The sequence below is a fragment of the Phyllostomus hastatus genome, unplaced genomic scaffold (assembly GCF_019186645.2).
Source record: "Phyllostomus hastatus isolate PE091 unplaced genomic scaffold, TTU_PhHast_1.1 phas_contig_34, whole genome shotgun sequence".
In the NCBI taxonomy this organism is placed as follows: Eukaryota; Metazoa; Chordata; class Mammalia; order Chiroptera; family Phyllostomidae; genus Phyllostomus; species Phyllostomus hastatus.
The window spans coordinates 44232146-44443565 of record NW_025333857.1 but is presented as its reverse complement, the minus strand read 5'-3'; the positions used below and the strand labels follow the sequence as shown (position 1 = coordinate 44443565).

Genomic DNA, 211420 nt, shown 5'->3' with positions numbered 1-211420 from the left:
AGACCAGATACAGATTATTATAAATCACGGTCTCACAAGTATCTCTTTTTATAGTGAATGGCTTGTTGTTGTTGTTGTTTTTTTTTGCTGTTGTTTAAAAACATCAATAGAATATATAAAACATCTACTGGAAATCTATTTGAGAAAAGTTCTTTCAAGTTTCTAAACAGTCCAGCTTAGATGAAGGTGAAGATTTAGTCTCTTCAGACTAAAGCCGATGCAAGAAAAACTTCCCTCGTTTGATTTTGGCGTGGAGTCAAGCTGTTGCCAGGCATGGAGCCTGGAACAGAGGAGGCAGTTGGTTCTTATTCATTGAAGGAAAGACACCAGTAAATAGGATTTTAAGAAATGAGAACTTCTGACTCATGCCCCAGTGCTGGTCACTGGACTTCTGCATCAAAGGCTGCATTCCACAGCCCACGCGGGAGTCTTTCTCACGGGTCCTCGCCCAGCCCCTATGAGAACATCCTAGCAGGCTGTCCAGCCTGAAGTTCCTCAGGTGCTTGAATGAAAGTCCGAGGGACTCTTCTGAGGAATGAAAGGGAGTCTTATTCTGATATGATATGCAAATCAGAACTGAGGGTGAAAGGGCCTAAGCCTGGGACCTCAGGGGTGGCCTGAGTGAGGGCCGGCCTTCCAGACTCGGAGACCTGAAGTAACCGCGTAGGGTGCTCTCACATTAAAACTAACTAAAAGCAGGTCATGGGCAGTTGTGTCCTTAGGCTCGAGTCTTCCCTGACAAAAGCCAATCTTTACCCTAACAGCCTACCTATTGCCTCTTTGCATCTATGACAACACACCTTTGCAATGTCAGATTTCTTTTTTCTGGACCCTCAAAGCACAGGCACCACACCAGGGGGAGACCACAAACCTCCTCATTGTTATTGTTGTTGTTGTGCTAACTGTAGACTGTTAACTGTCCTGTACCCACCCAGGTAAAAGATGTGTCTCTTATTATTTTACTTTTTATCCAATCCCAGAGGTTTGCTTTCTCCCACCTCCCTGATCTATCACCAGTGGGTTTCCTGTAACCCACTTTTATCTTCTCCTGATTCTCATGTATAAAATAAGGTACAAAACTGCCATTTCTCCAGAATATTTTCTCAATCTGTTGAGGTTTGGCTTCCCAGCAATTGTGATTAGTTTGGCTCAAATAAACTCATAAAAAATTCTTACAGGTTTGGACATTTCTTAAGTTGACAGAACATACAAAGCCTTTAGCATGAACCACAGACACACTCTAAGGTGGGAAGAATGAGGCAAGGGTTTTAAAAGTGAGAGTCAAGGGGCTGAATTGCTAGGTTAACAAGCCCATAAACTTCTATCATTCATTTTTTGATTGGTGAGGCAATTGGTGAGTCCAGTTGGACTCTCCAGTTCTGCTGTCTCAGCGGTGTCAGCAGGTGGGCTTGTGAAATACGAATAATGGGCTGTTTCAGCTGACTCGTGGCCAGCAGATGAAGTCCCAGGAGATAGTCAACAGTTGGAGTCGGTCATAAGACATGGTCAGCAGGGGAGGGGCCACAAGGCATGGGCTGATGCCTTAGTTTCCCTTGGAGTCCGTAAAGTAAACTGGTAAAACAAGTGCTGTGGTGAAATGGAAAATGCAGGGAATGCGGTTGGTCGGGTGGGCAGAGTTCAAGTTTAAACTGCAAAATGGCCTAGTTACTCAAGAAAGGTCAGAGACAGATTGCAAAAGGACCTAGCTGTTTGGTTGCAAAATAACGACATTAGAATGGTCGGGTGGTTTATTATAGAACCCATTCTACAACCACAGATTTTGTTATCTCTGTGGTCCCCACCAGCACTGACCTTGGGATAGCTTCACCTGAGATGAAAAGTTGCCCTCAAGCCAATGCCTGCTTGTACGGCAAGCTCAGTAAACTCTGATTCATGCCCTTACAACTGATAGTACTTGAATTTAAAAAGCAAACAAACCATCAGCATGTCCTCGAGTGCGTCCTGTGGAGCACAGGCGCTGTGCGGTGCTCTAAAGAAGGCATTCCGTGGTCAGTCAGGGTTCTGCTCGTGGGCTGCCAGCTCCGAGTGATTTACAGCACACACTGTCACGGTGTCATTGCATCAGTTCTGTGGTAACGAGACCCATTTCAGCCAGTGGTTCCCAAATGTGCTGACCTTGGAACCCTTGTACTCATGGGGCATCGTCCACATCCTACAGAAGCACAGTAGAGGTGGAGGTATCCAGCCCTGACGCCGACTGGACAACAAGGACCAGATTGGCGCATTGATTTCAGGATCATACCCAGTAACTCTTATCATTGTATGTAATAAAACTATGCATTTCACTTCAACAAATCTGTATTTAATATGTAGGCCTCAGATCTTGGGGTGCAAATTATTAGAACTGTTAAAAATATTAGGTATAATTGTATAATCCTTGTTCATGATAATTTGACTGCCTGAGTGAACGAAAACGACTTGGGTATTAAATTCTATTTGTAGTCATGATGTTTAACGACAACTAGAAGGCAGCCAGTGAACCTTAGTTGCTATTTTCAAGAAGTTAACTCTGCGTTGCCCCTACATAGCCCTGCAGGGTACCCACACTGTCCTAACGTAACCCTGACAGGGGAACTGTGCCAAAATAAGGTTCTTCATTTAAGTGACTAGGAAACTCCCAATATTTTTACTGTTATTCTCTGGAGCATTCAGGGAGATCTTGCTCCCTGGCATACATTGTCAGTTTGGCTCAAATGAACTCGTAAAAATTCTCTACAGGTTTGGGCATTTCTTTAGTCAATACAGGAGGAGAAGTAGTCAGACTTACGGGGACAGGAAGTAGAACGGCGGTTACCAGTAGGACGGCTGGGAGTGAGAGAGAGGCATGCAGAGTTACAGTTTCACGAGTGTAGAGTTTCGGTTTGGGAAGATGACAAGTTCTGAACATGGACAGTGGTGGTGGTCGCACCACAATGTGAGTGAACTTAATGCCACTGAACTGTGTACTTAAAAATGGTTAAAGTAGACTTTTTATGTTACGTACATATTACCACAGTAAAAAAAAATATGCTTCTGATTGTGGCTGTAGGTTTATCAATTTAATCCTAAGTAGAAACTAGTTTACAAATTCTTGTGAACCTTGAGTCTATTTTTATCCAAAGAATTCAAACTGTACATAGAAAAATGTGACATGGGACTTCTAGCCAAGATGGAGGTGAAAGTAGATACACTTTGCCTCCTCGAACAACCAAAATAAGAACAACAAATTTAAAAACAAAAAACAACCAGAACTGTCAGAAAATCAAACTGTATGGAAGTTTGACAACCAAGGAGTTAAAGAAGACACATTCATCCAGACTGGTAGGCGGGGTGGAGAGGACACTCAGCAAGGTGGTGGCTGACAGAGCGGGGGTCCCACATCTTTGTGAGGATAAACTGGGAAGAACAATTGGGAGCGAGACAGACCCTGAAACCCAGGACTCCAGGGCAGGAAATAAAGCCTCAAAACCTCTGACTATAAAAATCAGTGGGGGTTGTGGTGGCGGGAGAAACTATCAGCCTCACGGGAGAGTTCATTGGAGAGACCCGTGGGGTCCTAGAACGTACACAAATCCACCAACCTGGGAATCAGCACCAGAAGGGCCCAATTTGCTTGTGGGTAGTGGGGAAAATGACTGAAAGCTGGCAAAGAGCTGAGCAAGTGACCTTTGTTCCCTCTCGGACCCCTCCTCCACATACAGCATCACAACGCAGTGACGTGGTTTGCCCTACCCTGGTGAATACCTAAAGCTCGGACCCTTACAATATAACAGGCACACCCAGACAAAAAAATATGGCCCAAATGAAAAAACAGATCAAAGCTCCAAAAACAGAACTAAGTGATGAAGAGACAGCCAACCTATCAGATGCAGAGTTCAAAACACTGGTAGTCAGGATGCTCACAGAAATGGTTGAGTATTGTCACAAAACAGGAAAATGAAGGCTGTGCAAAGTGAAATAGAGAGAAATGTACAGGGAACCAACAGTGAAGGGAAGGAAACTGGGACTCAAATCAACAATTTGGAGCAGAAGGAAGAAATAAACATTCAATCAGAACAGAATGAAGAAACAAGAATTCAGAAAAATGAGGAGAGGCTTAGGAACCTCCAGGACAACTTTAAACATTCCAACATCGAATTATAGGAGTGCCAGGAGGAGAAGAGGAAGACCAAGAAATTGAAAACGTATTTGAACAAACAATGAAAGAGAACTTCCCCAATCTGGCAAAGGAAATAAACTTCCAGGAAGTCCAGGAGGCTCAGAGAGTCCCAAAGAAGTTGGACCCAAGGAAGCACACCCAAGGCACATCGTAATTGCATTAGCCAAGATTAAAGATAAGGGGAGAATCTTAAAAGCAGCAAGAGAGAAGGAGACAGTTACCTACAAAGGAGTTCCTATAAGACTATCAGCTGATTTCTCAAAGGAAACCTTGCAGGCAAGAAAAAATAAAAAACAGAAAAAAAAAGAAAAGGTGATGTGGGAAGGAACATGAGATAATGATATTTTTTTTCCTAAAAGATATTTTCAACAATGAATTTTTTTATGTCATAAAAGAGAAAAACCATACGACCTTTCTGGTGAATTTTTAATTATATACATTAATATATTTTCTCCATTTAAAATATTTTCACAAACTCATTTAAATCCTGACATTAAATGTAAATTAAAGTAAAAATCACTGAAGTAAAAGTCATTAAAGGAAATTTCTTAAATGAAATATCAAGAAAAGCATATTAAGGAAGACAATAGGCCCTAACCTACAGCTGGGAGGTAAAAGCAGTTGCTACTTTCTTCCTTGTCTCCTCCTTTCATTAAATCAAATTCTTCTGCCGGTTTGAAAAGGCTTGAGGAGGCAGAGGAACCCTGGCTTGGGAAGGCAGGAAAGGGTCGTTACAAAATGCCTGGCCTGCGCTGCTCCATGTGGCACAGTTGGTTGGGCATCCTCCGCAAAGTTCCGGGTCAGGGCACATGCCTGGCTTGCAGGCCAGGTCCCTGGCTGGGGGTATGTGGGAGAGGCAACCAGTGTTTCTTTCACACAGATGTTTCCCTTCCTCTTTCTCCCTCCTTTCCCCTCTCTCTAAAAATAAATAAAATCTTTAAAAAACCTAGAAAACAAAATGCAATGCCTTCACCAGAGAACCCACCTACTGCCTCCCCTTTCCTTCCAAGGTTTTAGGCCAGTGTGTTGGGTATTGCCATTCCATTCCAGATCCTTCCAAAACCCAGCTGCACCCATTCTGAAACAAGGCTAAGGCACCTGCCTGTGGGCTCTGCCTTCTTCCATCTCAGCGGATCTGTAATGTAGACTAAACAGGGACCAGATTAGTGCAGTCTTCAACCCTCGGCGAGATTTTAACCAAAAAAACTGCAGGACTGAAGGACACGCAGGGTTAAGGTGAAAATCCACTTGGAGCTGATCAGGATCCCAGCGAGACGCTGCACTCCTCCTCAGCGCGGTCCCTGTGCCCTAAGCGTGGCTTACTCCACCTCCATCCGCCTCCTCTCAGCCTGGGACAAAATTCAGGTGAGCCCAGTCAGGCGCCTGGAACCCCAGCGCCTGAAGGCGGCTCTGGCAGGCCGTGTGGGAGCCGGGCCAGAAGGCCCGAATTCCCAGGGCCTTAAATCCGCGGCCTGGGGTCGCAGCGCAGCCTGGAAGAGCCCTGGACCTGCCTGTGCTGACTCTGCCCACCGCAGGCGAGCGCCCGGAAACTGACGCTGCTGGGCCAGCCGGGGAACCAGCCTCGCGGCTGGAGGGTGCCGGGGTTTCAGGAGGCCCGGTCCCTTGTCCCTGGCCTGGCGGACAGGGAAGCCTGACCTCTGCCTCCCTGACCTCTGCCCGCTGGGCTGCGGAGCGAACGCTCCTTGCACTCCTGGAAGCGGTGGCACGTGGGGAGGGCGGGGAGCAGGCGGCACTGCCCAGGCCCCGCCTGGTCCGCCGGGCTCCTGTTGTCCGGTGTCAAACGTGTGAGATGGTGGTGACGAAGAATGACTTGATTGAGAATAAGATATCCAGAGGAGGAATTTTATCTTAAAACGGACCACATTTTACCGCATGGGATGAAACACTTGAACCTTGAGCTCCAGGTTGTGAATTGAATTCTGTGACGTTTTGCACTGGTAAAATGTTACCACTTATTTAATTACTGCTGTAAACAGCTTTGTGTGGTTGACTTGCCTAGTAACTTTGAAACTCTATGTTTTAAAAGTACGTATAAAGTTTTACCTTTTAAAATACAACAATTCTATATGCCACAGGTGGCAAATACAAGGCCTGTGGGCCGAGTCAGGCCCTCCACCTTGTTTTATCCCGCCTGGCACCCAGCAGCAGCGCTCAGCTCTCATTTAACTGTTAAGGAGTACTTACATTTATACAGTCCTGATATTACAATCGGCCCTTTGAAGGTAACCTCGAGGCTGATGTGGCCCCCAGTGAAAATGAGTTTGACACCCCTGCTATGTGCAGAGGTGGGGTTCTTTCCATAACTCCGTGTGAAGAAGAACATTTTTGTCCACACTTCTTCCATTTCCCCCTATAATTTTGGCTCAGTTTGAGGATATAAGATGGGGTGCACCTTCTCTAAAGCCATTAGTGTTCCAGATTTAATGATGAGGTTCAGCCCTGATTATGAAACTGGCCAGTGTTTCTAAAGTTCGGCTTCTCTGACAGTTCATGTTGTCACCCCTAGAGGGAGCCATGTCTCTCCTGCAGTGGGTAAGGCCACTGACCCACTGTTACAGGGACGGGGAGGGAAGGGTTGCGCGCGCGCGCGCGCGCGTGTGTGTGTGTGTGTGTGTGTGTGTGTGTGTGTGTAAGAGAGAGAGACTGAATTTTTATAAATCTCATTGGGTACGACGATTATACCCCATGAGTCTTCCATCTAAACTGAACCATCAAGTGGTGTATGGGCTCCCCCTGGAGGAAGAGATTTTATCTGCTTCTCAGCCCTACCACTCAGAAGTAGTATCTCCATCTTTTTACCGGTCAGTTTTCCACTTGTGGAAGAATCTAGAAGTAGATTTGTGATAAAACACAGCTTAGGATGGCTGGCTTATTAGGAAATATTACCACGTGCAGCAGTGCCCTCCAGCCGGTGCTTGGAGAGACGTGGTCCAGGGGCTCAGTGAGGGAAGGTTCTCTCCACTGAACGGGCCGCTCCCCTGCTGCCCTCAGCACAGACACAGCGGCCTCGTGGGGAGGCTGCTCCTCTCGTTCTCTCGGCTCCCTCGGTTCAGGGCTGCCTTCTTGGCCCGAACCCTCCATCGTCTATGTCAAGGTCCCTCCTTAGCCAGGGCCCCCGGGCTTCTTCAAAAGGGCTGCTAGGAGGTAAACACTGCTCTTTCTTACAGCCCACGGGCCCTAGTTCTTTAGAATCTCTCTGGGGTCCCATCATCTCAGAGGATGCTGGGTTCTGACCAGCATGGGGAAAATCTCCCACATGTGTTCCCTCCTCCCTGGAGCTGATGTCCCTGCTCTCTCAGGTCCTGTGAGTCTGTGGTCCTGCGACTGAGAGAAAGTCCACTCGGGGGCCTGCAAGTCTCAAGAAAGTAACAAATGCAGGACAGATATGAGATGTTCAAACCTGTAGGAAATTTTTATAAAAGTTTATTTGAGCCAAACAGAGGATACACCTGGAAACAAGATCTCAACAGACTGAGAAAAATGCTTCCTATGACAATTTTTTCTGCTATGTTTGAATTAGAAAGGGAACTTAAGGAAGATTAAAGTAGGAGAAAGCAAGGTGAGGATTGGAATACAGGACAGTTAACAAAACCCTCTAAGAAAGAGGATTCCTTTGGTGTTTCGAGGTGTGTTAACCTAGATGCACAAGAGCAGTATGCAGGCTGGCTCAGGAACCTTCTACTAGAGAAGTTCGAGGCCTGGGGTGTCATCACTCACCATGACCAGCCCATTTAGGATTTATGCCCAGATCACCCTGTGTGGTTACTTTCTGCAGAACCCCTTTCGTGTCTGCAGACGCATGTGTTTTCTGGACATCGATGTGTCAAATGTAGCTCTATCATTCAGGATATTCTGCAGTTGTCACTGTAACCCCCTCTCTTCAAGACCACCAGAATTCCGAGAGTTCTGATTTACCTATGAATGTGCGGAATTCAGATTTCATAACGAATCAGAACTCCCAGAAATGCCCTCCAGCTCATGACACAGAGGCTCAGGGTCCCCGGGATGCTGCTGTCCACACGGAGACCTCGGGTACACAGGGCAGCCCAAAGTGGGACTTTGTACCTAAGGGTGGCCACAGTGCAGAGGGGATGAGAAACATGTCACCCAAGCACATCTCATAGCAACTCTAAGAAAAAGCGGCCCATGAAAGGCTTTTATTTCTGGCTCCTAAGAAACTTACACATTTTGATTCTCCTTGCGGCTGTTAATGGGAGAAACCTGGCTCACCTTGCAGAAGCAGTAAAGAATTACAGCACAGCAAGTCTATTAGCGTGCAAACAGGTGTATCAGTGGCAGTTCTAATGGAAGAGACTGGGCCTTGCGAAGGTGCAGGAGAAAGGCAAGAGCAGGGGTGGCAAAAGCAAACATGGCAACACCAAGATGGCCAGAGTCCAGGTTGGCCAGAGGCCAGGTGGCATGATGCATCAGCCCCTTCGTTCTGAGGACTTACATAGTTGGCAGGATGGGGTGAGGGAGTTTCATACTGATTGGTGGGTAAAGGTGGTGCCAGCTTACCCTGGGGAAATGTGACTACCCAAACATAGGTTTGTGTGGGGATTCCTTCCCGGAGAGTGGAAATGGTACATAGAAGTCCAAGGACTCCCCTCCCGCTTTCTAGGCCTTGGGATGTTCAGGACCCCTGGCAGCCTTTGTAAGACTGTTACAGAAGCCCAATCTCAAGGACTCTCCCCTCCCCCATCTCATCTGTTTTGCTTCTGTTGTTTGGAATGCCTGGCAGTCTTATGGGATCAGGCTCACGACTTCTGGGTCAACAGGTGAGACATGTCTCCATCTTCCTCCCTGCCTTGGTTTACTATCTGTCCTCCTTAAGTGCTAAAAGGCATCACCCGGCAACCAGGATGCTGGATGCTGGCCAGCAATAGCAGCGCAGCCTCAGGGTTCTTCCTGTGCTATCTCCTGCCGCATGGCCACAGGAGGTGTGGTCTGGTATCTTCCCTCCTTCCGGAGTCTTTGCCAGACAGTTTTAGTCTGACCGGACTTCATGGCCTCCTGAAGTGCCTCCCACATGGCATTTCCCAGGATGGGTCAGTGAACTCAGTGGTCTGTACCCTCTTCTAATTTGGGTTGTAATGATTCCTAAGATGGCTTCAACATGGCCCAGGTGCCCCCATTACCTTATCAACAGGTGCCCGACCCAGCACCCGCATGAAACAAAAGTAGGAAGGCTAGTACAGTTCTTTGCAATTATTTGCTTAGCATTTTCCCTCTGCCCCTTCCCCTGTTAACACAACACCTTTCATTGGGGAAAAATGGTCCTTTCCCAGCATCCACCCAGGGCCCCAGGGACGAGGCCAATCACGTAACTCTGTATCCCCAACCATGTTTTGCAGAGGAATGGCCCAGTGAAGCAAGCTGGACCAGTCAGAATCCTTCCCTGGGGCTTCACATACAGATGCTCCCAGAAGCAAACCTCTCACCTCTGGTTCTAACTGCTCGGTGCTATGTCCCTGAGTTGTAAAGTGCTCTCAAAGTAAGAGGGCGTGAAGTTGGCATTCAGGAGGGCGTTGACACAAGAAAAGGGGGCTCTATACTCCTAAGGCAACCAGTTTCAAGTTGTGCCATTCTTTCTAGGCATGTCTGTGTGGAGCTTTTCACTTAATTCTGTTAATCTTTTTTTTTCTCATTTATAAAAGTAAATCATGTTTATTGTGGACCATTTGGGCAAAACAGAAATGAGTTGCATTCCCATCAACACAGAGAAAATCATTGTTAATTATTTTAATCTTTTTCCTTCCAGTGGAAAAAAAAAGATGTTATTTATTTTTAGAGCGGGGAAGGAAAGGAGAAAAGGAGGGAGAGGAAACATCGATGTGAGAGAGAAACATGGATTGGTTGCCTCTAGTACATGTCCTGTCATTGGAACCTGCCACCCAGGCATGTGCCCTGACTGGGAATCGAACCAGCAACCCTTCAATTTGCAGGACTGGTCTTCTTCCTTCCAATCATTTTTTTTGCCCATTTTTAAAAAAGCAGTCCTGAGGTTTTACTAAATATAGGTTTTGTCACTTAGAGCTTTTGTGTCTTACCATGCAAGTCAAACGTAGAGTTTCTGTCTGCTCCATCTTTAAAGAAGGGCAGGAAGTGACATGTCTTTGGCAGCAGGTTCCCCCTGCTCCTGCAGGGCGGCGCCCTTCCCTCCACCTTCGCCTCGGAAACAGGAGACTCCCTGTTTCCCCGTGGCTGGGACTAAAGGATTCCATTTGTCTCTTTGGTTCACCCAGGGGAAAATGAAGGAACTGCTTTTTGTTCAAGTGAGAATAAATGTGAAAATCATCTGGGCTCCTTTTTCTTCCCCAAACCATTCCCAATTTGAGTTATATTTAAGCACCCAAATAAACCGGGTGGTGTTTCATACCCGGGAGTTTAGGTTCAGGGAGTTTCTGGATTCCCCACCGTCAGAGTGGTCTGCCCCACCATGCGTAGTGTGGTGAGGAAAGACAAAGCAAAAAACACAAAAAACAAAAATGAAGAATTCCTTTTGAATTAAAGACCAAGAAACTAATGCAACAAGCAATATAGTTTATTTTTTTAAAAAAGGAAAAAAAAACAACAAAAGAAAAGAAAAACAAATGACTTTTTAACTACATTTTATAGATTAAGTAAAAATACTTGTATTAATATATATGTATATACATACTGCATATATATATATACATATGATATAATATTAAAATTACATGCTTCTCAGGACAGAAGAATTAGGACATGTTCCCTCATTTGAGTGTAAAACTCTGTCACAATTTAAAATCACTGCAAGAAAACTTGCTTCCTTTATTTTCTTGTTTAGACTTCAAGTACAGGAAGTGATCAAACAGGATCTCAACGTGGGACACCATCTGCTATGCACGAATGACAACGGACTGCCACGGCTCATGAGTCACGGGCTTTGAACTCGCACACGGGTCTTCAGAGCCCTGCGGCTGTGTCGGTCTTCTACCTGAGATGGAGGGACTGAGGAAGCGTGACGGTCTGTCGTCTCCCGGTGGACGGACGTTCGTTCACACTGACGTTTAAACAAAGGCTAACGAACACGTGTCTCGTCGCAGCAACAACACTGGCCATGAAATCGCTCTAGAGGAGGATTCCTTTCTCCCCTTTCCTTGCCAAATAAAACACAAAATTGCCGGTCGGGGGGACACACCTCAGGGTGAAGCACCTCTGGCGATGATCAGCATACAGCAAGGGACAGAGAGGGAGCGTTTCCTTCGTGACAGCTCCTGGCTGACTTGGATGATCTCAAACACACCCTCGTCTGCAAAAGGCACTCACATATTGTCTATTTATAAATCATACAGTGGGAGTCCATACATGAGGGGTTTTCCTATAAATATAAAAAAGATAAGCTGAGGACATGATATATAACCAAAGAAAAGACTTTAAGAAATGCACATTTTGGATAAGTGTGCGCTTTTTATTTAAAGGGCAATTGATCTAATAGTTAAAAAATTTTCACTGAAAAGTAAGGAGTTCCAATAAAATTATCAGTAAGAAGCAAGGTACTAGAGGCTGAAAGGCGGAGTCCAGAACACGGAGAGGAGGGACGCTAGCTTTTCAAATGGCCAAAGGAAGAGAGATGGTCAGCTCTTAAGCTAGGAAGACCATTCACTCACGATGGAATGTGTGAGAGGGAGGGAGGGAGTAGCAGAGAAACAGGCGCAGTGGGAGGGAGGGGCGTGTCCTCCAGTACGTGGGCACAGGAAGGGACGCACCCGGAATCTCTGGTGGGAAATATGGGGGCTACATCCCCCTTGCTTCTGTAGTCTGAAGACACCCTGCCCAAGCCAAAGCTGCCCTCACCTGGACACGACCGAGCTAATGGAATTATAAGATGTGCCACTGTTGCAGCTTGAGGCATAGGCCTCCTGGCCATTGCCATCGAGGTTGATTTTGAACACAGAGGACGCCTTCAGTAGAAAGTCCGCCGCATCCCGGCGCCCCAGCTCCCGCAGTTTGGACATAAGGATGCCAACTGTGCTATCGGGGTAGGAGGTCCATTCCCGAAGCAGGGCATGGACTGGGCTGGGGAGGAACTCCTTGGGAGTCCCATTATTGGTGTTGTACTTTGCCACAAGGTCAGGGAGGCCCAAGTTCATGGCGAGAAGGCACCAGTCCTTCCCCATAGGATCGGGCGGGTCCAGCAGCCGACTAAGTTTCCTCCGGGTCAGGAGGTTCAGATCTGATGCATGGATATCCATGCCTAGGCTGGCCTGTGAGTAGATGTCGTGACACCCGAAGCACATGATGCTGCTGAAGCTTTCCTTGTACCCACCCATGGTGTTAGTCAGTGAGGTCTCCTTCAGGGTCTGCGCCCGGAAGAAGTCACGTGGCTGGTAGATCATGATGGGCTCATGGTGCTCCCTCAGCTGCTGGGGGCTCAGGTAGTGCTTCACAGTCAACAGTCCTGGCAGTGTGGTGGCCATGACATTCTCGATGGTGCTGCACACTGAGTCTAGCAGGAGGCAGCACTTGATCTTTTCCGTCTCCAGCCCACGGACCTGGACCTCGATGCCCTGGCCGTGGTTGACCAGCAGCACCAGCAGCTCGGCCCCGCGGTTGGCTATCTTGCAGCCGCTCACCCACAGGCGAATGTCTGCGTCTCCCTCAGTGCTCTGTTGGTGGATCCACCGGCACAGGTTCACCTGGACCTTGTGAAAGATGCCACATGGGAAGGGGGTGAGGTGTTCCACGGGCACAATGCGAACACCGCCGTACACCATCACCTCGTCCTCCTCATCCGTCCAGGAGCGGTGGAGATTGTCTGTCTTGATCAGGGCGGGGATGTCCACCATGGTCCCATTGCTCAGGTCCCGGGCGCAGATGTCCATGGCATCCAGAATCTGCAGCAGCTCTTCCACATCACTGTCGGGCACCAGGCGCTGGATGTCCTCCACGGTGTAGCGGCCCCGGTAATGGTGCAGGGCCCGTGGGGTCTCCACGGACAGCAGCTTCCCAAGGACGCCAGTGCAGAGCCAGCGGGGGTCCAGGAGCAGCACGTCCTGGACTGTTTCACTCTGCATGATGTTGATCTGCCAGAGGGGACAATGAGAGGTCACACACAGAAACCTAAGTGAACAGAGGCACAAGCCACTCAGAGTACAGAAGGGCCCGTGCGGTGACAGAGTCTGAGCAGACGCAGTGAGGAGCAACTCTGAGCACTCCTGTGGATGGGTCTCAACCATCAACAACCATGCCGAAACACCAGCTTGAGAAGGTCATGAGAGAAATTTTGGAAAGACCACAGACGTTTAAACATGGTCAGCATAGCCCTGGCCAGTTATTCAGTGGGTGGGAGTGTCATTCTGATAGGCTAGGATTCAGGTTCATTCCCCAGTCGGGGCGCAGTGCAGGGGTCAGCCAGTGAGGGCCTGGGTGGGTGGGACAGCTAATGGGTGGTTCTCTCCCCCTCTCTCCAAAGTCAATCAAAACAAACAATTAAAAAAACAACAACCCCTCCCCAGCTCAGAAGAAGCAGGTCAAAAAATGCAGAAGCAGGTAAAAATACCCCCAAAAAACAAAAAACAAAAAGACCCTGTGAGGTTCTACTGGAGTAAATTAAGAGGGGTGGGGGTGGGGAAAGGTCAGTGCATGAAAAAATAAAAGAAAACAAAAAAAAGGTGAGAAATGGCAGCTAGCCGAACAGAATGAATGATTTTTGACTGGATTCTATCCCAAAAAATACACAGGTAAGTAAAAAGAGCTATATAAAGATTATTGGCATAAGTGGCAAACATCTGAATAAGGACTATATATGCAGTAATAGTATTGTATCAATACTATGTGTCCAGAGTGTGATAGTTAATTATAGTGAGGTTATGTGGGAAAATGTCCTCTCTTTGGGCGATACAGGCTAAATTATTTAGGGGTGAAATGTCATGATGTTTGCAAAGTAAGTAAGAAAATAAACAGAAGAGAGAGGGATAAAAAGCAAATGTAGCAAAATGTAGACAACTGGTTAATTTAAGTGCAGAGTATATGAGGATTTGTTGTACTATTCTCTCAACTCTTCTGAAGGCTTGCAATTTTCAAAAAAAGATTTAGAATATTATACTATGCTGTAAATTTTTAACAGTATACAGAATATACATACTATACATACATATGAAAATTCTGGAAAGACATGCCACCACGACAGTGATTAGCCCTAGCATGGGGGAGCGAGGAATGAGACCAGAGGTGATGGTCAGAGAGGACCGTGGCTTTACCAGTCATATTTGTTTCTTCAAAAAGCAAAAGTTGGTGCCCTGGCTGGTGTGTCTCAGTAGACTGAGCGCCGGCCTGCAAATCAAAGGGTCGCTTGTTCGATTCCCACTCAGGGCACATGCCTGGGTTGTGGGCCAGGTCCCCAGTAGGGGGCACCTGAGTGGCAACCCCACATTGAGGTTTCTCTCCCTCTCTTTTTCTCTCCTTCCCCTCTCTCGAAAAATAAAGAAATAAATAAAATCTTGAAAAAAAAAGAAATAATGGCTGGTTAATAAAAAGAAAAAATCCACCCTCCCCCCTGCAAAAAAAATAAAATAAAATAAATAAAAATAAAAGAGAAATAATGGCTGAAAACTTCACCAACCTGGTGAAGGAAACAGACATCCAACTCCAGGAAACACAGAGAGTCCCAAACAAGATGAATGCTAATAGGCCCACACCAAGTCACATGAAAATTAAAAATACTGAAAGTTGAAGATAAGGAGAGAATCTTAAAAGCTGTTAGTAACGTACGAGGGATCTTCCATAAGACTATCAGCTGATTTTTTATCAGCAACTCTGCAGGCTAGAAGGGACTGGCATGATACACTCAACATGATACAAGGGAAAGCCTACAGTGAAGAGAACTTCACCCAGCAAGGTTATCCCTCAGAACTGAAGGAGAGAGTTTCCCAGACACGCAAAAGTTAGAGGAGCTCATTGCCACTAGACCAGCATTACAAGAAATTTAAAAGGGGGAAAAAGGCCAACACTAAAAATAAGAAATTCCAGGGAAGGAAAAGGAAAATCTCACTGATTAAGGCAACTATCTAGTAAACGTAGTGAGTCAACTAATTCTAAAGCCGGTATAAAGGGCAAAAGACAAAAGTAGAAGGAGCATGTGTAACCATAGTAACAAATTAAGGAACATACACACATAAGATGTAAAATATGTGAAAGACATAACTGGGGTGGGTGAGTAACAAATGTAATGCTTTTATAATGTGTTCAAACTTCAATGCCCATCAGCTTAAAAGAGAGCACCCTGGCTGGTGTGGCGCAGTGGGTTGTGGTTCGATGCCGGTGGGGCACATGCCTGTGTTGCGGTTGGTCCCTGGCTGGGGGCGTGCGGGAGGCAACTGATCAGTGTTTCTCTCACACATCAATGTTTATCTCCCTCTCTTTCTCCCTTCCTTCCCCTTTCTCTAAAAAAATAAAATAAATAAAGTTGAAAAAAAGAAAAGAAAACAAGAGGAGAAGAAACAGAGAACTACAAAAACAACCAGAAAACAATTAATAAAATAGCAATAAATACATACCTATCCATAATTACCTTAAATGTAAATGCACTAAATGCTCTAATCAAAAAATATAGGGTGGCTGAATAGATAAAAAACAAGACTTGTGCATATTCTGCCTACAGGAGACTGACTTCAGATCAAAAGATGCACAAAGAATGAAAATGAATGGGTGGAAAGAGATATTTCATGCAAAGGGAAATGAAAAAAAAAAGCTGGGGTAGCAATACTTATATCGAACAAAATGGGCTTTGAAACAAAGACTGGGACAAGAGATGAAGATGGGCATTACATAATAATAACGGGATCAATCCAACAAGAGAATGGTAACATCTGTGACCATCTAGGCACCGAACATAGGAGAATCCAAATACATAAAACAAATCTTAACAGACTTAAAGGGAGAGATCAACAGCGTGACAATACTAGTAGGGGAACTGTAACAACCCACTTATCTCAATGCAGAGGTCACCCAGAAAGAAATCAACAAAGAAAGAGTGGCCTTAAATGACACATTAGATAATATGGGTTAGCCCAAATCAGCAGAATACATATTCTTTTCAAGTGCACACGGAACATTTTCCAGGCAGATCACATGTTGGGCCAAGAAACAAGTCCTGGTAAATTTAGGACTGAAATCACATCAAACATATTCTCTGATCACAACCATATAAAACTAAAAATTGATTACAAGAAGAAAACTAGAGTAAAATACAAATACGTGGAGGCAAAACAACAGGTTACTAAATAATCAATGGGTTAAAGAAGAAACCAAGGAGGAAATAAAAAATATATTGAACCAAATGAAAATGGAAACAATAATCTAAAATCTGGGACACAGCAAAAGTAGTTCTAAGAGGGAAATTCATAGTAATAAAAGCCTACCTCCAGAAACAAGAGAAGTCTCAAGTAAACAATCTGAACTTACACCTAAAGAAACTAGAAACAAACAAAAAAAGCCCAAAGTGGATAGAAGGAAGGAAATAATAAAGATCAGAACAGAAGCAAATGAAGTAGAGACACCCCCCCGACAAAAGCAAAAACAAAAACAAGACAATAGAAAAGATCAGTGAAACTAAGAGCTGGTTCTGTGAAGAGATAAACAGAATAGATAAACTGTTAGCCAGATTCATTAAGAAAAACAAGAGAAAGAGCAAAAACAAGACAAAGAGCCCAAATTAATAAAACCAGAAAGAAAAGGGAAGAGACAACTCCCACAACAGAAGTAAAAAGGATTGTTAAGAGAACAGTATGAGCAATTATACACCAACAAATCTGACAACCTAAAAGAAATGGATATATTTCTAGAAACACAATCTTCCAAAACTGAATTTTGTTTCTAGTAGTCAGTCTGTTCAGATTTTCTGTGTCTTCCTGATTCAATCAGTAATCAAAAAAAAAAAACCTCCCAATGAATAAAATTCCAAGATTAGAAGGTTTCACAGGTAAATTCTACCTAGCATTCAAAGAAGAATGAATACCCATCCTTCTCACACTATTCCAAAACGCTGAAGAGGGAAAGCTCTCAAACTTGTCTGTGAGGGCCAGCCTCATGGGATGCCCCAGGACTCCTGCTGGGGCTCGTGGGTCGGGGGGAGGACTTACCTCGCCTGCACTGTGGAGCTGCTGGGCTATGCACCTGAGGTCCTCCTCGCTGGCCAGGGGGTTCAGCTGGTCCTGCACATCATACACAAACTGCTGTAGCGACATCAGCTGGTTGGGCCCGTTGAGCTTCCTCCAGGAAGGCAGCGTGGAGATGATTTTCTCGCACAGGTGAGTCATCGGAGGGCAGACCTAGGACGTGCAGGGAGGGACAGGTCAATTTACAGCTGTGGGGACTCCGGGGGAGGCTGGATGTTCAAGGGGACTGTTGTTGAAATACTATTTCCTTTTGGACAAATTCTTGGTAATTGGCTTAAAGTGAGTTAATCTTTTAACTCAGTTAAGTAAATTAGTCTATGCTACAGACTCTTCGACTCAACCACACCTTTCTAATTAAAAACCACACTGCACTGCATCATTCATTCGGCAGTCCACTCGTGGATCATAGCTTTTAGGTCAGCAAAATCCCACTCAAAAGACAAAAGACAACAACAAAAAACAACCCCCCAAAACAACACAAAACAAAAAACAACAAAAAACAAGAGCAAAATTCCCAGGGATAAAGGCAGTCCCAACTGCCCGGCCTCAGGAGCTGAGGGTGTGTGTGTGAAGCAGGCATCATGTCACACCCCAGGTCACGGACGTCCTGTAGTCTGGTGCGCATGGGCCCTGATCCCACCTGGTGGGGAGGCACAGGGAACCCTTCACAGCCCGCTGTTCCCTGTCATTACCCAATGGCTTCTGGGACCAGGCTTCTCTGAGACGCCGCCAGACTACTCCCCGCCTGCTGAATGGGCCTCGGTGGGGCCCCAGCACAAAGACAGGGCCGGGCTTTGTGCGGGCTTCACGTGAAGAGAGGGACCCGGAAAATTGCGGAAGCATGCCTGAAGGGGGAGCCTGGCATTGGGAAAGCGGCAGGTCCGGTCAGGGAGGCAGTGAGCTCTCACTGCAGGAGGCGGCAGTCTGGCCAGCGTGGGAGAGGCACAGGCTCCCGGTACCGGCAGCAGAAGCTCTCCAGGGGCACGTTTGCCCTTTTCACGCCAATTCCAGAGAACTTTGTGAATATGATAGATACTAACCTTGGATGTGTCAAACCCATCGAGAATATAATTCCCCGGTCTATCTCACCTTGTGATTTTGTTTATAGAATTTGTGTGCCAGAAAAGAAACACTTAGCTTTTATGTTGTCAAATAGGTATATTTTCTTTGACAACTTCTGGGGTTTTCTATCTTCATTTGAAAGGATTACCAAAGCAGTCCCAAATTATTTTAAATTCTATTCTCTTACATTTCCATTAAAGATAGTGCTTTACTTTACACTTAAAAGCTTTAATCTGCCTAGAATTTATTTTTGGGATATGCAGTGATTAGGAGTTAACCTTATTTCTTTCTAGGCTTATATCCAGTTGTGATAGCTCCTTTTTGAAATTTAAGATTAAAAACACAGCCCTCTCAATCCCTTTCAGATGCTACCTGGAGCTGTAACAATGTATATAATTTGGGAAAGTGAGATGTTTACTAAGATTGTGCCATCCAAGAACAGTCTCATTCCATTTTGTCCATCCACTACTTTATGCCTTTCAATAAATGGTGGTGACTTTTTTAGACTCTTCTGCATTTTCTAATTATTTCACGTCACTTTTTTGTATCATCTTTTTTTTTAAATCAAAATTTTATTTTTTAGAGAGAGGGGACAGGAGGGAGGAAGACAGTGAGAGAAACATCTATCGGCTACCTCTCACATGCTCCTCACCTGAGGAATCAGCCTGAAACCCAGGCATGTGCCCTGACTGGGAATTGAACTGGTGACCTTTTGGTTTCCAGGCCAGTGCTCAACCCACTGAGCCACACCAGCCAGGGCCGTATCACTGTATTTTTTAAAAATGTATTACGTTCATTGGGGTGACTATGGTTAATAACATTACATAAGCTTCAAGCATTCAATTCTGTATCATCTGCGTATTGCATCATGTGCTCAGCCCCCAAAGTCGAGTCTTCCCCGTTGCCACAGGTTCGACCCTGTTTACCCTCCTCCTCCTCCCCCAGCTCCCGTCGCCTCTGGTAACCACTCCTGTTGTGTCTATGACTCTGTCTCTTCGTTTTGTTTGATTGTTTGTTGCTTTCTTTTCATATCCCACATATAGGTGAAACCATACGGTCCTTCACAAGTCACTCTTGAATTGCTTTTGTAATCTGTCAAAAGCAATTTTACCTTTAAACAAACCACTAAAACTGTCACAACTTCCTACACTCTCTGGTGGTCTACTTCGTCCATCCCAACCCCTTAACCTCATAGCCATCTCCTTTCTCTGTCCATGTCCATGCAGCTGACTTGCACTGCGTCCCCAGAAAACTGAACCAAACCAGAGGGCAGGACAAAGATACCCTCCTCGAGGGGTCCCGGAGGGGCTGGGCACAGGTAGGGTTCCTGCCCTTCCCAGGTATACTCACCGAAACAATCTGGCTCCGTATTTCCTGCAGGTGATTTCGAAGTACTTTCATGTCCTTAGACCCAGAAGCCCCCGCATCCAGAACAAACAGCTTGTTCGAAATGTGCAGATCGTTCCCAAACCTAAGGGAAGAGCGGCAGCCTCGTCAGGGGCGTTTCCACGGCAGGGCCGGGAAGGCTGGGAAGGGCCAGGAAGTTCTGGCGACCTTGCAGAGGTCCCCTCCCTGCAGCCTGCTGGGCTCTGTGATGTGACACTGGGGCAGAGGCTGGAGACACCCACGTGCTTCCAGTCACGCAGACAAGCACCTCGGGGCTCATACAACGGCAGGGACACAGGTGGGAAGTTGTCGGCTGCCCTGAAGCAGGTGAGGTGAGGCCTGATGTGGTCACCTTACAAGTTAAGAGATGCTGCTGCAGTTGACAGAGTAGGAGTAGAGGGATGAGTATGGAAGTTACAACTTAGGTCTAAAGACAGGAGCAGAAGCCGTATTTTTCACTTCAGGAAGGTAACGGGTTGCCATCTTCCGTGGAGGAGAACCAAAGCTGCTGGCACAGGACGCCGAGCTGCAGGTTTAAACTTTCTGCTGGCAGACGCCGCGTAGGAATACGGGGCGGGGCAGACGAGGCTTACGGTTGTGAGGATGCAAAACAGGTTTCATCCTCATAGCATTATTTGCTAATTATGGTATTATTGGAGAATGATACCATATGAACAACGGTAAGTCTACGTTTGCCCCACGCTGTATGTATTTTTTTGCAGGGCGGCTGTGTGCACATCCGTATCTGTCAGTGAAACACAAGTTTTATCGCGCTGCCTGACGGGGAACAGACTGCGATATCCTCCACCGCACTCCGCTCCATCCCACTCCAGAGAGTCGGTCGGGACCCTCGCAGCGAATCTCATGACGCCGTATCGTGAGAAATGTCGATCAGTGGCACCGCGATAATCCTCCAAAACACTGAAAGCTGAAAGGACTGCAAGAACCATGCATCTAAGGTGACCACGGTGACCACGGTTGCTAACACTGTCTTTTACAGTTAGAATTTGCTGAGAGTAGAGCTTCGTATCCGAGAGAGAGAGAGAAATATGAATGATGGATGTTTTAATTGACTAGATGGGGCGAATCCTCTCACATTGTGAACATACATCAGATCACCACAGTGTATACTTTAGATATCTTACAATTGTATTTTCAATTATACCTCAATAAACTGAAAAAAAAATACACAAAACAACTACAAGAAGTTATCTCTAGGCAGCGGGACCAGGAGGTGATAAGAAAAGCTAGAAGACTGTTCTTTTTATCCCGTGCTATTTACTATTGTTTGATTGGTTATTATGTGCATTCATTGCTTTGATAAAAATGAAAAATACAACAAAAAGGCAACCACAGAAAAGAGGCCTTTACTTTCTCTGAGTCCTTTCAGGAGCTCACAGGACTCGGGCCGTGTTACTGCCGGCGGCCTTGCAAAGACCCTCACCTGTTTCTGAGCTCTTTCAACAGGGTTGTGTCTTTGTCATATCCGAACTCGCCGCCGGCCGGGCGGGGCACGTTCATGATGTCGGCGTGCGTGGCCACCAGGACAACTCGGAGTGGGTTCTTCAGCTTGCCGCCGAAGGCTGGGGGCAGAGAGAGAACTGGTCGGCAGCGGGTCCTCCTTCCCGGTCACCTTTCCTCCCCAGGTGAGTGGGGCTGAGCTGACCACAGGCCCCGGGGACCCTCCAGGTGGATGGGCAACCTGCCTGGAGGCTCGAGGCCCAGCGCCTGCTGTGCCCTGTGACCCCCGGGGCCCCAGGCCCTGCCATGAACAGAATGGGCCTGTTTTCTGGGTCCTGAGAAAAGCTGTTCAGGAATGGACCAGAACCGACCACAGAACACAAGGAAGCTTCTCAAGTCTATCTCCGAATGGCCCCTGCTTGCGGGGTGTGGGGGGATCTGACCTCTGACCAGAGGGTCGCCCTTTCCAAGCCCAAAGAAAGCCCTCTGAATGCAGAAATGCCACAGAAATGACTCAGAAGGGAAACTCCTGCAATCCACACAGACAACCTCCCACTTCTGGGAGTGTTTAAGACGAAACCATAAAAAAAGAGAGAGACAGAGAAAAAGAAATAAAGTGATGGCACTCTATGGGGAATTAGGCTCAATTTATTTAATTATGTATATGCTTTTCAAAGAAAAAATTGACTGCTGAGTTTTGTATTTCACCAGAGAAAGCTGCTGCTTTTGTTATAGGAAAAGAACAATGCTATTTTCTCCTCTAGGATAAAGTCAAGATAATGCATTCAGTCAATATGGTCTTCTTTCTTGCATTTTGATGGAACTACAGAATGCAGGAGAGCTCATTCTGCTTATGAATATGTACCCAAGAGGGAAAGGCACAGTAGCTATCAAAGGAGGTATTCCACCTTGCACCCAACAAAAGTGACCACAGCTCTAAAGTACAGGAAGAAAGAGAGAACTGGCCCTTAAGGAGTAATAGCCCAGATTTGGGTCTTTGTGGCAGAAATATGTGGTCATAAAATGACTCCCTGCAGAACAAAATGAACAGCTGAGCCTCAGGGAACTCCCAGAGCGGAAATCGTCCAGTAGGAGGGAGGAATGCAGGTGCCCACGGCTGTCGGCCACAAGCTATAGGAACCCAGCCCAGCGGGGGAGGGGGAGGCCAGCGGGAAGGGTGCTCACTCACCCAGGGGCGTCTCAGCTTACCTATGGGTTCTTCAACTGGCACAAGAGACTTCAGGAAACTGAGCCAGAAAACCACTTGATTCAGCTGGATCTCATAGGGCTCTTCTAGACTAAAAACGATGACATGGATTGATGTGGGATCGTTTGCAGCAAAATAGTCATAAGAGCAGAAGTACACAGGATTTCCAGAGAACTCCCACACACTGAAATCGCCAACTCCTACAGAGAAAAATGAGGCTTACTGTTGTGAAACACCACCCTCAAATTTTAGTCACAGTTTTCCTTAGCACTTTAGAGGTTACCAGCCCGGATGGTGTCATCCAGAGTGTCTGTTTGTCTCTGCATGTACCTAAGTACGGAGCTACTTTTGTAATATCTTTGTGATGTATGCCTGGGTCATTCTGGAAGATCCCCAGGGCTGTTCTAGAGCCTCCTCCTAGAGCACAGGCACTCCTGGGGCTCACGACCCTCAATGTCTGGCAGCTAAGTCCTTCGTGTGAAAAGTTCTGAAACACAGAAAGAGGCCCCCTGAGGACAGGGAGCTCTGGGAGCTCTGGGTGCCAGACTTGGGATGGGCAGGAGGCCTGTGGAGGAAGAGGGGCAGGGATGGTGGGTGCCGAGGACACGCTTCTCCTTTCTTTACGCTGCAGGGTCAGCTTGCTCGAAGAACATTTGACTTTTAAGAGAGCAAAAAGTGCACGACCTTTAATTCTGCTCCACTGGGGCGTATGGTTCTCAGAGTGGGGTTCTTGGACCAGCAGCAGCCTCACCTGGGAGCCCCCAGTCCTGCTGAACCAGAAGCTCTAGGGGAGAGGTGGGCAGTCTGTTTTCATGAGCCCTCCAGGGGATTCGGTGCTAGGAGGGGTTTAAGGACCTCCACATTAAGGCCTGGCTGGGGTGGCTCAGTGGATTAAGAACCTCCACTTTAGGTCACGCACACGGAGTCGCCTTCATCAAGCTGCCCCCACCTGCCTCCCTGCGCCAGCCAGTGTAGCAGGCCCTTTAAAAATATCAGCTCATAAAATCCTCACAGCTGAGGGAACTGAGTCTTGGAGAAATTGCTTTATCTTTTTCTAAATGGGGTGTCCACAAGGCAGGGGCTTGCTGTTCCAGGGACTTGGGCCCGGATGGGGGCCTGGAGCCCCGGGGTCACTGCAGGGAAGATGCAGTGGTTACGGGAGGAAGTAAACCCTCCCTGGCAACATTTAAAACTTCACCTCCTTGGAAATGTCTGAGAGCAAAGAATACACTTGAAATTTTGCTTATGAAAAAAAATTGCCTATGTCAGTATCAATGCATTAGCCATGATGTAGATGTATTTAAAAATAATTTTTCTATATTGGGTATATCAGCTTGCTAGAGAGATTTTATTTTATGAGATTTCCCATCCAAGTGGATGTTTAGCTATACTTTAAAAAACATATTAATTTACTCAACAGTAATTTATTAAGCACCTACTATGTGCCTGGTGCTTTGCTAGGTGCATTAACCAGTCCTGTTTCCGCCCTGGGACACTGCCAGTGTCACTGCACTGGCTCTTCGTTGGTTGTGGGGCTGGGATGCTGCCCATGGGGACAGACTCCCTATGTGGAATCACCTAAAGCCCTGGCAAGGGGATGCTTGAAGTCCCTCCCCTTTGCGGTGGGCGGGACGTACCATTCAAATAGGCGTTCTGGATATCGATGGCCTTCGTGGACTGGTCGTCGGTGGAGCAATGAGCATGGTGGGACGGGGCCACGAACACCTCCAGCATCCCCTTGGTGAGGCCCGGCTCGAACATCATGCTGCGGCTCCTCACGCTCACGTTCTCGCAGCCCGGGTACAGGTTGTTGATGCTCACGGAGACTGCGGGCAGACAGGAAGCCCGTGAGACCTGCACAGGGCAGCGTGCACGCTTGTCTCCCTCCCAGCCTTTGCCCCCGTGTGACGCTTTCCTGGGACACTCCCTGTCGCCACGCCACTCTTGCTTCAGGCGCGGTTGTGTACGATTCTTGGGCGTGTTGGCCTGATTCTTTTGGTTGGCGCCCCCTCCCGTGTCCGAGAGGCTGACCCCAGGGACGGCATCTCCCAGGCTTGCTTGCCATTTGCTGCTGGCGCAGATCAGCCAATGGGAGGCACTGGAGAGGCTGAGAGGAGAGAAAGGCTGCCTTCTGGTGGCTCAGCCTTGGGCCTCCAGAGTTTTCCAGCGACCGTAACACAAAGGGCCAATTTTCCTACGTCAGACAAGCTTCTGGCTATCTGAGAGACAATAATGTGGGCACCTCTCCCAGGAAAGGAAAAAGGCCTGACCATTCTAGCGAGGTCGTGGGTGTCCAGAGCGCTGGTCTGGGAGAGGGCAGAGCATGGCCCCCAGGCACCAATAGCAGTGCCGAGGTGATGATGCTGCTGTTTCTGAAAACAGACCTCCTTCCCTAGAGGCCACAGCCACCCAGTATGGCCTCCCCCCTCCCCCAACCCGGTCCCCCACGTGGCCCTCATGTCATATTTGTGCCACACTCTGCTTTTCCAAGGACATCGTAAATTCTGTTTTGTGAGGGCCAGGAAGTGACTGGTGAGCTGCCGGAGTACAGCTGGTGGCGGCCAGGCCCTGGGTGCTGCTGCCCCCTGCTGGCGGCTCCCTCAGCGCAGGCTGTGCCTGTCCCTTACGGAGCTGCAGGGGGCCTGCTACAGGGCCTGCAGGCAGGGCTCCTGGCTATTTCCAGGCCTCAGGCAGGTCTAGTTCTAACTAAAGATGAGTTTTGGGTCTTCCAGAGACTTTTGGATAGAAACTTGACCTCCCCCCCACACCCTCCTCCTTGGGGCAGACCAACCACCTGGTACCAAGCAACGCAGGCCTCCACGGGTTATGCATCTCTTCTGTATGCATCTCTCTTGCCTAGGCCCTCCAGGAGGCCACCTGGCTTTGGCCAGACAGATCTGGGGCTGAATTACACCTCTGACTGTGACTATGGGTGACCTTGGCCCAGGGGTCACACACGCCAATGCATTCCTGAGATATCATTACTATAAAAGGCAGAATTTCAGGCATGGGGTGGGGGAGTCTGTGTCTGAGCCCTCTCTCCTGACCTGTGGGACTCTTGGAGTTAGGGGGCTGGGTGGAGATGGGGCCGAATGCAGGGGATGTGCCCCTCTGTATGGGGCAGCCGCCCTCCCGCCCACTGACGGCACCGGGTGGGAATGTGACCCAGTGTGGCCAAAGCTTCCACTCTCCCACGAGAAGCAAAGTATTTTGCTTTTTAGATGAAAAATTTTGTTTTTTTCTTTTTAAAAATTTATTTAAAATTTATTTTAATTTTTATTGAATTTATTGTGACAGCATTAATAAAATTATATAGCTTTCGGGTGTACAGTTCTATAATATACCATCTGTATATTGTATTGTGTTCCCCACCCCCAGTCAAGTCTCCTCCCAACACCATTTATCCCCCTTTACTCTCTTCTACCTCCCCTGCTCCCTGTCTCTCTGGCAATCACCATACTATCGTCTGTACCTGTGAGTTTTCTTCTTTTTTTCGAAAAGATTTCATTTATTTATTTTTTAAATTTTATTTATTTATTTTTAGAGAGAGAAGGGAGGGAGAAAGAGGAACATCAATGTGTGAGAGATACATTAAATGGTTGCCTCTTGTACGCCCCCAAGTGGGGACCTGGCCCGCAACCCAGGCATGCACCCTGACTGGGAATTGAACTGGCAGCTCTTCAGTTTGTAGGCTGGCACTCAATCCACTGATCCACACCAGCCAGGGCAGAGTTTTCTTTTCTTTTTTTTCCCCCTTAACCTCTTCACCTTTTTCAATGTTGGCAGCTAATTGCATTTTTCTCTTTCCCCTCGCCCATACTACATCTTGTCAGGTGGCTGGGTGTCAGCCTCTGCCTCAGGCAGAAACACCTCGTGTCTGTAAGCCTCGAGTTCCTTTTCTTTGAAGTGGGTTTATGACACAAGTGTGCAAAATTAAGAGACTGCAATGAGACGAGGTGTGCGGCACCCGGAGCAGAGGTTGGCGCACACTACGTTCATCCCCCACGTGCCTGCCCCACTGTCTGGCTCCTCCCCAGGTTTTGTTGTCGTCTCCCCAAGAAGCAGCAACTCTGCCAGCTCAGCGATCGGTCGTTGGATGTCCCCTTCGCCTTGTCTCCTGTGTTTCCAGCATTTGTCACTTTGAGTGTTGCAGCCCCCTGGTGTGAACTTTCTCTCAGTCTCAGGACCACAGACAGCAGCGCTGTGCCTCCTGAGAGAGCAGGGACGTCAGCTCCCGGGAGAAGGGAACACATTTGGGAGATTTTCCCCATGCTGGTCAGAACCCAGCATCCTCTATGATGACGGGACCCCAGAGAGATTCTAAAGAACTAAGGCCCGTGGGCTGTAAGAAAGAGCAGTGTTTACCTCCTAGCAGCCCTTTTGAAGAAGCCTGGCGGCCCTGGCTGAGGAGGGACCTTGACATAGACTATGGAGGGTTCGGGCCAAGAAGGCAGCCCTGAACCGAGGGAGCCGAGAGAACGAGAGGAGCAGCCTCCCCACGAGGCCGCTGTGTCTGTGCTGAGGGCAGCAGGGACGGCCCGTTCAGTGGAGAGAACCTTCCCTCACTGAGCCCCTGGACCACGTCTCTCCAAGCACCAGCTGAAGGGCACTGCTGCACGTGTTGCGACTTACTGATAATCATCCTGAGTTGAGTTTTATCAAGAATCTACTTCCAGATTCTTCCAGATGTGGAAACTTGACCACAAGGAAGATGAATGGGGACATTACTTCTGAGTGTAGGGCTGAGCAGCCGAGGAAATCTGTTCCTCGAGGGGAAGCCACATACCACGTGCTGCGTGGCTGGTTCAGTTGAGCTCGTGGGGCCTGGGCCACCCACTTCACACGCAAGGAGGACTTATTAAAAATCCCAGACCATGGATTCACACAGATCTCTGTTTTTTGTCTCTCTGTTTTACACACACACACAAGGTCTCCACCCTCCCCGCCCTCAAACAGGGGTTCGGACCACAGTGACCTTAACCCACTGCAAAAGAGAGCTGGCTCCCTGTAGGGTGACACTGTAAGTGCCAGAGGCTGACCTTGGACTAGGAACACTGGCAAGATTATGATGCCAGTGGAAAAGGTGGGCACACAAACGCCCTTACTCAGAGGTTGTGTCACGAGCTAGCCCGGGCCCAGGAGCCAGACACTCCATGAGCTGCCGGCTGTGTGACCCCCGGCAGCCTACCTGACCCCTCATGGCTTCTGTAAAACACCCCATCATCCCGCCTCGTGGATGAAATGAGACTTCACATGTCCTCATTTTGCCCAGTTCCTGACACACAGTTAGTGCTGGGTAAGCATCAGCAATACGAGTTAGCAACTTCATAGTCAGTCTAGTTAAAAATGCATTTTGGTTATTTTTTTCTCTCCAGGTTTCTGCTGCACTCAGAGACGGCAGGTTGGAAGGGGCACATACATCTCAGCCACCTGTCTGCCCACACGAGTGCTCCCCGGACCTCCTTCCTCGTGCAGAGAAGAAGGACACAGGGCCACCAACTGTGAAACATTTGTTTTCAGCCTGGGGAACAGGTACGACCTTTGTGATACAATGTATGGAAGAGGAATTTGAGGCACATGGCCTCAAAACTGACACTACTTAGGAAACTCTCTGAAGGTCTCTATTCTTACTTAGCAAAACTTCAGTCCCTCGCTCTACAGTGGGGTTCAGGAGAAGTAACACCCGCGTTGCACACTTTCCTCGTGCTCACTGTGGTGTTTCTCCCCGGGGAAGGGCGGATAACCCTGAGGATGTGGGTGTGAAGCCACCAGTAATCGTGTCTGAGGAAGGCAGAGGAAGACGGCAAAGCCTGCTTCCCAGCAAGGGCCCATGTGAGCAGAGGGACCAACTGTGAAAACCGTTAAGGAGCCTTTCAAAACCACTGAGCAGACCTGAATGGTGATCCCATGTAAAACCAACTTTGTTGCTCTATGTCCTCAAATGTCTAGGTGTTCCTGCAGCCTTCCAGGAAGAAGGCATGGGGTGAGCACCCACCCTGGGGCCAAGATTCGATCTGTGCAGCCCGGGACCGTGTTCGTCTAAGCTCTCTGCGTCTTCGGGAGCAGAGGCCCTGAGTGGAGCTCAACACAATTCTGCTATTTGCACATCTGTGACTGTGAACTGTTGTGTCTGTGGCCGTGACTTCAGTGAGCCCCTTTCCTTACTATTCTGGGCAATAGGAGGGCTAGACCCCCCTGAAAGCCACTCAGGCGGTGGGATCTAGTCCGCCTGGGATCAAGTGACCATAACAAAGCCACCAGTCCCTGGTCATTTAGACCATGACCCAAGGGAGGGCAAAAAGCTACTGTAGAGGCAGGGGCTGGGTTGGAGGTGCCTACCTGCTGGCTTGGAAGCCAAGGGTGAAGGCGGAAACCTGGTGGAGTTGGTGGAGGAGAGCCTGGGCCGGCGGCGGCGGAAGAAGCTCCTCAGCAGCCCGCACTTGAGAGATTCCACCAGGGTGGTCTTCCCGGAGCCCGAGTGGCCAAACAGCTTCAGTTTGACTCTCGGCTGCAGGTTCTGTGTGGGCCGCAGCTGCTGGATGAAGAGTCCTCGATGTGTGTCCTGAACACAGATGAAAGAGGGCCTGTTAGTCCCTGATTTTCAGGGTTCTGACTCCTGGGCTAAATCCATCCTTCCTGGTCTGCGATTTTTACCCATTTTGAAGATTTTGTTTTATTTTTTTAGAGAGAGGGGAAGGGAAGAAGAAAGAGAGGGAGAGAAACATCAATGTGTGGTTTCTTCTCATGTGCCCCCTACTGGGGACCTGGCCGGCAACCCAGGCATGTGCCCTGACTGGGAATCGAACCAGCAACCCTTTATTCATAGTCCCACGCTCACTCCACTGAGTCACATCAGACAGGGCTGATCTGTACCCAGTTTGTTCTGTTCTCATCACACGTTAAAACAAATTCATGTAAAATGCACATAACACTCTCTCAAGAACTTTCAAATGTACCGTGCAGCAGTATTAACCACAGTCATCACATTTTACATTATATTCCCCACATCTAATTTATTAAAGACTTTACCTGGTTAAGAGTCTTTTTAAAAAGTTAAAAAAAAACAACTAAATGCACATGACGTACCATTCGTCACTTTTTAATCTGTGCCGTTCAGAGGCTGTCAGCACATTTACAGGGTTGGCGACCACCACTGCTATCTACTCCAGAGCATTTTTCCTCGGCCAGAGAAAGACTCTGTACCCGTTAGCGGTCACTTCCCACCGCCCTCTCTGTGCAGCCACCGTGCCCAATAATCTGCTCTGATGCTGAGGACTTGCAGTTTGATGCACAATGAGTGGGCGGGGCCTTCCTGTGAAACAGGGTCGGCCCTGAGAGAGAGGCCAGGGGCCGCTGCTCCTCTGCGGGTGGAGGGGTCTGGTTCCGGTCTGACCTGGTGACGGTAAGGTATGAGATGCAGAGAAGAAGGGCTTCACGAGGTAGAAAGCTAAACCATGGTGAGGGAGCCCCGAGACCTGGTAACCTTTCCACTTTTTTCTTTCTCAACTCTACAGGGAGAAGCAAGAGTCTCCCCAACACTGGCTAATTCACACATTCATTCATTCATTCATTCATCAATAAACATTTATGGAGGGCCTCCTGTGCGTTAAGCACAGGTCTGGGGATGCCTGGGCCTGTCCCGATCCGTGGGACCAGAGAGATACAGACATGTGAACACTGACATCTAATGGAAGACTACAGCTTCTGATGGGACGGCGCGGCGGGGTCCTCTGTGCCCCAGAGAATGCACCTCAAGGTCTACGTGGTGGGACGGCAGTCATGCCACACGGCTTCATCCGGTCGCAGGCGCCAGCCTCATGCCCACCACCCCAGCCTGGCTTCTGGCTCTGTGGCAAGCACCTGCGGGGGCTGCGACATGCAGCCTGCGGTGGACTCCTCCTCCCCCACCCCAGGCGGCCCCCTCTGCTCCAGCCTGGTAAGTTCCACGTGTCCCACGAGCCCTGTCTCGCTGTGCTGTCTCCCACCCTTTCCCTCCCCGGCAGCTCCAGGCCCACATAACCTCGTTTCTCCATCAGGACCCTGACAGACGGTAGGGCGACTGCATCAAACTCTCTCCCTGCAGACCAGGAGCCAGCCTGACAGGAGACGGTAACCCCAGCGCCTGGCTTGGGAAGGATGTTCAACAGAGAGGTGCGGCATAAATGACTTGACTCAGGGGTGACCCATGCAAGAACGTTTCAGAGGTAGGCGCCTTCCCTTCTGTCTCGGTGTGACCTCAGACCTGGCCAGACCGCTGCTTCCAGTTTGAAATCCTGAGAGGCACTGATTTACTGCTGAGCCACTGTTACTTTTCCCACTAATGACCAGGCAAGCTCCAGTGAGAACTCCCAACTCCCCTGAAGGGTCCAAAGTTCCTACCCCTACTTTCTGTTGGTAAATTGTGACCCCACTTTCTCAACGAGGCAACACTGCCCCCTAGTGGACATTTAAGACATCTGCAGGGACATTCTCAGTTTTCGCTGTTGGGGAATGCTGGTGGTGGTGGTCTGAGGTGCCCAGACCTGCACACAGAATGTCCTGGGAGTAGGGATTCTAAGTGTCTGCTGAGCATTTATATAGGAAATACACCTGTTCATAAGATCTGAGCTTAGGGCTTAACTGCATCATTTTACATATGACCCAGAAGATTTTTGGGGGGCAGTGGGGGGGAGAACATCATTTAATACATACTGAGTTCTTCAAAAATGCAACTGTTTTATAAATCATACACATATGTAATTTTCATTATATATAATTTTTATATATTGTATATCACATATGATATATAGTATGAATTATATGATTGCATAAATATTATGTATAATTATATATACGATATATAATTCTGATCTCTCCGAACATCCTGTGGCAGCCGCTGCCGTGTCAGAGTTACCATCCCAGCCCTGTGATGTCCATGGGCGTCTGTGGGTGTCGGGTTCAGTGGTTCTGTGGATGGGTCAGGGTACCTGCTGATTTCACCCCGCCCCCGCGTGCCCTGCGACCCGGCATTTACATGCTGAAACACTATATTCCACTGTAAATATTTTTCTTCCATGTCTTTGTTCCATTATAGTGAGGGCATTCTATGGATCTTTTAAAATTACCTGAGTAGGTACGTTGTTATCTGCGCATTTCCTTTCAGGAGGGTAGAGAAGCATCACTAAAGGTATGTCACACAGTGTGGGATTGGTGGCGGCTGGAAGCCACGGCCTGGACAGTGACATGGAACAGGAGGTTGTTCTTACTGATTTCTTCTCCTAACCTCAAAGGCAAAGCGCTGCAGAGGCCAGCTGGGGTATTTTGCCAGCAACTTCCTTGAATGCATGTCAGCACAGAAACTGAAAAGATTCTGTTCTGAGACAGTAACTTATCGGGGTGGTGCCCAGCAGGCTGGAAGAAATGGGGTGCTGGACACCTATCTCCTTGATGCTGTCTATTGTTGCAGATCAGCCCACGCCGCCCCTGAGGCAAATCTACCTTTCCTCTTTCTGATTTAACCTGCAAAAGCAGCCCTTCACCTTCCCTTCAAAGCAGCCGGCCCTGCTCATACCTTCACAGCAAGGGAGCAACTTGAACTGCAGTCAGTGTCCCGTGAGCGTCACCTCCTCTCCTGAGCAGCTCCCTGAGCAGACTGCTTCGTGACACGCAGCTTCGGAACGCACACAGATGCTCCGTGTGAAGTCAGGGCCTGCTACTCCCGAGACGGGGCCAAGGCAGAACACCTGCTCGGGCCTCAGCGCAGGCTCTGGGTCCTGGGCTCGCTGTGCGATGAATGAGCTGGAGGTTCTTTGTGGTCCATTCCCTGCCCTGTTGATCTTGACACTTCGGCCAGCACACCTGTTCCGTGGGAAGGAGTGAGGGCGTGTTCTTCCGCATCAGTTTCCTGGGCCCTTCCACTCTGATGAGACCTGAACCGTGGTACCCATCAGACAGTGCTGCCCTGACGTGCTTCCAGAAGCCTCTCTGAACCAGGGCTGGCTTGCTCCTGTGCAGCTGGGAGAAGTCCTGTCTGCCTTGCTTAGTGCTGCCTGCGACAGAGCTCTCACTCCTTTGACCTCCACGCTTCCACGGCAGTGCTGTTCGGAAGCAGTTGACTGTCTGTTTGCCTGTTTCCTGGGCCAGCCACAGACACGGAGGAGGCAAGAGGGAACTGGCAGCTGATGCCCAAGACTCTCTATTTGTCCTAATTCTAGGAGCCCTCTGAGTCCTCAAGGTCTTGACCTTGGGCTGTGTCCTTGGCCCGGTCAGTCCAATTTCAGCAAGAATTCTGTTGGATTAGTGTAGTGAGAATCCCTCCTTCCCTGCTGATATCTGATGAAAATGCTCACCCCTACATTTTAAATTTTTTTTACATTTAATCTCTATTATATATTTTTCCATTACCACTTAGTTCCATCACCCCCAGCTTTGCTATCTGATCACCCTGGACTGTCCTCAGCAAGAATCCCGTGGAGTCTTTAAAACCTCCTCTTTTCCTGCCGCCTCAGCATCCCTGTAAGGAGGTCCCCACAAGTTCCCCTTCCTACCCCCCAACTGGGACCCAGTGACATTCAAACACACCAGTGACATCGCCCGTGCCTTTTTTTGTGCGCCCCGCCCTGACAAGGTCCTTGCCACAGGTCCTCTCTCCCACTTGGTGGAGCCTGTGCCCTGTGACCCTCCTTTTGACCCCATCTCTGGAACTCATGAGTATAAGAAACTTTGTTTTCTCTCGAGTCTCCCTCTGCCTCCTGTTGTAGCCGCACCTGGCGGACCATCTCAACAGGAGAATCCAAAGCAGTCGGTCTAGCAAGAAGCCTCCTAGTCTGCTTCCTCTTAGCAACTTTCTGTCCACAGACCTCCACCCTGCCTCTTGGCTTGTCCTGGTTGGAGTCAGAGCTCAGCCGATCCCTCTCCTCTGCCACCAACTCCCACTGCAGTGCTCCCTGAACGCAGTCTGCCTTTCTGTCCTTAACAATGGCCATGGAATTACTTTTTCTTTAGCACCTGGAGGAGCGGAGACTGATGAATTTCCGGTCTGCGGCAGTAACATCCACATGTGTGACATCTTCCAGCTTACCCGCTGTCACGTACACTCCTTATTTAAACCTCAAGGAAACCTTTATGGTCAATGTGGTCGTGCTCCCTTCCAGAGGAGAAAACTGGGGCTCAGAGAGGCCACGGCGCTTCCCCAAGGCAAAGACGGGACTCTCCGCCAGGTCTTCTTTCTACCATGGGCTGCTGCTCAGGGCTGGGGGTGGGCTTCTCAGAAGCAGGGGGACAAAGATTTTCAACCTGAGGGCAAAATCTCGAAGCGGGGCGTGCCACAGTGAGTCACAGGTACTGACGACTGTCCAAGGAGGGCCATCTCCAGCCCGCCCCACTTGGAAGACGCTCCCCAGTTAGTGCAGCGTTACCCTGGGGGTATTTCAACGCAAAGTAGGACTTATGAGTCATCGCTACAAAAAGGCACATAGCATGAGATATGCTTCCCTGCGCTGGACTTTCACAAAGGGCACATCTCATTTTAGCACCTCTTTTCCTAAGCAGATGACTTGGGTTGCTGGCCTGAGTTAACATCTCCAAAGTCCTGGGGAGCTGTGGGGATGCGGGTGGGGTAAGGGGGCTTTAATGATCCGGAAGAGTGAGTCTCCATCTGGGGGTGCTGTGCTCTTCTCAGACTCAGTTAAAAGCTCACATGCTGTTTCCCAAATAATGACTGTCCTCAAGAAATCTTTTTCTCGAGTTGCCTCCTTTCTAAGGAAATCTAACCTCATTCTGCAGGACGATCCTTCCTCGTGCACACTAAAGTCCTGGAGAATCTGAACACAACCGAATTTGATAAAGGTGTGCAGGGCCAACAGAAGTTTCTGAAATCTCTGCCCACGCGGCGGGCGCCGCATTACCACTTTTCATCACTAGATGGTGCAGCAGGGGCGGGTCCTGACCAGTCTCCCCAGCGAGGCAGCTTCCATCAACCAGAGAGTGCTTGCCCTCCAGTGCAGGTTAAGGTTTTGATGCGGAGAGACTCTGAAGATGATGGACTACGGATGTCTTTGGAACTTCCATCCATGGTCTATGTTTAACAGGAGCCGCAAAACCTCTGCGTGCCTGGGCTGGCCGGAAAGCCCGGTCTGGTTAGGCCCTTACTGCAGTAACACCCTCAGGACAGTGGAGAGGTGAGACTATCCAACTTGCTCCATTGTGGCTCAAGACTTGAAATGTGTTGTTTGCGTCCCCGGTTGCACTCCCTGGGCTGGCAGGTGTGGCTGGCAGGCAGGCACTAGGCGTGGAGTGTCTGCGGCTGCGGGCCTCTTGCGCGCAGGGCTGCGGGGGCATCAGAATTCCGAACTAGAAGCGGCCTTCCGGGTGGGTGGTCGTTAGGGGTATTGTAAAGGGGGAGGTGGAACATCTGATGGCCCCCATGGGCACCTTCTGTCTGGTCTCTCCATCCCCGCAGTGAGAGGTAAATTCCTAAAGTCTAAGTCAGATCTTGGTCCCACCTACTTAATATACCCGAACCAAGCCCCGATCTCTTTCTCCAGGTCTGTAAAGCCTGCCGTGCCTCTCCGACCAGAAGGTCCCCAGAGTCATCCTCCGCCCAGACCTCAGTGCTCGCTCAGCTCTCCAGACAGCCCTTCAACCCTCCCCGCCGCCGCCGCCAGGGTGTGTTTCCTGGGACACGCCGAGCTCTTGACTGCCCGAGGCCCTTTGCGCTTGATATTCCCTGGGCCTTCCACCAACCCTTTCCCGCGGCCTTCTCTTCCTGGTCCTTCCAGTGCTGGCATAAATGTCGCCATCAGAAAGGGATTCCCTGACCCGGCAGTGCAAAGCAGCCGCCACCCCCACCCCCTATTTGAATCCCCTGCACTTACACCAGGGACGGCAAGCCTTTCTGTAAGGGGCCTGGTGGTCGCTGCTGGGATTCCCAAGTGGGCGGACGCCAGCCATAGACTGCAGTCAGTAAAGGGGTGCGGCTGCGTTCTCATACAACTTTATTTACAAAAACAGGTGGTGGGTCGGCTTGGGCTCATAGGCCACACTGCTCGCCAACCCCTAATTCCTCCTATCTTTCCTTTTTCTTATTTATTGGCTGAGTCTTGCCTCCTTTGTTTGCTGTGGTCTCTCTGGTGCCTGGAACAATTCTGGGCATAGAGCAGACACTGTGAATATCTTTTAAATGAACATCATTTGGTAACTGCTTTGCTCTTCGAAGCCCTGGAAAATATTGGTTTCTAGTGTCCTTTCTCCCAGCAACTCCACCCCCCCGCTCCCCCGCCCCTGGAAATTAGCTTTCTCTTTCCCCTCAGAAAAGATGACTAAACACCCTCTGATTGACAGGGAAGAGCCTCCTGCAATCTGGGAAAGCCAGATAAGAGCGGGATCGTGGCTCTCTGCACGTGGCAGGATGCAATTAGACCAGCACTGATGGAGCTGCAACTCTTAATTATGCAAATGCAGCTTCCTTGTGAATTTTGAATTCTGGGCAGATTCCCAACTTGGCCCTCTTTTCCAAAATATTCCTGGGCACCTTTCTCATGGTCTAGTCTCTGGGTTGAGGAAAAACAACTACTTTAAACATCAGCTTATGGATAATCTGATGAGAAGGACAAACAAAATAAAAATATGCCAACTCCCCAAATCTCCTGAAACTAATATTTTAAAATCAGATAAGAATGGGACTTGATTCGTAATGTTTGCTATTCCTGTGGTGTAAACACTGCCACCACAGCCCATTTCAAGCCCCCAGGGTGGCGGCACTGAACACGCAGGTTTGGGAAGAGAGGCGGATGGTGCGCCTTCGAGAAGCTCCGGCGCCGGCGCCGCACTGCCCGCAGAGGGCCTCGTGGCGCACGGGGGTCTGGGCGGAGCCTGCGCAGCTTAGGTCTGAGCCGTGTCCCTCCTTCCCCGATCAGACGACCAGACCGGCCTCCGCCACCTGCACCCTGCCCAGCCGCACTGGCTGAATGGTTCCATCTCCCCAAGGGCCAGCCCCCTGCGCTGCCTACACATGGAAACAGCCTCCCCCTCCTTGCCCCGCTCCTGCTGCCCCAAGCTGGTCAGTAAGATGACTTTGGTCCTACTTCAGGGTCAGTGAGCCCCAGGGCTTCCCTAGCAGACGTACATTTCTAGGCCTGTCAACTGAGTAGAGGCGAGAGCACGGGGAGGTGTTTTTTTGTTTGTTTGTTTGTTTTTTGCTAGTTTGGCTTATTTGCAAACCAAATGAAAAGGCAGGGCCCTTTAAGGCCGTGCCCCTGCAGTCCCAGATTCAGATTCCTCCCCAGGAATGTGATTAGCACCTCCGGGTGAGTCTGTAGAGGGTGGCACCACCAGGGGGTGTCAGAAAATGTGTGGAGGCGGTTGTTTGTTTGTTCTTGGTCTGCATAATGAATGGAGGAGGGGAGTTGTCACGGGGAAGCTGGGGGTCCTCGAACACTGCAAGGACAGGAAGCCCGCCCCGTGTGACCACACTGGAGTGTGGTTAAAAATGCTTGGCAGCCAAAGCCTCTCCTCCTGGCTCCTCAGGAATCGAGGTGCGGAGTCCCGTGAGGGAGTGACTGAGGTGGACACGCATGTGGGTGTCCCAGGGGCCCGTGTCTGGAACAGTATGTGGGGTGGGGGGGGCAGGGTTTCCCAGAGGAAGGTGGTCCTCGGGGAAGCCACACAGCCGGTGAGCCCAGGGTGGAGCAGGACCACCCCTGGCTGGGGAGGAAGCTCTGGGAAGAAGGCTTGCGCCCCCTGCAGGGCACCGACTGCAGACGTTTCTGCCTCAGGTGTGAGCCTGGGCTCTGCGCTTGGTAGCCTGTGGCTTCACCAACTTGAGTCTGTCTGGTTTCCCGTAGGAACAACTGAGTAAGGCGAGGAGAGTTTGTCCAGACTGGTCTGTTTCTGGAATTTCCAGAACAAAAGGCAGATAGAATCCCACAGCAGCCTGGGAGAGCTCAGTGTTCACTGGTCGCCCGCCCAGGCAGGACCTCTGCAGCCAGCCCACGGACTCCAAAGCACAAAGATGTGAAAATGGATTATTCTCTTCTCTATCCCCCAAAGTCAGCTCCAAGCACCGGGGAAAAAAATAGTCTCGTCTGTGTGTCCCCTGGCCTCCCCACCCCACCCCCCAGCAGGGACCACTATGAAAATGCAACTTTCAGTGGCTGAGAAAGTTAGACATTTTCACCCCTCCCTCGGGCACTTTTCGACATGTATATATGGCAGGAACTCTGTGGGACACCCAGGCTTGTTTTGGGCAATGCTTTTTCAATGAGCACTTAAATCGACTACCTTATTTTTTCCTTCCTATAAATTTTGTTTTTTAAAAAATTATCACAGGAGATTCGGAAAATCACAATAATGTTTAAAGAAGAAAATGTTAATCACCCGAACAAAATGCAAAAATACCACTGTTAACATGTTCTTTCCAGGTATTTTAGAAAAACATTGGTGGGATTATAATGTGCACGTAATTTATCTTCTGATTCGAGGCCTGGGAACACCCTAAGCATTCAACTACTGTTACTGAAAACCTCTCTTAAAATATTGCGATGACTGAGAGCCCCTCTGCCTCACGGCTGCGTGACAGTCTGCTGTACGCCACTGTCAGTCACTGGACGTTCTGGTTCTCATCACTGTATCATGACAACACTGCAGTCGGTGCCGTCAGTGTGTAGCTAGAAAAGGGAGCAGAGGGAATTAGACACTGAGCTTCATGAAACGGGGGAGCGTGAGCCTGCTCAGCCAGGAAGCTACAGCTTCACACCCCAGGGGACCACACCACTGCGCCCCCAAGGGGATTAGCACGCCTCCTCCCCCCACTCTGGTACCGAATCTTTGGGGGGTCCCGGGAGAGGTGGCTTGATCCTAGAGGCCTGTCAGTCTAACTAGGGGGTGTGAGCCTGTTCAAAGCCCACGAAAACCTGGGAAATTCATTGGTCATTTCAGAAAAGGTTTTTGTCTGTCCTAAACCTGAGATAGATAATCCCAGAGGAGCAAAGAAATTCTTTTTCTCTCCCTTTTGCTCCAGACCTGCACTTGTGCCGTGCACTCACACGTCCTCTCGCCACAGCCAGGCAGCCTAGCAGCCACGTGGGCTGTGGCTGTGGGCGTCCACCCTCAGGCTGCAGCAGGGAGGCAGTGGGCTGCAGCTGAAACACACGCTAAACTACCTGGACAGGGACTGAGAATGCTTAGCTGCACCTGTGGCTCCCAAGGGCTAAGCTTTAATGTGAAGCAAAAATTCTGGACACTGGCTGCTGTCTTGGCCTTGCGGAGGACACAGTTGGGCCTGTTCCACTGTGGGACAGAGGGAGATGGGACACTGGGAACCCAGGAGGCACCTTCCATTTCCACACGAATTATCTGTTATCTTCAGTGGAATAAGCCATCTTGCCACACCACAGTCTCCTGTGTGTGGGTCCTTGGAATGCTTTCCTTGCGATCCTGTGGAAGAGCCCGATTTCCACCTACCACAAAATTGACATCTTTGTGCGTAAACCATTTTTTCCCTTTGTTTCCTTAGGATAGAGTCCCAGACAGAGAGTTCCCAGCTTAAAGGGTCTGACTGTTTTGAAGTCTCTTAATACACATTGCCATGTGTGCTAGAAATTCTCACCTGCCTGTACTTATTTTTGTCATGTTTTCTTAAACCTCAGAGCAATGATGCGAAACAAACCAGAGCATATGGCACATCTTGGAGCTCAAAGCATTAAGAAGGAAAGAAACAGGGTCAGCGTTCTCAGTTCCCCCCACTTTATGGAGGCAGTTATCACGCAGAGGGCGGGAGGACGGAAGCTGGGCACGGCAATTGTAAAGAGGCTAAACGATCTCCAAGTCCAAATGCAGAAGAAACAGGACAGGTAGCTGAGACATTTATGCAAGTTGAAATGCAAACCACAGGGCAGGGACAGCTGCCTTTTCACACAGCCTGTGAGTCCAAAGCCTCCTTCTCAGAGTCTACAGGGGAAAAGACACTTTTCATGTAAAAACAGAATTTCAAACCGATAAACTGAATTTCTCACCTTCCGAAGTCTTGCAAGGAGACCTGCTACATGTTCATGCTGTTCCGATCTAGCGAGATCCTCCGCTGTCTTTCCATCCTGTCGGAGAAAAATGATTAGTTTCTTTCCTTTGCAACAGAGAGCTATGTGTTCCACACACCAGTCCCGCCACGGGAGGCAGGAGCAAGAACAGGGGTCAGAAACAAAGAAAGTGGACAAAAAGAGCGCATCCTGGCTTATTTCCCTTTCTGTGGAATCCTATTTCACTTGACTGCCCAGGAAAGGAGGAAAAGAAGTAGGAGGAAATTGTACGTTTTTTTTTTTTAGGTTTATTTATTTTTATTTTTAGAGAGGGGGAAGGGAGGGAGAAAGAGAGAGAGAAACATCAATGTGTGGTTGCCTCTCATGTGGCCCTTACTGGGGACCTGGCCTGCAACCCAGGCATGTGCCCTGACTAGGAATTGAACTGGTGACCCTTTGATTCACAGTCCATGCTCAATCCACTGAGCTACACCTGCCAGGGCTGCACTGGAATTTTTAAAAACATTTTTATTTATTGATTGATTTTAGAGAGGGGGAAGAGAGAGAGAGAGAGAGAGAGAGAGAGAGAGAGATTGGATTGTTGTTCCACTTATTTATGCATTCCTTGGTTGATTCTTGTATATACCCTGACTGGGGACCAAACCTGCAACCTTGGTGTATCAGACAATGTTCTAACCAACTGGGCTACCTGGCCAGGGCCTTGCATTGGTGTTTTGAGGTACAACATGAGATGTCTCAGGCCCCCAGGCTTTAATCAAACTCGGCACCTCGTTAGTGGTCAGGTGACTCAGTGAACTTTTCTCCAATTAGGCGGACGGTAAAGATGGTCATTAGATGCCGAATTCCCCTTACTGCCAGCTAACGTCTTAAAATACTCCGGACAACCCTCAGCACTGACATCGTGCTGTATACTAGTAATTACTGTGCATTCAAAGAAAAGAAAGGCTTAGTTTAGCAGACAATTTTATCTAATGAATTTCAGTGAACATAAAAGGAGGCCAAAAGGGGGCCACGTGCCAAACCTGGCAAGCTCAGGGGAGGCCTGACCAGCTCGGAGGCCTGAAGTGGCCACGTGGGACGGTCTGCAATTGAAAAGCCCTGACCGAAAGCGAGTCACGCGGGTCGTCGTGACCTAGGCCGGCACCGATGCCCACAAAGGCCAGCTGTCCCTTAACTGAGCCTGCCTGTCGTCTCTCTGCACCTGGGATGAGACACCTTTGGAACGCCGGGGGAATTTCTCCTTTCCAGGAACCCGAGCACAGACCTGAGAACCCCTTATTGTTATTGTTATTGCGTTAATTGTTAACTATCCTACACCTGCCGATGTAGACGGGTGTGTCTGTCCTGTGTGTCTGTCCGTTTTACTTTCTGTCCAATCTCAGAGGGTCCCCTGCTTTGCTTTCTCCTGCCTCCCTAATCTATCACCACTGGATTTCATGTAACCCCCTTACATCTTTCCCTTTGGTTCTAATGTATAAAATAAGGTGCAAAACTGCCATTCTCTGGAGCATTTTATCAATCCGTTGAGATTTTGCTTCCTGGCAACTCTCGTCAAGTTTGACTCAAATAAACTCATTAAAATTCTTATAGGTTTGGATGCTTCTTACGTCAACAAGGAAATAAAGGTCCATGGTAGTTTGTTGTTTGCTTTTTACTTAGAAAATTTCAGCCCTGGCTGGCGTGGCTCAGCAGTTTTAGTGCTGGACTGAAAACCAAACGGTCACGGTTTGATTCCCAGTCAGGGCACATGCCTGGGTTGTGGGCCAGGTGCCCAGTAGCAGGCATGGGAGAAGCGACCACACACTGATGTTTCTCTCACACATTGATGTTTCTCTCCCTCACTTTCTCCCTCCCTTCCCCTCTCTAAAAATAAATAAATAAAACCTTTAAAAATAAAAAAAATTTTTTTCTTCTAATCCTCACCCAAGAATGTTTTTGCATTGATATTAGAGAAAGAGGAAAAGGGGGAAGGAGGAGAAAGAGAGAGAGAAACACCGATGTGAGAGAGAAACATCAATCGATTGTATCCTGTACCCGCCCCACCAGGGATCGAACCCACAACCTAGGTACATGCCTTGACTGGGAATTGAACCTGCAAAATTTGGGTGTACGGAAGATGCTCCAAGCTACTGAGCCATCTGGCCAAGGGCAAAAAGCAATGTTTTTAAACAAGAAGAATAGGAAGACTTTTGGCGTATCTTTCAGTGGTTACCAGTAACAAAGTCCCATTTCCATGGAAGCTGAGAAATGCCTAAATCTGTTTAAGAGCCCGCCTTCCAACTTCTCAAGCAAGCCACTCTCTGAGCCACATGGGGGGGGTCCCATGAGACCAGCGTTTCGCAGCCTCGGTGCGGCTGACGCTGCAGATGGGGTCATTCTCTGCTCTGGGAGCTGCCCGTGCACTGCGAGATGTGTAGCAGCATCCCTGGCCTCTGTCACTAGATGCGAGCAGCATCCCCCTCCCCCCACTTGGGACACCCCATGCTGCCCCCAGCCGCTGCCCCATGTTCTCTGGGGGTGAAAGAGCCCTGGTGAGAACCAGCACCGTAGGCTGAAGCTGGTAGCTCAGAAGGGTGCCCCGGAGGAGGTGTGCTTTACAGCTGAATGCCATCTCTCTGCTCCCTTAGAGTCCCAAGAAGTGTCCAATGGACAGGCGGGGGCTTCCAGTTTGCTTTGGGGGGGGCCATTAGGTATCATGTCAGGCACCACATCCCCAACCAGAGATTCATACCAAACTGTCTAGATCCTTTACTGACGTGTCAAGAAAAAGATTCAGCCCAGCGATTCCCAAGCCCCACTGCCCACTGGGCTCACCAGGGTCTTTGAGAACTCCCACTGCCTGGCTCCCACTGGGCACTGTGCTTATGTCAGGCTGGGGCGAGACCAGGCAGTTGGGGTTCTGAGCATTCTCTGGTGGTTTTACTGTGCAGGACAGTTCGGGGACACTGTTTCAGAAATCTGAACCTCAACTTACATGTCCTTTCTTTTGGTATGCCTGGCCACAACCATTATCTCCATGGAAGACCTCAGCTCTGCCTACAAGACCGGCTGCGGATGTTCAGTGACAAACCTCACTTTCCACCAGTGAGCCTCTCAGCTGACAGAAAAACAGTCATGAACAACAGTCCTTATATTTGCACAGAACTTTACACTTTGCAAAACATATTACTCTAAAGGACATTCTTCAGGCTTCCAAGAGAAACGCCTGCCAATGCTGACCTGGAGCTAGAAGGACCCGGGTTAAGTCCTGACCGCACCTCACCAGCTGTGTGGGCAGTCACCTGGGCTCCCGGAGTCTGGGTTCCTTTATCTGCAAGATGGGGAGAGACAGCCACTCCGCACAGGTTCACAGCAGATTAGAGAAAACCAACTGGGAAGAGCTTGCTTTACCAGGCACGGGAAAAGCAAGCAGGGGTGATTATTAATAAAAGAGCTAGACATTCTTCTAAATTCCCTGGTTTCTGTCCAGGAGAGAAAAGGGTAGGAAGTGGATCTCTGCCCAGGGAGTTAGCACCCCTGAGCAAGGTGCTAACTCCCTGGGCTGTGGCCCAGCCGGCCCATGAGCAACCCTGACCTTCACTGCCCTCCTTGCTACACACAGCGGTCCTATCTGGGAAGGCTCCCACAGAAGGTGATACAGGAGTCAGAATCTGAATGAAGAGATGAGAGACCAAGCCATTTGCATGCCTGAAGGAGTTCTGCTCTTGCTGTGTGAACAACTGGCATGTCTGAAGATGTGGCTGACGAAGGAGGAGCAAGCAGAGGAGGAGGAGGAGGAGCAAGACATGGGGTCAGGGAGGCCCCTCTCCAGTAGTAAGGACCTGTGTCCTGATGGAGGGTCAGAGAGCCAGGATGTGATCGGACTCAGGTTTAAACAAGGGCACTCGAGCTGCTGTGAGAGGAACAGACTGTGGACAGGTGAGGGTGGAAGTGGGGAGACCAGGACAAATCACACATGATCACAGCCAAGGGTTCACAAATTGTGGGAGACCCAACACAGAGCAAGAATCAATTCCCGCAGAGCCCGAAACCAGGGCAGATCACACCCACTGCAGGGGGCTGAAGAACAGGAGGCTTCCGGGGCTCCGGTGGAATACAGAAAGATGAGAGGCATTTGTGTCCTGAAATCTTCCTGCCACCAGTATCATCCCCTACTGCGTGCCCAGGCTCCTGCTACTCCACCTAAAGTCTCGCACTTTGAAGGCAGAAGCGCACCACAGAGTGTGTGCTCGCGTGCACAAGAGGGCACTACGTGCAGGGGTGGAGGGGTGGGAACAGGCCATGCACAGGGGGTGAACAGCATGCGCCAATTTGATCAGGTGAGAGTGAGTGAGGGGCTTCCGAGGACCCAGGGCCTGAAGATAGTACCATTCCTGAGGGGGTACAGGGGTGAAGGGTGAAGCTGGGCAGTGGCTGTGGCCTGGCCTTGGGCTCACATTCTGAAGACCACAGAGCTCCAGAGTGACTTGAAAGCAGAGCGCATTGCAGATGGTCTTCCCCAGAACCATACATATGGTGGCAGGTCTATACGGTGACAGGATGGACCTGTCATTGTGGCCATGAGGCTACAGTCAAAGGTCCAGTTCTGAGGGTGAGCTGGTCTGAGGGGAAAAACACAACGATGAGGCCCTTAACCAGGTGGAGGCAGGCGGATGGAGAACTGTGAGTTCTGGAAGAATCCGGGTCATGGCCACCGGCATGATGCCAGGGAGGAGAGCTTCCACACTCCTGGACAGGCACCTGGATGCGTGTTAGAGCCCATCACAAAGGTCAGACACTGGGGGAGGAGAAGAGCAGTCCCGGAGGGAGGGGACAGTACATGGAGGCTGTGTCTCTCAGTGTGACACTTGCGGGGCGGGTGAGGCTAGAGACCCGGACGTGGGCCTGAGTCTCCAGGTGCAGCCCTGGAGTGGGAGGCGGCTGGCCAGCCAGGATGGAAGAGCTGCAGGAGGGCGTGGAGCGGGAGGGGGGCAAGCAGAGGCAGGAGAAGTGAGCAGGGCTGGCGGGTTTTCTCATCCAAGGCAGGAGAGTCTCAAGAGAGTGTGAAGTCCTGGAGAGGTAACTAGTGAAACAGGATTTAAATGAGCTGTTGGCACTTAGGTGAGAAGGACTATAAAGCAAGTAATTACTACAAAAGTCAGAGTGGGGGCTACTTCAGGGGCTGGGAGAGGTATACATAGCAAAAGGGCTCGCCATTCTAATTCTTGATCTGAATGGTGCTCCAAAGGTGTTTGTCTTACTCATCAAGCTTTACTTTTTTTTTTTTCTTCATATGTTTCTCTAAACGTATGTCTTATAGTAGAAGTTTTGAAGCAGGGAGTTACCAGGAGGCCACAGGGACCCTGCTGAGAGTCACAAGGAGTGGGGGGGAAACTGTGGAGGCTGGAGGAGGGGCAGAAGACAAGAACAAGGAGAGGACAGGCCTTCTGAGGACTTTTCCAAGCAATCCTGGCTGAGAACAGGTGGGAGAGGAACAGTAACACTAGAGGGCGCTGCAAGGTCACGGGCTTGGGGAAGGATGGGAAGAATGGCTCCTGCTCAGGCAGTGAGGAGAGGAGCCCGCAGAGGAAATGGCTTGCTCTGTGCTGTCCCCACACATGGCTGGCTACTCAGTGCTGGACTGGTGGCCAAGGTAAGATGTGCTTTGGGTGTAAAATGCACACAGAATTTTATTTTTGTATCTTAAAATTTTTTTTAATTGATTTTGGAGAGAGGGAAGAAGAAGGAGAGAGAGAGGGGGGGGGAGGGAGAGGGAGGGAGAGAGAACACCCCACTGATTTGTTGTTCCACTTATTTATGTATTCATTGGTTGATTTTTATATGTGCCCTGACTGGGGATTGAACCCCAAAATTTGGCATATTGGGTTGATGCTCTAACCTACAGAGCTACCCAGCTAGGGCACACACTGGATTTTAAATATAGCACAAACCAAAGAATATGAAATAATTTAAAAATACTGACTACAAGTTTAAATGATATTTTACATATCTTGTGCTAAATAAAATATATTACTAAAGTTGATTTCCTCTTTTCCCTTTTAGACGTGGCTACTGGAATAGTGAGGATGACATACACAGTGGGTGTCACTGTTCCGTTGGAGCTGTCTTCAAGGTGTCTCAAGGACCACACCACCTCCTGCTCGAAACCCTGGTGAAGCAGCAAGTGTTAGAAACTGTAGCAAGTTCCCCAACTGGGTGGCTCAGTCGGTTGGAGTGTCATTCTGTACACCAAAAGGCTGAGGGTCCGGTTCTCAGTTAGGGCACGTACCTAGGTGGTGGGCTCCCTCCTTGATAGGATGGGACACAAAGACTGATGTTTCTCTCTCACATTGATGTTTCCCTGTCTCTCTCTCTCTATCCCTTCCTCTCTCTCTAAAAGCCATAAAATCATGTCTTTGGGTGAGGATTAAAACAGAAAAGGCTGTATCAAGTGTTCCAGAAGACCTAGCTAGGACAATTAATGAAGGTGGCTCCCCTAAACAACAGATTTCTAGTGTAGGTGAAACAACTACCTTCTATGGGAAGCAGATGCCATCAGGGCTTCCCGAGTCCGAGAGAAGTCAATGTCTGGCTTCAAAGCTCCGAGGGCAGGCAGATTCCTTTGTTGGGGGCTAATGTAGTCGGTGACTTTAAGTTGACACCAATGCTCACTCACCATTCTGAAAGTCCTAGGGCCCTTTAGCATTACGGTGAGTCTACTGTGCCTGTGCTCTAAGGACAGAACTACAAAGCTCGGAAGGCAGCACATCTCTTTACAACCCAGTTTTAAGCCCACTGGGTGAGGCCTACAGCCTAGAGAAAAAGATTCCTTCCAAAATATGACTGCTCACTGACAATGCACCCGGTGCCCCAAGAGCTCTGATGGAGATGCACGAGATTCATGTTGTTTCATGCCTGCTACCTCAGCATTCGTTCTGCAGCCCATGGATCAAGCAGTAATTTTAATATTTAAGTCTTATTATTTAAGACATACATTTCAAAAGGGCATAGCTGCATAGATAGTGGTTCCTCCGATGGATCTGGGCAAAGCAAATTGAAAACCTTCTGGAAAGGATTCACCATTCTAGATGCCACTAAGAACATCTGTAATTCACAGGAAGACGTCAGAATACCAACAGGAGTTTGGAAGAAGTTGATTTCAACCCTCTTGCATGATTTGAGGGGTTCAAGAAGACGTCAGTGGAGGAAGTAGCCGCAGATGTGGTAGAAACAGCGAGGGAACTAGAATTAGAAGCGGGGCCTGAAGATGGGACTGAATTGCTGCCTTCTCGTGAGAAAACGAACGGATGAGGAGTTGCTTCTCATTGACGGTCAAAGAAACTGGTCTCGTGAGAGGAAATCTACTCCTGGTGAAGATGCGGTGAAGAGTGTTCGAACGACCACAAGGGATTTAGAATATCCCGTAGACTTAGCTGACAAAGCAGCACCAGGGTTTAAGAGGATTAGCTCCAATGTTGAAGGAGGTTCTCTTGCGGGTAAAACGCTATCAAGCGGCATCACACGCTACACAGAAATTGTAACAGGAAGAGTCAACCCACGCAGCCAACGTCACGGTTGTCTCACGTTAAGAAATTGCCACAGCGGACCCCAACCTTCAGTAGCCACCCCCCTCACTGGGCAGTAGCCACCAACCTCGAGGCAAGACCCTGCACCGGCCAAAAGGCTGCCAGCTCTCTGAAAGCTCCAATAATGGCGAGCGTGTTTTAGCAATAAAGGATTTTAATGAAACTACGTGCACTGTTGTTTTTTAGATGCAATGCCATTGCACACTTAGACTACAGTGTATTATAAACATAATTTTTATCTGCACTGGAAAGCCAAAAAGTTTGTGTGACTTGCTTTACTGTATTTGCTTTATTGCTGTGGTCTGGAACGGAACCTGCAACATCTCTGAGGCATGCCTGCGCCCCAGACCAGAGGTCAGCAAACACTTTCTGTAAAGGATCAGGCAGCAGATATTTTGGACTCTGTGGGCCATAGGGTCTCTGTTGCAACTGCTCACCTCTGCCCTTGTAGTGTGGAAGCAGCCACAGGCAATACACAAGTAGCATGGCTGTGTCCTGATAAAACCTCACTTACAGAACTGAACAGCAGCTGGATTTGGCCCGTGGACCAAAGTTTGTCAACCTCTTTATGATTCCAAGAAATGAGGCCCTCCTTCCAGCCTCAGTGCCCTGATTCCCTCCAGGCCAGTTGCCATATTTTATACCTCCGATGGATCTCCTTAGAAAAACATGTTATGTCAGCAAAGCACCAGTGGGTTTCAGGAATCTCCCACATAAGAGAATGGAGGCTCAGCCTGCTGTCGGGCCAGAAACAACTCAAATGATAATACACTGCAGTGAACGACGATAACCTTATCTCATTAGCTGACGTGGTTTCTGCTTTGGAATTTCATGAAATGGGAATTGAAGGGCTTCCTCGGCAGGGAGGTACCTGGCCTGGAATGAGGAGTGGGGAGTACGGGCAGGGCAACTGAAGAAATCTCACTTAAAAATAACTCGCAGGCCTAACAGCAAAGCTAGATTTTAAATAAGAGACAGAAGCTCTTATCAGCTTTTGCCCACATACCTGAGGCCTGCCCCCACCTCACTCCTCCTCCTCTTCCCCTCCCCCACTACCCCCCTCCAAGCCCACAGCACCTCCAGGCGCCAAGGGGGAGCATTTAGGAAAGAACACACACGCATCTAATAGAACAGGCAAGGCACAGTTGCATAACACGGGGAACAAAAGGCAAGGCCAGTGGGAGACAGCAGGCACTCCTGGCAGCGCGGGCCTGGGGAGGAGAGGAGGAGAAGCAGCAACAACGAGATAGTGCCCTGGGTCTGTGTGGGCGAATGTGCGTGGCGCTGCGGCGGAGGAGGAACGCAGCTGGCAACAGCGCGTTCCCCTTCGGCCTCAGACATTTTCAATCGCTTTCTCCCGCGAGGAGGCTACTCACCGAGGTCAGAGCCTCCACGTTGGCGCCTGTCAGGCAGAGGTAGCGGACCACGTCGAGAATCCCGTTGTTGGCTGCAAGGTGTAGAGGTGTTCGTCCATACTGGAGAAGACAAAAAAAGACCCAAGAGAGTCCTTCTCACGATCACGCCTGAGGATAACAGTTCTGGAGTCTACCCCACGGGCCAGCACTGGGTGGGGGATCTGGGAAAGAAAGAGGAGGCGTGGTCCGCCTTCTCTAGAACCTCACTGTCTCCTGAGGGAGGCAAGCCAAGCAGAATGTTTTCAAGTATTTTTCAGTTAAAAGAGTAACTTCAAAATAAAACTTCAAAAGATGCAAGAGTGGGAGGCTTATCATAAGGTAATTAAGTCTCTTGCTGTGCTGTCAGGAGGTTTGAGTGAGGGCTTATGGGCTGGCCCCAAGGTTCCAGAATGATCTGCACCACAGTTCACATTTAGACACAGCAACAGGAAGGAGGGATGGAAGGACAGCCATTGAAGACACTCCAAGGAGGTGAAACTCCAAGGCCACGCCCACCACTGTTTTTATGGTTCCCAAACTGTGTGCCACAGCAGCTCTGGGCACTGCAGGAAATTCATAGGGGCATGACAGGTATTTTAAATTTTTGATGAAACTGGCAGGTGTGGACGGACACCAGGTAAACTACTAGCTGCAGGTGGTCCCGAGTATCGACGTTAGATAGCACTGTCTTCCCCTCAAGGGCGGCATGTCTGCACAGCGGGGGTGTGGCGGTCGCTGGGGTGAGAAGCCAGCAACTTGAGAAAACTGAGGGAGAACAAGCAGCGCAGCTGCGTGTTCCGTCTGAGCCCAAGGTCTGCGGGGCCGTGAGGGGCCGGTGAGCACACGCCTCCCATGTCTACCTACTTGTGGTTATGTAAGGATGAAATTAAAGCATCAATTTCCTTCCAATTTATGTGGATCATTTATTGCAGCAGCTACTAGTTTGTTAGGTTATAAATACTCACTAAGTTGCTCAGACTGAGCTGCCTAATAAACAGAACTGTTAGTTATTTCTTTGGCCCTGAGGGAACCATGAAAAAATTACTCAGACATGACAGATGCTGGGAACCAAGAAAGTCTGGGTATCTGTCTTATGCTGTTTATTTGCAAATATAGGTGTTTTGTTATAAAGCTAACACAGGCTCACTTAAAATATCCAAATGACATAGAAGGATAAATGATAGAAAATAGAAGTCCTCTTCCCCTGCACCCCCGTCCCCCCAAGTTCTCCGACTCAGCTAGCCCTGCTTAACACCTTGGGGCATTTCTTTCCAAGCTTTTACCTATGAATCCATAAAAAGAGATGATGTGAAAACCCAAGATGTGATCATCCTCCACATTCTATTCTGTCATTTGTGTCACTCACCTAACAATAGATAGTGAACACTTTTCCATGCCTGTCACTAAATTGACTACATTTTTTGGATACCCGAGTAGTACCCACCTCGCGGGTCTGTCCTAGTTCCTCAGCCCGCCCGCCGAGGACGGCCACTTCGGGTGGTTCCATTTCCTGTCATTATAAATAATTCTGCAAGGAGTGTGCATAGTTATGTTTTGTCTACTGTTATCTTCCAGAGTGACTTAGAAAGCAGATATTAAGCTTTCAAATGCCCTGAACCACTTGTCATCTCTGGGGGCATCCGGACAGTCCCCAAACATTCACACATGCTTCCCTCGGCCTGCAATAGCTCCCCCTCCTCTCCATCTGTCAAAATCCCAATTATTTTAAACAGTTGTCTCTGAAGAGCTTTGCCTAGTTTCTTTAATGTCCAGATGTCAGTGTTTCCACAGCACCTGTGCGTCTGCGACATGAGATGCTATTCTGTGGAGAAGCAGCCTGAGGGCAAGACCCATCCACTCTGCTGTCCACAGGCTCCCTCCACAGGCTCCCTGCACAGGCCTGGCACGGTGCTGTCAGAGAGGGCTCGGAACCCTCTCTCCTGGCCTGGACGTACACCTGTGTGCATCTGGGGGTACATGTGTATGTGTGTACGTGTACTTGCGTCCAACACTCTTTCTTTCTCTATCTTCGCTGATGAGAAGAGTCAACACAAAGGGGACAAAGGGTGAAGGGCTGTGTGTTCTGCATCATCCATTTTTTCTCCTTTCAGGTGTCCCCTAACATGGCCAAGTACAATAGCCACTCTCCTGATTCTCATACGAGACAAAGGGAGACTGAGCAAGGTCTGTTATGCTGCAAAGAGTGGGAAAGATAGTGACAAGTTCATGTCACATCCGGTGACAGGGGTAGGATCTGAATGGCCACTTTCATCTCTGGGGGAATTGGACTCGGGAAGGAGAAAGCACACCACGGGCAGGAGGGACAGTCTGCCATGTGGGGTGCAGGCTGTCGCTGTGTGGGGCCCCTCTGACAGCCAGTTACTAGGGAGAGCCCAGGTAAACCCCACTGTGCTTTCTGGGGAAAGAATGTCTTTCTCTTTGCCATTCTGCACGCCTTTTAAATTCCTCTAGAACGTGTTATCTCTCTGAACGACAAGAAAAAAGATGACACCGGCTCTTCTGTGGAAGGTGAGAGCCCCATGGAGTTGCTGTGGGCTGGGCCTCTGAGCACTGAGGGCAACCTGGGGGGCTTGTCCGCAGGCCCGAGAACCCAGAGCTGCCGCTCATCCACTGCCTGCTGCTGCTCCAGGCGGGTTCTGAAGCATGGTCTCAACTCTGCTGCTGATTCCACGAGGCTGAAATTGTGAAACTAATGAGTTTTCCTCCAGCTGAGCTCAATTCAATGACAAAATTATCTCTTAAATGCCCTCTGCGTCGATGTATATGAACTACCGTGTCCATCTACAGTATGAAAAATGTCCAGGCTGCCTAATAAGTTCCATAATAATAAAAAAAAAGTCAAGGCCTTCCCATGAAATGAACCTGCTGTTTTTAAGCACAGGAGGCTAGGCCCGTGCTGCGGGGTGTTTCAGAGAGCATATTTAACAAGCACGCTTTCTCAGGCAGGCATGAGGCAAACACCCAGTCCCTTCCTCAGGTCAGGGCAAAGCAGCATGAGACATGGTGCCGCTCCACCTCAGCGGCCCGTACAATGGCCAAGCCCAAATGTATTCAACTGAGCGTGGTGACGTTCCTTAAAGCCGCTTTTTATTCATTTAAAGACTCCTAGATGGAAAGCCGAGCTCTTGATGCTTCTTAATACTACATTTGGCTTTCCCCTTAAGCCACTTACACAACTGACTTGGCAAGATTAGAACGGGATGAACTCAGGAAGCAACCAGCAGCTAATGGCTAAGACCAGGATGCTGCCTATTTACATTTCTAGAATGTGAAGATTACCAATTTCAATTTCCATTAGAACTAATCATGTAATACGCAACAGGAATAATTTTTCAGTAGCTGTAAAATTTTCCAGCTGCTTCAGATATTAATTCTTTTACCTCAAACAAATCATCACAAATTAAATTTTGCTGGGATCATGCCTGCCATTTATTATAAACTTTTCCCACAGTTACTAAAAATGATGTTGCTTGGACTTTGTTTTTAACGTAATCGTTATAGAATAGTGATTGCCTTTTGCACAGTTACAGGGTCAAGTCCACATGCACAGTCAACTGTTTCATCTGGTTTGGCCATGAACAGCTAGATGGTATTCAGGGAAAAGCCAGGTGTTAGCTAACTTGTAGAAGTCGACATAATGAGATTTAAAAAGAAAATCAACCTGGGAACATGGAATTATTTATTTTCATTTCATTTTTATTCCCCAAATAATAGGGTTTTCTTAGTCTTACAAAATGTACTTAGCACAAAAAAGGTGTAATAAACTTTGGACCATGAACCTCTCAGTGGGGGAGAGCTAAGAAGAGAAATCTGTTCCCGGGAATCTCAGTGAGATCATCACTCACTGGGTGTTTCCTGCAGACCTAGAGCTCCAGAGAGAGGCCCTGATTTGTACCAAGTTCTCTGATTCCTCTCCAGGTGGGCGGTGTCTGTCTGTCTGTCTGTCTGTCTGTTTCTCAATACCCATAAGCAGTAAACCAGGCTAGGCAGGAAGCACTTACTAATACCGTCATTGTCTGTCACAAAATTATTCAGAAGTCCTATAGAAGATAGGACTTAAAGTGGAGGGCCCGTACGAAAGAATGGGTCCACATGGGTGACACTGACTAAACAATGAAGAGGTGCAAAGAGAAACGTGGACAAATGCAGAGGCAGGTCAACAGCACCGGCCCTTCAGGGACCTTTCCCTCCAGCGTTACCTTGTTTGAGATGTCCAGATTGCACTTGGCCTCACAGAGGGCCACCACAATAGGCACATTGCCATCTTTGCAGGCCACATGGAGCGGGGTGTTGCCATGCCTGTCTTGGAAATCAACGAAGCACCCCTGGCCGATCAGAGTCTGGATGACCTCCATCTGACACCGTCTTACAGCAAGGTGAAGAGCGATGTGTCCGTCCTGCAACAACAGAACACCCGGGCATGAGCACGCTCACGTAGGCACCTGGCCTCGCCTTTCCAGCTGCCATCGGGCTAGGTTTAGTTGGCGCCAGGATCCCTAGCGCAAAGCCTGAAGGAGGATTGGAAACCACAAGCTTTGCTCCTGGGGGTGGTGGGGAGATGTCCCATGCACTCCACTCTGAACGGTCAGACTATGCTCACCATCGGCACGATTAGTCTAGGCTTGGCCAGCACATTGGAACAAAAGACTGGACACTTCTTTTTGTCTCTGAACATAAAGACTTAAGGAATTCTTGGTACTCCAATGGCCTGTTTTATCCAGCAGGTGAAAAATACTTTTCAAAACATTTGGTCAACAATCTTCACACCAGGAGAAACTGAGAAAGCGATGAGAAGTAATTTGCTGGAGGGCAGTCGTATATATGAAAAGTAAATTCAACCCATACTTAACCTCTGTAACTCACTAAAGACCAGCCTGAGAATTCCTTCTAGCTACTGCAGAATCCCTCGTGAGCAGATGGGTTGAGTTTCAGGAGCTGGGTAGGGGGTTTGGAAACATTTCTATAAGTTATCTGTTGCAGGGTTTCTTGATCTCAGCCTGTTGACATTTTGGTCCTGTCCTGTGGGTTTGTAGGATATAAGCAGCACCACTGGTCTTTACCTACTAGATGCCAATGGTAATGCCCACCCATGGAGTGACAACAAATAAATGTCCCCAGCCATTACCAAATGGCCACTGGGGGCAAGGCTGCCCCTAGTTGAGAACCGCTTCTCTGAACCAGGAAAATACTCCATAAATGGCAGTTTCTAAATTAACTAGAATGTCCAAATCTAACTGTATATGGCAACATCACAGCCTCATTTTAAGTACAAGTTAACAACAGATTATGTTGAATGTGTTTAACTAAAAAAGGGACACCTGGTCTAGAATAGAGAAATAGGAGCGGTTTATTGTCTTTCTACAAAATAGCAGGTGATGAAAACAAATAAAAACCACCTATTTTTTTATCTACAAAGTAATAGTGTATTGCCAATTTTAGTCCTAAATGAGGATTGTCTTGGGCTCAGCAATCATCATTGTACCTGTTCCAAGCTAAAAAGGCTAAAAATAAAGAAGTCCTGAGTAATCTGGTCACTTCATAATTTCTGTTACATGCCACAAATAAATATTCATTATTAAACAGAATCTAGGAAAGTTCACAGAATCTTTGGAACAGAGAAGAGAAAGGGCAATTACAACTTGCCAAGTTCAAGTTCATTTTAGACAAACTAACCGAGGAAGGCCTGGGGTGCCTCCAGCCCCCCAGCTCACTTCTCAGTGAGTCTGACTCCTTCACCCACACAGCACCTTGTCAGAGGCGTTCAGGTCGGCTCCGTGTTCAGCCAGACACTCGACGATGTCGTGGTAGCCTCTGGCGGAGGCTGTCAGCAGGGGCGTCTCTCCTTCTCTGTTCTTAACGTTCACATTGCAGCCGGCTTCACACAGGGCTTTGGCCACGGAGTAGTAGCCGTGCCAGGCGGCACAGTGCAGAGGGGTTTCTTCCTCCTGGTGGAGGAGACAAGTGCGCAGAGGAGATTGCAGTAATATGAAAGAAAGCCCAGGCATGGTGAGAGTCCCTGCTGAATTCAGCAGCAAAGTCAAGGCAACGGAGAGCATTCGCTAACAGCCGCTGGGGTGAGGCATTAACCCGAAATAATAGAGACGGGACTCTCCTTCATTAGTTTTTTTCCCTCAGTACTTGTGTGTCGGATGGATTTGGCATCCTCAGCATATGAGTGGCAACTGACTTTTGGGAACCCACTGGAACCAACAGCTCAGCTCTTTTGAACAATACAGGCCCAGGGTAGGTGAATTTTTAGCATCTTTCTTATGAAAGTGCCTACGTTTACTTTATCTGAGATTACTAACAGGAGAGCACTTCTTTAGACAAGAATTTTTCTAGCAATCTTGATTCCCCCTGGTTTCTGTCATGCATACAACACTAGGATGAGTCACATAAATGTGTTGTTGCTGTGGCAAACGGAACAACCACGCTTTAAAAGTCAAGCAAGGGCTTGCCATGAGGGCTATAGGGTTGCAGGGCTATGTGCTCATAGCCGACATCATTAGACACACATGTCTGTCTATGAGAGGCTGTTCTGGTGTACTGGTCACTGCCAGGGACTCTGGGACCAGACTGTGTGGTTTTGAACCCCAAACCCCAGCTTCACCACTTAGGAGCTGTATGAACTTGGGCAAGATACGGAACCTCTCCCCACCTCGGTTTCCTCTTCTGTAAAATGAGAATGATAGTAATAGTAACCTACCTCATGGGGTTGTCCAGAGGATTAAATAAATGAATGTTAATAGTGCTTCTATTTGAGACCCTGCCCTCTGGAATCTAAGAAGAAACTTGGATAAAACTCAGAGGACTGGGCCGTGTCACCGTCTGCCTGGACACCCATGCAGAGAGCAGAAGGAAGAGAGGACAGCAGCCACCAAGACGCACCTTGTCCTGGAAATTGGGATTGGAGCCGAAGCTGCACAGTAACTGAACCACGTCGGCGTGGCCATAGCGAGCTGCCACGTGAAGGGCCGTCTCTCCAGACTGCAAAAGAAACAGCAGGCTGTGGGGACCAGAACGCATTGGCTGGAGGCCCGCTCCACACATGCCTGGCTCCATGTCCTCCCCGTGGGAGGTACCCACCCCCTCAGTCCAGATGCCGCTCTGGGGACAGGGCCAGGGACCCTGGGGTGGAGTGCCCACCACGTGGCTAGAGGTAAACCCATACACCTGGCTCCTCCTGTTTGTCATAAAGCCCCAGGGGGAGCACTCGCCCTGGTCTGGGATGGCTGTTTTCATACTCCTTTATCTACTGGTGCTCTATGTGATTTCTTTAAACATGAAACTCCCTTTCTTAACAATAGGTTCATCACACAGCAGATACTTAAATGTATAGTTTTATTTACTAACACGTTTCAGATTTCATTGTCTACATTTAGATTCTCATTTCTTATATTCTCAGAGACTTTAAAACATCACGATTCAGCCCGTACAATAATTTTCAGTGCATTCGTAATAGAGGCAGCTTCCTTAAGATGTTTTCCTTATATCTGCCAAAAAACTGCCACAGTAAACTGATTAAAACAAAACAAAACAAGACACTTTATTGCCACCTGACAGAAAACTGCCTTAATAAATTCACGTGTCTTTGATACGCATGTCATTTTTAGACATGGTGCTGTGCACGATCCACACAACCGTGGGTGACAGCTCTGACCAAACATGACAGATTATTCTGCAGGTGTGAGAGGCGGAGAAGGGCCGCTCAGGAGAATCCGTAATGGACAGAGAGGCAGGACTCCGAGGTGCAGGTGCAGGGCTGTGGTACGGACTGAATGAAACATGAGTGTGAAAGCGAGGCATCTTGTGAAGTCAATCATTTTTATAACGTCTTTGCCCCCCAAAAGTCTTACTTTACATACATTGTCTCATTGATCCTTCTATTGTCGGTGACCGGAAGGGCAGTGTGGCCAGCCACTTCAACAATGAAGAGAATGGGAAAGGGACATGCACACGGTGAATCAGTGTGAGGGTCAAGAGTCAGGTCTCTTTCTAGTTGTCTTTCTGCTAGAACTTTCCGTTTTCACATTAGTCATGAAAGGCAATTCACTGCTTCCACATTATGGCAACTATCTGGCAGATTTCAGCTAAAAGCAGATTTTAATATTAGATCAAGCCAACGGGAAAAACACATTTCTAGATTAAATTCTCTGTAGGAAGGTTTTAGTCCTAAATCCTTCACCTCACTGGGTCCTGACGTGCATGGCAGGCCGATGCTCAAACGCAGCCTTTTATGACATCCCCCCGTCCCTGGGAAGAGACGTGACATGGCCTTACCTTGTCTTTAACGTCCAAAGGGCATCTGTTCTCATGGAGGAATTTCAAGGTATCGACGTGGCCGTGCCGAGAGGCCCAGTAGATGGCATTGGATCCGCCCTGTAGGAAACCAGCGTGCAGTCACATTTCCAGAGAGCTGACGGATCCGAACGTGTGTCACTCAGCCACACTCTGGTCCCCTTCCTATGCGATGGCAAACTCCCGAGAAGCAACTTCCATGAGGAGTAACACTGCCATTTCTTTTATTTTTGCATGGGGACTGAGGTGATGTGAGATGCTAATGTTCCAGGGAGCTGGGAGAAGGGGATAAGGGACCTCTGTATTATCTTGGCAGATTTTTTTTGGGGGGTGAATCTCAAATTATTTCAAAATAAGAAGTTTCTTTATTTTTTTCTTAAAACTTTTATTTGAACTTCTGGTTAGAATTCTCTGTATTGTCAAGGGCCAGCTCTAGTCCTTTGACAGTTCTGTTACAGTCTACGGAAGCTGATGACAGACCCATTGTAATGACTATCAGCTGTCAATCAATGTATCTATACTTTCAATGTGATTTCTACCTCAAAGCACATCCTCCTTCTCTGTGGCCCTAATAAATAAGCAGGCAAATACATTTCTGTTGAGATTAATTAGACCATTAAAACTTTTCCAGATGTGACATCTTATAACACTGTTGAGTAAATGTGATCAGTGAGGAGAAAAATCTAGGGTAGTACACATGCAAAGGCTGACATCCAAAAGCAGCCCAGAAAAACATCGATGTTTTCCCCTTTCTTTTTAACATATGTTACATTGGACCAGGCTATTTAAGCAGCTCATCTTCCTTCACAGGAAACCAAAGTGGAACATACATATTATTTTCTCTGTTACCTCTAGGATTAGAAACATTTGGGAATACTTAAAAATTAATTTATTTGCAATAAAACAGAGTTATGACCTTATCCTGGACATCGATTCTCGAGCCTCTTTTAATAAGCAGCTGCAGCATCTGAATATTTCCACAGCCAGCAGCAATAAGTAACGGAGGTGTCCCATGCTGGAATAGGCAAGAAAAAAGTATTATTTTTCAGGTTTGGCAGGAAAGAAAAGGCCCACACACCTTCCTATGTCTCAATAGGTACAGAAGGACTGCTGCACGACAGGGATGGAGGACAGTCAGAACAGGGCCCCTTTTCTCTTTTGGATTCACTATCAAAGGTGACATTTTCATTTGCAGGATGAGTAGATTTAAAACTTCATGGTTAGAGTTATAGCTGGTTCCTGAGGAATGGCCTTGCATGAAGAAAGACCCTGAATGCAAAAGGACCTTATTTCTAAGTTCGCTTCACTCTCTAAATAGAAGTGGTTTTTTTCCCACTGTATGGAGTTTGCAACCAGAAGGGAACACGAAGAACCAGATGGGGGTCTCCCCACCTTGGACTTGGAGGTGCACAGTCACCATGACCACCACCCTCTACCATCTTTGACAGAACAGCATCGGACCTTATTGGGTTGGTTAACATCATAGTTGGACAACGAGCCCAGGAGGTGCTGCAGGCCTGGGACGTTGTCATCATTGATGGCATGGATGATGGCTTTCATCACAAAGGAGTCTTCTTCATCCTTGAGAGAGACGGCAAAGAGATCATTACAACACGTCCTCACGATCGGCAGGTACGGAGAGGAATGAGCACTGAGGTCTAGGGGGAAGTCTTCCCTCCTGGAGTTCCTACCCCACCCTGGGTCCCTGCTCTACCTCCAACTTTTCTTGCGATAAATATAATGTCTCCCAACTGATTACTCAGGATGATTTTAATGGATAGTATTTAATCATTCTCATCATCTTACTTAGATTAATAGTTTTTATCTTTTCTTTGGTCCCACTGCCACCCTCACACAATTCCCAAATGCAGTCTCCCTCCTCTTCCTCTCCCTTCTTCTAATGTGCTTCCCTCCCACTTCTTTCTTTTTTCTTTTTTTCAAAGATTTTATTTATTTATTTTTAGAGAGGGAAGAGATGGAGAAAGAGAGAGAGAAACATCAATGTGCAGTTGCTGGGGGCCATGGCCTGCAACCCAGGCATGTGCCCTGACTGGGAATAGAACCTGCGATGCTTTGGTTCACAGCCCGTGCTCAATCCACTGAGCTACGCCAGCCAGGGCTTCTTTTTTTTCTTTTAAACATTTCCTGTCTCTCTTTACAAGACTAGAGCTCAAGCCTCAGGGAAACGACTGACTTCAGGGGGAAAATAAAGAGCTAGTATCTGCTGATGTGTGATTCTGCCCTTGGAATCCCTGGGTTCCACTCAGGAAACACCGACTATTCAGTTACAGGAGTAGCCTGGTTCCCAGAGAATCACCCTTTCTGCCTTCCCTGGAGTCCCCTTTACCTCCAGTGTTAACAAAGCCCTGTTGTCTGATTGTCAGAGGAAAGTCTTGTTGAATTCAAATATGTCTGGTCATATCTGAAGAGTTAATCCGTGATTAGGTTTCAGTTTGGATTAAGGAGGAAAAAATTATGGAGTCGTTCTCAAGGGCTTTAGATAGTCAATATAATGATAACACAGCAAGTGGGTTCAGCCTTCTGGTCTACCACCAACTGCACCAGCAAGCCCTACTTGCATTTTCCTTGATTTTCTGATGTGTATGTGTGTTCAGTGGGAGGATTGCCTGTCCCTTTTGTACTACTACAATCCAAAAGTCTCCCAGGTCAATGGCAACAGAAGGCTCTCGTTTCAGTTCATAAAAATTAAAATGAGCTCTTCCCTCTTCTACTGGCCTGCTTCTCTTCTATCAGATTGTGTGTGTGGGAGGAGGTGAGTGGTAGTGTCAGAGTTAGTGGGGTGGGAGTAGATATAATGCCAATTAAAACACAAAGAAAAAGGATGAAAGAAGGGTTAGAGTACATCAAATCAGCCACCCCAACTCCCTACCCTGAGCAGAGGAAGGATAGGCCTCACATTTACATGACTTTGGGTTTTCTGAGTTGTTGAACAAATCAAACAACCTAGACATTCTGAGTCCACAGTGCTAACAAAAAGCCACACCAAGGCCAACAAATCTGCTTACCAGAGTGTCATCGCTTCTGGCAACACTCATGTTACTTCTGGACAAGAACGACCTGGATAATCTTTGGCACAGTGATATCAAGCGAACGGATTGCTTTAAAGAAAAGAAAAAGAGGATGAATAAAGGCAGGGGGAGAGGAGGAGAGAGAGCTCAGGTAATAACACTCAAACTGGTGCAAATGACAGCCTTTGAGATGGCATTCACTGATGACAGCACGGAGTCCTCAGGGGCAGGCACGGTGGAGCATATTTGCTTAAAGGATAATTCTATAGGTGTTATAAACCAAGACAACAGAATTAAGTCTCCATCTGCATTTCATTATTAAACTACAGTACTGGATTTCCTACATCCCTTCCCTCTCGATATTTTGTTCTTTATTCTTTGGGGAATTAGATCTTACCCTAGCATGACCCCCCTTGGAGAAGCATGGTATGCAATGGTCTTGCCCTGTGTCCTTGGTCTCAGGTGAGCTGGTAATGGTAGATAATGTGACTATCAAAGCTCACACAATTGTTGGAAATGAACAGGAAACAGAATTTGTAAAGCCCCTCCATATCATAATCTTACTTTCCATTTTTTCCGGGCTGCGAACTTCTTGAATTTCTCCATGTTTACTGCTGATGCTTTTCTACTAAGTGCTTGTTGGGTATCTTTCGGCTAAAATGAAAGTCCAAGAAAAAAAAATTAGAGCTCTCAAATTACAGAAATGTGTCACATGACACCTTTTTGAAACCTATCCTTACTTGGGATGCTTGCTTACACATTCACCTTGCTGAAATATCAAAACAAATTGAGATAATACGCAAGATCTAGGAACCTAGTCTGCAGAGGCTAACTCTTGTGGTTTGATATAATCTATACAGATTTGATTCTGGGGAAAAGTTGAAAAGTTGAGCTTGGGCCAACCTGAATTACAACTTTCCATAAGACAGCTTGAGAATGGCAAGGTGCATGGTGAAGCCATCTTATGAGGCATTTGAACTTGAATATCATCAAGTAATTTAGAGCTGGGATGGACCTCAGAGGTCAGTGAATTCAGTCTGTTTGACGGCATTAGATTGTCTTCTACAGCATCTTTTTCAGGAAGCAGCTCTACCTCTGAGAGGAAGAGACGGGAGCCCAGGCAACTGCCAGGACCTCGAATAGACAGAACCTGCTTCTGCAGGGCAAGTCCCTGCATCACGGTCTGTCACTGGCTCCATGACTTTATTCTGTAACTGCCATGCTCTTCCACCCTTCGGCCTTTCTGTTCTAGCTGAAGGAACTTTAGGTCTTTTTTTTTTAATTTTATAAGAGTTTATTCGAACCAAATTGACGCTGGGGAGAAAGATTTCAAATGCTCTGGGGAATGAGAGATTCAGTTTCTTTTATGAAATTAAGGATGATTACATGATGATGAGCAAAAGCAAGGAGGGGATTAGATTACAGGAGAGCTAACAAGATATGTGCTCTCTTGAAGGTGGTTACCCCTTATGTCAAAGATGTGTTAACACAGATGCACAGCAACAGTGGACAGGGCTTGCTTAAGGTGAAGATAAACCTTGTCATAAAAAAGCTTTATGCCTGGCAACGGGCAGCTGGCAGCCTGTCCCAGGCTAATCCCCTGATGCTATCCCCAAGGCCCTCTTTTCTCTGACTTCCCAGTGAGCGAAGGCAGCCCAGCCCAGGCTCTCCTGTTGCTTCCTGTATGCTAAGCCCTTCCTTGTGTCACTGTCCCAACTTTAACAAACACATCCTCACAGTCACCTGCAGTCGTGTTGGGAAATATTTCCTACACAAAGTCAAGGACCCACACACCACGGGTTGGCCTTGGGCAGACCTACTCAGGGCCAGGCCCCCTGCCCAGTAACCATGTTTCTAGGATAAACCTCCCTCCACAGACGACAGTCTCATGAGATGATTACTTTAGATTCACCAGATACACTGGTTCTGCACCTTATTACAATATACGCCACCTTGTAGAAGTATGTCTTTGCCCTTTGTTTAAAAACATCTAGATGTGAATTTGCTTTCCAACACATTGGTTCTTTTTCTTCTGCTTCTATGTACCCACTAAAGCTATAATTTACAATATATAATATTTGATTAGTCAGCAAGTTGAAAGACTACTATTGACTAATCAATAGAATGTCCAGGTTCACTGAAAGAAGTAATGTATAAATACTTTCACATTTTGTTATTGCATATCTTCTAAGAATTAGCCATGCTAATAGATTTATTAAGCAATAAGTAAAAAAAAAGTTATATTCTGGGGGCGTGACTACCCACTATGACCTGTCCAGGTAGGAATTTGTGATTGGATCACCCAGTGAGGTTACTTTCCATAGGATCCCTTTTTTCTCATCCGTAGCAACTTCAGTTTCTTACTCTAAATGCTGACGGGCAGGTAATGTAAGGGTGTAACGTGCAAGGGGGTGGCCACGGGCCCCGGCACAAAGGCGGCTGTGCCAAGTTTCTGGTGGCCTCATGGAAGGAGGGCTCAGTTTTGGAAGATCTTCCAACTTTTCAAAAGAAGTTGGAAATCCAGATTTGATATATTTAAATGTTGGAAATTAATTTTAAATTAAAAAAAATATTGTTTGAGCCAACATCCCACAGGTCAAACCAAATATGGCTATTGAATAGACTTGACCTTCAGCTCCCTGTTTATAATCCTGAATTATGACAGCGTTCTCCTCTCCCCCTCTGTTATCATTAGCATACTTTCATCTGTTAGTTATGTTAAAATGCGGCACCAGCAGTAACACAGTACTGCAGAGGTGCCCTGTGGTTGGAACCCACAGTCACTAGGAATGTCCCAGAACAAATGGGTTTCAGGATGCCCTTTCATACCCAAGGCAATCACAATACGCAACTTACCTTGATCCAGGGATGCTGCAAACTATCTTGAATTGTCATTCTCTTCCTTTGTGGGGAGGGTGGAAAGTGAAAGAAAAAAGAACACTGTGACTATAGAAGCAACCACTCACAGTTGTTTCCATGCTGGCTGCGCCTACAAAACAGAAGTTCTAGAAAATGCATCTGGGGCCTGCTCCATGGAAGCAAGCCAGAAACAACGTCAGTCTTTGTGTGACCATTTTACTCTGCCTGCAGGACTGACTGAGCAGGCACAAAGGTCCCTGCCTGCATTTGCGGAGGCGTTTCACATGGCACACTTCCCTTTGCCAGGAGCCAACGACCAGGGTCTCAGCAACGTGGCCACATGCACAGAACAGAGACTAACCCTGGTCTGGCTGAGGCCATGGCTGAATGCCTTTCTGGGACAATGGACACTCACTTTGGATCCTTGACGAGAAGTCTTCTTATGAAATCTTTGGCTAGGGCACTGGTATTACTGAAGTATTCTTCCTCAAATTCATAGTTGACAGCAGATACATTTGCTAACGTTTCTTGCTTAGTGTCTCCGAGGAATGGTGAGGCCCCACTGAGGCTGTTAATAAAATGGGCACAGAACATAAGCAATTACCTCTCGTGTGGTCATTTCATCCCCATGATCGCTGATAAGGGGAGGGAGGAATAGACTGTAATCTGGCGCTTGGACAGTCACTGTAGAATTCTATTACATTTTATAGGGCCTTTTAATTGTCATGCCCCAAAGCTTCAGCTTAATGCAAAGGATGCATTCACAAAGTTAATTTGGGATGGCATCTAGTAGGTAAAGAGAAAACCCTCCCTGATTTTCTCAGTGATGGACAGACATGCTTTCTTCCAGTGATTATGCTGCAGTTTCTGATGGCTCATTTTGAATTAGGAGAAAATGTCTACTTAGTATAAACTGAACGTGTTCTGGGGGTGTAAAATGAATGTTTACATAAAAAGCATGCGTAAGCTGAAGAGATCAACATGGCTGATTAGTAAAACATACGGTCTCAAAGAAAGAGGGAAAGAATACAAGTTGTGGATTTTGGTACTTACAGAATGTAGGTGATTACCCCAATGCTCCTAGACACAAAACAGAAACAAAAACAAATGTCAGAAGAACAATATGATAAACCAGAAAAAGGACAACATCAAGGGCTCACTACTTACCACATGTCTGCCTCAAGACCGAGAGGCTCATAGTTGACTATCTCAGGAGCTAAGGGGAAATAAATGCACACTTAGTTTTTGAAGGCAGTGAACCAACAGGTAGTATCTACACATAGAAATCAGGAACACGTACCAGGGGAACGATGCTACAGCCGGGGAGATTCTGCCAACGTAATGTTTAGGAGAAACAAATGCCCACAGGAGCAAAGAAACTTACCCACAAATTCTGGCGTCCCAAATATGTTTTTGAATTCATTTCCAAAGTCAATCTTATGGGCCAACCCAAAGTCGATGATCTTGATCCGAGGTTTGGGAACATTTCTATCCAGAAGCATTATGTTCTCGGGCTTAAAGGAAAAGAAAAATGTTTGCCGCGATGTTCAGAGCAGCGATATTCACAGTGACGGACAGGTGGAAAGAACCCAGTGTCTATCAGACAAGATCGGGAGCATGTAGCGTGGTGTGGCTGCAGAGTCAGTATCTATCAACAGAGGAATGAATAGACAAAATGCGGTAGATACACACAAGGGAAGGTTACTCAGCCTTAGAAAGGAAGTGGATTCTGAAACATGACACAACATGGAAGAACCTCAGAGACATTATGCTAACTGAAATAAGTCAGATAAGAAAGGGTAAATATTCCCTGACTTCACTTGTGTGAAGTACTTGGAACAGGCAAGTTTGCAGAGACAGAAAGTGGAATGGTGGCTGCCAGGGGAGGGGGTGGGGGCAGGATGGGGAGCTCCCATGTCAGAGATACATGGCTTCAGTGTGGGAAGATCAGTAAGTTCCAGAAAGGGAGCTTCTAGAACTTACTGGTAATGGTTGCACAACCCTGTGAGTATACTGATGCCACTGAACTGCACACTTAAAAATGGTTAGAATGGTGAATTATGCTACCTTTATCTCACTACAATTTAAAAAAATAGCAGCCATGATATGCTCTGCTGAGGACAAGGTGGTTGGATAGTCCTTCCTCTCCCCTGAAACAAGAACTGGAAAATAGGTATGAAGGGCACATGCAAGAAAACACCAGGAACAATAAATGTGTTGGTTTAGGTTCTCCCAGTAGTAGACCTGTGATGGGGATTCAGGTGCAAGTTGCTTATGTGGGGGTCACTTGGTAGAGAAATGGGGGGACAAGCAATGGAAGGGAGCTGACACAAGGTGTCTTATCAAGGTGGGAGTGATGGAGTGTCATCCCTTTAGGAAACGGGAGAAAAAGTAGTGCTCAGAGCCTTCCAACTAAAGTAGGAGGGAGTTAGGGTGTTTACCCACCATCTCCGCATCCTCCACTGCTAAGAGCTGCCGCTGTGGGCATTTACTCTTGGGCATTTCCCACTCCCAAGGCAGTGAGCCGTGGGTATTTGCAACAACCGTCTGTGGGGTGTGTATAAGTGAGCACTGGGGGGATCCAGATGGGGTCCTGACAGCTTCACTACAATAAACATGAATGAAATCCTTCCTCCTCTAAAGTCCCATCCTAGCTCCAATGATCTGAATCATTCCCTTGGCCATTGATCACACACTACTTTTTGACAATCTTTTCACTGCCTTGGACTGTACTTTGAATCTTAACATAGTCCCTTCCTGTTGCTCATGGGTGCCTTACCTTCCCAAAGAGACCATAACCCCTGTGATGGCTGGGAGTATGACATTTTCTCTCATAATGCCCTCCCTCCAGCCAGGCATGACCCCATTTAGCCAGATTTGGAGTTTGGCTTGGTTGATTGCCGGTGACAGAGCCTGGCCCATCAGCCTTTGCATCAAGAGGAAGAGCAGAGATGAAGGCACCTTCTATCTTACATGCCCTGCAGCCACAGGGGGATAGAGGCCGGGAAGACAGCGGCCACTCCCGGCTGACAATGTCCCATCACCAACAGCAGCTCCTTTGCTTAAAGACCTCGTTGGTAAGACCCCCAGATGTTTCCCCAGGGATTCTTGAATGTGATTGTTAATTGTAAACCTCTATTCCACAAAAAAACTTAGGAGTCTCTGCAGGAGGCATGCATTATACACTTGCTAATTTACACGGATAATTCTGTGTGTTAAACCCACAGGCATGGCACAAGTATCTCTTTCAAATGCCTCAAACTGTCTTAGCAAACAAACGGCCAGTGCTGTGGTTTCTATCAGCTTCTATCCAGCTAACACTCAGCAACGTACCTTAAGATCAAAGTGGGCAATCTGAAGGGAGTGCAGGTAGTAAACACCATTAAGGATTTGTTTGAGAAATTCGGTTGCTTCCTCTTCCGTCAAAGATTCCTTTTCAGCTAAGAAGTCAAACAGCTCACCACCTGCAACACTGGAAAGCAAGAAGCCGAGGTTATTGATGACGATTCTGTTTCTGACTGATCTGTTCTCTTGTGGACTACTGGCACGTTCGAATTTCAGGCAAGAGAACAGCATTAGGCCGTGCTAAGCACGGAATCAGGACTCTCCGTGCTTCTCATCACTGGGCAAGAAATCTGCATTCAGGTACATTTGTGCTTGAAACCACCTGGGTACCATTTTCCTAACGGTGCTATGTTCACAAGTGAGGGGGGAAGCAGAGACGTGATGGGGGGGGGCTATCAATGTGTCCTTAAAACATTTTAATTAAACATATTTGGAGGTGAAGTCTTAAGTCACTGACTAAGAAACAAAACTACAAGCCAACTTTGTATAGAATGTATTAAAAATACATCTCCCTAGCTCAATCAGAAAGTACCTGGAAAGTTCATATTCTGTATGTTAGCCAATTTTTTAAGGGCTCAAGTCATAATATATAGCCTGATAAGGATTTTTCTTTTGTATTTGTTAATATGCAAATGCCTATATATTTATAAAAATCATAGTAATTAATTTAACAGATACCTTAAGGACTAAGAAAAAACTTACACAAAATTGAAATGCACAGCTCAGTCCCCTGGACAGACTGTGGGTGCCTGGAGGCCAGAGGTCGGCCCCCAGCCGCCCGCCACCTCCTCGCACAGCCTCAGCCACACGGCAAGAGCTCCAAACATTTTTATCAAGAGATAAATGAACAAACTCCCCTGATTAATGGCAAATAACAGGGAACTTTTAATAAGACTTTTTATAAGTTAATGTTTATCGTTTAACCATACATTTACAACATAATAATTAACTGCAATTATGCACATAACTGCTGTGTTCATTATCTTTCTTTCGGCAAGACAGCTCCATAAACATTATACCTACATCTACAACTGGCGCGCATGAGATTAAACAATAATGACAAAAAAAAGCTGTTTTCTTAAAGAAAAGTTTCAGATTCCTCCTCTTCACCCTCCAAGTGAGTGTCTTCCTTAGCCTGGTCCAGGGTCCAGGGGGTCAGGATTGCTTGGGCTGTTTTAACAGTGCAGATTCGGGGTCTCACTTCCAAACTGCTGCATGAGGATTTCTTAGAGTGGGAGCGAGGAAACACAGCATTTTCAAACAGACACCCCAGGTGACTGATAGCGCATTGACAACCGAGGACCCTTATTCAAAGTCTTAATTGCCAGCCTCTGCAGCAAGGCCTCCCTCTGATATTTAACTTTGGGATGGTTAGCCAGGGGGTCAGGGGACTCCTCCACCCCGGGGGCCCAAGCAGAGGGCTCCGGCAGACCCGCGATGTGCCCCGGCCAGGGCCAGCCAGGAAGGCCAGGAGCCCCGAGGGCAGCACAGGCCTGCGGTTGGCGACACTCCTGGGGCCATGGCCTGCCTGCCTGCCTGCAGCCTCGCAGCCTTGCTGCCCTCCCCTCCTCACCGTGCATGTGCCCCGCGCTGACTCCCACACAATCCCGTGAACCCTCGGCTTCTTGCTTTTCTATGTTCTTACCCCTCTCACCACCAACAATAACGAAGAGGGGAACCTCCAACTGTAGGAAACAAGAAGGAGGAAACGTGGGAGACTGTCATCCGACCAACGCCGAGACAGATGCTGCTGCGCCCATTTGCGTCTGTGCTCTCTGGCGCTGGTGGCCAGCGCTCAGGGTGACCAGGCTCCGCCGGCCCCCAGCTGGCACTCGGGCTCAAATCTTAATTCTGCAGCCAGAAGGTGAGTCCAGCTCTTGGAGCCTCATTTTTCTCACCACAGAGGAATAATAGGAGCGATTAGCTTCAAGGTTTTGAGGACTGAAGATAATATACACGGAGCAAGTGGCAGCAGGTCTGGCAGGAGGCTGAGGCCCAGCAGTGGAACTGGTGCTACAATGAAGGAAGGAAGGAAGCCGTCTTTCCTGCAGCGGGCCAGGCCCCTACCTGGGCGGCTCCAGTGTGAAAGTCCCGTCCTGCTTCTCCCGTCTCCGCACTCAAGTCCACCGGTGTGGCCAGACCACTGCACTCCCGGGAGGGGCTTCTCCTGTGACTATGCTGCCCAGTCCCAGCTTCACCTCTCCCCCACCCCCGCCCCCCGCCCCGCCGCCACCTCCAGGGTCTTCCACGTGCTCCCTCGCTCACAGAATGCTGGTTTCCTGACATGGAAAAACAACTGGGGTTTGGCTGCCTGGGTTTGGGGAGACTCTGAGGGCACCCAAACAGCTTGGTTCAGTGTGGAGGCCCAGGTCCTTCCTAGGAACTCCACAGCTGCCCCAGGCCAGGACTTTGCTCCTCTGTCTTGGCTGATGTGGCCACCTCTTGCTCCCCTTATTCAGTCTTCTTGTGCTGAGCAACCCGACTCCAACGGTGCTGTCTGGCCACAGAAGCGAGAACCAGGAACAGCCCTGGAGCCCCCAAGGGAGGGACCCGCCCACAGAGTGGCAGTGCCTGATACAGACTGAGAGAAAGAAGGCCCGGGGCATCTCTAGTTTTCTCCGTCTACCCTGCTCTCAAGTCCTGTTCAAATCTCATGTCACTCATGATGGGGTCCACACCATCTCTTGTCCAGGAAGCCAAATCACTCAGCCAGACGTCAGGAGGTTTAGGGGAGCCCCCGTCACTGGGCCCGGACCCATCACTGGGTTCCTGCTGCCCCGAATGCCCTAAGTACCCACACATCCTCCTGCACATCGAAACAAGAAAGCAGATGACTCAGCCAGGAACCTCTACTTACAAAGTCGTTAGACTCATTAATCAAAGTAATAGAAAGTAAGTGATTTTAACCAGGGTTTGGGGAGCACGACAAGCATCATTAGACAATTTATCCCTATTTAGTTGCCCCTCCATCTCAGAAGGTAGAAAGCTACTTGCAGGTTTTTCCACATCGGCACTTTCACACGCATGCTCAGAACCAGAACACAAACGCTTCAACGGCGCTGCTGCTGACGAGCCAAACAAAGTCAACAAGGGGATCGGGTGAACCGCGGCACTGCCTCTCCCTCTTTGTTCTGGATCTTACATTTTGTTGAAGAGAAGGAGGATTGACAGAGAGAGACAGAGATGAGCAATCTGTGCAGCAAATTTAGAAAGTAAGTCTAACCTCCTTTATTAGGTCTTTGAGTCAGAGTGTTTTAAATTATAGCATTATCATGGAAATTATGTGAAATGAATGCTAATAAGCATTGGTTGTTTTTGCCAAGAGAGCTGGAAAATATGAAGTTTCCCTCTCTTCCCATTCCTTTCCCTCCCACCAATGCCTCCCCTAAGAGCTAGCGTAACAGACTGTAATTAGGACACATTACAGCTTTAAAAACAAAGTGGGCCTTCAGAGTGACATAAGAGAAATTATCACGGGGTTCCAGTTTCTAAAATAAGACACTGTTTGGGGTTCCTAACTCTTGCTAGGAACTGTGCAAGATATAACGGGACCTGATTCTGAGCCGGGTCCGGTCATAATGGAAACTTCAAGAGCCTCTGGCCTACAGACCACACGTGACAAGCCATTTCAAGGCAGACGTGATACTTCGGGGTTGGGCTGACTTTCCCACTGGGTGTCACAGAATGAGCATGTGTGGTTGGTAAATTGGGGGCCAGTGGAACAATTCAGGAGCTCCCAGGGCACACCCATGTGAGGACGCTGGCCCGCCATGACACGGAACCCTGGGTGACATGGCAAGGAGACTGGATGGGCCTGTGCACACGGGCGTCGAACCCCAGCTCTGGCCTCAGGTTGTGGGTGACTGAAAAGAAGTTATGGATTGAATCACTGCCCTGGACTCTGCTATTTGTATAATGAAAGGGTTGAACAACTGGGTAAAGTGTCTTTCTAAATAACCTTAGTGTACATAACAATAATTGGGAGAATTTGGTAAAAATGCAATTTTTTTAGAACCCACTTACTGAGGTGCAGACTCAGTCCCAGGACCTGCATTTTAACCAGTCACTCAGGTGATCCTGACATTGATGGACCACACTGAGAAGCTGATCTCTCAGATTCATAAGCCCATGTGTGTACGTGACAGATCTAGTCCTACGCTCCCACCAAACTCACCTTTCCTTCCTGCATGCAGAGCTAATCTGCACATCCCAGCTCCCTGGAATCCAAAACTAGCTCTAGTCAGTGGAATGTGAACCAAGATGGCGTGTGCTGCTTCCAGGCCTGGCTCCTGAAACATCCCGCACGGTCCTCTCCCCTCTCTCTCCTCTCTCTCCGGTCACCCGAACACAGGTGACCCAGCAGAGACCCCAAGGGGCACCAGGGGAGAGCAGAGACGTTAGATTGAAGACTGTGGATCCCTGAGTCACTGTCTGAGGGACAGTCACCCGCCCTGTAACATCTGCATGGAACTCTGAGTAAATAAGAAATAGATGCCCTCATGTTAAGCCACTGAGATTTTTGTGGTTGTATTCCATCTGCTCTAAATACAAATTTAATCTGGAGTAATAATGCAATACATTTTCAAAATTAAAATTAAAGGAGAGCAACCAATGCAAAGCACAGGGTACACTAACTGTTCCAGTTTTCTATTGTTGTATAGCAGGTTTAGTAGCTTTAAACATGACATTTTTTTTTTGAGCCTCTTAAGGTTTCTGTGGATCAGGAATCCAGGAGGGGTCGGCTGGGCAGCTCTGGCTCAGCGTCTGTCATGGGAGTACCATCAGAGAGTGGCTGAATTTGAACCTACAGGACTGCTGGAGCATCTGGGAGTGGTCTGGGCATCTCTTTCCAGGTGGCACCTCCACGTGGTCTCCATTTGGACTAGGTGGGCTTCCTCCCAGCATGACCGACTCAAGACAAGGGGACTATTTACACAGCAGCCCACGGCGCCAAGGCAAGTGCTCCTGTAAGCGGGGCAGAAGCTGCCTTAGAAGTCACACAGCATCCCAAGTGAGTCCAAAACCCATCCAGATTCAAGGAAATTAGATTTAGGAATTTCCGGGGTTTAGACACACGTGAAGGCCCGGCAATGGTGCTGCAGCCACCTTTGGAAAATATGTCTTTCTACCTATGACAGGTGAACTGAAACTCTCCACCTCACTTTATCCCAAACATCTATTTTATAAGGGTTAGGTGCAGGTAGTTAGACTAGTCTGCTAGAGCTGCACTAGCAAACTAGGTGGCTTCAAACAACAAAGTCATTGTCTCTCGGTCCTGGACGCCTGCAATCCAGGTGTCAGCAGGATCACACTCCCTCTGAAACCTGGAGGGGAATCTTCCTTGCTTCTTCCTCACTTTTAGCAGGTGCTGGCAACCTCTGGCATTCCTTGGATGCAGACGCATCACTCCAAACCCCCGCCTCCATGCAGACTCATCTCTGTGTCTCTTTGCTTGGTCCTCCCTCTGTGCACATCTGTGTCTGTGCTCATTTCCCCTTTTTGCAAGGATGTCAGTTGGATGAATGAGGACCCACCCTGGCGGCCTCATTTTAATCTGATCACATCTGGTAAGACTGTTTTCAAACAAGGTCACACTCTGATGTACTGGGGTTAGGGCTTCAACTTATGATGTTTTTGGGGGGGGCGGGGCATAATTCAACCCATAACAGGTAGTAACTGCTCATAGGCTGCAAACCAAATGTTACAGGATGGCTAAAGCAACTCAGGAAGAGGAAACAAGGAAGGGGAAGGACAATTACAATCTGCTAGTGTTTTTGCTAGTTTTGCTTTCAGGTTCCCCTGTGAAGGAAGGGTTCATTCGTGCACTGTTTATAAGCTTTTAAATTCAGGTCACACAAATGTGGGTGACAAACGCATATCTATTCCAGTCCTGAAGTGATTCCCTCAGTCCTTTGAGATGATCCTTCTATTCATTCATGCATTCATTCATTATTTACTTTTAATCTTCACCTGAGGACTCTTTTTCATTGCTTTTAGAGACAAAGGAAAGGAGAGAGGAGGGGAGAAGGAGAAACATTGACGTGAGAGAGAAGCATCAATTGGTTGCCTCCCGTCTGGGCCCATGCACCTGGGAACCCCCTGCACCTGCCCTGGGTATCTCACGTGCCTGGTCTGGGGACTGAACCCACACCTGTGCCTGTGCCTTGCCTGGGAATAAACCCCACAACCTTTCGGTTACAGGACGACGCTCCAGCCAACTGAGCCGCACCGGCCAGGACAGTGATTCTTCTTTTAAACATAACTATCCTGGTGGCTGCAACCTGAGGTGTGAGCAGAAGGAAGTGCCCACAACTTCTCCAAATAAACCTGAACTTGAAACTCAGTGCTCCATTGTCCTCACTGTGTGTTGGCAATTCTATCCTGTTCATCTTGGGGAAGTCCTGAAGGCATTTTTTACATTCTCACCTCTCTCATTCAACTTAAATTCCTTGGGTAACTGAGGACTTGGCAGAGTGTAAAACTGAAGCTGGGGAAGCTAAAGGGAAAGATGAGGCCTGACTCCCTCCCTTCCACAGCTGTGACACTGACGTGACTGTAAGGCCCGGAAGTAGGCTGGGGGTTTGGCAACACGGGTCTTAGCTTATATACTGTGTTGTCCTCAAATTTCCCCCCAAACTTTCAAAGGAATCCCTAAGCTTAACATTCCTTTGAATCCAACATGCAAGATGTCTGTGAAAATATGTTTTCTATCTGTTTCACCTAAAATTCAAGTAACAACTTAAAAGGAGTTCTGGGGATTTGCATTGAAAAGAAAGCCTGGCACTCAAAGTTCATGGGAGAAGTGACCTTTCATTTTCATTTTCCCCAGTGAGGTTCTGGAAAAAGCAGGCAGGAGCCTTTTGAAGGTTTCTAGAACAAAATCCCTAAGGGAGGAACATCGCTCAAAGGTTAAAAGGCGTTGGAGGCAGGCATTGGGGTTTCAGTCTGGGCTCTGACTCAGGTAGGCAGGTGAAGTGACCTTCTGAGGCACAGCTGCTGTGTCTATAGAATGGGGGCATTAACACCTACTGTTCACTATTACTACTGGGGGGCGGAATGGGGATAGGGGCATAAATGGCACAAGGTCAGTGCCTTACCTTTTCTTCCCCACAGGCAACAGGGTGAGAAAAACCGTTGAAGCTACTCTCTGTCTTTCTCTCTCTCGTCCAGATGCTAGCTGCTGGTGTGAGATTCTGACGTGGCTGTCACGTTAACAGTGGAATGAGGCCACATGTGCCCGTGGTTATGTTACTGGCATGTGGCTGGCACAGGGGAGCAAAGGGAACTAGACATTGAGCCTAATAAACTGGGGAGCATGGTAAGCCTGCTTGCTAGTCAGAAAGCCACAGCTTTACACCCCAGGGGATGAGAGCTTTGCTTCGCCAAGGGGATTGACACGCCTCCCTCCCCACCTTCCATACCCGCTTGCTGGGGGTAGTGCTGCTGGATGCTCGCTAGAGGCCTGACAGTCTAACTAGGGGGTGAGGGGATGTAAACCCATCCAAAGTCCACAAAAACTTGGGAAGTTGATTGGTTACTTTGAGAAAGCACCGGGTCTGTCACAAACTCAAGCTCCTGGTTATAACCCCAGAATAACAAAGCAGCTCTCCTTTCTCTTGCTTATGATCCACACTCCCACGGTGCATGTACCTGTTCTCTCTATGGCTGCATGGCCCATGGCCTCCAGGAGGGAGCTTGAATACCGCAGCACAGCAGTTGGCTGCAGCTGGACACATACGCTAAGCCAGCCGGATGCCGGGCTGGACTGCACTTTACTATGGAGCACAAACTCTGGGCAGTGGCCTTCATCCAGGCCCCGTTAGACAAGACTGGACTTCTTCCATGGTGAGAGAGGCCGAGATGGGACATTGGGAAGTCAGGAGGGGAACCCCCTTAATTGTACATCATCAATAAACCACACCACAGAGCCCAATCCTCCCATGAGGGTCTCAGGAAATTCTTTTCCTTCGGACATGGCAAGAACCTGATGTCCACTGATAACAGTTAACAAACAATAGAGTTTTCCTGACATGCGTGAACATTCCTGGGGCCAAAAACCCCGGGGAAGAGGTGGGTACTTGGACTAGACACAGTTAAGTTAGAAGCTGGGCCGAGGCTCCATGGGAGAGAGAACACCTCTCTCTGAGCCCTCCCTTCAGTCTGGACCGAGAGGAATCTAGATGTGCCTCAGAGCTACAGGGAGGGTTGGGAGAAAGGTCACCCTGAGGGTGTGGGGGGAGGAGGGCTGGGGCTCAGCAGAAGGAAGTACCAGCCCCCGCCCTGCCCAACAGCACCCATTTAATGTGACTTTCGTTCCCTCCTGTTAGATAAAGATGTATCTAACTTGTCTCTGTCCAGCCTCAATTGTGTAATATGAAACTAAAGAAAAAAGTGGTTTCTAGCTTAGGCAACTGTTAAGGGAACACTGAGGCCTGTGTGGACAGAGGGGATTAGAGAGAGTCCGCAGGGAAGTTCAGTTTCATGGGCCCAAACGACCTGCACACCCGGGGGCTCCTTCCCCACACGCGGCCCCCAAGGGCCAGCCTAGAGGGCCGGGGCTTACCAGGGTGATGGACCATTCGCCTGCTCCACTCCGGTCGGGGAAAACTGAACTCTAATTTGGTCTCTTAAAAATATTACGCAAGAATTACATAAATATATTCTCTCAAAGAAAAACAAAAACATCCATATATAAAATGAAAGTCCCTTCTGACTAGCCCCCTCCTCCCCATTCCCAGCCCTCCCCCTCCCTACCTCCTCAAATGCATATCCCATTATGAACATGGTGTACATCCCTTCCAACGTTGTATGTGTGTTCTGTGAACTACAAGGCACCAGTTTACAGATGTTTTAAGGACATACATGGCATCAGACTATACGTGCTATTCTGCAATTTGCTCTTTCACCCCAGCAATGGTTGGTAAAGAGCTCTTGCGTCCTACTTTTCCCTGCTACCTGATGTTCATGGGGATGTCTAGATCGGAGTTTATCTGACCACTTATGTTTTCAATTTTTCGCTATCACAAGCAATGAGGCAATGATTTTTTGGTGTATCTGTGTCTGCGAAGGGTGTGAGATTTTTGCCTCAGCATGAAGATATATACCCCAGTACAGAATTTCTGGGTTGACAGTTGGGATGGTTTTTATGTATTTAAGGAATGTGCTGAGTCTCCAGAGCCTCTTGCTAGGTATTATCATTTTGGACTAATCCGAAGGGTAAAATAAACGAGTTACTGTTTTATCCTACATTTCCCTGCTCTGTAGCAAAATTTACACTGTTTCACAGGATTATGGGCCATCTGTACTTGAGTGAGTATAAACTGTCTGCCCACAGCCTTTGTCCATTTTTCTATTGGACCGTCACTGTTTTTAATTTTAATTGATTGATAGATGTTCCTTGCCTCCTCCTGATACTATAAGCCTTGATCTCTTCTGTATTCCAAATGTTTTCTCCCCATCTGTTACTTGCCTTTTAACTTTGCTTAAAGTGATGTTCTGTTGAACAGAACTTTTACACTTGGATGCAAACTTATCAATCTTTGTAGAAATCGAGATTTTCTAAACCAAACATGAGGACAATGAAATAGCAGGTGGAAATTAGCAGCTCCATGATTCATAGCCAGGTACTTAATCTTTCTGTGCTCATAGGTATTCGTAACGGCTGCCTGTGGGCCCAGACAGGCGAATGGAATTTCAAAGTGGTTTTTTCCAGCACTACTATTCCTTCCCAAATCCCTGTGCATCTCTAGATTGGGAGCCACCTGAGGCAGGTGATTACCCACTGGTGATCCCCTGAGCCTGCCGCGGAGCCAACTACCTGCATCTCTTCCCGACTCCGCCTCCAGTGACATGACGTCAGAACTGGAAATTAGCCGTGGTGGGATTTGTATCATAGGAACAGACAAACATTACAAAGCAGGGCTTTTCTTTTCTTTTTAAAAAGATTTTATTTATTTACTTTTAGAGAGAGGAGAAGGGAGGGAGAGAGGAAGGGAGAGAAACACTGATTGGTTGCCTCTTGTATGTACCCTGACCAGGGTCCAAACCCACAACCCAGGCACGTCCAGGAATTGAACTGGCGACGTTGTGCTTTGTGGAATGAAGCCCAACCAATTGATCCACGGCAATTCAGGGCCAAATCATGGCTGTTCTTGCCTGGAGAACCACTGTTACACATTTACCAGCACACCACTGACTTGCGGTATCCTAGGTACCACCATCTGCCCGCACAACCTTCATCCGAGGGCTGCTGTTCCCACTCAGGGACAACTATGGTGAGAAAATTGCTTCTTGTGTAGACTTGAAATCTAGCTCTGGTAACACAGGTCCTGAGCCTGCCTTCCAGGACAAACTTTATCTGTAACAGTATTTGTCTACCATGCAGTCTCTGTTGCAACTATTTGACCCTGCTACATATTCTTCTTGTTTTTTCCTTCAGCCACTTAAAAATGTGGAACTGTTTTTCCTCAAGATCTATGCAAAAATGGGCAGCAGGGTCTGGCCCACCGGCTGTAGTTTGCCAAGCCCTGCTCACGAACAATGTGAGTCACAGAATACTGGCCACTCTGTGACCTGCTTGGTCACCCTCCCCATCTCTGAAGATGGTTTTCAGATACCTTTCTGGGTCTTTTCTTCTCAAGCCTGGGATTCTGCCAGGGTTGTCTTAAAAGTCAATGCCAAACACAGCTGAAGCGATTGAGGACTGTTTCTAGAATCTGCTTCACTGGGTCCCAGTAGCTATGGTGAACACGCTGACATCACAGGCCCAGTTAAGGCAGGAAAAGGTATAGAAACCTGGGCTGAGGTCGGTCAGGTGCTCCGGCTGACTCAGGAACATCACAGGGTCTAGAAGCAGCAGAGCACAGGGGATCTGTGCACGTGCCAGCTGTGTGATCCGGGGCCCAGACAGTAGCCCGGCTGATGCTGAAGGGAACAGAGATGAGCCGGCCCAGCAGAGCCCTGCCAACACCTGATCAAAACAAATGACTGTTGCCATGGTAAGTCACTAAGCTATGAGGTTGTTATGCAGCAAAAGCTAACGAGATCAGGGATCAGAACCCTACCTCCTTGGGCTTTGGTGAAGATTAAATGTCTATAATGTGCTTAGCTCAGTGCTTGGCACATAAAAAATGTCCTCAGTGAATGGTAATTGTTATTCAGAAAAAATACAGCTGTTTGAATCCCCTTCTAGAGATAAGGGGGAATGTTTTACCTCCTTATCTTAGTGGGTTGGGTCCTCAGGCCGAGCTTCCTTTCTAAAGAGGCTGATGTTTTTTGTGTCTTCTTTATTAGATGAGATAAAATGAAAAGCACTGAGCGCAGAGTATGGCATATAGTAGTTGCTCAGGAAATGTCAAAAATCTTTCCACTTTGATGCCCAGAAATTCCCACTCCCAACCCACCCTCCAGCCCACCATGTAAACACTGCACCTGTCAGTTCTGCCTGACCCTTACACTCTCCAAGAGCTAACGACTTTATTTCAGCTCCTTTGCATCCAGGTGGACAAGGGGCCTCCATGATGCACAGAGGGCAGACTGTTGTAACTGACAAGGAAATTGAACAAATGGAGAGCTGGTCTACATACTTTTAGGGTTGTATGCTTTGTGCAGAAGGGACCAAACCTGTTAGGAATGCCAGCTACAATAAGAAAAGAAAGATTCTAGCCTCATGAAATGGCCCACATTTGGAGATAAGCTGGCATCCCCCAAAGGTCCCTTGCTTCAAAAATCTGGTCTCCTATTGTCATGAAGGACTGATGAATCTGTGAGGCTGGAATAAAGTACAGACTCCTTGGAAAAGAAGTGAAGATTTTAAAGCAATCACTTTCATTCACAGTGAAACAGCAGAATCACCACTTTCTTTGAGATGGAAACAGAATGCTGGATTGGTAATCAGAAAGTGCGTCATGACTTGTCAATACCAGCAGGCACTGCATGACGTGGGACCAGACCACACGGCTCAGTTGTTAGGAAGGAGGCAGTAGTCGTGGACAAAGCCTAGTAAGCGACAGTGTTCCAGTCCAAGTGGTCCCTCTGATAAGATTATCAACACCCCTTACTGAATGACTGCATGTTCAAACTCAAGGCCAAATGAGGGAGCTGAAGTTTGCTGAGGCAGATTTTCAAACAGGAGGCTGCAGTTCTCAGCTAGACATGACACTAAGGGAAAAAAAATCCCTTATTTTGTTTTAAATTGAAGGAGCTTTATGTGGAATATAATGAGGCATTTATGCAATAAGCCAACAAATCAAAAACAGTTTCATTTCCCTCTTTCTCTTTCAGGGAAGAGAATCTATTTGCCCTCTTCCCACTGACTGGATCAAAATGATTGCAAGTCTGGAAAATATGCTATTAGTTCAGAGCCGTGTTTTGATAGAGCCAACTCTCTGGAGAAGAAAACCCTGATGGTTGTTTTTTTGGGTGATCAAGGCCTGCTGCTCAGGCAGTTCGGTGACAGGTCACGCCTACGTGATGTCTTGTGTAGGTGGTCATCACACCTACAACGGATTAATGTGAGCAGCAGCCCTCCCACCCCCACCTTTAGGCATTTGCTCATTTTCTGATTCTCCACTTGCATTTGTTTCTGTATGGGATAGAGAGGGGGGGGGCATGGGAAAGAGAAATGGATGGGGGAGGTAACATAAAAATATTCCAATGGATAAAATCAGCTTAAGGATTCGAGAGCCCTGGCCGACGAGACTCAGTTGGTTGGATGTTTTTCCACAAAGCCAGGAGTCACTGGTTTGATTGAAAGTCAGGAGTGACTGGTCAGGGCACATGCCTGGGTTGTGGGTTCGGTTTCCAGTCGGGGCTCATGTGAGAGGTGGCCAGTCAACGTTTCTCTCTCACATTGATGCTTTTCTCCCATTTTTCTTCCTCCCTTCCCCTCTCTCTCTTAAAAATATCTTCCAGAAACCTCCCAGAAACAAAAGCAATGGAGTCCATCAATTCAGGAAGGGAAACAGGAGAAAAGTGTAAGACAGCAAGAATGACAACCTTTGCAAAGCAACGGCTCATTGTGTTTCCCGCAAAATTCCAGGAGACCAAAGGCTGCCCTTAGAAAGACATGATAGGGCGCAAGAAAGGCAGCCAACCATGGATGCTCGGAGACCCTGAGGTTTCTGGGGTAGAGTGCTGAGAAGCATGGATCAGGAGTCACCCAGGCCTCTGTTCTAATGGGGAACTCTAATGAGGTGGGGAAGAGGAAAAGAAGGGAAGAGAGGAAGAGCCAAAAGTATCCACTCCTGGAGAAATTATAAACTAATTCAGATGGGAAAAAAGCAGGTGCTAGTATGCTAGAAAGGGACCCAGGGGCAGAGTAGATCCTCAGCTACCTGTGTTAGGAATGCAGGTGGATTTCAAACCTGGGGCACGAAGTGGGTACCACATTAGTCAGGACTACAGACAGGCTTGGGCCCTTCATTTTAATAAAGATGTGGAGTCTGGAGAATGCTTAAGAAATGCCACACTGACTAGGAAGGTGTTGCAAGAGGCTGACCGTAAAGTCTGTCTTCTTTCTGGGAAGTTTTGGGAGGCCAGAAAATGCAGGAATGCTGGGTATAGGTGGGCCCAGAAGTGGAGCAATTCTTGGCTGGGCTGGTTCAGACAGCAAGCTCACTAGAGAGACCACACATGGCCTTCTGGGTATGGTGCCCTGAAGTTCAGTGGCTCAGCCTGCCAACTGGGTTACCAAAAATGGGGTACCGGTGTGCAGAAGTACAGGAGCCCTGGCCCTTAAGTGTCTGTACGAGGCTCAGAAGTGCCTGGCTGGACCTTGAAGGTGGTCCCCTCCAGCCCCAAATGGCCTCACCCACTTACTCCAGTGCTCTGAACAAATGACCATGTGCAATGAGCACGGCGTGATGTGGCAAAAGGGAAGACAGCACTGTTAGAGGCAACGGGTGGGCGAGTGTGTGCAGGTGAAGAAGGGGCTGAGGGACAGACTGTAGTTCCGCCTTCCTATCAGCCCACGTGGAGCTCTTGAACGAAAGAAGGTCCTCATACACAGGGAAAGAAGAAACCTAACAGCAAGACTGGCCACAGCATACGCTAAGCCTCTTTTTACTTTTAAGGCTTCAGTTCAAGTTTTGGAGACCCACAGAAATAACTAGGCCAATCAAAAGTGGGGCACACGGAAAAGCCAGGGCAGCCAGACATCTCTCCAGCCTGGGTCATTATAACTGGTGCTAGAACAAAGGCCGTGGGAAGTAAACCAAGCAGGGACAGCCAAAGATGCAGGTTTATTCCTAACTCAATCTGTCTTGTCTAGGTGGAAACAAGGGGAGGCTATTATCTGGGGAAGCACAGGAACCCACCCCTCCCACTGCTGACCGGCTTTATTCCCCCGTGCTCAAATGGCTCAGATAAAGGCTGCTGGTTGTTGTTAAGAACCAGGAAATCCTGGATGAAAGACCCCTGGCCCAACACATAGGGGTACCAGCCAACCTGAAGGATGGTGTTGCCCATTCTTTGGCTACCCCTGAACTGTGGAGCCTGTAATTTAAAAGAGGCATAGAGCAGAGTGGTCCTTCCCTTGAGTTTCGGATGAATTTAAGAAAGGCTGGGGGAGGAAGAGATGGAAAGGTGAGAGAGTAGGCATTCACTCAGCAGGTGCTGAGGCTCTGGGACCACTTCAGTTTCCCCTTTGGGCACTGGCAGAATATGCGGAATAGGGCAGAGAGGGGCCATGGAGCCGAGCACTTCCTAGGAGGAAGGGAAAAGGAGGGGAGGACACTCTGGAACTGGAAGAGGAGGCCAAGAGCAGGAGCCACCCTCACCAGAGGCCTCTAAGAAAGATGGAGATGAGACCGGATTTTTAAAAAAAATTTAAGATTCTATTTATTTTTAGAGAGAATGGAAGGGAGGGAGAAAGTGAGGGAGAGAAACACCGATGCGAGAGAGAAACATGCTATAATGAACACATTTCTAAAAGGTGACAAAAATACACAGAAGAAAGCAGTTAAATCTGTGAGAGCTGGGCTATGGCAAATGAGTAGCAATTCTCTAGGCAGACAAGGTATGGCATGTCAGGCGGAGGGTGCAGCATAAACAATGGGTTGGGGGTGCCTAAGAACATGGCAAATTCTGGTCAAGATGATTCTCTGTGGGTTGAGCATGAGGGGCAGAGAGGAGAAGTGGCTGAATATAAGGAAGGAGCTAGACATGGGTTCAAAGGCCCACCACCACTCCACGGATTGTGGGCCTCATTCTGTAGGCAGGAGGGCCACCAGAAATGCTCTCCAAAGCTTTATTAAGATGTAACTCACATACCATATAACTGACTCATTTAAAGTATGCAATTCAACAGTTTTTAGTATATTCACAGAGTTGTGCAACTATCACCACAGTTTAGTTTTAGAATATTTTCACCGTCCCCAAAGGAAACCTCGTGCCCGTTAGTAGCCACTCCCCATTATGCACCACCACCACCCTGCCTGCCCTGGGGCTGCTAATCTACTTCCTGTCTCTGCGGGGTTGTCCGTTCTGGACATTTCATATAAACCAGATTATAGGACGTGTGGTCTTTTGAGACTGGCTTCTTTCACTTAGCATAATGTTTTTAAGGTTCATCCATGTTGAAGTGTGTATTAATGCCTCATTCTTTTTTTTTTTTTTTTGCCAGTAACAGTCCGTTGTGTGGCTATACAACATTTTGTTGGTGGACATTTGGGTTGTTCCCACTTTTTGGCTAGTGTGAAAAATGCTGCTATAAACTTCTCGTATAAGTTTTTGTGTGGACATATATTTCCATTTCTCTGGGGCATAGTTTAATGAGTGGAAATGCTGAGTCATATGGTAACTCTATGGTGAATATTTTGAGGAATGGCCAAACTGTTTTCCACAGCAGCTGATCCATTTTATATTACATTACAGTAATTACATTGCAGTGTAATGTTCTGGAGAAATGTTCCAATTTCTCCAAAATCCCCACCAAAACTTAATACTGCTCCTCTTTTTTTATTAGGACCATCCTAGTGGATGTGAAGTGATCTCATTATGGCTTTGATTTGTAGCGATAGCTAATGATGAATGATATTGAGACTCTTTTCACATGATTATTCATCAGAGATATTTCAGCAAGAGAAGTGGCTATTTTGTAATAAATCTGGGGGTGAGTTGGACTGGAGAGAAACTAGAGGATGTTATTATCATTCAGGGAGGAGTTAATGAGATCCTGGACCGGGGAAAAATATGAGAATGATAATAAAGAGAGAGACTCAGGAATTCCTTCAGAGGCAGAACCCATAGGACCTAATGACAGACTGGCTGAGTGGCACAGCGGGGAGTCAGGCGAGGAGGAAGAGGCAAGGGTCTTGCCACGGCTTCCAGTGTGGGCCACCAGGAAGATGGTGGTGCCACAAATCAAGCTAGAGAAGGAGAAGGGAGAATCAGGCAGGGGAGGGGCGATTGGGAATTCAGTTCAGGACATAATAAGTTTGAGGTACCTGGGAGAGATCCACGTGGGTAGAGATGTTGAACAGGCAAGTGGAGAAGCAACTGTGGGGCTCCAGAGAAAGACCAAGAGATAGAGCTGTCAGGATACCAATATATTAGGAGGTGATAATTAGTTGAGTTGTGCATACATTAAGGAATTTTGCAAATTAGGAAGCTTCAGCAGAATCCTTTCAGTGGCAAGCAGAAGATTAAAAGGTAACTTAAAGTGATCTACTCCTATAGTGTGCATTAGACACATGGATGCCCAAGAGCACCGAGACAACTGCTAGCCCTTCAGAGAGGGACGCAGTGCCCACGGCTGGAAGAGGAGGATGAACTCAGCTTTCCTGCTGGGCAAGTTGCCCCGGAAGGAGAGAGCTCCCACCTGCAAAAGAACCAAGGCTCCTAGTCTTGGACAACGTCTGCACTTCCTCGTTCCAATGACATTTTTAAAGAAGTGAAAAATGAGGAAAACAAAGGTGTGGTGCTTAAAAAATGTATTCCCTTTTAAGAATCTGTGATGGGCATATGACCTTTGAGAAAAAAGAGCATGAGATAAAAAAGATCCTAACCATCTAGTGACAAACTATGTTCTTCAGTCCTGGAAAGAGTTCATGTGGGGCACCAGGACGTTGGGATTCCAACTACATAGCCACGGCGTCTGGGTTGAATGTCAAAAGGACAAGGGACTGGAGGTATTTTTTTTTAAATTATTTATTTTTAGAGAGGGGGAAGAAAGCAAGAAAGAGAGGGAAGGAAATATTGACTGGTTGCCTCTGGGGACTGAACCCACACATGCCCTGACCCCTGACTGGGAATTGAACTGGCAACCTTTCACTTTTCAGGGCCGTGCCTAACCAACTGAGCCACATGGGTCAGGATGAGGTATTCCATTTGCCTCTCTAGATCCATGCCCCACCCTTCTCCATCCAGTTCTGGGTCCAGGGAGGCTGCCCATAGAGACTGAATAAATAAGTTCCCTGTCAACTGGCTTCTAGCTTGGTCTGGCAACAGGCGGCACCAGCAAGGAAGGAGACTGAGGTCAGTCCCACCTCCTTGCTGTCAAACTTGCCAAGTCCCCCTACTGAGGGCTCAACCCAGGTTAGGTGGTTCTCTCCATGAAGTTACCCTTTCCGGGTTCCCCAAGCCACTCCCCTTCCTACCCTACAGGTCTAAGGGTGGTGGCAGCACCTTGCTATCACTAGTCCTAGGATGCTGCCACTTGTTTTCTTACTCCAGTGTTCAGGGTATCATTCGTTACCCTCTAGGACACTTAGTCAAGAGTTACCATCTAAAGCCCTGGGAGCACATTAGCTCATCACAAAGAACTCCCTGGCTCTTGAGCCACATGAGACACTTCCATCACACTACACTGTCTTGTTCTTCTCGCTCTGTCTGGACTGTCCACACATTCAGTGGGCTGGGCACAGTCTGAAGTGTTGTGGGTGCCAAAATAGGACACAGTTTTGCCCTCAAAGAAGCATGTTAAGTGGGCAAATATGCACATGCAGCTGTAACCAGAGCCCTCACCAAGCCATCCTGGACTCCATTACCACAGGACACTCGGGCATTCTCAGCCACCTCATAGCTTCATGGAAATGCTAAGAAATAAGGAGCAAGAACAACATGGCTGCTGAAAAAGCAGCTCTGGAGAGAGAATCAGAAAGGACCTCGAAGTCCAGCTTGCCTTTCAAAAGCTACTGGGTCGCTGCCTGGAAACTGAGGAGGACAAACGCAGCTCCAGAACCACAGGAACATGAGAAGCACTGCCCCAGGAGGCGGAGGTCAAGGTGACTGGCAGCCCTAGGTGAGGAGGGGAGTGAGTGGGGCAGGCTAGGAACGCCCTCCCTACCCGAAGGTGGTCTTTTTTGTTTATAAACTCACCCCTCCTGTCCCCCCCGAAAAGTTGACAACTTAGAATATGGGCTCAGCAGAATTTTAGGATTCAAACAACAACAACAAAATTCCCTCTCCAAAAAGCTACCGTCTGAGAACTAGAAACCCTGACCCTTACAGCAGGATGGGGTGGGCAGAGCCTTCTGGATCCAGACTGCTGCGCCCAAGGACTGAATGAGCCGATGTAAGGGAGGGGCCCCGCAGCACTGGCCCGAGAGCCAAATGAAGTGCAGCTCCCCTTTCTTCCCCAAGGAAAGGCTGTCCTGTCCTTTACCTACAACTTCTCGCTGGAGGCCGTCTGCGAAACTCACATGGAACTGAAGTGCCTGACAAGAAGTGAATGTTCCACCCTATGTTTCTGAAACAGCCAAGTCTACTTGGATTTCCCTATCATATATCGGGGGGAAGAAGTTACTGACACTCTGTCACCTGGGGAAGACCAGGTCCCTTAGCCTATGTCTCACTTATACCTGATTTCATTATGACAGCAGCGCTAATGCTGCACCATAGCTGTGACTAGGAGCTGCATTCGTGTAGAGCCCGGGAAGAAACTCACATTTCAGGACAGCACGAGCACAGACGTAGTGTTGTCCTGCTAGAGCCTGAGATTCCTCGGCGGCATGGTAGTAACTGTGGTCACATGGAAAATACCTTACACACATGGAAAAAGGTGGTTAAAGCTAAGATGGTGAGGTAATGCTCAGGTACTTGGAAATACAAATTAACACAAAAAAGCAATAGAAGGTTGTGTTTTGGAGGTATTTCCATTTGCTTTTTCAACAACGTTTTGCAGTGGTGACACGAGGCAGAAGGGGGGCTTTGAGGGGCTCAAGGACGGTCAGAAGAGATTGTTATTGACCTGCCCTGGACACTGGCCTGGTGAGGGAATCCTCCTACCCATGACCTGCATTCTGGTCTCCTTTCTGGAGCACCAGCTGTGGGGGAAGTCTCCCCAGCTTCCTGTATCCAAAGCTGACCTCAACCCCAGAATTCTGAAGGCAGCAGTGCCTAGATATGGGACCATGTGGCCAGCATGGAGGTGTGGGCTAAGCGTGGGCCACCAAACCAGCAGTGCTCAGCCTGGGAGGTACCTGGCTCTGGGTGTGGAGAGGCAGCCGAGTGGGGCAGGCAGCCTGTGACTGGGAGAGCCTCCACCACGCAGAGAAGAGACTGGGGCCAGCATGGAGAGGAGCAAAGCAAGAGGGGAAGCTGGAATGTTGGAGGGGCCCATTGAAGCCACAGTTCCACAGAGTTCCCTCCTGAGACCTCTTCTCAAAGCACTGGTTAGAGGAGTGGTTGGCCAAGACAGGAAGACAGAGAAGATTTGTGACCTGGCTGAGAGTTTCCAAGAGGAAGTGTGAACAGGTCTTAGGGATTTCGACTACACCAGAGAGTCACATGACAGAGTCTGTGGTCCCTGGGGAGGGGCCTAAGAATAGCCATGACCAGAGCCATGGAGGTCCCTGAGGGGGCCTGGCAGCCAGTAATGTTACCCCAGTTGACCAAACCTTAATGGTTATAGAGCTTTCTTGGAAACAAGCAAAAATACTTTCTATTTATAACCTATGTATACAGTGCAGAGAACATTAAGCCAAGTATTAAATTATGACTATATAATGAAAACTACAGACTATGAGCTCAGATACCACGTGTGGTTTGCTTGGATGATGTGCATTGTCCCAATTTTTCTAAAACCATCGGGCATCGAATAATCCACCTAAAGGAGCAAAAATGCCCATTCAATAAACATTAAGGAAATACTTTACAAGAGAACTGGCAAGAACTTCGGAGTGTGGGGGAAGGCGTACATAGAGGGTTCTGTTTCTCAAGAGAATGCCTGGATGGAAAATCACCTATTTTATGTGGTTTAGTTCTGTTGTGAAAGGCTGAGACTGTTGCCAAATGCACTTTCAGATCTCTGTTCTTGACGAATTGTAGCTATCTGAGGGGCCAGATGCCAAAAGTGTAACCCAGAACAGTTCTTGAAATTACCTCTGTGAATAAAAACAAAAGTTCAAAAAGTCAAAAGAGCTGGCTGGAGCTCAGGGAGGAGAGAACAAATGTAGCAGCAAGAAAAAAAAAAACATTTAAGAAATCTGAGCGTGCTTTGGTGCCTTGTGAGGACCGGGAGAGGAGCAGAGGACAGTGGAGGTGGGGCTCAGGCATCAGGTTCCCCTCATTTACCAGCATCACTTAAGTACCTGTGCCTGCATTCAGCTTACTCAACTCTGTCACTTATAAACCATCCCTTCAATCACTGCATTTGCCTCTTGAAAGGCTCTAGCAATTCTGGATGTGCTGACAGTGCAGCGTGAATTCATCCACATACATCTACTGTGTGGACAGAGAATGAAAAACTCACATTCTTACTAGTTTGCATCTTGGTTTGGTCACGACAGAGAGAGTGAGCCAACTTCACGATCTTGCACACAGTGGTCTAACGCTGCACAAAGGTTGCACTACGACTCGGCAGTCGTTTGCCACGGACAAACTGAATTCTACAAATTATTAACTCGAAGTCAAAAAGAGAGCTCAGAAGGGGAGCTGTTGTTCCTCAGGTGTAGGATTTCAGTTTTGCAAGTTGGAAAAGTTCTGGACATCTGTTGCACGAGGTGCCTATAACTAATGCCACTGTCCTGGACATTTAAAAATAAATAAGGTGGTCAATTTTATGTTGTGTCTTTTTTACCACAATAAAAATTTTACTTTGTAGGTAAAACAAAACAAACAAACAAAAGAATGCATTATTCATTCATTCCATGCCCTTGTACTTGGCTACAACCACAGCCTATTTCACTAATTAAACTGAATTTCCTGGAAACAGAGAGCAAATACATGCATGCTACCCACAAAGGGTTAATCTGCTTTAAATTCTAAGCAGAACAAATAAAGAAAAAAATGTTATGGCTGGAGAACTCAAAATGCCTAGATTTCTTTGAAACAATCCACTGTGCCAATACTTACATGGCAATTCTAGGATTGTTACTTTAAATCTTAACAGGGTAACCTTTCAGATGGGCGGTTCAGAGCTGTCTGGAGCCAGCAGGCTGAGTGGGGGTGACGTCCACTCCTGCCTTTGGGGAGACGCAGAACCACCCACCCCTCGCCAGTCCTCCTCTGCCCGGCCTTCTGCAGGGAGCCAGATTGACACATCACATCATTTCTCAGTTGCCTGATGGAACTGCCATGATTATGCATTTTATTTTAAACTAGGTTACAGAATTTCAGATTCTACTAGTGTTTCTGTATTGGTTTGCTAGGGCTGCTGTAACAACAGAAAGTTGTTTTCTTGTAGTTCTAGAGGCCAGAAGTCCTAAGTCAAGGTGTTGGCGGTCTTAGTCCCTCCTGAGGGACTAAGGGCTCCTGAGGGCTCAGAGGAAGTCTCACTCCAAGCTTCCATCTCTGAACGGCATTCTCCCGGGTCTGTCCTCACAAGGCCTCCCTTCTTCCGACAGAGCAGCAGTCAGACGGATTAGGGGCCACGTGACTCCAGGATGACCTCATCTTAACAAATTACCTCTGCAACAATCCTATTTCCAAATAAGGCCATATTTTGAGGTAAAGAGAGTTAGGACTTCCATATAGCATTTTTGCAGGAGTGGGGGAGACCAGCAACATTGGCTGGGAATTTGGTTAAAATACAAATTTGTGGGCACCACCCTAGACCCACTGAATCAGAAACTGAAAGTATAGGCAATTGATAATGTGTATTTTAACAAGCCTTTCAAGTGATTCTAATGCACTCGAAAGTTTGAGAACCACTATTTGAAATCATACTGCACATCTGAAAAATCATTCTGGAATGCTCAGTGTGTATCCTGCCCTTCTAGCATAATTACTAGCCCTTTGGGGCTGTCTGACTGAATTCATCCCATGTTGTTTCTCCTACACTTGTGAGCAACTAATACTTATTGCTTATATATACAAACACACACACACACACACACACACACACACAGATTCCTTTTGCAGGCTAGAATCTGGAGGTCTGTACGGTCCACATATGCCCTTTACATAGGTTTTATTTTGTCTGCCCATGAATACTGTGAACTAATTTCCAACATTAAAAACCTAGATTACAGAGTTTTCTTGGGAAAAAAAAAAACCCCGGCAAGATCTGGCAACCAATGAATCCAAAGTCCCACACAGCAACAATCAATGGATTGGTGGCTCTTTGAAGTGGGGCCTGAGGGCTCCAGGTAGCCCCAGTCCGCACCATTCCCTGCTGCCTGCCTGGCAGTGGGTCTTTGCACAGAGCAACCTCACTCATTCACATCACCTATATGGCTCCTCAACACATTTAGATCTAAACCATGCCAGAGAGAGGGAAGCTTGATGGAAAAACACATCACTATCCACAGCCTGACATACTTGGTTGTTTCTGGGCAGCAAGGTAAAGAAATAGAGTTTCGGAAGCCAGTGTCTCTGATTAGAACTCAAAACTCGGAACCAAGTTTTGAGTTCTGAGAGTTTTGCTTCACTTTTCACCAGGTAACAGGGCCAGTTATGAAATGACTTCAGCACCGAAGATCAAAGTTTTGAAGCGCCGTGCTGTGGGACAATGCGTGGGTGAGCTAGGACGCGGTGAGGAGCGGTTTTGTGTCGGCATGACTTCGGGAACAATGGGAGGTGCAGGCCCTGAGGCCGTGATGTGAGCCATCCTGTGGGCCTCCTTCGTGTCTCCGCTCTGCCGCGCTCCAGACAGCAGACCTGCTGTGAAGGCATTGTTGCCCAGGGAAGCAAGGGGGGCGTGGTCGTTCTTTTAAACTACTGTCAGGGCTTACACAAATTTGAAAGGGCAGATCCTGAACTAGGTTTGATTGACTGCCTTTAAGGCAGACACCAAATAGTTTCCGTACAAAGGGCAGAAAAGATACCATTTCTGTACCTCCCCCAGGATGCGGGGGGCAGTTCATGAAAAAGTGAGCAGACAGGTCAATTGGGGTCTCTGTCTCAGCGGTGAGGGTGGGCCTGGAGTTCCGAGGTGAGAGCGGTGGGGACGGGCACAAGTCTCCAACGAGGGCACGAGCTGCATTCGTGAGCACCAGGGAGCTGTACTTGCCATGAGGTTCATCCCCGAGCAGTAAATCAGAAAAACAGATCGGACAAATGACCACTATACGTCATAGGGTGATTCTACATTTTATTCTCTCGTTAACCACAACTGTATCCCGGCATTATTAAGAAAGAAAAGAGCAGACGGAATATGCACCGATGACTAAATCTTCCCTTAAAGCCGTTAGAACTTGGAACTGTGGGTGGAAATGGGTTCTGTGAAAAACAAACATCACAGGGCAATCCGAAAATAAGTTCCTAATTAGGCAGGTCATGGTGGGTAGTCATGTCCCAGACCCGTAACTTCTTCTTCTCTTTTAAAAATTTTTTTTCTTTATTTATTCTTAGAGAGAAAGGAAGGGAGGGAGAGAAACATCAGTTGTGAGAGAAACATCAATTGGTTGCTTCTTGAATGCACCCTGACCAGGGATTGGCCTGCAGCTGAGGAATGTGCCCTGACCGGGAATTGAACTGGAGACCTTTCACTTTGCGGGATGATACCCAACCAACTGAGCTACACTGGTCATGGCAGACACATAACTTCTTTAGTAAAAGGTTTATCTTTACCTTAAGCAAGTCCTGTCCATTGCTTTTATGCACCTAGGTTAACACACCTTTGAAATAAGTGTAACCACCCTCAAGAGAGCACATAATCTTCCTGCAGGGAAGGGGCCACTGCCTAAGGCCTCTCCTGCCCCTTCTAACAGCTGCTCAACTTTCGTTCAAGATCACTGCACAATGAACTAGGTAATGCTGGGAGCCAGGATGCACCTGCTAGGAAGGTTACAATAAAAAACAAGTACTGATAATACCGAGTGCTGGTGAAGGAACTGGAATGCTCATTTTTGGCTGGAAGGCCTGAGAAATGGGCAGCCACTCCAGAGAACAGTTTGGCTGTGTCTTACACGGTTACACACACTCTTACCACACAACCCAGCAGTCCCACTCACAGGGATTTACCCCAAGGCAATGAAAACTTGGATTCATACAAGCCCATGTGATTGTTTATAGCAGTTTTATTTTTAAAAAAATTTTCTAAGGATTTTATTTTGTTTAATTTTTGACAAAAGGGAGGGGAGGAAGAAAGAGAGGGAAACATCAATGTGTGGTTGCCTCTCACGTGCCCCCTACTGGGGACCTGGCTCACAACCCAGGCCTGTGTCCTGGCTGGGAAGCAGGCTGGCACTCATGCCACTGAGCCACACCAGCCAGGGTACAGCAGCTTTATTAATGGTCGCCCAGCGAGAAACAACCCAAATGCTCTTCAGTGGGTGAATGGATACACGAACATCATGCAGTGAAACAGAACTCATGTACCAATCTCAAAAGCATTATGCAGAGAGAACAAAGCCAGTCTCAAAAGACTGTATACTGTATAAATTGACTTATGTGACATTTCCCAAAGGACAAATGATGGAGAGTAGCTCAGTGTTTGCCTAGGGTGGGGGTGGGAGTGAGCATACAGGGATCACTACAAGGGAGTCAAGGGCTGAGAACCAAAGGGTCAATGGTTCGATTCCCAGTGAGGGCACATGCCTGGGTTGCAGTCCAGGTACCCAGTTGGGGGCGTGTGAGAGGTAACCACACACTGATGTTTCTCTCTCTTTCTCCCTCCTTTCCCCTTTCTCTAAAAATAAATAAATAAAATCTTTAAAAAAATCAAATTGGAAAGATAATTGTACGTCACCAATTTACGTATAGGACAAATGGACCTAATGGAAAATATCCCTGGAACGGAGTTGGTCCACAGGTGCACACCTGCACGTGGGAGCGCGGAGGGCAGTGACTCATGGGCATCGTGTGCACGGTTTGGCATGGAAAGAGGGTAGGTGACAGTCTTGAGTCACGAGGCACAACTAATAGTTCTCTGAAAAGGCAGAACGGTTGTGACCTGCAATGTTTCTTTGCCAACAGCCTGGGGCGAGGAAATCTAGGCTTAGAGATGGTAAGGGACTCACCCCGATTTTGATCTTGGTTCTGTCCAGTTCCCCAGTGGCCACATAAAGCCACAGTGTGGATTATATGTGGATTCCTCCCTTTTCTCTGCCGTACCTGGAGCAGTCCCCCAAATCCTCTGTGCTCCTGAAGTCTTGCTCTTACTTTAAGGCCACAGTTGGGGAGGAGGGGCTATTTTGCCCTCAAGAGACACATGGCAATGTTCGGAGACAGTTTTTGTTGTCAGAGCTGGAGGGAAAAACGCTACCAGAGATGCTGCTCGACATCCTCCAATGTATAGGATGGCCTCCTGAAGAAGTAATTATCCCCGCCCCCTGCAAAGTCACCAGTGCAGAGGGGGAGAACTTCCTGGCTTAAAGAAATGAAGAAAGGGGCCCTTGGCTGGCATAGCTCAGTGGACTGAGCGCGGGCTGCAAACCAAAGTATCGCAGGTTTGATTCCCAGCCAGGGTACATGCCTGGGTTACAGGCGACGGCCCCCAGCAACTGCACATTGATGTTTTTCTCTCTCTCCTTCTCCCTCCCTTCCCTCTCTATAAATAAATAAATAAATAAATAAATAAATAAATAAATAAATAAATAAATCTTAAAAAAAAGAAATGAAGAAAGTAAATATGTATTAAACATATTCACGAGCCAGATGCCATACTAGGTATTTTTAAATTCTTATCTCCTCAAGACCCTTTTGAGGTGGGTACTATCAACCCCAATTTACAGTTAAGAAGGTTGTTGCAGACACAGAAAGCAATGCATCCAAACTCCGGCGGTAAGACAAGAAGCTGTGGGTGCCCAGAATCCCTGCAATGTGGTATCAAGGGGTCAGCTGGATCCTCTGTTACCCTCCCTCACTTCCACCTCCTCTCATCTCAAAAATCACCTCTGACCCTACGTGACGTGACGTGCAGACAAGGGGAGCTGGTGGGCCGGTGGAGAACATCTGGATTCTAGAGGCTCTCAGGAAGTGAGGGGGCCTGTTGTCGCTGAGAACCACCCAGGCCGTGTTGTCACCAGTTTCCTCCGTGCCTCCGCCCCCAGGGCACTGATGCCTCTCCTCCCTCCAAACAGCCCAGAGACATTCCCAGGCAGTCACTCCAGGACAGCTTCCTCTCCTCTCCCGCCAGCCTGTGCTGCTGGACTGGTCACAAAGAGCGGGGTACTCAGACAGCCGCAGGGGACAGGGTGATCGTCACAGAACAACACGCGACCATCAGCTTCCCACAATAACATCCGAAGGGCAGGGTGTGCCTCAGACACCAAGCACATTGCTTTAAAAACAAGTTTCATAATCACCTCTGAATGATTCTGGTCCAATTTAGCCTCTCACATAACGAGCACTGACAGTTTCAACAGCTGAAAATGGGGTGTGTGTGTGTGTGTGTGTGTGTGTGTGTAAGATGAGGGAGGAGGGAGAGACAAGAGGAGAAGAGAGGAAGAAAGAGAACAGAGAAGGGAGTAGAGAAGGACATATGCTTAAAAGCTGAACATAAAACTCAGAAAACAGATGACCTCAAAATAAGAGAAGAACTCTAAGATGGAGGGAGCCTCCTGCAAATCAGACGCGAACACATGAGTGGTCTTTGAAATGACTCCAGACAACTGCAGCGAGGCCTCAGGGCAGGCAACACATCTTAGTTCTTGAACTTGGCAAAGCAGGGTCAGCTCCTGCCCAGGCGCCGGGGGCTGGCCTCTTCGCTAACCCACCTTCATCCCGCCCCCGCCCCCGCCCAGCCCCTCCCCAGCCTCGCAGACGACAGCACTCACAGTTCCAAAATCAGGATGACGTCCGTCTTGTTCTCGTACACCTCGTGCAGGGTGATGACGTTGGGGTGCTGGATCTCCTTCAGGATGCTGACCTCCCGCTCGATGTCCTCGCGGCTCACGCCCCGGCGGCTGGATTTTGTCCTCCGTTTCTTGATGAATTTGGCGGCATACTGCAGACCGGTGCTTTTCTCGCGGCATTTCTTCACGACTGCAAACTGCCCGCTGAAGAAAGAAGGGCACAGGTCATTTATACACTCTTTTATGTTTACTAAAAAACCCCCCACAAAATTTGAGCAAGGATGTGCCATGGGGGGAGGAGGAGCAATGGCACTGTGCCTAGAAAAGTCCAAATTATGGGCAATTAACACAGTAAATAGGAATATTTCTTATTACACTTCAGTTTCATTAATGCAGTTTTTTTAACATTTTGCAATTTTTATTTTTTATTGTTGTTTTATTACAATAGTCCCGATTTTCCCCCATGGCTCTCCCCTGCCCTGCTCCCCCTTTACCCCACAGTCAGTCCCCGCCCTGTTGTCCATGTGCCATTGACACTTGTTGTTTAACTGGGCCCTTCCCCTTCTTCCCTCGCTTATCAACCCCCTACCCCACCCCCGTCGACGTTAGTCTGTTCCTTGTTTCTGTACCTCTGGTGCTATTTTGCTCATTTGTTCGTTAGGTTCCTACTATAGGTGAGATCATATGGTATTTGTCTTCCACTGCCTGGCTCATTTCACTTCACATAATACTTTCCAGTTCCATCCATGCTGTCACGAAAGGTAGGAGTTCCTTCTTTCTTTCTAATGCAGTTTCTCTCTGAACACTGTTGCAAGGGATAAAACTTATTTTCTTGAATTATGTTTTGTTGAATGGGTGATAATGCCTGCACCTCTGTGCTGGCCCCCTTCCCTCCTGTTTCAGATTTGGGGACAGCAGGAAGGAGCTCCCAGATCAGACCTTGCTTCCAACAAACTCTTTTCTTCTGTGTTTAGGAAAATGAGAGGGAGACCAAGGAATTGGTAGAAAAATATAGAGAGCCCTGATTCTGATAACGCATTCCTAGGACCAATATTTATCAATTGAAACACCCCCCATACACAAAAAAACCCTATATATTTCTTCTGCTCTTTGGGAACTGAGAAGCCCTATGTACTAGACATCTGCCAGCTGCTTCTCTAGCATCACCACCCACCCTCCCCTTCCCTTTCCAAAACTGACTCTACCTACAACTATAGATAATGGATCATGCTACCTAGGCTAGGCCAATCAGTGTACCGTATCTTCCTGGCTCCAGTAAGAGGCACGTGACCCGAGTAAGACCTTCCAGAGAATGTTCAGACAAATCCTTTTTCTGAGATTCTTTGATCCCCCAAAGCTGCTGCCAGACACCTTGGGGCCATGTAGGGAGCCACTCTTGGTTTAAGGCAGTCACCACTGCAGAGACGGAGCCAGCAGAAGGAAAAACATGAGGCCCGCCCGTGGTGGCACTGTGGAGTGGTTGGACCAACCCTAGCCCGAAGCCAACTGCCTTTGGATTTTTCAGTTTGATTTGCATTTTCTGTTTGTTGCAGAGAAAAGCATCCTCTCCATCCTATGCCACAACAAATAACCAGAGTCTCCTATGCATATATAAAGGAATATAATACAATAACTTGACACAAAATGAAAGGTGAATACGAGTACACGAGTGGGTGAGGTATTGAGAGGTAAGTCGGCTACTCTGAACGTAAGGGAAACACAACAGAAAGATGCTGCCCGCATCGCCCCGTGTGTCCTCCCTCGTGCCCCAGGCAGGGCTGGTCTGCCCGTTTTCACAGGATCTGTGCCTTTCTTGGCACCTGCTGGAGGACTGCTATGCGGAGCATTATCACCATTATTTTTAGCTAGTTTTATTCTACTCACATGCAGACAAAAGCAGGGAGAGAAAATCAAATTAAGGGTAGTATTTTGATGCTAAAGAATGGATACTTTAAAATGTTACTCATTTACTTTAACAGCAGGAGGCCAGTGAAGAAAAAAGCATGGTGAAGGATTATTTTTATAGCAGTGTCAAATTTTTTGCATGACAGGTTGTTAATACCCTCTTTCCCCCTGCCGCAGGGTAGCAGAGAAGTTGAAGAATAAATCATACTGGAATGCTAGCACAGATTGCCTGTAAACTCGTGGCCTTAAAGAGCCACAGGATCTATTACGACTTTATTACAACCATTTGCTAATTTCTCTGGGGAGTGGAAGAACTGGGCTTTCTGTCTATTGAGGGGCAGGGAGTGGGCAGCAGAGATGGGGTCCATAGAGAAAACGAGGAACACAGCCCCACTCCCCACAAAGACAGTGTCGTGTCCCCACTGAGGGCTCTCTAGGGGCCCCAGGACAGAGAGGAGGCAGGGGGCCCTGCACCACACAGGACCTTCACACCACACAACCGTGCTTCCAGGGGCTGGGCCAGGATGCCTCTCACGGGTCACAGCCACAGCGACTTGTCTCAGGCGCTGGAAAGTGTCAAGGCAGACTCTGTGGTTGGAATCACGTTGCTTAAAACAACTGAACCAAAGCGTCAAGAAAAAGGGGAAGAGTCTGCAGGCGAACCACAAAGAATTTAAATGTAAGCCTAAATTTAAAGACTATCTGAGTGTGTTTTCATCACCAAATGTTTCATCGTTGACTGTTTCCCCCTTTTACTCACAGGAAGGCGAGGGCAGGAAGCCCCACCACCCTCAGGACTGGGTTAGAGCGATTTCAAAATGTGTGTGTTGAGGCTGAGGCCAGGGGTGGGTGCACAGGTCGAAGCTCACCATGAAGTCCAGGTTCACAGTGAAACATCTGGAAGGCCAATTTCTCACACTCTGGGGTTCCCACGAGGTGGGAACTGGCAAGAGAAGAGGGTCTGAGGGGCCAGCAGGTGGGAAAGGCCCTCACCCAGGAGAAATGGGATTCTAAGGCTGCATAACTACAAGCCCTTGCCCAGGCTAACCTTGGCTGCAGAGGATTCAAGGGGGGTTGGAATGATTATGAGGGACACTTTCTGGGCCCATCCCCATGCCATCCCTTCAATGACACCTTTTGCATTCATCTCTGACTCCCCCACAACCCGCCCCACCTCCTGGCTCCAGCCAGCACTCGGTCCCACACCCAGCCCCACAGAGCACCTCAGACCCTTCTGTGGCGCTTGCTTTTTTCTATTTCCTGGCCAGTTCCACCCCTCCCAATACTAATTCCTTGAGGAACGAGGGCTGCCAGAGGCATCTTTCTGTCCCCAGAGGCAGGGGGTGTGGAGCTCCACTGGGAGCTCGTGTAGGTGCTGCCCTTCAATCCTAAAACCAGGTGTTAAGTTGAAGGTGCTTCACTCTCATTCAATACCTGTAGGGCTGGGGGACAGACTGCCTGTGTTGGAGGCTTGGGTCCACTGCCTACTAGCCACGTGACTGTGGGCTTGCTGTTTAATGCTCAATGCCTCAGTTTCCTTATCTGCAAAGTAGGTGTAATCACAGTGCTGGCCTGGGAGGGCAGCCGGAGGGGAAGGGAAAAGTTTAAATGAGCAAAGATGCGTGAAGTGGTTAGAACAGGGCCTGGCTGTGGTCTCCAGTAACTGTGAACTTTGATGAATCTTTGACAACTAGAGTTACTGTCATTAGCTCATGGTTGCTTAAATCCCCAAGTGTTGCAGTATAACTCCCCAAATATCACCTCCCAAATATCACTGCCTGGGGAAAAGAACCCTAAAAGGAAAAACAAAGAAAGCTACACAGTTGAAGTGTGTAAAACTATTGCTACAGTTGGCTGCTGGCTCCCATCTTCAAACCCATCAACCGCCCCCTCCCTCTCCCCGGCCCCACTCAGAGGGCGTTCTGGGGCTGACTGCTGCTCACTGCAGCTGGGGCCTCCCGGCTGTCACCTGGGAACTCTGTCGCTGCCAGCCCAAGGGCAGGCAGGATACCCACGTGTGGCCCACGGGGGCCTTGCTGTGCACTCCGTAACCTGTGCAGGGAATGTTCACAGTGCAGTCTCCAGAGGCAACCGGCAAATGGAGGACAGGGACCTTGGAGGAGAAACTCTGCTCCGAGAACAGTAATTTTCTCTGGGAGGCCTAATTCGGGTTGGCCTGGTGGTTAATTGCTGCCCCCTTCCTTTCCTTCCTGGGCAGCTGGCCCAACCCCCTCCCCCGCCCCCCGACCACTGACAGCTGAAAAAGAACAACTTGTTCATTTTTTTTTTTTTTTGGCAAGGGCTTCTAAATCCTGAGTTCCCAGAGTAACACCCTGACACGGCTTCTAGGGCGAGCTGTGAGCAGGGACAAGTAAATGCACACAGAGAAGCAAGGCCACCTAGGCAGCTCACTTGGGGACGGCCTGTCATCCCAGCCACCCTCTCTGGTTACAAGACTTGAGGCTCCTCAGTGATTGACACCCAGCTGCAGCAATGATTCAGTGGCTGGGGGATGTAGCTTCCTTACTAGAAAATAGAAACTCACTGTATACTAGGACATTTAATTGACAAAACAAGGGTACAGGTGATCCTCGTCTTTTGCAGGATCCACATTTGGGAATTCACCTACTTGCTAAAATTTATTTGTAAACCTTACAGTCAATACTTGGAGTGCTTTTACAGTCAGTTGCAGATTTGAGGTGCCCGATGACGTTGATTGAGGCAACACTCGGCCTTCTTGTTCCAGCTGTCGTACTGTAAACAAGTGTCCTTTGGGTGGTCTGCTCGGGGCCACTTTTTTTTTGCACTTTGTGCGATTTATATTTATAACTGCCCCCAAGCACAGTGCTACAGGACTGTCCAGTGTTCCTAAGTACAGAGGTGTGATGCGTCTCACAGAGAAAATACTGTTTGCATGTTAGGTGAGCTTCATTTGGGTGTAGCGCTGTGGGCTGTGAGTTCAATGCTAATGAATTAACAATATACATTAAATAAGACGCCCTTAGACAAAACGCATAAAGCAGGGTTATGCACAGATCTGTTGTCGAAAAGGCTGTGATCAGAGGCCTGTGGGAACCGAACCCTGCATTTTCTCTAGGACCAATGGCTCAGTATTTGCTAAGTCCATGTTTGTGGTGAATTTACAGAATTTGACTACCCCAAATAATGAGAATCAGTTGTATGTGGTTATTTAAAAAATGCACTAACTCTCTGTCATCTAATAACCAAGAGAACAGGTCATTGCACTAGGTACAGACAGACAAATCCATTTGGACATAAAAGTTTTCAGTTAATTGTAATAAACATTTACTAACTACTTGTGGTCAGGTAAATACAAAGACAATGAGACATACCCCTGCTTTAATCAGTTTTATACTAAAAATATTAACTCAATCATAATCACAAAATGTATTATAAATATAAAAATTTTAGACCAAGGGTTTCTCCTAATTACATGGCTGGCTTCATAAACAACCGCCAGCCATGTAATTTCTTTGTCTGCCTTACTAACATATCTAATTTAATTAGTATACTTCTAGTCACTCAGTGAACTATAGCCAGGATTCTATGCAAGGCTCTTTACACATGTTAACTTGTGAGTTATCACAGCTCTGTAAGATTCATGGTCATTTCTTCTGTCAATGAAAAAACCAAGCCTCAGAGAGATGTTTTAAAAAGTGCCCTAAATCAGTTAGCAGGTAAGTTTGCATAACTGAGGAATGACTCCAAACAAGTATTTGCTCCCAAGCTTTATTCACTGAGCCAGACTGCTATGCTGGGCTTGTGTCCACTTTGTTGGAGATACAAACCACCCCGTTCCCGCTCCCTGAGGCTGCAGTGCATCATTCTACTGAAGAGCTTTCTGCAGGGAAGGCAAAGAGATGGGGATTGTGGTCAGATAGTTTGGGCAATGTAGCTGCCTAAACCCCACTGAAAGCTCACCAAGTGTTTAAATTAATGAAAGCCATTGCTTTAATAGCCTCGAAGATGCTCTGCAATAAAAAGTAAACCACGTTTATGGCTGTGTTAGGAAGTACAGACACGGACAATTACAAAGAACCACGGAGGAATTTGAAGGTCAGCGCACAAGGCTGGCAAGCAGGTTGTGAATGAAGCATCCACATTTTCACAGGTCCTATGTATTTCACGGTGCAGTAAAAACAAACCTGTCCAACTTTGTTCCACCCATTCAGTATCATTTTCAGATCCACTTCTTGGGAGCTCTGCTCTCACTTTGGGGAAGACGGGGTGGACAAGCCATGTCAAAGATACTGCATTCAGAATGCAGGAAGAGCAAGTTGGCTGGAAAGGACTATTTCTTCTCCTTTACGGGTTGGTGCCTAACCTCAGCTCCAACATTTTCATGGCTGACCTTGATCTGACACCACCCTGGAACAAGTTCCCATCCAGGGAGCACAGATTCAAAAAAAGTGACTAAGACAGCATATAATTTTTTCTTTGATTTTAAGTATGTATCTACCTAGCACATGTGACAGCTAAAAAATTATTTATTAACACAATAATTTTTACTTTTTAATTCATGAGATCTGTCTAGAAAGTATCCAGCCATGTACTATAAAAAAGAGACCTTTATCGACGAAGATACAAGATATAAGAAACATTGTACATAGGACAAGGATGCCTCAGTCCCCTTCAAAGTAGGTACCTTGGAACCTCACACAGTTCCATTTGCCATCAGCTACCCCATTATATTGTCCTGAATCTCACTGATGGTCTGAAATCTCTCTCCTTTCAAAGGTGATTTTAGTCTGGGGAAAAGCCAGAAGTTACAGGGCACCAAATCTGAGCTGTGGGAGCACTGAGTCACCTGGATGACTTGATGTTTCACCAAAAAACTCTGCATGAAATGTGATGCATGAGAGGGAGTGTTGTCGTGATGAAGCTGACAATCACCAGTTGCCCACAGCTGCAGCCTTCTGAATCATCTGAATAGTTCTGTGGAGGAATGTTCATGCTTAGTGCAAAATCTGATGTGGATTCGTTGCTCTACTCAGTCATTTTGAATGTGACAGCCACACAGTACACATGCTCACTCAAGGGCATCTACCACCCCCACTGACTAGTCCAGTGAAGTTGTCATTGTTCATGCATGTGCGTTCCAGTCTACCCTGCTTGGCTGCCAGGTTGCATTTGTGTCACGCAAACCATTCCTGTTCCATCCACACTGGCTGGACTTTTTCTAGACAGACCTCATATATCAAACCCACTGGCACAATTTCAGTCCTGCCTTAAGAGCCAACTATTTTTCTTCAAGAGCTCTGTTGAGAGAATGGTAGCAGTGTGAATCCTGCTAGAATACTGGAATTACGGGTCCTAAATAAGAGGCGAGGTGACAGAACTGAGTTGTCAAGGCCAAGTTAACATTTGCTAATAATTCACATTTGTAGCAGAGGGAAAGACCCTGAAGAGTTTATGGATTAATGAGAGGCACAAGCATGTGACACCATAATGCAGGAAGGGCCATAAAGAAGACTTGCCCACTCTGGGCCACTCGGGGGGAGAGTGAGGTCAGGAGAGCCAGGCTGTGTCTGGAAGGATGGATGTGAACCAAAAGATGAAGAAGGTGTGTGAGGAGGGGCGAGTTCCAGGAGGAAGCACAGATGAGATGGGGCAGGGAGCACAGAAAAGCCTGCCTAGTATTTCTGAGATGAGAGGGCTGGTGGGGGAGACTAAGGCCAGCTCCACAATCAGCGTCCTGCCCAGAACGAAGCAAGGCCAGCCCCAACTCTGCCAACAACGTGGGAAAGCAGGGACTCTCGGAGCCTCCGTTTCCCCATCCATGCAAGGACAGTGACGACACAAAAGGAGGCCCTGCACATGCGTGGAAGCTGGGTTCTCGGAGCACGTCGAGCACGTGGAAAGGATGGAAATCGGCAAGCTGCCTCAGCTTCGTGCTTCTCAAAGGAGTACAGAAGGTAATGTTTCAGCGGCTGAAAAGCAGCACCAATTTCTTCTTGGCATTTTCTACCCAACAACTTTGAAATCTATGTGTTAAGTCTCTATTTTTCTCCCATTAGGACTAACAAAGCTATTTTCATTTTGGATGGAGACCTGTTTGATTTGTCCCCTTTGGTCCCCCAAGGACCTTCCTTGTGACTTTGCTCGGATGCTGAAGTTTTAGCCTGTGGGAAGGTGAAGCTGGCGGCAGTGTGCAAAGATGGTCTTGGCCCTCTCTTCCATCTCACATGCTCTCCTGCAGGGTGCCCTTGCCTCTCCCATCATGAGGTGGACCCTCAGCCCGGTCCCCCGGAATCTGAGCCTTGCTTGACCAATAGAACGTGACAGAAGTGATTCTGGGGTTTTGTCTGGGCTTCTCGGAACATGGGAGCTCCCTCTTGGAGCCCAACCACCATGCTGGGAGAGGCTCTGCAGAGACTGCATGGAGGTGCCTCTGTCAACAGCTCCTGCTGAGTTGAAACCAGCTTTAAAAAACTGGCCAGGTGACTGACCATCTTGGATGTCTGGCCTGTGAAGTATTCAGATGGCTCCAGTCCCAGCCAATGTCTTAGTGCAACCATGTGAGACACCTGGGCGAGGACACTCAGGCAATCCACAGAAGAGCAGGAGACCGTAAGTTGTTGTTTGAAGCTACCGTGTTTTGGGGTGGTCTGTTACACAGCCATGGATGGGAGGAGCAGCCACTGAAATATTTTGGAGGGTGGGTTTAACGTAGGACCCAGGAAGCTGTATGGAGGAAGGATTCGACACAGGGGCTGAGGGGCCAGTAGGTGACCAATGCATGGATGGACCTACGGGGAGAGCATGGGAAGGAGCGAGGGTGCCCTGGGCATCTTGAACGCAGGTCCCCACGCTGGGCTCACACCACAAGCCCTTCCATTACATCAGTGCATGTGGGCTCACTTTCCAGGTTCTTCATGTCTCAGCTTGGCAGCAGGCCCCCATCTTTCCAGGAATGCGCTGCATCATTCAGGAGGGACCTCGTGCCAAGACCAAAAATCAACAACAACAAACCCCAAAGACTCTCACTGAAACGTCTTAACAGAATTCTGGTGGAGCTTGCTCATCTCTGGTTCACCTCTCACCACCTCCGTGGGGAAGCAGGCCCCTCCCCTCCGCAAACCACACAGAAACCAACAGCTCCCACAGGGCCCAGTCAACATACCGCTGCCTAATCTTGACTCTGACTGGTCCGAATGCCAGTCACATTCCCATAGTGACACCTTTACAGGACGCTTGTGAAAACCAAGTGCTTGTCCTTGTTCGGTAGGAACCTGGTCCATCCTAACCCACCAGCCGCACAGATTTCCACCGACGGTGAAGGCTAACTCCAGACGGGAACTGGGTACTTCAGCACCAAGTTCAGTTCCCTTGGAGTGTTCTCGTGGTGCAGCCCAAATTAGAAGCTTTTCTTTGTCTGGCCTTTGAGAAACTATGTGTGCCAAGAAGGCAACCCACTTTTTACAAAAACAAACAAACAAACAAACAAAAACCCTCAAAGCTGGTGATTTATTATTATTATTATTATTTTAAACACTCCAAAAATTAACCTGACTTGCTACCAGGGCTCCGTCAAAATGGCAATGGCCTGGAGAACAAGAGTTCCCCCACCAGCGAGAAAAGCAGTGGGGGTTGCCAGGGGGCCAACCGGGAAAGGGGATAAACAGCAGCAGGCCCCCAGGGAACCGAGCAACACATGTGACTCAGGAGTGAGATGCAGAATGGGAAGTGCTGGCCACGGGCAGGTTGGAGTAACATGCCTGGCAGAGGAGTGCGGGGCACAGAGGTGGACCCCATGGGGAGAGCACCCTTCCAGGAGGTCAGGACCACACAGAGAAGTCTGCCAAGCAGAACAGGGCAAAACCCGGGACCCAGAGCAAGAGCAGGTGATGGTCTGAATTTCCGGACCAGTGTAGTGCTGCCAGTGGGTCAAAGAAACCAAATACACAGTGTCAGGTGCCTGCAGCAGCCTCATTATAATTAAGAAATTGGCAAAGGAGAGCAGGCGAGGACTCGGAAATAAGAAATCAGAAAGACAGCTGTGAGGACCTTTGTTCATGCCCACCCCCGCCCCCACTCCCGTCTCCACGGGCCCTCTTAGAGGGGATGCCCGAGATACCACTGGAGCAGCATGTCCCATATAAGGACATGCCACAGTGAGAATGGGTTTCATGGCCAAGCAAGGCTAGGGGAAAAAGGGGTCACCAGAGTCACAACAGCTCTCTGTATGCGGGACTCAGCAGGCCCTGCCTTCTCTAAGAAAGGCTATAGCATTCAGTGTTTCAGAGGGTTTGGGGTTGTTCAATGTGATTTTTTTTTTTTTTTTTTTGTCATGAGGCATTTTGAAATCCAGTTTTCTCAGGCAAGTTTGCTTTGGTCCTCTCTCCCATTATGGCTGGCTTCTAAGCTCAGACTGGGCTCTCCCTGTAGTGTTTCCTTTTCATTCTCAGCACAGAGTTGCATTTTGAGGTTATTTCCTAGGGCCTGGGTGGAGCTGAGCCCAGAGCTTGGTGAGAGATGCCCATGAAGCCTATTTAGAAGGATAGGGACTAACTAAGTCAGGCCTGGGAGAGGAGGCCCCCCGTCCCCTGTCTCTGCCTCCTGGCTGCTGGTCAAGGAGAAGAGGAGACAGGAGAATGCAGGATGGTTTCAGCCCTGCTGGGAGCCTGGTACCACTTGAGACCAGCAGGGAATTTTGAAGTTTCTTTTCCCCTTTAGAGAGTCAGTTGTGTTTGGTTATCTTCGCTGGCCCTGAGAGCAGGCAGAGTGGGTGGAGAGACCGGAAGTTCCGAGGCAGGGTGTAGTGAAACGTGCTGGTGGATTTACAGGCGAAGTCTTGAGCCCTCAGGCCCGCCGCTGACACCTTGGACCGTGTGACCCACCCCGAGGAGAGTGAGGTGGGGACGGAAGGAGCCCGAGTGCATCCCGACAGGCCTCCCAGGCACTCGATTTACAGGAGCCTGAAGACAACACTGCCATCTTGTTCTGGGTGCAGATCCTCTGGCGTCTGTCACTCCTCGCCATACCTGACCTCGCCTGATTCAGATCTGGACTGTGTCTTCAGGAGTTCATGACTGGCAGGAATTAATGAGACAGTGCCTTTCACCAGCGAAGAGGGCGCTACGTGGAGGTGCACAGAGTGAGGGGGCGGAGCCTAACTCGGGGCTGGACACGGAACACAGGCTTGGTGCTTAATAACTGTTTGTTTTTGTTTTTAAAGCCAAGGGAAAAGGAAAGATGAAAACAAGTCTTGGAAAAGTGTCATTTGATGCCGTCTAAACAGGACCTCCAAGGGACCAGACAAGTAAAACAGACAACTCTCCACATATTTTCTCTGAATATACAAGCCTCGCGTCGGAATCAGGACTCCGCTGGGAGTCCAGTATTATGAAGAGTGAAGTGACCTCATACAGACAGGGTGTCACGCAGGGATCAGCCTTCCCATTTAATCAGTGGTGATCATATCAGATGACTGGGGTGGGGGGCGGTCAAGGCTTCTTGCCCCAAGACCATGCTCAAGCGGCAGGGGGTCCCTCCAGTTGCCACTGAGTCTCAGGGGGGTCAGTCCGGTGCCTGATCATTCCAACTTAATTCGGACTTCAGCGTGCTGTCTTTTGGGTCAGTCCTATTATTCGATCATCCAGACTTTGTCATGCAATCGCCTTTCAGCTGTTGGGCTAAAGTTAACTGGGCCATAAGGCACAATCTCCATTCAACTCAGCATGCTGGTCTCAGGGGGGAAAAGCTGAAAAAGGGAGCAGGAGGTTCATATAACTTCATGGCGAAAGAGAAGACAGACAAGGAGCTGAGGTGAAGTTCCTTATTCCAGAAACTTCAAAATGGGGACTTCAAAAGGGGAACTTATTCCCCTTCCCCCGCAAAAAAAGATCCATTCAAGATGCTAAGATTCAAGCTGAAGGTAAGGAGGAAGAAGTTGGGCAGTCTGATGGGCGCTGGGCGTGATTGTGTAGATACTACACTGGATTCTACAGGTTAAGGAAGTTCACAGGAACTCTGGGGCAATCCTCCCCCATATGTCCTCTGCCCAGTTCTGGAGCATGACAGCCAGAGCATAGAGATGTATGAGTAATTTCACGTCTTCCCTCCCAGCCTAGGTAGAAATACTATTTGCCTGTGTGTTTCCATGGGCAGGTTTGGGGCCCTCTGTCATGCTTTATCTTTGGAAGAACTAGCTCTGAAGAAGTCCGGTCTGTATTGGTGAAAAGTTCGGACTTGAGTGACTTGAAGAAATGCAAATATGCTCGGTGCTACTTGGCTTTTAGTGCACCCATGACCGATGCGCATTGGAGATGCTGTACAAGGGCCTGTCTGGCTCTGGAGACTGAATCCAACAGGGGGTAGCAGCTTCCTCTGGGTTTTTCTTCTCTGTGGTTTCAAGAGTCACAGGCCCAGGTCTCAGTGGGACAGCTTGTGGTTATCTGGCTGCCAGCCCAGCTGGGAGGAATCCTTTTCGCAGTGCTCTTGGCCAAGCCCTTTCCCATGATGTCTACAGATCTGTCACCCTGGCTATGAATCAGGTGGGGACTCACCTCACAGAGGAAGTCTAAGGAGAGGAGAGAACAGGCGGAGGACTGACTGAGGGGGGTCACTTCAGGCCAAGCAAAGCGAGGCTGGCAGGGAAATTCACTGCTGGAGTTACCTGAAGAGAGAGCCACGCAGATAATGCTGAAAGATGATAAGTTAGAGAGAAACCAGAGCTCCAGGGAAGTCTGAGTATTCCCTCAGTGGAAGCAGAGCTCCCTGGAAACCTGCCACGCGGGCTGACCTCACCCCTGCGACCAGACCAAGCAAACATGAAGCTTACTGTCAGAGGCAGGGGAAGGCTGTGACTGCCCCATCCGGGAGACCGAATGCCTGGACGATGGCACTTCTCTCAGGAAGGGAGGCTTCTAGGAGTGGGTGTCACCACCAGTCAGGTCATAGGGCACATGCTCAAGCAAATGAAAAATTGAAAAATAATTTGCATGCATGAGATATGAAAGTGACATCTCTTGAAGCTGGGATGGCAAAGCCAACAACTTATTCGTGGGGTGCTTCCTCAGGAAATGTAGAATCTGGAATCGTGGAGATTTGGGGTGATCATCCACAGGGGGCTTCAGAAGCATTATCTGATGGAAACATAACTTTCCAGCACGCAAGGGTGGGAGGCGCGCTGGTCCCATTCGGCCTGTGAGCTCCCACACTTCCTCACCTGCAGTGTCAAGGGCTGAGGGTCTCTACACCCCTCCCCACACTGATGGCACCTTTGACCCTGCCAGAACGCCTCCCCTGAGGGTCTACACTGTCTGGTCACTTGGATCAAGTGACATGGAAACACCTGGACCAGGCAGCCTACCGGGTGTAAAGAGCCACTCGACTTGGAGGCAGGTAAGGAGGCCCGAAGGAGATGGTGACAACTGACCTGGAAGGGGGGCAATCTAACAGGAAGACACACACTTGAAGTGCCCTATGCAGGCACACCAGCAGTTCCACACACCCCTCCGAGTCACTGATTTAGGCCTTCCCTGTAGGGTGCTGACTTCTTGATGAAAGTGACCCCGGAGGGAGGTGCTGGCTGAGAAGCTGCTGCAGCCCAGTGCACACGGTTTAGAACGTACTTTCCGCTAACAGGTAAGGGCACCGCACAAAAATGAAATCTATTTTCCAGCTACTTTGTGATTTGTGAGAGACATGTCACCAGTTACTATGTTTAGAACCACAAGGAATAACACTACAATTTATCGAGTTTGAATTTTAAGGCCCTTCATAGTGATCTACCAGTATATTAGCTTTTAAAAAAATTGTTTAGGTCACCCATGTACATAGGATTCTTTCTGCAAATTAACACCAGTATTGAGTCCCAAGAGTCCAACATGTTGCATTCAATAACATTTTAGAATTAATACATGTTTGACTCAATCACCTTCTGAGTCATGCTAAATTTACATGCTGGCCACCCATCTAATTAAGTTGTATCCACTGACCTTTCTGGACATGGAAAAGCAGTTGTTCCGGGATTTAAAAATATCACACAAGATGTCTCATCATTGGCTTCAAGATCATCCTGGCCCTGGGCAGCCCATGTGCACTTATTTTTCTCAAACACTCACTGGGCCCCAGCTCTGTGCTAACCTCAGCTGGTCCCCAGGGAACTGCCCACCTGCCTTAGAAGCTTGTCAAGGGGACAGTCAGTGTATCTGATCTCTCACATTCACTTGAAAAGCCAAGGTGATTACAGTCCTCTCACAGGCTACCAACACTTCAGGGGAATTCTCCCAGTCTCCTTGGGGCCAAGTGCTTTGCGTAAGTAGTTGCCTTGGCCATAACTTCAGGTAGCTGGGTAAATTCCCTAATTGGAGCACAACCTAAATATTTTTTAGAAAAGAATTTCTCACAGTCATTAAGCAATTTGAAGCTGACCCTTGAAAGGCCAGTGCCAGCTGCAAACTCCCTGAGGTCAGCTTTCTAAAGAACAGAAAACTGGAAGCCCAGACTCATTCATGCTCTTGGATAAATACAACAAAACAGCACAAATTATTCAAAAAAACTTAAATAAACTAAGATTTGGAAAAGGAAAACAACCCACACTTAAGTTCACTTCTGAGCAAGAAGATGGGTAGTAAAGGACTGAAAATGGCTGGTCAGAGTCTGTGATGCAGGAAACCAAATTCTTTTTAGCTTGTGTGTGTGTGTGTGTGTGTGTGTGTGTGTGTGTGTATGCACGCGTGCACGTGCGTGTGCCCCAGCGATGATCTTCACTGAGGGGAAAGTTGGAAAACACTTTTAAGGTGGAAATGAAGCTTGAGTTTTGAAAAGAGATAATAAAGGATTGTCTGGCTAGACATTGTAAAGAAATCCATACCTTCAGGTCTAAGAAAGTTAAACCTCAGTGTGGAAGAAGCAACCTCAGATCATTGCTGATAATCTTGGACAAAGGTTAAGAAGCGGTGCTGCATCGATGTTGAAAAGAAAACCCAACTGGACCCCTCTGTAAGATCCATTAGCTTGTCACTAGTTGTCAGCAAAAACTGAGACTCAGTCACTAGTCAGATGCATTAAAAACAGCAGGTGACCAGAGGCTGCACAACAGGAAGAACCTCCCCCTGCCCTGACTGGGTTATTAGACGAGCAGAAGTAGGAAATTATACAGACAAGAAAAGGAAATGTTTGCATTTCAGCAAGGCCCGTGACACGATTTTTCATGATATTTTTGCAGATGAAATGGTGAATCACCATGTGGTGGATTTGGCAGGCCATAAGGCTCCCGAGTTTCGCACTGTCCTAGACAAGACATTCTTCAGTATACCAGATGAAAGCACAATTCCCACATTTAAAAATAACTCATCTAAAAGGAATGGCTGAATTTACTGACAGAACCTAGAGTCTAAATTATCCCACAGGCTCAATAATAAAATGCATAAAAGAAATAAACAGAAATGCCTATAGTTAGGGGCAAAGAAATCAACCTAACACGACAGCAGTTCATATAGAAAATATCTGGTGGTTCTAGCTGACTACAAAGGACACAAATACAGTGTCACCACACTGTCATCCAGTGCTCAGGAAGAGCTGTGTCCCATGCTGGGCACTTGTACTTGGTAGGAAAGATGCTGACAGTGTAGGTGGCAGTCAGGGGGAGGAGAGGGATAATGCAAAGCTTTTGCCTCTGGTGACAACTGTTGCTATCTGAGAGGTTGTCAAGAGGGATCAGGCACCACCAGAAACAAGTGGGAGGTCGGACAATGGTCTCTTAGTTTCCTTCCCACCCTGAGATGCTTCGCTTCTAAGGGCTGCAGAAATCCAGACTCGGGCTTACTGTATACCCCACTTAAATAAAAGAAAACATATTGTCGAGTATGTGCAGTTGAAATCCTACAACAGACTTTTTTCCTCATGCATTTTCTGAAATTGTTACCCTAATGATTTTCCCAGATTGAAACTCAAAATAAAACCCATATTGCCATCAACTTGTCTAGACTCTATTTGGAAAGGCATAGTGGGGAGGGGAGTGTTCTAGGTCAGAAGACAGCAGCACTGGATGCTGACTCCACTCTCCCATCTACCACCAGCGGGAGCGCTGGGCCTTCAGAACCTTGTCTAAGCCTCAGCGTGGTCATTTGGGAAATTAAAACAACACAGCTGAGATCAATAATGCTTAGCTTGTAAGACTGCTGTAAGACTCAAAAGAGGTAGAAAGATGTGATTGTGTTTTATATACTCTATACCATAACACAAATATAATGTTAACATTTGAAAATATTTAGGTTATATCACAGCTGGGAATAAAACCCCTGGGTCAATGTCCCAAGACACTAATAGGTTCAGGTCACTATCTGATAGGAGATGACAAAGAAAGATAAAAGATTCTTTTAAGCAGGATTTAGAAACAGCCAATTCAAATCTTCCAAAAGTAAAACTTAAAATAAATACCTAGCCAGGTAAAATTAATCTTCTGCCTGATATTATGACTTAGGTTGAGGGCCTAGTTTCAAACCCTGGCTTTGCCACTTACTAGCTCTGTGCTCTTGGGCAAGGTACTCAACCTCTCTGTTGCTCAGGATCCTCATCAGTAAATCGAGTGTAATAATCATATCTACGTTAAAGAACTATTGTAAGCATTAAATGAGCTACAGATGTAATGCTCTTTCAATAGTGCCTGAGCCATAATATGAGCCATATGCTTGCTATTGTAATTAGAATTACTATTACTATACATGGTTGCTTAAAACCATCTGTATCTCTTAAGCACATGCCATGGCTCATACACTGTTCTATCAGAGAAAATAAGAGAAAAAGAAATCTATGCAAGTTCTCTGCCCTGTTCTGGAGAAGCATCTTGAACAGGGGCTGCTGAGTGGATCTCCATGAAGGCTGCTGGCTTCAGAACACCTTGGCACATGAGGGTGGTGCTAAACTGTTTGGATTTAGGAAATATTGAAATGTTCAGTGTGAAGACAAGGAAAGCACTAGTATAAAAATGGCTGATTTCCGGGTCTTGGGTCTTTGCTTAATATTATTCTGATATCTTCCTGGTCTCACACCTCAGGACTGCATGAATGGTCAAAATCTGTGGGGTGACCTCACCCTGGGACGATTAGACACTGCTGACCCACCTCTGGGGCAGCTCCAATGGAGAGACTCCAATCTGAGGCTGTATGAGGGGTTTCTAACGTAAGTTTGCACACGTCCAAAGAAGCCCCATATTTCTCAGGCTAATTTGGGACTCTGATCATGAAAGACCAACATTTATCATGCACAAGGAAAACACACTTAGCATTCACCTGAGACAAAGAAATGATCTGTACGGAAAAACCAAGTGCTAAAAGAAACATTTAAATAGGTGAAGAGAATAGAGAAAGATCGGGTCTTGTTTTTCTTCCATTATTATTAATATAAATGTGCGGGTACAAAGGCAGGGCATGTGGAGGAAAGCTGTGTGCCCAGGGTGACAAACACAGCAACCTGTGTCTAGAAATTCATGGAGCTTCCGTGGGAGGAAGGGGCGAGAGCTCTGACCACACTAGGGCTCACACCTTACCTCCCTCTTCCTCTTGGCAAGGGTTTGTTGAACGGGTGGATGAATTGATTTGTTCAGCGTTAGGCCCTGAAATTCCAAGTTTCTCTTGTTAATTTTTGACCCACTGGACCAATCATTAAACAGAATTAATTGTTTTACATCACTAGGTTCATAGAATAGCATAAAGACATGTACACAAGCTGAAGAAGGTGACTGTTAGGCTGTTAAACTACTTTCGCAATGCTGGGTGTCACGCCGCTGTATGACTAATTCAGAAGAGTTAATGTTAGTGATTTGGGGTAAGGCAAATAGAATTGAACATTGCACTGGTCCCAAAATTCTAACTTTCCTCAAACATATGTGCTTCCACAGAATAAAAATTCACAAAAGAAAAACTTTGAAAGCTTACAATCTGACTATGCTATGGTTGATCTGATTTACATTAATCTAAGTACTAATAATGACATTTATTCAGAAGATGTGTCCAACAATATTTACTATAAGAAGCAAATTATTCATAATTAGGACATTCACTTAAACTTAAGTTTTAAGCAACAAACATATATAAATTAAGAAAATGACTTCTTTTGGGCAGAGCTTTTCAAAAGAAATATAAGCCCCAAATGCAAACTCCAAAAGTAATTTAATATTTGTGAGTAGCCACATTGAGAAAACTACAAAGAAACAGGTAAAATTAACTTTAATAATATATTTTATGTATCCCAACATATCAAAACATTATAATTTCAACATACGAAGAATTAAAAATTGTGACATACTTTACCTTTTTTCTTTTTTGGTGCCGGGACCCCAGTGTATGTTTCCCTCCCACAGCACCCCTCAGTTTGGACTAGCTATACTTCAGGCACTCCCACCTAACTTTATAATTACAATATAAAACTGGGATGTAGCTTGATCATTTTGTTTATAGAAGAAAGGCAAAAAAGATACTTGTAAAGTCACTGGAGGTGAACCATCACTAATTTAGCACATTAATCACTGGAAGACAAAAGATACTATAGCTGACCTTATTAGAAGACTAACAGAGACCAAAAATTCTGTTAGAAATGCAGACTATGCATTTTTGGATATTTCTCTTAAAAATAAGTGGACACATTTTCACTTCCTCATTTACGTACACTGAGCTGGTTTTCTTTTGAAACATACTCCGCTCTTTGGACTGTGGAAGTCTAGTCGGACAACCAACGTGTTCCAACAAACCCTTCTGCACTTGAAGTCACTCACTGAGTCTCAAATCAGCCTTTCCTAGCAAATTCCTGTTCATGAGCTTCATGTAGATGAGCTTATGGCTCCAAAAAGGCAGACATCAAGATTTCTATGCAGCATACTGCATGAGGCTATAAAAACGTAACTGGCCCAGTGAGAAATACAAATAGAGATTATGATTCAGCTATTTCCAGAAGTCTGATCCTATATGGTAAATTGATGTTTTATATAATCTTATTTATTTCATAGTTAATCCCTCCTCCTGCCCTAAGACTAAAGTAGAGAAGGGAGAATGGTGATGGGTAGTGAAAAGGTGGTGGATGGACTGGAAGTTTCCAGTGAGGCCAAGAGAGGTTACGGTGGGAGGACTGGGCAAGTCAGTGGGGGCGGTGCCATGAGAATGGCTGCCTAGGAATGCAGATTTGGTTCGAGTTTCTGGTGGTGCGGTGGAGGAGAGGAAAAGGTTACTGGAAATGAGGAGGTTAAAGTGGCTGACAGGATGGCAGGGGAGAGGTGAGCGGGAAGTTTGCCAGCCCAGATTTTCACTGTTCACAGATATCTGCCCTTTATGTAAACACAGGGCTGATTCATTTCTTCTTCTCTGTGAGGGATCCTAGTGCTGGTATGCATTATTCCCGCTAGCTCGTGAAAGTCACAGGAATTAACAAGCCTGTCATGAGGGACTCACTACATCTGCCGCAGGCATTTTCACATAGAGTGCTCAGTGCTTCTGTCAAATAAATGGCAAGTTTAAACATGTGGAACAATGGGGGTCTCCCTACCTGAATTCCATGTGATTGTTGCTTGCATTCATTCATTCATTCATTCATTCTCTCACTCACTCACTCACTATATTTTTTTAATGAATAGTTTTTGAGCACTATGTGTCAGGCATAATATGATGAGTTTTGTCCCCCTAAAATATCCCCCAAAAGGGGAATCTATAACAATAAAACGCTATTCTTCCCTCTCTCGGCTGAGAATTACAACCTCTAAGAGTCTTTCTCCCTGTTTGCTATTCCTTGGCTTCCTTCCTTCTTCATATTAAAAACTAGAAAGATGAACATCATGCTCCTTTAAAAGTGGCCAACTGTATCTGCCGCTGACCTAGAGAAAAAACGTCCCAGATCCCAGATACCTCTTGACAGAACATGAACACACCACGCTGCTGCTGGCGCTGCTGTGGTTCTACCACCGACATCTCAGGGTCCTTTCTGGCACAGAGACCCCGTTAGAAGTGGGGGCTGTTGACAGAGTGTGACCGTGATAGGGAGAAAAGCTTCATGGTCACGGAGAACCATGGTGGAAGCCACCGAAGTGGGTGTCAGTCTCAAGAAACTTGCTACCCACTCCTGACCACATTTTTAAAGACTTGTCCATTCAACTGAAGTGCAGTGAAGACTGTCACCGCATGTCAACTGTTACTGGGCCCCAAGAGTCTAATGGTTGCTGCTTCCTTGCGGGAGTTTTGGTGACACATCCAACCTTTCAACTCCCTTCACCTTGTGATGAGCTAAATGTGTGCACCTTCCCTGTCCATCAGATGTTGAGGCCCCGCCCCCACTGCGATGGCATCTGAGGGTGGGGCCTTAGGGAAGTGATTATAGTTAGACAGGCCCTGACAGTAGAGCCCTCATGATGGGATTAGTGCTCTTAGTAGGACACCAGGAAGCTAGTCCTCTCAGGAGTCTGAGGACACAGTGAGAAGGCAGCCATCTGCAAGGCAAGGAAGAGGGCTCTCACCAGAAGCCAACCACGCTGCACCCTGCTCTTGGACTTCCAGCCTCCAGAATTGTGAGAAAATTACCTTCTGTGGTTTAAGTCACCCAGTCTGTGATATGACTAACACGCATCTCCAAGTTTACTTCGCTTTAGATCATTTGGAACAATCAAACGAGCTGTCAAGATTCTAGCAATTCTTTCAGTATTACTGTACTTTGCCGTGTAGAATGAGCACCCACGTTTTTGGCCCAAACTTTCATGGAAAAATATCTTTTGTTTAATTTCTTAATTCAATTTTTAATTTGTTTATATTTAGATAATTGTTTTTTGTAAGGGATTTTAGCATTTATTTTTGAACATATTATGATACAATAAATTTTATGTAACAAATAATTCCAAAACACAAGAACAGATACAAGAAGGTATTTCAGTACTGTCCATGCATAAGGTGCATCCTTATTTTTCCCTCAAAAATTTGGGCAGAAAGTGCTCATTATACATGGTAAAATATGGTACTTTATGTCCAATTAATTCAGATCTCGCTAGATATAGATAGCTCAGCTCACTACTAAAGGAAGTGGAGGAGAAGGACATACCTGGTGCAGGACCAGATTCCAGCAGAGCACAAAACCCATCTTTGTTGCAAACATAAAGCTGATTATTTTAAATAATACAGCTTCAAAGGCCTTCTACGTTTGTTTTCTTTTAGAGTTTAGTTAATTTTGTGTAGAGTACCAAACTCTGTACGTGAGGTCCTGTTCAAGTTAAGTTTCAGTTAAAATTTCTTATTATATTAAAGCCAAGAGTTTAAAATGAAAGAAAAGGAGAGGGAATGAACGTGTAGAAACACATGACCTCTGGGTGTGCGGTCTACTCTAGGTGAAGGGCAGGATGAATTGCTGGTTTGTTCCCTGACCACACACCCTCTCCTCTGCTCGCCAGGTGAAGTCTCTCCAAGCCGGTGCAGTCGGGCAGGTTTGAGGGCTGGCTCTGTTCTGCGGGCCAGTCATGCGAGCGCACCGCCTTTGCGCCACCACAGCTATGTTCCGTGTGGCCCAGAGGGAATTGGGGTGGTGAAGGAAGAGAATCAATTCTAGTTTACAACCAACCGAGCCACAGATATACGCAGAACACGTGGATTTCAAAACCGAAACAGGCTCAAATACCTGCGAAAACACAGGCTCTGGAGTCAGCTTTCCCTGTTACTGACAACAATAATATGCGATTTTAACTCCATTTTTATTTCAGAGTATTGTTGTTAGTGAAATTAAGTAAATTTTTCAAAGAGCCACAGCTTGACTGCACCATCGTGGCTTGTGCTCAGGCAAACCCGAGTCTATTTGCCTCCAGACAGAAGAGCTTCAAGATGCTCATCAGGATGCAGGAAGGACAGGCCGCCACTCCCTGATGCTCCCAGCTCCTCCCCTCAGAAGGAAACATGAAAACAAAAGCACAATGAAAACGTGCAGTTTGAGCAACACAGTTTGTGTCCAAGGAATAATAAACACATCCGTGCATCTCCAAAAGCTATTTTGTTTTTGGATGCTGGTCTGAACGGCAGAGGGAAACAGCCAGCATCACGGTGTTAGACAGTGAGTTTGGAAGTGGTTAAGGGGGCTAAAAACAGGTGCAGGGAAGCAATTCGGCTAAGTTATTTGGTTTCATCTACCTGGAGCACACGTTCGCTCTGCGTGACTCTGTAGTTAGGGGAAGGGGGTAGAGTGATCCCAGCATTCTATGTAGAGTCTACATAGAATTGTATAAAGGCCACATACCAAAATAATGATTAAGCTTTCATATTAAATGTCCCCACGTGCCGTCAGAACCACACTGAGCACTGCTTCTCCTTAAACCTTCAGAAAACCTCTTTATAAGCTTAACATCTCAGTGAGAAATCCAAGTATGTGCCACCTTCACAGGGGCGATCTCATCACAACTGGAATACCACGGAGGGCAGAAACAAAGGAAGTCTATGGCAGCTGGTGAGGTTACGTAAAGCAGTAGCAGGTGTCGATCTGCGTAGTCACTCTCATGCTAGCCTTGTATACAGAAAGCACTCAATAATATCCGATAAACTAAACTTTGGAGCAAGAGATTCCTCCAAACATAAAGGGATGAAGGGTAGGATTCATTCCTGTGTGATCTGCTCTGCAAATTATATTTTCCCAACCAAATCTAGGACATGTGGTCTAAAAACTGTATTTAGGAGAACGAAATACCAGACATTGCCTCTGCACTGGAACACCTGCTCCTGCTACTGCCATCTCTGTGAAGTCCCTTATACCATGGAAGGTCACTACATGCAGGTCCCGGGGATTCAGAGGACATCACTGGGGTCATTATCCAAGTCTCTCACACTCCCAAAATACAGACCTCCTTAGTTTACTTATGTTGAAAATTAGGAACGAAAAGGAATTGTCTGGAGGAAGGAGCCAACTGGCCAGTTCCATCTATAACCATGGTGTTCTCACCCACAGTTAGAGGTTTTCCCTGCCTGTCTCTTTGGTTGCTATTTACTTGCTATGAGCAACTGTCTCTGAATAAATAAGGCCTTATTATTGGCTAATTTTGTATTTGTTTGTCTTAACAAAAAAACCCCTGCATATGCAAGTAAGTCTACACCATGGGGCCTCTGGATACTTAGCACACACTCCTACATTGTACACTGTTTTTTGTGCTTTAGAAAACCATGGACCACACATGAGTGGTTGCTTTCTAATAGTAGGTGTTCAATAAATATTATTGGAAGGGTGGATGGATGGATGGATGGATGGGACAGAACACATCCAGCAGCCTTTGGGATAAAGATAAGACCATCAGTTCCTTCCTGCAGCATTTGTATTCAATTTCCCTGAGCTAAAAAGAGGACTCACTTTGCAAACAGAAGAGAATGTGTAGATCTGTGGCCTTAACCATGAGTTGTCCCTCCTGAGTTTCCCCACCTCCCAACTAATGTCAAATTCTTGGGAATTAACCAACAGCTGAGTCTCGGCTATTTTTCTTTGCAGATGCCCCTGAGGCTCTAAGTTTGAACTCAAGCTGGCAGGTAGATGTTCACACATCCAAAAGTGGAGCAGCCGGGACGCAGAGGTGCCCAGAGAAGCCTCCTAGATGAGAACAATGATGATCCACTATTTCTCCACTGTCCTTCTAGCAAGCAGGCTTTCCCAGGAGGGTCCTAAACCTCAAGACGGGTCATCTTGGCTTGATCTATATGGCTTAGTCATTGCGACAAGCTGAGATGGTTCCAAGGTGAGAAATGTGGACAGTGGCAATGTTCTTGACCTCTTCCTCTACTAAATAAGGCATGTTCCTTTTGTGAGTCTACAACTGCAAGTTATTCAGTGTGTCAGTTATATAGCATTTGTCAAGGAAGGCCAAGAAAACTGGATTCTCTGAAGTGCACTTCAGTGTGTGTGCAGTGGGGGTACAGTGTCACTTCCGTGCTAGATGACGTACACCTTGGCGGTCCAGAATGATACCTTTGACTGGAACTCCATGTATGCCTTTTGCTGCAAGATTCCACAGCAGTTATGAAGGGTCTCTTGCAGGCCTTGTGCTAAGTGTCCTCTTGGTAAGCACCGGTGGGCACAGAAGGAATGGGTTAAGAGGCACAAAGGCATTGAAGATGAAGCCCAGATGTGTTGAAGATAGAGCTACAGAGAGCAGAGCTGAGAATTCCAGATGGTCTCAAATCCCCAGATAAGATGAAAATCCCCCAACTAGAGCTGTCAGACACGAAAACATAAACACGATTCCAAAAGATGAATGAAAGGAAGACAAAGACACATGGCTGTGGAGGTCTGTGACCACATCCGCAGACAGCTGCCAGAGAGGACACAGCCGCTCGGCTCAGCAAAATGGCACGTCTTGTTTACAGGTTTGTTTGTCTTGTAGGATAGTAACCGACGTTACAAAAGTACAAGGAAGCAGGCGTGTTCTCTGAGAGTGGGAGTGAAATGACACAGCCCTTCGGGAAACAAATTTAGCACGCTGTAACAAGAACCTTTGGAGTGTTTATAACTTTTGGCTCAGTGATTCTACTTCTAGGAATCTATCCTAAGAAAGTAATCAAAAAAACAATCAAAGATTTATTTACAAGGATCTTTGAACTTATCATGGGGGGGAAAAGGAGTTAACCAGAGGGAAATGGCTGAGCCAGTTATGACAAATCTATATGAAGCAATCTAATGTTGGCTTTGAAATTCAAAGACTATCATGCAAAATTATTATAATATGATATTAGGTAAAAAAATCAAGATATGTAAAATCATTGCATGATCCTAACTGTGTATTTAAAAATGACATCTACATGAAAGACTAGAGGCTAACACAGCAAAGTATTAGCATTAACGGGATCTCTGGAGGAACAAGATAATGAGAGATTACTATTTTCTCTCTCAAAGTTTCCTAGGTTTTTTCCAAACTTTCTACGTGAGCAAGTGCTACATTTGAAACCAGAAGACTGCCATCCAAAGATAACAGCTGTAGGAATGAGGCAAAGACCATGGGAATTTTCTGGGTTCTGTGGGCCGCATTTTACCCAGTCCCCATGAGTGCCTCTGAGCTGATGTTAGAAGAGAATTCTTCCCCTAGTTCCAACTTCCCAACCCAAAGAGTCCATGGAGGAGGAGGAAGGAAGGAAAAAGAAGGAGAAAGAGAGAGGACAAGACAGGACTCTTCAGAGCAGAATTTTTCAATCCTGGGTGCACACTAGGATCACCTGTGGAGCTTAAAAAACACCCCCTCATGTTTAGGCTTCACCCCAGATTCACTGAATTGGAATCTCTGGTGTTGGTATTCTAACCCACCCCACCTCTCCAGGAAATTCTAAAGTCCAGCAAAGTCTGGGAACCAAGATGTAGAGACTAGAGGTTCCCGGACATTAGTACACATTCAAATCACCCAGAGATTGCTGGGCTCCCATCCCAGAGTTTTCAATGGATATGTCGGGCGGACTGAGAGTCTGCATTTCTTAACAAGTTCCTAGATGCGGTTGGTGCTGTGGACCGCACTTTGAAAACCACAGATGTAGAAGAAACAGCTTAGATTTGCCCCCATTGACCTTGAGTCCCACAGCAGTTCTCATAAAAATAATCTGGTGACAAGCCAGATTAATATTTCTTCCCCTAACCACTGACTGTCAGGTCTTCTTTCTTTAGAGAGGGCAAAGGGAAAAACCAAGTCACAGGAAACGTCCATTCACTGAGCAGCTGCAGGCAGCCAGGCACTGGGCTGGGCCCTGCCTGCCCTCTAGAGCTTCATGTCACCCTCCTGTGGGGACGGCACAGCCACTTCTGTCCTAGGAGAAAGAAAACTGAGGTCTAGGGAAATATGTAATTTGCCAGGGATAGGCAGCTAGTGAGGGGGGAGGCTGAGATGCAACCAGGGACAGTCAGATGCCCAAGTCTTGGCTTCTCTCCCTCAGAACAGACAGGCACTCAAGACAAAACCTTTCCTATATATGCAAACATCATGCTGCTTAAAGAGACATGACCTAGTTACTATGGGAAAAACGTAAGAGCACATACATGAGTTCGTTATGCTTCATTTTTTAAATTCTTACAACTATGAGTACACATAAAAAGGCAATGCAGTCAGAACAGGAAAACTTACTGCTCAGCCTGCCTTTAGCACAAATTCAAACATTTTTTTCATTGACTCTGGACAGTGTGTATGTGCATGTGTGTGAAGAACGAGCCCATCAAAATCCACTCAAAGTTGGAACGTGCTGACACTAACATTCAAGAGGACGGCACTAAAACAGACATCCCGCGCTCGTCAGAAAAAGCAAAACTTCGAACTGTGGAATGTTTCTGGGAAACTAAGATTTGGCAATTTCCGGTTTCACTGGATGATTCCCAGGCTCCCGGAGGTTGGCTGGGTCTGCCTGCGGGCCTCACAGCACACATCCCGCCCACACCTTCTGCTCTGCCCTAGATTCCCCCTGCCAGGGGACCTCCTCCGTGCCTGTGAGTGTGAAGGCTGTTTTGTTCAAGTTGGGGACGATTAGGTAGAAGAAAACTATTCTTATGCTTCCACCTGTCTCCAAACATTCTCTTCTAAAGGGAAAATGTTCTGTTTACTGTTAGGCGCAAAAAGGGGGAGGAGGGCAGGGGAGTGGAGAGCCTTCATCCCGCTGACCAGACAGAGTCTTCAGCAGTATAGGAGGTATCCTCTGGGAACAAGGTGGGGCATCCCAGAAAGGACACAGATTGGCCCCCACAGCCCTATCACTAGATCTAGAAACCTGTTTAATGATCAATGTTCAAATAATAGGGATGTCACTTCTCACATTGCTCCTTGGAAACCTCCATGAACACTGACTGGCAAGGTACCTCCAGCTCTAGGCCTTCTTTTTTACAAAATAAGGGTCTTAGGACCCACACACAGCCCATGATCCAGAGGCTGCATTATGTCCCAGAAAGCACCCAATCTGACTCAGAAACAAGCACTCCTTATGGTGCTGAGACTTGGTCCATTTTTCTGCAAGTGCTGTGGTTACTGTTGCTAATCTCTCGGGCTCCAAACATAGGCGAATATCCCCAGCAAGCTGAAGATGGCACTGGGGAACCATTATGAATCTGCAAGTCTTGCCTTCTGCCTTTAAGTTTTGATTGTCAGCAACTTTCTCCTTATATCTCCACTTCAAATCAGCCCTAACTAAATTATTAGATCATAATTAAGTGAATAAGATCTAAACTGAGTAGCTCTGGCTCCTCTTGGAGGAATGTTTAAGAGATCCAGCATGACCCCAAGCCTCCTGGGTTACAGGAAATGGCTCAGAAGCATCGATCTAAAACCTGTGGACCTACTCCAAACCCTACCTGGCTTGGGAAATGAACTTAAGACCCAGGTGTGGCAGGGATAGTTGTTTATCCCAGTATTTGATATTTCCTTTGTCTTAAGTCCTAGAATTGCCAATTTTTAGCTGGAAATCTGGCCACTTGATGTAAAGACCACATTTCCTAGCCTTTCTTACAGCCATGTAAATACCTAGCTTTGGCCAGGTAACTATGTTCTGGCCAACAGGATATAAATACTGAAGTATTGTATGCAACATCCAAGAAATGTCCTTCATGAGAAAGGGTATGCCCTTCCTCCTCCCTTCTTCCTTCTTGCTAGATAGAATGAAGATCTGATGGCTGGAGCACAGGTAACCATGTTGGACCCAAAAGTGGAAGTCATATCCTTAGCATGGCAGAGTTACATCACAAAAGGAGGTAAAGTCCTTGATACCACAGAGCTGCCACAGCAGCTCTGGGCTCCTTCTGCACAAGACAGAAATAAACTCCTGTTTTCTTTAAGCCATAGTGACTTTGGATTTTGGGCACAAGTAGCCAAAAGTAATCCTAACAAACATTCAATAATGAAAATAATTCTACAGAAACTTTCAAAACCCCAAATGATGAAGGATAAGCTTGGGTTAGAATCCTAGAGATCAGGGGCATGAATCCTGCAGGACCATTTCCTACAGCTTGTTGAGGTCCGTAGGGTGCTCAACGGGGGTTGGGAGCACTTCCAGAAGCCTGGGCCATCCTGGTCCGGGACAGGCCACGACAGTGCAGCCGTGTCAGGGGAAGCCCCCGGCTGTGCCGCCCTCCTCTGCAAACACCCCAGGCCTCTTCCAGAAACACATATCCCCATCACCCCACACCCACCCCTCTCTCCCCCTCTCCTCTTCCTCCTCCTGTCAACCAGAAGTTGCATTAATAAATAGCTGTGTGCAAAGGACAAAACTCGAGTTCTTTGGGGAGCAGTGTTTCCATCCTGGAGACACAGCCTTGGCCATAGTGCCACCTGGGAGAAATGTGCAGCATACCATGAGCCCACCAGGGAGGGCAGACTCGAGTGCACCTTTCCGCAGATGGTACCAGGCAACGTTAAGTCTCAGGTAGTGTGAGAAAGGAGCACAACCTGGGCCCCTGGAGTCTGGGTTCTCGCTGTGTAACCTTGTGCAGGTCGCAGATGCCCTCAGGGCCCCAGTCTGCTCTGGTCTGTGAAAGCAAGGCTGTGGTAGTAAGAATCAGCATCTCAGAGGTAGGTGGGAAGTTGTGAACTCCTCCAGGCGATCCCAAACATGGGCCAGGCCTGGCAATGTCTGACTCAGAAACTTGCCCCCCAGTACGTTCTGTGGACCTGCACACTCCCAGTGCCCACCCAGACCTGCCGAGTAGGTAATCTGCATGGCGACTTCCCAGGGGCTCCTGTGCACACGGAAGGTGGGAAAAAGCTAGTTTAGATCTAGGATGTCATGACTTCAAGGAGAACATAATATATTTAGCCATTGTCTTGGGACCCAATCTAAATACTTGCTTTCCATTTTGCTTAATTTTTAAAATCCTCACTTACTGTGAGGATTCTAAGTGATAATGCTTATAAGGAGCTTGGTACAATGTGAAAGGTCAGTAAATGCCTGCTTTGTCTCTGCTGCCCCTATTATTAGCTGCTATATTCTTTGGTCTAGATTTACCAAAACTAGAGAGAATGGCTGGGGTAATAGGAATTTCAAATTCTGAAGCAACTCTTTTTACTCGAAACACTGTATTCCCAACCCCTGGCAAGCTAACCTTCTCTCCCATGAACAAAGCACACTTGAAATCCTGGTCTTGACTGATACTCCAAAGGCAAAAAGAAATATAATGACTCGAGACTCCAGGTCATCAACCGAAGCACTGGCTGGAGCTGACAGCAAAGCCCATGCAGCAAAGCCGACTCCTGGACACTCTCAAGCAGTAAGAGGCTTTTACCCACTTTGTCACCATTCAAGGAGATTCAGTGACACCACATTGACATGACAGAAGAATCAAGGGACCATCTTTATGCACTTGCAATGCCGAATGCCCCCAAATTCTCACTCTCTCGTGCACCCATTGCCACAGACAACTCAACAGTGGGTAAATGCCTTAAAACAGAGTTAACCAAAGCTGAACTGCTGGTCAGCAGACTGGCGGCCACGTGACACAACCACAATTGTGTCACTGGGGTGCTTGCTAAGAGGCAGAGCGAGCAGGAGAAACAAGCGCCCTCCGCTCCCTCTTCAGTCTCCCTCTCTGCCTCATGTCTGGTCTTGGTTGGGAAGCCTAGGACCTAGACTTGAGGTCCCTTCCAAATTTGCCATGCCCCTCCCATCTGTCAGCACCAGGAGAAAGCAATCCGTGGGTTAGAGTCACACTCAGACACTTGCTTTGGGCTTCCCAGCAACACTGACTTTGCAAAGCACGAAGCAGGGCCAGCAGAAGCCTGGGGTCTCCCATCTTGTCCCCAGGTAGGAGCTTTTGTTCCCAGGGCACAATTAAGTCACTGTTTGCTTTTTTGGTGTGTGTACCGAACACACAATGCCTCCCATTCTCAGGGACGAAAGAAAACAGGCGTTGGCATGAGGTGTCCACATTTTCCTTAATGAACTGAACAGCCCAACCCGAAATTCAAGTGCTAAACTTTCAACAGCAAACAAAAGGCTCGTGTTCCAGTATGGTTTACTGAAACCAAGTGACTTTTATATCAGCCTCAAACCCTGGGAGCGTTTGCTTACTTATTCTTCTCTTATCAGCACGTTTAGGGGTCAGTTCCACATGTAAGCAAGGAAAACAAATTGAGCATATGAGACTTCGGATGAAAAAAAATCACTGAGATTCATACCCCAAACCCTGTGTCTTCTGAATGGTCCCTCTTCCTTTCCTGCCCTGAAATCTGGGGAATCTGGCATTTCAGATATAGAAACAGAAAATTCAGTCTTTAGAATAAAATCTCCTAACTGGCTGCCATAAATGATGACTCCCTCCCGTCAAGAAATGCATGAGATGTGGAGGTGTTAAGCAGGGTTTTTCTCCGTTGCACAAAAGTTCTCGGCCCAAAGGTGTCACATAAACTATACAGCTCTGCAGCATAAAGCCTATATATATTTATGCCTTGTGCAATTGGCTATTTATTTACATAACAAAATAACAAACAAACAAACAAACCAAAAAGGAAAAGAACATGACCCAACTGGAAGATAATATTCTCAGGGTTAAAGCGAAGTATTTGACAATATATAAAAAGACACTTACAAATAGATTTATATCAGAAGCCATTTGGAGATGTAATAAAATCAGTTCCCTAAACATAAGTTTTCTCCCCAGCCAACAACTTGTAGTATCTCCTCGTGTTAATAATTAGGCAAGGTTGGACTCAGGAGGGAAGTTTCTGGTAGACATTGGCCCAAACAGTCAGAATGAAGTGTGTCTCCTGTAAATACAGGAGGGAAAATGAGGTCAGGAGTTGTTACAGGCTGAGGTGATATCTGATCTGCATGCAGTATTTGTGCCTTCTCTCTCCTGTAGCTCACATAAATTCTTCTCTTATCACAAAGTAACACCAACAACAGCAACAACAAAAATATTAGCAGGTGATTCCGTTATGCAAAGCCCAATACTAAAAGTACAAAGCAAGCTTCGAGATAAGGGCCGTAAGAGTCAGAGGCGGGAAAAACAAACTGCTTTTGTTTCATAAGCTTTTGTAACCTGTTGGGACCTAGATACACAAATATGATATTGCCAGAAATCATGATATTCAGAGGTCTTGACATTGTATTTTACAGTGATTTCTTTAGTCAAAAGAGAATAGGTAAACTTTAATTTACCATACTGGGCAAAGCTGTTTTCTGGATTCTTAAAAGGAACCAAGCAAAGGAACAAATAGAAGAGCCCTCGGTCTTGCGCTGACAGTTGTCTGGCACCATTTCTACGAGCCACCGCCCCAGCACGAAGCAAGGACACAAGATCAATGGACTGGAAGACCTCTCGTTGGGAAAGCCCGAGTTTATCCAGAAAGCCACTGTTTCCTGCTGGCCTGGTCCAGTCCTCGCCTGCCCCCTTTGCAAAACTTAGCCTGCTGCGCCCACCCCACACCCCGGCAGCAAAGAATCAGGCAGGCACAGTCTTTGCAACTTAACTGATGTTCCTTTCAGAAAATCTATTATTTTCCCCTCAAGTGCTTGCCCAAAGTAGGACACTCGAGGGTTTCTATTTATTAATTGCAAACAGCATGTCTGTGTGTGGATTTGCATGTGGGCACCTACTCTGGGATGGAAAACAAAGCAAAACAAAACAAAACAAAAGGCGGCTCACACCCTAAGCCAAAGATCACCTGTGGCGAGGGCAGAGGCGGGGCCTTTAAAAATACAGATGCCAGGGGTAGGTCCCAGCAGTGGGCATTTTAATAAGCTCCCCAGGTGCTCTGATGCAGGGAAGTCAGGATAGCTGGGAAAATGTGCCGGGAGCTGTGGAAAATGCAGGTGCCTAGACAGACCCTGGACAAGTCAAATCCTACTCCCTGCACCTGGGCCCCATAGTGGTGGTTTTTTAAAGCTCCTGGGAGATTCCCTGAGGTGCCAGTGCTGACAACCACTGAGGCTCTAACACAGTTCCTCTATCAAGAGGATCCCCCTCTCCCCAAGTATCTTTTTAATCACTCCTGCTTGGTGGACCCTTCATTTCAGAAGCTGATTCATGTTTCCCTGAAACTCCTTTCTCAGTATTAAGTCCTCTGTCATCAGCCCACCAAACGACCCAGGACAAAACCGAGCCCTGTCCTGTGGAGGGCTGCTCCTTCACCCTTGGGCACAGACGATTAACATGTGCAACTTGCAAGAGGACCTGTTCTGCAACACCCCCGAAAGTATATGCTAAGGCTCACACAGCCCTTCCCCCCTTTTTCAAGGAGCAGGGCATAAGGGGATTAATGGACAAAAAAATACAGTAAAGATTAAATTAAAAAAAGAAAGAAAAGAAAAGCTTTTTTGAGGCTTCTGTGCATCTCCCAGGGTACATTTAGACAGCGTCCCTTCACTATCCAGAGGGACTGCCACCTCCTGTGGTCCAGGCCCCCATGCCACATTAGCTGCCAGGCAACACCATGCACACGCATCTCAGTTTCCCCCTCTCTTTGGCCAAGATTCATTGAAGCTGGGGACCCAGGGCAGGCACAAGAAGGTGCCACGGATGAAAAAAAATGTCCCCCATAGTCAGCAGTCATTAGAAACTAAATTGCTTTAACAAACTTTTAAAATACAAGTACCCTCCAAAAGAGCTAAGCCTCATTCACCAGGGAGCGCTACTTAAATCCAACGATTTTCAACCCCTTCCATCTCATGGCACACATAAACTAACCTGCAGCACACCAAAAGTGTTATCATTTTTGCCAATATGACAAAAATAGGTATAATTTTGATTCATTCTTACCAGATGGCTATTGTTGTATTGGCTGTTGTCATATTTAAAAAGATTTTATTAATTTATTTTTAGAGAGAGGGGAAGGGAGGGAGGGAGAGAAGAGGAGAAACATTAATGTGTGGTTGCCTCTCGGACACCCTCTACTGGGGACCCAGCCTGCAAACCAGGCATGTGCCCTGACTGGAAACCAAACCGTTGACCCTTCGGATCGGAGGCCAACACTCAATCCAATTTGACTTAAAATTTGACAGTCTGAGGAAAAAGAGGTCAGTGCCCCTGACTAAATAGTCAGGTATTGCATATTTCACCATGGCACACCAGTTGACAGCTTTAATCCATTGATCAAAACGGGATTATACACAATTTTTGTTTGCCACAGAGTGTTTCAAAAAGAACTCAATCCATTGTCAATATTTTAAAAGTCGAATTCTCAGCACTGCTTAGAAGAGATGGCAGCGCTGGCCCACATCCCCATGTACAACAGTCACGCAGTGAATAACGGCCACCCCTTTGGATGGCCCTGGGCTGGGCTCTCCAGCGGGACACAGGCCTCGCCACCCCCTATTGCTTGATGCCTGGTCTGCTTCACTCATGGCTGCTCCTTGCAGAGCCCCTGCAGGCATCGGAGTTTGCACACTGCCTCACTCTAAAGGGGCAGAAATTGTGGTGGGATGTGCAATCACGTTTTCGGTCCTCTACTCACTAGCCATGAGATCTTAGATGGTCATTCTCTCCTCCTTGGTGGAGCCTTAGTTACTTCAGCAATACTATCTCTGATTGCACGGTGATGACTTCTTAGGGTGTCTATGAGTATTAAAAGGAAATGAATGTGTATATGAAGGTGTTTGGAAACTGCAAAGCAGCGTGTACATGTAAATGACGGTTGTTCAGTCACTTCGAGACAGTTACTCAAAAAACTTAAGTCATGCTTATGAAGGGTGGGAAAGGTGGGACTGGGCTCATGGATGACTGGGAAGACAACCCAGGAGGTCTCCCTACGAGGTCAGAGACTGCAAAGCCAGCACCTGGAAGAGCACAAACCTGCCGACGGCTCCCACCACAGCAAGCCCGCCAGTAAACCTAAGAGGATGCAAGTTCCTGAGTTCCAATGAAGAGACTAGTTTGGGAGACAGCAAAACACATTCTCACAACTGAGCCTCCTCATTCCCTCACTCCAGTCTGACCTAGCCTCTCTGACTGAGCCCAGGGTCTCCTGGTCCACACCCAGTATTTCTCCAACAGAAAGAAACACGGGAGGGGAGGAAAGACACAGGGGGGGAAAGACACAGAGGGGCTGGGAAGACAGTCACTTGCTCCTCCTCCCATCCCCCACGGCCCTTATCTTTCCCTTTATTATCAGTTTAGTAGGTTATTTGTATTTTGGCAGGATTTCCCTTTTCCAGGCTTGTCAACCACGTCTGGAGGAGACGGCAGATGGCCTGCTACACGCTAATTTGAGTACATATTCAAGACAATAATCAGCTACAGACTGACTTGGCACCAGCAAACATGGGAAGAGACGCCAAGCATTTCTGAAGTCCGCCATGTCCCCTCAACTTTGCCTTCACTTGCTTTGCCAATAGAAAAAGTATATTTTAATCTCATAATAATTTGTTTGGGAAGGAACTCTAGATTTCCTAAGTAGCCCATCTATATTTGCAGATGAACTACCAACATGGATTCCGGAGCATTTCTCTTTGCATTGGTAAAGCTTCATCAATTAGCTTCCTTACTATTTTGCCTTCCAACCAGTCACTGAAATGTATAGGTATCTTTCCAAATGTGCGTGCTCTTTCCATGCTGACCACAGGACCTGTCCCAGGAATGACACAGTCAAACACCCTACTGAAATGCTCTGCGTGCCATAACAACAGATCTGTTTCAGCAGTCCAGTGATCTTTTCAAATAAAATAAGGAGTGCCTGATATGAACAGCTCCCTAACGTTCACTGCTTTTTCTTTCTTTCTTGTTTTTTTGTAAAGATTTTGTTTACTTTTAGAGAGCAGGGAAGGGTGGGAGAAGGAGAGGGTGAGAAGTATCAGTGTGTGAGAGATACCGGTTGCCTCTCACAAAGCACCCAACCGGGAACCTGGCCTGCAATCCAGGCATGTGCCCTGACTGGGAATTGAACCCGCAACCTGTCAGTTCACAGGCCAGCAATCAGTCCACTGAGCCACACCAGCCAGGGCTCACTGCTTTCTTTCATCCTAAGAACTCAAACAATGTGTCTATCTCATCCTTGTTCTTGTTCAGAACGTAGGTCTACAAAGGTTTTGTTTGTTCCTATATTTGGTATTTGTCAACAATCAGCCAGGTTCTATAGTCAGCAGTACTTATAACAATTGATTCTCCCCACTTTATTTTTGGTAGGTCCTTTAAAAATCTAAGCTTATTTAGAACCCTGCTTACCCAATAAATATTCTCCATTTACCATTTCTCTTCAATTGCAGCACCCTAAAAAAGTTCAGGTTCACTTTATTAGTCACATTCTATACTCTGTGGCCACGGGCAGTACTGTCAAGACTCATCTCCATTACTTCTCTCCAAGAACCACTGGGCACCTAGTTCACTACTAAGCATCTTTCTTAGGCACTTGGATTATCTTCCGTGGCCTTGCTACTCAAAGTGCGGATTGTGGGACCCCTATTAGAAGGCAGGCCCTCGGGCCCCTCTCCAGATGTACTGAATCAGGACCTGCATTTGAACAAGACCCCAGTGACTCATGCGCACATCAGTAAAGTTCGAGAAGCACTGTTTGCATGGTAGCCAGTCATATCCAGGTCTCGAATGCACTGACTCTTAGTGTGGTGCCCCCCTCCCCCATAGTACAGTTTTTCACCATGCCATGTCAGTAAATGGACCACATTGCCCACTGCATGCCCGGATCTGAGTGGGAGCCCAAGAGTCAGTGAAGGAGAGGAAACAGCCTCTTCCCCTAGGAGGTGAGCATCCAGTGGGAGATGACAACCTGTAAACAACCACAGGGCAATGGAGAATGTGCCAGTAACAGCCATGTGCAGAGAGGGCTCGGGGGAATCAGGAGAGGCACCTGGGTCTTGATGCTAGGACAAGTTCCAAAGAGGGAAAAGGGAGGCAGGCATTCCAGAGTAAAGGGACATGTCCAAGAAGATGCCAAAGATCACGTTACACTGGGGACTGACAAAAACGTCTGTGTGGCTGTCCAGTGATCAACCAACAGGCATAAAAACCACATCCACGTGTCTGACAACCACTGTCTTGCTCACAATGCTGAGGGCTACAACATCGGCTGGGCTCACCTGGGAAGGTAGGTCACTCTCTGTGTTGTCGTCCGTGTTCATTCATGTGTTTGCAGTCCAGGGGTTTAGCTGCGGCTGCCTGGGTCTGATGGCCGCTCTCCCACGTCTGGTGGTATGTGCTGGCTGTCAGATAGGCCTCTCCCCCCACGTGCCTCTCACTCTCCTGGGGACTACCCAGAACTTCTTTGCATGACAGTGAAATGTCCCAAGAGAGCAAGGCCTAGTACTGGAGGTCACCCACCATCCCTTCTGCAGGACTCTGCTGGTCAGAGCAAGCCGCAATTCAAGGGGTGGGGAAAGCAGCAAAGCCAAATTGTCAGGTTCCTGGGGAACCATAAATATTATAATTCACTCCAGAGCAGACAGAGATATTATTAGTGCATGTATTCGTACTTTATCTGTGAGCCCCTTAAATTCAAAGCATTCAAAGAGCTTAAAATCCTATTTACCTATGTAACCCCAGGTGCAACCCCCATTGTTCTTTCTGTGCAGTGGGTGTGTACTAATACATTTTCATGGATTAATTAACTTCTCACAAATGCACATATTTATAAACGTTGGAATTAGAATTCATTAGGAGAGAATGCCTGAAGGTACGGTTAATAAACAATAACGAAGTCTCTTTCTGCTCACAAGAAACTTCCAGAAGACAGAATAAGAACATGATTATTTCATAAAGAACATCTGCCCTGAAATTCCCCAATAAATGAGTCTGCGGGCAGACTACTGCTCTCCTTCCATTTCCCACCCTCCACTCCACATCCCCTCGTTTGTCACAAAGGAAGTAAAAAAGCCCAAGAGGTCAGCACTTGCTTTAGATGGCATAAAAAAGAGCAAGTCATCATGTCTGGGCAGAATTCTCTTTAAATCACTCTTTAAGTTTAATACGGAGCAAATTGTCTCTGCTCTGCAATAGCAGCAGACTGCTGTTTCAATCTGTCTTCCTAATTTGGGTAGCTGACAAGCTATCATTTTATGAGTTAGACTTGGCAAGATTTATTTCCTTCTCAACATTGTGCCTGAGATTAAGAGAAACGGTATGTACGGTCAGAGGTTATGTGGGCAATCTCAACTTTCTTCGGGTGTAAATAATGTAGGGATTTGGAGTTAGCAAATGACCCAGTTCCTGACCCCTTTTCTGTAGAAATATAATTCTTTATCAAAATAACTATGGTGGCAGTGCTATTCATCACTGTTCCAGGGTCCTTTCAGCACGCGGTGGGAGGGCACTCCCCCATGCTCTGCAAGGTAGGCGTGGCCATGTGACTTCTTCGAGTCAAAGAAATGGAAGCAGAAGTAATTGTGTTGGCTCCAGATCAGCGCTCCAGAGCCATTCCTCAATTTGCCACATCCTCTTCCTCCACCAGCGGGACGGCAATTTTCTAGAATCTGGATGATGGAGGCTTCCCTAACTTTGGTCCCAGGGTCAGGATGTGTGAGACAGAGCTTTCAGCTAACTCACATTAGCCATTGGTGTTTGTTTGTTACAAAAGTATGCCCATCCTAACTTAACATAATTACAACAAACATACAACTATCTTTAGCTGCTATGTTGAAGAAAGTGATAGCCTACTTTAAACAAGAGGGCTCCTGGTTTTAGAGCAATTTAAATGCTAGTAACTATGCTGCTCCCCACTTCCCTCTAGCTAATTACTCCTACTTCTCTCTTCTTGCTTGCCTTGCGTTTAGGAAACTGCTTTATTTCCTTTCTTCACAGGAAACCCACAGAAGCTACTGGGTTCAGAGGGAGAGCTTGGGGCATGTCCAGTTCCCTACCAGCCACAGGACCTTTGCTTTCATCCCTTTGATGGCCATCCCCAAGTCTGGATCCTGGGACCAGAAGGCCAACTCATTCACAGTCCTGACCCTGACAGGCAATGGGTGAGCCATTTGCCTAGAGTAAGAAGCAAACCCCAGTCCAAAACCCAGGCTGCTTTTGTGGGCTCATTCCTGGCCCAAGACCTGCATCCTGAACTGTCCTCCGATGCCAGTGCATGAACTGTGTGGAACCCACTTCCTGCCTGCCTTCACTATGCCCTGCAAACTGAACTTGACATTTTCATCTCCGTGCAGCTGGTCTGAGGGCTTCTGGGACTGAGTTGCTTCTGTTCCCCCAAGAGGTTTCTTTTCCCTGGTCCTACAGCTGCATCAACCCAAAGGCCAGCTCCTGGATGTCCAAAGCCTCTAACTTCTGCTTACAGAGACTCAGCAATGAAACCGTGCCTGGATTCTCTGGCACTCCCACCGAGCCCTCAGTAGGGCTAGGCCCGACCACCCAGTTCCTGCTTAGCACCTTTTGGGAGCCAGGACTTACTGCATTCCTGCACTCCCTGCACCCCTGCCTGCACAGACCTGTAGTGAAGCGTGGGGGAAGATTAAGTTACACCTCTGCTCAAGCCACGAGGGTATCTGTGCCATCGCGGTCTCTGCAAACAAGCTTCAGTAACTCTCCCCATCCTTTTTAATGAAGGCCTAATCACTATGAATGAGTGTCTTTATTAAACTGCAGTTTGATTAACTATCATCTGAAAGGGAGTTCTTTAAGGGGCCAACCCCTTTTACATTGTAAAACCCATTTAAATAAAAGAATTTTAAAAACAGACCCATCCAGGAGTCCTACTTTATCCCACACTTCTCCATGACCAGACACACAAAGAAACTGAGACCAGACAGAGATACAGCACAACCTTTCCTCTATTTTCGGAAGAATTTCGAGTCTGCGCCCACAAAGGGAAGCTGGCATGCGCTAGCAGCAAAAAAGGCAGTCGCACGCCTCTAGTATCAAGGGCAGGCCATTTGAAAGAAGGCTGCGGCCCCAGTTCTTGGTACCGTGGCCTGGAACCCACGAGGGTGGATGCTGAAGACCACCAGCTGAATGAGCAGCGGCTGGCTGGCTGCCGGATGGCCCCTCCCGTCTTCCCATTGGAGCCAAATTTTATTCAGTGCAGCGATGTGCCTCATTTCCCATGCTCTGGCTGATGAGAAGTGAACAGAGCCCCGCGTGGCACCTTTGGGGAAGCCTGCTAAGGGGCCCGATGGAGCAGGCACACACCTCTTTTGCCCTTTATGCTTTCCTTCCTCTTGCTCAAACCATGGGCGTGGTGGATGGAGTTTTGGTGGCCATCATGGAATTTCACAGATGTCAGTGACCTCTAAGGATGGAGCCCAGGAGGAGTGTGAGTCACCAATGGCATGGAGGGGTTGCCATACCACACTAGGCCACCTTTCTTGCCACTTTGGTAGGACAGAAAAATGAACCCTTGTCTAAATTACTGCCACCCCACATAACCAAACACTACCCAAATGCAGTGCAGGTCCAGCCTACCATCTGAACAGGGTCATCCCCAAGGCAAGCTTAGGGAATTGCTTTTGTTTATGGAAAGTCAGTGACCCAATGACCTAGAGAAATTAAAATCAATGAAAGTCTAAATTCATTAGACTGCAAATCTACTCTGGATAAGCACATGTGGCACATTTGGGGTGATAATGGGGGCAGTAGCTCTTGCTGCTCTTAAAATATGAAATGAGCACAAACTGCTCCTCATCTCATACAATAATTGTCTAGATACTTTTTTTAGATACTTTAATTACATATTCTATTTGGGGGAAAGTGGGAAGGAGAGGAAGAAAAGATAAGATAGAAGGGAGCCCAAATGTACATCAAAGGGTGAACTGATAAAGACAATGTGGCGTATCCATTCAGTGGAAGAAGGAAATTTTGTCATGTGTTAGCACATGGTCACACCTCGAGCACATTATGCCACAAGAAATAAGCCAGATACAAAAGGGCAAATGCTGAATGATTCCACCCATGTGAGGTACACAGAATAGAGTAGTCAAAATCAGAGACACAGACAATTAAAAAATGGTTTCCAGGGGCTGGTGGGAGGGGAAATTAGTATTTAATGGGCACAAAGTTCTAGTTTTGTGAATGGAAAAAGTTCTGGAGATCGACCGCATGACAGTGTGACTATATGTAACATGACTGAGCTACACACAGATGTTTGAGATGGTGAATGTAGTGCTGTGTGAGTGCAACCACAATTAAAAATAACACACAGATTTAAACATAGGGGAGTGGAGAGGTCACACACTAAGGAGGGGACAGGGGACGGGGGCTCTATGAGGTGTGGGCACAGAAGTGTGGTCACACTGGGTGACTCACTGGGACCACACACTTTAAAAGCCCACGCCAGCACCCTTTTAACTGCCATGACTGCTGCATCCAGCTGTTTCCTGGTGCCAGTTCAAACAGAAACGTGGAGTGTGCTCTCCATGGAGAGAGATTCTGACTGCTTTCACACCACATGAACTGCCCGGTGCCCCAGAGGGGCTCAGAAAAAAACCTTATCTATTAATCAGTCAATCAATGGATGGCACTAATCAAGTCAAAGGCCTCCAAGGGCAGTGGCCTCCTGCCTCCAGCTTCAGACAGGTTCTGGCGAGGACCTACATGCACAGCACGGTCCAGCGGTGCAGCCTCTTGCCATGAGTGGCTGCTAAAACTTAATTAATGAAAATGAATGAATATTAGCCTAGGTTCCTCAGAAGCACTTGTCACATTTCACATGCTCAACATCCATGTGGCTGGAGGCCACCCCCTTGGAGAGCACAGGACACTTCCATCAGTGCAGAATGTCCTGTTGCACAGCAGTGGGGCAGACTGGACCTGACACTACAGTGAGAGGAAGAGAAGCCTTCCTTGGATGGTGGGAACTTGGGGAGCACTAGTGATGACACAGAGCTTCGCTCTGCCTCAGTTTCCTCCTCTGTAAAATGAGGTTGGTATTAGCAGTAACTCACAGGGTTGATAAGTGGACTAAATGAGACCATACATGTAAGGGCTCAATGAATGCCAGCTGTTGTTTTGGTGGGGGGAAGAGGGTGCACCTGGAGCATGCATGCACACAAACACACGCACAGGTGGCTCCTGGCAAAGGGAGACCCTGAGTCACTCTTCTTTCCACTACCACCCACCTCCCACCCCTGGAAAAGGCAGAAGATTCTTTTAAGGAGCTGAAATGGACTGTACCTCCAGGCAGCCTACCAGGTACCAGGCACTGTGACCAGGCTCCGGTGGTCTGGGGTTCCTTCTCCCACCCACCCACCAGGAGCATGGGAGTGGGAGCCGTGTGTAGGAGCCCACATGAATGGGTGTAGCCCAGGATGGGCTCTGACTGAGCCCTCACAGGCCCCAGCAGGCTGTTCAATGAAGCAAGTGAGGGATCCACAGAAGGAAACTGCTGCCTGTGCAAAGAGAAGCCCCTTCCGTCAGAGCCTTTCCCTGCAGCAACAGACTAGTAAGACAGCAGAACCCAGAGACCAGCTAGACCTGGGAATGGTTTCTCTCAAAAGGCACACTTACATGCAATGACTCTCTGCACCTTGCATACGTGTGTACTTCCTGTTGCATGTGTGCATATCTATGTGTGCAGAAACACACACAAGTGCATTTGTCTGGACATAAATGTGTATTTGTGTGTGGACATATATACCTGTGTATATGCGCACAGACATGTGTGAGCACATACAGGTGTATTTGTGGATATCCACATACGTGTATAAACACGCACACACATGTGCAACTGTGTGAATACATAGATTTCCATGTATGTGTTTCTTTGTGTGTGGGCATATACACATGTATATTTATGTTTGCAGCATATTGTCAAGTGACTTCAAGATCCATTATTCATTTCAGATTTTTAGTGAAAAGGTATTAGAATATCTCTTCATTTCTTTTTCAGGCTTGCTTTATTTATATCCTCCCCTAGGTCTCTGGGTTCATCTTTGGGTTTTGTGATGCTGCCCAACAGGCTGCTCTGAAGAAAGAACATGACCCACTTTGTTTAGTATCTTCCTAGGATGCTTCAGGGAGGGTATCGACAGGCCAAGGGGCCTGCTGTGCAGGTAGGACACCAGCCACCAGCAGAGTCTGTGACCAAGATATGAAACCAGACAGATCACCTGCCTGCTACACGTGGCTTCCGAGGGAGGGGGAAATCAGCAGATCCGTGATGAGTTAACTACCAGTCACCACACCGAGCTCTTCCCGATGATTCTCATCATTAAAATGAAAAAAGACCGTGGTTGGGTCAGTGAAAAAAGGGAGATACTCAAAGGATGGCTGACTTAGTTAAGAGACACACTTGCCTAAAGGGTTAGGTATTTTTAAAAACCCAATACATTTTTCTCCCAGGAAACACTCGCTTTGAACAACAAAGGGTTCTGAGGCCAAAGAGGCTTGAAAACCGCTGGCTTCACAAAGCCAGACACTGACCCGGAGAAGCCGCCCCGTTGAGGGAGGTGCTGCCCGCTCCTTCCTGCTTAGAAGCCACAGGGATGGGAGGAGGGCAGAGACTCGGCCTTCACCTTCCTCTTTCCTGCCCCTTAGGAGACTGGGGCAGCTGGAGGCCAGAGAGGGAGAGCTAAAGATCATCCTCCACCAGGCTCGGAGAAGCTCTTTGAGCCCTGCTCCCCAACGGCTGGGCTGGCCCCTTACTAATACCAACACCTTCTTGGGGGGAAAAGGAGTGAGGGGAGGTGGAGGCGGGTAGAGGGGGATAAATGGTGATAGAAGGAGACTGGACTTGGGGTGGTGAACACACACTACAATACACAGATGATGATTTGTGGAACTGTGCGTGTGAAACTTGTATAATTTTATTAGCCAATGTCACACCAATAAAAAGGAGAAAAAGGAGGAGGCTCATAGGCCCTACCTTTGTGACTCAATCCCATTTCACCAGGAAGGGGCAAGTCATTCCCACTCTTGGTCCCTTACAGGGAGCGAGGGCAAGGAAAAGCCATCCTGCCAACCCTTGAAGGAAACACTGGAGGCAACTCCTCCTCCTGAGGTTATGAGCTAGGGGAGACGCACAGGCCTGGGTTGCAATCTCCGCTGCCATGTGCTAGGGACCCTGGCCTTGGGCAAGTGGCTTCACCTCTCACAGACCAAATCTCCCCTCCCTGAAGGTTTGAGGCCACTTCGCAGGGTTGGGGCAGGAGAACGCCACGGCCCTTCCCACCCCACTTCCCGCCAACCATCTCTGCCCCAACAGACATGAGCTCCATGAGGTCAGACTGTTTTGTCCACTGCTATATACCCAGGAGCCAGAATACTGACCAGCATACAGAATCTTTTCCCTCAATACATGGTGAATAACTCAATGAGCCAGAGAGCAAACTGAAGCCCACTATGAGTAGCAAGAGAGGCTGCATGCAAGGTGGGTGTGAGTGCACACACGGGCACCTTACCCATTCCTGCCACCCTCGACCGGGGCAGCTTGGCAAGGTGCTTCAGCTCTCTTTGCCTCAGTTTCCTCACCCATAAAATGAACATAATACTTGGATTTGCCTCCAGGGCTGTTGTGAGGATTAAATGGATCATGACAAGCACTTAGCATCGTGTCCAGCTCGCACATGTGCTCAGCCACATAAATTGTGGTTAATGAAATGATGTCCATCCCAAACGGCCACCTCCTGTTTTGGGTCCTGCATCACCGATGAGTCCCAGTGGCCAAGATTAAAATGCAAATAAATGCTCCTCATCTGCTCATCAGCAGTAATTATGATGGTCACATTCCCTCTTGCTTCTTCCTTTATAATATCTAATTTTCTCATTTGTCTTTTTAAGAATAAAACACTATCTCCCACGGTGGCAGCATGTGACTACCTCCACTCCTTTCAATATAATTTTCCTGTGCATTGTTTAATCATACTATAGAGACTCACCTCTTTTTTTAGCCAGTAACTGCTTACCTAATAGTGTACTCTTGCATGATTGCATTATTTGTGCTTAAACAAAGTTTTAAGGTGCTTTTAGTGATTAGTTTTAAAAATTTGGTGTTTAACTTTTTGTTTTTAATTTACTTTTTTGTTTTTTGTCGTTTATCTACTAATATTTCCCAAGGAAGAGGACCAGTTGACTCCAGGGTTATCTTTGTCCTGTGGCTGTGAGACACAATGCAGAGGACAAAAGGAAGGGTGAATGCACTGCTTTAAAAGGTTAAGACCAGGCTCAGTTCTGCCAGTTTCCAGATTTAATGTCTGCCTAAGAATGCGCTGCATTACGGAAGGCTCCAGTGGGACAGTTAGACCAGGAACTGGGTCTTCCGGGAGTGCGAGTGTCAGAAATAAGGAACTTACTTTGCTGAGAAAAAGGGGTGTTATGGAGACTCCCACATCCTAAAAGTCATAATGGTGAGTAAAGCTTCGCTGAGCCCCCACTCGCTCTGCCATGGGCTCTGTGAGGACGGTCCATGGTTCCTTCTTGGTCCTAGCATGTCACTGCGCCTGCTGAACCATCTATAGAGCCATCACCGCAATCTCACTGCAGGGTAGGGCAGAGAACTTGTCACCAGCTGGGTTTCTCTATTAAGACCTCCTGGGGAACCAGCTGAGGCCAAGAGCAGAAGCACTGTGCTGCCAGGTTACCACAGGAGGTGGCACGTGAAGTCAGGGTGGGGGTGGGGAATAGCTGCCTCCATCCCTCCCAGAGTAATCAGCAGGCCCAGACAGCTGATGGGTTCAGGTTGCCATGGAGATCAGCCGTCTCCCTGGATGCCCCCATGACAGGACCACCTGGAACTGTCTTGACAAGGGAGCTAAGTGAGAAACCCTACATCATAGGGCAGTGGGGGGCTTTGTCTACAGAGTTGGTGGATCAGGCCCCCTATCTTCCTGCGGAGTTACAGGGAGCACTCCAGCTTTCGCTTTCTAGAGGAAAATGTTTTTTTCCTTTAAACTGAGTTTTCTAGATCAAGGGAACATGACTTTTCTTCTGGCATTACATTTCATTTTTACTGCTTCTTCCACTATTTCACAATTATTTAAATGAATGATCGCTAGTGAGCTAAAAAACACCTTGAGCAGAGGATGAGGATGATAATTTTAGGAACGGCAGTCAGCAACAAGAACCCTTAAAAGCATCAGTGTAATTGCATTCAAGAATAACCTCTGTTGACTTCCTTGTGCTTTTTGAAAAGATGACTGACGGCAAAACCAAGTGCAAAATGTTAATGAATCAGTAGCTTTTTATGAACAAAGCTACTTAGAGGAATATAAATCCTCCGCTGTTCCCATGCCGGGACAGGATCTCTGACCTGGGGGTCTGTGAGTCGGCCGAGACTGGGCTACGTGGCTGCATATCTGAAGGCGTTTTCCTGAGGAGACATCTAGCTGTCAACTCTTCTCAAAGGGGGTCCCTAAAATGTCAATTTCAGAGTTTACTTAATGTACAGCGAAGTTTCCCGATCTAGTTCTTTTATCCCACGGAACATCAGAGCTCTGACGGCACACATTAGGGGGTTCTCCTGCCTCGCCCCCTACCGCCCACTGTCCACGGACCACATGTCTCATCCTCTCTCTTTCTCTTTCTCTCCTCACCCTCATCTTGGGAATACATTAAAAAAATTAATATTGAGCATTGTACATGCCAGGCATAGTATCTAGTTTTGGGAATATCAGGATAAATCAGACTGGGTCCATGTTTCCAGGTGCTCATAGAAAAGGATGTGTAACTGGATGATCTGGTGTGTGTAACAGTTACTGAGATGCACGTGGCTGCATTCCCTAAAAAACAACTCACCCCCACCCTACGTCACAGCCAGACCACACAGGGCGAAAGATACACGGAGAATCTGATGAATGGCATTTTGCTTGGTTGTTTGCTTAGCTGGCTGGCTGGAACTTAAATAACAATGTCAAGGATGAAACCAGTTTTCTCAAACGTCTTAAATTCGGAGACAGAAACCAGAATGGTGGTTCCCAGGGGCTGGGAACGGGGGGTGTGAGTGTTTTGTGAGTAGACTTTCAGTTGGGGAAGAGGAGATGAAGATGTTCTGGAGATGGCTGCACAATGCGGACGGATTTCATGGCAATGAACCATACAAAATGGCTAAAGTGGCAAATTTTATGGGGTGTACATTTCACTGCGCTTAAAAAGAAGTAGTCACAACTTTTCAGGACATATTTGGCACAAAGAGAGGCTCCTGGAGTCCGTCTCTGCCAGGGAGCTAGAGAAGATGAGTCTGCCGAGCGGAGAGTTTCACACACGCTAGTGCACACACTCTTTCCCAGGCAGCGTGTTCCTGTCACTGCTCCTTCCTCTTCTCTGGGGCCGTCCGCAGGGCTGGCTGGGCAGAAGCCCCGAGAGGCCCCGAGCAGAGCGGCTGTGTTGCAGGCAGCCTCCTCTAACCAAGTCTGCACACTGGGCAGCGGCCCTCAGCACCCACCTCTCTTGCCTGCTCCCTGCTGAGTCCTGGACAGTGTGGGCCCCAGACAGTGTCGCATTTCCCTGACTAGCAGCCTGAAAAGTGAGCCACCCAGGTGGGGGAGCTTGGACAGGAGAGTTACACGGGCCTCCTGGTCACCTCAGAACTTGATCTTGGTTATCACAGACTCCACGCCCACGAAACCCGGGCTTACTGGCAGCTGAGATTATCCGGGTGCAGTTCTTCATCTAGATTACCTGCCGATCGCCGTCCCACAGAGGGATCTGAAACTTCACATCTGCTTCAGGCTCGCGTGTCTATCAGCAGCGCTCGCTCTGGGGAGATGACAGCACCTAAGTGATACTTATCTTCAAGATTCTCCTTCGAGGTTCTGCACTACACCTCTGGTTTTGTTACAGCTTCTCTGTGCTGAGGTATCAGGACCTGGGCTGCCCTGAAAGAGTTTCTGGTGCTGATAATTTCCCCTTGGTGGGATTCGGGGGTCGTTCTGCAGGGCTGGCCCCCAAGAGTTCAGGGGACCTTGCCCACATTTTCCCTGTAGCTCTGGGGGATTTCACTTACTTCTGTGTCCCTCATGCGCTGCTGACACAGGCCTGAGGACTAGAACAATCTCCCTAGCTCCCCTCTGCTTTGCTGTCTCAGATAACAGGCCCTCAGCCATTGGATCGCTTAAGGATTTCATCACTAACCTTACAAGGAGACCAAGAGACCCTGGCTTAGCATCTAAATAAAGGGACACGAAGACATTGCCCACTTTTAAGAAAGAAGATCTGTGGTTTGTAATTACTGCTTCCTACTTGGACTCTGTCCCAGCAACACTCCATGGGAGATGGGGGTACCCACTGGCTGGGGCTGTGTGGCCTAGAGAGGGGCATGCTTCAACATCAACCCCAAGATTATTCCCCACCCCCATATTTTTCTTCTCTGCCCTCCTGAATATTGCTGCTTCTGGATGCTGGGACAACGCCCTCTTGTTTTTGGTCCCCGGTTCCTGAGATGACACAGGGCTTCCAGGTGTCCTCTGCCTGTCTGGAAATCAGGACCCCTGGCAGGCCTGCCTTCTCACCTGGTCCTTGCACTCATGTTGTGTGGTTCCTGCAGCCCTCCGTGATTCTCTGCTCATCGCTAAGTCTCCGCTGGACGTCTTCACCCTCCTCGGGTTCTGTGCTGATTTCACACCCGGGCCAAGGAGTCCCTTGCCACCGCCCTACCATGCCCATTTTGCTTCTCTAGTCTTTTCTTGGCCCAAAGACCTCTCCCCCTCCCCTGAATTTCTGTTTCACATTTAAAAGAGAGCTTCAGTCAGATGTGTGTGTGTGTGTGTGTGTGTGTGTGAGAGAGAGAGAGAGAGAGAGAGAGCGCGTGCTTCAGTTCAAGCCTCAATGCCCTTTGCCATCCTGGTCCCTAACCCCTCATCCCACCCCACACCCCTTGGAAAGAACCTCTGATTAGTCCTAAAGGAAGTGTTGCTTCAGTCCCAAAGAGACTCGAAATGCATTTAAATTACCTAATGGAAGGGGAAAGGGAGGCATTTTGGCACACCTGCCTGACCCTTTCTGGTGCTTTATCTGCTTGGCAAAACTAACCCTCACGAAACACTACCTATCATCCACACATCTACCAAGTTTGTTGACTTCCTTCACTAGTAATCAAATAGAAATGGACTTTCTCATTATTTTACGGAATATCTTCCATGTTCTAAAGAAAAGTTTGTGGCCAAATGTCAATCATTCTACAGGAGCCACTTTTCAACAGAGATGAGGTTGACTGGTTCTTCCACTTCTCCGTGCGTCTTCACAGCAAACCCAAGGGCTACAATGAAGGCGACCAAGTTGATGACAGCAACTGCCATGCTGGGAATCCTCCGTTTTGTGGTTCCAATGAAAGAAATATGATTATAATTCTAGAAAAACATAGAAATTTTGGTCTGTTTTCTTAGAGATTATCTGTTTAGGCTGATAATCTTCCTTCCACGCATGTGGAAACAGAAGAACAGAAATCTACCACAGACCCTCAGGAGGTTAGAGCTGGAAGGAGATGCGCCAGCATCCCACACCTCAGTATCATGAAGCAAAAGCACCTGCCCACAAAAAGACTCGTTCAAGAATGTTTTTAGAAGCTTTACTGTCAATAGCCAAAACTCATACCCCTCCACAGGATAACGGCTACACAAACTATACTTCCACAATGGAAAACCGCTCAGCAACAAGGAAAACTACACATGTAACAACCTAGGCAGATCTTAAAATCGTTGGTTGGTGCTCTTGCTTGCATTTTGTGCCCCGCCTCCCGCCGACGACCCAATTTCTATGTTGAAGTCCTAACCAGTAAACCTTCAGCACGTGACCTCATTTGAAAATAGTTGCAGATGTAATTAGTTAAGATGAGGTCATATGGGAGGAGGGTGGACTTCTAATCCAACACAACCGATGTCCTTTTAGAGAAGGGAGATTCAGACACAGAAGACACGTGTACGTGAGAATGCCATACGAAGACTGGAGTTATGCTGTCACAAAACATGCAACTACCAGAAGGCAGCAGAGAGGACTGGAACACACCCTTCCCTAATGATTCCAGAGGGAACATGGCCCTGCCTGCATCTTAATCTTGCACTTGTACCCTGCAGAACTGTGAGACAACACATATAAGCTTTCGACTCTGTGGTACTTTGTTACAGCAGCCTTAACAAATCCAGTTGGCAACAGAGGTCTTATACAAAAAGTATATATATACCATATGGTTTCATCTATACTGAGTCAAACAAACAATAGTGAAAAAAAATCAGAACAGCCTTTGGAGGGCTGGGGGCAGGACTGCCTCAGAAGGGTCACGGGGGAACTTCCTGAGTGAGGTTAACTTTCTGTGATTATCTTGACAGGGGTTTGGATGGCACAAGGGTTTGCATTTGCGAAGGGTAATTAAAAGGTGCAGTTAGGATTTGGGTATTTCATTCTATGTAGAACTCACCACACATAAAAAGAACCATGAACTCTGAGGGATACTATGCACGCTGAAGTGTTTAAGGGGCGAGATGCTGGTGTCCACAGCATACTCTGAAATACGTAAGAAAAACAGAGATGGTTCGACAGAAGGCTGGGTGCATGGAGAGATAAGCACTGACATGTGATAAAGCCAATATAGTGAAACATTTAATTGTAGAAACTAGGTCATGTACACACAGACACACACAATACATTCTTTTCCATTTTCCATGTAGCTGAAAACTTGCAAAGTGAAATACGGAAAACTGTTCCTATGCTCACAGTCTGATCCCTTTCAGGGCTCCACTGTCAGTGGGTACAACTGCGTGACATTGTTACTAAGGATCTAAAAGCCAAGCTAATGAAAGGCATTAACTGAAGGAAATGAAAGAAAATTTAACTCTGAGTGAAAAAAGGAACATTATGTTGCAATCAATACATTCTGTTTATGAAAAGAAACATTTCCCCACTCTAACCTCTTTGTAAAACTAATTTCAGTTGTGTGAAATGCCTATTTAAAAACAGAATAGAGTATGGGTAGGATCAAGAACTTTTTCTTCATTGCAGAGCTGTCTGTTCTCAAATACCCTGAGGACAACCCAAACCAGCCAACTCTATAACATTAAACCGACACTCCGGGGTGAGTTCCCAAAAGCTACGTTCTTCACAGCCTGGCATGGAGGGCTGGCGCTGACAGCAGCCCTCGGAAGCAGAACCAAAACCCGAAACACACATGGGAAGAGTGTGAGTTTCCCCAGGAGGAAAACCAACACCGTGCTCCCCAAATGACAGCCGAATCTCAGGAAGGCTGGCTCGACACGGCTCCCGGAGGGAAAACCTCACACAAATAAGAGCAATGCCATGCTTTCCTCTTTGAGTAACCAGGTAACTCTGAATACATAAATTTAGTTGTTGTAGAGTCAAAGAAGAATTCCAGTATTTAGTATTAGAGAAATATGAATATAAATCAATTCAACTTTTCAATAACCAAACATCTTTTATTCATAATGTTATCAAGCTTGTTTATGTTTTGCAGAATAGACACAGGAATAGAAGAAATGTAGTCCACAAAATGGTGAGGGGGAAAAAGAAAGCAAAATATCAGGAACCACTTTTCTCCCCAAAAATCCACAGGGAGAGAACTATCATTTGTGTATTGCGGATGCTGATACCGAGGTCCAGAGAGGTTCAGTGACTGACGCATCGCATGGCTTTGCAAGGCGCGGGACCAGGGTTCTAGCCTAGGCCTCTGACCTCAGCCCCCGTGGGAAAAAGGCTGGTGTTTAGGAAACAACTTTGCCCGTCAAAGCTGAGGAAGGCTCGGCAGTGGGGATGGTGAACGCAAATTCCATGGCCAAGCTGCCGGGGTGTGGATCCCCAGGTACTAGCTGTGTGACCTTGGGCAGGTGTCTTACTCTCTTCTTGCTTCATTACGGATTTTACAGTCTGTATAACAGCCCTCATCTCACGGAGCCCCAAAGTAAAGCGCTTGGAATAATGCCTGGCACGCTACAGGCAGAGGCCCCTCGCCTGGTGCTGTCCGGCACTGCAGCCCCTAGCCAGGCGTGGCTGTTTAACTTGAACTTTAACATGAAAAATTCAGTTCCTCAGTCTCTAAAGCCTACTTTTCAAATGCTCACTAGCCACCTGTGGCTAGTGACTAGCATACTGCACAGTGCAAATACTGAATATTTCCATCATCACAGGAAGCCCTGTTGGACTGTGCTCAGTTAGAGAAGGAAATGAATGCACCTTTCCTCCGGGGAGCTAGTGGCTCCTAAGTAAAAGGCTGGCTAACACGGTAATATGGTTCTTGGCATCATCATCATCATCACCACCACCACCACCATCATCATTATTATGAAGTTTTTAAATGCCCCCTGTGAATTTTCTACTTATAACAGTAAAATGGAATGCAGATGGCTCTAGTCAGTGCAGCCTTTTTCCTACTTGATCTGTGTCCTTCATTAAAAGAAAGGGTGAGGAAAGTAAAAAGAGATGAGGAGGAAGGAAAAGAGTGAGGAACAGAGAAGGGAAGGCAGGTGCATAGGGAGATGGTGTGGGAAGAGAGAAAAGGAACACATCTTCATCATCCAAAGCCAACACCTTGTCTGTATTAACTATGCCTTTTTATTTTCTGCATTCTGATGCTTTGACACCTGGGCCTTGCTGACTGACCCTGCAGGGACTGTCCAGTTCCTAGAGACAGTAAACAACTCACCTGCTGACATCCCTGTCTTAATTACCCTTGGGCTAGGCACCAGGCAGCCTTAGTGCCAGAGACCTGTAAAACTTTCAACTCATCCAATCCTAAACCTGCCTGACTCGCCCATTCTCTCCTGCGAAACCACAGCATTCTTCTCTCACTCCCTCTGCCTCCTGACCCACACAGGTGCTTTCCCAGGGGCCCTCCGCCAGTGAAATGATGCTCCCCTCCTCTCAGGAACCGTGGGTCACAATCTTTTCAGTGGCAGTGGTCTGCTGAACTGTAGGCCTCAATGTATCTGAACAATAATAAAATCTATGTTTTAAACTACTCTCACTCCATCACACCCAGTCTCAGCACAGGAAAACTCCAGTTTATTTAACTATCAAATTTTCAGCTGTATTATGTTATTCAGCTGTGCTATGGTAACTACGGAGGATATGTGAAAAGAAAAAAGAAAAAAATCCACCGGTTCTCTTAGACTTTGGGGGGATGCAACCAAAGGGTCTGTCTTACAGGACCGTGTGGAATGGCTCAAACTTAGCTCTCAGATGATCAGGTAAACTCCTGTTTCACAGATGAAACCTCTTGCCCAAGGTCACTGGCAGGGATAAAGCTAAGATTTGAGCCCAAACATTCTGACTGATGCCTGTCCAGCATATTTGTTTCAGACCATTCCACACTCACCTAAAACGGAAAGAAACTAATAAATGACTTAGACTCTTGCTTCTGATCTGCTAACCCTCCACTATTGTGTATATTTTAATTAAAACAGCCATTAAGATCTCTTCATTCTGAGTAACTGCTGGAGCGGAGCTAACTAATAATAATGGTTTTATTAATAATAATTAATGGTCCAGGAAAGCATTTCCAAAGCTAGGCACTTCCTAACACCTCACCAGGGAGCCTGTGCTGGGAGAAACAAGAGACCAGGCTGCTGGAGGCCTCTGGTTTTCTGATGAAAGGTGTGAAGCATGTCAGTAGCTGGTCTGCCCACCTCTGCCCTTCAGGAGTTCTGTCCGTGCACGGAAGTACGGGGCTGCTGACAATCTTCAAGACAGGAAGGCAAGTTGGAAAAGCAAACACCCACAGCACAGTAGCTCGGTGGCCCTGGCGCTGAGGGAGGCCCAAGACTGGGCTGCAAAGGTGCAAAAACCCCTTGTACCTGTGAGAAAGCAGAACTGTATGGTGGTGGTGTGGGGGGAGGGGGTTAAAAACCTTCATTTTTCAAGTTTCATCATATAGAAAAAATACAGGCTTTTCTTCCTGTATTTTGGATACTGGTCAGGAAATTAGCTTTATGTCAATTTTAAACTTGCATTTTAAATCTACCATTATCCAACTTCCTGCCTTATAGTCCATCTTGCCAGTGAGAGTTCGGGAGATGGCACGCTCTGCAGGGACCACCCACATCTTAAAACCCGGCGCCACTGTCACTAAGTACATTGCAAAGACATTTACTTTTCAGGAAGGCACAGACTGTATTCTGGGAGGAGTGTTAGATAAATTTTCTGAGATGTGTGTATGCATCAGTGTGTGTACATACACGTGTATATTCTCAAGTACTATATATCCTTGAGTATGATATTTATGACATTTTCCCCTGCTCACGCATGCAATATTTAAAAATGAAAATTTAATGAGCTTGCTGGTTTATCTTTATTGCCAAAAACTATTACTAACTCAAAATCATGACAAAGGTTTTATTGAGATAGGAGTTACAGGTGATTTTCCCCATTTTTCGAAGTTTGGATAATGAGTTATAATACTTGTGTAATTTTTTAAGTTAAAGCTAATATACTTATATACCTACTTATGGATATGACTCCTGTGAGACTTTATCTGAAATAATTTCACAGAGAAACCCCTGCCTGCCAAGGGATTATATATCTACAACTCTACCTTTATGGTCTCAACACAAATCTCTTTTTAAATATGACTGATTGCTAATTAAGGCCTCATGAAATCTGCTAAATCCTCAATTCTTAAACCTACAGCATAATGTTAAAACAAAATCCAAACACATAAAACTAGACTATACCATATTTAATCTGGATATTTAAAAAGGCTTTCACATTTTTTCCAATTTTGTGTCACATTATCCAGCTCACAATCTGTCACCAAACAATGCAATACTTAATAAAGCAAATGCAGAAAAAACCCAGATAAGGGCAAACAATGAATTTGCAGAAAGCTCCATGAGATGAAAAGATAACCATTAGGAGCATTTTGGCTGATTGTGTTGTTTTGATTAACTATGTCAGAATCCACTTATCTACACCAGGAAACTTTTATTAGTAACTGTGTGTTTTAAAGAAATTGAGTTTGAAATGATTAATAGCTATGCTTAATTGGCGAGCAATGGAAATCATCTACATGAAAAGTGATTTGTAAGAGTGAGCACTCAACCACAAGGCCACGGAGAAGGTCACCATGATGTTTTTGGTAAAGGCTCCCTCTCCCTGTTTCACGGATCAGGTACGTGCCGTGCGTATCAGATCAGTTGTTTTAGATGAGCAGAACCACCAGTCAAAGATGATATATTTTGCACATAAATGTGAGCCCTTAAATAGTACTTTTAAGACTTCTTTCATGTTAACATTCTCTAAGTTGTTCTATACAATCTATGCCATATTATAAATACTTAACTAAAATAATTATTACAAAATGTCTACTGTCTCACTGTAGAGCCAACAAAAATGTAATTTCTAATTTGTCACCAGCACAGTCACATTGAAATATTTAATTGTAACAAGAGACGCTAACAATGCACCACTTACTTGAACATCTACTTATGGTGAAGACAGTTCATGTACTTCAATGAGCTCTGTGGTGGCGAGAGCAAGGAAGTGCGTGTACCTGCACCAAATCATTTGGAGGCCTGGAGGAGTGGTTCTGCGCTAACTCTGAAGCCAGGTAGCCTTGGGCAATGTCAAGGGCGATCCTGTAGGCATCAGAGAGACTTGGGTTTCACTTATTGTTGGCCATCTATAGTTATGTGACTTAGCCACAGTCTGTTCATCCTTAAAATGGGAATGAGCCTTCTTACTCCTTAGGGTTTGGTGAGGTTTCAATAAGTCACTGAATGTAAGTCAACCAACACAGTAGGTACTTGATCCTCACTTCTCTTACAGAGTGGAGAATGAACATGCATGGGAAAACCAAGCACAGCGTGGCTCTGGTAAGATGACCATGTGCAGCCTGCTTGCAGCTTCATACTGGATTATTGACAAAGTTAGCAAAAGTGAGTGGGGCACAGAGTCGGGGAACAGGATGTCTGATACGCCTGGGCTCATCTCCTAGCTTTATCCCCCACTCTCTGCGTAATCATGGACAAAATCCCCGTAACCTCATCCACATTCAGTTTCCAAACCTGTAAAGTGGGCATAACAGCACTGACCTCTTAGGACTGCTGTGATGATGGGCGGAGTAAGCCACAGGAAGTGCCGCTAAGCATGAACACTGTCTGACTCGTCTTAATTGTTCAGGAAATGTTACCTATTATTAATAAGTCACTTTGATGCCTTAGACAACACAGCCTTAGGTTTTTATTGTTAATTTGGGGTGAGAGTGCACTAAATCACGATGAAGTTCTCCAGGTACAGGTTAGCATGAAGCTTTGCCGACAAACCCTGTAAGTTATTTTTCTTTAACTAAGTCCCTGACTCTTGCCAGAGCCGAGCGCTTCTAATTGCTGCTGCTGTCCTTCAAGTTTGGGATCTAAAACAATCCGCTGCTTTCCATTTCTTCAAAACTTCATTCAGTTTTGTATTGCTACCAACACACCATTTTAAAGATGAGTAAAGACCTCCCTGATTTAAGATACAGAGCAACAGCCAAAAACAACAAAGTCTAATTGCGACAAACAGGAAAAGCATAATTGTATGTGGACTACACGGATAGATGATAACTAACAGAAAAGTGAGTTGGTCACATCGGTAACAGCAATGACCACACAGATGACAATGACATCTGTTGACATGTAACACATGTTAGGAGTTTGTGTACATATATCCTTGAGAGGTTCCAACTCTTCTCACTTCTCCCTTCAGTTTGAAAATAAATCTCACATTTCCTCTTCTGCATTTCTTTAGTGGTTAACCAGAGTGTTTTGAGGAACTCTTCAAAGTCATATGTTTCTTCTAGTGGGATGCAGTCTGCTCTACCGCCTTCTGTGGTCCTTCTCCATTATTCTTTCTTCCAGTGTTGGAAAAAGAACTATTTGTACTTGAGCAGGGCATGAACCACACAGGGATCTATAAGCACTTTTGAAAATGGCTGCTCAAGGAATAAAAGCAGCTATCAAAATTCAATGTCTAGTAAAAGGGTGTTCTATTTGAATGTCTTGATTTTGCCTTTTCTAGAAATAGTTTTGATAATTTACACATAATCAATATCACTGCTTTTTGAAAATTTGAAACATTTTAATTAAAATGTGGTAAAGTACGATGATGCAGCTGGAAAGTCTATGAAATTACTTTCATTTCTGAGTGAGGCTTGGGTTGGTATGGAAAACTGAAACAGACTTCTGTGGTATGTACGTCACAGTCCAAGGGAACCTGGCTAAAGGGAACAGCACAGTGAGAGGGCCTTTCACTAATTCAACAGTTTTTTGTATCTCACGTACACGGCAGCCCTAGGGATTACAAAATGATTAAGACACAGGTTCTTCTAAGGGAAAAAGGGACATAAGTGAGAAGGAGAAAGATAAGTGAGCAACTACATTTTGGTATTGTTGGTCCTGATAAGGAATATACCTGCCAAGGGCTTCTTATGATTAATTGGGGCCAAAATCATAACCAGAGTCCAGCCATGGTTGCTAACAGAGGCCTCTCACACACATAGCATTTCAGGGAAAAGCCACAGGCTGAGCTGACAGCCTCCTTTCCCTGTGCTCCAGCTGCCTGAGCAGACCCTTGGCAGACCTGGTATCATATTTTGACCAATGGGCAGAGACCTGCCCTATCCAACTATATCCTCATTTGCATCTTTACTGACCAGTCAGAGCATCTCTATAACAAGTAAGAACACTCAGGACAGTGTTGTTTGGACCAATCAGACCACGCAAATTGGGATTCCTCACTGGCATAAAAATGGACCAACAGGGACTAGGACACAGACTTCATAAAAAGTGGCTTCCCTTCTGTCTTTATAGAGCACATTTTTGGTTTCCACTGGAGGCTGCATCTCCCCAGTTTGCAAACTGTTTATCTGAATAAAATTTGTCCTTTTACCTCACCACAGACTGGGAACTCCTGCTGGCATCAGATTGGCAGCAGAAAACTTTTGATGGCAGTATAATGTGTATACTTATAGAATCACTTACTGAAGTCACATTGATACTCCTATTATCAAATACAATTATTTGTCCTACTGAACTGATTTAATAGCAGTCAGGAAAAGGTTATACTTAGCTTGCACCAGTACAAATAATCTACACATCTTAAACTACACATCTATACATCTCAAATCTGTACAGAATCTATACGTCTTAAATGTCAGTAACTCTTAATAAGTCTTATTACTTTTATAAGACCTAATTTAACTTAGAAATTTTAAATTAACCAGATGGAAGTGTTTTTTTTAATCTCTCCATTTCTTTTTAGTTATGTGGGCAATTTCTATAGAATTAGTCAGTGAGAAAACAGCTGGGCAGGAAGTCACTCTTTCTCAAATATCAGGTCACACTCATTTCAGTATTTTTTAAAATTCTGTTCACATTTTTAACCTAACAACAGGTCTCCCAGGCATGTGAACTGTGATATATTGAGACATTCAGTATTCTTCAGTTACAGGCCTTATAAAGGGAGAAAACAATAGAATCTTAATGTGACTGGAAACATCTTAGCCTTTATACATAAAACATAAATTGCAGATATGCAAGCTAAACCAATGTACACCCACAGATACTCAGACATCTATAAATATTATTGAGAAATGACTGGATATTTATAATAATTCTTCTGGGTGGCAAGATTCTTTCTTTTTTCCTCCTTCCCTTCCTCCCTTCCTTCCTTGTTTTTCAATGACTGTGTATTATTTTTAATAATTAGGAAAAAACCCTTTCTTCAAAAAATATGTACTCCAAGAATGCAGATCCCTAAATCACTCTTTAGTATTATTATTTAGCTCAATTATTAGCATACTATACCTCTGTGGGAAATTAACACCTTAAATTGCCCCCAAAAAGATTCTACAATTATAGTCTTAGTGAATTCATTTAAACAATGACACTGAGATAACATATAGCTTTAGCTTTTATTAGAATCCCTTTTATCTGAAAGTGAAAATGGGAAGATACTGAATTCTTCAAGCCATCTGCTGAATTACAAAGCATTCTGGACCCGTAAAACAACAGTAATTCTTATGGGATTGTGGATAAAAGCTGGCAGCCACTACTTTTGTGAATGAAGCACATTTCAGCTCCTCTCAACCCCCAGGGTGGCCTTGACTCCATCACCTTGAGGTTTATGGTTTTAGGAAGTTGATTTTATGAGGATGCTCCTTCTTTGGCCTCTGAACCAATCTGGTCCTCACCAAGATTTTCTTACAACCTTATAGCTGCATATTTCATACCATCTGCTGCTTCCAGAAAACCTTCTCCAGCAAAAGCACAGTGTGAGAAATGCATCCTTTATGGCGTTTTCCACTGCTCCTTCTGAAAGCATATAAACATACCATATACTACACATACCACATATTACACATATATTCTAGATACACATACACAGAGACCCCACTCCACTCTACATATACACATGCACCACCTTCCACATGCAAACGTGCACCCACCATATATACCACATACTCTATATTTATACACGCCACACATACCCTATACATATCACACATTCTAAACCAAACCCCACATATACATGAGCACTCCCTATATATATATCACATACTACACACACTCATATCCCATATACATCCCATACACCCAAACACCGTACCACACCCCCCCAGAACTATCTGCCTGAACACCCTGTCCAGTGCCTGACCTAAGACTGTGCTGCAGGACAGCAGACACTGATGTACTACATATATAAGGCTTCCAAAACGCATCAAACCTCACATTACCAATGTCAAGTTTCTCAATGTAAAATTTAATTTAAAACAACTATTATTGCCCAGATGATGAAACAAACACTGTTCCTCCATTATAAAAAATATAAAATGATTAGATTAATTAAAATTATTCCCCATCCTTGAATTTGTACTTACTATACCATCATCTATATTATTAAAAATAATATATATGTTATCTAATGACTCTGTAAAGAACTGGTGAAGTTAAAGGATCTGGAAAATCTCTAAGATATATGGAATTATGTTCTTAGGATATAAAGGGAAATAAAACTCTGAAGGACTCTATACTTAAATTAACTAGGGCAGGGACTACAGCCTTTCTTGGGAGTACAAAAATCATATTTATGTTCTTACATTAAAAGAACATTATATTTAACATCGAAGGAGACCTTCAGGCCTGAGAACTCCAAGTTAGGATTAACTGAACTCTGTAAATTATTCTGAGTGTCTATAACATAATATAAAATGCTGAGTCCAAATTTTCAAAATGTATAGGTGTTTTTAAAACCATGCTCAAAACTTTGGCTTATAATTTTTATGTAATTCAAATAACACATGCAGATCAGTTTTTGTGTAAAATACTAGACCTGAAAACTAGACTAAATCTAAGAGCATCGGTGATGCAACATGTTCAGAAGCATGTCTGTGCTGATTTCCTGCTTGAAGCTGCTGAGGGAACAATAATCCAGGGTCGAGCACACCCAGAAAAAGGGGGGCTAATGGAAATGCAGTTCATGGGCCCTGGTGACCCCAGAATGGAGGCCACCACAATGGCAGGATTTGCCAGGGGCTAGAAACGCAGAGTACACGGGGAAAAATGGAAGGTCTCTATGTCACATGTTCACCTCTTTACATCGTGTGGTTTCCAGAAGCTAATGACAGAGTTTTTATTTGCTCTTTTCTCCTTCTTTTTTTAAAAAGTGAGGGACATTTAAGTTTCACTCCCTTAGTAAAATTCAATTATAAATACAGTGTTATCAACTGCAGTCACCATGTTTTACATTAGCCCCTTAAACCTTATTCATCTTATAGCTGAAAGTCTGTGTCCTTTTACCAACTTTTCTCTATTCCCCCACTCCAGCCCCTGACAACCGTGTTCTACTTACTCTCTGTTTCTATGAGTTTGACTTTCTTTTTGTTCAGATTCCACAGATAAGTGACACTGTGCGGTGTTTGTCTTCCTGTGTCTGATTTATTTCACTTAGCATACGCCACCCAGATTCATGCAGGCTGTTGCAAATAGCAAGACTTCCTTCATTCTCATGGATGAACAAAATCATATTTATAAACAGCATACATTGAAAGAATGTTATATTTGACATCATCTGTCCATGCATTGATGGCCACTTAGGCTGTTTGCATATCTTGGCTATTGTGCATAATGCTGTAATGAACATGGGGTGCATATGTCTCTTCAAGATCCTCTTTTTATTTCCTTTGAATAAACACCCAGAATGGAATTGCTGAATTACATGTTGGCCCTAGTTTTGACTTGACTTTCGAGGACCCTCCATGGTGTTCTCCACCGTGGCTACACCTGTGCACTCTCCCATCCCAAGGCTTCCACTCTCCACATCCTCATCGCCCCTGGTTGTCTTTTATCTTTTTGATGATAGCAATTCTAACCCGTGTGATGCGATATCTCACTGTGGTTTTAATTTGCATCTTCCTGATGATTAGATAGGTTGAGAACCTTTTTTTGTACTAGTTGGCCATTTATATGTCTTCTATAGAAAATAGTCTATTCAGGTCCTCTGCCCATTTTTTTTTAATTGGATTTTTTTGTTTGGTATTGAGTTGTGTGAGTTCTTTATATATTTTGGAGATTAACCACTTGTCAGACATATGATTTACAAATATTCTCTCCCATTTGGTAGGTTGCCTTTTCATTTTGCTGATGATTAGAAGCATTTTAGTTTGATGCAATCCCACTTGTTTATTTTTGCTTTTGGTGTCAAATTTAAAAAATCATTGTTATGACTGATGTCAAGGAGCTCATTCCGTATGTTTTCTTCTAGGAGTTTTACAGTTTCAGATCTTACATTCAAGTCTTTAATCCACTTGAAGTTGATTTTTGTGTATGGTGTGAAATACGGGTATAATTTCATTCTTTCGCATGTGGCTGTCCAGTTTTCCCAGCACCGTTTATTAAAGAGGCTGTCCTTTCCCCATTGTATATTCTTGGCTCCTTTGCTGAGAAGTGACCATACATGTGTGGGTTTATTTCTGGGCTCTTTATTCTGTTCCATTGATCTATGTGTCTGTTTTTATGTCAATATAATCCTGTTCTGATTACTAGAGCTTTGTAGTACAGTTTGCAATCAGAAAGTGTTTTTATTTGTCCTTTAATCTTTTGAAAAACATGCCTTCTAAAAAAACTGCTCTTCGTATTAAGAAATACATTTGCATGAATCAAATCGATTATAGAAAATAAATCAAGGAAGAACGCCACACATTTTTAAAAGAAGGGTACCCAATAGGAAAGTATTTTACTTGTATACAATAATATCGACCTACAAGAACAGTGAGTTGTTTTTGTTAATTCTTGGGTCCAAAATAGAATCAAAGCTAAGGTGTCCTACTGATAACTCAAAAGAAACTCAATGGAAAGTAAGCACTTATGGAATGCCTGCATGGAGATCAGCATTGTGTTGGGGCCTTTGAAGATCCCCTGCACTGTCCAACACGATAACCCTGTTCCCAGAAGCAAGGATTGGGAGGGGCGAAAACTGTCGGTTTAAAAACTTCCAAGCCAAACTGATTGGAACAATATTGCTGCATTAAGCAAAAACCAAAATCTATTGCCAAAATAAGCTATCTGCATTGTAGCCACATACTTGGCACATGGCACAGCATATATTTACTAATAAATAGGCTCTAGTGTTTATTACACATTATTCCTCCCAAAATTCAAAGCAGCAAAATGAAAAATTAAAAATAATTCTCCTAAGAAATTGAAATAGTAACTCCCACAGGATCACAGTGAAGGCCAATATTAACCACAAGAAGTGCTTTAAAAATTGGAAAGCAATGTCCTAGGCAAATGTCCATTTAAATAGGACTTACGGACAGGGGCCTGAGAACCGTGGTAAGAAATGAATGAACACAAAGGGCCAACTGAGAAAAGGATTCTTTCATCAGCAGAAGTTTCCTCACTGGTCCTTCCAGCCGCAGGTTGCCTAAGGCAAGCACACCTGAGCACGAGCTCGTTCCCAGCCACCGGGCCTCTGGTCTGGCAGGGCCTCTCTCCACCCGTGCGAGGCTGCCTGGAACACACAGATGCCACTTTTCCTGCCACTTCCCACTCCCTGGAAGCTCTCCTGGAGTGTAGCCAAATGGGTTCCGACAGAACCACAACACAACAACCCTCAGGCTCCTCGAGGATTCCCCAGCAAAGGGCAGGAAAGTCGGGCTGCTCTGGCGAAGCCACATGGTCTGGCTAGAAACAGCGCTGCCAGGGAGACAGACATGTGTCTCCTTGGTACTTAGAAACACATCTGCTCTCAATCTAGACACTCACCGTGGACATGACTTTGGCGTCTCTAATTGCTCAGTACTGTCCTGGCACTGAGCACTGCTAGGTGTGGCTCTCTCCCAGCAGTGCCTCTGAACCTGCCTCCCGAACACTCCACTCCTTCACAAGTTTTCCCCTTTATTTCATATGTAGACATACACACACATATACACATATGTGTATATGTACATACACACAAACACACACGTATACAAAATTTTATGTGTGTGCATATATATTGTTGGGACTTAGGGCAAGACACCCTGGAATATGCCATAACAGCATGTTGATTATTTTAAATTAAAGTTACGTTAGAAACAGCTAGTGAAGAAGGACACTCTGACTCTCCTCTCTACCTGGCTGATGGCAGGAGGTAGCTTTCCCGTGAGAAATGTGCCTCCCTAGCCCCAGCAGACAGAGCAACATCCTGATCACCAGACAGGGGACTCAGGGCCGAACATCCTGCATAAACAAACCTTGTTTTCCCTTTACTAGTTTACTGCCCCAAGCTCAGGATCTACTTAGATTCCTCACTAATTAAGGACACAAGCTAAATTTCTCTGTCCTATTAATTCCACACTAATTTATTGTTTCTTTGTCGGAAAAGTACAAAAATTGCCTGCGTTGGTCACTTCCTTTGCTCCTATATCTATGAGACCTCTGTGTGTCCAAAATTAAAAGTTGTTTTTCTTTCCTCCTATTAATCTGTTTTACATCCATTTTATTATCAGACCAGCCAAAAGAAATAAGAGGGACAGAGGGAAATGTTCCTCTGCCCCAAACATACATCATAGCTTCCTGTTTGCTGCCATCAGCTTTGAACACTTCTGTTTCATCCCATGTAGGAAACGAAAATATTTAGGGGATAAAAATATTCCTTCAGGCTATGGCTAATCAACAGTAGAAGTAAAACTAACCCATAGTGGAATGTAGTAACATCTGCAAATGATTTTAAAATGCATCAGAGATGAGGTGGAATGGTGGATGGGTAGGCGAGAAAGGCATGAGAGGAAAGTGTTAGCACCGGTAGAGTCTAGGAGGCGGACACAGCGGTGCTCACTGCACCGTTCTCTGTGCATTTGAAAAGGGTCCTAATAACATGTTGGAGGAAAAGGAGGGGCAGAGGAGGAGGGATGAGGCTTTTTCTTTTCGGAAAGCATCAGAGAGCTGTCATGGACACCAGGCTCTGTGTATTCACCAGTTTAAACTTTTTTTTATTGTCTAGTATTTTCAGATTTGTATAAGAAGTATGAAAAGTGCTGTCAAAATTATCAAAGTAAAAATTGTTACATTATAATATCGATGAAATTGATTTAATGCATTTCAGATTTCCGAGTCTGAACAACGTAGGCCAGTGGTACAACGGGCCTAGCCCAAGAACACAAACCAGGGACTGGCACTTACTCTGCAAAGGGCTGGACAGGAAGTACTTCAGCTCAAGGGCCACGCATCTCCGTCACAGCTATTCAACCTGGCTGCGGTAGCAGGAGAGCAGCCACAGACCAAATGTCAGTGAATGGGTGTGGCTGTGTTCCAATAAAGCTTTATGAATACTGACATTTGAATCTCATAGAATTTTCACATGTCACAAATGTTATTTGTCTTTTGACTTTTTCAATCATTTAAAAAATTGTGAAAACCGTTCCTAGCATGTGGGCCATATAAAAAAAAGGAGGTGGGCCAGACGTGGCCTTAAAGCTGTATTTTGTGACCCCCAATGCAAACCATGGACCCCTGGCCACATCTGGTACCGGTTACCAATGGCACATGTGCTTACCAACAGGAAGATCAAAGGGTGTCATTAATCCCAATTTGCCCAGAAAGACAGCAGGCCTACCTCAGCACTGAGGAATGCATTGTTAATGATAATGGTACCTGGCAAAAGAAAGGCAAGAGCCCACCTGACCACTCTCAGCAGTACCTATGACACATCATGGAAAATATGCTCAGAAAGTCCCTGGGGATTCATCTGAGCTGATACCCATCTCTCAGAGACGGTCTCTTCCTGCATTCCAATGCTCTCCTGCATTCTGCGGATGCCCTCACCTGCCACAGCAATCAGATAACAGTTCAACTCTCAGGCAACACGCCTTTCAAACTGCGTTCAATATGGCTGACCCTGGAACAGCACGGGTGTGAACTTCGCAGGGCCCCTTATGTGGTGCTTTTTTCCTCAATTAATATATTGAAAAAATTTTGGAGGTTTGTGACAATTTGAAAAACTCATGAACCTTATGATTTTCTTAATAACATTTTCTTCTCTCTAGCTTATTTTATCAGAAGAATACAGTATATTTTATATTTACATAAAACATATAAAATATGTGTTAATCAACTCTGTGGGTTATCGGTAAGACTCCTGGCCAACAATAGGCTTTAAATAGTTTTAAGGGGGCCAAAAGCTGTATGTGGATTTTCAACTGTGTGGGGTTGAGCACCCCCTAATCCCTGCATTGTTCAAGGTCAACTGTATACATGTCTCTGTATGAAATCCTGAGGGATTCCATGCCCTCTGCTGGGGAGGGGGTTGTTTTTATTAAGCATTCATCTGAAATGGCTACTTTTTTCTGCCTTTCTACTCGTCCTGGGGCACCATTCTAGCAGAGGTTTGCACGGGGCTGGGTCTTTGCTGCCCAGCGAATGGGCTCTCACGCCCTGCCTTTCCTCTCACCACGTACAAAGTCTCCAGATAATCTAACTTCATGACTCTTCCTTTGCTGTTGATTCTGTTTTTCCCAATTACAAAGTCATACGTGCCCAATGAAGAGAACATGGGAAAGCCCAAAGGGAAAAAATCAGGCCAGCTTTCAAATGTTTTTTCTCCTTTGAATAACCAGGGCAGAGGCTGGTAGCACCAGTAATGAACTCCAGCCAGCTCCTGGCAGTGGGCACAGGGGCACAGCCCTCCACTCAGAGGGGACGTGCACAAGAGGCGTGCTATGACAAGCTCTGACCCATGGTGGGTGGAAATGAAAAGTACCCATATGCACACACAAAAAGATCAGACCTTTTTTCCTTAAATAATGTTTTTTACAAAGGTCTCTCTGACTCCTCTCTCTTTCTCTCCCCCCTGCCCCTGTCTCTCCTCTTCCATAAATATAGCTGGAGGGCTCCCTTCTCTCTCTCTCTCTCTCTCTCTCTCTCTCTCTCTCTCTCTCTCTTGCTCTTGGGTTTCTTACATTTTGCTTTCATCACTCTCTCTGACTCTCCTCCCTCTCTCTCCTTCTCCTTTAAGAGACAGGGTTAGATAGATAGATACTTTAAAATATTTCCATGCCTCTACCTGACTTTCCAAAGGGTAAGCACTTCTGAAATTCATCAGTCTCTGTTTTTAAAAGGCCTGATGCGAATCCTTGGCTCACAGCTGCTCCGTCCCCATGGGGAATAAAATTACTTAAAAATCTCCTTTGAGAGGGAGACCTGCATAAATATGGAGCGGTCACTGGTCTGGCCCCAGTGACTACCTTTGTTCCAGAAAGGCTAACCTTTAAATGGGCCCCTGAGGGATTTCCTTGGATATTTGTCCCCACCTGCCACAGAGGGCTCCCCTCTGTGCATCCTTTTCACAGGCAACACCCATACCCAGTCCACATAAAGGAAAATCTTCTCATTCAGGCTATTGCAGAATGTCAGAATTCCATATAAAGGTGGAGTTTAAAAATTAAATAACATGTTTATCTTTTAAGGAGGCAAATTAATATTCCTCATACAGAGGAAAATTATTCTGGAATTTTTGCAGTACAGTGAATGAAAGAGCTTTTCGTCCATTATTAAAACTAAATGGTTCATTCAACTGCATATTAACTCCCTCTTCCAATTTCAAAGTGGGTCCAGAAAAGCAGACATATTATTTGACCCTCAGGGAACTGATTGTTAATGGTGCTTAATATAAATCGTGCACAGAAAACAAACTTGAAATCAGTTTGCAAATTTAAAATCAAGCTACCCTACAAAGGACTAAATGCAGGAACCGATGATACAACTTGTGTTGGTAATGCAGCATCACTGAGGTTAACATTAAAAGGTACAAGAGCTCTCAGTTGCTTCTGGACTTCTGACAACCACATGAAAGTGACAGGTTCAGCTTATTTTTCATATTCTGGAAGATATGCTATGTTGCTATGATGTAAGTTGTGGTAAATGAAATAATAACAAAATACAAGAGAAACCATATAAATTCTTGCTGGGAAAAAGAGGGGGACAAGAATAGGCTGTGCTTTTTTACTTCTAAATACTGGGTGTGGAGGGGCAGTGAGGGGGAGCTTTAAAACAATAATAGCACTGCAATAAGAAGTTATGTACATTCTTTCATTTACCATGCACAGATCCCTAAGGCAATTCTCATGATCTCATTTTGCAGGTCAGAAACCAGGGGTTCTGAGAAGTTAGGGAGGCATTAGATACTCCCCCACACCAAGATTCTCAGGAAACCCCAAATTTAAAGAGCCAGAGGTGGCAAGGAGGAGATTTAGAGCAGGAGACCAGATCCCATTACAGCAGAGGGTTTCTGACCTGCACTGAGGGGCCAGTGACCAGGAATTCCCTCCTGGGCTCTCGGGCCAGCCTGAGTGCCCTGGGGCAGGTGGCTTCTTTCCTCCAGGCAGCCTCAGTGCATCAGTCATCCTGCAGGAAAAGGGATGTGGGCTGCAGCCCAGGTGCTGTTAAAGCTCAGTCTCCTCCAGTGCAACCTGGGCCTTTCCTCCAGCTTTGTAGTCAAGCAATGAAAACAAGCTAATAGCCACAAAAACAAAAAACAAAACAACTATGCCAAGCATCCCCTTGTATATGCAGGCACTCATCCATCACTTTTTCTTGAGCACCTACTATGTACCAGGCACTGCTCTAGATACCTGGGATGAAACAAAGATCTCTGCCCAAAGAGTTACAATAAATAATAACCTTTGTTTTAAAAAAAGATGAGATAGTAAGGTTATGCTAGAAGTCCTTTGGAAAGTGTTAAGTACTAGGAGGACAGTAGGGCAGAAAACAGGGTACAGCGTAGAGTGAAAGGTGATTTTCACAGGGCAGTAAAGTATGGCTTCATTTGAGCAAATGCTGAGGGAGGTGAGGGTGAACATGGAGCACTGTGGGGGAAGAGCACCCCAGGAAGAGGAAATAGACAATGTGTTCTAACAAAACACTTCCAAATGGGCATCGCATCAACACACGTGAGGCACACTGAAGTTCTCTCAAGTCTGATTAATGCAGGTGAGTGTTCGAAGGATGGACATTAGACCTACACTGTGTGTTAATATTAGTGTCACCAGCATGGTCTGTACAAATGTGGCTCACTCTATTGATGCATGGAGTTTAAACTACTCACTATAGGTGCATGAAATAACGTGAGAGACATATATGCAGTAGGGATGCTTCTAAAGTTTAACTTTCACTTTCAAAGTCACAAGAATGCAGCAGCAAAGGACGTTTAGTGATTTCCACATTCCAGTTGGCAAATGATCACCTGCAGATTAGCCCTTAGCTAAAAGATCCCTTTAGGTCCTAGAATTTTCTCCTGACTTACCATGCGTGCTTCAGAGGGGAAGTATTTCAAATGTTACTCCAAGAAAAGGAGGATATGAAATAACCACCTAAGGGAAGTCCCAGTAATTCAGCAAGTAACAGCTCAAAAAGAAGCTCAGTTTTGGAAATGGTCCAAGGACAGCATTAGACTTGTGTTGGGTATATTGGTTAATGGAAGACAGTATCATATGTGCATCTATATAAGAGACTTTAAAAAGCTTTGGGGATCTTTTGCCAGATCACTTTGCTTATAGGCCTGGATTCAGAAAGCATTAGAGATGTTTCTCAGAAGCTCACCTCAGCAGGAGCAGGCTCTATCTGCACTCTGCTGGCAGGTGGGCGTGGCCAGCCCAGGCTGTTCCACAACAGAGCGCAGTCACTCCCGATGCTAGGTAAGCTATGATGGCAGCGGAGGCATCTGTGGTACTGAATTGTCATTTTTGGACTTAGAGACTCAGCAGATACAAAGAGCGATTTTGTGCTAGGGTTCTGAGAAGGTAAGATGAGGTCAGAGACCCAAGAAGCCCATCCCTTCCATGCCCTACATCTTAGTGGAGAGGAACTAGAAGGCAAGTATCTGCCCAAAGACACACAAGGTTTGAGAGCACACAAGTCAAGGTCAAAAGCCAAGTTGCCTCAGTGCCACTCTTGGATTTTTTTTTTGGTCCTTAAAAGACCAATACCTAGAGAGACAGAGGGTTGCCTGAAATGATATAAGCTCTCAATGTAATATGCGGACAACAGTTCTCTCTGGAGTGTGAAGGTGTTTACCAGGCTTGCTTTCTTTTCTGTTTCCAGCAACTAAATAATTACAAACAACCAACAATGACTTTGGCCTTTTGATTTCCAGGTGTCCACTTTGACAGCCTGCCTGAGATGGGTGTGTTCAGCTGGTGCTTTTTGGCACCCCCCACCCTGGCACCAGTACTGAGAGTCTCCCCTTGTTCTAATGGGAAGAAATTGTGCTGAACTATCCTCCAACTGTCTTTGAAGTAGAAAACAGCATATGGAGATGGTTTAGTCTGGGTCCTGAGTTTTCGGAGAAATACTTTTATAACATTCCTAATTGGCCTCAACATCAAAGAAGGCATATCACTCACAAGAGAGAGCAGCAGAGAATAATTAAGGATGGCTGAGCGGTGAGATGTCAACCAGTCTGGGGAAGTGACACCACACTACTGCCATCATCTTAAAGGACCATTTGGTGCACAATTATACAGAGTGTTTTGTTGAAGGATGCTGCCTGAAAAGCTTAGCCCTCAAAAAAGACACCAGATAACTTGGTTAGTACCATAACGATTCTCAAGAAAGCTTCCTATCCAGTAGTACATAGAAATAGTCAAAATACTAATAATATACTGGAAAACCCTGAATGTCCTTCAGTTGGTGAATAAACTGTGGCATATTCATAACATAGAATACTACTCAGCCCTGGCCAGGTAGTTCAGTTGGTTAGGGCATTGTCCTGATATACCAAGGTTGTAGGTTTGATCCCCAGTCAGGGCACATACAAGAAGCAACCAATGAAGGCATAAATAAGTGGAACAACAAATTGATGTTTCTCTGCTTCTCTTTCTCTCTCTTTCTGCCTTCTCCTCTCTCTAAAATAAATAAATAAATAAATTTTTAAAATACTACTTAGCAATAAAAAGGGAAAAACTGATTTAGCAACAACATAGATGAATCTGAAATGCATTATGCTAGCCAGGCTTAAATGGTCCCTGTGCCAAGATTCCATTTCTATGCCATTCTCAAAAACGAGGGACTACAGAACAGAAAAGATCAGCAGTTGCCACATGCTGAGGTGACAGGAGTGTTGACTACACGAGGCCCAAGGAAATTTGGGGGAATCATGGAACTCCTGTGTATGTTGACTGCAGTGGCTACATGATAATACGTATTTGTTAAAACTCACAGAACTGCACAATAGAAAGTGTAGTGTTACTGTATGCAAATTATACCTGAAAAAATGAGTAGTAATCAGGAAAAAAGAGCAAACTGCAAAAAGAATTTAAATATTTATGGTTTCTGAGTAAATTTCATTTTAATATTTAAAAACAAACTTACATCTCTCTGTACATCTGTGGCCCAACTGACTGGTTGTGTCCTTAAGAACAGCTGACTTCTTACCCCATAGAAAGAGCAACAAAAATAGGTGATTACGTTCCTCAATCGTCAAGCATCCAGCACGTGCTAGGCACAGCAAGAGAAGCTGGGCAACCAGGGAGAAGACACAGGGCCAGGCTTTGGAGAGCTCACAGAGGGAAGAGAAAACACTGGGAGGAGGTGGACCAGAAGCCCTCAGTGCAGACAGGGCTGGTCTGACAGAAGAACTATCTTGGGTTATTTTTGGAACTTAACATTATGTCATTCATTAATTCAATTCATTTTGAGCTAAGCACAGTGAAAGACAGAGAAGGATAACGTCCTAGAACTCACCCCCACAGGCAGAAAAGCACATTTTTGCACTGCAGGTCCTTCCATAGAGTTGCCCACAGGCTTCCATGGGATAAAACAGGACCCTTGAGACTGAAGGATGGCACCTTCATGCTGTTTTGCATGTGAATGGACTGTGACTGGTGTCCTCTGGAATTCTGTAAGGAGGTGGTTCTGGCAGGGAACCCACCTCAACTTCACCTTCAGGCTTTTGGGAATGGTGCAAGTTAAAGGTGTCAAGTCTGAGCTTGGTACCACATGGGGACTTCAGAAACTCACACGGACTGATCAAAATAGCTTCATTGCTGTTTCCCTATAGCTACCGTGAGTGTTAGAAACTTCCCCAGTTGAGTCTATTGAAGCTAGCTAGTTCTCCAACCATTTTTGATGACCAAATGGCATTCAAAGGCTCACTATCTGGAGAAAATACAGCTGGAGCCATACCTCACACTTTCCACCCAAATGAATTCCAGATGGTTACCAAAAGAAACCATAGAAAATATTTTGTAATAAATTTAAAGTGGGAAAGGAATTTGTAGCTGTGACACAAAAACTGCAAAGTTGAAAAAATTTGATAAATTTGACACTTTAAAAAATATCAGTTTTAGATCAAGAAAAGGTTCTGGAGGTGGGTAGTAGGATGGCCGCACAACCGATGTGAACATTCTTACTGCCACTGAAGCGTACCCTTAAAAATGGCTAAAATGGTAAATTTGGGTTACGTACATTTTATCACAATATTAAAAAATCCATGGGGAAAGGATACCAGAAACAAAATTAAAAGACAAATGGCAACCTAGAAAAAAGATGTGCAGATCATACCATAGATATAAAGCTATTTTTCATGTACAAAGAGCTCCTACAAATTATAGAGGTATGGAGAGCTATTGAGAGATCCATGATGGCAGTGGAGTAGGTGGAAGCTGCACTCACTTCCTCCCAGGACCAAACTGGAATTACAACTAAATTGTAGAAAAATCATCCTGAATAACCAACTGAACACCAGCTGGAGAGAAGCCTTATAATCAAGGACTTATGGAAGAAAGCAATCGAAACATGAGCAAATAATATGAACTGAAAGTTCACAGCAAAGACAAATCATTCTTAAATACATGAAAAGACACTTATACTCATTCACATTTAAAAATGAATGAAACCACACTTATTGAAGTGGCAAGAACTAAATAGTTGTGGGAGAGGACAGAGAACTCGGCTCTCTCAGTCATGGGCAGTTGGGTTACGAACAGACTCATCTGACATGAAGAGCAACTCATAAATATCTACTGGAATGATAACTGTTTATGCCCTTTGACCCAGCAGTTCCAGTTCTGGGAATTTACCCTAGAGAAAACTTCAACATTTTATATAAAGGTACCCACTGAAGAATTACTTGTAACAAAAAAAAAAGAACTCTAAAAGTTCACAGAAGGAGAGAGTTAAATAAATTAGGGTAATCCTAATTTATAAAGAGGCATTTCTTTTTGTAGAGTAATGAAATGATTTTCAAGATGTGTTGTGAGGAGAAAAAGACAAATTACAGAACAATGTGTATAAAAACAAAGAAATAGAAGTTTATTGACTTTAGTCATAGACTGAATGTAGAAGGATCCCCAAGGAGTTAATCAGCAGATTGGCAGACGGAGAAAGATCGAGACCTTTCCCTGCACACCCTCTTTACTTCGTGTCACATGACTGCATTACCTGTTTAACTGCTTGTTCCCCGTACCTGCTCACCCCCATTGGGTATGATGACTACCGGAAGTCACCACACTGCTAGACAAGAAGGCCTTGCCTTTCCTAGAGATGGGGAAGAAAAGGTCTGATTAAATAAAGCTGGAAGAAAGGGCCACCAAAGGAGATGCTGTCCTCTCTCCTCTTCTTTGGGTCACACTGCCCTGAGGGCTAACATCCCACCACAAGGCAGGGCTCTGTCAGCTGGCTCTGATGGCAGAGATGGTCTCCGGTGCCCCTTCTTTCCCACGTTTCCTCATTGCCAACCACGTACCTTGTCCTCAAGGGGCACAGATGGAATCCCATGTACTGGCTCCTGGTCCCAGCTTTGAAACTTCCCCCATCCACACCACCAATACTAGCGAGTCTCTAGCCATACAATCAGCATCATTCTTGAGACTGGGGCTCAACGGTGTATAAGACAGATGAGCACTTGCCTTTTCAGACCTTAACAATGGAACTGGGGAAGAACTCCAGCATGCCCACGCAGGCTCACGAGAACCCACTGTTAGCGTTGCAGGAATTTTACGAGCTGGTTGTTAAATGCAGTCACTGTTAAATAATATGGAATCAACCCCTGTCCTAAACCCTGCAATGATACCTAAAACTGAAAAGACAGCACTATGGCAATCAGCAGTGCTGAAGCTGAAAGAAGGTTCAGTTTAATCAATATAATTTGTACAAGTGTGAGAAATAGCCTAAACGTAGATCATATGTCAGATTTAATGGCAACAAATTTATTGGGAAAAGAATTAGTAGATCAGGATGTAATTTGATTTGTCAAAATGTCATCAAACATAGGTCAGCCAAGGCACAAATCAACAAAAGCATTCTGTGAAACTTAATTGGTTATATGGAATTTCCAATAAAGAACATTGCACATTTTGCTATTATTTATAAGTTGTATTATACATCATTTATATCAGTAAAATTTATAATTAATGTATATGTGTACACACATATGTGTGAGTTGACTGTTGAACAACATGGGTTTGAACTGAAGGGGTCCTCTTATACAAGGTCTGTCTGGAAAAAGTCCAGCTATTATTAACGTAACAAAAACAGTTTGGGAGACATCGATGTAATCTGGCAGCCAAGGAGAGTGGACTGGAATGTGCATGTGTGAACAATGCTGACTTCACTGCACTAATCAGTGGCGGTGGTAGACGCCATTGAGTGAGCATGTGTACTGTGTGGCTGTCACATTCAAAATGACTGAGAGAGTAAAACAGTGAATCAGCATCAAATTTTGCATTAAGCTTGAACATTCCTCTGTAGAAACTATTTGGATGATTCAGAAGGCTGAAGCTATGGGCAACTGGTGATTGGCAGCTTCATCACAACAATGTGCCCATTCATGCATCACGTCTTGTGCAGAGTTTTCTGGCAAAACATCAAATCACTCAGGTGACTCAGTCCCCCTACAGCCCAGATTGGGCACCCTGTGACTTCTGTTTTTCCCCAAAACTAATGTCACCCTTGAAAGGAAAGAGATTTCAAACCATTGATGAGATTCAGGAAAATACAGCGGGGCAGCTGATGGTGACTGGGAGAACTGTATGAGGTCCCAAGGTGCCTACTCTGAAGTAGACTGAAGTGTCATTGTCCTATGTACAATGTTTCTTGTATCTCTATTTCTTATGTTACATGGCTGGACACCTTCTGGACAGACCTTCCTCAGATTTTTTTCAATAAATATATACAGTACTATAAGTGTATTTTCTCTTCCACATGATTTTCTTAATATTTTCCTTTCTCTAGCATACTTTATTGTAACAATGATGTATATAAAATATATATGCCATAGAAAATATGTTAATTTTTTATATTATTTGTGACTATTATAACTATGTTATTGGTAACACTTTTTTCTCTAGTCTACTTTATTGTAACAATACTATATATAAAATATATATACCATTGAAAGTATATGTGACTACTTTTATGCTATTTGTAACTATTATGACTATTTACATTATTGGTAAGGCTCCTCGTCAACAGTAGGATATATGAGAGTTAAGCAGTTAAGTTTTTAGGGTGTCCAAAGTTATATGTGGATTTTCAAGTGTATGGGGGTTGGAATTCCTAATCCCTGCATTGTTCAAGAGTCAACTATATACCTCACACATACGCACACACACAAGTGCAGGGTGGGGCAAAATATGTTTACAGTTGTGAGTACATGAAACACAGTTTATTCTTGTATTATTATTTATTTTGTATTATTTCCATACAAACCTAAACACACAATTTCAATCCACATGGAATTAAACTCTGTCACCTCAACCTTAACTTCTCTGAGTTCTGCTTTCCCAATCTGTAAAGGAAGCATAAAAATTCACTTCCCACCTGCCTTCCAGGGCCAGGAACTGTAAGCTCTCAAGCTGAACTCGACTGGTCACCAATATCCTCCTCATTCTACCCATCTCGCAGTGGTGATTTTTACGTGCCTGCTCCCAACAACCTTCCCCTTGTTGCCTGACTCTCAGGCAACTGTCTTCTTGCCTTTAACTTCTTTCTGGTCACAGGAAGAAGTGCAATCCAAGGAACAAGAGTGATACCACACTGAAAACTGCTGTGTCCAGCTGTCCCTGTCTGCTCAGAAGTAAGCTCTCCCTGGTCCTCTCAAATCCTCGCACCTGACAGTTCCTCCAGTTGCTCCCTGAGAACAGGGTGGCTCACTGACCCTTTGTTGTAAGGCTGGCAATGCTGCCAAACTCTCAGCAGCAGAAGCCTATTTTCCCATCATCCCGTTCACACAATTCCACTGGAACACTCTGTTCTTCTCTAGGTACAAATCTAAGCACTTCCTATAGAACTAATTTTAAACCCTAATTAAATCTTATCTTTTTAGAACACACAAACACACCTTTCTACGTGTCCTAGAATCAATTAAAAAGTTACAGGGGAAGAAGGCAATTCTATCTTAAAACTCCCTTTCTCCTTTATGAAGTCCCAATTTTCTTTTTTTTAAAAAATATATTGTTTATGCTATTACAGTTGTCCCAATTTTCCCATTTCTCCCTCCCCCCAGTCACCCTCTGCTCACAGTCAATCCCCACACCATTGTTCTTGTCCATGGGTCATGTATATGTATGTTCTTTGACTAGTCCCTTAACCTTCTTTCAACCAGTCCCCACTTCCCCTCTCCCCTTTTACAGCTGTCAATCTGTTCCTTGTTCCTGTGCCTCTGATACTATTCTGCTCTTTAGTTTATTTTGTTCCTTAGATTCCAAGTGAGATCATATGGTATTTGTCTTTCACTGAACTGGCTTATTTCACTCAGCATAATAGTCTCCAGTTCCATCCATGCTATCACAAAAGGGAAGAATTCCTTCTTTTTTACTACTGTGTAGCATTCCATGGCATAAATGTACCACAGCTTTTTTATACACTCATCTACTGATGGGCACTTAGGCTGTTTCCAAATCTTGGCTGTTGTAAATAACTCTGATATGAACACAGGAGTACATATATTCTTTTGAATTGGCATTTCAGGATTGTTAGGATATATTCCTAGAAGTGAAATTGCTGGGTCAAAAGACAGTTTCATTTTTAGTTTTTTGAGGAAATTCCATTGTTTTCCACAGTGGTTGTACCAGTCTGCATTCCCACCAACAGTCCACAAGGGTTTCCCTTTCTCCACATCCTTGCTAGTACCTGTTGTTGGTTGATTTGTTGATGATAAACATCCTGACAGGTGTGAGGTGATATCTCATTGTGTTTTTTATTTGCATCTCTCTGATGGCTAGTGATGTTGAGCATTCCTTCCTGTCTCTGGGCCCTCTGTATGTCCTCCTTGGAGAAGTGTCTGTTCAGGTCCTTTGTCCATTTTTTAATTGGACTGTCTGTCTTCCTGGTGTTGAGTTGTGTAAGTTCTTTATATATTTTGGAGACTAAACTCTTTTCTAATGTATCATTAGCAAATATGTTCTCCCATACAGTGGGTTCCCTTTTCATTTTGTTGATGGTTTCTTTTGCTGTGTAGAAGCTTTTTAATTTGATGTATTCCCATTTGTTTATTTTTTCCCTTTATTTCCCTTGCCCTAGGAGATACATGGGCAAAAATGTTGCTATGTGAGATATCTGAAATTTTATGGCCTATGTTTTCCACTAGGATTTTTATGGTATCCTGACTTATACTGAAGTCTTTTTGAGTTTATTGTAAGTTGGTAGTCATTTCACTTTTTTTGCATGTACCATTCTAGTTCTGACATCATTTATTGAAGAGACCGTCTTTACTCCATTGTATGCTGTGCCCACTTTGTCAAATATTAATTGACCATAACACATGGATTTATTTCTGGGCTCTCTATTCTGTTCCACTGATCTATGTGTCTGTTTTTATATGAGTGCTAGATTGTTTTGATTACAGTGGTCTTGTAGCATAGTTTGATATCAGGTATTGTGATCACTCCAACTTTGTTCTTATTTCTCAAGATTGCTGAGGCTATTATGGGTCTTTTCTGGTTCCGTATCAATATTTAGAATATTTGTTCTACATCTGTGAAATATGTCATTGGTGTTTTAATAGGAATAGCATTGCATTTATAGATTGCTTTGGGTACTATGGACATTTTAATGATATTAATTCTTCAAATCCATGAACATGATAAATGCTTCAACTTCTTTGTATCTTCCTTACTTAATTTTCTTCAGTGTCCTATAGTTTTCTGAGTTAAAAGTTAAGCCCTTATCTCGTGGGTTAAGTTTATTTCTAGGTACCTTGTTTTTGTTGTTGCAATATTAAATGGGATTGTTTTATTAGTTTCTCTTTCTGATAGTTCATTATTGGTGTATAAAATGCCATTAATTTCTGCAGATTGATTTTGTATCCCAATACTTTGCTGAATTCATTTATTAGGTCTAGTAGTTTTTTTGTGGAGCCTATATGGTTTTCTATGTACGTATCATGTTGTCTGCAAATAATGACAGTTTTAGTTCCTCCTTTCCAATTTGGGTGCTTTTTATTTCTTCTTGTCTGATCGCTGTAGTGAGGATTTATAGTATTATGTTGAATAAGAGTGGTGAAAGTAGATATCTCTGTCTTGTTCCTGATCTTAAGGGAACCTTAGTTTTTGTCCATTGAGTATTATGTTGCCTGTAGGTTTTTCATATATGGCCTTTATTATGTTGAGATATGAGCCCTCTATTCCCACTTTGTTGAGAGCTTTTTAATCATAAATGAGTAATGTATTTTATCCACTTCTTTTTTTGCTTCTGTGATTTGATCACATGATTTTTATATTTCATTTTGTTTATGTGATGTATCACATCTATTGATTTGTGAATGTTGTACCAACCTTGTATCCCTGGGATAAATCCCATTTGATCATGGTGTATGATCTTTTTGATGTATTGCTAGATCTGGTTTGCTAATATTTTATTGAGGAATTTAGCATCTATATTTATCAGGAATATTGGTCTATAGTTTTATTTGTTGTGTCTTTACTTGATTTGGAATTAGGATATTACTGGTCTCATAAAAAGAGCTTAGAAGTCTTCCCTCTTCTTGAATTTTTTGGACTAGTTTGAGAAGGATAGGCGATAGTTCTTTGAATGGTTGGTAAAATTCATCTGTGAAGCCATCTGGTCCAGGACTTTTGTTTGCTGGGAATTTTTTTTGATGACTGCTTCAATTTCATTAGTTGTTATTAGTCTATGCAGGTTTTCTGCTTTTTCTTGATTCAGTTTTGAAAGACTGTATGTTTCTAGAAATTTACCCATTTTGCCTGGGTTGTACAATTTCTTTCTTTCTTTTTTTTTAAAGATTTTATTTATTTATTTTTAGAAAGAGAAGGGAGGGAGATGGAGAGAGAGAGAGAGAAACATCAATGTGTGGTTCCTGGGGGTCATGGCCTGCAACCCAGGCATGTACCCTGACTGGGAATCGAACCTGCAACACTTTGGCTCACAGCCCGTGCTCAATCCACTGAGCTATGCCAGCCAGGACAATTTCTTGGCATATAGTTGCTCATAGTATTTTCTTAAGATCCTTTGTGTTTTTGTGGTATCAGTTGTTACTTTTCCTCTTTTATTTCTGATTTTATTAATTTGGATCCTCTTTTTTTCTTGATGAGTCTGGTTAAAGCCTTATCAATTTTGTTTATCTTTTCAAAGAACCAGCTCCTGGATTCATGGATCTTTTGAATTTTTTTTATTCTCTATGTCATTTATTTCTACTCTGATCTTGACTATTTCCTTCCTTTGACTCACTCTGGGTTTTGTTTGTTGTTGTTTTTGTAGTTCTTTTAGGTGTAGGGTTATATTGTTTATTTGAGATATTTCTATTTTCTTGAAGTAGGCCTGTAATGCTATGAACTTCCCTCTCAGGACTGTTTTCTCTATGTTCCATAGGTTTTAGATTGTTGGGTGTTCATTTTCACCTATTTCCAGGTACTTTCTGATTTCTTCCTTGATCTCATTGATGACCCATTTATTATTTAATAACGATATATAGCCTCCATGTATTTGAATGTTTTTGAGTCTTGTTTTTTAAATTGAGGTTGGTTTCTAGTGTCATGTTGCTGTGATCAGAGAAAATGCTTGATATTATTTCAATTTTCTTGAATTTGTAAAGACTTATTTTGTGTCCTATCATGTGGTCTATCTCTGAGAATGATTCATGTGCACTTGAGAAGAATGTTACTCTACTGCTCTGGGATGAAATGTTCCGTAAATATCAATGAAATCCATCTAGTGTGTCATTTAAGGTCATTGTTTCCTTGTTGATTTTTCTTGTCTGGAAGATCTATCCATTGGTGATAGTAGGGTATTAAAACCCTCTATTATGACTGTATTTCTGTTAATTTCTTCCTTAAAGTCCTCCAAGATTTTCTTTATATATTTAGGTGCTCCTATTTTGGCTGCATATATGTTTTCAAGGGTTATATCCTCTTGCTGGATTGATCCCTGTAGTATTATGTTGTCACCTTATTTGTCTCTTCTTATGGCCTTTGTTTTGAAGTCTACTTTTTCAGATATAGGTATTGCTATCCCAGCTTTCTTTTCATCTACATTTGCATGAAATATTTTTTCTATCCTTTCACTTTTAGTCTGTAAATCTTTTGTTCTGAGGTAGGCTTACTGTAGACAACATATATGCGTCATGTTTTTTATCCATTCTGCTACCCCATGTATTCTGATTGGAGCATTCAACCCATTTACATTTGAAGTTATTATTGATAGGTACTTATTCATTGCCATTTTATTCCTTTATACCTATGTTCTTCTCTCTCTCTATTTCTGCTTCTTAAAGCAGTTCTTTTAACATCTCTTGTAATGCTGGTTTGGTGTTTATGAACTCCCTTCTTCCTTCCTTCCTTCCTTCCTTCCTTCCTTCCTTCCTCCCTCCCTCCCTCCCTCCCTCCCTCCCTCCCTCCCTCCCTCCCTTCCTTCCCTCCTCTGGGAAGCTCTTTATTTTGCCTTCAATTGTAAATGATAGCTTTGCTGGATAGAGTAGTCTTGGTTGCAGGTTCTTGCTTTTCATGGCTTTGAATACTTCATACCAATTCCTTCTGGCCTGAATTGCTTCTGTTGAGAAATCAGCTGACAGTGTTATTGGAACTCCCTTTTAGGTAACTGACTGTTTCTCTCTTGCTGTCTTTAAGATTCTCTCTTGTCTTTAAACTTTGCCATTTTAATTATGATTTGTCTTGGTGTGGGTCTGTTTGGGTTCATCTTAACTGGGACTCTCTGTGTAGCTTGAATCTGTATGGCTTTTTCCTTCACTAGGTCAGGGAAGTTTTCTGTCATTATTTCTTTGAACAGGTTTTCTATCCCTTGCTCACTTTCTTCTCCTTCTGGTATCCCTCCAATGTGACTATTGCTATGTTTCATGTTGTTTTAAAGTTCCCTTAAGCCATCCCTGTTCTTTTTAAGTCTTTTTTCTTTTTGTAACCCAAATTGAGTGTTTTTTCCTACTTTGTCTTCCAAATTGCTGATTCGATCCTCTGCTTCATTTAGTCTGCTTTTATTTCTTTCTAGTGTATTCTTCATTTCATATATTGCATTTTTCATTTCCACTGTTTCTTATTCATTGTTTCTATGTCCTTCTTTATGCTGGTGTAGTTCGCACCAAGTTCCTTGTAGTTCTAAGTTTCTTGAGTATCCATATAACCATTAAGTTCCTTAAGCACTCTTATAATCATTATTTTGAACTCTTTGTCTAGTAGATTGCTTGCCTCAACTTCTTTAGCTCTTTTACTGGGGATTCCTCCTTTTTCTCATTTTGGGTTTCTTTGTCTCCCCATTTTAGCTGACTCTTTTTGTTTGTTTCTCTGTGTTAGACAGATGTGCTTTGACTCCCTGTGTTCATAGGGTGGCCTTATGTAGTAGGAATCCTGTGGGATCCAGTGGTGCAGTCTCCTTGATCTCCTGAGCTGGATGCTCTAGGAATGTCCCTTATGTGGGTTATGTGGGCTTTCCTATTGTATTTGAGTGTTTATTGTTGTTTGCCCACTCATTCGTGGGAGCACCCCTCTGACTGGCTGACTGTGAGGCTCAATTCTTACCATGTCCTGTACACTGTTATGTAAATGTTGACAGAACAAACCAAAACATAACAAACAGAACTAAAGCAAAAAAAATTACCCAAACAGTAAAATCAACAACAAAAGAGCAAAGAGTAATAAAAGTACAATGAGAAATGGAATAGTAAAAAAAAAAAAGAAAAAATATATATGACCAAAGGAAAGAAAAATGATTATGAGAGGAGAGAAGAAGAGAAACAATAAGAGTAAGGAATAGAAAGAGAAACTTGGCAAAAAAAAAGGATCAAAGAAAGGGAAAGAAAAAATATGAAAGGACTGAAGAAGAAAGAATGAAGAAAAGGCAAGAGTAAAATAAGAGCTATGAAAGAAATAGAGAAAAAAAGAAAAAATGAAGAAAAAGAAAAAATAATAAAAAGGCTATGCAAAAGAAAAATAATGAAAATAATAAAAAAGAACAAATTGGAATTAGTCTCAGCAGAGTTTAATGCTTGCCTGCTGGGTTCTCCCTTTGGATACGGCTCTGATGTTGTCTGAAGCCGGTGTAAGCCAATGTCCAGTGCTCTCTACATCCAGCCCTCAGCAGCCTGTTTGAAGCTACAAGTGATCCACAGTTTGTGGCTGCCTCCTCTGGGTCTGAATACACCTGGGATGGGCCTTCCTGTCCTGCAAGGCTGGCTTTTATCAGCACAGGGCTCAGGGGTGGGTCAGCAAACATCTGAAGGCACTGCAGGATCTGCCTCCTGCTGCCTCTGCTTGCTGGCTTGCTGACAATCTTAGTCTAGCCACTGACCCAACTGTTTCTGAGAGGGTAAAGCCCCAATTTCCAATCAGCATAAGAAGAGAGCAAATTTGAGGACTGATTGGCAGCAGGGAGATGGCCAGTTCCAAAAAGGATTAACATCAAGTCCCTTAAGTTTTCACTTTTATATTGCAAGTATGGCAAGGTAAACCATTGCGCTGTACAGAGGCTGTGTTCACAGATTAGGCACAGATGGATGCTTGCTTTCTCTAAGAACCACCCTGGCTGTGGGTCAGATCAGTGCCTGGTGCCTCTTTTTCCTGGTACCTATTTCCCCTCCAGTAAGTGAAATGGGGTGAATCATATTTTATTCCCACTAGACTCACCTTTTCCCCCATGCTTGAAAATTTAAAAATATATATGGCACAGAGATAGGTAATATGGTAAAAAGTACCAACAGGTTTGGGGGAAACCATCAGTGTGCTACAGTGGAAAGGGCATAACCATTTTGTCCATATCCTGCTTATCCATGTGCTGCTACCCAGCTAGCAGTGATACTGGGACCCACTTTGTACCTTTGTGGGGCTACGGCCTCTCAGGACTATTCTGAGAATGAAAACATACTGTGCATCTTAAGGAACTTTTTAGTGATTCTTTGTCCACTTTTAAAACACATAGGAATGATCGCCTCACTCCTTCATTTCAGAATTTTGTGATTATAGCTAGCTAAGGTAACTGATCATCAAACAATAGGTATGTCTGGAATGCATTCATTTGCAAGATGCTAGGAACAAAAGACTAATGACATCTTAAGAGGCAATCTAGGGAAGGTGCTCCACTGTAGCACACTGATGGAGAGTCTAATGCTGGACGCCTGTGCCACAGAGGAAATGCCCCAGGAATCTGCAAGAGGAGGACATTGCTTTGAAGAGGGTGGCCAGAAACGTCTTCCTGAGGAGAATGGAACATAATCCCAATATTTGGAGCAGGGAGGAGAGTTCCCACATATTGATAGTGAAGATTTGGATCATGTGCACCAAGAGGGGAGCAGTCACATAGAAAAGCCAGTATCATTTCACTATTGTCACTACTGGATGTCCCTTTTCTGGTTATTCTCCACCTCCTCTTTCTGTCCACAGCCACCCCCACCCTCTAGCAATCTGATCTTCACCCTTTTCTGCCCAGCCAGGAGGCTGTCCTTGAATACTGCACCTTCCTGGCTCCCTGCAGGTGGTTAATGGGAGGCACTGGCGGGAGGATAGAGGGCAGGAGAGAGAGGTGGGTGTTTCTTCCTGGAAGTGGCAGGTGTAGGTGGCCCACCTTGGTGGCTTCAGCTCAGCCCTAGGCATGAATATGGAATCCCCAGACAGTGCATACTTGGCCATCCCATGACCTTTACCTGGACCATAGGAGTGTCCTCTCTCCATCTGGCACTCTGCCTTGATACATTTCCCTTTCTACATGCCCTGCAACCAGTCCCTGTCCTTTCACGCCCTCCCCCACTGACAAGCTTCTCCAGTTGGCTTGCACGAGTGTCCCTCCCCAGGGAGCTGGGAGAAAGAGCAGAAGGCATTCTTCAGACCACCTGCCAGGGGTCCCCAGATGTGACCTTTTACCTTTAAAGGTCTGCTCCAAGGAGGGACATTTGAAGCAATAACTAAGCTATGTGGGCTGCCACAGTCACACAGCATGCTACACTGCCCAGCCTGCTGAAAAGGCAGAAACCAGGGGGCCTAAGAGAATAAAAAGTAAGGAGTTATGTAGCTTTAACTGGAAATTAGAAATCAGCATGAAAAAAAGCACAGCTATTAAAGTGGGTTAAAAACAGAGTTGTCAAGATGGCAGCAGAGTGCCAGGAAAGAGGGGGGTGGACTGAGGTTAGGCAGTAATGGCTCTGGCCATGACTCAGAGCAGCCTGCTCAGCAAGGAGGGGCACAGCAGGAACTGCTGTTAGTCATGGGTGGTTCTCATACCTGAGTGAGTGACATCTGGAAGTTTGACCAGCCACCTTTCTAGCTCTTACTCATTGTCAGCCCTACCCCAGGCCTTTGGGACACAGCAGACTAAAACAGCCATCACCCCAGACCTCTCACGCAGAATGACCTCTGAATGAATGAGTGAATAAATGAATACACCCTCCATGTCGGAATGACCTCTCCTTGCCCAACATGGTTTCTCTCACTTCTTACTTACGCTTTCCATTACCATTGGTTGTGTAAAGTCTGTCTACCCTGCTGGATTAGAAACTTGTTGAGGTGTGGGGACCTGCCCAACACCCCAGCAAGTGCCATATCATCAGATGACCAACCAAACCTGCATGAATGACTAAATGACAGACAAATATATGGTTGCCATGACACTTTTGTTTAACAGTCTATTTATGACTGCAGTTTAACATTGTCACTCTCTGACATTTCACCTGAACTTACCCTACAGACCCAATTTCCAGGCATTTCCTTTTCACATTTGTGAACAGCTCATGTTACTTTTATAAACCAAAGACACCCACTTAATGGTCCAAAGAATAAGGATGCATCATTTTCTTTTCTTTTATTGTTGTTCAACTAGTTGTCTCCATTTTTGCCCCACCCATTCCTGCCTCCCACCCTCCATCCTACCCCCTTTGGTTTTGTCCATGTGTCCTTTATACATGTCCCTTGACAGCTCTCCCCCTATTTTCTCTATTATCCCCCTCTCCCCTCCCCTCTGGTTACTGTCAGTTTGTTCATTATTTCAATGTCTCTGGTTATATTTGCTTGCTTGTTTGTTTTGTTGATTAGGTCCACTTACAGGTGAGATCATATGGTATTTGTCTTTTACCTCCTGGTTTATTTCACTTAGCATAATGCTCTCCAGATCCATCTGTGCTATTGTGAAGGGTAGGAGCTCCTTCTATCTTTCTGCTGCACAGTATTCCATTGTGTAAATGTACCATAGTTTTTTGATCCACTCATTTACTGATTGGCACTTAGGTTGCTTCCAGTATTTGGCTATTGAAAACTGTGCTGCTATGAACATTGGGGTGCATACCTTCTTTTGAATTGGTGTTCCAGGATTCTTAGGGTATAATCCCAGCAGTGGAATTGCTAGGTCAAAAGGCAGTTCCATTTTTAGTTTTCTGAGGAAATTCCAAACTATTTTCCACAGTGGCTGCATCAGTCTGCATTCCCACCAACAGTGCACTAGGGTTCCCTTTTCTCCACCACCTCACCAGCACTTATTGTTTGTTGATTTGTTTATGATGGCCATTCTGACAAGTGTGAAATGATTATCTCATTGTGCTTTTAATTTGCATCTCTCCGATGGCTAGTGATACTGAGCATTTTTCATATGTCTCTGGGCCCTCAGTATGTCCTCCTTGGAGAAGTGTCTGTTCAGGAAGCACCCTTTTCAAAGTGGCCTATAGTGTGGCAGCCATGTTCCTTGAACAAATGAGACCCCAGTGCAGGGGAACAAGGAAGGGCACTCAACGTGTAAGTGGGCATTTACTCACAGCAGCTGGCAGAGCCTTGCCGTTAAGCAAATCCTAACAATTCAGCCTTTCAGCCACCAACCTAATAGGCTTTTCTTGGCACGGGCAATTCTGCCTTGGCCAAACACTCATTTTCACATCTTAAATCAGCATGTGTCAGAAATGAATGGAGGCTCAGACCGGCCGTATGTCTTGCATTCTGTAGGAAGCTCATCTTTGTCAGGAGCTAGGAGCCCACACACTTCTTTCAGCTCCTTTCTCCATAAAGATGTGTTACACAAATCAGTAATTTGATTCTCTGATCAAATTCCTAGGGCCTTATTGGGCTGCCTGAGATATTTTTTAACTTAAAAAGCAGCTGTAAAGGCCCTGGCCAACTGGCTCAGTTGGTTAGAGCATCATCCTGATACGCTAAGGTTGCAGGTTCAATCCCCAGTTAGGGCACATACAGGAAATAGCCAATGAATGCATAAATACATGGAAAGACAAATAGATGTTTCTCTCTTTCTCTCAAAAATCAATAAATAACATTTTTTAAAGCAGCTATAAAAACTAAATCGACTTTTCAGGAACTTAGAGTATATCATATTAAAACATAAATTTGCATGTTGACATATTTCAGGTTCCTAAGAGCTCCAAGAAGACTGGCTCTCAGAGCATTTATGAGCAGCCTTCTCACCGAGCAGCTAACTCCTTGCTGTCGGCAGCTTTTACTTACTCTGGCTTCCCTGAATGCATCTCTTCCCATCTTAATGGAAACTCTTTAACATAAGCTTCTCCTGCACTCTTCCCACAGCAGAGTCCAGGTGAGCTTTGAAGATGGCATCTCCTGAAACCCTGTCTCCAGTAGCTTTGAATACACAACTAAATTCCCAGCTACTTTGTTCCTTAGGAACTCTAAGAATCATTTACCACACTCGCAGGGGGCCGGCTGACGAAGCCCAGCTCATAAGTCAAACCAAGCCCTGGGTTTATGCCAGCATGGGGCAGGGACTCCTTGAAGGGCAGATAGAGTAAACACAGTCAAATTTGGCAAAATGAGCCCAACCTGCAGGCTGAGCCCAAGATGGAGACAGAGGGAGAAGAGAAAGGAGAAGAGAAAGAGAAAGGATAGAACTGAGGAGAAGTGAGCCCTCACCCTGCCCCTGAGCATCCAGGCCAGAACTTGGGCAGAGAAATGAGGGATGAACAGTGAAGAGGCAGGACCCTAGTGGCAGATTCAGAAGCATACTATACAGTTCCTACCTCTTGCTGTCTCTCCCATTCTCTCCATCATGTTTAAAAGCCACCACTCCTTGAGCACTTACTGTGTGCCTATTGGGCCAAGCACTTCATTACACACATCCTCCCAACGACCTTGATGTAAGTATAATCATGGTCCCCATTCTGCAGATGGGAAAAATGAGTCTCAGAAGTCAAGTGACTTTCCCAAAGCAACAGTAAGTACATTGTGGAGTCAGGAATTTGAGTTTAAAGCTCTCAACATACTCTCATTTCTGGATACATAATCTTCATAAGGCAAACAAACAAGTCCTACTGTGTGCTTCCATTACTCCCACCTAACATAAAAGACACAAAAAGCCATGTTCTCTTACTCACAGAAAACTTGCAAGCCCTAAGGGGATCCATGAATTACATGCATAAAGCAACTGTAAAAGAATACAAAGTGGCCAGTTACTTAATCCAAACTGTTAAAGGAAGAAAGAACTAAGAGAGAGCCTTCCCAACGCACATGTCCAGGAGAAGGCTGCGGGTTGAAACTGGCTAGGTCATTTCATATTTGCTTATTTCTCCAGGTTAAAATTTCTCTCTAATGAAGAAAATTTTTCAAAATTATCTGCATTAAGGAGAATATTGCTTCTGAAAATGAAGCCTGCAAAGTTTGGTCCACATTGATTAGTAATAGTCATAAACAGAATATACTCATTCGGTGCCCAAATCACATTAGGCAAAACCGAGGGACTTCCACACCATTGCAGGCTTGCCTCGCCTGTCCACAGCCATGTTAGCCAGCACACCTATGTCTCTGTGCCAAAGGAGAGGCGGGGAGGAAAACACAGGCTGATAACACTTTGTCCTGGAAAAGATTCCACTTGTACTCATTCACTTCCTCTCCCAAATGACTGAGTTCCTGCCTAAAGCTCTACGTGAGGGGGACTGGGTGATGGTGCTTGGAGCAAACCCTACCAACTCTCAGTGGAAAGACGGTAAATATCTCCCATCCATCCTGATGCCAGTTTGAATTACAGTGCAAAGAAATGCCAAGAACAGAGCCCCCACCAGTCATCTTACAGGTTGACCACCAAATGGGATGACAGGTGAGGATTCCACTTCATTCTGACTGCACAATGTGGGAAAAGTGATGTCAGGGAGAAAAAAGCAGCAATGCCTTATTCTAGCCAGGCCCGCCCTATACACGCTGGTGCCAATGCACCGCTTGTCTACGGACTATGGTAACCAGCCAGGAAACGTACTACTCCAAGCTGTGGTGGGGCAGGAAACAGACACCTGACTATCTGAAGCCAGAGGAGGCGCTGAGGACCAACCTAGTGGAAGTTTCCGGCTTCACTAACAGCGGTTCGCATGCTGATCCTGGATACCCTGAGTGGCAGAGATAGCACTCAGAAAGACAACTTTGTATATTCACGTGCCAGGTGTACAGTGGAAACTCCTGGCAGGCTGTGCTTTCAATTATACTGATTTATAGACCAATAAAAGAGTGTTTGTAAGAGAGCAAATATCCTCTCAGAGCTTTTGGGCTTACCAAATTTCTAAGGACAGCTCCCCTGCATATCAAGTGCAATTTGGCGTCTCGGACGTCAGCAGTGAGCTGTTAGAAGTCTGTTCTCTACAGGATCCATGTACCCACAGTGCCAGGGCTTTGTTTCTCTAACGTGAAGCAGCTTGTAACTCCCAGCCTATTAAATATTACACTCAAAAGGTTGCAGCCTTTCATCACTTTCCCAGAGATACACATTTCCGCTGCTTACCCATAAACCACAGATGGCAACAGAAAAAAACATTGAGCTCTACACAGATTTAGAAGAACTCCTCAGAGGAGAATGGAAACATTAGAACTGAATCAGTGCCAACTACTGACCTCTTCTCTCTCAGGCCACTCCCTCTTGGTCCCAACATACCCCTCTGTCACGCTTCCCTGCATCACCTAAGTCACAGCCACCCCCCTGCACACACAGCCTGTCACAGACAGACGTAGGAGCTGCCAGGCAGACGCAGAAACAGGAAACTCAGGGACATCTAATCCTTTTCATGATGGGACCACAGGGGCAGGGCACTGATTACTTCCCTACATGGCTTTTTCAACTGGAAAATTCTATACTGGGGAGGGGGGAGGGGGGCAGGAACAAGAGCGTGAAAGATCAAAGTAAAGGCTTAAAAATCCTGACACTCTTTTTAAGTTAAAAAGGAAAATCTGCATGGTTTCAAAGGTACCATTTTCTAACAATGAACTGTGGAAAGAACTATTCAACAATGGGGAAAAATGGAAATCAGCTCCTTCCTTGAAGGTGAAAATGTACCATATCAATTGTACTTGAGATATTTAAAAACCAGCCACATTCATCATCATCACATTTTATCTTAATAGGAATAATCAGACAGTTTTGACAGCCAAAAAAAATTATGTCCCCAAAGAGTCCATATTCAGAGCTCAATTTCCCATCCAAAACCACCAGGCTTCTGACTATAAGCACCATCAGTATGAACTTTTCCAACACCAGTGATCAGAAATTTACAGCATTCATTTGTTCAAACATTATGTTTTTCATCCAAAGTTGAATGTGTTTATAAAGAGAAAAAAAATCAACAACATTCCCCAGTTCCCCAACCCATCCGGATGTCTCTGAATATACTTGATGTTATTGAATGAAACTCTCAAGCTCACAGCAGAAATGTCGACAAGTAGAACACAAGGGGAAAACCCCACGGCCACCTCTCAGAGGTAGGCAACGTTATACTGAGGTGACCACAGCGTGATCTGTAAGCCACACTAGCTCTCAACGTCACTTACAAAAGACAGACGTGACAAACAGGTCACTGAGGACCAGCTGGTCAGCTCTCACTGCAGATCGGTTACTAGCACATGACTGCCTCGTTTCGTTTTGTTTTGGACTGGGATTGAAAATGAGACATACACTGTCAGGTTTTAGACCTTTTCATTGTAAAATTCCCCCCCGCCCCCGGCACATTAAACATAGAACTGGGGTATACCAGACTTCTTGTTTTACTTAAGAAAAATTTGCCAGTTAGGCAAAGCTATTTTAAACCCATTTTAGTTAAATGGTGTAGAAAAACCAAATGTCAATCTTTTCTCCCCTCTCCTAACTGCATATTTAAAGGAATTCATTTAGAATGTTGACAAAGTGATAAATTGGATTTATTATAAATAATTATAGCTCCATGTAATCCCCTTCAAGGCTGGAAGACAATGCATTCTGTTTTGATAATTTAACACAACAAACCAAAGCAAAACACTTAAGTATTACCTTTCACATAGTCTCAAACAATCACACACCCACCTCAAACCAGACTAGTGTCGCTTCATGAAATGAGAGGCTGTCACTTAGGGGGTGGCCTGCTAGGCAGAGCCTAGACTCTTACACATTACATTACTTAAAGGTTAAATAATAATAAAGGTGTTCTGTGAACTTTCTGAAAAGCTAAACTATTAACTCCGGGACTTGGGTAAAATTATGCTGCACGCTAACACCGTTCACAACCAGGACGCAAGCCGTTTGGAAAAAGAGTAGCCCTGAGAATTCTGAGGTCAAAGGGTCAGCCTCCGCTGGGGTGAAAGGAAAACCTCCCGTGAAATGGCACCAGTTATTTCTAATCATCCTCTCTCATGTAGATGTTAAAATGGCTGCCCAAATCATCTCTCTTCAAGAGCAACTTTATTTGGACTCCAAAAAGAAAAAAATTGCCAAATCCTGAGGAGTGCAGAGAACAAAATGAAACGGGCCGCCTGCGGTGCTGGGTCCCTCTCTTGCTGCCTGCTCACCAGCTGCTTGAGAAAGACCCCTGGCCGGTCTGAGCGTCCACCGGAGGACGTGAGAAGGGAGCGCGCTGATCGCTCCGGCTTCTTCTAGGTCTAGAGGTCTAAGGACCCCTCACCAACAGAAGCTCCTCCCCTCCACCAGGAGGAGGCTTTCTTTTTTTTTTTTTTTTTCAAAAATAAGTTTCTACTAAGGACAGACTTCCTGGCGTTTTCTCTTTGAAAGTGGGGAAGAAGGCCCACCCGTTGACTGGTGGGATCACTAAGCCTGGTCAGGTCAGCCACACACCGCAGTTGACTAGGATTCAGGGTGAACGTTGATAACTTTCCCAACACACATCCTGGCTGGAAACCAGGGCAGGCAAAGTAGTCTCAGTCCTGTTACCCAAGTGGCTCAGACCACACACTCTCCAAAGGAGCCCAGCAGCACACGTCTGTGCCTCATGCCCCTTCTGTCCCTCAACCCACCAGGAAGGAAATGGTCTCTGCCTTCAAGGATTTACAACTTTGCTGGAGACCAGAGAACATGTCTGACAATGTCACCTCTCCCGATATAATCCCCATGTGTAATTACTGAAATCCATTTGAGCATCCATCTCTGTAAGCTTATTGTGGGGTTTTCACAGCTTTGCAGGGATGTGATGATATTATAAGGCCTTTAGGTGCTGAAGTGGCTGAGTAAGACACGAGCTTAGGATAAAGGACAGAGAGACCAGGAAGTCAGCCTCAGTGCTCCTTGGTTTGTCCATCACTAAGACCTTTGACCCCCTAAGTTCCTGGCCTCATGGGACTTAAATTATGCCCACCAGTGGTCCAGAGACACGTTCCCAGTGCTAGCAAGCAAGCAAACCATCACCCTCTACCATCATCATGCCCTCCTCCACACCCTAGAAGACCATCATTAGACCTTCTGAAAATGTAGAGTTTAACAACCACTGTTACCTCTAATACATATATTTGAGCTTCATCTCTCTAAAACCCTGCAGCCTTTCTGATCAGAGGAAAGTTCTGGGGGTCCATGGAGCAGAAAGGGAAAGAGAAATTCCACTCAGCACAGTCGTGCAGGATGCTCTCACTGGGCAGTCTCGTGGGCCCCCATTTCCCACGGTGGGGAAGTCTCTCCTCCTTCCACCCGCACAGGAAAGCCAGAGTTCTTGGGACACACTCCTGCAGCCTGCGGTCATCCAATGGGAGGGTGTACTCGGACTGCCAGGGCTTCTTACCATTTCTTGCTTCAGTTACAATGCCTATGGGTTTTTATGCCAAAATGAAAATGGTTTAAATGTGAATTGCTAGCTTCTAGCAGCCCTCCAAACCAATGTAAAATATTTAATGCTCCACCTTGTTTTGTTTAAACTGATCTTGTGCTTGAAATTTTGGCTGCAGTGCACATTAGTGTTCAGTCACAGAGAAAGCAAAAGCAAAGAAGCTTTTATTTCTACAAGCTGCAGCCTTCCATGTCCTAAGCTCATCTCCACCAGAGTCATCATTTATTGAGATGCACGTACCTTCCATATATTAATCCATTCCTTTAATCAGCAAGCATTTATTGAGCACCTAATGTCACACATCTAATTAGGCATTAGAGCTAAAAATGGAATGCGATCCAAGGTCACCAGTCTGTGACAACCTGTGGGGAAAGCAGGTAATCAAACAACTACTGATTAGGCAATGTGGTAAATGCTGTGATAGGAAAAACAGGTAATTAAAAGTAATCTTAGGTAGTGACTATGTGTCAGATGTTTGTAGCCACTGTCTCCAATTCTAACAACATCCTGCAGAAGTAGGTGTTTCCCCACTTTCCAAATGAGTGTGCTGTGGGTGAACCACATGGATACTGCCTCTCTATCAGCATCAGCATCTGCACCACCACTGCATCTTCAATCCTTATCCTGGTCTCAACATTGCACCTGCCAACCTGCTTAACTCATTCAGACATCAGTCAAACTTTGCCTGGCATTATGCAGCACACTGCACACCCTGGTGAGAAAAGACCACCTGTAAGAACTTTTAAGCTAACTACAAGGATAATAACAACAGAAAGCAAGAATGGGGCGCAGCACCCAGCAGTCTGTGGTCATGGACCAAAGGAGTATTTCAGACTGCAAGTCATTTCGCTCCTGAAAGGGAGAAAGCATCATGGATGCATTAACTCAGGAGGTGGGACCCAGGTCTTAGGATCATGTAAGGTCAGACAGCAGAATAGGGAAGAAGTCCAGGCCCTCAGGACAGCAGTGTTCAGAGAGGTGCCCAGAAAGCTCACAGGTTAGGCTGAACCACAGCCAAGTGTGTAACTGGAGCCCAATGGTGGGACAAGCCAGCCTGCAGTTGCCCCAACTGCCAACTGATAAGAGATGCTAAGGCAAGCTGGGGCACTCAAACAACTCAAGTGTAACAGCAGATGGAGAAATCTGCTTTTATGAAAACGCCTCTCATTGACCACTGCCTGTGGCAGAGGCAGTTCTTTGTTCCACCCCCTGAGATAGAGGGTGAGACCCCAAAGGGCCTGCTGGAGTCAGTACGCACGGTCACTACACCGTCTTCGAAAGATGACGCCCTTCACTGCAGGGCCTTGTTTCCACTCTGAAGGTGCACAAGTTCGAGGCTGGGGAGCAGTGCATTACTTAGAATCAGAGTGGTGCGGCCCAGCGCTGGCAGCAATGGGTCTCCCCATGTCCCTTTTCCCACAGGGCCTCCCTTCCCCAAAATGGTCAGCACATACTAAAAGAATATTGAGTTGCAGGCCAAGTTATTAGCCTGCTTGGAACACCCACACATCTTGGCCAGTCCTGCAGATGATATCTATATTTGTTTCATTCTTTACTGCTGGTAAAATACCTTTACATGCGTTAGGTGACTTGGTTTTCATAACAGCCATGAAATGATCACTAGGCCTCTCATTTTTCAGATGAAGATCCTGAGGGTCAAGAGAGGGTAAGAGACCTATTCAAGGTTATAAAGCTAGCAAGCTGCAGAGCTGATTTTGGAGCAGGCTTTCTGTCCAGTGGGCTGCCTGCTCTATCACTACAGCAGTAATCATACTTTATAAAGTTCTTTAGAGTTCAGAGCAAGCTCTTACAGCAGACTGGGGCAGTACAAACAGGCACACACTAACCTACATAGACAGACAGAGACTCAGACACACAGACACGCCCACACAGTCATCCTCCTACACACATACCCTCTGTTTTCCTAGAAGTAAAATAACAATACCATTCTACTTGTTTAAAAACCCATCTTCCCTCCTCTAGCTGTGGACCTTGTCTCGGCACATTTATAAAGTGAGTAGCTCTTACTTAGATTACTGATCATTACAGTATGTAGATAAAGTCTTAAATCCTAGATGTTGGTCTGTGTATAATTCACTGCTTAGGACAACCTTGTGTTTGTGTTACATATCTGCCCATTTCCACTTTCTGCCACTGAACCCCTGCCTCCACTCCCAATCTTCTCTCAGGGACATGGGAAGCAGCATCTTGACTGCCTTATATCAGGACTTGTTGCCAGGAGGCGGCCGTTTCCAAGGCAGACATGAAAACCATGGGACTTGAGAAAAACACTTCACAGAACCAACCATTTAATCCATTTTTAGGTAAAACCAAAAGAAAGAGCAGCTAGATGGGAATGTATACATTCCTTAAAAAAAATCCCAACTCTCAATTTTCAGAGCACTTCTTTCAAAGCCACAGGTCACAGATATGAAATTATTCAAGAAACAATTTGTCAGTTATCCTTGGACAGTGGGGAGAAAGTTACACACAGAAATGCAGACAGGGCAGAAATCAAAGTGAAATGCTAGTGACGAATCCGCAAACCACTTTTCAGCGCAGAGGCAGAGGGCGCATCATCACACCCACGACACAGAGATCACAAACTCCATGCGCCAGCCACAGGGAGGCCTCATTTGTTTCTTCTCATAACATACAACTCTACCAAAAGATCTTAATGAAAACAAGGTCAGTGTGCTTAATCTATGAAGCCATCATTTCTCTGTAAGACAATTTATATAATCGGGCCACACTGCACAAATGGAATTAAAATACATCTTTCCCCACTGTCCCCCTACTTCCAAAGAAAAACTTCATAGGTCACTCATCCTGCTGAAACCCACAGGGATGAAGTAACTTAATTCTAGTTAAAACAGGTATTTCAATCACATACTTGTAAACCTTAAACATATCCGTGAAACGTGATTGTTGAGAGCTTTCCTTCTGATTTCCTGACTCAGTAAATCTCCCAGACACAGTATGCAACTCCAAAGCCAGTGATGTTCTCAGTCAATACCAAACATAAACAGAGATTCACAGTTACAGCAACTTTTGAAAAAAACTGCTTGCATTCTGCACTGTTTTCTGAATTCATAAAAAAATTTTAGTTAAGCTCGACTTTCGTAATTCTCATTAGGCAATCTAGGGTGCGGTGTTTGTAAATTTCCTTTTCACAAAAAGGAAGCAGGACATCAGGTGTATATGGAAAAATACACATTTTGATATCAAGTGTAAGTCAATACATACTTTCCGTTTCATTTGTTTAGAGATCCTTTTGCCTACTTTACTCACAATACAAATACACTGCAGCCAGATTTCATATGTTGAATTTATAAATATGGGTGTCAAAATGGGAATTTTCTACTGAAGTTAGATGGGGGACAAACACATCCTGTCAGACACCTGGGCAAGGGGAAACCAGTGCAGGCTTTGGATGCCCCCAAAGAAACCGTTGTTTGTCCACCTAGAAACTGAAAGACTTTACACTCGGAATCACAGCTCTCATGGCAATGGAACAGGCTCTGAATCCAGATAGCCATATTAGACTCACACTCATTGATTTGTTAAAAATTTACCATTAGGAATGAAACCAAAGCCACCACGAACACCAACTGAGTAATTAAGGTCTTGGTTTGAGTCAGTTTCAAAATCGAAGCCTGACATCAATCTGTGGCAAGTCTCAATGTAGCGCACAATACTTGGGCATGTTACTCTGAAAATTCAGGAGGGAAAGAATGAAGACTTAAAAAGCCTATTAATTACTTCGTATTCTCTGTTTTAATCACACACAAGGGCTAACTCCAGTTGCAATTAGATCCTAGCGTTTGCCTCCTCCTGTGGTTAGGCAAAGCTGAGTAGAGAACCATAGGCAATTCAATCTGTTCTTGTCCAGGGGTCTTGATCAATACTTTGCACCATAATCTAAAGCTGAAACTGTTGTCCACCCCCAGACCTTTGGAGTTCGTGGTTTATTTCGGGTCCCTGGCCCTTACTGGGTAACTCTCTTCTCTACAATTTGCGAATCTCCTGGAAGGGTGAGGGAGACGCCTGATTCCAACTGCATTCGTTCACCGCCCACTGCCCCCAACATTATGCATTCCCATAATCCAGCAGCGAGCGCCTGTAAGAACCTCCTGTACCTGCCAAGTTCCTCGCCGGTGTCGTAGTAATCATCCACGTTTTCCTGCCTGAACACGGTCATGATAAACTGTCACGCCTCACCAAAGCCCAGCGCACTTCAGCTCCGCTTCCCAAACCATCACCACCGCTCCTGCGCCTCCATGGGTTCCTCGTGCATCAGTCTCCAGTCCTTAGAGAAAGAGGTGGGGGGAAGGCAATTAAGACTAGTAAAATGACAACCCCAAAAGGAAGTAAGCCTACCCAGGGCTAAGACCCGCTCGCTGAAGAACCACTTCTCCGGAGCTGCCCCTCCCACCAGGTGGAAAGAAGCACCCTTTGTTAAAACAGGGCCACGGACGCCCCCAGGCCCCCATCGCCGGCGTGCTGTGGAAGGGCACAAACGCACCCCAAGGTCCGCGTCCCCGAAAGCAGGCAGCTCTGCACTGGTAACAACCAGCTCCGGAAGTGACTGGCCTCCCCTTTCTCTGCACACACGCCCACCCAGCTCCCCACCCACCTCCAGGGGCGCCGCAGAAGAATGAAGCCCCAGCCGGGGCTGAACGCGCCTCGCTGGAAGCATCACTCTCCCACAGCAGCGGCGGTGCAGCCCCCGTCACCTCTCCGCTCCCGCACCTCCGCGGCCACCCCCTCTCCTCCCTCGAGCCAGGCAGTCCCTAGAGGCACATTCCTGGCGATTCCCGCTCCGTTACCCCGCCGACCCGGCGTGCGGCCGCCCGGGGGAGCAGGGGAGGGAAGGGAGCGGCCGAGGGAGGCGCGGCCGCCCGCTACTGGTCTCCGCGCGGCGACACAAAGCGCTCGGCCGGGCCCGCGCCACCTGTTCCCACCCAGCCCGCGGGGCTGGGGGCGCCTCCTGGCTGTGATCCCACTTCTCCCGGCAGCCAAGTTTCCCCGCCTCGGCCTTCCCCGTGGCCCGGGGTGCTACCCCGGCAAACCCCGCCGCGCTGCGGCCACCAAAGCAAGAGCGGCGTCGGGGCCCTGGAGGACCCCCGGAGCCGCCAGCGGTCACTCACCCGGGCGCCCGGGAGCTACCCGGGTCCCTCCGGAGCACTGCTGGAGGCCGACCGCAGGCGCCGGCGCCGGAGACAAGCGGGGCGGTGGCGGGAGCGCAGGGAGGGAGCGACTCGGGAGCGCGGATCCCCAGCGTCCGCCCCGGCGCCTGCTCCGCCGGGCTCTCCCACTCCGGCTCCGGAGCAGCCCTTCGGCTCCTCGCCGGCTTCCGGGCGGAGGGCGGCCCGCAAGCGACCAATGGGGACCCCGCGGGCGGGCTAGCGGCACGGCCCACCCACCTCCAAGCTCCCCAGCCCCGCCGGCCGGCGCTGCGGTTAGAGAGCCGCGCTCGCTGCTCCTCTCTGCTCAGTGCTCCGACTCGCTGGCGCGCTCTACCGCGCACACCCTGCACACCCTGCACACACCCACTCACCCCACACCCACGCCGCGAGGGGACCAGGCGCAGCCGCGCGCAACGTGGGCGTCCCACCTGTGACACGTCGCCACCCTGCCCCCTTCCGCTGGGTTCCAGAGAAATGCGATTCCTGCGTCCCACAAAAGTGATCGCCGGCTGTGTGCCAGGAACGGTGCTCGCCACGGGAAAATCACCAAGACCAAAAAACACGTTTTAAAAAAATGTCCTGCCCCCGTGAAATTTACATTCTGGTGGAGCAGATGTAAGCAAATAAATAAGATTTGTTTTCAGGAGACCACTGCTATTGAGACAATAAAAGAGGATAGTGGTATAGAGAATGACGAGAAGGGAGGGGGCCGCATTAGATGGAGTTCCTCTCCAGGAGAGGTGTTGAAGCTGATACAGACTATAAGAAGGTATGCAGCCCGAGCAAAACGGGTCGAGATCTCAGGCCCAACGAAGAAGCAGAAACCAAGGGTGTATGTGTGCTGCCCAATACTATGTTGGCTATTGATGAGTTGAAATATGGCTAGTCCCAAATGAGGTGTGCAATAAGTGTGAATGAAATACACACTGGATTCCATGACAGTATGAAAACAAGGATAAAAAAATCTCATAAATATTTTTACATTAACTATGTTCAAATGACAGTATTTCAGATATATTGGGTTAAATAAACTATATTATTAACATTAATTTCATTAAAAAATGTTTCCACCAGGCCTTTGGGCGTGGGAAACAGAAAGGATGGCTCCCCCATAGGGACTGCTAGGGATCCCCAGAGGAAAGCCCCCCAGGGCTTTGACCTCCTGCCTAGAAGAAGGAAAACTGATGTGTGAGACCTGAGATTTCAGATCCACAGCATTGTCCACATTCCCAGGTTTTCTAAAATGGAACGATTTAAGCTCTCTTTGGTTCAACAGGAATTTCCAGCCTTAGAGATTTTAATCTCTCGGGGGAAGAAAAATGCCCCTCAGGCTTTATGGCACACCCTTCTCTCAGAGAACGTTTCATTTAATGGCCCACAGGAGGGGCACAGGTTCATCAGACAGAATCAAGTGATGGTTCTAAATTGGGAGGTGGTAGGAATCTAAGTGGTGGGTTTAAGAATTAATACAAAAGGATCTGGGAAGGTGAGAAATAGTCAAAAATAACCAAAAAGTGATTCATCTGGAGGAAATGTAAATGAATACATCTGGGGGGGGGATGAAAACACAGATGCTTGTGAGGAACTTGGAAAGTGCTCATGGGTGGCTGCTTCCATGGGTAATATTTTTTTCCTGCAAAATAGATGCATGTGTTTTTCAAGGCAATAGAAAGTACTGGCTCCATTTGGGCACCAGCAGGTCTTCCCTACCCTAGCTGGCATGCTGAACACAGATTTTCTGGGGTAGTGAAAAAGAGCTTGGGCTTGGAAATCAGGGCGTTGGATTTAGTATTGGTAGAGCCATTTAACAGCTGAATGACCTTGGCTCTGTCACTTCCCTTACCTCTGAGCTTCATGTCTGTGCTAATTTAGGCAAGCATTTTAGAGAAGGAAAATGTGATAGTTGAAAAACACACAGAAAAACTCAGTCAAGAAGTAGATTCATTCTACTTCCCCTTCCCATGAATGTGAGTCGGTCTTGGTGGCTTGCTTCTAAGAAAATGTGGTAGAAGTGACACAGTGTAATGTCCTTCCAAGGCTAGGTCCTAAGGTGTGAGAGTTTCTACCTGTCTGTTTGTCTCTTTCTCTCACTTTTGAACATACACTTTCTCGCTCTCTCCACTCACTCTGGAAGTCCTCAGCTGCCATGGTTACCCAGGGGCTGCTGAGTGGAGATATCACAGGAAGAGAGAAGGAAGCCAGCTGTTCCAGCCCCCAACCTCAGCTATTTGTGTCTTTACAGCCCAAGTTCTGTATGCAGAATAAATGACTGTTATTGTCTTAAGTCATTATTTCTGGGTGGTTTGTTACACACCAGTAGACAACTTACAAGAAAATCACAAAGAAAACTTGTAACATGTACCAAGTTCCAGGCCAACTAAATTATTTTCTCACTTAATCCTCAAGTAACTTTGTAAATTAGTTGTTTTTCCACTTTTTACTTAAACTTCTTAGTCTCAGTTTCATCACCTGCAAAATGGGGGCAAAAATAGACCCTTGCATATTCCTCAGAGTCGTTGGAAGAGTCTAAAAAGATAGTGCATGCAACAAGACTCTGTACGTTATAAAATACACAGAATGTTGGTGTTACATTTTCCATCATGTACCAAGCAAGAAAGGCCCCAAGGGACATCTCTCACATGGAAGACAGCAATGCAATAGCTCGGAAAGTGTGAGATTCAAGCTGGACAGGACTTCCATGAAAATAACAGACAATACGGATGATAGATTATCATAATCAGGGTAATAACATTTAAAATAGACTCAAATATAGAATTTAGAACATTACCTTATATCTGGTATCAGTCAGGGTAAGATACCTCCTGCTGTAAAACCCAACAAATATTAGAGGTTTGACACATTAAAGGATTATTTCTTGTTCTCAGCACCTGTTCTGCAGCAGGTAGAGAGAGGGCTCCACTCCACGTGGAATTCAGGGCCCCTGGTTTTGTCCTCTAATGGATCCATGGTCCCTTGATGCATCTGGGTTTCTCAGCTGGTCCTTTTCATCTATGGGCCAGTGAGAGAAGACAGAATCCAAACTGCACTGGAGGCCAGGTTAGAAGTCCAAGGCTCAATCACTTTGAAGAGACAAAATGTTCTAAGATCAATCAAAGTGAACCACATTAGCTCAGTTCACCTTTGGGTTACTTTTTAATAACATGCCTTTGGCTTTTGTTAAGGTTTAATATTTTTAAATGGCCCCATGAGAAAGTTTCTGCACCCATGGTTTCCCTGTGGAAGTATAGCCTGTTACGTAACTGAGTGCCTCCTGTACAAGCGGTCCCATGATGCTCCAGTTCCTCCCAGCAATGAGTGCTAAGAGAACTCACCTCTCCTAACCAAACGATGTTGCTTTTTCTGTCAGACAATGAAAATTATAGAGCTCACTCTGCTCTCCATTTTCCCCTGGATTCCAGAAAGTCCAAGCTCAGAAAGTCCAGTCCTTCACGCAATGTCTGATTCACCATGTCCTCTGAATCAATCAATAAGCATTTGTTTTCTAGTATATATTAGATGCCAAGGATGCAGAAATAAAAGGAACATTCTCTGTCCTCAGGTAACTCTGTCTAATGAGGAAGACCGATGAACAAAGAGACAATTCCATTAAAGTGTGATTGCGCCAGACATAATCCAATTGCTTCTCTAGGTTTCTACCCACCCTTCTCCACCCTGGCAAATCAGCAGGCTGGGCTGTAAGATTATTTTAACTGATTTCCTTGTCCTTTGGCTCCTGATCAGTTCGGCAGTAGGGAACTCTGGCATGAGGTCAAGTAGAGGGGAGGAGAATGAGGCCAGGATAGCGATTCTCCTGCTTTTCTCTCTGTAAGGTTGCCTCAGTGATTGTCAAGCCATGGTCATTGCTCCTTGCCAGGTAACCTCTTCTACATGATTTTCTCTGTCCAGGCTTTGGTAACCACTCTCTGTCCTTGTCTCTTTGGACCTAGAGTTGATGCCAGCTCCACTGTTACTAACCTGGGGTTCTTGCCCCATCTCCTGTGGTTTCCAAACACCTCCTTGAATCATCCTTATTTGAGTGTGCCATCTCTTTCTTCTGGGACCCTGACTGAGAGGGTAATGAGAGAGGAAGCTCAGATTGCTATGGAAACCTGGAGGGAGGGCACTTAATTCAGATAAAGGCTAGGGATAGAGGGTCATGATAAGGGTGAGCCTAGGGTTGCAGGACAGTTTCCTAGAGGAGCTGACATCCTAGTTAAAAATATGAAGGAAGAATAAGAGCAGGAAAAAATGGTAGATGATGGGATGGTGAGGATGGGAGATGAGGGCATCTAGACAGAGGAAAGAATGAGGCTAAAATCACAGATGTGAGGAAGATAATGGCTCATTCAGGCATCTGTAAGTAATAAGGGCACACACAGTGAAATGGCAAGAAGTGAGAATAGAGACAGGTTGGGTCTTTTCCACCACACCCACGGCTTGGATAAGCGTGGAGAGGTAAATCAAGGTAGACCTTGACAGCCTTGTTCATCATGCTCAGCACCTGGGTGATCACTCTGAAGACTCTTTGATACCCAGCATTGACTAATGCTAACCTGGCACATTCTGGGAGATGATGGGTAGAGAGAAACAATAAGATACTTTAAGGAGCTGGGAATCACAGGACTTGGTATTTAAGTAAAAGGACAGAGGCGGGGCAATATCCAAACTTTTGGTGGAGTGATTAGGTAGATATTGCTGCCACACAGGCTGAAACACAGGTGGACAAGCTGTTTGGGGGAGAGGAAATGTCTTGGAGACATGAAGTTTGAGGTGCCCATGGGGCATCTAAGTGATGTCCAAGTGGAAATGGGTACCTTTGGGAGAGACAGGGTGGTTCTGGTGTACAGCAGGGTATACTCTTGAGCATGAAAGTGGATGAGGTCACCTTAGAGCAGGATGCAGGACTAAAAAGAAGAGCACCAGGGGCAGAACTCTTGGGAAAAGAAGCATATTAACAAATACAGAAGGGAAAGTGTGCCTGATTAGTAGCTATAGACTACCAATTAGTCTCATGAGCAACTATGGTTTTACTTGCATTTCTTGGGGCCAGAATGGGCACTGCTAATGGGTGGTGAATGAAAACCTCATGAATGTTGAGTGCCTCACATGCCTCCTGTGTGTATATTACATCATGAATATTTGCTGTCTATGTGGCCAAATTGGTTATTCATAGGTTGTTAATAGATAATTAACTTCCATATCTATGCTTACCACATCTTGTGAGTTTCATCCATCCCATTTATTTTCTTGTTTTTTTAATAGCAGACTGTAATATTCACAAACAAAATAGCAAATGCTCATTACATACCTTCTTCTGAGCTGTGAATTATTTGAAGCACCTCTCTGACCTCTTTTACCACTAATACTCCAAAAACACAGACTTTTTGTAGCACATGGGTGTAATCATTAGGACTTCACATTAATTGCCTGGCTCTCTGAACTAGGAGCTTGTGACCCCAGGTTTAAGACCATGCCATCGAGCTTGCTTATTTCTCTAGCCCCACTTTCCCTCTGACTCAGTTGCTTTACAGTTTTCACTTATTGTGCCTCATGGTGTTGAATGTATCTCTAATCCTCATTAAATCCTTTGTAAAAATAAGCAGGGTATAAAAAAAGACATATAAATCACTGACCAGTATTTGTAAGGCCAGAGGAGATTATAAGCCTCTGGGGTTACAGGTTTACTTTTACCCTTAGTCTGATTTCTTTTAATGCCTGCCGCAATTTCTTCTAGGTTCCGACACTATGTGAAGCAAAAGATTGGTAACACTGAGCAGCACTTACCAGACGTATGGCCCAGAACATTATCTGGGTAACTAACACTAAAGGTACCCAGAGCTGCCTCTAAGTGACATAGACTTCACTCATTTTACTAGTATTATGTTGGCTAAAGAGTCCATATGGTTTTTTTTTCTGTCAAATAAATGACACATTTTTCATGTTCACCAGTAATTTTATTGATTTGGATATTTTGAGTATATCGGCTGTCTTCCACATGATATAACATTGATTGTTCTCAATTAATGTCCTGATTTGATCACTAGTGACTTCAGTTGGTCTACCCGACCGTGGAGCATCATCCACAAAGAAATCTCCAGCACGAAACTTTGCAAACCACTTTTGACATGTTCGATCGGTCACAGCACTTTCTCCATGCACTGCACAAATCTTTTTTGGTGTTTCAGGCATGTTTCTGCTTTTCTTGAAATAATAAGACATAATATGCTGAAGATGTTGCCTGTTTTCTTCTATCTTCGATATTAAAATGACTAGACAAAAACTCACCAATTTTGATAAATTTTTTTAAATGCACATGGATATGACAGCTGTCACAATACAACCTAACAAAATTGCTTCCAATGCAGTTAACACAACTAAGTGCCACTAGAGCTTTCTTATGGAAATAAACAAATGAATTTTTGGCCAAACTAATAAATTCCAGTGTAGCACTCATGTGCCATGTATGTACCCTTCTCTCCCAACAGGAGTTCCCCATGATTGGATTTTAAGTGCAGTTAGCTACCAGATTTTATATTTCCCTATAAAAATACAGGGTCTGGCAGAAGTAACACCTGCTTGAGTGTGGTTGGTAGGGTAATAATATGGGTGTAATAATCTATAGTTTTAATTTGAACATTTCACCTAAAATATCATATGGTGTGCTTGAATGTGATATTGTTATGTTACTGAATTACATGCTTACAATTTTGTAATAAAATATTTTATTTTAAAAAAGGACACTATTTGTGCTAGACCCTGTATATAGACATGATTGGGGAAAAGAGTGGAACATTCAAAAGAGTTTCTGCTTTGTCAAACAAACTTAAAGCAAGATGGAAAAAAGTCATTCAGAAAGAAGCACTCAACATTATTCATCTATTAGAACAGGATGCAAAAATCATAATTACAGATAAAATATAAACTTATAGCCACACTGATTGAGTGAATGAAACTATGTTCATTTTCTGTCACTTCTAACTTTTTTTTCTCTGCTGATGATTAATGAACCTCTTTAGAACCATCAGATTTAATACCATTGATTTCTATTAATTATCCTTTTGGCAAAAATCATGGTAAAAATATTTCAGCCAGTATCAAAATTCATCTTTTGGGGGGTAGATAGGTATTACATTTTACAGAAGATTCAAAATCAATGAAAGCCTCTAAGTTTCTTGGCATAGTTTCGTGAAATACAAACCCCATTACTCAAGCCAGTGAAGTGATTTACAGCCTTATTCATAGCAGTTTGGCATTTGGTAGGATTTGTAGAAACATTGCTTTTTAAAAAAGACAAATTCATCATAAATTCTTCCAGAAGGTTTTGTCAGTTTGCAGATTTGCAAATACAGCGATAACCTTTGACCCTGTCAATGCTGTGTTCTCATAAATTTACACACCTGTAAAATTGGTGTTTGAGTACACAGATGTCAAATTATAATGTTGCACACCTAAGAAGTACATGCTGTTATTAACCAATGTTACCTCAATAAATGTAATAAAAAAGGAACACTTATACTGGGTTTATATCATCTTGGGAGTCTAGAATTACATCTGATGGGTTAATGTTCACCATTCATTTAACTATTTATTGAGTGATAAGCACATGGTGAGTAAGCCAGACTCAGGGAGTTTATAATTCAGAAGTAGGCATGTTTTGCATTTCTTTAGATTCCTCTTAAGTAAAAGATCTATTTGGTTTTTCTGAAATTTCCTGTTTACGTTTATCAGCAGAAACCCCCACAAATGGAGCTATCCAAGCACGACCAATAAAAGTAGTTCCTAACTAATCAAGGTTACTGAAAAAAAGGCATAATGACTGCAAATGCATTGCTCACCTCTCCTGCATACCTCCACTCCTCTCCCCTCTCTCCACGCTACTGCATTCTCTTGAGGTTTGAAAGAACAGATTCCTGATCCTGTTCTAACTTTTTGCATAGGTGTTTAATTTTTCAAATATTAACTAAATAGGTTCTTTCACATATTAAAATTGCATTTTAATTGGGTTGGATATGTCTTAAATGACTTAAATATGTTTTTTAAAAAATCTTTTTTGGCCCTGGCTGGTGTGGCTCAGTGGATTGAGTGCTGGCCTGCAAACCAAAGGTTCACCAGTTCAATTCCCAGTCAGGGCACATGCCTGGGTTGCGGGCCAGGTCCTGGGGTGGGGGGTGGGCGAGAGAGGCAACCATATATCCATGTTTCTCTTCCTCTCTTCCTCCTTTCCCCTCTCTCTAAAATTAAATAAATAAAATCTTTAAAAACATTGTTTTTGCCTCTGGAGTAATTCAGGTAGGCATTTGATTATAAGCTACATTATATGTTTCTAACATATCAATATTTATAGGCTCCTTGAGTGTTAGAAGTCTGTGTTTTACATTTTTTAGAATATCTCAAAAAGCTAGTGCTAAAAAGCACAGTACTAAGCACATGGGTGCATACAGGGGATACCTTCTCTAGAATTACCTTTTAGTGCAATTAACTGGCTACAGTGATGTTCTGATACACAGTCTTCGATTTTAACCAAAATGCATTCCAGGAAACCAGAGCACCCTGCATGCCGCCTGTGGGAAAACAGTGTGTTTCCACGGGAAAACAGTGGTAATTGGAGGCTGTACTCCTGACCATGGATTTGGCATGACACACCTCACAGCAAACAAAACTATGTCAAAGAAGCCATGGCTCAGCAACTATAATGCTATGAAAATACAAAACAGTAAAGTTATGCTCCAAGCCTAATAAATCGGGCATAAATGCATTGCTGCATCCACCACAGCACTTCACTGCTACTGATACACACACATATCTACACAGTATCACATAAAACACATCTTTATAGTACCATAAATTCTAGTTAAAATAGAAGGCTGAGGAGAAAATTAAAACAGTCCATAATAATTGTACTTGCCATCTTAGAGTTTGGAAGGATTTTTAGGGCGTAACTGGCATGGGCTAGATTTCTAATATCTGTCCAGGAAGGTATGAAATGATTCCTCTTTGTCTCTTATAAAAGTTCCTTGAAGCAACAAGAGGTTTTGCAATTCATCAGAGCTGCTTCAAAAACTGTACGAGGTACTCAGCACGTGTAACTTACTGGCAATAATGGTTGCTGCACGGAGAAGTGCTTTTTTAAGGATCTCAGATTTGACCAAAAATATCTTCCCTTTACTGTTTGCTACATCCTCAGTTTACTTACTGAGCTTTTCTTATATTTCATTATGAAATATAAGAAAAGCTCCTGGGAAGAAAACACATCAGCCTTTTCCAGTTCACTGGAAAACCTTGAGCTTAGAACAGTTTTATGTATTCTCATTGAGTTGCAGAGCGAAGCACATAATAAAATCCAACTGGGGAGCCAGGACAGGGAGGGCTCTCGGCAAAGTGGTGGCTGGTGGACCCTGGGCTTGCAAGGCAGCAGCTGGTGTACCCGGCCAGGCAGTGGGTTGTAGAGGGGCACCGCACATCTGGTCCCACATTCACGTGCAGATAAACCAGGTGAAACTGGGGAGCAAGACAGACCACATAACCCAGGGTTCCAGTGTGGAGAAATAAAGCCTCAAAACACTGATTGAAAACACCTGTGGGGGTTGAGGTGCTGGGAGAAACTCCCAGCCTCACAGGAGAGTTCACTGGAGAGACCCACAGGGTCCTAGAACATACACAAACCCACCCACACGGGAATCAGATCCAGAAGGGCCCAGTTGGCTTTTGGGAAGCAGGGGAAGTGACTGAAATCCGGCAGAGAGCAGAGCAAGCACCATTGTTCCCTCTCGGACTCCTCCCCCACATACAGTGTCAAAACCCAGCAACTGGGTTGCCCTGACTGGGTGAACACCTAAGGCTCTGCCCTTCACTATATAACAGGCATCAAGACAAAAAAAGGCCCAAATGAAAGAACAAATCAAAGCTCTAGAGAAAATACAACTAAGCGATGAAGAGATAGCGAATCTATCAGATGCACAGTTCAAAACACTGGTAATCAGGATGCTCAGAGAATTGGTAAAATTTGGTCACAAATTGGATGAAAAAATGAAGGCTATGCTAAGTGAAACAAAGGAAAATGTATAGGGAGCCAATAGTGGTGGGAAGGAAATCACTGGAGTGGAGCAGAAGGAAGGAAGAAACATCCAATCAGAAAAGAATGAAGAAACAAGAATTCAAAAAAACGAGGAGAGGCTTAGGAATGTCTGGAACACTTTTAAATGTTCCAACATCTGAATTATATGGGTACCAGAAGGAGAAGAGGAAGAGCAACAAGTGGAAAACTTATTTGGACAAATAATAAAAGAGAACTTCCCCAGTCTGGCTAAGGAAATAGACTTCCAGGAAGTCCAGGAAGCACAGAGAGTCCCAAAGAAATTGGACCCAGACCCAAGGAGGAATACACCAAAGCACATAATAATTACATTACCTAAGATTAAAGATAAGGAGAGAATCTTAAAAGCAGCAAGACAAAATGAGAGTTACCTACAAAGGAGTGCCCATATGACTGTCAGCTGATTTCTTAAAAGAGACCTTGCAGGCAAGAAGGGGCTGGAAAAAAGTATTCCAAGTCATGAAAGGCAAGGACCTACATCCAAGATTGTTCTATCCAACAAAGCTCTCATTTAGAATGGAAGGGCAGAAAAAGTGCTTCTCAGATAAGGTCAAATTAAAGGAGTTCATCATCACCAAGCCCTTATTACATGACATGTTAAAGGGACTTATCTAAGAAAAAGAAGATAAAAAACATGTACAGTAAAATGACAGCAAACTCACAATTATTTACAACGATACCTAGAACAAGAACAAAAACAAGAACAAACAAAGCAAACAACTAGAACAGGAACAGAACCACAGAAATGGAGAACACATGGAGGGTTAGCAACAGGGAAGTGGGAGGAGGAGAGGGGGGAAAAGGTACAGAGAATAAGTAGCATAGATGGTAGGGAGAAAATAGACAGGGAGAGGGTAAGAATAGTATGGGAAATGTAGAAGCCAAGAACTTATGACACATGGACATGAACTAAAGGGGAGGAATGTGGGTGGGAGAGGGTGTGCAGGGTGGAGGGGAGTGAAGGGGGGAAAATGGGACAACTGTAATAGCATAATCAATAAAATATATTAAAAAATAAAATAAGAGCTCATTTAACATTCCCTCCTCATAAAAACTGAGATACAAGTGGACTTTGGCAGCAGTAGGCACCAGCATTAGACTCAGGAGCATGAGGGGTTGGATATTTAATACCTGAGTGAAGGAGGTGGTGACACTTTTGTCAATTTTGGATAAAACACATTCTCCAAGAGTTTCTCCGGGGGTCCCCTGGAGAGTAAGAGGTGGACTGGAAAAAAATTCACCCCTTAAACAGGCCAGTGACTACAAGCTGATCTGCTGTAAATATGTGAGCATTTGTAGCCTCAGTCCTCCTCCTCTCGAGGATCTGAATCTACAATTTCTGTTTCCTGTTGCTGCAGAGTCACCCACGCCAAGAAAGGGGCTCTGTACTAGTAACTCCTCTGGAATGACCCCGTCCTCATCCCACACCCGGCAGGATCCCCAAGACCCTGACAACGAGCTCACAATCAAAACCTACAACCCCCACAAGGAAGCATACTTGGGAATCATCAGATTTAATAAATAGCAGGGAGATCTTCTCTCTTAGGAACATCAGGTAGCAGGACAGTTGGGCAGAGGCTATAAAATAAGAATGTTTAAAATGACTAAAGACATTCAAGAAGGAATCAAAGTTAAAAATGACTAAAGGACACAAATAGGAGAGTGTTTTGGGGCGGCTGTCAGGCGGTCTGGAATTCAAGAACTTGGACACGAACAGAGATGAAGAGTGGGAGCTGCAGGTCTTACAGACCTTTGACTCGGGTGGATTTTTCTCCACATACTGCATTCGGTCAGGATCCTTTTTAATGTGTGTTATTTTAAGGTAAGAATGGGGTGGAAGTGTTTCAGTCCTTAAGGAGGAACAATGTGTTTGCGTGGTTAAAAAGTAGAGCAGAAATCCCCTTGGAAGTAGCCAGTGATCGCAAATCCTCATGGGACCATCTCTAGGCATTTGCACTATTTTGACATTTTTAAAACCGTACTCATTTTTCTTTCATCACTTAAAAATTTATTTATATTTGACCACAGTAGAGTAATTCACACTTTAGGATCCTTTGTTTCCCCCCTCTCTGGATCAGTTGTGACATTGCTGCAATCCGTTCACCTGCCTTTCTGAGGGGTTCAGAGGGTAGATAGGGAAGGTTCCACGAGGTGGAATTTCATAGAACAAGCACAAGACTAGAGCTGGGAGAAGCTGGGATCTACCGCTCACTGTGCCTTCAACAGAGGCGTGTGATCGCTCTCAAAACCAGCTTTTTTTCTTTTTTGCAAGAATGAAGCTTCGTACCAGATAGGTAACATAAATAGGTAAAGTAGTAAACAAGATATGTGTGTGGAACACATTCCACTGGTGTGTAATGCCCACCTGACTGGATTACTTTTTTAAAAAATAGACTGTTTTTGTTTAGAGAAGTTTAAGGTTCAAGGCAAAATGGAGGGGGAGGTACAGAGATTCCTCGCATAGCCCTGCTCCCCGTCCCCCCCGCCCCCCCGCCCACATGCATGGCCTCCCTGGCTACCAACACCATCAGTGTCCTGAGCCAGAGTGGGACATTAGTTAAACGTGATAAATCTACACTGATGCATCATTATCACCCAAAGTCCACCATTCACATTAAGGTTCACTCCTGGTGGTATCCGTTCTATGGGTTTGGACAAATCTACAATGGCATGTGTCCACTAGAATAGTATCATATGGGGTAGTTTTACTGTGCCACCCATGCTCTCTGCTCTGTCAGTTCATCCCTCCCTCCCCACCAACCCCTGGCAACCACAGACCTTTTCACTGTCTCTATAGTTCTGCCTTTTCCCGATGTCAGATCATTGGAATCATACAATAGCCTTCTCCATGTCCTTTCATGGCTTGTTAGCCTATACTTATTTATCACCGAATACTATTTCATTGCCTGGATGTACCACAGTTTATTTATCTATTCACCTACTGAGGGTCATCTTGGTTGCTTCCAAAGTTTTGGCAATTATGAATAAAACTACTACAAACATCTACATGCAGGCTGTTGCGCGAACAGAAATTTTTACTTCCTTTGGGTAAATACCAAGGATCATGGTTGCCAGATCCCACTTAGTTCTGTAAGAAGCTTCCAAACTGTATTCCAAAAGGGCGATAGCATGTTGCATTTGCAGCAGCCACACATGAGTGTTTCTGATGCTCCACGTCTTGTCAGCATTTGGTGTTGTCAGTGTTGTGGCCATTCAGATAGGTGTGTAGTTTTACCTCATTGTTGCTTTAATTTGCATTTCCCTTGTGACATATGATGTAGATACCTTTTCATATGTCTATTTGTGATCTTTATACTTCTTTGGTGAGGTGTCTGTGAAGGTCTGCGGCCCATTTTAAAAAATCTAAATGCTTTTTTATTTTATTGTTGTGGGTTACTACTTCCCCATCTGTGTTCCATGGAATTCAGTTCCTTGATATGTGCATTCTGTGTAACAGGTGTATCCTGTGGGAAAGTGTGTTCGATGGTCAGATGACCTTGGGGAATTGAAAAGTAAGCAGAGCTAAAGGGCTTGTCTTTAGCATGGTTTCTCAGGCTTGGAACACCCTAATGTGTGGGGTGGTACTCCAAGTCAGGAACTCGGTGAGCCAGGTTATCAACCTCCCTTTTTCCCAGGAACAGGAGCACAGCTGGGAACACTAGAAGCAGGCAAACTACTTTTTGTATCTTTCAGTTCCATTGTTCTGCACTTAACCATATGGATCCATTTCTATTTATGTGCTATATCTGAGTGAATTTAGGTGGATATAAATATAGGTTATGCCACTCTCTCAAAATTGTGCCCATATGTACCAGAATATCCCCAAATTTGGAAACTTTCTCTTAAGAATATTAAGCATTCTTTAAGTCCAGCTGTTGTCCTGTTTCCTACATGAAAATTTGTTTAATATTTATGGTCTGCATTGAGCTCTCTTCTCTAAACTGCTCTGACCCTTTAGCTCTTTCTCTGCAGTTTACTCCCATATATATGTTACCTTGTACAGTCTTTATTATGCCGTGTCCGACGATCTCATCTCTCAATGCAGTTTGCTTCCTCAGGAATGTGCCTTATATTTGAGTGTCCTCCACACAGCTTTTAATTAAAACTGCCAAATATTAATATTTTTCTTTCCTAGGCTTGCCTTCCTTCCTTTCTGCCCTTCCTTCCTTCTTTCCTCCTTTTCTCCCTCCCCGCCTCCGTCGCTCCCTCCCTCCTTCCCACCCTTCCTTCTTCTCCCCTCTCTCCTTCCCACTTTTACTTCTTTCCTTTGATTAAATATATGTTAATTGAAAGCATAACAGTTCTATATATTTTCCAAGCAGATCACAGTAGTGCTAAATTACATCAGCTGGCTTCTTCTAATATGCATTGCGAGCTGTTTAAGCACATGAATGCACAGGTGGTTCATAAGCGCAAACTCTATAGCACCTTTAAATATGCTTTGTGGCAATCTTTCCAAAGACTCATAGGCTGTACATCTGCCAAAAAGCAGAGCAAAGTGTATTTAATGATGACTAAATGCACTGTATTTTGACAGTGAAATAAACCATTTAAAATATGATTGCAGCAAGACAGACTTATAAACAGACGTTCAAATATTTAACATATCACGGCCTGCCCTTGGAAGGTTTTGTGGTGTTAAATAGGAGGATTTCTCAGCATTATGATTACAATGCAGAGCAACCAAATATTTGTTAAAATCTGTCATGGAGGAAACCCAGGGCTTTCAACTTCTAGCTAGAAAGAACTGGGAGTTCTGCACAAATGAGTAACCTAGATACAGGAACAACCAAAGTACCTAAATTGGAAATGATTCACAGGATTGGGAGAAACTCTATACACGATTGTACAGGGATACTCACTTTTAAAGGAAATTGCACAATGTTCTGAACGTCACTGAACCGGACAGTTAAGGCAAGTGAATTTCTTGCCCTGACAGGTGTGGCTCAGTGGGTTGGGCATAGTCCAGCAAAGCAAAAGGTTGCTGGTTCAATTCCCTGTCAGGGCACATGCCTGGGTTGGGGGTTCCATTCCCAGTTGGGGCATATGCAAGAGGTAGCTGATTGATGTTTCTTTCCCTCTTTTTTCTCCCTCCTTCTCCCTCTCTAAAAATAAATTAAAAAATATTAAAAAAAAATAAGCAAATGTCACAAAAGCTGTTAAAAAAATAAAGAATTGCAGAATTTTATCCATCTAGAGTGGGATAGATTGTGCTTTTGAAATTCTTGAAAATGAATTTCCAAAATGAAGGTGAATACTGCTCTGATGTTATAGAACATACCGCATGTCATATTTAATTTATAGTTAAAGCATTTTCTTAAAAATTCTGAGGGATGGCTGAAACAGTTGTCAGAGAAACTACAGAATTAACGGTCTCATCCGTTGTTACTACCATAATTTAAAAAAAATAATTGTTCACAATTTTGTGTTGAAGGACAACTTCAAGTATAATGACGTGCAAGATACATTTTTCCCCCAAAAGCTTTTCATTATTTTATTGAAAACATGATGTGCTTATCCTGGAGCAAGGCCACTAATTAGGCACTGTACCTGAAACTAAACAGCAAGATGCTGCCTTGCGCAAGGACACCCCTCAATAGTTATGAGCATGCAAATACCTGAACAAAGCATTTGTTTGTTGGCATTGAAGGACTCTGTTTCACCTGTTAGGATAATTAGGATGTGACCTCCAAGAACCACTTGTGAGCAGCTGGCAATGGAAGTTTCAATCAGCCCCTTGGGTTGTGTGTATATGACTTTCTACTGTCCTGCCTTCCTTGTGAGGCACTCAATCCAGTCTGCAGTGTTGGGGATGTATGCGGTCAACCCTTCACTTCAGTAGGCAATCCTGTGAGTTACCTTTTACTTTATGCTTGGGTCCCACAACAAAGGGACGTGGTTAGCAGGGTAGACACCCAGTTTCTTTCCTAATGTCACCTCTTGTGGAGTCACGTTTGATTGGCAGTTACGGCTGCTGAGATCTTATCCTTTGCTATTTTATGTTTTCTGGCACAAGACATGTACTTCAATCCTGCAGACCAGGCACAAGGAGAAACTTCCTAGGAGACGAGGTTGTTGCAACCTCGTCTGACAATGCCGTGGCTGGTTTGGCTAAACATTAAAGCAATGTCATTGTCAAAGCGGTGACGTGATCTGGCCATCTTCAAAGTTTGGGTGAGTCTCCAAAGAAATGGTGAGGGGGAGAGAGATGAAGGGACTATTAGAGGCATCTTCCTGGACCAGATGGGTCACTTGGACAAGGAAATCTGCTGTGGCTCAGCCACCTCAAAAACCACACACTCCAGACACTCAGTGCTCATAACTGAAGAAGCTTGAGATGGGGCTGGGGTCGGGGAGATGGTGGGGGAAGAGAGAGAGAGAGAGAGAGAGAGAATGGGTATTTCTCAGCTGTGTTACAAGGATTTATCATGTTCATTGATAGATAACATATTTTATAAAAATATTCTAGGGGCAGAACTAGCAAAAGGGGGTCTCTCTCTCTCTCTTTCACATACACAGAGTTTTATAAACTATAAAATAGTCTGCATATGTAAAGTGTGATTAATTATTTACTTTCCACCCCTCCCCCCCACATTTCTCCTGCCTTCCTGATCTCCTTAAAGCCAGTGAGACTGAGACACGCCCCCTCGCCCCACTCACAGCCCCACCCCCGCCAGCCTTGCCCCTCTCCTCACCCAGTGTCAGTAATCTACTTTCACTTGCCCAGCAACTCTCCATTTAGCTGCGCTCCCCAGACTGAGTCTGTGTCCCAGCCAGTCCTGTGGGTTTCTAGGGGCTTCTGTGTGACTCCTTACTACCAAGCTGGCCTAGGAGAGAGGGCAGCAGGACACAGGCCTCATGTCGCACCCTTAGTCCTTGCATCGCCCCCTTGTAGGCACCTTCTGCCTGAGCTGACCCTGTCAAAGGCCTGATCTTGACTGTAGTTGGTGCCCTGTTGTGAAGCACAGACCCTCTGCCTTCCCTGTGCTTCTCAGATGGGAGTCATGCCCTGACCCCAGTGTTGGGATGGCAGCCCTGACACCTTGTCTTGCAAGGCCTGGTTCCCAGGAAGGGAGCATGTTCATGGCCCTGAGCTGGTGCTGTGATGTGTCCCCTAGATCCCCCTTTTGGAATGAAGGGCTGATGATTCCAACTGCTGGGAGTGCTCCTGGCAGAAAACCCTTAGCTGTCAGCCCCCTGGGGGACCCCTGGCCCTAGCTGGGGTGTTGATTTCAAAATCAACAGATCCCCCCTGCAGGCCTATCTCCTCAGCTCAGAGTCCAGGGACTCCAACCTACCCCACACCCCTCAGCCTGGGTCTCCAGAGCTTCTGAAAGGACAACCTCTGCTTACCTGGTGTTACTTCTTCAGTGTCACCTGGATTCTCTTGTGAGGCTCTGCCACCTTCTTTCCAACTATTTCTTCGAATGAGACTGAGTTCTGCAGCTTTAAATATGGGGAAGAAGGTACGCTTACTAAGCTTTCATACCTAAGCTTAAGGAAGGTTTCCCTCTGCATGAAACCAAAAAATTATATTTCTCTGCCTGAGAGACTTTGATGCTGTATTATAGCTATTTTCTCTGTTGTTATTTCTGGCCAGCTTTCTTCCAGTTATACTAGAACCCATTCTGAAGAGACTAGATGATTCATTTCTGTTGACTTTTAACGGCTCCTGCTTTAGCCTGGCCGCTCTGGTTAACAAGCCTTCTCAAGGTTAGGAGATATAAAACAAAATACCATAGGGAGAGATGGAATAAAATAGATTGTATAACAGCAAAACTGCACCAACCACAGTTATGAGCATCTTTTACAGAAGCTCCAGTTAACAGAGACTTGGAGGTGCTGAGATATCACTAAAACCTTCTGCAATGCCACATGGAGAGGAAACGTGTGCTACATTGATATTCTTGTCTCTGCATTTAACTTGGGCCATGAAATGCAGAGAAATTGGTTAACTGGATAAATGGTTCGAGTTTTCTTACCCCAAACTTTGTGGGTCTGGATGTGCCCCTTGCCACTTTAGATGTCTGTTGTCACTTTGGTAAAAACAGAAAATTGGATTGAGTGTTGCTATGGACTGAATATTTGTACCCTTCCCACGCCCCACCAATTTATATGTGATGGTATTGGGAGGGGTCTTTTGGGGGTGATTAGGTCATGAGGATGGAACACACATGAACAGGATTAGTGTCCTGATAGAGGAGACCTGGGAGAGCTTCCTCTCCTTCCATCGTGTGAGGACACTGTAGAAAGTTGCATTCCATAACCTGGAGATGGCTTTCACCAGAACTCCACCCTCCTGGCAGCATGATCTCGGGTTTCCAGCCCCCAGAACTGTGAGCAATAAATTTCAGTTGTTTCTATTCAGTCTATGGTATTTTGTTACAGCAGCCTGAACAGACTGAGGCAGGTGCCAGGCTCCATGTCTACCATTTCTCATAAAGTTGGCAATATCAGAGAAATCCTACTAGGGTCCTTCAGGTCCGGTGGTTTGGGTGAGGGGCCTCCCAAATCTTTACCTTCCATGTGATAGCTGATTCTCAGGAGTAGGTTCATGGCTCACCTCTTTGCCGGCACCTCCCCTGAATGGTGGGTAAGGCCACCTACTTATTCACAGTGTTTCCCCTTGGAATGCTTATGTTTATTTGTTCTGCCGTAGAATGTTGTTTTTGACTCCCAAGAAGGAAGAGTAAAACAAGAAAATAAAACCTCACTATTTTTTGAGGGAGTTGTTCATGTTACAACCACAGATGGTTTGTGCAGTTAGATGCTTTGTTGTGGATCTCAGCTCCAGCCCTGTGCAAACACAGGCCAGCTGCGGATACCCCTGTGTCTCAGTTTTCTCTTTAGAAAAATGGGGACATATACTGAATGTCAATTGTAATTACAAAATAAAACTAATTTTTTTAAAGATTTAAAAAAAAGAAAAATGGGGACAACAATTAGTATCTACCTCATAGGGTTGCTGTGAATTTTAAATGTGTGTAGAGTCTGGTGCTTGGCACATAGTAGGGCTCAATGCATATAAATTTTAATTTTATTATTTGATCTGTGATACCATGACCATCACATAAAATTATGAGAGGCTGGGTGATTACTATTATAAAGGACAATTACAATGAAAATAATACTTAGTCTTGAAGGGCATCATTTAGCCTTAGACAAGAGTTAATCATCTCCCTGCATCTCATGTTAGCGTTGTGACCACCAGAGGAAGTAAGGCCTGGAGTTGACTTTAGCATAAAGGTCTAGAGAAAGGATAACAATTGAATAGATGACAATTTATGAGTTCAAAATTCAGTACTCAGCAAAAATAGAATGGTACAGATTTCTCACTTACTCTACAGTCTGAGGTGGGAAAAAATAACTCCGAGAGGGAAAAGGATAAAATAATGTAGGCGTGTCTCAAAGTGGCCCAGGAAAGAGGCCTAGGAAAGTGGTTGCTCCTTTGAAGTTCGATTGAAATGAATCTATGCTATACCCAAGAAACGAAGACATGGTTTGCAGTGTATGTTTAATTTTTTGCTCAAAAATATGTAGCTAAGAGAAAGCCAAGGAAATATTTTCATGGAAGAGAAGCCAACTTTGCTGTTGTTTCTGTGTGGGTGGCAAGTGCTGTGTTGTTATTCTTGCCAATCAATAACCAAACTTCAGAGTCTCGATAGACATTCCCATTCAATGATTATAACCTTATGTCTGGTCTTCAGGGAGGTCAGTGTTGAAAGCAGCAGTATCTCCACGAAGAAATGATACTTTCTCCAGTTGAGGTATGTATTTCCCTGATGGACAATCATGAAGTGACTTCCAATGTTCTACCAACACTTTGTCCCACTCCTCTCACCGGTCACGTTTGAATACAAACCAGGCCACTGGACACATTCACCCTAGGTATGTATGGGGGATGGGGGTGGTGATCAGAGCACAGGTTCAGAATCAGATACACAAGGATCTGACTTACTCTGCCACCTTGTACTCCAAGACTGTTTCTCCCTTCATCAAATAGGAGTAATAATAATACCTATCTCATGGGGTTTTTGTGAGAATTGGTGAGGTCCTGTATGGGGTATGTGTTCATTGGAGCCATGGTGTGTAAGTCATGGTTAAGGCTCTGAGGATTTTATTTGCCTGAATCTGAGTCCCATCCCCATCACTTCATAGTTACATGATATTAAAGACATTGGGGTTTGGGGCTCCATCTACAAAATGGGGGTGTTCACCTAAAAATAAGAGACCAAAGTTAGGCAACAGGTATTTATTTGGGATCAAAGAGAACAGCTATTAGGGAAGCACCGATTCAGGCAGAAACCCCAGTGGTGTTCCGAGTGGGAGACAAAGGCAGGGGGATTCATTAGATGGGGAAGGAGAACAACTGCATCGAAGAAGAAAGGCATTGTTCTCGGTGCAGATAAGCTGACACAGTGACACGAATTCTAAAGAATGTTTTAAATATTCGGTCTAATAGTCATAATATCTGTTTTCTTGTTATCTTTGCAAATAGTCCTTTAGGACATAATGTTGCTTTAGACTCAGTCCAAGGTTATTTTACTCTGTTTTAACATTCCAAAGATTTGAGGCGTAAAACATGCAAGGCAGTTCCTCTGGAATAGCAGCTCCCAGTCTACATTTTAAAGTGGTTTCATTTATATTGTACAGTTTTTTACGGGGTTAATGATAATTGATATCCCATTAGGGTGAGTTGAGAAGATTAAACAAAATATTACACAATAACAACTAACATGCTTGGATATTATTGACTAGTAGCATTTCTTTTTGGTATTTTCTATTGAGAATTTCATATTTTTCTAGTCTTTTATCATGAGGGTTATTTTTTAACCCTTTAACACTCTCTAATGTTTCATCCTTCTGAACTCATGCAGTAATGTTTTGTACCTCTCTTACAGAATTTATCCCACTTATCTCATGGTATAGGTAGTTGTATGTATCACCTTGGCTGGGCAATAGTACACAGTCACTCAGTCAAACACAAATCTACTGCTGAACGACGGTATTTGCAGATGTGGCTAACATCTATGCTCAGTTGACTTTATGTAAAGGCTATTTATTACCCTGGTAATGTGGGTGGACCTCACCCAGTCAGTTGAGGGTCTTAAGAGAAAAAAACTGGGGTTTCTCAGAAGAGAAGAAATCCTGCCTCAGGACTACAGCATTGACTTCTGCCTGCGTTTCCCACCTGCCAGCCTGCCCTATTCACAGACCTGTCAGGCCCCATATCGCATCCTTAAAATAAATCATACCTCTCTGTCTCTCTCTCATATATATACAGAACTGATAGGAGGAGAACCTTGCCAAACATACCCCACTCCATGCCTACCTTTTTTCCCTTTGGATGAGAACTTTAGTTGTATGCATCATTCTGGGTAACACACTGCTGGGGGGTGGGGGTACCGTGTGGGTCTCTGGAACAATCCTGTCAGAGTCCAGGACTGTATCTGCTCCATGGTAGGTCCAAGTCCCAACTCGCCTGCCCTTTGCTCAGCCCTTTATATTTGGGTCTGTACAGTATTTTAAATTTTTTAAAATTAACTGCCAATGTTTAAAAAAAGAACACTTCTCACAAAAATTTGGGGGTTCAGCTTCTCTTATAAAATCAGTAGATTTAAAAACACAAAGCTCATATTCCTTAATGGACACATGTGTGTAGAGCCTCATGGGGGCCATTGGCCCAGACAGGGCTGTTACCCAACACACCTGACTGTAGACATCTGTGTTTGCCAACCCTTGAAGTTCCGTCTGTGTTTGTTAAGTAAAGAAGGAAGAGTGAATTGGGGGCCCCTTTTAATTTGTAGTATTTTTATTAGAACATCCAGTGTAATGTTTAACGTGGTGGTGTCTCAACTATTTCCAGGATTCATACGATTATCTCTCATCTATTTAAATAAAATAATCTACTTATGTATAACAAGATTTTAATTAAATACCCTACATTTTTAGGCTACCTGGATTCCAGAGGGGGGAAATAAATTCCAGCATGTTAGACTGGGGACAGGAGCTCGCCTCCAGCAACAACCCGCAATGACAGGTTGCAACAGTGGTTTGGCCGACGTCTTCTGGATGAATCCAAGTCCTTGCCTGAAACGAACCATTCCTGGAAAACACAGGTACATTTTTATGGTGTTGAACAGATTTAAATGTACTGAAAAAAAACTTGGGAGTACTTTGAATTCAATTCCCTTTAAAACAGCCATTCCTCATTTTCAGTTTGTTTTCAACTTTTGTCTTATTTGCCTTGCTCCGCTGTGCTTAAGGAAATTATTCTGAAGCCTCTCCTGATTCATTTCAAATTAGATCGAGACTAAATTAACCTCCCCAAACAGAACCACTACGGTGTGGCTTCTGTAAAATGATTTAACACCGAGTGAAGTTATATTTTCTGAAACTGGAAATTTCAGACTCTTCATTAAAACACTCAGCTGCTACCATTTCAGGCCTGTGTGCATGTATTGTGGGCAATTTAAAGACAAGAATGAGCTTGCATCATCATCATCATCATCATCATC

The 211420-nt window shown here is 45.8% G+C and overlaps 1 protein-coding gene across 5 annotated transcripts; it reads right to left on the bottom strand.

The window, feature by feature from the left end:
• Positions 1-10772: 10772 nt before the first annotated feature.
• On the bottom strand, positions 10773-189182 carry DAPK1 (death associated protein kinase 1). 5 transcript variants are annotated; one of them, XM_045840294.1, is made up of 27 exons: positions 189047-189182; positions 187760-187929; positions 93063-93284; positions 65950-66088; positions 64001-64130; positions 63784-63832; positions 63670-63696; positions 63032-63184; positions 62614-62659; positions 60322-60411; positions 59755-59847; positions 58190-58309; positions 57645-57743; positions 56711-56809; positions 55319-55417; positions 54178-54375; positions 52630-52827; positions 48392-48490; positions 39430-39507; positions 28778-29000; positions 24076-24264; positions 22441-22638; positions 21215-21353; positions 19735-19855; positions 17287-17475; positions 12002-13230; positions 10773-11525 (listed from the first exon to the last, which is right to left on the bottom strand). In XM_045840294.1, the coding sequence occupies exons 2-27, from the start codon at positions 187819-187821 to the stop codon at positions 11492-11494; spliced, it is 4323 nt and encodes a 1440-aa protein (XP_045696250.1). In that variant the 5' UTR covers positions 187822-187929; positions 189047-189182; the 3' UTR covers positions 10773-11491. The 5 variants fall into 5 exon arrangements, with proteins under 5 accessions (XP_045696250.1, XP_045696249.1, XP_045696251.1 ...); XM_045840293.1 differs by having other exon boundaries at positions 188771-189118; XM_045840295.1 differs by lacking the exon at positions 189047-189182 and adding an exon at positions 188257-188387.
• Between the last annotated feature and the right edge of the window lie 22238 nt (positions 189183-211420).

Bases quoted from the DNA above. Each gene is read 5' to 3' on its own strand.
- DAPK1 (XM_045840294.1), bottom strand. From the start codon at position 187,821: ATGACCGTGTTCAGGCAGGAAAACGTGGATGATTACTACGACACCGGC. The intron at 66,089-93,062 runs GTGAGTGCTGTC...CTTGCTTTCCAG, and splicing joins GTCATCCTGATTTTGGAACT to TGTTGCAGGTGGTGAGCTGT. The intron at 59,848-60,321 runs GTAAGATTATGA...TTTTCTTTAAAG, and splicing joins CAGCCCGGAAAAAATGGAAA to CAATCCGTTCGCTTGATATC.